The 235,602-nt window shown below is 37.0% G+C and overlaps 8 protein-coding genes and 1 non-coding gene across 9 annotated transcripts in view; 6 read left to right on the top strand and 3 right to left on the bottom strand.

The window, feature by feature from the left end:
* Window positions 1-13,544: 13,544 nt before the first annotated feature.
* LOC134653722 (organic solute transporter alpha-like protein 2) lies at window positions 13,545-43,660 on the top strand. Its single transcript, XM_063509117.1, has 8 exons — window positions 13,545-13,957; window positions 23,526-23,674; window positions 38,789-38,937; window positions 39,639-39,725; window positions 40,992-41,088; window positions 42,175-42,336; window positions 42,699-42,783; window positions 43,542-43,660. The coding sequence occupies exons 1-8, from the start codon at window positions 13,801-13,803 to the stop codon at window positions 43,658-43,660; spliced, it is 1,005 nt and encodes a 334-aa protein (XP_063365187.1). The 5' UTR covers window positions 13,545-13,800.
* A 2,403-nt stretch (window positions 43,661-46,063) lies between these two features.
* On the bottom strand, window positions 46,064-52,490 carry LOC134653514 (putative leucine-rich repeat-containing protein DDB_G0290503). Its single transcript, XM_063508884.1, has 6 exons — window positions 51,637-52,490; window positions 49,507-49,724; window positions 48,925-49,069; window positions 48,583-48,841; window positions 48,194-48,396; window positions 46,064-47,926 (listed from the first exon to the last, which is right to left on the bottom strand). The coding sequence occupies exons 1-6, from the start codon at window positions 52,246-52,248 to the stop codon at window positions 46,100-46,102; spliced, it is 3,264 nt and encodes a 1,087-aa protein (XP_063364954.1). The 5' UTR covers window positions 52,249-52,490; the 3' UTR covers window positions 46,064-46,099.
* Window positions 52,491-55,587: 3,097 nt separating this feature from the next.
* On the top strand, window positions 55,588-62,396 carry LOC134653513 (uncharacterized protein MAL13P1.304). The gene is made up of 5 exons (XM_063508883.1): window positions 55,588-55,968; window positions 56,421-56,593; window positions 56,897-57,071; window positions 59,227-59,310; window positions 59,406-62,396. The coding sequence occupies exons 1-5, from the start codon at window positions 55,936-55,938 to the stop codon at window positions 61,737-61,739; spliced, it is 2,799 nt and encodes a 932-aa protein (XP_063364953.1). The 5' UTR covers window positions 55,588-55,935; the 3' UTR covers window positions 61,740-62,396.
* A 19,285-nt stretch (window positions 62,397-81,681) lies between these two features.
* LOC134653590 (uncharacterized) lies at window positions 81,682-92,251 on the top strand. Its single transcript, XM_063508987.1, has 5 exons — window positions 81,682-81,760; window positions 82,365-82,517; window positions 84,415-84,564; window positions 91,383-91,534; window positions 92,113-92,251. The coding sequence occupies exons 1-5, from the start codon at window positions 81,725-81,727 to the stop codon at window positions 92,213-92,215; spliced, it is 594 nt and encodes a 197-aa protein (XP_063365057.1). The 5' UTR covers window positions 81,682-81,724; the 3' UTR covers window positions 92,216-92,251.
* Window positions 92,252-93,060: 809 nt separating this feature from the next.
* Window positions 93,061-136,938, top strand: LOC134653607 (uncharacterized). The gene is made up of 13 exons (XM_063509006.1): window positions 93,061-93,434; window positions 113,121-113,157; window positions 113,638-113,784; window positions 113,957-114,004; window positions 122,343-122,484; window positions 124,747-124,830; window positions 130,530-130,663; window positions 131,919-132,055; window positions 132,585-132,739; window positions 134,217-134,295; window positions 134,776-134,938; window positions 135,869-136,022; window positions 136,736-136,938. Exons 1-13 carry the CDS (start codon window positions 93,418-93,420, stop codon window positions 136,912-136,914), a joined length of 1,476 nt encoding a protein of 491 aa, XP_063365076.1. The 5' UTR covers window positions 93,061-93,417; the 3' UTR covers window positions 136,915-136,938.
* Window positions 127,648-127,720, bottom strand: Trnai-aau (transfer RNA isoleucine (anticodon AAU)). Its single transcript has one exon. It is a non-coding gene; the product is annotated as a tRNA-Ile (tRNA).
* A 5,008-nt stretch (window positions 136,939-141,946) lies between the features above and the next one.
* On the bottom strand, window positions 141,947-195,182 carry LOC134653563 (actin-histidine N-methyltransferase). Its single transcript, XM_063508946.1, has 10 exons — window positions 194,781-195,182; window positions 193,555-193,776; window positions 192,577-192,665; window positions 191,744-191,883; window positions 148,568-148,676; window positions 147,498-147,625; window positions 143,489-143,688; window positions 142,805-142,982; window positions 142,212-142,391; window positions 141,947-141,977 (listed from the first exon to the last, which is right to left on the bottom strand). Exons 1-9 carry the CDS (start codon window positions 195,085-195,087, stop codon window positions 142,292-142,294), a joined length of 1,473 nt encoding a protein of 490 aa, XP_063365016.1. The 5' UTR covers window positions 195,088-195,182; the 3' UTR covers window positions 141,947-141,977; window positions 142,212-142,291.
* LOC134653547 (putative leucine-rich repeat-containing protein DDB_G0290503) lies at window positions 183,964-190,833 on the top strand. The gene is made up of 4 exons (XM_063508927.1): window positions 183,964-184,059; window positions 187,262-188,507; window positions 188,924-189,496; window positions 190,095-190,833. Exons 1-4 carry the CDS (start codon window positions 183,970-183,972, stop codon window positions 190,589-190,591), a joined length of 2,406 nt encoding a protein of 801 aa, XP_063364997.1. The 5' UTR covers window positions 183,964-183,969; the 3' UTR covers window positions 190,592-190,833.
* A 23,772-nt stretch (window positions 195,183-218,954) lies between the features above and the next one.
* Window positions 218,955-235,602, top strand: part of LOC134653512 (activating transcription factor 3) — a 90,472-nt gene continuing 73,824 nt past the window's right edge. Inside the window, exon 1 of the mRNA XM_063508882.1 lies at window positions 218,955-219,435. The gene's annotated coding sequence lies outside the window, so the exon portion shown is untranslated. The remainder of the gene's footprint in view (window positions 219,436-235,602) is intronic.

Here is a 235,602-nt window from a genome sequence, read left to right as displayed (position 1 = left end):
AGTTTCTACTTCATGTACTTCCTAATTTGAAGAACATTATCTAATATTTCCTACAAATTGCATAGGTAACGAGAGGTAGGTACATTTTTAAGATGACGGATTTCATTTAAAAATATACCTACAATAATACTAAAAATAAAAAAAGACAAAAATAGGAGTGCGGAGATTATTGATGTGTTGCATTTGCACTTTTTGAAAGCTGATGCAATATCTGCAAGTAAACACGTTGTTTTCAACATAAACATGCTTATTATTGAATTTCCTAGGTACATCTGACATTAGATATTTATACTAATTATTAAAATGGTAGGTAACAAGAGAAATTATTACATCGATATCGAATGGAATAAGTGCTAGTTATATAAACTGCCAATGAAATAGCCATTGGCAGTATCCACGTAGCTATATTGTTACATAAAGATTTAAAGCTGTTCACTGAATATGTACTATTAAGAATAATAGTGAAATAGATTTATATATTTTTTTTATAATGGAAATGCCTCAGTGCTAATAACATTAATAAAATTAACAGTCCTTTACTCAACTAAACTATAAGTAATAGGTAATTTGGAATGAGTAACAAAAAGTAACGTTTGTTACGTCATTTAGTACTTTGATCAGTTAAGGTCACTATAAAACGAAGAATAAATATTATGATTGTAGAGTCTGGGCCGCCATTTTGGATCGTTCTCGTGACTCGTGCGTGACACGTCATAGCTGGCCGTCCCGCTCTCGCACGCCCTCCGCATATAGCACCATTGTAACCCGACACGTTTCTTACACACAAGCGATTTCACAACACGTTCCACACTTTCACAGATTAATGTTTTGTTTTTATTTAAATTACGAATCAACGGATATTTCGTGACACGATTGTTTCTTTTCTTGTAGTCTCCGAACGGCTTCAGCTACAAGAGCGCGCTGCTCCAGAAGTCTCTCGACGAGGTTTACAGGTTCTTGCTTTCTAATATAGTAAGGTGCTGCTCTAGCCCGAGCTTGCAGGTGGAGCTTTTGTTTCAGGCCAAGAGTGAGTTCCTCGATCGCCGGTAATCTGCTCGAGGCCAGAGGAAGCGCCTCTTCTTCCGTTGTCTGACGAGTATACCTTGAAGGTTCTTTCAGCATAGTGAATGACAACACAGGCCGAGCTAGCGTACAAGCTGATAATGGCGGAGCGCAGAGACCTTACCGGCGCGCAACAACGTTTGCGAATGAATGAGCGAGAGCGAGTGAGCTGCCTCCAGTGCCCGCGGGGGCGGCGCGGCAGGAGGGGAGTGACGTAGACAGTTATGCGCAGTCGTGCCGGGATGTATACAAACAATACGATGGACGTAAATAAACACAAGACCGCCTCGACGCGCCTGTACGTGAACGATATCTATGTGTTAGTGTGTCTGGTCGACTGGCCTGGCTGGTGGCCTAGCCAAGGTTACAATCGCTATCGCTTCGACAACGAAACGCTTTGTGTGTCTCTATCACTCTTCCATATTAGTGCGACAGGGACAGTTGCGTTTCGATCGCTACGGAGCGTTAGCGATTGGTACTTTGGCTACGCGGCCTGGCTGGTAGCTTCCTAAAATCTTTACCGCAGCGTCTAGATTTACACAGGCGACAGGTGATCTACTTTCTGAGCAGGCGTTTCAGCTTGAGTTATGCCCTAAATTCGAGACCAGTTTAATACAGTCCACAAGTATGACCATATTTCATTTCATGGTCAGTTGAATCATCTTATTCATGATGATTAAAATGAATCTGGTTAGAGGCACATTATACAAGCATAGATTTCACAGAAATGTTTGCATTCGCATGTACATGCATGTATTGTCTGTTATCTACGAGGTAAAGATACACATTGGAATGGTTTGTAATTCCGCATTCGTCATTTGTTTTGTTTATGATGATTAATATTGAGATAGCAAAATTATCAGAAACACATAAACAAAACAAGAGAATAATTAGGAAAACCTATTAAATCACCTATACTAAGTACCTGTAGGTAATGACCTACAAGTATTAAAGTGTAAGTAGTAGGTACGTTGAGTTTAAAACTCCACTACCTGTTTTAAATGAGTCGATGTGTAGGTGATATTCGCGTGTAGTGGTTGAATTCTGCCTGTTCCGTTGAACTAAAAACGGACGTTGCCCTCGGCTACAAGTTTTTTTGGACAATGATCACACCCAGCTTTTATGGAGCGACTGACGTGTCAATTTGATGGCACAATATTATTTATTGTTTTTGTAAAATCAGCTTTTCTGTATGTTTGTTTACAACTTCAAAGTAACTAAAGATGCATAAGTAGGCTATATTATTATTGTAAGCACACATAGACATATTTTATTTACCTAAAATATACACCTACCTAGTTATAAATATTACTTTTTAGTGTTCCGTACAAAATTTTATTCACAGAACACTTAGGTCTTGCAAATCGGTTAATTTTTAAGGCTTCGTCACACAGGCGCATTTTCCGGACACGGCGTGAGCGGAGCGTGAGCATTTTATATGTAAAAAGCGGCGCACCCCGCCGCGCCCGGAAAACGCGCCTGTGTGACGAAGTCTTTTTACTTAACATTATCTTACCTTCAAAATGTTATCTCCGAACGACTGCGTAAGTTCGTAATTAGATAAGTTCGTTTAAATATCATGACTACCTATCTATACCTATTTAATTAACACGTCCCAAATACATAACACCAGATCTGCAAGTTCTGCAACATTGTCATCACGGATTGTAGGTATTGCATCATCCTACATTTTAGAGAAAGTGTAGGTACATTTTATGCTTGGCTAGAATGAAATATTAAGCAGTGAACAGGCATTGTCTAATAGGATTACAATTTGGAGTGTTTATCCTCATTCACATTCAATAGATTGACCAACTTTACTGATAAACCACTCAGTTGTTATCCGTCTAATATACTTACATAAACATAATGGATATTATTCGTTAGGTAATAAAATGTTATAGTTAAAACGTCAGACTTGGTAAACTCAATATAAATCTGAACTGTGGAACTTAATACATAGGTACCTACTTAATAACTACATCAAATACATTAATCTAACCTAATGGTTTAATATATAGCAAACAATTACAGTTAAGCCCTTGCTACACGGTCGCCGACAAGCCCCTCAGACCGCGTGGCCTTGGTCTGGACGGACCGTGTAGACAGTTGTTTCCAACAAAATTTGACCAAAACTGACCAAGGTCAGACCAAGGTCAGACGGTTAGAAGGCTTGTCGGCGACCGTGTAGCAAGGGCCTTAAGTAAAATGATTGTACCATTTGTACCTACATACTCTACATAGGTATAAGCAATTCCACTTCAGTTAAGCCCGTAATTTGGCGAAAACAAAAAGAATAGTGACAACAAAAGAAACCTTAAAAAACAAGCCCTTTTTATGGCGTGGTGCTTTTTAGTGTTCCGTACAAAACTTTGTTCACGGAATGCTTATTTATTTTAATGTTAAAAGTACAGACACCTGTCAATCTCTAGAGCTTAAAGAGTTACCCTACCATAATGACAATGGGTTAGCCATGCTCGAATTGAGCTCACAGACAAAACAACACGGTGAATAAGGTAAGTAGTTAAGCTAATTTGCAAAACGTTATTTCCCAATACCTATGCCTATTTAATATCGATTTCTGGCTATTTTAAAGCTTTTTTATAAACCAGATAAAAGTAGGTAGGTAGCTTGTAAGACGTCAGTCGGTGAAGTCATCGACTTCTAAATAGTGCGACCGTTGCTAGTACGTTTTCATCACTTTTTTGTCTCTAAATCAACTGTACAATGTAACGTAGGTAGGTACATCTTGTTTCTTTTCTGGTGAATAAAAACCCACGTTCTAACTATGCAGTGATTATTTGTTTTCACGTGTTCCACGTTCCACGTCATTCGACTGGTTAAACACGCGCGTGGTCAATATCTAGTCAAACTGTCTTTTGTTTTATCTAAACGCTTATAAACACGTTCATTTGTCTCAAACGAATAAATACTTAAAGTGATATTGTTTACGATCTGTGTTACCTACTACAGCAGCTTGTTTGTTTTGAATTTTGAAAGAATAATAATTGATTACCTATAATAAGTTTTCCTTCTTCGTAAGTACTTACTGTAATACTGTAAACAACCTGTTGTTTAAGGATAGGCACTTCTGTATTGTAATTAAATCAAGGGCAGCCATTTGTTTGTGTAAGTAAGTTTTGTAACCATTTAAAGTAAGGTACTTAAATAAAAACTAGGGTTTATCCTAGCACAATAATATACTTAATACGAGATCTCTATCGGTATATCGTGCATTCATATTGACAGTCACTGTGACAAGATACAAAATGGAATGATAGGTAGGTACCTACCTACATACAATTCTTTGATGTATAATTATATTTATCTACTTACATACTTACAAAATAAGAACAATCCAAGCAGGAAATAAAAATAAATATTAGATTTTTTTTGTATGCTTCATTAAAATGATGTGTAAATAATATTCACATAATCTATAAAATGTACGTTATAGGTACGTAACACGTGTTAATTTTGCGGCGTGGCGTGTAATCGGGTTTTTTCCGGATTTACCCCGCCACAGTCACCTATCTGCTGGTACTGGTGTTGACATTTTAATGAACCATTGACCCTGGATTGTTACCGACATGTGTTTTTGTATATTCAAATTAAACACACATAATACGCATTGTTTCAAAACCACGTTGTTTGCAACTAATCCTAAGTCAATATGAGTAGGTGTTATTCTTGCAAAAATAAGAACCACACCAAACCAATTTTATCATTATCAGGTGTGTCTGTGTCTCACTCCGCGATTTCGTCGCTTTGCTACAGGTACTTAGCTAAAAGTACATCTGTTCCGGCCCCAATTTTGGGGAAAGCCATGGCGCTGTCGCCACCTAGCGGCCATATCTTATCTGTGCTGATCGTAACAGACGCGTTTTGCTAGAGAGTGTAGAGAGTGAGTCTTCTGTACTTAGTACTACATATTATTTATTCTGTGTCATTATTCGGAAATGCGTATGATATCTTGATAAGCTTTGTGAAAAGATTGGTTATCATAATATAAATAAATATTGAATATTGTTGTATATCTTACCCGGACATCTATGTTTTAATTTTTCGCCCGCGTAAGGGCCCGGCCACATGTCAGCGGTGCGGCGCCGCCGCCGCCGCGCGGCGCGGCACCGCAGAAATCTGCGGCACCGCAAACCGCTCTGCGGCGACGCCCGCCGCAACGCAAAATTTTGCGGTGCCGCAAAGCGGTGCGCGGCGCCGCGCGCGGTGCCACAAAGCGGTGAGTTTCGCCGCACGCGGTGCCGCCGAGCGGCGTGCGGCGCCGCAGATTTCTGCGGTGCCGCGCCGGTATTTTCTTTTGAAATGATTTGCATCTTCATTCATAATACGAAGATATGGGTTCACCCAAAATTTTCTTTTCAATTATTTTTTTATTTCTGCGCCTTCTTAATAGCGCGGCAGTACACCGAGAAATTCAGTAAAATGCTGCAAATGATGTTAAAGGTAGTGTTGAGTCGCTCACTCGTGAGGCACCTCATTTGTACCACTCATTTTGTTAATTTGTCGCAGTACTTCGTACCGCAAAAATGTCTTACTTCACTCCTCTATTCATTTTACTTGATTCTAAAATTATCTTTCTCCTAAAAGTTCTATTCTTAACCTCCAGAATTGCACTCCAATTAAATGTTACTATTTATTTATTTATAAAGGAAGTGATGAATACATAAATATGTATATACATTAAATATTTTTGTCGCCGTTGGAATTAATGGAATAGTCGACGCTGAAAATATGCTAGTACCTCACCTCATTTGAAGTAAGACATTGTAACACCTCATTTTAGAAAATGAGGTACTCATACAAACTCATTTTAAATTGATGTCCTACCCATCACTAGTTAAAGGTATGAAAATCGGTACGATTGATCTTTAGGATATTTGAAACAATTTGACCCAAAGCACCATTAAATAAAAAAAGCGAGATGAGTTATCTTTTTTTGTATGGAATTTGAAAAAACTGTTTTGAAACCTATCATGTGTGGTATTAAACGAAATATTTTTTTGTAAAATATACCTCAAATTATACCTAATATCCTCATATCTGACCCTAAGAAAGCAATTTTGAAAATAATTACATGAAATATGTTTTTTTTTAATTTTCAATTTTACAAAGTGTGATCTATGAATCTCTTAATTAAATATTTAAATAGAAAGCATAAAATTAATATAAGTATAACGGTTTTTCCAGAAAGTCGCTTATATCTCGGAATCTATAAGTCGTAGTAAAAATTATCTATGTAAGAATTGACTGAAAAAACTCACCTTTTACTAAGTGCATTGGTGCCAATTTTGTAAATTGGCAGCAATGCACTTAGTACTCATCTGTCAGAGATGACAATTAAAATTAGGTTGGCAACAATGTATTTCATACAATATTTTTTAAGTGGTGATTACACGAAGTATCGTAAAAGTACCAAAAAGATACTGCGTGTATGCACAAATACTTTTTTGGGGAATAGACTAAAGACTTGTCTTGACAACTATAACATAGGGGTTTAAAGGTGTGTTTAAACCTTTTAAATGACAAATAAAGGTACGGGAGTAGAAAAAATTAAAACAAATATACTAAATGTAAATATTTTCAAAATTGCTTTATTAGAATTAGATATGAGGATATTAGGTATAATTTGAGGTATATTTAACAAAAATAGTAGTTTATGTGACTGCTACATAATGAGAGGCATCAAAATACGAGTGTGGGTTTAAGAGACGAACGTTAGTGAGTTTCTTAATAGGATCACACGAGTTTTAATGCCTAATTATGTACAGTTACATACACTACTTTATCTAAACACATACTTAAAACTAATTAAAAGATAAACTGTACGCCAAATGACGGTGAATGAAAACTTTTTTCACGCATGTCACGCATCCATAGTTTTTTTTTAATTCCTAGACAAAAGAATAAAGTTCCTATTCTCATGTCACTCGAGATCAAATATCGTGCGGTTAATATTAAAAAACATACTAAACTGACGTTTCATATCGATAACTGTTTTAATATCTATGGATACTAGAATAGAGACCCACTTGAGTTTTGACTGCTGTTCCAAATTTAAAATCATAACGATACTAAAAATTTGTAACGTTATAACTACTTATAACATTACAGTACAAATTTTCCTACTACCACAGATAAGAAAGTTCTCATAGTAAAATTGGTAGTAATAAAGCTGGTCATTTCCTACGGTTTCTGAACGCATTATAGAGCACTAATGACATGTGTGTAGATAAAAATTTTAACGGTATTGTATCTGGAGAAACCCAAACTTGGTATGTTTTGAAAAATATTTTTATTATAATTTTAATAAAATGACTCAAATGTAATGATGTGATATTTTTGGAATCGGCTCAGAAAGCCCTTTCGTTTAATACTACACACGATAGGTTTCTAAACATTTTTTTTTAAATTTCATACAAAAAAAAAGATGACGTCATAACTAGGGCTTCCAAATACCGGACTTCTCACAATACCGGTATTAATACCGAAACTGTCTTCATCAATACCGGGATCCCGGGATCCCGGTATTGGATATGAATCGCTTAAAAATATATAGTTTTATTAAAAAGGGGAATAAAAAAGGCTCACCGGAATACCAGATATGTCCTAAAAGCTATTACAACAATAAACAATCAATGCCGCCATGTACAATAATTTTATTTCACACTCCAGGTTGGCAATAATTTTATCCAATTTGTTGACTTCACCTCACCAGTCACATTTGTAGTCCAACTTAACCAACCAGACAACATTTTTTCAAATTTCCGTCATAATTGGTTTGCCATTATTACAGTTATCCTTGCTCTTTCGTTTTATTTTTTGATAAAATTATAAGAACTAATTATGTTAATGTCACTATCATCATATTCATCACTCACATACGAGGGGCGTTCAAAATATTCTCGGTATTGATATCTTACGACCTCTTCTAAAATTTCTTTCGTTACTGGCCGCTAAGGTTTATTCATTGACATTAAAAAAAAGTATAATTCGAACCGAGATAGTCTTTTGTTTTTCTGCAATTGCTGAACAAACATGAACATCCTGTGCGAATTGACAATGTTAACTAAATTAGAACATCGATGCGTGATAAAATTCTTGACAAAACAGGGTAAAAATCAAAAAACCATAAAAGAGGAAATGGATTGTGTTTACCGTGAGTCTGCTCCTTCTTTATCTACCATTCAAAAGTGGTCAAGCGAGTTTAAACGCGGAAGGGAGAGTATTGAAGATGACCCTAGACCTGGCCGGCCTGTAGTAGCTACTTCACAAGAAAATATTGATAAAGTGGAAAAACTTATATTGGAAGATGGTCGAGTGAAGGTAAAATCTATAGCACAAGTAACCAATCTCTCTATTGGTACCGTACATGATATTATACATGACCATCTTAATATGTCAAAAGTAAGTGCAAGATGGGTTCCGCGAATGCTGACTCGGCTTCAAAAAGACATGCGTGTAGCTTGTTGTTCCGATTTTATTGACCTGTGCGGTGAAAATCCTGATGAGGTGCTGCAAAGAATAGTTACTGGAGATGAAACCTGGGTTCATCATTATGACCCAGAGAGTAAACAAGAGTCCATGCAGTGGCACATTAAGGGTTCAGCTCATCCCAAGAAGTTGAAGGTCATCCCTTCAGCTGGCAAGGTCATGGCCACGATATTTTGGGATTGTGAAGGAGTATTACTAATCGATTATAAAGAAAAAGGTGTAAATATCACAGGACAGTACTACGCTAACATTCTACGTCAATTAAAGGATGTAATTAAAGAAAAGAGGCGAGGAAAGTTAACCAAAGGTATTCTGCTTCTGCATGACAACGCCCCCGTCTATACTGCTCATATTGCCAAGGCAGCTATTGTTGAACGTGGGTTTAAAACTGTTACTCACCCACCGTATAGTCCGGACTTAGCCCCCAGCGACTTCTTTTTGCTCCCCAATCTTAAAAAGGATCTGCGTGGAAATAAATTTTCTGACGATGAAACATTGAAGGCGGCAGTGCAGTGGAGGAGCATTTTTACACGAAAGATAAAAAATATTTTTACGAGGGATTAAAAAAAATAATTGATCGATCTTTTAAGTGTATGAACATAGGGGGGGAGTATATTGAAAAATAAAAATATCAAACTTTTCGTACTTGTTTGTTTTCATTCTCATACCGAGAATATTTTGAATACCCCTCGTAACTTCAGGATTCATCCACCACCAACCACCAAATATTTATCTGACGCATTAGGCAACGATCTTGTTTCAATAAGAAATGCGGGCTAGAGACCAGTTAGAGTTAGACCAAGTAAAGTCTGCAACGATTTTGATAGCATACGCAGTACGCAGTGCAAGTGTTATTTGTACGTCATAATTTCATAGAAGTTTGACGTTTAATATAAAACTTGCACTGCGCGTGCTATCAAAATCGTTGCAGACTTTTCTTGGTCTAACTCTAGATGCATCTGACGTTTAGTAAGCTTTTTGATACAGCCGAATATAATGGATTTAAAGGGTTTATACTGCGCATTTCCCTCATTTTTTAAAATACCGGGATCCCGGTATTGCCTTTAAAATACCGGTATTGAAAAATGTGTTTAAAAAGACGGGATCCCGGGATCCCGAAATACCGGGATCCCGGTATTGGAAGCCCTAGTCATAACTCCTCTCGTTTTTTTTTGTTAGTGCTTCTGGTCAAATTGTTTCAAATGTCCTAAAGATCAATCGTACCGATTTTCATACCTTTAACACCATTTGCAGCGTTTTTTGGCGAACCACTATCGCTATAACAACAGCAAGAGCAGAACACGTGTGAAGGGATTAGATATGAGCGCCGCGCCGGCGCGCCGCCGCCGCCGACAAAATTTTCGCGCCGCCGCCGCCGACGCTGCGCTATCGGCGTGGCATCGGCGTGACCTTGGTAGTTACTACTACTTTCGGAATCAGTTAATATATTTTTAATCGAGTTTAGATCATTAACGGCGCCACTTCAAACAGTTTATAGGCATTCACAAGGTATTTTAGGCCCATATAATTCAAAAATATCGAAGGCAAATGCAAACTTATCTGTCTAGTAACCGCGCTACTAGTCTTGGGGAAACGAAATGATTTAATATCAATTTTAACATCAATATGCTTGTAATAAACATACTGATTTCCTTCCATTTTATTGTGGAACGTTCCACATTACAATTTATAGATTGTATATAATATACCCTACACATATGTCAATCACAATTAAAAAATTAACTGTGATCAACTCTGGCTAACGTGAGACTCGAACCCACATCTTTGGATTACCGATTAACCGATCCAATGCTTAACTAATTTTGCCAGCTAACCATCCGTCATTTACCGCGAATTTAACCATTGCAAGCATGGTTAAAAGTCTTTAAAAGGCATAAAAGGGGGTTAATTTTGAGATATTAAGCGTTTCCACGTCCAAATGTCCGGCCGTTGGCTTCGCACGGAAGGGCGTCGGAATCCGGTCTCAATTAAACTTGGCCACTGTTTAAATTTCAAGCTTTGCTCTCTCGCAGCTCAATCTTTGGCCTTGCATCGCTCGCATGGAATTAAGCCGCTATCTGAACCTGCAAGTTTTTGGCCCTGTTTGGAGCTCAACTTTCGGCCTGTTTTAAAACGCTTGAGCATTGGTCCTTATCCGATCTTAGCTCCATTGCAGCTCGGCCTTTGGCGTCGCACGAATGCGCCCGCAGGAAAGCTCCAGATCTTTAACACTATGGCTTCAGTCTTTATCGGCCTGTGCCCTCGCTCTGCTCTCTTGCAGCTCGGCCTTGCACAGAAGCGCGCCGCAATCGGCGCTCCAGGCGTTCGGCCGTCAGCCAAGCTTACACTTGGCGTTCGATTCTTAGCTGTATGCTTACCTGCAGCTCATCCTCTGGCCTCGCATTGGGAGGCGTCGAAATCAAGTCTTCGGTGTTACATGGAGCTCGGCGTTGGGCCTCACTTTTTGACATAAATCGGTTTTGTTGAATCGATATTGGTTAATGACGGAGCTCGATTTTCTTTGGACTGTCGACAAGACGTTTCCCTGATACAGTCATTTCACAATTTTTAACTTAGCTCAAAAGATAAGGGCCTCGCTAAGATCTTACGGCCAGAGCCTCACCAAGATTAAGACCGCCTCTGATGCCGCGCGATACCGCTTATCCACAGTTTATACGATATCATTTTTTTTCGTACCATTATTCAATAAATTATCATTGAAAATGAAAAATGCATTTATTTCATAACTTTCCTACAGCAAAAACAGGTTTTTTCGGTAAAATTTTGGTTTGAATTCTTTTTTCATTCATCGAAGGTGTTTCAAGGCCACGCCGCCGATTCGCCGCCGCCGCCGACCAATTTTGACCGGCGCGCCGCCGCCGGCTAACTGCCTATCGGCGCTCATATCTAGAAGGGATCCATGTCTGATTAAACAACTGGTAGTCGAATTTTATTCTTTACTATGCAGCGTGGCATCGCACGCGGCGCCGCACGCCGCTTGGCGGCACCGCGCGCGGCGAAACTCACCGCTTTGCGGCACCGCGCGCGGCGAAACGCACCGCTTTGCGGCACCGCGCGGCGGCGGCGGCGCCGCACCGCTGACATGTGGCCGGGCCCTTATAGGCCACACACTGTATAACAAAATGCCAAGTATAAATAATAATAATTATGCTTGGAGGATATAATCAAACGGAGACGCCATGTCTGTAATTTTCTGTACAAAACAGTCTGCCGATTTTTGCGGGGGAGGGGAACGTCAAATGTATGCGTAACGTAAAAATAGCCATGTCAGATAAACGTCAGTCCATACATTGTGTATGACCGTTGGCCGCCTATTTTCGACAGAGGGGAAAGCCTGTTAATGGCTACTCCGTTTAGTTGTATCCTCCAAGTAATTATGTATACTTAGAGAAATCAGTTATATTACTGTTATAAGGCAAATCTATCGCCATCTAGTGTCGAATAGACTAAGCGGTTTTTTAAATGCTTAGTATTGTTGGTAGAGCCATCTATGGTCCAGTAGCGAGCGACTTTTGTGAATTTACATAATCGTTACTAGATGGCACCGTTTTGCAAATGCAATTATTAAAAATCCATAGGTCACTGGTTCAAAACCGGTTCAAAGGACCAAAAATGAAGTGAATTATGAATATGTAGGTATATTTATTTAAACACATATTTCTCGTTGTTTCTTTATTATTTATATAAAACACGTGCTTTTAGTACAAATCTAAATCAAAATGTCACATTCTTTTTATTTACCTATGTCATTGTTTAAATCTAGAAAATCAATAAACTAAATCGCAGAAGGTTTTAATACCGAACAGAGAATTTTAGCCAAATTACACCTTATGAGGTAAACGTCCCAATGTTCGACATGCTAATGCTAGTAGGCTAAAGTGTCATTCAATAGAACTTGCTATTATGTACCTAAATGTAAACAAAAGTTACTATTAAATTGACATTCAGTGTCAATCTTAGTATGGCGGTTTGTTTACATAGCAAGTTTTATTGAATGACAGTTTAGTTGACACCATGCTGTCACTTTTATTGCTAATGAAATGAAATGACGAAGACTGGGAACCATAGACTAGGAATTCTCTAGACTGAGCATAGTAACGCTACCCCCTCTGCCACACATACGGTAGTTTTACTCCATCTTCGAATCAATCCCGTGCCGTGATTGGTCCGTGTCTTTGAACGGACCAATCACGGCACGAGATTCGCTCACCTCGTCCCCCCGCACCCCCGTATTTTTGGCAGCATCGGTTTCATGAAATAATTGCTCTAAACTCAGTCTAGAGGATTCCTAGTCTATGCTGGGAACAGTGAGAACCATTTAACTGGATATGTGGGCAGCGCCCACTATAAGACTCGTATAAGCTTTTGTTCTCAAACGATAAAACAGTACATGGGTAAATAAAAAAAACATCACATATTAACGTCAGAACTCGAAAGTGCTTAGGACTTTATTGTTAATCTTAATCAAATTGAAATAAACGATCGCATATTCGCTAGGAGGTGCTGCCATGCCACTACACTTCTTTTGTGGGTTTTCTACGTCAAATCGTATGGAGTAAAACTAGTTCAAACGGCTGCCGCAAGCATTAATTTGCGACATTCCGTATATAAGATTACATGTGTTTGTGTCGTTTGTGAGTTCCGCCGCTTCGCCCTCCACGAACTTCGCATTACCAACACCACCAACACCAAAGACATTCTCTTTGCGAATACCTACCACAGGAATCATAGGTATAGAAACAATAAAATGTCAATTGAATTTATTATAAACTGATATAATGCTTGTGAAGGCCCCAACCAGGGCGACCGGGTTAACTGGTTTACTTAGTCAATGGATATAGGGTTATTAACTTCTTCTAAATTTAGGTGAATAGAATCGCTCTTTTTCCTTATTTATTGACAAATCTTCCCGGGAAATATTCCTACTTATAATAAAAAAATTGGGGCGTTTAAGCACATTGAGCTACATAGCTTGACCGTAACGTCTCTACGTAAACTGGTGTTGCGCAAACCAACCAAAATGACGAAAGAAAGTGAACGCAAACAGCGTCAGTACGCCCGGCATGGCAGTGTAGTCGGACGCCATCGTCCCGACACTCGTTCCATGACAGCCGAAAACGCGCGACTTTTAAAATTCGAACGCCGAATTTGAAAAAGTGTTTCGTTTTTTAAGTGACACAGACTAAAAATAAACAGATTGTAGATATGGATTTACAAAGTGAGGCGAGTCAGGAGACGAGAATTTTAATTCCTAGACATGTGAGTGCTGAGAAAGCACTTGCAGCATCGAACAGTGCAGTGAATACGACGTTCATGTGCCATAGCTACAGTCTTCAACCTGATTTCAGAACGTATGTGGAAGGTAATGCAATGAAGGAAGCGACTATCGATGCTTTATTTCGACAACTCCTCTGCCTTCGTCGGTTGATTCCGGGATGAGTTCAAGGGCGGTCGTAGACTTGCCTAATTAGGGTTGTTTCAGAGTGACTTTCCCAACACCATAGGTACTTGTATCGTGGTGAATGGCGTGTTCCTTGAATACTTATTAAATGTTGGCAATCGCATACATAATTATATAATATGTAGGTACCTTATTAGGATAATAATAGTAAAGATTGCGTTATATTATATTGCAATAAAAATATAATTATCCTACTTACACTGAAAGTCTTATTACTGCGGAAGTTTTTGTATACCTAGTTACTTACGATTTATTCAGGGTCTAACTTATTCTAGAAGACAACAATTAAAACTAGTGCCTACGCAAATTCTGAGTGCGAGGTACGATAATAGGCTAAGCGAACCAAAGGCTCCTCTAGGATGCAACCAGGATAAGCGGTAAGATTAAGATGGCGACAAAGAGGTACCTAAATAAAATAAAATAAGTGATCGTACAAAAAAATAAAGCTGAACCTAAATTGCAAAATAAGTTTTATTAACAATAACAATATAAGGTAAACGTACTAGTGCTCGACTTGCTAATGTCCAATATATGTCATCACCATCAGGGTGTCCCCTGCTGTCACCTCTTGGGACCGCGTCGAGCACCAGTACGTTTACCTTACCAAACCTAATAATGTTGTCCGGGGCATTGTCCTGTTCTTCCCCAGGACGCTTGCTGGATTGCCAGTCTTAGGGCCACTTGCACCATCCCCCTAACCCGAGGTTAAGCAGTTAAACCGTTAACCCAGTGTCAAATTGTACTGGTAGCCATGGTAACTCCAGGGTTTAACCGGTTAAACCCGGGTTAGGAAATGGTGCAAGTGGCACTTAGCCACTGAGCGAAATATTCACCTGCTCGAAGGTCGCCAGACACCCAGAGTAGTTTATGAGACTTTTAAAACCTAAATTATGTTGATCTAAATCTAAATCCTAATATTAATCAATTTGTTTACAAACAAACAACATAGCGGCATTGACACGATATTTTAATAGAAAGTCTGTAGTTTGTAGGTCAAATGTTGTTTGTTATTACCATCTTTATTTTGTTTGTTTCTTATGTAGGTATTAAGAGGAAAGGGGACGACCGCTTCTCCATACAAACGTAGTCCCCATTTTCCTCTCCGAAGGGCCGTTTGACTTTTTTCGATTTATTTGATTACTTATTGTAAAAATGAGCGAAAAACTAATTCCATACACATTTTTAAATGAGACAAAAACTGTAATTGCGACAAAAAAGCCAATAATATGTATAACTAGGTACCTACCTACTACCTACTGTACCTATGTTATTTTTCTCAATAATGTTCAGTCGGGCGAGCCAAAAAGCCTAATCTGTTAAGTAGATACGTTATTGGACTTATTGGTATTGGACTTTTTATTGTTTTAAAAAGCGGCCAAGTGCGAGTCGGACTCGCCCATGAAGGGTTCCGTATTTAGGCGATTTATGACGTATAAAAAAAAACTACTTACTAGATGTCGTTCAAACCAATTTTCGGTGGAAGTTTACATGGTAATGTACATCATATATTTTTTTTAGTTTTATCATTCTCTTATTTTAGAAGTTACAGGGGGGGGGGACACACATTTTACCACTTTGGAAGTGTCTCTCGCGCAAACTATTCAGTTTAGAAAAAAATGATATTAGAAACCTCAATATCATTTTTGAAGACCTATCCATAGATACCCCACACGTATGGGTTTGATGAAAAAAAATTTTTTGAGTTTCAGTTCGAAGTATGGGGAACCCCAAAAATTTATTGTTTTTTTCTATTTTTGTGTGAAAATCTTAATGCGGTTCACAGAATACATCTACTTACCAAGTTTCAACAGTATAGTTCTTATAGTTTCGGAGAAAAGTGGCTGTGACATACGGACGGACAGACAGACGGACAGACAGACAGACATGACGAATCTATAAGGGTTCCGTTTTTTGCCATTTGGCTACGGAACCCTAAAAAAAGGTAGTACATAATAGGTAATTTATTTAATTATTTTCTGTTCATTATGGTACAATATAGCTTTTGGCGGCTAGACCCAAATTTCTCATGATCTATACTATCATAGTACATGAACAGTAAATTTTATCATAATCTAGTATTATGTGACGTACTGGTACGTGGTACGTGTATAGGTACTTTCATTCCTCATAGGTATAGGTACCATTTTGGCACCGGACATATTGGCAATGATATAATCACATCTTAAAATAATGCTTCCGTTGTTACATGAACGCACTTGTTCTATGTCACAGAACATATTAAAGAGGTTAGAATGGCTATCGCGCGCAGTTAGTACCGGAACCGGTGTCGCCGCTCGTTCCTCTCCACATTTACTAACACTCGCGCAACGGTAGTAATAAAAATTAGCTAGCGCCTTTGTGCATGGTGAATGGATACGCCTCCTTTAGACAGATTTGACGTCTGGCTTCTTAACCTGAAGGTTATTATTTTTGGCGCAAAAGGCATGTCTACTTCGTTTTTCGGTCAGCGCGGGCGAGTAGCATGCGAGCGTTTGCTTAAAACCGGCGGCGACACGTACCCTGCTCGCATCGCCATTCTAAGTTGTTCTGTGTTCTATGTATTTTAAGCAGATGCATTCGGTACCATCGTCCACATTGCTAATTGTCAGTAAACCTTATTGCGAAGACCATTAGAGCGTTTTCACATTGTCCGATCGGATATTGGATAAAACTAAAATGTATACATAACATTATGTTTTTTTTGGGGGCCGATTATTAGACTTGAAATGCCTTGTAGTGGAGATATATTGAAGGGAGCCACACGAAATCGAGTGCTCGACATTCAAAAATTCCCTGTATTTGTTGGGCAAAAAAACCTTACGAGTAATTTCTCTGAAAATCCGGTCGCGGGTGTTTCTCCCCCTATTCCAAAACCTAGCCAGTGGGGGCTAGCTGGTGGGCAACAAATAACCCGACCAATCATGTTGTCGCAATGCGTATGTTCTGTGTCTCACGGACGCACGCGTATAACTCATCTATAGGATCTTACCACCTATGTAATAAAGTCACGTAACTTTATTAGTACCTAAGTATAGCACGTTTTCTGTGAGCACAGAATATCATGTCACTGGGTCACAAGGTTACGTTCAAAAATGTGGATATATCTTGAAATCGAAAGTCAACAAAACGAGTTTTTTAAAGCAGTTTTGAACAGTAAATTTTATCATAATTATATTGCTTCTGGGTTTTTGGACTTCATACTTTTGATTCCGAATTTTTATCTATACATATGTAAGTAGGTAGTATATTTACCTACTTATTTTGATATTGTTTGTTAGTGCGACTCCACAGTCAAACAAATGTAGTTTTGTGGAGCTTTGTCCTTAACAAAAAAGTTGTAACTTTTGTGTAATAAATAACTAAAAAAAAAAAAACTATCCCAATACCTATTTAAACTTAAGTCATTATAATAAAGGTGCCATCAGGGTGTCGTCTATTGGGCATTAGCATGTCAAGTACTAGGACGTTTACCTTATGGGCTCTAATTTTTAATTAACAAGGTACCGCAAAGGTCAACCACCTTTTAATATTTTAGAGGCTCTCTGGACCAGTTTTAAATTAACATTGGAATAATTATCGCGTTACATTGACGGTCGAATACGCAATTTAAAAACGTCATCGTCATTAAGTGGTTGAAACTCGGATTATTGTTGTTGACAATATTATAAATAATTATAAATGGGCTTACTCACGGCCACAGACCAGCCGAGGCAAAGCCGTGGCCTAGGATGGAGCGAGCTCTCCCAGAAGGTGCCTGGGAAGAATGAAGCTAATGGGGTTGTATGAAGCACTTTACACCAGTCTTTACACACGTTACCTTAATTCAGTAGGTGCCTAACTGACGACAGGGACGCCGATATACGTTGACTTTTCTACGTATTGCTCCGTCTCTGTCGTCGGTTTATTATATTACCTAGAGACAAAAGTGCATACTCGTTGCACCGCACTAAACGGGGTTTGGGTATAAAGTTAATAACCTCATATAGGTACCTAGACCTTATATGTACTTCAAAACGTGAAGGCTCTCTTTCGACTCTGTTTGGTACTCGTAGGTTGGTAGAGCCCGTCTAAGCTAACTCTGCACTGACTGACAGAACAACGATCGCAATCTCTCTCTATCGCACCAGTGCGAGCGAGATGAACTGCGATCGGGTATACTCATACGCACTCGCTAACGTAAACGTCAGGTGTCAACTCGTGGTACGGCTACTAAAGCCAGAGAACGGCGAGAGTGGCATCCAAGGGGTTAAAATGGCGATGCACTTACCGATAAGAAGTACATTTATCACTACACAGTATAAAACAAAGTCGCTTCCCCCTGTCTATCTGTCTGTCTGTATGTATGCTTAGGTCTTTAAAACTACGCAACGGATTTTGTGCGGTTTTTTTAAATAGATAGAGTGATTCAAGAGGAAGGTTATGTATAATTTGTTAACCCGTGCGAAGCCGGGGCGTGTCGCTAGTAATGTATATGTCGCTTAGTTTTGTAAAGTCGGTTTTTTCTTTGGTAGGTATTTGGCTACTTTCTGCACCATTTAAACTAGTTCTTAGGTTTCATGCTGCCGTGCCCTTCTGGTGCGCAATATTGGCGTGTTGATAATTGTTTGCCGTAATAGCAGTGAATGATAATAGACATTAGAAAACTACTTCATAACAGTTTAAAAAGCTATTAAATTCATTTGACATAAATTACCTAAGCCCTAATACTCCTAATCCTAATGGTTCACACTGCCCATTGCTCCAATTAAGTAGAGATAACATCTATATAAAAAGTTGTAATTCAAACGAATTAGGCTGTCATACTCTTGGACGTTTCAATTATGACTATAGGGCACGGCAATTGCATTAATTGCAAATTAAATTAAGTTTTTGGCAAAAATTTTATTTTTGGTACAAGCTTTTATCGCTGACTGTAGTTTTCTTACGACAGACAACTAATACTCATCGAGACAATTCTAAAAACCCCTAACACAATTAGATTGCGTTGTTTCATCACAGAGTTCCTATGGCCACCTCCTGTCTCCATCATCAGATCAGTTCGACAGTACCATATTATTGTATTGTCAGAACTACATACAGTACAATTTTACAATTTTCATGACGCTACGATCTTTGGAAGATGGTTAAATTAGTTACCTTAGATTCCATTACATAGTTACATACAGGTCGACCTAATAAAAGCTTGTTAAAAATAGTATGGGTAGCGCATCGTAACTGGTGAATTTCCAATATGACTTGGAACTCCGGTAGCCGTTCAAGAAGTGTAACGCTCTTACGGTAGATGTCGATCGGGTCCCCTTGACCCATATGGTGAAAATATTTGCTGGCTATGGTTGAGGTCTTGGTGGCTCAGATGGCAGAGCGCTGGAGTATCGATCCAGAGGCCGTGAGTTCAAGTCGCACCCAAGACAGTAATTTTTCCACTTTTAAATTTATTCTAAGCTTACTTAATTGCATTAAGCTTATCTATTTGAACGCCCTGGCTATTTTATTTAGGTACCTATACTTACCTATAATATAACTCCATCATAGTAAACTTTTTTCGAATGTATGAAGTTTTTTTTAACGGTATCCGCGCGCCTTTGTGGACATCTTTGGCGGTCAAAGGGTTAAAAACAGGTAGGATATGTCGTTACGCTCTTTTTCCAATTTTAGATTTATTAATATTTGCACGAGGGGTTAAACAACAACATAACAACCCTTTGTAAGGGCGATTCTCAGAGATGACGTTCGGTGCCTGACTTCGGTGCCGAATTTTATTTTCTACTTATTTGATACACGACTTCATTTCCTAAAATCTAGCCTTAATATAAAAAATATTGGTAGTGGAGGCCTCCATTAGAACCTTATAGTTTTTTTGATATTTGAGATTTAAAAAACACCGAAATCATGTGCCAAATCAATTAGCCTCACCGAATTCAAAAATGCTTACACAGAAATCACACTTTAATTTTATATCTAAATTATATTATAATCTATTCATATTTTTCATTATTATTTGATGATAAGTGATGTAGCGAGGCTAATGATATCGCATAGCTTACATAAATTTAATAGATAGTACCTTTGTTTACTCCAGATTTTAAAATAACCAAGTTGCGGCTTATGAAACAACATCTCTAGAAGATATCCCACACTAATTGACTATCCTCATACAATAGGGCGAAGTAAGTATGGTCCCGAAACGAGTTCCAGACATATCGACCACAAATTCGCACATACTTAAGTGCCATGAAGAAGAAAATGTTTGTTTCACACAATCCAACGGCACACTCATCAAAAAGAAACTTATGTTACCTACACCCGATAAACAAGATACTTTTGAGTGGTGTTCAATGCTCAAAAATATTTAATGCACTTATAAAACAATGTAAACAATACGGAAAACAAGTATTATTCTAGACCTTAAAATATGTAGTATTTTTGAATGACAGAGTTTTAAAGCGTGTATTCCCTCAATTTAAAACTATCTGAAGTTGTTGACTAATGCTTAAAGATCTAAAATCACCTATTCATTATGATCTCCTGCACCCTCAAACACTTGAGCTAAATTGTAACTCCGATATTTAGACATAAATACATCAGACATTGAGGATTGTTAAAACATTGGCTATGTTGAATTTCTGTTCATGGCTATGCTATGGCTATATTTATCAGTAGGTACGTTCAGTGCCTTTGAAGCGATCTCGACATTAGAAGGTCACTTTACTTTTAATCCCTTGTTTTGTGGGTGCACCTTGCATAGTATGTAAATACACAAGTTATTTTAAACGAAGTGGGATCTAATTAACTACATTTATTTAAATTTGCTCAAGTTCAAGGTATCGTGGTGTAGGAGGGCCTCAAGTGATACAGAGGACAAGTTCACATAATATACTCCATTGGTTTGAAGAGAAATCAAGACAAAAGCGGATAGAGAGAAAGAGATATTGGGTCTACGATTTTCAACATACGTCTTGTGAAAAAAAAAACTACTCATTGTAAACTAGTGATTTTGTTTACCTATACTATGACTTAATTTACGTACAAGCATAGTTTTACGTTTATCAAACGTATCTTGTACTTTTTAGGTGTGATAAGTTGGAAAATAAAGTACAACAAACTAGTTTACAAAGCAGAATTTGAATTCGGTGATCACTTTCTTGATGTCGGTGGTCAAAAAATCCACTGAAACCAAGGAAATCAATACCAGTGATGTCAAAATTAATCGCTTTTTAGCAATTACAGAAATAGTATGAATGATACAGAGGAGATGTAATAATGATGGGTTTAAGTACTTTTGAGGCTTTCTTAATCACTTGCATAACGATAAGGACACTAAAACTGTGGGAGAAAATTGCACCACCGATCTCAAAAAAACATAGAACCAAACCCACCGAATGACAGAGAAACATTTAAAAAACTACCTTAGTATACTGTGACTGCACCTCTACTTTATTCAACGGTTAAGGCACAACTAAAGCATACTTTGTTTGAGCCACTGAGTTCCTGGTCTACAACTTTGTAAGAGTACCGACATGGTTTGTAAATTACACCGAAATCAGTCAGTAGCCCGGGACACATCGTAAATTTGGTTTTATTCAATGTGTTGAGCTAACACATTATTTTGATATAAAGAATATGATCAGTTAACTAATACCTTATGCGTGAATACCGATAATAACTCCGATATAATGCCCCATCTTGAGTAATAATTTTTTGTTTCAAAAAATCTGGGCGCGGGACACGCCCACCGAACATCATTTTTCGCATTTAGATATTTTTTTCATGTATTATATAAATAATAAATAATTAGTTTGATAGTGTCCCAGACAGAATATATGCTGAAGATCATGCCTGAATTAATTCAGATTTATTGAACAGTAAATTCAATAACTTTTTGCCCCGGACACGTAAAAATGGCCCTTCTGAGAAATGCCCTCAATAAAGCGATAATTAACTATGGATTAGATACAATATTATATTATAATATGTATGTACAAAACTTAAGAAACTAAAACCCGTTCTGAAACATGCCGGGTCCAAAGGTCCCCATCACACTTGCAGCGTTACCCCGCTGTATGGTGATGGAGACCTGTTGTTGGACAAGCCATGACTCAGAACGGGGGTCATTCCCCTTCTCCCTGAGGCCCTTGCTACTCTCGGAAGAGCTCGCGTGCCTCCCGACCCCAGGGCCCGGCTGTCTCGACGGCTATTAACTATTAAAATCGGTTCACAAGTTGTTGAAGTTCGGAGGCAACAAACAGACTTTCAAATCTAATTGAAAACCTTTTAAATTTAGAAGTCGATTAAAATGCTCAGTAGAAACCCTATCAAGATTAACCTTAAAACCTGCGTCGCTTGCGCAATAAGCTAGAGCCAGTTACATTAAAAACTGTGACTGGCGTGCTTAGAACATCGCAGTGTCAAGTTCAAATAATTTAAGAGAAACTAGGATGGAAATTAAGTAATGCTTTTATACTTATGGGCTGGCGGAAAGTTATTAATATTCCGAAAATTTCCACAGGGATTAAAGTTTTCCATATCCAGACCTATCGCTGATATAGAAAAGCTTCGTAGGTACTCATTTATAAAGTATCTTCGCTGCCATATCTCTAAAACGCTACAACAAATTCATACAAGTGATTAAAGAAGTTAACCCTAATGCATAGTGTTGCCAAATGTTTACAAAGCATTAGACAGCTCACAGATTAATGGTTAAACAAATTCTATTTGTTCCTGTATATTATTTCAATAGTAAAACTAATAAACTTTCCGAATTATTACATAAATTTACGCATTATTTTAATTTATAAAAATTACATTTGTTTATAGACGAAATGTCGGAAAACTTGGAAAAACCTGGAAGTTGATGATTTTTAGTATGTGATTTTGGGCAGATTTTTCGGGGTTTATAATTATTTTATATTTACAAACTTTATCATAGGTATATCACAAATAGTGTACCTTTCTAATGGTAGTAAAAAAATTCATATATCTATTACTGAAAATTACTTATTTACATAAATATGATTTAGCCAATTCAACTTCTAACACTGGTTTCGCAGTGAAAATCGAAGTTATATTTTTTTTGACTATTTTTCCTACAATCGGCAAACAATTATGTGATACATATATTAATTTCGGGCAAAAAGAAAAAGTCATGCATTTAAGGGTTAACGCTAGACCGGGCCGTGCCCGGGCCGAGGCGTCCGACATGTCATTTTCTATGACGGCTGATCGGTGATCACGTGGTGCTTTCCATAGAAAACGAAGCGCAGGAATCTCCGGCCCGGCCTGGCCCGGTCTAGCGTGAGTCATTCTTAACCCGTGGAGCGCCCAGAACCAAGAATAGTATGGAATTACAATCACACGTGTCTTGGTAGGGCGCTCCACGAGTTAAAGCTTCAAGAAACGAACTGCAATTTATTTATTAAGCCCCACGCGTCCCAATTTGTAATGAAATCTAAACTGTACATTTTCTTTCCAGCACTGCAAGTATACGGCTGGATGCTATGGTCGGCAGCTCTGCTATGTGTGTGCTGCGTGTGCGCACTGTACGCGTTCAACCTGCGCTCCGCGCTTCGACATTGGCGAAGCGCGTTCTGCCATGCCGCCGTGGTGCTAGCCGTGTATCCTGTAAGTTTGCTCAAAATATATAAATATAATTTAATATAATGTCATGTCATCTAAATTCATTGTTCACTTTTTGTTTCACTTGCTTCATAGACAGGCACGTAATTGCACCTGAGTAAGGTTTTCTCCAGCCTCTCTCTCTTCTCTTTTATAAGCACGGCGCGTTGTCACGCTGTGCTGAGTCGTACTACAGAATAAATAATAGTACAGAAGATTCACTCTCTAACAAAACGCGTCTATTACGACAGATATGACAAGCGCGAGGGCGTCCCCGTTTTGTAGCGGTGCGCGGCAACTACTATGGCTAACCACCAAAATTGGTGTGCGACGAAATCGCGGAGTGAGCCACGCCTGGTCGTACTATACTTACTTTAATCTTTGGTCGTACCATACAGATGATTTTCTCTCCTTGGCCTGCAGTTCCCATAGGAACAATTTGCAATTCATTTGTTTTGACACATACAAAATAGGTATCTGACTTCCAAATCACATCACACATCGCGGCCAGCCCAGCAAGACAGTGTTGCGTTGCGTTAGGTACGTACCTATATTAATGTATTCAATTGTGCGACCTCTAGGTTGTATTGCTAAAGTTTACAGAGTTAGAATAATTCAGGATGTCAAATACACGTATGACTAAAATGTCATTCAATAGAACTTGCTAACTATGTAAACAAACCGCCATACTAAAATTGACACTAAATGTCAATTTACTAGTAACTTTTGTTTACATAGTTAGCAAGTTCTATTGAATGACACTTTACATTTTTGGACCTTACTCCTTTGAGTCCTTTGGTCGGTCAACAAATACACATAGGAAACAAACAATTTTCCTTATAAATAAGCCTATCAAAGACGGTCCTACTACCTAATTATTACCTAACCATGTTAGACAGACACACATAAAACCGGTCAGTTAATAGCAAGCACTTTTGCAATGAATCGGAGAGACTGGAGAGAGTTTCGCATATGTCCTATTAACATATCCTGTTTATATTTTACGTAATCCCGGGTATATTGGGTCTGAAGGGGCCCACAGATTACCAGTTCGCTGGACGATATCAGCCTGTCAGTTAAACGCAAAAGGTGACAGTTCCGAACAACTGACAGGCTGATATCGTCCAGCGAACTGGTAATCTGTGGGCCCCTTTAGACATCAAAGACGACTTGTGCTGTTCCCATTGCCATGGTTACGCCGAAATATTTTCAACTGATTATTATTAGTAATTACAATTACCCTTAGTGGAACCTAGTGCTACCTTACCCTACATTGTAGTGCAAGAGTGCTACGCCCATAACCTGTATTTGGGCGTAAAAGGAAACTATGACGTCTATGACTGATGAGTTATGAAGATAATATCTGTCGAAAAATCTATTACTGATAACAATTTAGGCCGTTCACTTTATATGTGTCAGCATCATGCACGGAAATAAAAGCTGTTCATAATATTCAAACATTTAAACTTGTTCCACGCGTGTTTTGCACATTTTGTTTATTAAAGACAGTACATTTCTAAAACTATTAAATTGTACAACGGGACTTAATCGCGTATGTAAGTTTTATGATTTACCTCCGACGTTTCGAGGACGGCGTTGTCCCCGTGGTCTCGGAGAAGACTGGCTCAAGTTGACATCAGCATTCAGCATCTTCTAACCGCGCGAGTTTTTCGAACTACCCGCACTTGGTCTTGTTTATCAACTTGAACGTTCTGCGCACTAGGGACTAGGGTCGGGACGAGGGTTTCAAGATCTCATCCACATGGAATCTAGTCATTAGTAAATGTAAACGTAAACGAATATCGACAGTCGATAAATCGAATATCGTTAGTGTTGTGTGTCGACAGAGTGACATCCCTAGTGCGCAAAACGTTCAAGTTGATAAACAAGACCAAGTGCGGGTAGTTCGAAAAACTCGCGCGGTTAGAAGATGCTGATGTCAACTTGAGCCAGTCTTCTCCGAGACCACGGGGACAACGCCGTCCTCGAAACGTCGGAGGTAAATCTTAAAACTTACATACGCGATTAAGTCCCGTTGTACAATTTATAATGTGTAAAAATCGTGAAAGTTTAAATCAGTGTTATTTCTAACACTATTGAGGTTACATCCAATTCCTTCGATCGATTAAATACCGCAATGTAATGGAACTCGTATGCGAATTCGCACCGTCTAAGCACGTCTAAGTGAGCCCTAAGGAGCTTACAGTCTTACATACACATTGATGCGTATAATATTACCAATATTACCATTACCACAGACATGATGTACGCACATATATTCTCAAACGATTTCCTGTATGGCGTGCCTAGGGGTTAACCTTTAAATGCCAGGAACGTTTATAAGTTTTATGACGTATAAGTACGTTAAGTCAGTAGGAAATTAGCTAGTGTGTACCAATGATGTTGGCGTGTGTGTGATGTGTTTAGATATTATTAATTCTTAAAGTAGGTACCATCCATAGGCGGTATTTGATCCGCCTAAGTAGACGATTCACAAGTAACTACCTACTTAGTTTATTAATTTCAATTTCAACATATTTATTTTAATTATCTTATTTTTTCACAAGACAAGAAGAGGTATAATATTTTTTGAAACTATGAACAGTCAAGTGTAAAAATATGAATGCACTCATCTTCCTCAAAAATATGACCCATATAGCTCTTAGGCATGTCGGCGAACTATAGGACATATTTACGAGTAAGTTGTTGCATCCGTATTTTTACACTTGACTGAACATTACAATCTTTTAAAATCTTAGGTCTTTTAGTAGGTGTTGCCAATTGAGTTGATGCCAGGTAATGAACCTAGTTTGCCAAAAAATCTGCTAAGCGTCGGTGAATCACAACCTTTCCTAACATTACGCAAAACCTTGCTGTTTTAACCAAATCTAATAAACGGTTATCAACGGTTTGTTAGACCTGATATAAGTTTATGAATAATGCCATTACACTTTACCTCTCTTTACAATCAAAGTTGCACCTTTATGGCCTTTGCAGTAAGGTTTACGATCAGTTAACAGTGTGAATAGTTCATTTACCGTATCCTATATGGGTTTGTGTTAGTGAAAGAAGTTGACTCCGACATCATTTGGGCTAGGATTGCTAAAAGTACTTGCCGCAATAAGTACGTTGCGAAGTTAATCAGCTTTAAAGCCAAGATTCTAGGAAAATCTTAGGTAATCTTTGTTTGCGGTTGGAAATTGCTTCGTAATATCAGAGACCGGTGAATAAAGACTGTCAAATTACATAGATGAGAAATTACTTTGTTATATCAGAATAGAATAATATTTATTCAGGCAACACATCATTATTACATTACAAAAATCCATTAAGTAACAACAACAAGACAAAAAAAAGTGGAGGTGAAGAATACAAAACAAACAGATAAGGATGTAAGGCTGAAATGGTCTTCACTCAGCAATGCAGTTGTAGGTAGTCTGTGCGAAAAGAGAAGAGTCGTGGAATGTATGGGGCCCAATACATTCCACGACTTTTCTCTTTCCGCACAGACTATATCAGACATGTGGTCGTCGACGCAGTTGAGTTTATACGTCATTTATAAAATTAGGCACGTATTCTAAATCGCTATACTTGTACAAAGTTCCTTATGAATATGATTTATAGAGGTCTCAGTCCCATATACCGACTTTGACCTCTCTGCTTGGCAGAGTGGCTATGATGTCTAGAATATCAGCAGTTTATTATGGCTATACCTCTATTTTGACGTATACGATCAATCCACTAGGAAACTTTAAAAACGGAATACTTGATATTAAACTTTCGTGAAACATATTTTCAAACTGTTTATACCTACTCGTGCGTTGCAGTCGCCGCGAGCACTCGAGTCTGAGGAAGGACCCCCGAAGGACCCGAAACATGTCGCCAATAGCGACTAAAAATTCAAGTGAGTGAAACCGTTGTCGTATAAACAGTTTGAACGGAATACTTGCACCAAATTTCCGAATTCTACTAAAATTCTCTCAGTAGAGTAGTACGGTCTGTTCTATGCAACTATATAATGACTGTATCATAGTTCTCCGTATAATATTGCACCATAATATGGAATAGTTATCATAGGTCAATGACTGCAATGTTTTAGAAGGCTATATTGTCAAATCCTGGTCAAATCACCTACAAACATCGCCACTATTAACTGACTATTACTGAACCTTACTACGACGGAATTAGGTCTATGGTTAGTTTAGAGTACAAAGGGTACAAATGAGTTTTAGATCGATAAGTACATTATCTATACTCTACTCTTAAAATTAAAACCAAAGGGACAAAGCCGATTGAAGGCTGTATATTTACATTAATATAAGACTATTTTACGGGTGAGTTCTTTTTTTTTAGCATTAGAAATAAGGTAAACAATCTTGATGTGTCATTTAATTAAAAAACACATTCTAAAAATAAGTTACGGCAAATATGTATGTAACAATTATGAATCTAATACGATCATTTATATTCTTCTGCTTCCATAAGTAATAGCTACTGATTTTTAAAAAGCGTTTTTCAATTAAAAGACATGTCAGGATCGCTTACCTTCTTTCAAGTTCTTTCTAATGCTAAAAAAACGAAGTATAGGGCTGGCTCATTCATAGGCCAAAGAATAGGCATAGCTATTCAGCGTGGGAATGTAGCCAGCCTTATTGGGCACCCTTCCGCAGGGGACAGATCTGGGGGACCTAAGATAGGTCGGCATCAAGTTTTATTTATTTATTTTATTAGTTTTTATTTATTTAGTTTATACTTAATTTTAATCTATATATATAAATGCAAGTGTCCTGACTGACTGACTGACTGACTGACTGACTGACTGATTCATCAACGCAGAGCCGAAACTACAAAAGCTAGAAAGTTGAAATTTGCACACTAGGTTGCATTTATAAAGTGTACAAGAGATAAGAAGCGATTTTGAAAAATTCAACCCCTAAGGGGGTTAAAAAGGGGATGAAAGGTTGTATGGGGTACATGTTTTATTTTAAGCTAGGAATTTAAAACTTTGTTAAAATGTATTATATTAAAAAACAAGAAAACTTATTTCAGCGTTTTCGAAAATTCATCCCCCAAGGTGGTGAAAAAGGGGTTGAAAGTTTGTATGGAGATCAAATATTTTTGTGAGTGTGTGACTTTAAACTTTGTATATGGGTATATTATTATAAGACAGGAAAAGTAATTTCAGCGTTTTTGAAAATTCATCCCCTAACGGGGTTAAAAAGGGGTTGAAAGTTTGAATCTATTACAAATGCTTTGAAACTTCTTAGAAAGGCATAATAGCCGATTACAAAAAAAAGTAATTGCGAAGTTTTAGAAAATTCAACCCCTAAGGGGGTAAAAAAGGGGATGAAACTTTGTTTTGGGGTGCAAATTTTATTTTAAGCTAGGACCTTGAAACTTTGCAAAAAGGTATTAAATTAAAAAACAAGAAAACTAATTTCAGCGTTTTTAAAAATTCATCCCCCGAGGTGGTGAAAAAGGGGTTGAAAGTTTGTACGGAGATCAAATATTATTGAGAGTGCGGGACTTGAGTCTTTGTATAAAGCCATATTATTAAAACTCAAGAAAAGTAATTTCAGCGTTTTTAAAATTTCACCCCTTAAAAGGGTTAAAAAGGGGATGAAAGGTTGTATGGGGTTCAAGATTTAGTTTAAGCTAGGAATTTGAAACGTTGTAAAAATGTATTGTATTAAAAAATAAGAAAACTAATTTCAGCGTTTTCGAAAATTCATCCCCCAAGGTGGTGAAAAAGGGGTTGAAAGTTTGTATGGAGTTCAAATATTTTTGTGAGTGTGTGACTTTTAACTTTGTATATGGGTATATTATTATAAGACAGGAAAAGTAATTTCAGCGTTTTTGAATATTCATCCCCTAACAGGGCTAAAAAGGGGTTGAAAGTTTGAATCCATTACAAATGCTTTGAAACTTCTTAGAAAGGCATAATAGCCGATTACAAAAAAAAGTAATTGCGACGTTTTAGAAAATTCAACCCTTTGGGGTTAAAAAGGGTATGAAACTTTGTCTTGGGGTGCAAATTTTATTTTAAGCTAGGACCTTTAAACTTTGCAAAAAGGTATTAAATTAAAAAAAAAAAGAAAACTAATTTCAGCGTTTTTAAAAATTCATCCCCCGAGGTGGGGAAAAAGGGGTTGAAAGTTTGTACGGAGATCAAATATTATTGAGAGTGCGGGACTTGAGTCTTTGTATAAAGCCATATTTATTAAAACTTAAGAAAAGTAATTTCAGCGTTTTTAAAAATTTATCCCTTAAAAGGATTAAAAAGGGGATGAAAAGTTGTATGGGGTTCAAGATTTATTTTAAGCTAAGAATTTGAAACTCTGTAAAAATGTATTATATTAAAAAATAAGAAAACAAATTTCAGCGTTTTCGAAAATTCATCCCCCAAGGTGGTGAAAAAGGGGTTGAAAGTTTGTATGGAGATCAAATATTTTTGTGAGTGTGTGACTCTAAACTTTGTATATGGGTATATTATAATAAGACAGGAAAAGTAATTTCAGCGTTTTTGAAAATTCATCCCCTAACAGGGTTAAAAAGGGGTTGAAAGTTTGAATCCATTACAAATGCTTTGAAATTTCTTAGAAAGGCATAATAGCCGATTACAAAAAAAAGTAATTGCGAAGTTTTAGGAAATTCAACCCCTAAGGGGGTAAAAAAGGGGATGAAACTTTGTCTTGGGATGCAAATTTTATTTTAAGCTAAGACCTTGAAACTTCGCAAAAAGGTATTAAATTAAAAAACAACAAAACAAATTTCAGTGTTTTTAAAAATTCATCCCCCGAGTTGGTGAAAAAGGGGTTGAAAGTTTGTACGGAGATCAAATATTTTTTAGATTGCGGGACTTGAATCTTCGTATAAAGCCATATTATTAATTCTCAAGAAAAGTAATTTCAGCGTTTTCAATAATTCATCCCTTAAAAGGGTTAAAAAGGGGTTGAAAGATTGTATAGGGTTTACATTTTATTTTAACCTACGAATTTGTAACTTCGTAAAAAGTTATTTCATTAAAAGAGAAGAAAACTATTGTTAGCGTTTTTCAAAATTCAACATTTAAGGTGGTGAAAAATGGGTTGAAAATTTGTATGGAGGTCAATATTTTTTGTAAGTACGGGACTTGAATCTTTGTATAATGACATATTATTAGAATCCGAGATAAGTAAATTCAGCGTTTTTAAAAATTCATACCCTATAAGGGTCCAAAAGGGGTTGAAAATTTGTCTTGGGGTGCAAATTTTATTTTAAGCTAAGACCTTGAAACTTCGCAAAAAGGTATTTTATTAAAAAACAAAAAAACTTATTCAGCGTTTTTAAAAATTCATCCCCCGAGGAGGTGAAAAAGGGGTTGAAAGTTTGTATGGAGATCAAATATTTTTGAGAGTGCGAGACTTAAATCTTTGTATAAAGCCATAGTATTAGAACACAAGAAAACTTATTTCAGCGTTTTTAATCATTCATCCCATAACAGGGTTAAAAAGGGGTTGAAAGATTGTATATGTTATAATTTTATTTAAAGCTAGGAACTTGAAGCTTCGTAAAAAGGTATTTTATTAAGAGAAAAGAAAACTAATTTCAGAGTTTTTGATAATTCATCCCCAAAGGTGGTGAAGGGGGTCGAAAATTTGTATGGAACCCAAATATTTATCGGAGTGCGGGACTTGAATCGTTGTATAAAGGCATATTATTACAATACAAGAAAAGTTATTTCAGCATTTTAAAAAATTCATCCCCTAAAAGTTTTAACAGGGGTTGAGAGTTGGTAGAGGGTTCAAATTTTATTTAAAGCTAGGAACTTCAAACTTCGTAAATAGGTAGTTAGGTAGTAGGTTTTATTAAATAGTGGACTTGAAAATCTTCTGGGGGTTGAGAGAGATTATATCGAGATTATCAAGAACAATTTTATTCAGTTAGGGGCTTGAAACTTCGTAGCCAGATTGTGAAAGACAAATCTCATACGTTGTATAATAATTAACAAATGATTAACCGTCCCTACTGCTATCTTTTACTGCATAATGTTCTAAGCTAATGTAGAATTTATAACCACCAATATACAAATCCACGCGTACGAAGTCGCGGGCAACAGCTAGTAATCTATATATATAAATGCAAGTGTCCTGACTGACTGACTGACTGACTGATTCATCAACGCAGAGCCGAAACTACAAAAGCTAGAAAGTTGAAATTTGCACACTAGGTTGCATTTGTAAAGTGTACAAGAGATAAGAAGCGATTTTGAAAAATTCAACCCCTAAGGGGGTTAAAAAGGGGATGAAAGGTTGTATGTGGTTCAAGATTTATTTTAAGCTATGAATTTGAAACTTTGTAAAAATATATTATATTAAAAAATAAGAAAACTAATTTCAGCGTTTTCGAAAATTCATCCCCCAAGGTGGTGAAAAAGGGGTTGAAAGTTTGTATGGAGATCAAATATTTTTGTGAGTGTGTGACTTTAAACTTTGTATATGGGTATATTATTACAAGACAGGAAAAGTAATTTCAGCGTTTTTGAAAATTCATCCCCTAACAGGGTTAAAAAGGGGTTGAAAGTTTGAATCCATTACAAATGCTTTGAAACTTCTTAGAAAGGCATAATAGCCGATTACAAAAAAAGTAATTGCGACGTTTTAGGAAATTCAACCCCTAAGGGGGTGAAAAAGGGGATGAAACTTTGTCTTGGGGTGCAAATTTTATTTTAAGCTAGGACCTTGAAACTTTGCAAAAAGGTATTAAATTAAAAAACAAGAAAACTAATTTCAGCGTTTTTAAAAATTTATCCCCCGACGTGGTGAAAAAGGGGTTGAAAGTTTGTACGGAGATCAAATATTATTGAGAGTGCGGGACTTGAGTCTTTGTATAAAGCCATAATATTAAAACTCAAGAAAAGTAATTTCAGCGTTTTTAAAAATTCATCCCTTAAAAGGGTTAAAAAGGGGATGAAAGGTTGTATGGGGTTCAAGATTTATTTTAAGCTAGGAATTTGAAACTCTATTAAAATGTATTATATTGAAAAATAAGAAAACTAATTTCAGCGTTTTCGAAAATTCATCCCCCAAGGTGGTGAAAAAGGGGTTGAAAGTTTCTATGGAGATCAAATATTTTTGTGAGTGTGTGACTTTAAACTTTGTATATGGGTATATTATTATAAGACAGGAAAAGTAATTTCAGCGTTTTTAAAAATTCATCCCCTAACAGGGTTAAAAAGGGGTTGAAAGTTTGAATCCATTACAAATGCTTTGAAACTTTTTAGAAAGGCATAATAGCCGATTGCAAAAAAAAAGGAATTGCGACGTTTTAGGAAATGCAACTCCTAAGGGGGTAAAAAAGGGGATGAAACTTTGTCTTGGGGTGCAAATTTTATTGTAAGCTAAGACCTTGAAACTTCGCAAAAAGGTATTAAATTAAAAAACAACAAAACAAATTTCAGTGTTTTTAAAAATTTATCCCCCGAGTTGGTGAAAAAGGGGTTGAAAGTTTGTACGGAGATCAAATATTTTTTAGATTGCGGGACTTGAATCTTTGTATAAAGCCATATTATTAATTCTAAAGAAAAGTAATTTCAGCGTTTTTAAAAGTTCATCCCTTAAAAGGGTTAAAAAGGGGTTGAAAGATTGTATAGGGTTTATATTTTATTTTAACCTACGAATTTGTAACTTCGTAAAAAGTTATTTCATTAAAAGAGAAGAAAACTATTGTTAGCGTTTTTCAAAATTCAACATTTAAGGTGGTGAAAAAGGGGTTGAAAATTTGTATGGAGGTCAATATTTTTTGTAAGTACGGGACTTGAATCTTTGTATAATGACATATTATTAGAATACGAGAAAAGTAATTTCAGCGTTTTTAAAAATTAATACCCTATAAGGGTCCAAAAGGGGTTGAAAGTTTGTATAGGGTTCAAATTTTATTTAAAGCTAGGAACTTCGTAAAAAGGTATTTTATTAAAAAACAAAAAAACCTATTCAGCGTTTTTAAAAATTCATCCCCCGAGGAGGTGAAAAAGGGGTTGAAAGTTTGTATGGAGATCAAATATTTTTGAGAGTGCGAGACTTAAATCTTTGTATAAAGCCATAGTATTAGAACACAAGAAAACTTATTTCAGCGTTTTTAAAAATTCATCCCATAACAGGGTTAAAAAGGGGTTGAAAGATTGTATAGGTTATAATTTTATTTAAAGCTAGGAACTTGAAGCTTCGTAAAAAGGTATTTTATTAAGAGAAAAGAAAACTAATTTCAGAGTTTTTGATAATTCATCCCCCAAGGTGGTGAAGGGGGTCGAAAATTTGTATGGAACCCAAATATTTATCGGAGTGCGGGACTTGAATCGTTGTATAAAGGCATATTATTACAAATAATACAAGAAAAGTAATTTCAGCGTTTTTAAAAATTCATCCCCTAAAAGTTTAAACAGGGGTTGAGAGTTGGTAGAGGGTTCAAATTTTATTTAAAGCTAGGAACTTCAAACTTCGTAAATAGGTAGTTAGGTAGTAGGTTTTATTAAATAGTGGACTTGAAAATCTTCTGGGGGTTGAGAGAGATTATATCGAGATTATCGAGAACAATTTTATTCAGTTAGGGGCTTGAAACTTCGTAGCCAGGTTGTGAAAGACAAATCTAATAAGCTAATGTAGAATTTATAACCACCAATATACAAATCCACGCGTACGAAGTCGCGGGCAACAGCTAGTAGTTTATAAGTTTTCTTAATAAAGAAGTATATTACATCAAGTAAGTAGTCAACCTTGACTCGAATGCGCTTGACCAAAACCTCCGTGGGATTTGCCACATTCACTATTGTTTGGACACGGACGCCAATAATTATTACTCATGTAGGTATTATTACTGCTTTTTTAATTAGGATTATTAGGTAATTAGGATTTTATATTGTGGTTATAAGACTTATAAGTAATTACCTACATACATTTATAAAATATATGATACCTAATCTATACATATAATAAAGCTGAAGAGGGTCGAAAGTCTGTACATGGAAGATATTCGAAAAAAAGTTGGTTGGGGATACTTAGAATCGATAACAGAACACGTTCCAACAGTTTTTAGAATTTTTGTCTGTTTGTCTGTTTATCTGTTTATCTGTTTGTCTGTTTATCTGTTTATTTGACCGCGCATCACGTGAAAACGGCTGAACGGATTTTGATGCAAACTTTACTAATCTGTCAAGAAAATCCCTGGCCCTATTTTAGGCTAGAAAAATTCAACCCCTAAAAGGGGGGGGTGGCCACTACACTCAATTAAGTTATGTTTGCACCTGAATCTTATGGCGCTAACTTAAGAAAGTGGTGCAAACTTTTTTTTTGTGTATGTACTTTGTAAAAAAAACAAAAATTTTCTTAGTTAATGTCAAACGTCTTTTCAAATACATATTAAATCACATTTATAGACGGGTCTATCGCAGGTCCATTGACAATAATTAACATTATGTGAAGTGGGTGGTTTGAAAATATGATGTCTACCCCAAACTTTTTCATACACTTTTCGTCGGGTAGTTGCACAAATCTCTGTTTTGACATTTTGTTGGGACATCAGTTAGCCGCGACCACGACCAGTGAAACCTGTGTCGAAACGTCGGTAAATAACGGTAATAAAATACATTTCGAGATAGGCCCGTCTATATATAAATGTGAGTTAATATGTGTTCAAAACGCGAAAGTTTTTAAATTTTAAATAGGTATTATGTCTTTGTAAGTGTCAAACAATTTGGGACTTGCATTTTAAACGCGTCACCATACCTTTCCGAAAAAAAACAATTTTCTCGCGAAATTCTCGCAACGTATTGAGGTTACAAGGTAGCACGGTCTCAGGAATCTGAGGAAGAATCGGAGACGTTCACGCAGTGCGAAGAACGGTTGACCGCTCAGCGGATTCGCACGACAGACGTGCTCGACGGTAAGTACTGTGGTGTATCAGCGGGTACTGGAGAGAGTCGTACGTCTATACTTACCTACACATGCGCGGATATTGGCAGAAATCAAAAGTGAACAGGCAGTATATACCTAAATCCATTAACACTGTCTTGGATGAAGGCAACGCCACAACAGACCCTCTGGAGTTCCTAAACTCATTGAGTGCTTCAGGACTCCCAGCACACACATTAACCTACATTAATACTATTGTTCTGTGTTTAAGCACTGACAACCTGGACGCTTCGGGCCTTCCGCCCTACGCGGAGCTCGGCCTTCGGCCTTCGCACTTAGACACTTATACTATTGTTCTGTAATTAAGCACTGACATCCAGGACGCTTCGGGCCTTCGGCCCTACGCGGAGCTCGGCCTTCGGCTTTCGCATTAGATATCCACACCAAAATTCAACCATTGCGGCTGTGTCCCTGACATAATAGCCTCTCTCAATTTTTTCTATCAAAAAAATTCGCGCTCGCTACGCTCGCGTTTTTAACTTTTAAGGTTAAGCCTACTTTGATAAAGGTGGCATTCTGGGCACCCTACTGAGTGACTACTACTACGACTTAAGCATTGACATTCTGGACGCTTCGGGCCTTCGACTCTACATGAAGCTCGGCCTTCGGCCTTCGAATTTAGACACTTATACTATTGTTCTGTGTTTAAGCACTGACATCCTGGACGCTTCGGGCCTACGGCTTTCGCATTTAGACACTGATGCCATTGTTCTGTGATTAAGCACTGACATCCTGGACGCTTCGGGCCTTCGGCCCTACATGGAACTCGGCCTTCCAGATATCCACACCAAAATTTCACGTAAACCACTGCGGCTATATCCCTGACATAGCCTCTCTTCTTTCAAATCCTATTCTATCAAAAAAAAATTCGCGCTCGCTTCGCTCGCGTTTTTAATACGATTTTAAAGGTTAAGCCTCATTTGATAAAGGTGGCATTCTGATGGGCACCCTACTGAGCGACTACTACTACGACTTAAGCATTGACATCCTGGACGCTTCGAGCCTTCGGCCCTACGCGGAGCTCGGCCTTCGGCCTTCGCATTTAGACACTGATACCATTGTTCTGTGATTAAGCACTGACATCCTGGACGCTTCGGGCCTTCGACCCTACACGAAGCTCGGCCTTCGGCCTTCGTATTTAGACACTTATACTATTGTTCTGTGCTTAAGCACTGACAGCCTGGACGCTTCGGGCCTTCGGCCCTACATGGAGCTCGGCCTTCGGCTTTTGCATTATTTAGATATCCACACCAACGTTTCACGTAAACCATTGCGGCTGTGTCCCTGACATAGCATCTCTCAATTTTTTTTCTATCAAAAAAATTTCGCGCTCGCTACGCTCGCGTTTTTAATACGATTTTAAGGGTTACGCCGTACTTTAATAAAGATGGCATTCTGGGCACCCTACCAAGCGACTACGACTTAGGCCAATTTTTTTTAATTTAAGTGTTATTTAATAAATAACACTTAAATTAAAAAGTTATAATTCAACATTTTTTTACACTGTTAAAAGTAATCCCCGGTACATTCATATATGTAGATATTTGATATCTATAATATTCTCCTTTCCTCTAATCTTACTTCTAACTAATATAATATTAGACCTAAATTCGAAAGTTTGTTAGGAAGTATGGATTTCTATGTGTATAATTCTTAATTTATCATGCTCAGAATGATTTGACTGGAGGGCAGAATTGGATGATATTTGCCATGGACATGATTTGGATAGGTACAGTCAAGGACGTAAAAATACAAAAGTAGTACTGTATTGTCCGTTATACACCTACTACTCTGTGTCATTTAAATCACGTCTAATATTGGAATAAGGGCGAAAAAAACTATTGGTTTTGGAGTGTAGTTTTGTTTAGTGGTACCTACCTAATTGTAAAATATTTTATCTGGACTTCAGTCCGCTAATCGTATCCATCTGTCAACTTTACTTCAAGTTCCGCCTCCAGGGGAGAGAAAGAGAAATTAGAGATCAATTAGCTTACTGACACAGACCGAATTCCACGCGGGCGGAGCCGCGGGCACAGCTAGTAGGTAAATATAGGTCAATATCAAACTTTTGAACTGGATTTGACACGACCTTGACGACCATCTTGTGGTGATTGGCGTGTATTAGATGCACGACTTTCACTTCATTTCGCATCATGCACTAGTCAGAGTGAACTATCTCCAAGGTCGTATCAAAACCCGTAACAAGTTGTTACATCTGAATCGGGCTCCTGCTGTGCTTCCTTGCATAAATTTAATTCTGGCTTAGCATAGCTTTTTAAAGCTGAAAATACACGGAGATATTGGTAAGATCATTGACGTATATAGGTATATCTCGGGACTGGCCTTACGGGCAATATGGGGCCAGTACAGCGGTGTGTGTGTTATACTTATGGGGCCAGTACAGCGGTGTGACAACACTACAACGCGATTGGTTGATGAGTTCGCATCACGCGCGCGATTGGTCGCATCTAGTTGCGTTAGATGGCGTTAGACTGCACGATTGACTCGAATTCGTGAGTGACACCGCTGAACAAGTACCATTTTAAGTGCCCGTAAGGCTGAGATATATACGTCAATGGATAAGATAAGCAGGAAGGAACAGTAACTAAGTTTTTGGCAAAAATTTAATTTTTGGTACACGCTTTTATCGCTGACTGTACTTTTCTTACGACAGACAACTAATACTCATCGAGACAATTCTAAAAACCCCTAACACAAATAGGTTGCGTTGTTTCATCACAGAGTTCCTATGGCCACCTCCTGTCTCCATCATCAGATCAGCTCGATAGTACCATAATATTGCATTGTCACCCGACTTACATGTGCATGCAAAATTTCAGCTCAATCGGAAACCGGGAAGTGGATCAAATGTAACTTGCAAGATTCCATTACAATTTAGTTACATACAGGTCGAGTTCCTATGGCCACCTCCTGTCTCCATCATCAGATCAGCTCGATGGTACCATAATATTGCATTGTCACCCGACTTACATGTGTATGCAAAATTTCAGCTCAATCGGAAACCGGGAAGTGGATCAAATTTAACTTGCAAGATTCCATTACATGTTAGTTACATACAGGTCGACCTAATAAAAGCATGTTAAAAACAGGAATTCACGATCCTGTAAAAACAGCAATGCAACGTCGCAACTGCTAACATGTTAACCTCTTACAGGTGGTATCGCTGTCAGCATTCTTCGCGCTAGTGGTACCACGGGCGCAGCTACTGTCAGAGGCGCTGTCACAAGAGGCTGTGATGCTGGGGCTGTACCAATTCTACTGCCTCGTGGTCGCCGAATGCGGCGGTCCTGAGCTGATAGTCAGGTAACTTTTTAAATATGGCCTCTGTTTTTCAATTAAGGCGGCAATGTGGAGCTCAGATGATCACCAATTAAAGATAATTTAAAGGTGGTATCCGTGGTATCGCTGTGGCATTTTTTGCGCTATGGTACCACGCGCGCAGCTACTGTGATGATGAGAGATAGAAACAATGTCACAGAAGGCTGTCATGCGGTAGCCCGGAGCTGATAGTCAGGTAACCTATTAAATAAGGTCTCTGAGTTTTATTTGCAGACGTGGTAATGCGTCACTGTCTATTCGTGTGTTAGGTATTGTCCGCATTAAAGTATTATGGAGGTAATATTTATATTTACATTGGATGTATGTATTTAACGGATGCCAACAGTCGGATTTTCATTACGGTTACCATTCGGACATAAAGTTATGATGTTCCAATTACTTATGAGGTAAGTCTAGTTATCAATTAGTTAGTTAGAATCAGTCGATTCCAATCCTAGATACTTACTCGTCTGTGACTTATGTTTCATCACCTATTAACCCTATTAACGACTTACTTAACAAGGTGCATAATTGCCAATCATCACTTGCGCTCAATTGATGCTACCTAATCATTATCAAGATGAGGTTTGTAAGTTAAAAAGGTCCTAGTATTTGATAATTAGAAAGTACTTGGTAAATCTACTAGAATAAATAATGGTGTAACTTGTGTTGTCATTTGTCGGCAGACGATCTGAAGGCGCACAGCTCGAGACGCGAGTGCTGCCATGCTGCTTTTGGCCTTGTTGCGTCATCCCTCGGCCAAAACTGCAACCGTAAGTGCTATTTTACTGTTTATATGATAAACACACACATTAGAACAGCTTTCTCTTCTGATGTTGAAGGTTAAGGATAATGGAGCCTTAATTATTTCGGGTTGTATCTTATTAAAACGGTTTCTCCGTAGGCCGTAGCCTGGCCGTAGTAGTTTGGATAACCACATTAATGCACGAACGAAAACATTCACCAGGCTTGGTACCGACTTGAAAACGTAGTTGTCAGTATATATGTAGTCATTGGGTACTTATCGAATGTAATAATAAGCTTTTATTTTAACCGAAGACCGTTTTGTCAAAAGTACTTATTCTTGACACATAAAAGGAGCGAACTACCTACACAAGCGCCCGCTCCAACCCATAATACTTAAACAAAAGTTTGTTTAAAGTTTAAATCATTCATTTATTGCACAAAAGAAAACCTTACAGTACAAAAGGCGGTCTTAGTGCTATAAGGCATTCTCTACCAGTCAACCTAAAGCAAAGCAGAGAGATTGTGGATAATATCCTTTGACAGCTTTCCTCTTGATTGTCTTGAACCTTAGAGTCAGACCTTGGGCCGTTGGGCCGTAACTTTATATAATAATTTTCTCACATGCTACCGCGAAATGTGGACACAGCTACTTACTAGTAATCTTGACACGTGTACACACTGTGCCGTGCCTTTATCATCAATCTACTAACTTCTAATAACTTCATTACGGACTTGCTTGCTATCCCCTGAGCAATCACTTTTACAAGCCAAGTGCCTTGGAGACAAATTGGCACTCAAACTAATTGTCACTTTTATCGTAGGAACTTACATTGTGTACTTAATGATGATAATGGTTTTCGACACAAAAATACCATCATGCTTAATTTATAACATGGTGATATAAGTCATATAAGTAAACAAATAATGCTTGTGGCTGATGGTTTACGTTAACTGATGATTCCAGGAAGTATGTAAATGGATAGCTCTTTACTTTCGTAGTCAATTATAACAAGCCTTCAGTCAGGGTCAAAGATAATTATGGGTGCGGTTCGTCCTTTACCTTAACATTGTAATTGGTGTACACTGGGGAAAATCACAACATTGCCGTCATAATGTCATTAACTTTGTCGGTTAAAGGGCTCTATAGACCTTGCAACAAATTGTCTTTAAAAAAGATTCCGAAATGATACTTGAACGAAGATGGGAGCTTTTGGACTAATAGTTGAGTGGTGTTAAGATAACCTTGTTAGGTAATCATAAAATATTCTAAAATAGTAATATTTACGTTTCAGGAAGCATTTCAGATGGCTACAGTACCTGCTGCTGCAAGTACCGATCATACAGGGCCTGATCTACATAACCATACTGATATTCCGCTCTGAGGACCTCGTAAGCATCTTTATACTTTACGTAATTTAGGAAAAAGGATCCAACGCACAAAAATATGTCAATGATAAACTTTGAAGTTAGCGACAAAAAGACCCGTAGGTATAATGGAGTCAAAGTAAGTATCCACAACTGTGTTGCAAATTGCCGTCATAAAATATTACAAAATTGTGTGTGCCTCATTTGTGCACCGATTAACCGTACCTACTTAATAATATGCTGAATTTACGGTTAGCCTTAATCCTGACAACATAGTAGTAACCCAATATGAAGGCCACATTATACGCATTACTAGTGTTGGTTACGGCAATGCGCGAGTTTTCCACTCGAGCGAACCACACGGTTTTGTAATGTTGTGATTGCGAATTCTGCGATGCGGTCGCTCACGTAATGTTTTCCTGATTTGTTTCGAACAATTAATGGAAAGTGGAAATGTATTAAAAAACGTTATTAGCGTAATATAGCGCAAATTATGTAGGTAGTTGATCATAACTCAACATTTTAGTAGGTACTTTAATTGTTTCCCAATTCCCGTTTAGTTTGTCAAAATCAGAGTTCTAAGGTTGGACCATCTTAAGCAGAAACAAATTCGCAGAGCTGCTGGACCATCCCAGGAGTCAAGACACATCTTTGATCGATGCGGCAAGAAATGCCGATCGGCCATTGGTCTATAATTCAGCGGTCGGCAACCTTTTAGTATCCAAGGGCCACTTAGTAGTTAACGAAGTTGATGCGGGCCGCACATTGTTAATATTTATGACTTTATCAGACATTGTTCGTTTGTCAATATTACATACAAAATAGCCAGGGAGGCTCGCGGGCCGCAATTTAAGTGACAGGTTCACGGGCCGCATGCGGCCCGCGGGCCGCAGGTTGCCGACCGCTGGTCTATATAGTCATCGCAGTCGATGTAGGCCGTAGGCTCTAGACTAGCTCCTCAAAATAACTCTTTAGTCAACTATCATCTGCAAAGATGCTTTGGCCAATGATGATGACCTCTAACAATATGTATTGTTGTTGTTGTTGGAGGTGTTGTTGTTGTGGTATATTACCGCAGTTTTATTTCAAAGGTAATTGTTTGCATTTCAGAGCATCTACCTGAAGAACTACATGTACTTCCAACCGCTGGTAGCAGCCTCCATCCTCACCGGTATTTGGGGCATCATGATGTGCCTGCGGGCTGCTGAAGCTACTGGCGGTAGACCGAGGCCCCGCTTCTTGGCTCTACAGTTCGTGCTCATCATTGTGAAGGTATTATCTTACTCTGTATATATCTTAGTCTAAACCATTAATAAACCTTATTGCTACGACATAAGGTCTGAGGTTGAGAGCGTTTTTACCGAGCCGATACTTCACTGTATCGACTTTTAGGCTCGTATCTTCAGAAGCCCTTACGGCCTAGCCACGATATTGCGCGACCGGCGTTGGCAACCATAGATGGGAACGAAAGGTCCGATCGCTGTGTCTCGCTCCAACATTTGATTGCCGCCGCCGCTAGTCGCGCAATGTCGTGGCCGAGCCGTTACAGAGGCGATAACTGACTAATGATATATCTGGAGAAGCAAAAACCATAGTGTTCATTGTTAATTACCTAATTATATTTATTTATTTAGGTTCAGTGCGGACTCGCGAAGATCATCCCCACGACAGCACACCTCCCTTGCCTACTGGCGTTGAACCCAGTTGTGGTTTCTGATCGTAAGTTTAATTATGTGAAATTATGTGTATAGGTATAGTTACTCGTCCTCTCTTGTGACAACTACATTAGGATGGTGAGGTGACCATAAACAATTGCTTTCCATGCGCTTCAGTTTTTTTAGAACAAAGTGCTTAAAACTACATTTAGGCTCTCTTGTCTGTGTCGCTCCAGACGGGTTTAATACTGTTTATAGCACATGATTGGCGCGACAGTATCTCGCGGCGAGATAGACTACCCGTCCCTTTTTCATTAACATAGTTAGAAAAATACGGGTAGTCTATCTCCCCGCGAGATACTGTCGCGCCAATCATGTGCTTGGGGTGCAGTGCCCATTGCCCATTGCTACGATTGCCTATTAAAGATCCTAGAATTGATTGTCCAGACAATGCCTTGTGAATATGATTTGTCCAGAGATACAAAGAGGCTTGACATATAGGTACCTACCTGATGCATATAGAAAAATAGAGTATTTAGACATTTGAAAATTTTGAAATCACTACTATACAGGGTTCCGAAATCACAAAAATTTTTTGGCCGTTTCACACATTTTGGTCGAGTGGATGATGTCGACGTTTTCTATGGGAAGGCCGAAGGCCAAATTTTGGGATTTCAGGGTTGGTCCCATAGAAAAAGTTGTTCAGTATGACCTACCTAATCACCTCGCACAATATGGCTAACGGTCCAAATATAACCCTGTATAGACTTGATACTCAGACCGATACGTGCATTAATTTCTCTAAATTATTTTTTATTTCAGTAATCCACAACACAATCACGATATTGGAAATGCTGCTACTCTCTATCTGGGCGTGGAGACTGTATAAGGTGCCGCCAGGCAAGATCTTAGAGAAGGAGAATATTATTACCACCGAATAATTCCACTCCTAATGTTAAAACTTTTCCAGTTAGTTACATTATAAGAAGAGGTCTACTTGACCGCTTAATCCTAAGAAGTAAGCTTTTGTTTGTGAAATGGCAAAAAAAATGGCGTCTAGCATTCCAACTCTGGGGCCTTACCATGATGTCCTTATTGCGATTCTGTTTAGGACCTAAACTGAATCGCTAAAGGACGGAGCCGGAGCTATATAAGTAGCATAGCTCCGTCCTTTAGCGATTCAGTTTAGGTCCTAAACAGAATCACAATAAGGACATCATGGTAAGTCTGAACCAAAGGTTTCGTGATAAATCTCCAACTAACTGTCCAAAGTCGGCTGTCTTCAATTTCAGCATTGAACGAATTTTAGGCCTTCGGGTTAGAGAAAACTAGGCATTCTTGAGGATTAGACTTCAAGAGAGCGAGCGACTTAACTGAAAGTTCAAAAGTCTCACGAAGACCTCTAACTCTGATGAAGGATAAGTCACCTTACGCAATAATTTGCGCGACTAAAACTACCGAAGTGTATCTACAGGCGCCAGTAGGCTACGGTAATAGTTTACCTTCAGACGGGAAATCATATGCTTATTCGCAAAAACGAAAATCGATATTAAATTTCTTTATCTGCCTCTCTATCGCTCTTGCATAAATTGTAGAAATCTGGACATTGGCTGGTATAAATAATACAAAATTTTGTTGAATAATTTATAGCCTAACAATTTATTGAGTAATGTGAGCCATCCTTCAATTAGTATTTCCATAAGAACACTAGTGTTAAGTTAATTCGGAAACTAGATCTGAGTTAGTTAAGTTTCTAGGTCAGTTCTAATGGCCATACAAATTCGAAAAGGTAGTGGTTAATACATAGTTTTTATTTATCGTAGACGTAGAACGACTGAACAATTTTATGACTCTGATAATGTACCTATATTTGTAGCATTTTTATTACATTTGTAGGTGTTTAAATGGCAAAAATTTAAGAGTTTACTTCGTATCCGTGTGTTTATCTCAAATCTATAAATCGGTGTATTTTACTATTTTGTAAATAAAGTAGGTATTCAATTGCTGTTGGTGACAAAGATACTCAAGTACTTAATAGTGTTAATTAAAGTAACATACCTATACTATATAATGTACAGTTTTTGGTGCTAGGGCGTTATACTGCCTGTTGGTTTCGTTAAAATCATCAAATCTTTTTTCCGCTCTTTTACGCTGATCAAGTGATCAGCTCATCGGTAGATCAAATATATTAGAAGGTACTGGGTTGTGTTGGTGGTCACAATTCAGCTTAAATTCTATGTTAAAAAAGCACGAAAAAATATTTTATACCTATCTTACCTTATTGGTGGAGTTGCTTTTCTCAGTTCGTTTCGCAAGATATAAAATTGCAGTTCTAAAATGTTTTTATGCACATTAATCATTAGCGTATTTCGTAAAAAAAACTTCGTCTGTGAGTTCATTTTGTGTTCTATGTACCTGATTACGATTAGAATGTGTACGGATTTAAAGTACAGTCACCAGTAAATTTTCCGCTTCGACGTGCAAGATGTTATTTGCAGTGACTGTTAATAAGGAATTTTGCGATAAATAAACACTTTACTTCACAACAATCGTTTTTATTTCTACCCATAAATTACATTATAATTTTGTACACGTGGATTTATAGCTAGCTAAGCGGCTGTAACTTTTGCAATAGAATCAATCATGTATAAATTACAGAAGTCTAAATTTTTTTAAATATAATTTTAGCTAATCTGATAATCTCTGGTCCCTTCAGTCATATCTAGACATTGACAGTGTATACATATTTGATTCCTCTATACCGTAAAACGGGGTGAGTAGGTTTCGCGGGGAGAGGTGGGTTATGAATGGGAAGAGAAGGTTTGAGAGGGGGGTGAGAAGGGATTTTAAGGCTACTGCTACAAAAATAATGTATTCTAATTTAAAATGGAGCTATAGTAATACTCATAATAAAAAAAAATCGATCCAACGATCTTCCAAAATCACCTTTGTATGAAAACCCCTCTCACCCCAAATACGAGGCACTACGGGGTGAGGTGGGTTTTCCTCTTTATCGTCAAAGTTATGAAATGGAACTACCCAAAATAAAATAAAAACTAAAATACAAACGTCCGGAACACTTATTATATACACCATTCAGTTTTCTTAGGTAAAAATAAAATGTTATCGAGGTTTGAATTTCAGTTTTGACCCTACTCACCCCATTTTACGGTAGCTATTATTTTTGATTAATTACCTATATTTCATTATATTTTTTGCGATAAATCTAATTCTGATTTTAATGTTGTGAAAAGCATAAATGACTGTACGATTGTGATGAACTGTGGCACATTTGTCCACCGTTTATCAAGAATTACATATTATATGTTCAATTTAGTTATTTCTACAGTTTCAAAACCAAAACAATACGGATAAGTCTTTTATTGTTCTGCGTCTTCTTCATTATTCGTTGGTGTATCCTCAGTATCGTCAGATGGTGTTCCCGCTCTTGAACCTTCAGATCCATATATATTATGCAACTCTTCCAACTTGTAATGTATCTTGACGCCTTTAGTAGTAGTTTTATTTACCTTATTCACGAGCGACTTCGTTTGTTCTTCAAGTCTTTTGAGTCGAAGATCGCGTGCAGCAAATCTGGCTTCATGATCTATTTCTGCTGACGTGGATGGTTCAGGAACACTTTTATCCTCGGATGTTCCTGCTTCCTCGTCTGTTTTCTTTTGATGCATGTCGTGAAGTTTATCTAATTTCGTGCTTATGTCTTCACCGGTTTTAACGGTGTTAGATATGTTATTAACCACTTCTGAACAGCCTTCCTCTAGTTTCTGAAGTCTTTCATCTCTTCTTGCTAGTCTTTCGTCTTGTTGACGTATACTTTCGAGTATACTGGCAGCGTTAATCTCTGGTATATTAGTATTGGTATTAGAGGAAGTTCCTTCAACCACATTCATGTTGGTATTACTCTGACATGAGTCGACAATATTTTCATATAATATGTTTTCTGAATTATTTGTGATTAATTGAGGCGTCATTTCAATATTTTCACTTTTTGTAGGTTCACTAATTACATGTGATTGTTGACTGTTATCAATTTTATTGTCGTCGTTATTTTGTGTTTGCTCTACAATTTCGAATTCTGTACTTATAGGCATCTCCTCTTTTATGATGTCTAATTCCTTAGATTCAATGTTTTCGCTGGTTGAAGGACGATTTAAGAGATGGTCTAATGTACTGTCTATTTGTTTAGACAACTTATCAGTTGCCTGCGTTTTCTTTAATAATGACAAACTATTTTTTTCTAAATTATTTAATCTTTCGTCTTTCTTAGCCAGTCTTTCTGTTTGTTCTTTAATACTTTTAAGAATAGCAGCGGGGTCAATTAAAGGTATATTTGTAGTTGATGTCGGATTAACATCCGGTTTTAAGAGTTTAGTTTGTTTATTGTTGCTAGGTGCATCTTGTTCGGTACTTGTACCTACACAACAATAATCACTGTTACAATAATGTTCAATTCCCGAAGAATCGTCGGTGCATGAGTCGTTTGTTATCTCTCCAACTTCGTCTTCAGTTTCGTCAGCGGCTTTATTATTTGACCGATTTTCACTATTATTAGAGACTGATATAGATGCGTCTAGACCAGAAGTATCATCCTGCGTATCTAATGGCAATTCAGCAACATCTAGCATGTCACTAGCTGGATCCTCTCTTTCTGCCACTAAATTAAAGTCAGCACTAGAATCTAAGATGGCTTCAGCTGACTTCTTATTCTTCTTCTTACACCTCACCAATGGTTCCGTTACATATTCGCTTTCGTCGTTTGATTCTGAAGAATCATCGGATGGTCTTTCATCACTATAACCACTTTCACCTGAATTATTGAATGACGGTGAGTTGGATTTGGTTTTCCTGCTAGTGAATTCAGCTCTAAGTTTTCTCCAGTCACGTTCCGTCTGCGTGTTCTTTTCGCGCGCCTGTTCCCATTTTTCTCTACAATATTCTAACTCATCTTTAAGTTCATTGAGTAGTTTCCTTTTCTGTTGCAATTCATATTTGAGTATTTTTTCATGTGTATGTAGTTGATGGTGATGTCTACGTAGTTTTCCAACAACGTGCCAGGTTTTGCTTAGTTCGGTTGTAACGAGTGACAATCTACGCTCTTGTTCTTCTAAACGAGTCTCCAAATGTACATTTAGTTGTTTCATGCGGTTTACTTCTTTGATGAGTGCCAACTTTTCGACGATTAAATCCTGTAAAAACGGATATTACTTATAGCAATTTGTTATTATAAATAAAAACTTCTTTGGTGATTACTTTTTAATGTGCAGTAAAACATTGACTTGGCTTGATATCAAAACAATTGTATATAGATGTGTTTTATGTGCAGTGGAAAAATTGGGTATTTTTGTTTTAAAGTTCAGTAATCGGGGATTTTATTCTTGGCTTGTGACAGGCAATGACTCATGCTTCTGGGAATTTAGTGTTCAAAATGTACTAATGATCTAATTACTGCTTACCTTTAATCGGATGTACGTCTGACTAACACTTGGCACCAACACTGAGCCAGCTTTAGTTTCAACTGTTTTATAACACGTCTCAACTTTCTCCGAAGTCCCAGATTCGGCTTCACTTTGATGACTTAGAAGCTCCATAAGAACTCTCCAAACTTTGGGCAGATTCTGAACAATTTCTTCAGCTGATGTATTAGGATTTTGAGATTCTGAAATATTCAATATATGATATTAATAGTCAAGCTGTTAAGTCGCAAGACTCGTAATTGGTTTGTATCAGCTATTTTGGATTTCTACATAAAACTTAAATGAATGCGATATCGCCATATAGCCTTAATGACACTTCTACTATATTTGACATATATTTATATGATTATTATGGATGTGACAGGTACCTGACTCTTCACTCTTGACGACTTCCTTTGACTCTTCGTCTGGGACACTTATAGTACCCTCTTCAAATTTATGCATTGCCTCTCCTTCATCCACTTGACTTACAATTTCCAATAACAGTTTGGGCAGAGCCGAAGACGCCTCTGACCCATTATCTCTTTCAGCCATATGCGTCAGAAGACCGTGGTTTTCTTCCAGACGAACGACTAATTTGTCTAAATCTTGTTTAGTTTTATAACCAAGAAGGACTTGGGAGAAAAGCTGGAAAGATGAAATTAGTTACAACATTGATATTTACAAATATTTTTTGCTAAATTCAAATTCAAAAAATAAAAGAGGTGTACCTTGTTAACAGCAGACATTTCCTCTTGCAATCGGCGAGTCTCATCTTGATATGAAGATATTTGTTCTATTTTATTTTCAACCGTCTCTTCTAGATTCGTGACTGTTGTTTCGAGTTCGGTTACTTTAGTTGTAAGTTCTGCGTTTCTGCAAAAAAAAATATTGTGTTTTAATTGTTCTAAAAAAGTTACTTTTTTATTTATTACGATATTATACAGTAAGTTTGTTAATAGGTAGGTAATTAAGTTTCTTATTGTAAACATGTGTTATATCACTCCTGATAGAGTAAATAAATACGACAAAAAAAAGAAGAGAATGGAAGAAGACAGGATGTACCCGATTTACCAACTCCGCATTGCCAAATGCTAATAGGCTATATAGACCTAAAGACTTCAACATACACCATACACTCATTATTGAGATCGTTGAGGCGAAATATGTAGCTCTGGTTTATTTATTTACCTAATAGTTAACGCAGGTGTTTGCAGACAATCCCCCCAAAACATATTACCTAAATAATATGATGCCGCAATAGTCTATATGTATAATATTATCTAACTGTAAGTTTGTTTAGGTCTACTTACTTGTTAGTCTCAGCTTGTTTGAGTTGCTTTTGTTCCTCAAGCTCACGCGCCAGACCTTGTCTAGTGACTTCAGCCAATCGAGCCCGTTCTTCATACAATCCACGAAGCGTCCTAATATTTTGCAACTGTCTCTCATACTCCTGTCTAAGATCCGCAGACAACATATTTGCTTCTCTGTCTGCCAGACTCTGTTCTATTTCACGTAGTTTATCTTTCAACTGAAATTTAAAAAACAACTATTAACCTGTCGTTAGTTTGCAATAAATGCTTTTGACTTTTGTGTTAATTTTAGTCTACTTTCATTTGTTTGTGCTTCATTTGCGTCAACTCTCTTAATTAACTCGATTATGTCGTCTAGATACTATTTTAATGTTCTAACAAGTGTGCATTAGAGAATCAAACTGTATTTATTGCCCGTAAGCTAAGTTGGCGGCTTGACAAGATCCTGTGCCAGCGAACTGCGTCGACGTTGATGCGACGCCGGTCCGTGACTGCCTCGGGTCGTTGTCTCCTTCGAGCCCTATATAGCTGATTAATATCTTTCGTGTTTTGTTTAATTCCATATTGGGCATTCTAAAGATGTTTTAAACAACAGCAAATCTCTACAGTAAGCCTCCTCTCATTTATACAAGAGATGGACCTATAGAGTGTAGATCCGCACTACTTAACTTAGGGTTTTCACACACATCATTTTTCGCAGATATAGGTATGATGGTTTCCTCATTTTGTTTTCCTTACTTATCTAATGGCATTACAGTCACTGGTTACCTATAACTAGACTGGTTATAATTACAAAAAGTTAAACTAATCAATATAATTGTTTTCCTTGCAAATAATAGTTATTTGTACAACAAGAGATCAAAATTTGATATTTCTTCGAGTGCTTATTTTGAGTCCCGTGCAAGCGAAAGATTCTATAATTCTCGCTACGCTCGTGAATCTAATTTAGAATCTTGAGCGTAGTAAGGGACTCAAAAGCGCACGAGATGTAAATAACTTTGATCTCGTGTAGTTCACAAAACTTTTCACCTCAGCAGTGAGAACATATTGGAGAACCCGAAAAATGTATTCCTTCTTCATCACTTACCTCTATTCACTCATGTTTTCTTAAGATATGCCAATAATTACATTTTCACCTCAGCATCTCGAACAAGGGTACTTTGCTACTTAAAAACAGTGAGCAAACTCGAATTTTGCTCACTGAGTGAGCAAAATCGCATTTTGCTCATTTTGTCTCACTCGGTGAGCAAAATGCGATTTTGCTCACTGTTTTTAAGTAGCAAAGTACCCTTGTTCGAGCTGCTGAGGTGAAAAATAAATAGATTTCACAAGGTCTAGAAAACTTGTTGGTAGGAGCCGGTGTTCGAACCCACGATCAACGCATGCATTTCCGGGCAACTACTTTGATTGCGCAATGCCAGATAAAACAAAATGGTCGTCTCAATACCAGTATTATCTGTCAGTAAACTAAGCAGACCAAAATAATTGCTGAAGTGGGAATGGGCCGGCCATATCTGTCGAAGGGATGACGACCAATGGGGCCAGCGAGTACCAATCTGGAGATCTCGAATGGGAAGCCGAAGAGACGGAAAACCACGAGCCAGATGGTAGCAGCACAGAGAGTCAGTGGAAATAATTTCTAAACATAAACATTGCAGTCGACATAGTCGCCAAACTTGCTTCCTGACATTCAATCTACAATGTGATTTATTATACCTACATCGTACTTTACTATCGTTTGATCTCGCCAAATATAAGGTTCAGGTCTTCCTAATGTTCTGTCTACTGTGACATTGATATGATATATTAGACAGTAGACAATACCTTGTAATCATTTTAATTACGTGTAGCATTTGAAGTACGAACATCATATGAAGAACGCATGTTATGCAGCTCGATGACGCTCGATGTAGTTATTGCCTAACACAAGGCCAGGCTGGGTTCCGTAACATTACGACTTACGAGTACTAAATGGAACCTGGTGAAAGAACTTTGTCGAAGCATAGACAAAAAATACTTATTCTTTTTGGTCAAATTGAGGTTATCGAATAGTAAGGAATCTCTCACTAATTGTTAGTTTGACAAGGTTCCATCACCGTTCGACTGTTCTAATTTGCAGAGGGTACTTACCTCATTCAGCTGTTGTTCTCGGAGATTGATCATAGTTTTGCTGACTGTAATCACTTCTTTCAGTGCGTTTATATGCTTGATAGAATCCGTGTTCTGAGCGTTTAAATCAGCTATTTCTGAATAAGCATGCTGCAGAGAAACATTTGTATCAGCAAGATCTCGTCTCAGCTTGTTATTGCTAGACTTGAGTGCTTCAAATTCTTCTGCCATACTTGCTATAGCTCCACTGAGCTCTGATAATTCATCAGAAGCCTTATACTTTTCTGGGATTTCTATATTATTCGCAGTCAACAAATCCCTTAGCATTCTGTTGTTTTCTTGTAAGGCTAATTTAGCCTTATTGGCATCCTCTAAAGATTTTTCTAGCTGCTCCTTTTCTGCTCTATGCCGGGCCAGGATTAACTTTCTTTGTTCCCGTTTTAAGCTCAGTTGTTTTCTAAACTCGTCCATTTCTTCTTCTTTGGCCTTGACACGCGCTTCGTCATCATCAACGGTGTCATGGAACTCATGGGCGTCTTCAAACGGGGTATTACTGTCGCTCATTGTTTCACTTTCACTAATGACGTCTGTGGCTCCTTCCCTTGCCGAGTAAGTACTGAACGCGTTTCCCATTTTGGGACACTTTTATAAACAAGTCGCGTGCTAATCAAGGATGCATGACTGTAATATAGGATACTTATAGGTAACGTGCGATGTGTTTTTCACGAGACAAAGAAGTGTCGACTATTGAATCAAAACGAGTGTACGGTGTGGCAGTGGCTGCCCGAAATAGATCGCCCGTCAGCTCTGGTAGTGTATTCTTGTTCGCTGCGCGTGAGCTACTCTAGTTTTTCGAATAACCAGTCTAACACTACCTCGAGATTTGTATCAAACATGCGTAGACGAGGAGCTCTCATAGTGGGTCTCCTGAGCAGCGTCCGGTAGGAAATTGGAATAACTCCTTAGTCTGCTATTTTCAAATCGCGCAGTTACATCGCCACGAGCGAACCCAGCGCAAATCCGGCATCTGGCTTCGTAAAGTTGACAGAGATCCAGAGGTTAGATTATAATAGATAGGTAATCAGAAAGGAGCAAATGTTAGGAAAATATGCAGCTTGAACAGCTATATATGCAGCGTCCGATTCACTTCGACGAATTTCTGTCGATATTTTATTTTTAATCGTGATATTTTTAAGATGACTGTGGGTTCGATTTAGAGCGTACAAAACGCGTGTGATACAAGAAATACAGTCATAGTAAAAGGTCGTTTATTATACCGTTAGATAATACTTTCACATTTTTTGTACTTACCTACACAAAATAGTTTATTTAATCTTTAACCATATTGAAAACTACGTTGAATGAAAATAAAAGACTATATATATAGAGAATCAAAAGTATTCGATTTTTCTTTCATCTAAGCTGTATAGGTACATACACTTTTGAACATTTAACGTGCTGTAGTATACCTAATATTGTTGATTGTATTTCCACACACTCTTAAAGCTCTACAAAACAAGATGTTTCTAGAAATGATCGTACCTATCTACCTATTTAGGTACAGGACCATAAATTTAGACTAAAGGCACCAGTATAACACTTTTTACCGAGAAATTAAGAAAAAATCTAAGGTTTAAATTAAAGGTTTCATCCGATTAGAAAAATTGTACCTAAAAAAAGAATGGCGATAGGGAAGCGGATTAGATTTCGGACTTTATATTTAATTTAAATAAGTTATTAAAACAAATAACAACTAAAATATATTTTACAGTACATATGGGGCTACTTTTCCGCACTAGTGCGTAAAACGTACTAGAGACAAACCAAAGAAAGTCTGCAGCGCAATAATTTGACATCGAATTAAAAAACTACATATGGCAATGTTTTTTAAGCAGTCAGTAAACGTCATGCACTATGGTATGTGTTTGTCAAAATCGTTTAAATATTCATTGTGTTTTGTGATGAACGGAATAAACATGGTGAAACCTTACAAAACCGGCGTGCGGGAGTTACTTTTCCGCATGACGAATAATTTTACACTTGTAAAAAGTCAGCACGAGGCGATTCAAGCTGAAAAACGACAATGTTTACAAAATTTGGAGTTGATGACGGGTAAGTGGAATGAAACATCTTAATACTTCACCATATGTACCTACTTAGATAATATAATATTGGTTTAGACTAAGGTTTCACAGCAAATTAAACACACCTAATAGGTATAGGCATACTTATGAACTTCCTCTAACATTTCGAGAAACTCATTGGTACTAGCCGGGTTTTGAGCTCGAACCCACAACCTCCATGCTTATGCTCACGGCATGGGTACCTACTAGTTAAAGCTAAAATTAATTTTTAATATATGTTTATTGTTTTAATGGTTTATTTCGTTTTTCCGAAAACTTTAGTTCGCAAATTGCGGGCAATTTCTCTGTCAATCTAATTACGCCTTAATGGGAGTAAAAGAGAAAGATGCTCGCATATTGAGAACTTCGGTGTTCGCGGTAGGCCCTCTGTACCTATTTCCCGCTGTCGCGGATATTACAAAAGCTTATTAATTTTGATGAAGCCAAATGTCACATTCTCCCAATATTATTTATCAATATTAGTATACATATGTCTACATATTAATAGTGACATCTATTGTTGGAATGAAATTTATTTTACCATAAAAATTAAGCTGTGCATACAGCTTAATTTTTTCATAGACGGTAAATATGGTAGAAATTTCACAAGTATCAAGACTATTTCATCCATTTTCTGTGGTGTTGTCGCATACTGATTTTTAAAAACTACTTTTAATCTAGCGCTGCAGACTTTCTTTGGTTTGTCTCTAACTGTAAAACGTTGTTCGATACACGTGCGAATAGGTAATTCGCAACTCGTGTCGATTTAAAACACTCCCTTCGGTCGTGTTTTAATTTATCGCCACTCGTTTCGAATTTTCTCTTTTTCGCACTTGTATCGAAAATAACTATTTTCTTCCCTGCTAGGAGGGATCAAGTGTTCTAGCACACTATTATTACATTTTTTTGCACATTATTTTTTTATAGCTGGTCAACCAAATCTTGTCAGTAAAAAAAGGCGCGAAATTCAAATTTTCTATGGGACGATATCCCTTCGCGCCTACATTTTTCAAATTTGCCGCCTTTTTCTACTGACAAGATCTGCTTGACCAGGGATCGGAACCGGTTTTTTGCAAAAACATCGAAATAACCATATGTTTCGAATTATTTTATACTCGAAATGTAGGACTCAGTTATGTGTTTAGGTAACGACTTCGTATTATTAGATTGCCCAATTAGAAATGAAGTAATTAGCAAAGAACGAAAAAATACCGTTTCCGTTCCCATACAAAAAATACCGGTATCCGATCCCTGTGCTTGACCATCTATAGCTTAAATAATCTGTTTAAGCATCAGATTGTGTCGTCAACACTAAGATTTTTTTATTTTCCTCATAGTTGATGTGGAAAGCAGTGTGTCACACGGTATCAAAATTATTTCGTCTCGGGCGTTAACACTTGAATCCCTCATTCAGGATTCAATGTTTGATTCAATGTACCTACACCTACGCCCTTGACGGAAATATATTATCATTTTGATTCCTTGTAACACAAACTACTAAAATAACTTGCTTGGTATAAACAATGGTATAAAATAAAAAATCGGGCTTTTCGAAATTTGTTTTCCCGCCATGGCTTGTCAGTTGGGCTGGGTTACCAGTTTTTTCAGTCCAAAACAGCCGAGTAGAGTGTCGATGTCGTCTAAATAAACGAAACTTTTTTGCTCACATTACAGTATCATGTTTTTTTTATATAAATACTATTTGGCTTATTGGCTTATTTAATACTATTTAAATTAAATTTAACACGAAATTAAAATTAACCAAAATACAAAAACAGCGATTTAAACTGAAGCCTAAATAGTTTTGTATCTGCCGTGGCCGGGTTCGTTCGGAACTTGCGTCAAGTCAACCGCGTCATGTCGGGCTACGTCAATTTTACGCAGAAGCAGAAGTGTTTATTGGGAAAACTAAAAAATCTTTTCCCAAATAATACCTATAATTAAAGTTAAAACCCTAATTCTGCGAGATAGTTGGTTTCTAGTCATAGTTATTGTAATCACTTATCGGCAGTTTGCGCTAACTAGTAAATATTTCACGTTATATGTCAAGCAAGATCGATTGATTTTTATTTTATTTTGTTTTATAAAAGTGGCTTATTGATAAAATAGCTAATGAAATCACTTAAAGTGTGACGTCGCTCGGTTCCTCAACGATTTGGACATGCGATAATGAGAAGTAGAATTCGCTAGATGAGTGATGGATGAGTGCATTAAGGGCTCCCCTTGTAAGGTAAAATCCTGCCGTCTCTGCTGCCTTCCTCTTCGGCTGTACCGTAGCAGACCTCTCTTTATAGATTGCCAGAATTTTATCAATATCTTTGCATTATTCGCCTTATATCATAGAAAAAATCGATGTTTCTAGTGCTATGGTATATGGATTTCTTTACCAATTAAATTGCCTTTATGATTTATTACTCTATCCTGATTTATTCTTCAAATTTTAACTTATTATTATGTTCAAGGGGAGGTATTTAAAATTAATTAACTGATATAAATCTTGACTAATATGTAGAAACTAGTTGTCAAAATTCAGTTTTAAGTATAATTAGTACTAACTAAATGCACTGCTTTTCTTTTTAATTTGCGTTTAATTTATTTTTTAATGTTCCAAAATTCTTCTACATTCTGTATGTAGATGTTTGTTTGTGTTTTATTATTTTGATGTATCCCAACGGTCCGTAGGAGTGTGATGATGTGGACGATGGGCAGCTTGGGGCGGAAGTGGAGCACCTGCGGCAGCATTTAGCTGAGCGGGACTCTCATATCGTTGCCTTGGAGGCTGAGTTTGTCAAGTCTACCAGCCGAGTTAAAGATCTTGATGAGCAACTGCATACTTGGAGAGAGAAATATGAAAGGTTAGTAAAATAACAGTTGAATTAACTTTAATATTCATTTTGTAAAAACCGAACTCATAAACTAAACCATAAAGTGATGAAGCCCTCCAGTGGTAAACGCCGGATTTGAACAGCATCTTTAGCTAACCAGGTACAGTCGCTGTCAGATATATCAGAGCGGCCAAGGTGCTCACAAATATCTGAACACGCCTCTATTGTCAAGGCGTTAGAGTGCGTGTTCAGATATTTTGAGCACCTCGGGCGCTCTGATAAGTATATCTGATGGCGACTGTACCCAGTTAATTTCTTTACTGCATATTTCAGATTGAATGATTCCCACAAAAGGGTGCAGAAACTAAATCAGGTTTTGGAAGACAAATTGCTGCAAATGGTTGACAAAATGAAGGGTGAGAAGAGCCAGCTGACCAAAGACATAGCCACTTTGTCAGTAAGGCTTGCTGAATCCAAGCACAACTTCAGCATGCTGCAGAAGGAAAATGTGAGTTAAAAGGTGTACACTAATGTTATGAATAATATGCATGAATATGTTCAGAAGGGATTCAACCCTAATACAAATATCTATCTATCTGTAAGTCCTTTTATCTTGAGTAAGAGACTAGAGACACTTACGGCGTTAATCATAAACGTCTGCTAAGTTAATCAGCTGACAATCGTCATTTGTCCCTCTATGGCATAACGACAGATAAGGACAAACGGACGGATGATCATCAACTGATTAAGTTAGCAGCCGTTTATGAATAACGCCATTAGTGTATAATCTATGTAGAGAGATCTAGAGTATATTCATAAGTGCTTGTTGCTAGGCCTACATGGATAAAGTATATTTTGACTTTGACTATGCAGTGTGCTGCTGAGCATAGGCCTCGTCTACAAAATTACAAATATGGTTAATTTTTAAGTTAAACCACAACAAAGGCATAGTTCCCACAGTATTCCACACACTTTCTGGACAACAAAGTAGTGAGGGCTTGGAACAAACTCCCTGATGATGCTTCGGCATAAAATGTGAACCAATTTAAAATAAAAAAATACCTATAAATAAAAATAAAAATATATATACAATCTACTTGTCAATGATTAGTACGATTACTGGATACAGGTAATATGAGTTTTCGTAACTGCCTGCCTGCTTATTACATAATAAATTAATAATAAAGGTGGTGCATAGTCGGAGCCTGGTTCCATTTTGACTTTGCTGTTTGCTAACCTGCAAGAGGCACTCTGAAGTTATGAGTGTGAAATATAATTAATTGTTGAAATGTCACCTGTGCAAATAAAAGTACAGTTGCCATTTAAAACTCGTTAGCCTTGCAATAACAATAAGTTATAAACATATACATATGTAATAGAAAACGTAATAAATTTATGTGATAAAAGTATCACTGATACCACCCTCGTAGTCGCAAGATGATATACAAGAAAAATGTTTTTAAAATGTGCATCGTTATATATAACAATCTCCCGGAGGAACTAAAGCTGCTAGAGGGAAACACTTTTAAACGCAGTTTGACTAACAGGCTCTCAGAACGTTGTTTTTACAGCGTAAAGTCGTATCTCGAATACCAGCAATATTCAAATTAGTGATATTTAGTTATTAATTGTATTGTGATATGCCTATTATGTAATATTTTTTTTCAATTATTTCAATTTGACATTTTATATTTATTTAAACTTATGATTATAATGATGAATTTGCACGCTTGCATGCAAGCTAGGTACATGATATGTAACACTATATATTGTAACATCCCCATACTGTATCAATGTAAATAAATAATTTCTGATTCTGATAATGATAATGGACTCATTCACAAAATCAATTATGTATTTGGTAACAAAGCAGCCCAAATTATCAGTACATCTAATAATAGTTGTCGAGCCAATAAGTCATGTTAGAGATCATGACAAAGTACAGATCAGGGATGTTGCGGATGCAGATTTTTTGACATCCGCGGATGCGGATGCAGATGCGGATATTTAAAGGCTCACATCCGCGGATGCGGATGCGGATGCGGATCTCAAAATTAGTTACTTAGAAAACGTCAAATATTTCATTTTTAGTATTTTTTTATTTAAAAAAAAAAACGAAAAGTTTAGTATTTGAGCAAGAATATAGATGCGTTATATTTAATAAACAGTAACTTGGCCGATTTTTCTGGATCTAGACGATTTCGTTATAGGTAATGACGAAATTACCTAGCACTTACGCCGCAGCTAAGACGTTCCTGTACCGTCTTCTTTGACATCCGCATCCGCATAAGCCCGCATCGATTTTATGCGGATGCGGATGCAGATGCGGATGTTGAAAATAATGCGGAAGTTCCGCGGTTGCGGATGCGGATGCGGATGTTCGCAACATCCCTGGTACAGATGTGCAAGTTGCGGAAAGTTTCCATAAAATTATAAATTCTCGGAAATTTCATGAAACTTTCACTAGGAGTTATGGGAAATTTAAATTTAAAATTGGAAAGTTTCAATTCTCATACAAAAATGTAAGAAATTTTCCGAATTTTTCCTACGTTAAATTTCCGAAACATTTCGCAATTTTGGAAGGTTTCCTTAGGCGCATCAGTATGACAAAGTAATGACACATCTAAATTAAAGGTCTGATTATTTGATTTTTATAATTTCAGGAAAGATACAAAAACGATATGAATCTAGCAATCCAACTACTACAGTGCAAGCCTGACAACTTTGTATCCCAAAAACTGGACAATGTAAGTAAAACATGTTGACTCTACATCGAATGTTGAAAAATACACATTGTATTTCTTATCAGCCATGGCTCTTGATCATTTTGTTTTGTTTTCAGCTCCCTGTAGATACACAAACCCGGGTGTCACAATATGTCATGTCGAAAACATCCAAGCCATCCAGCTCGACCCAGTCAAGAAACGGTAACGAACTAGACACTTTTGATGCAAGTGAGTACGAATTTAATATTTCCGCATCGCTGATGTCTAAAATTCTTGAGGATAGTATTCAGGATACCGTATCGAAACACTGTGATACATGTATATGCATGAAATCACAGAGCAAACCCTTCTGCTACAACGAGAGCTACTATTCTGTCGCCACGCAAACATTTCTGAGCGGAGATATGAAGAATTCCCTATGCTTGAATTGCAATTCGGAAATTAAATCTGTTCATTCCAATTTAAGCTTCCGAAGTGCTTCACCACACGCTATTAAACTGGTAAATGAAAAATTAGTAGGTCAAGGCGCGCCAGGGCCTTATATTGTACCTCAACCTATCGCGGAACAGCTGAAAGTCGTCCCTGTTATCAATGAGGCGTCTAACATAAGCTATATTATTAACGAAACACCTAAAGCAGATGATAAAGTCCAACTCTTGCCAAATGATGAGAAAAATATCCCACCTATTGATACTAGTGATCTAAAGCAGTTGAGAAAGAATACCATGAACATGGAACCGGCGGTTCATCATAAGCTCTGTGATCGCACGAGAACTTCCATTTCTAGCAAGAAAAGTAGTGTTCACAGTATTGGCAATGAGGAAATTATGAAGGAATTATCAAACTCTAAAGACATTACTAAAGATATCAAACCAATTAATGAGAATCGGTCGCTCGAGAACTATAATGTGAGAAAAAACTCCTTGGGTTCAATGGGGGCTGTTAGTAGAACTTCTTCTGTAGCTAAATCTACAGTCAGCACTCATAAGTATAACACTCAAGTGGGTCCCGGCCCTCGGTTTTGCCATTTGCGAATGCAAGCCGGCTCCAAAAATATTCTCTTAGATAATGCGCAGCCTGACGTGCCCCCCGTCTTATACCGAAGGCAAAGTAAATGCAATGAAAACTCTATCTTTAAAGATCTGAATGATGGTATGGAGAATTTTATGGATATAGATAGAACCCCAGATGAAAAAGAGGATGCTAAAAATGATAATGTAGTAGTAGAAAGCACGCTCATAGACGTTCACGTCGATAACAATGCCAAAGAATGCAATACGAGTGTGAAGAGTCCTATTATAAATCCTGTGCTATTGAATGTTTCTTCATCGCCTCTACAACCATTAAAGACGCATACTTTCTCCAACAGTTCCGAAAACAATAACAATAAATCTCAAAGTGTTGATAGTCAGCAAAATGTTTCAGAAACAGATAATATTCTAAATGAGTTTAATGCAGATATGAAAAATATGCAAAACAATAACATTGACGCTATAAACACAAATGATAATGGTAATAAACTAGACGTCCTATCGCCAGCAGAGAGTCAGGACGTCAAAATATTTAACTTCGATCGTTACGAGCAGAATAAACTCTCCAATTTACATACCAGGTCTTTGAGAAAGATCGATTTGTCGCAACTTCATTCCATTGAAAGCACAAGAATATCTAAAGACTTCCGGCCGTTGGATAATCATCAACATCAAGTCCCAAAGCACGAGAAAAAAACAGAACACATTCCACCCAAGTCAGTACTGCCCGCTGTAGTTAACGTGTATCCAAACTTAACCCAGACTCATTTGAAAGTGAATGAAATTACGAAAGTGTTCACGAACGAACAAAGCACAAGCTCGCTTTCTAGCGACGATAGTGCTGCTTTATTGCAAAAGCAGCAGTTGCTTAGAGTAGCAGAATGGGTTGAAAAGAATTTAGAGCAGCAAAATAATCTAAACGATCCTTTGGAAGATGATGTCGCGTATAATAATAGCGTGATGAGAAGGGATAGTAAGCTGAGCAGACTTTCGGAGACGCTAAATGAATTGGCACTCAATATGCCACACCCAGTGAGCAAATATTCCAAGTCATTCACTAGAGATGGTCTCAACAACTGGGTTCGCAACTCAGTAGCTCATAATGATAATGCTGAAAAAAGGCACGCGCCTAATCCAAAGGCAAATATCGGCAAGGAAACAAGTTTCCCAGTTGAGAGTGGTGACGCTACAGTTACAGAAGTCAATGATAATTCTAAAGTCAGACGTAACGCTAGCGATTTCGACGTCGGTAAAGAGTTGCGAAATGCCTTAAAGTCTAAGGACAGAGAGATAACGGCTGAAGAATTAGCGCGAATGGAATATAATGTCAAGAAGTTTTTACTGAGCGGCCCGCACTGGACGAATGAGGCTACAGGCCGTAGCCGACGCACCAGCAGCAAAACCGAGACTGATGTATAATTCCGATGTAGATAGTTTGATACATTCCATGTTCAACTTTCTTGTGTGTTGGATGGACATTCCATATTTTGTCATACCATCCGGAAATCTGTTAAATGTTTGTGAAAGGAAACTATACTAAGTCTATTTCATTTTAGAGACTGGAAATGGATAAGATGATTTGAGATCTTAAAATGAAATAATACTTATTGTATTTCTCTGTCAGTGGCATACTTTGCCGTTTATTTAGGCTATTGATGCGTAGATCTGAGGATCACCTCTGCACATAGTAATATGACGTAGTTCGTTTTAGTAGCTCGGTCTTTGTCATGCTTGTTAATCATTTGCCTGTTCTAAATACATTTGTTACGGCACTTCTTTGTGCAAATATATGACGAATTGAAATGCAGCATTAGACGATAAAATTGCAGAACTAAGTAACAACATTTCTCTATTATAAATAATCTAAATAGTTTCTGATTTTCATTGTAAAAGTCGAGGATATTTTCGTAATAAGTTTGATTTTATAGTGTGGATAGAGAAATGGTTTCGTATCTATCCGATCAGATTGATATCAAATGGCAGTTATTCGACTAAGAATGTACTTTTAGGTACCTTTACACGATTTTATGGCCTAGAGGCATTTTTCATAAGCACAAACTCGGTGTGGTTACGCATTTTTTTTGTAAAGTCTCTATGACTAACCGACAAGAATGAGATTAGTTCCATATTATTTGCAAATGAGCAAATGTCATCAAAATTACTAAATTAACACAAAGTACCTAATACCAAATTTGAGCTCATTTGGAAGCATTACTATTCGGTAATTCGGCCTAGGATATAATGCCATACCATAGAATCAGTCCGTATAGTTTGTGTCAATTGTGTTTACGATAAATACGTAACCTATACGCTAAGTTTTCATGCCAAAGTGCGACGCAAAGTATGGCGCTCCTATATGACATGTAAGCATTGTCACTGCCAAGTCAGGGAAAACTTTACTTATGCTGGTTGCACACGGGGCAGTAGAGTGTACAGCAGTGCCGGCCCGAGCCCTTGATCAGGGTAGAGCGAAATCGGGTTTTGGCGCCCTTCGTTGAAGTTTTCTAGCGTATTTTGGGCCCCCGCCACACTCGCGTCTTTTAAAACTTTTTTTTACACGACTGCCCATCCGGCGCCTAGAGCGGCCGCTCCACTCGCTCTACCCTAGATCCGGCCCTGGTGTACAGAACTATATTAAAACAATTTGAACGCGCTGACCGAGGCAGAGCATGAGAGCAGTTAATAGCCAGCAAGTTGGGACTGTTGCCCCTCCCCACCACTGCCCTGCGGCTGGTCTCGTGTATCGTAGTGTAGTTCTAAAGCATGACCAGGAATATATATTTTTTTTTTTTTTTTTTTTTTTTTTATTTAACAAAATACAAAGTACAGTGTACTTATAACTAAAGTTTCGCCAAACTGTAAAACAGTTTGTTGGCGATGCGCTCAAATAAACTTAAACTAAAATAACTACAGTACTTAGGTAGGTAGTTACCATACATCAACAACACAGCTGCCTGTAATAAACCCTGTTTCGACGCAAACATATATACCTACTGTCGTTCGGCAAGTACCTGCTGTGCCCCGCACGGCTCGCGCTAGTTGTATTGATATCATTTGTTACGATTACTATCTATTTTAGGTCAAACCAGGGTTTACTATTGGATGCAGTTACCTGCTTGTGTAGTCTTTATTTACATATAACTAATTGATATGCTATTTAATATGTAGTATTAAATATATTCATTTCTTTTAGGACTAAGTTTTATGTATGTGAGATCTTGTACTTATCTAGTAACAGTTTTCTGAGTTGTAATTTCAGACTGCCTATTCTCAACTTATTTTCGTCAAGCAATAGTGGGTACTCATTATAAATCTTTGGAATCATATATTCTCTTGTTCTTTTTCCGTAATAATTTTTAACTGAGGGTTGCAATAATTTAATTGTTTTAGTTGATCTGGTAGTACGTTTACTTATTTTTCTTACTTTAAATTGTTCACTATAATAACTACACAAAACATTCAAATACACGACCTTACATTGTACGGGAAGACACGATATGATCACGCGCCATGTTGCGGAATTTCACTGGAACTATTTTTTTCATAGTATACTGAACTGTCACCCTATACATGAAAATAACAGCGCCCTCTTGACAATGATCATATACTACTGCAGGCTTTAGATTGGTTTTATGTTGGCGTGAGATTATACGTAACTACGTAGTTAGTGTGCAAAGAAAATTATTTTGAATAGGTATTCAGATTCACTAATGATAAATTTAGATATTTAACTAGCTATCGTCGTCTGCATCGGCGCTGTCCGTTTGTACTAGTTGCCTGACCTAAGTTAGAACGTTCTCTGTCTTCCTAAATGCTCTGCTCTACTATTCTGCCTCACTGTTCTGCCCCTGTGTGAAACCGGCATTGGCGTAGTCAGAGTCAGAGTAGTACCTTAAAGTACAGACTACAGTCATGCTGCTGGTTATCGTAAACTAAGACAGGTGGGTATTAGTCATGCAATATCAATATTTTATAATAAATCAAGGCTGCCGTTGACTAAATTTAGCTTAGGATAGACACAGATTTATATTATTATGCTTGAATTATGTAATATATATGCAACAAAATTTTGACGTAAAACTTTTATGGCGTACAAATCTAGACACAAAATTATCTGTAATCTTGTATCGATGTATTTGTTTTTCGGCAGAGACAAGTGATTAAATATAGACTGTCAAAGTCGCGTGGCCAACATGATGATGCGTTTTTAATCCTAACCTGTAAGTGGCGCCATCTACAACAAATATAAAGTAGCACACGAATTTGTATGGACTTGGATTACATATTTATTTACTTGTCTCAGCTTTAACAGTAAATTAGTCTTCGTTTATTGGAACAAATATAAGATTAACTATCTTAGTTGCTGTAGGCGTAAACTTTGTGCACATTTATTAATAATAGTAATATATAGGGCACCGCATTATTTCTTCCAAAGAGACAGTAGTTTGTGAACGTCGTATAGAGTTCCTATTGTTAATTCGATATTTGTTCCAGTATTTAGTCTTTCAGGGATATCTATATCAACAGTCCAAACCAATGCCGTCGATCGATAATAAAAAAAAGTATATAAAAAATGTAGCTTTCCACTTACACAGTGTATCATGCCTCTGCCTACACATGTACAAGTATTGTAATGAAATTGTATGTTAAAATATAAAATGGGTATCTTTTGTGCATATTTTCCTAATTGTATTGTTGGAAATATATTTTTGAAAACTTAGTTACGGCTGTATAATGTAGCTAGAATATGATGAATTATTAGTAGAAGCAAATCGCCAACTGTGTGTTGTCTTATAAAATATTGAGCACAACTTAGGGTCCTTTGATATTAGATGAGGTCAGAAAATAATAAGCACTGTCAATCTTCACACACCCATAAATTGTGATGATGTTACTTGTTAAGGCCTGACTTCTATAAATATTGTATGGCGCTTTGACCTAAACTTACATTAACACTATTCTAGCGTGTTTAGCGGGGGCTATATAAAATACATTAGTCATAGATCTCGCAAAGCTATGTGCAGTGGCGCCATCTGGTAACAATGGGTAAAAATACTATGGAGATTGACAGTCTTTATTTTACGTGTCTCTGATATTAGGTAGAAATGCCAATCTAAGTGTTTAGGTATTCATTTCGTACAATACCATTCCCAAAGCATTTGTATAAGTAAGTACTTTTAACAGTTAATTATACTACTTTATTTTACTTCAGGGAGCCGAGAAGATTCGCCCAGAGTCAGTTTTTTTTTGTAAAATGTGTGCTTTATTTTTTTCACACTTGGTCATATAGGGTGGTATTTGACACAGGTTTAGCGGGAGTTATAGCAAAAAACTGCCGTGGGGAGCACTGAATGGATTGTTTTAAAATATAGAGGCACATTCATGAAATTCTATTTTTACATGTTCGCGGTAGGCCCTCAAAACCGAGACAAGTGGCTTATCTTCTGGTTGATCATATTGTTGTCATTGACATCTGACCCTGGGCAATTATCTCGGACTCCACTTAGGACCACCCCACATCTAGCGTCTTTCGAGCGTCGGCGTCTGGTCAGCGCTATGGAAAATGACGTTGCGTCGACGTTGCGTCAACGTTCGGCCATAGAGTTGTAGACGCCGACGCTCGAAAGACGCTAGATGTGGGGTGGCCCTTATTTGTGTTTAGTAATGACATTGAGTGATCTTTTTTTAATTGTATATTTTTGACTATTTTGTGTAAATATTCATTTGGTCTCATTTGGATGATTAATATGTTTATATTTGTCGTTTTTGTTTATTTTGTTATAAACACATTTATTGTTCTATACCTACTTTATTTCTTATCACAAAATTGGTTCTGTATTGAAAGTTTGTCGAAATGTAGTAAATATTGATGAATTTCAAGCAATTCGAGCAATATTTGATTAACTTTGTGTCTTATTTACAGTATAATTTAGATTATGGGGCCTTATTATAGAGACTTTGGAGTAAAATTGTTTCTTCCAATAAATAATATCTAAACCGATTTTTTGAAGTAAAATAAATTGCAATTTTTACACTGATTTTGTTATTAAGAACTCAATGAATTCTTAGTATCTTATATTGTTAACTGTATTTTACTATTTAGACTATTTACAGGCTGTCTTAAAAATATCCATTGTCATAAATAATTAGAGATGCCCCGAATATTCGGCGACCGAATATTCGGCATGAGATGCGACCATTGTGAGTCACAATTATTATGAAAACTGTTCGCCAACAAAGTACCTACAACATTTGCTAAGATATATTTTTTGTAAAACAAAACTAATGAATGTAGTTAGAGTCAATCAAATCAGACCCATGATAAAAATAAAAAAAATCATAATCGACAAATGATTAAAAAAGGGTCTTCCTATTTAACAACTTTCCAATAATACTTTTTAAATATTAAATATACCTAATTTTTTTTTTTTTTTTTTTGTGTAATTTTTCTTTTTAGTTAGGGGCAACAGATATTCGGTATTCGGCCGAATAGTAGGCAACATTCGGCCGAATACCGAATATTCGGCAAAGTGGCCGAATGGGCCGAATACCGAATAGTTGCCGAATATTCGTGGCATCTCTATAAATAATATGCAATTTTTAAGCATGTTTCTAGTTTTATATTTAATTTATTTAGAACGTGTTTTTTATAAAATGTTTTTATTTATCCACCTAAGGCTCACGGTCGTTAAGTTATAGTACTTATTTAGTTCGATGAAATTTAAATCATATTTAATTGAACAGTGTTGCCGTTTTCTTGTTTCGTTCAATTTACAAACAAAACAAAATCAACTCAATTTCTTACACTACCTATAGGTTCAACTTCAAATTTCCAGTAGCAAATTTTGGATTTTTCATTTATATGGCCTGGGCCTTAGGAGGCTTAGATGACCGACTAGCGACGTTACTTTTTAAACCAAATAAATTGTAACATCAGTAGGCTTAGCACGAGTGCGCCGCGACAGCCTCTCGCGCGCGATATAGCCAAGGTACGGTGCTTTTAATTTGTCCATCATTTAAAAATATGATTATACTATACGGGATGTTTCCTGTAACAGGAGCAATAAATTAAACTGTAGGCTATACTCCTCATTTGACCAAAATTTGTTCAGCAACTTTTAAAAATATGTTTTGATTTTTATAACACTTTAAAGTTTATTCTAAGACGCAATGTATTGCATATTTTGTTATGTTTAAAGCGTGACAGGCAACGTCAAACACACTGATGTCAGCGTACATTGAAGGCAATATTTATTTTGTATGAAAAAGAGGAAGTCTAAAGGATTCGTAATTTTTAAAAGTTGTTTAACAAAAGTTTTATAGTTTGAGGAGTATAATATGTTTTAATTATTTGCTCGTGTTACAGACAACATCCTGTATATTTATTTATATAAGTTAACGTCCACAAAAATAATATGTGTCTTTGTTAACAATAAGGCCCCTCCAAGTATTTGCGAAAAGCCAAAGCTCGACTAGGCGGTAGCTTGTGCAGCGTAAATTGTACCTAATAAGTAAGTGTGTTTATTTATTATTAAATACAATTACAGAAAACATTTTGTTTTATTTATACTTTTGTAAATATTACTTATGGATCACATATATTGTACATACCTGATGTACCTCCCGTAGGTATCTTAGATTTGTCATAGTCAAGTAAAATAATTTAGTGTTCAGCATCGGCTTCTAATTTACATAGAATACATTATTTACAGTCGACGTCAAAAATATGTTTACACTTTTACACCTTATTCCTTTGTAACAAGGCGAAAAATGTAAACATATCTTTGACGTCGACTGTACCTAATCGAAGTGTTTTAACCTAACGCCTAAAGTGGCCTAAGATAATTTCTAATGCTCTTTAATTTTTTTTTGAGAGTTGTTTTGAATGAGTTCAAACCTTCAAAAAAAGTGCGTAGGTACATCTCAGAGGCCGGTAACGCACTTTTGCAACCTCTCTGGTGTTGCAGGTGTCCATGGGCTACGGTAATTGCTTACCATCAGGCGATTCGTCTACTCGTTTGCCTCGTATAATCATAAACATTACAGTTAACATATTATTGATGTCCTTGTCTTTTCTACCAAATATCGTATTTCACAAAGGCAGGCGCGTGGCTCACTCCGCGATTTCGTCGCTTTGCTACAGGTAGCTAAAAGTACATCCGTTCCACGCCAATTTTGGTGGCTAGCCATAAGCCGCGCGTGGCGCTGTCGCCGCCTAGCGGCCATATCTGTGCTGATCGTAACAGACGCGTTTTGTTAGAGAGTGAGTCTTCTGTACCTAGTACTATTATTTATTCTGTGACAAAGGGCCAAAAAATTAGGGATGTTGCAAACCCAACCACGCATGTAAATGCATATCTAACAAGAAGCTTATCGCTTTATCTACCCATTTTCACAAAACTTGACTGTGACCTGTAACCCATTATAACTTGAACCTTACAATTAAGCGTTAGAAGATTGCGCCGATTCGTTTGATTTCATTAAAATTTGGTGGATAGATAGAATTCCCTATTCGGTACAATTGCACATAATACCCGTAAACGCAGTTTCACCATATTATTAGACAAAAGTGTACCATTTGCATTTTTTTCGTAAAACTATCCATTTTTGGGTTTGGTACAAAAAAAAACAATCGACAACTTAATAAAAATCGGTCCACTTATACTGGTTCTTTGGCGCTTCGCTCGGAATGTAGAGGGCTGTATGACCTTTGCATTTCCAAAACGACCAATCCATTGTTATGTGAGACCTTGACGCCGCCTATTGTTAAAGTTTTCAATTTTCTTGTTAGTACAAATTTTACCTTGATGATATACAATAAAATTAGCAGTCGTAATTTTTTGGCACGCTTATGTAACCGGCTTAGTTTTGCTCTAAATGATATTAAACGCACTAGTTATTTTTATCATCGGCGTATGTGATGCGCAGTATGGTGATTTGATTGCATCGTAATACCTACTCGTAATTCCGTGGAAAGAATGAAGCAAAGTTTAGTTCAGGCGCTACCCTTTTTGTCTTCCGATATGAGTCCTAATAGTATGTATAATTCATTCTTTCACACTTTTATGGAACATTATAATGCGATATTCACCTCAAAATCGGTCGTAGTTAATGGTGCATCAGTTTTTAGTGAGTGGGCTACTGCGGACTTACATCAACGAAGACGTGAACTGTATGCCTTGTATGAGGAACGGCGGTTTAATCAGAGTGATGAATTTAAAGAACATGTCAAGGAATATTCGAAGAAGTTTAAAGTAGATTGTCATATAGCTAAGCGAAATTATCTAAGTCAGAAAATAAAAAGTAGTTCCGACATTATTAAAGCAACCTGGAAAGTAATAAATGTGGAGACTGGTCGCTCGAAACACACAATTAAAGAACTTAAACTAAATATTGATAACAAAATTATAGATTCCAATTTAGAAGTAGCTACAGAATTTGAAAAATTTTTCACCGAGGTACCAGTATCCACAACTAAGGATTTAAATTCATCACCCTCATCTGCTGTTACATTATTAAAACATAACGCTCCAGAATGTTGTGGAGACCTTCATTTTGAACATGTTTCTACCTCAGATGTAATAAAGGCGTTTAAATCAATTAATGTCAAAAAAACTAATGACCTCTGTCCATGCTGTCAAATCCTTAGTAGAAATTGTAGCGCCTGACTTGGTAGTTATATTTAACAACAGTGTTGATTGCGGCGAGTTTCCTGATCTAATGAAACATAGTAAAGTAACTCCTTTATTTAAGTCTGGTAGCAGCTCTGACCCCACTAACTTTAGACCGATATCTGTGCTACCAACATTTAGCAAGATTTTTGAAAAATTAGTTCTTTCTCAATTAGTACGACATTTTAACGTTAATAATTTAATGCATAATAAGCAGTTTGGTTTTACACGGGGTCGCTCAACAACCGATGCTGGTGTTGAGCTAATTAAGCATATTTTCGATGCCTGGGAGGAGTCACGAGATGCTTTAGGTATCTTCTGTGATTTGTCTAAGGCCTTCGACTGCGTTTGTCATGAAACATTAATCAGGAAACTTCATTATTATGGAGTTAGAGGATCGGCACTGAATTTACTTAAGTCCTACTTAAATGGTAGAATACAAAGGGTCGATGTGAGTGGACAGCGATCACCGGGGTCATTGGTCTCTATGGGTGTACCGCAGGGGTCAATATTGGGGCCTTTCCTGTTCCTTATCTACATAAATGACTTGCCATTCCTTGTAAAGACCCACCATGATATAGTATTGTTTGCAGACGACACCTCACTTATTTTCAAAGTCAAACGACAGCAACAAGCTTACAGTGATGTAAACGATGCTATTTCAAAAGTAGTAAATTGGTTCAATGTTAATAATTTATTGTTAAATGAGAAAAAGACTAAATGTATTAAGTTTGTCACTAGTAGTAACGTTAGGCATGTGCAAACAAGTGTCATTGTGAAGGATGAGGAATTGGAATTAGTTGATAGTACAGTTTTTCTTGGTATAACTTTAGATTCTAAACTCCAGTGGGGTCCCCATATTGATACTCTTTCGAATAGACTGAGTTCTGCAGCTTTTGCAGTGAGCAAAATCCGTCAGTTAACTGATGTGAAAACAGCTCGATTAGTATATTTTAGTTACTTCCATAGCATTATGGCATATGGTATTTTACTGTGGGGTGGTGCTTCAGAGATAAATACCATTTTTGTTCTGCAGAAGAGGGCTATTCGAGCAATATACAAAATGAACCATAGAGATTCACTTAGAGATAAATTTAAGGAAATTGACATAATGACAGTGCACTGTCAATACATTTATGAGAATATTCTGTATGTACATAAAAACATTGTAAATTTTAGAAAAAATTGTGAAATTCATAATATTAATACTAGAAATAAACATAAGCTCGCAGTGCCCTTCACTCGGCTCCATAAAATTAAAAAATCATTCATGGGTAATTGTGTGAGATTTTATAACAAACTTCCAAACCATATTACTGAATTATCTATTAATAAATTTAAGAATTATGCAAAGCGTAAACTTATTTCTAAAGCGTATTATACCACACAAGACTACATGAATGATTTAACAACGTGGGATTAATTGTTATTCGAAATGATTATTTTTTTAGGTATGATTGATTAATGATGAGGAAATTGATATTCCGATGGACATACTTCTTTTGTGTTTTTTATTTATTTATTTGACATTTAGATTTTATTCTAGAAACATTCTAGACTAGTGTTTTTTATACAGTTTTTTTTCATGTTTGACGATCCTTTTGTGAAATTCTTAATTTAATTTGTGTTTAATTTGATTTGTATAATAATCCAATATTCTTATGGAATAATAACATCAATAAATTGCTCTGATAATTAGCTTAAGATAATTTATAAGTATGTTACGATTCATAAGTGCTTGTTGCTAGGCCTACATGAATAAAGTATATTTTGACTATTGACTATTGACTATTGTACTAGTGTTTTTATTATATAACTATTTATGGAAGCCGAAACGGATGAAATGTATAACATAAGTAAGTTTGTATTTCATTACTTAACTTATTGACGCAATTGGACTTGGAGGATATAATCAAACGGAGACGCCATGTCTGTAATTTTCTGTACAAAACAGTCTGCCGATTTTTGCGGGGGAGGGGAACGTCAAATGTATGCGTAACGTAAAAATAGCCATGTCAAATAAACGTCAGTCCATACATTGTGTATGACCGTTGGCCGCCTATTTTCGACAGAGGGGAAAGCCTGTTAATGGCTACTCCGTTTAGTTGTATCCTCCAAGCAATTGGACTCTTATTGTGGGTAGAAGTGTCAAGGATTTATTAATTGACAGCCTGTACGTAGGTATGTCTGTGGCCAGTCTAAACTAGCAGCACAGAATAAGTAATCTAGCAGGCCTCAGGTCCTTGACCTGATTAACCATTCCCGCATGTCCAATGTCAGAGTGGCTATGCGCATCTTTTACTCTGAGCTGCAAAATGGGAAGCGGAAACAGGGCGGCCAACTTTTGCGCTACAAAGATGTGCTGAAGCGCTACATGCATGCGGAGATGTGACATTGAGCCATCGCACTGGGAGACTTCTGCACAAGATCGGCCGAAGTGGAGGCATACAGTGAGGACAAAAGTGCAAGCCTTCGAAGAATAGAGGCGAGAGGAACTCGACGTGGAACGGGACGAGTTAAAGACCCGACCGCCTGCGGTCACCAATTACAATTTTGTTGGAGGGGTGCTGACTTGCAGTGAATGTGGCCGTACATTTGCTGCTAAAATCGGTTATGTCTGCCACATGAGAACTCACGAACGTCGCTCTCATTAATCAATACAAGAGGCGCCGTGGTCGAAAGCGGCCAGGGCAGTATGATAAATTGATTACTATTCCGTGAATTAAAAGCCCGATAAAGTCCTTTTTCCTGATAAATCCGTATTCGTTCATGAAGGTTCGTTCCGCTCAAGCGATCGCGCTTTACTGGGGGTGTGAACGACCGTGCGATTCGTGCCACGACAGGTGGCCTGTGTAGACAAAGCATTCCATTCTACCACATTAGTGGGATTACAACTTCCTTTCAAACTATTTTGTAGTTAGGTACCTGCAAATAGTTTTGATTGGATTAATATTAAACTAGCCGTCTGTTCAAGTGCGAATTTTAAACTGATGGGTCATGTCCCACTAGCTTCTGCCTGCGACTTCGATGATGTCGATTGATAAAAACTATAGGTACTATGTCCTTCCTCGGCCCTCAAACTATATCTCCATACTAAATTCCGTCTAAATCGGTCATGCGGTTTAGATAAGTGTGAACAGGTGACCAGACAGAGTCAGGTACTATATATATAAAAATTATTTAATCATTTAACTACCTCTCGGAACAAATCATTCCATGGCCGCACGGTGGGCTGAAAATCGGCCTCCATAGAAATAGAAACCGAAGTCTTAAATTTGAACTTTTTTTTATTGGAATAGCTTTTGTTAGGTTTTATTATGTCCCAAAATTAATCTTAGCTAATTTGGTTGGAAAAATAATTAATTATAATTTTTTTTCAAAGTCTTTGTATGGCGCGTATCAGAAAAAACGAGTTTTCTCCGAAAATAAAAAGTTAACCGTAATATCCTGACAGATGATTTTAAAACCAATTATTCTTGATTTTTCCACATAATTAGAATTTTCCTACGGGGTGCACTTTTTTTTTTTAAAATCGATATATTTTTTTATTTTTATTATCTTATTTTTTTATTTTAATACGGTTATACTCGTTATTTTGACTACAAAAAATGAATTTGAGTTTGATCGAACCAATAACTTACGCGTAGTGAATTTTATTTTATTATACGCAACAAAGACTTCAGAATGTTCAGAGAGCATCACTCACAAAAAAAACGAGACAAGATTCGAACAGGGATGTTTTTAATATGTTACTTTTGTCTTCCGATCCTGTCCTTTCTTCAATGAGGCCAACAATAAGTGGAAAAAAGAAACAGGCTTTCTTCCCTGAAACTTTAGAATTATTCATTTGTCTGGAACCTCAAGAAGCAGAAGTGACAGATACCTCAAATGTGTACCCTGATTCTGAAATGGACACGGATTCGGATGTAAGCGACCAGGAAAACTAAACTTTCAGGATTCCAATATTAGCATTAGAATACTTTTCATTAGGCTAGCATTACATATACTTATTTCTGTTTTTATGTAAACCAATTATTGATAATGTTACTGATATTTATTTAATTAAGTAAATTCGTAGTATCTACTAATGATTGTAACCGGACCTTATTAACGATCATTAATTTTAGACTCATCAGTTGTCAATATGTCAAATTTGTTAAATATTGTTTCATTAAGTACAAAGATAATGTAATAAAGAGGATACAAAGGTAATAATGTAAAGGATGTAATGGTTTTATTTTCAATTTTCTACTTGTAACTCTTGTATGTTTATTATTTATTTGATTAAAACAATGAGAAAAAGTTATTTCAGCATGAAAAAATAAGTTTTTTATTTTTTGTTAAATAAGTGCATACGGTAGAAAAGTTCGCGTTATGTCAAAATATCATTAATAATTGGTACTTAAATCATCTGCAAGGATATTACGGTATACCTTTAATTTTTGAAAAAAAATCCGTTTTACTCGTACGCTCCATACATTTGCTTAGAACAAAAATTCACTACGCGTAAGTTATTGGTTCGATCAAACTCAAATTCATTTTTTGTAGTCAAAATAACGAGTATAACCGTATAAAAATAAAAAAATAAAATAATAAAAATAAAAAATATATATCGATTTAAAAAAAAAAAAGTGCACCCCGTAGGAAAATTCTAATTATGTGGAAAAATCAAGAATAATTGGTTTTAAAATCATCTGTCAGGATATTACGGTTAACTTTTTATTTTCGGAGAAAACTCGTTTATTCTGATACGCGCCATACAAAGATTTTGAAAAAAAAATATAATTAATTATTTTTCCAACCAAATTAGCTAAGATTAATTTTGGGACATAATAAAACCTAACAAAAGCTATTCCAATAAAAAAAAGTTCAAATTTAAGACTTCGGTTTCTATTTCTATGGAGGCCGATTTTCAGCCCACCGTGTGGCGTTAGATTGGTTTCCATTGTTCCTGACTATATGAGGATGCATTCCCATTGCACACTTGCAAGCGAGCGCTGGTGAACCAGCTTAAGGGGCCCAATGACTACCAGTCCGCCGGACGGGATCGGCCTGTCAGTTAGAACAAAAAGTTGACAGTTCCGAACAACTGACAGGCCGATACCGTCTGGCGGACTGTTAATCAGTGGGCCCCTTTAGGTGTTTCTTTGAGGTCCCTAACGGCTGTGGGTAGTCAGAGATGCTTAACTGGTAGTACCGAGGCTAGGCAAGCGATGTAAATAAATCCAGGTGGGTTGTGCAACGTAATTCAACAGGAATTTCACGGAAACTCAATAAAATTCATTCGCGTCTCAGCTAGCTACTTACTGCTTGTAATTTTATTGCAGTGCCCTTACAGGGTTGTGTTGTAACATAATATAATATTCATAAGACCTTTTTGTACACACAAAGCAATGATTAAATGAATACTGAATACTGAATGCTCACTGCTCGGCATTGCCAGTAAATTATAATCACAAAGAGAGTAGAGTCCGCCTAAGCTTACTTTACACCAATTTGGCAGTGACGAAGTGTGATAGCGCCACCAGAATCGTCTTACTTTTATAGGATTTCAACAAACTTAGCAATACGTACGCAATACGTAGTAGGTATATGTATGTACGTGACGCTTATTGCTAAGTTTGTTGTACATAAATGAGCAATACTTGGTTGGAGATAGTTTTAGGCCTGGGGATGGATATATACTCGGACGTAGCCGGGGTATATATATATCCGTCCGTAAAATAGGTACAGTCAGCAACAAAAAGCCTGAAAGTTTTTTTATTTACAAAACTTTTTTTTTGTACCTAATCATAATAGGTAGGTACCTACTTATAGGTAGGGCAGCATTAGTTGCTGGGCTTTTTTTTTGTTGTCCCCTACACTTTTTTTTCAAATTTGGGATTTTTTATGTTATTTCTACTCAGAATCACGAGCTCTTTCTATCCTAATAGGAGAAAAAAAGTGTCCTAAGGTTTTTATTTCCATTACGTCACCATTTTTCATAGACTTTGTATGGCGGTCGCGGAATGGAAAGATCGAAAAATGTATGGAAATTTTGAGACACTTCTTTCTCCTTAATAGGAGAAAATAAAAATCAAAATTCTCAAAATTTCCTAATGGATAGAAAGAGCTCGTGATTCTGAGTAGAAATAACATAAATAATCCCAAATTTGAAAAAAAAACGTGTAGGGACTACAAAAAAAAACACCCTGCTATGTTATACTAGTAGCTATAGGTAGCTGTTCGTCTAAAACGACAAATGCACTACGGTACCTATTACAACTGTAAAACGTTCTAGACATTAAGAAACGTTATGCTGGTATTTTTCGCATACGGAAACTTTAAATTCTATTCAATTTGTTTTATTTCTGAAGCAGCAAGCAACTTGTTGACTTCTGATTCGTTTAGGTTACTTTTTGTACTAAGTTATGGATATTGACAATTGAGATTGGGGCCTCCGATTTACTTCGCTCTAATATCACGTACTACTTAGTAATATTATACAAAAACTATCGAGAGAATGTTAGGTTAGTTATGTTAGGTACAGTCAAAGAATTAATTTCCCATACATTTTGTACTTAGTCACACTGAGGTCTCTAGCGACTTTCATATTGATTGTCACTGTGACAAGGTACGAAATGAGTGAGGAATGAGGAAATTAAATTCTTTGACTCTACGTTAGTGTTAACAATTAATTAGAATTCAGTACTTACTGCGCGGATCAACATTTATTTATTTAAACTTTATTGCACAAAATACAAATAAAATGTACAAATGGCGGACTTAATGCCTAAAGGCATTTTCTACCACATTCCGGCATACGAGAGGCATTCTCCTAAAGGCAGTGTCAAATTGGCATATTCGATAATTTACTCTCTATACATCTCGCTATGGGTTAGCCATCAGACATCGGTTATTGCGTCTATTCGTTATTTCTCGAATATGATTGGTCGAAACGCCCTCTAGGTATGTTACGTTTTAGTAATAAACGATTTATGATTAGTCTCAAAGTAGCTCGGCTTTTATCACTAGATGACGGGAGCTCTTTAATGGAATTATTTAAAAAAAATACTCAAATAGACAGAATGCATAATCCCATAGTTGCATTTGCCGCTGACCTGACCTTACTTAAATCGGTGGTCGATTAAAGACCTAACCGTACAAGTACGATGACTCACTTTGGAGATGGCGGTCTACGAGGGGCGGCTGAAATATTCGCGGCCTAAGCTAGAAAAAAAAGAAAAATTAAAAAAAAAACTATGCTACTTTTTCCCCCGCCTCTTTGGCACTTTAAATATTGCCGCCATTTAAAAAAAAATGTTCGTTTTTCTTTCTGTGCGCGGATATACTTAACAATGTCTGTCGAATGCGGAAATTTTGACAAATATGAACACCGCGCGGTTATTAAGTATCTTGTAAAAAAAGGAAAATCGCCTAAAGAGATTTTTGATGATATGACGGATACTCTCCATCATTTAAGCCCTTCGTACACTATGATAAAAAAATGGGCTCGTTTATTTAAACAAGGACGAGAGAGCTGTGAAGATGACCCCCGCCGTGGGCGGCCTGTCACGGTGGTCACTGACGAAAATGTTGAAAAAGTGGAAAAATGTGTTCTGGCTGACAGAAGAATTAAAATCTGGCAGATAGCGGAGGAACTACAAATTAGTAAAGAAAGGGTAGGACACATTTTACATGAACGTTTACACATGAAAAAAATTACTGCGCGCTGGGTACCAAAAATGCTGACACCGCTTGACAAAGAACGGCGACGTAAAAGTTGCAAAGAATTTTTGGATCTAGCTGAAGGGAATCTGGACGAAATTTGCAACCGAATCGTAACCGTAGATGAAACGTGGGTTCGCCAATACGATCCAGAATCAAAACAAGAGTCTATGCAATGGTTAAAAAAGGGCGAGAGGGCACCAAAGAAATTTAAAGTGGAAAAGTCAGCTTCGAAGCTTATGGCGACCGTGTTTTGGGACAGTGAAGGAGTTATATTAGTTGATTATTTGCCAAAAGGGCCCACAATGAACGGTCATTATTATGCAAATTTATTGATTCAAGCACGTGACGCAGTCGTCCAGAAGCGACGTGGGAAACTTAGCCATAGAGTGTTGTTTTTACAGGACAACGCACCAGTTCACACTTCCCGTGTTGCCAGGCAGGCACTAAAAGACACTGGTTTTGGAGAAATCAATCATCCACCCTACAGTCCAGACCTGGCTCCGAGCAGTCGCTTTCCTTTTTTCAAATTTGAAAAAACACTTACGTAGTCGCCGGTTTGCCGATGACAATCAGATCAAGGCTGCGGTAGAGAGCCATTTTTCAGCGAAGAAAAAAGATTATTTTTTCGGCGGTATTAAAGCATTGTTTGCTCGAAGCGAAAAGTGCTTATCACTCCATGGGGACTATATTGAAAAATAAAAACATTTACTTTAATACTCTCTTTCATTTTTTTTTCTAAGGCCGCGAACTTTTCAGCCGCCCCTCGTAACATCAGTTGCGAGTCCAAACCATACCTACTTGAAGTCGCGCTAGATGTATGGAGTCGTGCGCGAGAACGCAACTCATGCTAGCCTAGCAGGTAGTTCCCAGGCAGATAAAGCATTTCTGCACAAATTTCAGAGAAACAAAACATTAGACGGAACTTAAAATGCACATGCACAGTATTCCCACACCCCATACCAAACAACACCGTTACAGGCCGATTCGAGTTTTAGTTATTCGATCTGTTTCCTATTATGATACCGATGTGTCAGTGTCAAAAGTGACGTTTTTGATTGAAGTAATGTCATTTTTGACACTGACTGATTAGTATCATATCGGAACCAGATCGAATAACTAAATCTCGAATTGGCCTGTTTTCCGAAAAAAAAAAAACTTAAAGCAATACTTAGCATTTTCAAACTATTTTTGCTAAAAATAACAATATCAAAATATTTTTAGACCATTTTAATGTGAATCGCGTTTAAATATAACATCAACATTTCATATGTTAGAACCCCGTTAGCGATTTCCACTTAAAATACTATTAAAGAGCTTAACAAAGACTTTTATTTGCACAAAGCATCGCGATCGGTGTGCCTGCCTCACAGACAATCCAACCTCTAGACATAGCATAGTCGCGCTACCCCCTCTGCCACACATACGGTAGCGTTACTCCATCTTCGAGTCAATCCCGTGCCGTGATTGGTCCGTGTCTTTGAACGGACCAATCACGGCACGGGATTCGCTCGCCTCGTCCCCCCGCACCCCCGTATTTTTGGCAGCGTCGGTTTCATGAAAGAATTGGCCTAAGCTCAGTCTAGAGGTTGGATTGTCAGTGGCCTGCCTACTTAGCACGTCATTATGTTTCATTCAACTACTTAGATTTGACTTATATTCAGTCTCATAATGTACCGTACTTACTTTAATAGAGTCAAATAGAGTGTTTTTGGCACAGAAGCAGCAGGGAATGCTGGTGCGTTTGTGAACCCAATTGAAATCCGGGATTCTATAATATAGTTTGTCAAAGGACTGTCTTATTTCAAACATAGACAGAAATAATCACACTATCTTTGTCTTACACTAGTACTAGCACCCAAAAGAAAAGGATAAGTATAGTTTTTTTGGTTCTTATTTACTGACAAATTGGTTTGACCAACTATAGCATGAGGAATTTCTCACAATGTATATGTAGTATAGGATCAATGGGGTTGCCCGGTCAAAATATTTTTCTCAAAAATGGACGGCAAAGTCGACGTTGCCGGTTAAAAAATAGGTCGCGGATTGCGTAGTTTATGGTCATTCAAAAAATTAAAAAGTTAAAAACATTGCAGTCTCGATTTCGGGACTGCAATGTCGCATACAAATTCCATTATTTAACGAGTTCCAAACTTTTTAAAACTTCAAATGGCCATATCAAATGAAGGCATAGGTCCCTTAAACAGCCAAACAGATGATCAGTACTTATTATTATAAAGCCTATAACAGACTATCGCACCGCACCGCGACCTTGGAGCGTCGCACCCATAAGTGAGAGCGAGAAAGAGATATCTGTTTCTGTTACAGGCTTAATGTTGGTACCGCGACTATTTAGGTGTCTCAAATAGTTTGGCGTATTTTCAGCAGAAAAATACACTTCTTTTTTTTTTAAAGGCGGCAAGTAAATTTTTTTAATGGTTGTACTTTTTTCTGTGAAAATTAATGGAAAATTAGAACGTTGCTTCTGTAAGTTCTGTAAAATATTTCTATTTCTTGCACCATTTTTGAGAAAAGCACTATATATGACTCGGCTGGAAGGCTACTTGCTGGCTTCGGATTCAATTAAACGGACTCCCAAGGTCGTCCGTTTAAAACGAATCCTCAGCCTGCAAGTAGCTACTTCCGAACCTCGACAATAATGTACTATTACAGGTGTGCCTGCATAGGTTTTACCTGTCGATCCTGTGAATGGTGTCGAATTATTCTTTTTTATGTCGTGGGTCCCTCTGAGTCAAATCCTATAGAACAAAATTATAGACAGGTAAAACCTATGCGGGCGCCATCTATAAAAACTTTTGGCAGTTGCCAACCCCATTGCTCCATCTGAACCTTATCTGAACTAGACTGTCAAGGCATTGGCGGCATTGGACTGACTTAGGAGACCTATCTAGCTACATGCTACATCCATACTTCACTACATAGTATAAAACAAAGTCGCTTCCCGCTGTCTGTCTGTCCCTATGTATGCTTAGATCTTTAAAACTACGCAACGGATTTTGTTGCGTTTTTTAAAATAGATAGAGTGATTTATGTATAATTTGTTAACCCGTGCGAAGCCGGGGCGGATCGCTAGTATCATATATTGTACAGTTTGTGCTCCACAATTATATAGGGAGACATAGGCACATAAGTATTTTGAATCTAAAACCTCCATGTCAAATTCGCATGCCCCAGTTTAGACTAATAACTTTCTTAGAGTGCCAAACAGCTACGTAAGGAATCAGGGCATTTTAGCGTGAAATATGGCAAGGTTGTTTTCACACGGACTACGTGCTGGTCACTGTCGGTCACCGGGCCAACAACAACGCAATTTCAACCATAACGGTTACCGCTGTGACGGTAATGTCGATGCAAGTATTGTCATTTGGTGTAAGCTTAATAGCTGCTGTCTTAACGTTTGTTATGTGTTTCATTTATGTCAAGTTGGTGAGGTCATAAGGCGGCGAACGCTACAACGCGCAAGGAGTGCGTGTGAATTCCGCACAGGCTCTAAATAATTTATTAATAGTACCTAAGGCCCAAGATACACTTGTAAGTTTTACTTACGTATTCTAAGTAGGGACACAGCTGTACTACAGAATGGGAGATGAATATCGTTATCTCATTCTAACAAATAGCCTTGTCCGTGCTTACGTAAGCAAAACCTACAAGTGTATATCAGGCCTAAAAGACTGGCGGATTAATTAATAGTCGATATTAAAAAATACACATTATCATGACAATATTGGCATGTTACAAAAATGACAATAGATCTCGAATGACCTCGATTGTCAGACGTCATTTTTTGTTGTGAATGTTTATTTTTATTTTATATTTTTCAAAATTGTTTGTGTAATATGATCAACTACATATAGTTTAAGAGTAATTTATGTTCGTTATTCATAACATTTTTCTTAATTTTCCTGTTTTGTTATAATAGATGTTCAATTTCCGACATTTAAAAAAAAAATCAAGTATTAAAATTTAATAATATTGTATAAATATAGGTAGCTTTTTAAATTTACTATGCCAGGACTGGGAATATTTAAGGACCTATTTCATGTAAGTAAATGCTTGAAAATGGATTCACGAAAGCTGATGCAGATTTTTGAAATCTGACAGTTCAGGTTGAGTACAAGCCGTTATAAATCAATATGTAGGGGCGTTCTTTCATAAGAGGTCAGAACAGGACCTACCGGCTCCTTTTGGCAGCCAGGTCACGAATTAAAACCTCGAAATTAAAAATAAAGACACATTTAGAGGTTTATACCATAGGAGTCAGCAAGTTTAAAATTGATCCCCATCAGCTTTCCAATGACAACGATAATTTTGAAGCCCGCCGCGGTATCTTAATATTATGACATAGATATTAACTGACAAAACCGACCATACCTACACTCACCCTACACTATATTATTGTGGTTCTTTCTAACCATAAAATTTCGGAAAGTTTCTTTTAGTTATGAATTTTGAAACTTACCGTATCCAAAACAGAAATTTTCATGACAATTTTTAGAAATACAGTACAATTCGACACTGGGTTAACGGTTTAACCGGTTAACCTTGGGTTAGTGGGATGGTGCATGTGGCGCTTAGCTGTTTAAATTGAACCTGATCCTGATATTACTTAAGACAATTTAACTGGCATAACATATATTATCATCAGATGGACCATGAAAACCACTTACCAGTCCAAGTGAAGGCCAAACCCAGGAGCCAACACGACTGCCTTCGCACCAGCGCGAAGATCCGCTTGATCCTCGCCAAGTTTCCTCCCGCGAAACCGATACACGACCTGCCCTGTCTTGGATACTCATGCGTAACTACAAATCACCATACAGTCAGCAGCAGAAGTTGCTAAGCGGGCGAGGTGTTCAAAATTACCTCGAGACGCTCTTATTCTCTCACAGACTAATATTGGCCATTTTGTTCCCGACGCAAATCACCAAACTGTGAGTTGCGGGAGGGGTGCTCACGGCGTTGCGATTGGTCGTTGCAAACTGGCGCGCTAACACGTGTACGCGTAGGGATGGGACATGTTCATTACAGGTAGTGGGTACTGCTACCAGTGATACCGAAATTTATTGTGGTAAAATTGTTACCAATTTAATGCCAATTTAGTATACTTAGGGTAAACTTACTTAATAATTATATTGATTAATTTAATATTTCATTAAGTAATTTAACAATGTACCTGAAATTTTTACTTAACATATTAGGGCATTTCTGATTAAAGTACTCAGAACTTGAATTTTAAAGTTTAGAATTTTTATATTATTTCCACTCAGAATCGCAATCTCTTTCGATACGAGAAAAAAGTGTCGCCAAAATCTCATAGGTACAATTATTTTCTTTTGTCTGTTTTATTAAGGTCATAGAAGGTTGTATTGAAAACATATTCAAATGGACCAATAACATATGCCTATTACAAATCAACTCTGAGTTCTCTCGCACTTCTTTGAAGTTCATCATCAGGTCCATCTCGTGACATGAGACCTAACTGCTCACCTAGAGCGTTCTAAAAAACCCATACAACATATGTCTATCACAAACCAACACCGAGTCCCTCGCACTTCTTGAAGTTCATCATCAGGTCCGTCTCGTGACATGAGACCCTAACTGCTCACCTAGAGGATTCTAAAAAACTCATACAACATATGTCTATCACAAACCAACACCGAGTTCCCTCGCGCTTCTTTGAAGTTCATCATCAGGTCCATCTCGTGACATGGGACCTAACTGCTCACCTAGAGGATTCTAAAAAACCCATACAACATATGTCTATCACAAACCAACACCGCGTTTCCTCGCACTTCTTTGAAGTTCATCATCAGGTCCATCTCGTGACATGCGGCCTAACTGTTCCGCTGGCCTAGAGGATTCTAAAAAAACTTACACAACATATTACCTATATATTATGTCTAAAATGGTACAATACGGTATGACGAAGCACGAAGTTTCCGCAACTGACGAAACCATCGTTGTCACATCACTAGTCGAAAGGGAAAGGGATAGCGCATTGCATTTTCAAGTTGAAGAAAAGGGACAGACATACTTCGCCTCTGCTTACTGACCAGTATAAAATGAACCCCGCGGACAAGAAACATTATTCAATGAAATAATGAATTTGACTTTCCTGTGGGATTTTATTCCATCTGTTTCGTAAGTAGAAGTTTTAGATGACTTGCCACACCATTTTACGCTGCAATATCCCATGATTTCCCAATGAATTCAATAGTTTACGATTTATTTTCTTAGACTCGTGCAGGCTGCTAACAGGTCGTAACCTTGGGCGCAACTGATCGGAGCGGTGCGCGAACAATCTTATATTTGACCTATACACCATACGGGCGGTGACCGCGAGTCGTCCTATAAGGTCGGTCTATAGGGGTTGGTCTGTGTATTCTCTTAACAATAAAGTCGATAATTTTGAACACCTAGCCCGCTTAGAAACTTCTGCAGCTGCTGACTGAAAGTAATTTTATATAAAAAATGTCTCTTTCCTGGTGCCCTGTGTTTGTCCGTAAGGAGCTTTTGGACCTGAATAGAAACAGGATATTTATGTAAAAGTGGATTTTGGAGAAAAACTACTGCTCTAACTAGCTCATTTAAAAATCCACCCTATAGGTAAATTAAACCAAAAAATATCGTTCACTATCCCAATTATCAGCCTGAACTATTCTTCAAAAACGAAAACAATATTTTAACGTCTCCAGGACTACGCCTGTGGAAAATGTACAGCCACGATTTCCAAAACGAATTCCCACCCGATACCACCATTTCCCGACAATAACCTGGACACAGAAACGAATAATGGCCGGCCAGGAAATGATCCGGCCAGGACACAGTTCGAAAATAGCAAGCAGGTATGTGGCCATATTAAAATAATGAGGAATTTTCTCTCTCTCTATCTTAGTGTTTATCCCCATTTGTGTTCAAGCTGCTGTTTTTTTAAAGGAATGCCAGGGAGCAATCCTACGCTACAAGGCCACAAGGTGCCGAACTATTATTACATTATTATAGCACACATAGCACACGTAGGCGTACATGTGTATACTGATCTACCGTCGGTAGCTTTCCAAAATTGCGATATATCCACATGATAAAATTTCAGAAATTTGGGAATTCACATTTATGTGTGAGGATCGACATTTTCCATTTCCATTATGAAAGTGTCCTTTGTTTCCTGAGAAAGATTCCTGAAATTTCTGAGAACTTAATAAAAAAATCGCCCTTATTAGTGCATAAAGGAATAGAAGTTGCTACTGTATGTACTAATGTAGTAGGTACAGTCTAAGCGCATTGTTCGTAAAATGTCAAATGCTTTAAACAAATGAGTGCAAAATGACCGATTGCCTAATTGGCGGAATGATACGATCACCGAGCTATGGTCGTGCCTCGGGGTCGTGCCTGTCTATCGTCCATCGGCCTGACGCCTCTTCAGATGTATACAGTCAGCAATACAGCCAAGTCTAAAGCGGAGTTCATCTTTCAGTTCATTAGATATTCGTTACCAGATTATTGTTAAAGGAAAACAGGAACATGAATGTCTACGGAGAAATTTGCCGTAGCGTGTGCGCTAAATATTACAGCATTATACAAGATATAAGGAGGGTTGGCGACTTTTTGCAATTGTTGCGATGCACTCGCTGGTCATTTACCTTCGAACACCTAAACTCGATTCTGCATTGCTATTACTATCGTGATAGAGCATTGATCAACGCACCTATCTATACTCCCAAGCAAGTTTTCTCATTCAACGTCCCACATGACATGGCGATCCTGCCGGGGTCCAGGCGTAACATACGCACTACAGTAGAATTCATTCAGCCGTGAATCGCAATGTTTTACGCAAGATGTAACCAAAGCCCAAAGCTGAAGACTCAAGATGGACATAAAATTTTACCAATTAAAAAATAAATGAAATTAAATGAGCTGACTGTGACACCGGTGTGGACGTAGCTTTTCATGTCCCTAGTATCTCACACAAAACAATACGGTCGTGTTGACAAGAGTTACGTGCAGATTTTCCTGGTCTGTACTTGTTGGAATGTCTTGCTTGTTACTAGGGAATGCTCCTGGTACTGAATTTGTATGGCGAGAACCGGGAATTCCCGGTTCCGGTACTGTATTTGAATAGAAAACCAGTACCGGAAGCACTCCCTACTTGTTACCGATGGAATTCGGTGCATGCTTAATTAAGGTGTAGGTTACTTTACTATGATAGATGGGTCGTCGGGTTGGTTTACTTTCTCAGGAATTGAAGTGAAGGAATTAAAAAAAATACTGTGACATACGGACAGATAGACGGACGGCCAGACGGACATGACGAAACTATAAGGGTTCCTTTTTTATCATTTCGGCTATAGAATCCTAGAAAGATTATTGGCCAGCATTTCACTAAGTAAATTTAAGTAGTTCTTACGACAGCTCATGACTTGACTGTGTCGAGGACAATATGGGCCCATACGAGGTCATGCATCGGTGACCTGTCCAATTGAGTTCAATTCCATTCAAAATGCATTAAGTCCTAGAAAGTTCAAAGTGGAAATGTGAAAAGTACCGTCACATGGTGCATGCAGTAGACGATTGTCCAAGTTAAAGTTGTAATGGTTCAAATCGTTAATAAATAAAGTAAAGTTGACCCCCGACATCGATTAAATCAAATCTAAATCATTGCACAACCCCACTGTAATCTGATGGTAACTAACACTTCGTAACAATGCCGCCGCTCTTTGAAAAATGTGTAAATATTGGTTCGTATTATAGTTTATTTGATATTTTTGGAGTTTTTGTTAGGAATAGTCGTGGGCGATAGCATCGGGGCTGTAAATCTAAATTGCAGACGCATGGGCGCAGAGCGTCCAATATAAATGTAAGCTTTAGGTCCGTACTAAGTATGAGTAGTCATCGATCTAGTCTATATTGGTTTTCTGTTGTATGACGCCGGGAACAATAGATGAACAGAGTCAGAGCGTTTTCACATTGTCCGATCCGATAACGGATATCGAATGGAAGTAAAATGTATAACGTATGTGTTTTTCTGTAAATACGTACCAAAAAAGCAACTTAGCGATGTAATTGCCAAGAAAAGGCGGACTTCATACCGCACAGCACTCTCTAATAGTTGTCTTTCTCATCAGGAGTCATTCGACATCCGATACCGGATTGGTATTCCGATCATTTCAGACAGGTCATGTCGGAGCCAGCGTTGCCAGATGGTCACAAAAGTCACATTTTTCGTGACTTTTCACCTGCTCGTGTGACATGCGCGTGACTTTTGGTTTTGAGGCAATTTTTGTGACTTTTTAAGATAGTCGATTTTTGGACAAGTTTATTTTTGCAATTCGTATTATTTAGGAACTCTCCCAAGTTTACTAAGCTCTTTAAATTTGACACTTGCACTGACCGTTGACGTTACATCAACAATCATGTTTATTATCATAGTCATGGCAAAATGAGACTTGTTACCTTGACGTGACGGTGTTATATAGTTTGATAGTAGTAGTTTTTTTTTAGTGTAATGATTCATTTCTTTTAGTCTGTATCTATACTACTCATTGTACTGCATAGTAATTTTGAGATTTTTGAGCGCTCTAAAACCATTAATTTTATCCGGGGGTAAATTATTTACGCATATACTTTTTTATTTTCTTTTGATTAAAGATTCGCAAACAGGGAAATCGACTCCACACTCGCGTTCGCGCTTCCACACCGCGACAGTGTAAACTTTTAAAACTTTTTTCGCACTGACTGACTGTGACTCGTATCATCGTAGTAGTTTGTGGACTGATGTGACTGGGTTAAGGTTGGTAGATTAAGGCGTGCCCAGACGAAGACAATCCCCCCCCCCACTCTCCAAACTATCCGATCAAACGGACGCGTGGACGCAAACACCAATTTGGCCAGTTTCATGTATTTTAATTTTAAGGTGATATTTTCTTGACTGCACATTTCTTATAGGTTTTTCTGTCATCTATAGGTAAATAACTATTAGTCCCAATAGTTTCGGAGATAAGGGGGGCGGGGAATGGTAATTTTTTGCCTATTTTCTTGAATAACTGCTAAACTATTTATCCTAAAATTATATAAAATAAATATTTGAGATTCTTACAATGAGCTCTTTCATTTGATATGTAACACGATATAGTTTGAAAAACTTTATTTTTTAATTTTCTCATTTACCCCAAAAGTGGTCTCCATATTTATTTACGTTACACGTCCATTTTTGGGTCACAAATTTACATGTGTGCCAAATTTCAACTTAATTGGTCCAGTAGTTTCGGAGAAAATAGGCTATGACAGACGGACGGACAGACAGACAGACGCACGAGTGATCGTATTAGGGTTCCGTGTTTTCCTTTTGAGGTACGGAACCCTAAAAATGCCCCTAACCGCGAAAACTAGCGTCACAAATTGGTATTCTTGCGTCCGCACCAGGGATGTTGCGAACATCCGCATCCGCATCCGCAACCGCGGAACTTCCGCATTATTTTCAACATCCGCATCCGCATCCGCATCCGCATAAAATCGATGCGGATTTAATGCGGATGCGGATGTGGAACAGTTCGGTACAGGAACGTCTTAGCATCGGCGTAAGTGCTAGACTGCTAGGTAATTTAGTCATTAGCCAAAAAAACCTATTAGAAATTAGCAGTCAAGCGTGAGTGGGATTTAATGTAGGGAACCCTTGGAACGCGAGTCCGACTCGCACTTGGCCGGTTTTTTGAAATAAAAATGACTAAAATGTAATATTTGACGTTTTTTATGTACCTATCTTGACATCCGCATCCGCATCCGCATCCGCGGATGTGAGCCGTTAAAAATCCGCATCCGCATCCGCATCCGCGGATGTCAAAAAATCGGCATCCGCAACATCCCTGGTCCGCACCCCATTGTATCGGTAGTATCGGTCATAATCGGCGAGCCAAATTGGCGTTTGCGTCCGCACGTCCCGACCCAATCGGACAATTCAATTAGACCGGCGAAAAATTGTCCTCGTCTGGACAGGCCTATACTATAGTCTGTCAAGCCATTTCATTAGGAAGTAGAAAAAAGCGTCAAATTTAAAAAATGTAGGCGCGACGGGTCTATATCTTCCCATAGAAAATTTTAATTTCGCGCCCTCTTCTACTGACAAAGTTATTTGACTGACTTTATAATAACTTATTATCGTAATTTTTTTTTTCGTTTTCAACAAGAAAAAATTCAAGAAAAAAAAGGAACTTACAATTCATGAAATCGATCACAAATAGCATTAAATATAAAGAAAAATCATATAAGGTTAGAAAATTTTTGTGAAAAATATTATTTTTTGATTTTTTTCTAACTAAATCGATTTACCAAATCATACTATAAAAATGTGACTTAAGCAGCAAAAACGTGACTTTTAGGGAAACGAAACGTAACTTATGACTCCAGAGCCCTGGCAACACTGGTCGGAGCCCCCGTCAGCTGCTCTGCAGCTGTCGGACCAATAAGTAACTTTTGTTTGTGTGCATTCATACATGTGTAGATTGTTTCTATGTTTCCCGTTGAAGCAGGGATGGCGCGCCCCAGTACAGTACCTACCTGCGCCCGTCGGTCCGACATTATGGATGTAGGATCCTACATCCGGCGGTATCGGATAGGACGATGTGAAAACCCTCTCAGGGGTCGTGACGACGTTCGTTCCCGCGGCAGTTCCCAGCGGCAGAAACCGAGATTTATTCGTGCTTACGTAATATCGGATTTTCCACAGAATGCAGGAGTTATTGCAATGTTTAGGATTTATGTACTTTCGTTTTAGAGATATTACCTTATGACGATAAGTTGTGACTGTGAATGTTAATAATTGTATTGAAAATTCAGCTACTTAGCCAAAAGTGACATTGGCACCTGATGTTTGTGATTTTAGTATCGGGCTAAATATATTTTTACAGCGTGTAGCATTTTTCTCATACGGTTAGGAATAAGCTTAAAAGCTTTTTGAGTTACATACGGATAATGTTTTTTTAGCAAAACGATTAAACTAGATGTAGGTAATATGTATGTACAGCTAGCTACAAAATTGGAGACTATGAATGAATTTCTTTCATACTCGTAAAGTCACATTAACATGATCATCAACAATTAGGTAGAAACACTTTATTAGATACAAAATCTCAAACAAAGATCTCAAAATAGAACTATGCTATATATGCAATAATACAGTCCGATGAGCTCACGGAATCTTTATTCTTTGCTAAATCTATGTAAGTACATTTGAAATAACATATTTAAACCTTTTGTTTGTTATAACAATACTTTATATCGTTTTGATAAGCATTTTGCTTGGCGGATGGACGGCGGAAGGCACGAAGGCTTCTGGACTTTTATTGCAATTGCTCGTAAATACCAAGCACTTGGCTTTATACGAACCAGTATGAGTGGTCTCCGATCACTTATCATAATTATTATGATTAAAAAAAATTACGACACTTTTTGTACATTCGACTTTAAAGATATGTTTAAATTTTTCGCCTTATTACAAAGGCGAAACTGTCACATATGTTCCATTAGTTAAACATAATTTTTGCCTAGTCCCACTTGCAAAACGTCTCGTTCGCAAAATGCCCAAACATCCGCTTAAGCTTCTTCATGTTATAAAAAAAGGTTTTTTCTGGGTTTTACAATAAAACTTGTATAAGGAATGCTTTGTGAAAGAGAGTTATTGTAACCGCCGGTACTGGTTTTCTATATAAATACAGTACCGGAACCGGGAGTTCCCGGTTCTAAACTCAGTAGAGTGTGTGCGGAAAGAGAGCATATTTACACTGGTTTACGAGGCGATAAGTACGATAAATAACAGAACAGCAGCCCTGCCATTTGATATCACTTACGCGATAAAAGTTAAAGTAATTGTTTACTTATTTCAAGTTAATGTAAACCTTGTTTGTTTAATGAGGTTATACTACTCGTTAAGCGTAGGTTTAATTAAAGCGTATTAAACGCGTGATAGTGATCTCTCTAGGTTAAGTGTACAGTTTGTTTTGAACATGCGATATGGATTTGGGTTAGGTATCGGAGCGATCTAGCTTTGCCGAAAATTTATCGCGTATTTAGATATACAAACATACGCCGAGTACGACCGAAACTCAATCGTATCTTAATACACATAGGTTTGAAAGTAACATTTACGTAATGCATTTTCAAATGAAATCTCGTAAAATCAAATAGAAATACATAGAGTACCTACATGCATTACTATGTCTTTTGTTTTCAATTCTAGGTTATCTTGCCTTGGTTCTCGTCCGATTTGTAATCTCCCCTGCGACCCGAGCCGCAGGATTTTAGAGTATCTAGGTAGTCATAACTGACCGAAGTATAGCACACTGCGTTCATCTGTGAGGCCCATATAAATAGGCTAGTGAGGATACGATAGTATATGGATGCCTACAAGAATTTCGACCATATTTTATTTTAGCTCAACATTTTCATGTCATGACTTGTGGGCTAAAACAAAAAAATAGAACCCTCCGTCGTGGAAAATCTCGATGGTGTTGACGATAGGTATGACCTTAACGCCTTTGATAGGAACTGGCGGGAGACGGGTCAAGACCGGGACACGTGGAAAGGGAGAAGGAAAACTTTGCCCAGCATTTGGACATTGTAAGCTCATAATATAAATAATTTTTATGTGCTGTAAACTACTTTTGTTGCACAGAGCCAAGGATGGAATGCAGTTACCGAAGTAGTTCAGCTGGTGCAGCTAGTGGTGACAGCCACGGCATTCGCACTATACTACGTCATCTACGGCTGGATGCAGCTGGTCTACCACGGGCTGCGGGTCGCTATGTTCTTCAGAGATTCTGACGGGTACGTACCTAGACATCTCTTACGTGGTATCTCACTGATGCGGATATAGTGCCATGCACGTATATATTGCTAGTGTAGTGTAGTTGTATAGTGTTTCTTTAGCTTATAAGATTTTTATTATTTTATGTACCTATGTTAGTTTGTAAGGCATGTATCTATGGGCCTTAGTTGCCTGACAATAAATGATATTTGATTTTTTTTGATTGCACGTCGAACCTATCTCTACAGGAAAATGTACCCTATATAGAAGGGTGCAGCCTTGTAACTATCAGGTTATCCATTTTAAATATATGTATTTAAGTAAAAGAGTACCTAGGTTTAGTTTTTGCTTTATTGCCCTAGTTTCCGTCCATGCTCTAGTTTTCGTCCACTTGACGGATTAGCAAATAATTTATTTCATTCTTGAATTGCTATTTGCGAAATATAATTTTGATATACGAGTAGATAGATATATTGTTTAGACATTAAGAATTGCAATAGTCCAAATTTGTGCAGCAATGTAGGTTTATATTAAAATTTAGTCAAGTGGACGAAAACTAGCGCATTGACCCTATATAACGTAGGTATTTGTTTTTCAGGCCGACGAAAATGATGCTTGGGGTGGTTGGTGTTACGTCGATCATCGTGGGGTGCAACATGCTCCTCCGCATCCGTAAGATCTACTCTGACATACTGCGATAAATCCGGATTTTTTGACACAGTACATTTTGTGTGAGAACCTGTACTTTAGCTAATTATCATACGATAGCTGGTGGGTTCACAATGCTAAATTACATTTTTTGTAAAATAAAATATTATTATGTTCCCAATGGTCCATATAGTCAGTTATTTTCTCAAAAAATGGAGTAGCTATGCAGGTTTGTCATTATGCAAATAGTATGTACCTACCTAATTAAATTGACAAGTATTTTGGTGCCGTAAAATTTTGTAACAAGAGTCCTGAAAAAACAATAATGAACCTTATTTAATTTTCCAAGGTTTTATTTACTTTTATCTTACTTAAAAAATATATAGCCACACCTAAACTGCAATAATTCCACTACAGTCGGGAGGAAGGGAAAGCGGACAATAAAGCATTTGAACCTATGTTGGGACCTTCGAGCTCCGTAATATTATACATTAGGGCCATTTTTTACATGGTGTCGTTTTTCATTTTTCTCAGATTTTGATAAAATTTGGTGGATAGATAGAGTTCCCTTTCTCTACAACATAAGCGCTATTTCACTGTATGTCCTACAAAAACTTTCACTGTGTTAGGTACGGAAAAAGTATGGATTTTTTCGTAACTCAGTGGGAATTTTCATATCTTTTTTTTGTCTCCAATTTGGATTTCGTGATTATTCCGACCAGAATAAGGAGCTTTTCAAAACTACCAATTTTAATCAAAATCTGAAAAACGACAATAAAATAAAAAAAATGGCCCATTAGGTAACATACCCGCCCCGCCCTAAAACACATACTCATATAAAATAAAATTTTGTAGCACAGGGCATAACTTCACTAACGGTAACAGGGTATTAATTAAGTATTTCTCTAATTGTTTCCCAACTGCCATTAGCGGTCTCAATGAGCGGATTAACCGTAACGTCTCAAAACGCAGGGGTTTCGCTTTAGGAAGTGATTAAGGCATTCGTTTTTGGCCGAAGAGCATATCGCAGTGAGGCTGCAAGCTGCAGTCTTACATTCGACAACAGAGAGCCGAGTCGAGCGTACACCGCCCGCTCTGCCGCGTCAGACATTTCCCGCGCGCGGTTGAAAATTTTCCGAACGCGTTCTTTATTAAATTTAAAAAGTTAGTTTTGTTTTTAATTTACTTTTTTAATTGTGTCAGTGGCGATAGATTACAGTTTTATGAAAAGTGAGAAACGCTAAGTGTGTGCAAAATGGTGTTAAGTGTGAGGTAAGTGGAGTATGAAATTTTACTAACAATACTAACATACATGCATTTGATGTTGTTTTTTAAATGTAAATTATAAGATTTATAAGGGCTAGAATAGTAGATACTTAATTATGAACTACTATTTATAACATATGAACATTTAAATAACTAACAAACATTTTCATATTTCTGGAGTTAGAATAATGTACCTAATTCATTATTAAAGTTCTCTAAAGATATTTTAACGGACTAATAAACAATGTGATAAAACCTGGCAATATACAGGGTGTCCCAAGAAGTAGTGATATACTGAAGCTGGGAGGTAGAGGACCTAGAGGGCTATCTGAATCACCCCCATGTATGTTCCGCGATTTTTCGTATTTTCGGAGTTATGATTTTTTTTAATTTTTCACCTATCGCCGAGTACGATGAGATTTTTATTTATGGTGACGTGAATTATTGCGGTAGATGCTTGATTTTTTTTGTGTGCTAAGCTGATAGATAGGCCAATTCAGTATGGTAACATATTTACTATCGTTAGATCTCTGAATGGACTTAAAAAAAATTTAATGCCAAGAAAGATAAAATTACCCAGTATGTTTTATTTTTCTAAGCGTCCTTGAAGTTGTGAACATACTGGGTAATTTTATCTTTCATCATGAATTACCTACCTACATTTAATATAGTATGGCAGACACTTTGTAGTTCCGTTGCTCCGGTTACGCCCGGAATGTAATGGATCAAGTGAGCAAGTGACATATTTTAACTGACTTCCAACAAGAAGAAAGACTAAAATCTTTTACTCTGATCAAGTAACAGATTTTCGTCTATATGATACAAACCTACGAAACAAATGATACGAAATCTATAGGATACGAACACGCAAACTGTTAGATGCGTTCAAGCCTCACCTGGTTTCGAATAAAATGCAAAAAGGGCAATCCGGTATTTTGTCAGATTAAAGGTTAAGAGCATTTTCTGTAGGTCGTACGTAATTCCTTGTCGAAGTTTCTTGAAACTTCTAAATAAAATTACTTGACTTCTGAAAAAAAAAACTGCATCCGCACACCTGAAAATAAATTCAAAGGTGTACATATTTATGCACATGACTGTATTAGCTGTCATTGGAACAATTACCTTATATCTATCCTTTCACTCATGAAACTAGCCAGCAGTTGATGATGAAGATGTAGGTACCTATGTGATCTAGATATACTTATAGTTTGTCAAAGGACTGTCGCATTTCAAACATATAGAGAGAGAATCATACTATCTTTGTCTTACACTAGAACTAGCATCCAAAAGGAAAGGATGAGTATAGTTTTTTGTTCTTATTTACTGACAAATTGGTATGACCATCTATAATATTGAGACGTCGCTTAAGAAACTTCCTGCCTTGCACAACTAACTGTTGAATGAACGGTCGCTCACGGTATTTCCGGACCGATAGAAACTTCAAACCTTCAAGAAACGAGCGTACCTTATAGGCCGACAACGCACTTGCAACCCTTCTGCTGGTGCATGTGTCCATGGGCGCCGGTAATTGCGTTCCATCAAGTGATTCGTCTGCTCGTTTGCCTCCTACGTTATAAAAAAGTGATAGCTCCTTAAAACATAAAAACGAACACTGTGATAAGATGGTGATCGTACTGATGACATGCTGAAACTTTTTCATTAAAGATCTACGAAACTAGGAAAAGTGTTTATCGAAAGTAATTATCTGTTCCAACCGAATCGAAAATCTTAAAAAGAAAGGCCAGGTCAAGAATAAATACATTAGATACGTACCCTAAATTAAGCTATACAAACAAAAATTGGAAATCACTGATAGATATTCAAATACAATGGAAAGTGTTACATTTCTAGCTCTAAACATTTCTTTGAAACCATTCTGATTAACTGTTATTATTCTGTCTACAAAACCAAATATCTTACCACAAACAATCAATGAATGATTCACCACACGAAAAAGAATTCAAAAACTAGTTTCGCGGCCCCGCCACGGTTGATTGCCGTAAAAAGCATTTACCCTCACTTCCGATCCTCTGAGATTACGCCGAATTTGCGTGGCGACTGGCGACCTCAGAGATTTATAAACTCATTTATTGTGTATAGAGTTGGACGGATTGACTATGCTTGTCAAATAGTAATTCATATTGAAAAGGGAATATAGGTTAATGAAAGTGTTGCGATGACAGCTAACCAAAGCTAAAAGCCCGACCAGGAATTTCATACTGTACTGTCACTAATTTCAGTAATTGTCACTAATTGTTTCACTAATTGTCAGGACTAATTTTTTCATACTATACTGTACTGTCACCCTATACTGTGAGAATAACAGCGCCCTCTTGACAATGATCATATATTACTTACTGGTCACGCTTTAACTGATATGATTCCAACATAGATGGTTATTTATTTATTTAATCGTATGGCATATTTTTAGTCGTCTATAGGCTTATGGTTAAACCCTGCATCCATTGGATAACGTCGCCGTCAAGGGTGAACAAGTCTGCTGGATCTCCGTCGTATTTACGTAGCGCGCAGTCTCGAATGATATGCGCGACATCCTGCTCCGCAGCACCGCACCCAGCCGCATTTGTGCAGGAACATAGATGGTAGGATCCTAATAGATGTGGTATACGCGTGCATCCGTGAGGGACAAAACATACGCAATGCGACACTATGATTGGTCGAATTTATTTGTTGCCCACCATAATTATGGGATCATGATTAATGATTTGGCTACGGTCCCAAAGTCTGCAAGTTGCTTGCTTTACGCCGACGACCTGAAAGTTTTCCATGGTGTGCACTTGTAGTTCCGCAGTGACTTGGCGTATACTGTTATGCTGTGTAATTTATTTGAATAATAAAATAAAAAAATAATCCATACTAATTTACGGTGGGAAATAAAAATAAGTTTTTGGCCAAAATTTAATTTTTGGTACAAGCTTTTATCGCTGACTGTACTTTTCTTACGACAGACAACTAATACTCATCGACACAATTCTAAAAACCCCTAACACAATTAGGTTGCGTTGTTTCATCACAGAGTTCCTATGGCCACCTCCTGTCTCCATCATCAGATCAGTTCGACAGTACCATATTATTGTATTGTCATCAGAACTACATACAGCTGCCAATTTTCATGACGCTACGATCCTTGGAAGATGGTTAAATTAGTTACCTTAGATTCCATTACATAGTTACATACAGGTCGACCTAATAAAAGCTTGTTAAAAAAAAAGTGAGACTGCGACAAGCAATAACAATAATAGCGCTTTCGCTGCAACTTCTTCTGAAATATAGGTACATAAGACAATTTCCCCCCACCGTTTTGTCATTTTCCCCCACCCTTCATGCCTGATCCAGTTAAAATACTAGATTCATGGATTCCAATTATCATTCTAATATCGGTTAGATGTAAGTGTCAGTGCAAGTTCGAATTGGCCTGAGAATTGCCCGCTCTTGTCAAAGCGTGCTACTGTTACAGTATAATAGAGATGAGGTGCGAATGCGAAGAGCCCGCGATGTCACCCGACGCGTGGTGTAACGGCGCGCACGCACCGGTGCGCACACGCACCGGATTAGCGAATGCCAAATATATGGGTGAATGTGTAAGGACATATGAATGACAAGGAAATGGACAAGCAAATGCGTACAAATAATTGTCAGATTTAGTTATAATTATAACATAATTTTAGCATTAATTTGGACTAAAATAACCAAATCCACAAGCTGCTTTTTAGGGTTCCGTACCCAAAGGGTAAAAAACGGGACCCTATTACTAAGACTTCGCTGTCCGTCCGTCCGTCCGTCCGTCTGTCACCAGGCTGTGTCTCTGTTGCCGCTATAACAACAAATACTAAAAATAAAATAAAATAAATATTTGAGGGGGGCTCCCATACAACAAACACGATTTTTTTGCTCTATTTTTTGTTGATGGTGCGGATCCCTCCGTGCGCGAGTCCGACTCGCACTTGGCCGGTTTTTAAAGTACCTCAAACTGTCTCTTGGGAAATCATCAACAGGGCCAAAGGAAAACACGTCACAACTCATAAATTGATTTCTGTATCATACATGTGACAAGGTACGAAATGATACAGAAATGATTCCTATTTGTGCCTGTAAATTCCTTGACTGTGCCCACAACTCAGTTCGCCATTGAATCTCGCCGCCCATAACAACTGTGTCGGAACCGAACGTTTATGCGTAAGTAAATCATGTAATCGTACTGCGCGCGAGGCGCAGACATCAACGCGTGCGCAGCTTTAGTGTACCGTTATAGTTTTTGAGAATGACGTCTTGTAGGGAAAGTACTGATGGATGAAAAAAAGGGAAACATGTATTTTAACGGCATACGTAAGTAGGTACTTTGAATTTTGTTATCCATATATTATTACTCGTGGACGCGAAAACAACTCTGTCTGTCTGTTACCTTTTAAACGCTAATATCCCTGAACTATTTCAGGTTGATAGATTTTTCCCTTTAACCTAAAAAGCTAAAAATGTCATTTGTTTTTATTACTCGAATCAAGAGTGATAGTAATTCTGAGTTTCTGAGTACGAAAATCCCAAAAAAACTTCGAGGACTTACCTACCGCAAACATAGGTAATCGAAATGTCGGTATTTGTGTCTCTTTTGCTCTTGCATGATTACAGCGGGAGAGACCGATATTTTGATGATGATGGCAAAAAAAAAACAATAAATAAGCTTGTTGCAAAAGCCCGCGTGTCACTGGATGGACGGGTAACGGCTCCAACTCCGCCGATCACGATACCGAGCGATTATAACTGAGCTAACGATTCGGAATCGGGCACAATCGGTTACAATCGGTTACAATCGGTTACGTTCGGTTACGACTAATTGTGACCGCGGTCACGCCCGGTCAGAGTTCAGATATGGCCGATATTTGGAGCATTGCAATTTTAGGTAGGCCTGCCCTGCGATAGGTTGTTGATAGTTCTAAAGTCAGTCAACATGTGCACGACTTTAAATAAATACGTCATTCGTGGATTTAACGGACCGTAAACTTTTGACCGGTTATTTTGATAAAAATAAGTTTTGTGTCAATTTTACAAAATAGTTAATTTGAAATATTGGTTTATAAATATTATTACGTATACCACCGTGTGTGGTAAATATATTATATATTTTATTGATAATCTAAAGGATGGTTTGGAAAATTACAATAAAATTTGACGCTGCGTTTTTGTCATACATTATTCTTCGTGATTTAAGCACCATGTATAATTTTATACCGGTATAATATTCTTATCAGCGATGTGTTAAAGTAAAAATAAAACATTTATACATAAAAAATACTCCAAGAATGCTTGACGTTAGTTTATTCAGGTAAATATTTAACACCAACAGAAGATCTCCAATCTCCTTCGACGCACTTAATAATATCTCATGGACATCTCTCGGTTTGATGCCTGAAAAAGCGTTAATTTATGCATCAGTAATAGGCACGGCTATGACGCCTTTATGACACCTCCATTCATCTATGATTAACGGCTACTAAGCTAACAACTGTTTTGTGTCGGCCAGTCATTAATGCAACACTTTCCGGCGTACGGCCTGTTCTAAACTTCTATTGTTACTAGGTCTTAGTGCAAAGGTAGGTTAGGTTAGGTGCCGTTTGATAATAACTTTACTATTAGCTTATTGAATGTTTAAAAGTCCGTCTTCATGATATTGTAATGCCCGTTAAATGTACATTAGTGGACTAAATTGGAGGCGTAAAACGTGCAGACATAGAAAAGGGCTCTTAGCCTTGGCTTAACATGTGGTTGACATATTTCACTTTACTGTTTAACTTTTGCATTAAACAATTAATAAACAAATCACCTAAGCGCAAGTATTGTTTGAGAAAAAAAAAGATGTAGGTATACCTGTTGATCGTTTCTCCCGTGGATATCGTCATACTTAAGACTTATAATTATTTTATTCGGCAAATATCATTGAGAATCAAAGTTCGGCTAACTTAAAAGTTGAGCATTCCCTGGCCCGTGAGGCAGGTGGAGCATTGGTATCTAAGTTCGGTATACTGTAGTGATGTACCGACTATTGATTTGGCCGACTAGTCGCGGCCGACTAGTCGGCTAGTCGGCCAGATCATTAGTTTCGTCTAAGTTCGGTTCAGATGCACTTAAAAAACAATAGTTTTACCCCTTTCGTCGCGCCATTCATCATATTATAGTAACGCTAAAAATAAAAAATAAATCCTAAGGCTATATTTCATGCGGCAACTAGACAATCTGGCATAAGAAAGCGACCACAAGGTCAGTAATTCAAACAAATGGAATTTGGGTAAAATATGTGAAAAGCTTATGGTAAATACGTGCTGTTTATTTCTTTTTGCCCTGTTTTCTGTCTCTTATAAAGTGCCGACTAATCGGCCATTTTTGCCGACTAGTCGCCGACTAATCGCCGACTACAAATGAGGCCGGATAGTCCGATTAGTCGGTACATCCCTAGTGAACTGCCAACTGATGTAAATGTAATTGAGACAAACCACTGTCTACGCAGACCAATGATTCGCTGTTGCGCCTCCAATAATCAATTTCTCGAATAAAGGATACTCGGGTACGCTCCGGCGGCCAAAGGTTGCCGACCCCAGGGATTAAAGTTAAATTTAAAATTTTAATTATTCTAGATAATGTAAATAACTGTTGGTGTTTTCTGCAATTATTTTTTTACTGAATACCTATACGCTGAGCGGCTCGGGATTGAACTGTTTGTGAATTCCATTGTTTTAAAAGTAACCTTTGGATAGTGTGGTGGTCATTTGCATAATTGAAAGATGACTAGAGACTTTAAAAAGTGATCTTACTAAATTATAGTCATAACAACGTAATTTACTATGTCTATAATCTTCAGAGATGGGACAGATTGGCATCATTGCTCGCAATAATGTGGACATGACTCCAAATTTGATTAAATAATTAATTTTTTACCTGAGATTTAATTTTGTTTTCTATTCAATAGCACTTAAATATATTTTTGATATAAAAATGAGTACCTACACAAAATCTGGAAAACATACTGATTATTTATTTAATAAATTTACATTATAAGAAATATTTGTGTTATTTATTGATTAGGAATCAAAATTAAACCTCAGGTAAGAAATTAATTAAATGATTAATTATTTAATAAATTTTGGAGTCATGTCCACATTATCGCGAGCAATGACGCAAATTTGTCCGATCTCTGGTAAGGACGACGCTTCGCCAAACTGACCAACGTAAATATAAACATTACTGGTTCTAAATGTTGGTGGGAACCATGGTTTTAGGCACGAGTGCCATAATGAGCTTGTCATCGTTGTTCAAATGGTTGTTCATGGTTTGATTCGGATCACCGGAGGCCCGTCGGTGGGAAATTGAATACTAAGGGCTACTTGCGCCACCCGGGGTTAACCAGTTAAACCTGGAGTTACCATGGTTACCAGTACAATTTGACACTTGGTTAACGGTTTAACCGGTTCACCCCGGGTTAGTGGTGCAAGTGGCACTTAGAAGCAATTAAAGATCCAAAATTTATACTAAATGACATGCTAAGGTGTGAGGTGCCTTGTTGTCATAGACAATTTTGGATACTTTACATTACATATAAGCTAAAACAATGTCAATTTTGATTACCTACAATACCTACATACAGACTCATATCGGATCCAGTTAGAAATACTTTAATAAGTGCACTTTTATCGAGTCAAATTCAACACTATTAGGTTAGGTTAAGGGGCCCACAGATTACCAGTTCGCCGGACGATATCAACCTGTCAGATATTCGGAGCTGTCACCTTTTGCGTTTAACTGCCAGGCGAACTGGTAATCTGTGGGCCCCTTTAGGTTAGGTGAGGTTAACTGGTAGTTAAGTATCTTTAAGGATCGGTTGCGCCAAACCGTCTATCACCGCTAAATCGTTCGCAAAATTATTATTGTATGGGAAGTTTCATAGTTCACTGCTGATTGTCATCGACCAGTCCGTCAAATGGGCTTGTTGCAACTGGCCCTAAACGGTTAACTATAATTATTTCTTATGTCAACACAATGAGACATCGATCGTACGAGTTAAACAAAACATACCAACAGTTGGCAAATTTTGTGATCTTGTAACAAAAACTTGCGATATCACGAGCTGCCACAAAACAATGTGGAATGGCGCTCGAGTAGGCAAGTAATTAATAAACGCGGAAACGGATGGTTCACCATTACAACCGTTAATCGGCATGACGAAGGGTCCATTCTTCACACCAGCATCTAACGGCGTCCGCTGCGGGCGGAAAAATTCAATCTGTTTTACAATTAACACGTCTCGGCCTTGACCATATAGTCTTTTTATATAGCCTCTCTGTCGCACTTATAAATTCGTACGTAAGTGTGACAGAAAGGCAGCACGTCGAACGTGGTTTGCGGTAGGCCCTCAGATGTTAAGATATTGATGATGTGCCTTTGCCGGTAATAAAATTTGAGGAAAATGCTTTCTGAAAGTTCTGAAACTTGAAATATTCCTGGATAATTTGGGGGAATTGAACTTGTTGCTAATGACACACGCGTCTATTGACTCCAGTATACCACACAAGAATTTAATGTGAACATCTCGCCACAAAGCACAAACAAACAAAGCGCAACATAATGATAAGTTAGATTTGTATTCTGCTCAGTTAGAAAATAGTCAATTACAATATGAAACCGACACACAGACTTTAAAATTAAAAATTCAGAGTTTGGAGGATTCAATACAATCCCTAGAAACAATAAATGACAGTTCTAAAAAGGTGATTAATGAATATTCTTTGGCCATGGATGACTTAATATCCCAGATTAAGCTTAATTCAGAGCGGTTTGAGTCACTGACCAATGCCCAGTCATGTGTTTGTAAGCAAGTGACTGAACATTTGTCGACCAGTGTACTCGACCCAAGCCTGTGTGACGGTTTACCACACGAGCAAATAAATGATAATAGCTCCTTCCACACTACACAACAAAGCACACCTAAACCTAATGTTATTATGTATTGTGATGAAATTGGAAGCAATATGGGCTCATTTTTAAACTTTTACCCAGGGACCGGAACCGGTTACCTTAACCGGGGTTTTTCATAGGGTTATTTTAGAAGTGGTTATAAAAACCCCTACCATAACGGTAACCGTCTGATAAGGTAACACTTTGATTCGGTAACCGTATCAGATCGAGTTAACCCCTGTTACCGGTAACCGAAATAAAAACCCCGTCTATGCTGTTACCTCATAATAAGGTTTTGAACCAGTTCAAACGATTGTAAACTTTACGCAGACTTAAATTCAACTTATTATTGAATAACCGTGGTTGGCATGGGCGGTCTATGAAGCCTCCAGCACAAACAAGTTTTTTTGCCGGTAACTTCGCTTATTGTCAATTCAAACAATATTGCACTTTGAGTCCTTAAGCTAAAATTGAAAACAAGTGAACGATTACAGTATTATTTTTAGAGCGACAGCCGCGGCGCAGCGCGGCCATTTCTTTGTTTATCTTTATACCTGTGTGTTCCTATTGTTTTTGTCAATTCTAGTTTAGAAATTTTTAGAAAAGGGGTTGCAAGTAAACAACATCCTATCCTAGTAATATCTGCTATTATTTAGACATATTTTATGCTACTTAGATTATTATTTTTATTTTCGGGTTCACACTTGATATGTACCTACAGATTAAAGACTGATTTAAAGAAAAATTTTCACCTAACTAGTAATTTTACTGGTACCTAGTTAGGTATAATTTATCTTAAGTGATTTAAAAAAAACACTTTGTGATAAAGATACATGCGCTAGCGGATTGTGGTAGATATTTTACCATTGTTAACAAATGACATATGTACTAGTTATTATGAGCTTATTTTATAATAAGCAATTAAAGTCTATTTTTTTATTCGGTAGACTAAAATGACATTTCATAGTATGAAATGAAATGACACATGATGTTCATACTACGAAATGTCATTTTAGTCTACCGAATAAAAAATAGACTTTAGTTTAAAATGTTTTCAGATGCGGTGAGTTGTATGAGCTAAGTCGTAATTTACCTTGTACCGCTTAATGCAGCGATCAGAAAATATATATCTATAGCAGTTATAAACTTATTTTAATACTACAAATCTTTCATTAATACCAGGGGGCTCAGCACGGTTCCATTTTTATCGACTATCACTATGCCCGTCACTTTCGCACTTACATACTTGTTAGAACGTGACAGGCATGGTGATAAACGATAAAAATGCGACCGTGCTACTAGGGCAGAATTCATTATACATATTCATTGGGTATCTATAACATTGGTAGGTGAAATAGTTTTGATTAAATTAAATAGATACATAATCATGATTTTATATTCTAAATAATATTCCTGGATTAAACATGTAGTATGGGTGCCGTATAGGCGTTACGTATAGATAGAAGTAAATTAGACAAGAAACTATTATGTTTCTTGACTAATTTATACCTGATTTTATGCAATAAAATCTTACAAATTTAATTTACTGCCGCATAGTCTTGGTATTGGACGATACCCGTATTTATTTTAATGTGATAACTAAATCATCAGGTACAATTCAGCTGCTCTGAACGGATGGTGGATAGCGAAACTCTTCAATGGCTGTGCCTAAATTAATGTAAAAAATAAAAAACCGGCCAAGTGCGAGTCTGACTCGCGCAGGAAGGGTTCCGCACCATTATGCAAAAACCAGCAAATAAATCACGTTTGTTGTATGGGAGCCCCACTTAGATATTTATTATATGCTGTTTTTAGTATTTGTTGTAATAGCAGCAACAGAAATTAATTATTTGTGAAGATTTCAACTGCCTAGCTATCACGGTTCATGAGATACAGCCTGGTGACAGACAGACGGATAGAGGAGTCTTAGTAATAGGGTCCCGTTTATACCCTTTGGGTACGGAACCCTGAAAAAGATGTTTTTAAAGGTAGGATAAGGAATGGCTTGATATGGTGTATTCCTATTTCTCCCCGCCGGGCACAGATGGGAATAGGCGCTTCATTTAAATCATTCCCATATGTCCCCGCCTCATGTATCGCGGCGATCACGTTGGGCAGGAACAAATGGGGAAAATACTCATGATTTTTTTCTGTTTTCGAATTATGTTTATAATTCGTTTTTTTTAGCATTAGAAAGAACTTGAAAGAAGGTAAGCGATTTTGACATGTCTTTTAATTGAAAAACACTTTTTAAAAACCATAACTATTACTTATGAAAGCAGAAGACTATAAAAGATCGTATTAGATTCATAATTGTTACATATTTACCGTAACTTATTTTTAAAATGTGCTTTTCAATTAAAAGAGACATCAAGATTGTTTACCTTATTTCTAATGCTAAAAAAAAACGAACTATAGTATGTGGTTTCAGTATCCGAGTTACTACCAAGACTTATGGTGTTTTTAAAAGCTCTTCTGATATTTAAAATTTGCATTTATTATTTAGACGGAAATTAACAGGTATATCGTTTGACACAACGCTTGCCGCACGTGTTTAGCAAATGCTGACAAAGAATTCACCACGCCACGACTTAATCCTATTGTTATTGCCAATGAGCAATAAATGACGGTCTCAAGTGCAAACACGCCTGCAACCTTCTGCAAATCTATTTAATTATAGTGATAAGCGTAGGACTCTTTTCTTACCTGCAGTAATTTACTATCTCATTCACTTTCCGTAGGTGTGAAAGAGATAGCATACGTAAGACCTCAAGGCTGGTAGGAATAATAAACAAAATACATACTTAATACGCAAAGAAATATACATTGAACCATCATAATTATAATTTCGCAGTTTACTTTCTATGTAGCTTCATTATAAAATTATCATCACCGTTTCGAAAGCTTCAAAAAATTCAAATCAATCCAACCATTGAAAAGAGGGGTGAAATTCATTTTACTATCTATATACATTGTACTACATATAATATGACGTATAATATGACCAAATAAATGCCATTTAACCTTGTTACCACTAACTCATGTATCTACAATTACATCAATTAGTCATGACACGGCAGAGTACTGATAACAATACTGTAGTGTAGTACAATAATAAGGCTTTATTGTTGTCACTATGACTCTCACCGCATTCTGCTTAATCCTAAATATCCTAATACAATAGAAAATACCACGACCTTTAAACATTCGGTGCACTTGCGTTGTATGTAGCGCGTGCCAGCGGAGCGCAGCGTTTCGATTTAAATACGCATGTTGCTTCGCCTGTGTAGGTATATTTATTATCTTCATGTTATTAGGTACTAGGAAGTGCAAATAATTGACTTCATACATGAAAGATATTTTGCAGATTTTGTTCAATAGTCACCTTCAACAACACGAGAGTAATCTAGAGCAGAGTTGGGCAAAAAATAACTTGAATAAGAATAAGAATAAAAACAGAAATTTCATTCTTATTCCAATCGATTTGAATAAGAATAATTCTTGCACTCGTTATTTTAGAATAAATAAAAAGTGAATAAATCATGACACTTTTATTTTAAATGAAAAAGACAAAACGGAATATTTATTCCAGATGTAGGATTATACTAAATAACGTTTTATTCAATTAGAATGTTATTCTGAATTAATTTACCTTTTGTAGTTACATACTCCTACTTTTAATTTTGTAAGTTTCTAAAATAAATAAAATAGATAAAACAAATAAAATAAATAAAAAAAAAACAAATAAATTATATTATTTACATCTATTTTATTAGTATTGCATTTTAGTTTTTATATAATATTATAAGTATTAGTTTAATTTTTAAGTAGGTTTATTTTAATTTTAGTTTAGGTTTTAAATTTTTAATTCATAATTTCATAGTTAGTTGTAATGTTTTTTTATTTTTACCTTTTAAGTTAAATAAATGAACTTTATCCTAATAAAATAAATAAGATAAATAAAATAAACAAAATAAATAAAATAAATAAAATAAATAAAATAAATAAAATAAATAAAATAAATAAAATAAATAAAATAAATAAAATAAATAAAATAAATAAAATAAATAAAATAAATAAAATAAATAAAATAAATAAAATAAATAAAATAAATAAAATAAATAAAATAAATAAAATAAATAAAATAAATAAAATAAATAAAATAAATAAAATAAATAAAATAAATAAAATAAATAAAATAAATAAAATAAATAAAATAAATAAAATAAATAAAATAAATAAAATAAATAAAATAAATAAAATAAATAAAATAAATAAAATAAATAAAATAAATAAAATAAATAAAATAAATAAAATAAATAAAATAAATAAAATAAATAAAATAAATAAAATAAATAAAATAAATAAAATAAATAAAATAAATAAAATAAATAAAATAAATAAAATAAATAAAATAAATAAAATAAATAAAATAAATAAAATAAATAAAATAAATAAAATAAATAAAATAAATAAAATAAATAAAATAAATAAAATAAATAAAATAAATAAAATAAATAAAATAAATAAAATAAATAAAATAAATAAAATAAATAAAATAAATAAAATAAATAAAATAAATAAAATAAATAAAATAAATAAAATAAATAAAATAAATAAAATAAATAAAATAAATAAAATAAATAAAATAAATAAAATAAATAGATAAAATAGATAAAATAGATAAAATATATAAAGTAAATAAAGTAAATAAAGTAAATAAAGTAAATAAAGTAAATAAAGTAAATAAAGTAAATAAAGTAAATAAAGTAAATAAAGTAAATAAAGTAAATAAAGTAAATAAAGTAAATAAAGTAAATAAAGTAAATAAAGTAAATAAAGTAAATAAAGTAAATAAAGTAAATAAAGTAAATAAAGTAAATAAAGTAAATAAAGTAAATAAAGTAAATAAAGTAAATCAAATACATAAAATAAAAAATAAAAAAAAATAAACAAAATAAATAAAATAATCAAAATAAATTATATAAATAAAATTAACAAAATTAATGACAAATAAAATAAGTAAAATAAACAAAATAAAAAAATAGACAAAGTAAGTAAAATAAACAAAAACATTAAAATAAACAAAAACATTAAAATAAGCAAAATTAAAAAAAAAAGTACAAAAATAACAAAATAAACTATTAGTTCTATTAATAAATTAACTTTTTCTTTTAGTAGGTATTTGACTGACGGCACATCACTAAATACGAATGTAGCAAACCAATAAGCAACCGATAATAAAGGTTACCATAACTGAATAAAAACCGGTTAAAAACCCCTAACAAAAACCCTAACGCGATGGGGTTTTGAGATTAACTCGGTTAAAGGTTAAGGTTACCGTTTCAATAAGCTTACCGTTACAATCAGGTAACAGTATGATAGGGTTACCGAATGATACGGTAACCGAATTGATTGGGTTACCGAATGGATAGGATTAAGCGTAAAGAGGGGTTTTCCGGTCCTTGCTTTTACCTAAAGGGACTTAGTACAATCAGCAATTGTCTGCCTCATAGTAGTTTTGAAAATATCTTAAGACAAATTTTAAATGACAGTAATATTAATTCTAAGACAACACTGCTTATTCTTATGGGGAATAGGGGTAATGTGAACAAAAGTAATTTAATTAAATACTTTGAACAGTTAAACTCACTGGCAGTACATGAAATTATTTTTTTCACATTCCCCTATTGTGAGCAAATGTCAGAGGCAGAAAATACCACTAGACATAAGTTAAATATATCTCTATATAATCTTTGTACATATAGTAGTAAGTTTAGGATAATTGACACTAACAATTTTGTTAGTAAATACCATATGCCTATGATGTTTTTGACTAAAGGCAAGTATTGCCTTTCAAATTATTACAAAAGACAAATAGCTTTATCGCTATCCTATTTACTTGACATTTCTGCCAAGAATTTGGCAGTCAATTCTGCTCCTATTGAGCAGCCCAGTATGAACATGGAATTGGTTCCAGTCATAACCAATGATTTAAACTAGCTGTTAAGACAAAAGATTCTGTCTCTGGCAATTTAGTTTTAAATAAATATAATGAAAAATACTGCAAACATGGAAAGTATATCCACCTGGTGCATCAAAATATTCAATGTATTAGAGGTAAAGATTTACAGATTGAACTTTTTTTGAATGATTTTAATATTGATATTTTATGTATTACTGAACATTGGTTAAATAATAATGAATTAATGCCTCAATTTAATAATCACCAGGCGGGAAGTTCGTTCACCAGACTTAGTTCCATACATGGTGGGTCATTAATTATATTAAATAGTCAGTTAAAATTTAAGGAACGTAAGGACATTGTATCCATGTCTGTTGAACGGACTATAGAACTAAGTGCAGTAGAATTGGAGCAATTTATTGTTGTCTGTGTGTATAGGCCGCCATTAAGTAATTTTGAACTATTTGAAAGCATAATGGAATCTGCCCTACTTAAAATATCATCTTCTAGTAAGAAATTGCTTATATGCGGCGACTTTAATGTAAATATTTTGGAAAATTCAACAATGTCTTGTAGATTATTGAATCTTTTCAAATCTTGTAATCTCAACCACATGTTTATGGAGCCCACTAGAGTGACTGCTACTAGTGCAACCTGTATTGATAATATTTTCACTGATATTTTTCCTATTACTAAAAAAGTTATCAGCAATTTAGAATCAGACCACTTAGGTCAATTAATGGTATTTGAGGCATTAAGGAAAAATACTATGAGAAAACAAATAACTTTTGTACCAGTAACCTCGGACCGCGTGGAAAGAATGAAGCAAAGTTTAGTTCAGGCGCTACCCTTTTTGTCTTCCGATATGAGTCCTAATAGTATGTATAATTCATTCTTTCACACTTTTATGGAACATTATAATGCGATATTCACCTCAAAATCGGTCGTAGTTAATGGTGCATCAGTTTTTAGTGAGTGGGCTACTGCGGACTTACATCAACGAAGACGTGAACTGTATGCCTTGTATGAGGAACGGCGGTTTAATCAGAGTGATGAATTTAAAGAACATGTCAAGGAATATTCGAAGAAGTTTAAAGTAGATTGTCATATAGCTAAGCGAAATTATCTAAGTCAGAAAATAAAAAGTAGTTCCGACATTATTAAAGCAACCTGGAAAGTAATAAATGTGGAGACTGGTCGCTCGAAACACACAATTAAAGAACTTAAACTAAATATTGATAACAAAATTATAGATTCCAATTTAGAAGTAGCTACAGAATTTGAAAAATTTTTCACCGAGGTACCAGTATCCACAACTAAGGATTTAAATTCATCACCCTCATCTGCTGTTACATTATTAAAACATAACGCTCCAGAATGTTGTGGAGACCTTCATTTTGAACATGTTTCTACCTCAGATGTAATAAAGGCGTTTAAATCAATTAATGTCAAAAAAACTAATGACCTCTGGGGAGTCTCTGTCCATGCTGTCAAATCCTTAGTAGAAATTGTAGCGCCTGACTTGGTAGTTATATTTAACAACAGTGTTGATTGCGGCGAGTTTCCTGATCTAATGAAACATAGTAAAGTAACTCCTTTATTTAAGTCTGGTAGCAGCTCTGACCCCACTAACTTTAGACCGATATCTGTGCTACCAACATTTAGCAAGATTTTTGAAAAATTAGTTCTTTCTCAATTAGTACGACATTTTAACGTTAATAATTTAATGCATAATAAGCAGTTTGGTTTTACACGGGGTCGCTCAACAACCGATGCTGGTGTTGAGCTAATTAAGCATATTTTCGATGCCTGGGAGGAGTCACGAGATGCTTTAGGTATCTTCTGTGATTTGTCTAAGGCCTTCGACTGCGTTTGTCATGAAACATTAATCAGGAAACTTCATTATTATGGAGTTAGAGGATCGGCACTGAATTTACTTAAGTCCTACTTAAATGGTAGAATACAAAGGGTCGATGTGAGTGGACAGCGATCACCGGGGTCATTGGTCTCTATGGGTGTACCGCAGGGGTCAATATTGGGGCCTTTCCTGTTCCTTATCTACATAAATGACTTGCCATTCCTTGTAAAGACCCACCATGATATAGTATTGTTTGCAGACGACACCTCACTTATTTTCAAAGTCAAACGACAGCAACAAGCTTACAGTGATGTAAACGATGCTATTTCAAAAGTAGTAAATTGGTTCAATGTTAATAATTTATTGTTAAATGAGAAAAAGACTAAATGTATTAAGTTTGTCACTAGTAGTAACGTTAGGCATGTGCAAACAAGTGTCATTGTGAAGGATGAGGAATTGGAATTAGTTGATAGTACAGTTTTTCTTGGTATAACTTTAGATTCTAAACTCCAGTGGGGTCCCCATATTGATACTCTTTCGAATAGACTGAGTTCTGCAGCTTTTGCAGTGAGCAAAATCCGTCAGTTAACTGATGTGAAAACAGCTCGATTAGTATATTTTAGTTACTTCCATAGCATTATGGCATATGGTATTTTACTGTGGGGTGGTGCTTCAGAGATAAATACCATTTTTGTTCTGCAGAAGAGGGCTATTCGAGCAATATACAAAATGAACCATAGAGATTCACTTAGAGATAAATTTAAGGAAATTGACATAATGACAGTGCACTGTCAATACATTTATGAGAATATTCTGTATGTACATAAAAACATTGTAAATTTTAGAAAAAATTGTGAAATTCATAATATTAATACTAGAAATAAACATAAGCTCGCAGTGCCCTTCACTCGGCTCCATAAAATTAAAAAATCATTCATGGGTAATTGTGTGAGATTTTATAACAAACTTCCAAACCATATTACTGAATTATCTATTAATAAATTTAAGAATTATGCAAAGCGTAAACTTATTTCTAAAGCGTATTATACCACACAAGACTACATGAATGATTTAACAACGTGGGATTAATTGTTATTCGAAATGATTATTTTTTTAGGTATGATTGATTAATGATGAGGAAATTGATATTCCGATGGACATACTTCTTTTGTGTTTTTTATTTATTTATTTGACATTTAGATTTTATTCTAGAAACATTCTAGACTAGTGTTTTTTATACAGTTTTTTTTCATGTTTGACGATCCTTTTGTGAAATTCTTAATTTAATTTGTGTTTAATTTGATTTGTATAATAATCCAATATTCTTATGGAATAATAACATCAATAAATTGCTCTGATAATTAGCTTAAGATAATTTATAAGTATGTTACGATTCATAAGTGCTTGTTGCTAGGCCTACATGAATAAAGTATATTTTGACTATTGACATACATTCAGCAGCAGAAGTTGCTAAGCGGGCGAGGTGTTCAAAATTACCTTGACGCGCTCTTATTCTCTTAACAATAAAGTCGCGTCAAGATCATTTTGAACACCTCGCCCGCTTAGTAACTATGTATTGCTGCTGACTGTACAACTTTAACCTCAAATACCACGACGGCACGTGGTTGAACAATGACGGCAATCGTAGTACACATTGATTCCATTCCGCGCCCTGTCATTATCCCTTGGTTTTTTGACCTCCGTGTATTCCCGAAGCAAAGCAGTCGAACGTTTAGGCAACCATGCGTAACGCCCTAACGTCTCGGTCTCCGATAATTTGCTTACGATTTGGACTTGTAAATTCTCCAATAACTAACTTATCATCTTGTAAAAACAGATCACATTATGATGGTCAGACAATAGAGACCCCCTATTGTTTCCCAAATAGTTTGAAGTCATAAATGTCATAATGTATTGTTTGTCCGAATTTTCGTTAGTCATAATTGCTCTGGTTCAGAAACGCGTCACTTTTCAGGATTGCTATAAAACAAACCTAACCTAACCTAACCCATCTATAGTATAACCTGACGAAAATCCTGAAAAATTAACGGTTTCAGTTTTATGACTAATGATAAAATGACAAACAATACATTATGACTTACTTTATGGGAAACAACGGGACCCATGGTCAGTGATGTCGCAACATTGCATATCGTCAGGTGACAACCAAAACTCACTTTTAACTATTACAAGTTAAGAGCCACAGTGGACGGTTCGCTAGTACCAGGTTAATTTTTGTTTAATTACTTGTAAATAGTGAGTTTTGATAGTCACCATTCCATTGTCACCAGAGCGACATGTTTATTTATATTATTACTCATAGTTTATTTATATTTATGTCAGTTGCAATGGTGTGCCGCAAAATAAATCTTAAAATCTCGTCTATACATCTCGATCATATTTCGACACATTGATTTCAAAAATAGTTTGACATATCTAGAGTTTGGCTCTTTTTTGGAGGCTCTAAGAATAATCAGCATGCGAACTTATACTGGTTTAAACTGAACGCGTAGTTCGCCTGCGGTTGGAACTATCTTGCAATTATACCCAGAAGCTCCGATATTGAACCTGACCGAATAATTCCATTCCTGGCGATTTCTTTGGATACAATATAAAAGGAATCTTGATCCTTGTACCCTAAAGTCCATTTCTGAAACAACATTACGTAAACGTACAATATCAAACAGAGCTTACTAGAGTACGAAACCTAGATGAAACCCTACATAAACGCTCTTATAAATTTAGGAATAAGGTAGATTTTTGGCAAACCGATAATAATTTCATCCCAACTAATAAAATGATAACACTGACACGATTGCAGGGTGAGTACGTTAACTTATAAATGAGTGTACGTACCTAATGTCGGTATTTTGCTGAACTGTATTTGAATCAATATTTGTTGTTCCAGGTGGCTCGTGATTTGCAGTGTTCTTCTAGTCATGAGAGTGAGTATCTTAATGTTTACTCACGTACCACGTACCTGATGTATTAAATCAATTGAATAAAACATTTGTCCCAAAGTTTCAACCTATTTAGAAAGTAAAAGTTGATAATTCTGGACATTTAATCTTACATTATGATATTTAATTGGCCCTATTTTTGGGTGGAGAACGGACACCGGCACCCCAGATCAGGAAGCTTTTTACGATGCAGACCAGCTATCATGGTCGCATTTTTATCACCTGTCATGCTATGCGTCACTTTCGCACTTATATATTTGTTAGAACGTGACAGGGTGACAAATGACAAAGAGCCGGCCATCTTAACTCCGGTGTAACCAAGGTGTAAATTCTAAAAGAGTGAAATTCCAAGGAAAAGTCGTCTTTTGGTGTGTTGAAAAGTTTTCCTCTGCTGGACGTCGCTCCCCATTGCAATGTAGCAGCCCCTGAAAATTTGTATTACTTAACACGTCTTTGTACCTACAGCAAGCTGACTGCGCGGTGCCTCACGAAGACTCTTCAGAGGCCTCGACGGAGGTCTCCGTGGTGTCTGTCAGCTCATCCAGCTCCACCGAAGTACACGAAGGGTCCGGGGATGACCCTCTAGAGCTCTCAGTTACGTCTGTTGCAAAGGTACGTGAATTGAAGGATGATGAACTCTTTAAGTACTAATTCTAATTTCTCATTCAGTTAATGATGATGATGTATTCCTGTTATCCCTTATTAGAATATCTAATATCTAAACTAAAGGATAATATAATTCTCAATAAAACAGATGTTACAATTATCTGTTTTTCTTTTCCAGAATGAGACGAGAGAAGCCCTCAAGACGGATGGTAGCGAACAAGATCCTGTAAGTTCATATTTACCTGTCATATATTTTCGGATATTTAATCTACACAGATCGACCTAGTTCCAAACTAAGTAAAGCTTGTTCTATGAGTACTTACTAGGCGACGATATAAAAAACAAAGGTACTTAAATAGATAAAATATATTCGAGTATACCTACTCAGCATATATTACGTCATGTTTAATGTTTACAATTTGCTTATGTGCAATGCGAAATTAATTTGGTTTCTAGATGTATCCTTCATTTGTTTTCATTAATCCAAAAAGCAGTTTACAATTATACATAATGACTACTGTATATTTGTACTTTTATTTGTTACAACTGTTACAAGTTACTGTACATGTAACATGCTTAGATAGTGTCTGTCGCATATAAATCGCGATAATATTCTTCCCGTACCAGCCCACAAGTAACGAATACTAAACAATGAGTGCCGTACTATGCACTCTTTCATAGTGTTTAATGGTCCCACAAAACTCTATTGTTATGTAGCTCAATGTCAAACTTGTATTACGAAAGTTATCTGTACCATGACCGTCCTATTGAGCAGCGGCCAAGTTAATTAGTGCAATGTTGGTGCTTCTTCAACTGTCGTTTAAGAAAGGTTTCATACCTGCTTTATTACACTTCTGTGTTGAAATTAAATAAAGCAATAAGTATTTGTACGTAGGTATCTTACAAAGTAATGGCTCAAATCAGGTTGGTGAGAGATCGATCTAGTTGTTTTATTTTTGGAAAAGAGCGTTTTCCCACGTTTCCTTGCAGAATAGTGTTGGGTTTTTTGCGTACAATATGGTTTAAGAAGGCATGAAACTTGTGACAACTTTGCATCGATTGAGCTAAACTCTGTGCCTACACATTTTATTTGAAAATAGTGTAACATAGGTAGATAACGGTAGGTATAACGCTAGGTAGAAGAAGAAGAAGTGGAACATAGGTAGATAGACACATACGAAGGTCATGCCAAAAAGATTAGATACTCTATGCTCATTTGTTTGATACTGGCATGCTATAACCATCGGAAAGGCCGGTTCTATTAAATAGCAGTAAAATTCGAAGCAGCACTCAACATCTTTAGGAATTCCAGCTGATGCATATAAACAAAATGGGTTAAAAGAACGAAAACCGTAAAAATCCCCATGACCTTACTCTCACTTAATCACAAAAAAAGTTTAGACTAAACCGATTGGAGAGCGCCAGAAGTGTCGATCAAAATACGCTTTGTCATCGGTACCTAAGTGTCTATTCAGGGAAATAGGTGAAAGGCGTTTCATTAACGCCAATTGGTTCCCATTTGTGCAACGTCCACAGAATAATTGACAGGCAATTTGGCAATTTGTGACGACCAGTTTACATCAAAGATTAAACTAGATATAATACTACCTTTGAATACTTGTTTTTTTCGTACTTCGTTTACAAGATGCTTTTTTGTTTTTTTTTATTAGAAAGTGAGTCTGTAAAGCGATGATCTAGCTCCATTGTTAAGTGATGCGTAGGTTGTAATCTAGTGATAAATTCCCGGGCTGTGGAAACAGTGTCAGCTTATTAATTGATTTAATAAGCCAAAGAACTCTTGTAAGAAAGCTCGGATAATAAAACGCCCACGATTATCCTATCTACCCCCTAATAAAAGACTCTGTTCCCACATTACATTCTAACTAATCAGATTTGCAAGTAAACAAAAAGTATGATCAATTGTTAACTTAAAGTTGTCTATACACAATGATCACCATTTTAATCTTTATCTATTTGGTTGCCATAATTATTAGCTACTTATCCTAATTCCCAGTTATCAGTACGTTATTCCGCAACCGTTAAATTGTCTCATCAAGATCCAACTTAGTTAATACTTTGTTATGGTACCTATCAATGAAAAAGAAAGAGAAGCAGCACCCGGAAATAGAACTGGCATGGAAATGACGGAAATACAGATCTATGTCCAAAAAAAGGACTTTGGAAAGCAGTGTAAGCATATAGTGCTCCTGGCAGCCTTAGCAAACCGACGATAAGAAGAAGAAGATCTTAACAATTAAAAATTGCAAATTCCTCACAGTAGCGATACCCCAATGAGATAAGCGCTGGCGATATTGTACCCACACGGGCCTTGCACAAGTGCCCAGTAGGCCTGGATTAAGCAACGCGCCCTGACCAACTCACGCATGAAACTTTTGTGAGGATCCAGTGAGTTTACGAGATTTGGAAACGTAATTATAGGTAACACAGGTTCTCAATTTGATTGGTAATGGTTCTTTCATCATCTTATTATAAGATCATGCATCTTTACAGAGTTCGATTACACCTTAAATACTCTCGAAAACACTAAACAACTACTGCCCGTCTTTGTCAGGTAAAAGGGCTAAAATTCTTTATCTCAGAACATCTCAACACATTACTGATGAAATATGATACAGGTGTAAGATATTTCGAATACCGTACGCTGACACCATCGAGATAATGCAAATATAGTGCATGTAAATGAATAATCTAGATGCCACACATTTCCCATACAATTAGCAATCTAGATGGACACACAGACAATACAAGATCGAATAACATACTGTGAATCGTGGTTCATTGTCAATGTGTATTTAGACTACTAATAAGTCAAAGACCCCTAAGGCGTTAATGCGTTAAAAAGGAAACTTGAATATCTGGGCCACACAATAAGAAGTCAAAAGTACCCACGAATTAATTCAAGGTAAATCAAAGTATAAGTAAGAAATACAGAAAACTGCGCCAATGATTACAAAAAAAGCTTATGACAATTTTTAGCCTTTTTTGTTTGGAACTTTTTTCAGAGCTGCTGTGTCAAAGGTTGAAATTGCTATAACTATAGCCAAACTGAAGAAGAAGAAAGCGATTACAAAAAGCGTGAGGTGAACTTTTACTTGAAAAATGCTAAGCCACGAGTAATACTTTGTGGTATCTTACAGCATTTCTTACTATATAGTTTTTAGGTTTGTCCCTAGACCTGAATTTGCGCAGTTATTTTTAACTTACATGTAGTAAATCCCTCACATTAACTTATGTCAGTTATGTTCTATATTGTATCTTTACTCGTCACGGAACAATAAGCCGAAGGCAACACGTAGAGTTGATTTTGAAGTCTTAGAAGTTAATTAAATGTAGGGGGTAAGCGGATGCTGACCTTCTCGTGTCATAGGACGCGCGCAGAGGAACTGCTGCCGTACGGAATACCTACACTAATCAATGTCTAAACAGGCCGCGTAGCCAAGATGCCAATCGCTTACGCTTCGTAGCGATCGAAACGCAACTGTCACTGTCGCACTAATATGGAAGAGTGATAGAGAGACACAAAGAGATTCGCAGTCGAAGCGATAGCGATTGTAACCTTGGCTAGGCCGGCAGGCCCCGTAGACAACATGCCGATCGCTAACGCTACGTAGTGAACGAAACGCAACTGTCACACACACTAAATATGGAAGAGTGATAGAGAGAAACGAAGCGATTCGATGGCGAAGTGCAAGCGATTATCACCTTGGCTAGGCCGTGTAGGTAATCGCGAGTTGTGAATGCTCCATCTAGTCGTGTGATCTGCGGTGTAGTACGTGGGAGATAGCCATCTCGCGTTGCGGGTGTTATGTGACTTACATCGTCATCGTGAACCGTATGACCCACATGCGATAACGAGGGTTGGCTTTTGAATTATTTTTAAAAACGAAAATAAACAAGCTTATTTTTATTTTCTTTAGGGGTAAAATATTTTAACCCTCGGCGTAAGTTTGTCTATGGCATCGTACTTAAGTCTCATACGAATTATAATAAGTAAAGATATTTCATTACGTGTGTCAACTATACAAACATCAGCACCCCTAGCACATGATTGGCGCGACAGTATCTCGCGGCGAGATAGACTACCCCGCGAGATACTGTCGCGCCAATCATGTGCTAGCCCGGCTGGAGCCTAGCCATGATGTCCTTATTGCGATTCTGTTTAGGACTGTTTAGTTTAGGTACTTTAGGTCTTAAACAGAATCGCAATAAGGACATCATGGTAAGGCCCCAGGAGTCAATCATCGAAGTGACATAAGAGAGAGAGAAAACCAAAATAAACCAAGGAATAACACAGGGGTGTCGACTATCACCGGTAATATTTAACATTTGCATACAACATGCCATTCAAGAAATAGTAGTCAGATTTAGGGGAGTTACATTTAATGGGGAGAAAATTCAATTTATCAGATTTGCTGACGATATTGCTTTTTTGCCGAAACGAGCTCCAAACTATAGAGCTACTAGTTTCAAAAATGGATGATGTTTTCACAAAATTTGGGTTCAAAATAAACTGAAAGAATAACTAATATTCTGACCATCTCTAAACGTTAACACCGATCTTTACACAATCCAATAACACTACAGAACACAGCAATATCCATAATTCCATAATTTATAATGTGCTTACTTACTAACAGGGCAAGTTAAATAAAAGCTTGTAATGTGGTGCCAAAAATTATTTCGTTTGCCATGTTAGGTTGTGTAGGTACAATAAACATCTATCGTTATTAAGCATTGAACATCTATTTTTTTAAGCAAATACTTATTGGGCAAATTATTATTTTATACACCAAAATAGCCATACTTATATGGAAGATATCATCGTTGCTATACCGTTGAAATTATATTGTCACTATTTACTTTGAGAAGGTTAAATGCTGCTTTAGTTATTTAAATGTCCTGACTCATACCTTATAAAGCATTTGTTTTCTCCACAATAACTTTATTTTCCATTGCATTAAGTAATTGAGAGCTTACGGAAGTGTGTTAGCAGCTCGATAGTCATTATCTTCTTTCCATTTGCACCGAACGTTGAACGGTAGTATGCAGCGGAGCGTTCCGTTGCCACCTTTTTGGGACCAATTTTGTGGAGTGGAGTGACAATGCTTCTGTGATAGTTTGTATAGTGCATAAAATACAGCTTTTCCGTTACGTCTTTGACGTTATATTTTTATTTAAGTAGGTACATTGTGTAAGAAATGTGCGGTACCTATTACAAATTAACTGAAGTACATCTTTATTCTATCACAGTCTCGCGGTTCGTTATTGAGTTTTGAGTACTAAAACAATGTAGCCTATGAAAGTAAGGTAGATACTTAAACTAAGTTAATTGCGATAAACCCTTAAAACTTAAAAATATGATTTAGTATTGAAACACTTACTAGCAACAAATAATTACTAGCATTTTATTGTTAGTCTCGTTTAAAAATATTACGGTCGGCAAACTATTTTATTGGATTCAGACTTTTTAACTTTGAGTTTCTACATACTTACCGTCTTTTTAATCAATTACTTTGATCAAAGTCTACATATTGCATTAGCAATGGTCATGCATAAAAAATAAAATAGACATAGTCAAGCAATAAAAAAACGCATTTCATCGTAATACTACCTCTACCCGAATAAGCAAAAAACCAAAAGCTCAACCATCATAATGTCCACAGTCAGCGAAACCACTGGCATCAATGGTACAGTGCCAGTGCCCTAGTTGCCATAATGCGTGCGCGCCGGCGCCGCTGTGCGAACTGGCATACTTACTGTCTTTTAGGACTTTTTGTTCTAAGGGATCGTGACGGCTATGGTAATGCAGCTCTATAGACAAATAGATAACCGTTTTAGAGTTAAAATCAAAATTGCAAACGATTTGATCATCGAGCGATTCGACCGATCGTTCATGTTTTATTTTTAAATACGAAGAAGAAGTGGGTTAAAGTTGGTAATTGGAGATTTAACATCACGACAATGGACAGATTGTTATTTATTTATTTATTTATTTATTTATTATTTCAAATAACAAATGCTCGTGTTTTGCAGATTTTAAAAACGTAATGGCTATCTATTATGATGAATGCTGGTGATGATACTCCATACCTATTAACGAGTAATGTTACCCACGTTTTACAAAAGTTCATTATGACTTAAGTACCTAACTAGTTACCAATCCGAGTGCGATGTCGATATATGTTACCTATTTTGTAGTTTTAGTTTTTCACTTACTTATTTATATAGTTATTAGTCCACTTTTAATTGTGCCGCTATCAAGGTCGCGAAGTACGTTCAACCTGCCAGTTATTTTTGGAGCGGCATCCAAACGAGATGCACTGCAATGCAAGTGACTTTGAATCAGTATCAAATTGAGATAAAATTTTAAACTTTGCATGCCACTAAATTATTTTTGTATGCTGATGGGCGCATTTGTGAGTATTAAAGCATCCAAAACTTGACCGACATTTTAATATTATACGCGTAACTATTATAAAAAGCGCTGGTGGCCTAGCGGTAAGAGCGTGCGACTTGCAATCCGGAGGTCGCGGGTTCAAACCCCGGCTCGTACCAATGAGTTTTTCGGAACTTATGTACGAAATATCATTTGATATTTACCAGTCGCTTTTCGGTGAAGGAAAACATCGTGAGGAAACCGGACTAATCCCAATAAGGCCTAGTTTACCCTCTGGGTTGGAAGGTCAGATGGCAGTCGCTTTCGTAAAAACTAGTGCCTACGCCAATTCCTGGGATTAGTTGCCAAGCGGACCCCAGGCTCCAATGAGTCGTGGCCAAAATGCCGGGACAACGCGAGGAAGAAGAAGAAGACGCGTAACTATTATAATGAAACCGGTGGTGGTTTCATTCTTATGTAAATGTATCAACTTTAGGTACCTACCTACGGGTGTTCATTTAAATCGGGTTGACTCTACCACCAAAATCTATTCGTACCTAGGTACCTAATTTGCTTCTCGAGTGTTTACCAGATTTTGCCCTAGCCAAGGTGACGATCGCTATCGCTTCGCCATCGAATCGCTTTGTGACTCTCTATCACTCTTCTATATTTAGTGTGACAGTGACAGTTGCGTTTCGTTAGCTACGGAGCGTTAGCGATTGGCATGTTGGCTACGGGACCTGAATCATCGGTTCTAAACTGTAGATATGTTCACTTTTTTTCAATCGTTCTTAACCTACACTAAGTTTAAGCCAGGCGAAGGTTCACCAAAAGTCGTCCGCGGAAGGAGGTGGTTACGCGCGTCATATCTCATGGCTATCTGATGTTTCGCAAGGCTCGCATCCGCACCGGCATTTTGTTGGCCTGATCTTGATAACATGTCATAATTAGTGTTAGTTACGGAGGGCCGGAAGGTTAGAAGGTGTTTGAAGAGTTCGAAAAGTAGGCAATAGGGAGTTTTACTGCAATGTTTTGCCGCCAGAGTGCAGCACTTAGGCACTTAAGTATAGAGTAACTTATACAGTGAAACCTGGATAATTGCAATCTCAAGGGACCGGCAATTTTTTGTCAATTAACTAGGTTTTTCAATTAAGCAGGTCGAGCCAATTAACGAGGTTCAAAAAATCGTTGTGTCAATTATAGAGGTTCTTACTAGAGGTTACGTTCTGATAAATTGCTTTTATGGAGGTGCAAATAACCATTGAAAGAAGATTTACAAGCTTACATTCTGGGTTTCTGGTCTATATATTATGTAACTTGCACTTTTACACTACATACATACTGTACCTTAAACAAATATTACATTGATACATCAAGGCGGTTTGTTTACAAAGGGCCTATCGCGGGAAACGCGAAACAGAAACTCAGCTATCTGCTTCTTTATCACAAGGGTGATAGAGAGGTGAGATAACAAAATGTCGACTCTCTCGTTTGCGTTAGACCCCTAGATTGTGACTTATTAGGAGTGGCGCCTCCTACGCAGACTTTCGCGTAATATTCCCTATTGTCGCTAATACTATTTCTTATGTATTTATTTGTTTGCCTCTAAACGCTTCGCGCTACAGCGTTCTTCGTTCGTCCTACGAATAAAATGTGTAGAGCTCCCTCTATTATCCAACAAAATGTTTCTATAGGTAACCCGAAATGCTTTTAAAAGCACGTGGCTTTATTATTTTATGTAGGGCAATTTTTATTAAACGAAATTACAGGAAGCGTTTAGGTGTCTAACACACATTAGCACATTACACTAATTTGCGAGATCATATATCTTATCTTATCTTATTATTTTCGGGGGCCCTTACGGATACACTTCGACCCATGCATAGGGATCTTTTGTGCAATTACCCCCTGGAGAAGATCCGTCAGCTACTCAAGAGCTTTTCCCACCATATCCATGTGTCGGATGATGGAGCTCATGGGTAGCGTTTTAAAGTCCTTTGGTTCCATATATCCTGCTCCAAAGTCCTTCATTCTTTGTCTGGCTAGGGCGTGACATTCACACATTAAGTGTTTCACTGTCTCTTCCTCTTCGCCACACATACGACAATCGGTGTTGTCAGAGTGTGTGCGAGATCATATAAATAAAATCAGCTTGTTTTTCAACCAGGTGGTGTTCCTGTCAGAGAAGAACAGCTACATACCCGTAAGCATCAAGCCTCGGTCTCCCCCCGCGGATACTCCATGGCGGGAGCCTCCAGCGTGGGAGCGCGAGTACCGCCGACACAGGACCAACGGCAGTAGAGTACAATGTAAGTTTTGCAAGCATGTCTATCTACTTGAGATTTAAAAAAAACGGGTTGCCCTCAGGGAGTGCCGGAAGAAGTGAAAACTCAATGACTAGTCCAAAATGCACTATTGAGGTTAACGCCATCTAGCGTTAACGTTAATTACTTGAAACCCCTAAGCACATCACTGTTAGTACTCTAGTTATATTAATACCAGTTAGAGCGAAACTCACTTTCTTTTTTTTTAATTTATTGAGAAACAAACAGTCATTCATTAACATTAAAACATTAATAGATGGCATTTAAATCAGTAAAGAAAAACTCAATGACATTACATGTAACAGTTTTTCGATCAGGTCACATTACCGTCTTACGTCTTACGGTCACGTGACACCTGTTACGAGTTTAAAATTTTTTCTCCATCACAAAAAGTGCACAGCGCCGCTAAAGAAGTATTCACTCCAAAAAAACTTAGCAAGTTCGTTTGAATTGTAGCTTTGGCTATTTTAATGTATTCGTAAAGCGGGATACATTGTCCCGGCATTTTGCCACGGCTCATGGGAGCCTGGGGTCCGTTTGGCAATTAATCCCAAGAATTGGCGTGGCCACTAGTTTTTACGAAAGCGACTGCTATCTGACCTTCCAACCCAGAGGGGAAACTAGGCCTTATTGGGATTAGTCCGGTTTCCTCACGATGTTTTCCTTCACCGAAAAGCAACTGGTGAATATCAAATGATATTTCGTACATAAGTTACGAAAAACTCATTGGTACGAACCGGGGTTTGAACCCGCTGGAGACAATTGTCTGAATATATAATATATTATCTCCAGAAAGCGATTTTATAACACAATAAAATGGCCTGTCTTAAATAAATTAGCTACTAAATACCGTCTGCTTTTCTAGGCTTATAATTCTTACAAATAAAAAGTATGTACCTGACCTTAGATCCCAATATCATTTACTTCACACCTCGACCTTGCCTAACAATATTACCTCTATTATGCTAAATTCAGTCATTCTAGAGATTACCTTTGATAGTTACTGGACACGGTATGAATGTTCATTCAAACTTCTTGTGAAACAGTTTTACCAAATTAATTATGAGGCATACATTACGATTTCAATCTTCATGTCTGAGAGGTAAGGACTTGAATCAGCGCATTAAGAAACTGGTAGTCTAACAAATTTAATAAACGTATGAATCAAGCAGTTATAAACTTTCTGTCATTGTGATACCAACTACTAGGTATGTCTAAAGTAAATTGGTGGTGTGTGGAGATAGTATCGATGTTCGCGCGTGCCGCGACTCGCGAGCGCTTGAGCAAGTCTTTGTTTGTTTTTGTACCGCTTTATTGAGCCATTCATTCAGGGATAGGACTTTTACATATTGAATGTATGTAAGTAATTAGCGGAAGCTAGTGTGAAGAAATACTCGATGCTTTTTAGACCGTACAAGTTTAATGTCAAGGAATCCTGATTTAACTGAGTAGGTAACTCATAGACTAGGAATCCTCTAGGCGGAGTTTAGAGCAATTATTTCATGAAACCAATGCTGGTAAAAATACTGGGGTACGGGGGACGAGGTGAGCGAGTCCCGTGCCGTGATTGGTCCGTTCAAAGACACAGACGTCACACAAAGACACTTTGACTCGAAAATGGAGTAAAACTACCGTATATTTGTGGCAGAGGGGGTAGCGCTACTATGCTCAGTCTGGAGGATGTCTTGTCTGTGAGGTAACTATATGCACTGATAAATTCATAAAATAAAGAATAGATAGACTAAGACCGGTCGTTGTGGAGATCCTTGAGGGATGCCCATACGGCCGAAAGGGTGGTGACTGGTGACTGGGCCTGGTGCCTTTGGAACACTTATTGGTTTATTTGGTTTGGTATTAAAAGTTGAACCCAGAAAAGTTGACACTTAGGTATGTCACAGCAGCATGAGCTGGAGATGGGATTGATTTCAGCTAAGTTTCCCCACCAAACTCTTGGCACATGATCTTTACTTATATTCTCGTATTCAGTTGTAGTAAGAAATAAGATTAATTTTAATAAAATAATTTGAAGGGACGATATGATTCATTAAAATTGGTACCTTCTAATCGCAATACCAATCAAAATTCCTTCTTTGCCGAAGTTGTACATAAATAAGTACTTACTTGTGCCGAGTACCTAGATGCGATTATCGTGACCAATTTCATATTCAAACGATTCAACGATTGACACGATTACTTTCTCAACAGTTCCACTTAATATTGCAAACTGACTCTTGTTTTATTTCACAGATATCGAGGCAGAGTGCCAAGACGACTTCATGAAGATTAGAGTGGGCTTCAACGGGTCTTTTGCTGGCCTGGTTTATTCAGCAGGTAAACTAAACAAATCTACTCATAAAACAAACATACATTCACATACATACATACATATATTTTATTTTCAACAAATGACCAGCTTTTAGCGAGCTAAAATACGGCTCTTCTATGACATTTTCAAGGTAAAAGCATCACAAAACATGTTTATTTTTAGTTAGAGTCCATCTAAGCTGACTTTGCACGAATTTGAATAGAACAAAGTGAGGGAGTGTCATTCTAAATATCGTATTTTCATAGAAATTTGACATTAATGATACTTTGACACCTTCGATCAACACGGAAGGGATGCGGCATTCGCACTATTTCCCCTCTGCCTAGGTACAAGATCAACTGATCTAGCGCGGGTAATAAAACTAGTTGCGCTCGGATTTTTAACTAGACCGAGTCCAGACGCGCGAGTGAACACATCAGCAGAAAAAATGCCTAATTGCTCGGTTTTTTGTTGTAAAAAGAGGTCGGGGACATCAAATTTACAAAAAGAAGGTGTTACATTTCACACGTAATATTTTTTTTACATGTCATACGTTTAATTATATTTAAACACAATTATTATATTTTAGTCTCATGTAATTGCTGGATTTATCGATTTTTCTCGCCCAGTACAAATTGCGGATCGGTCGAGCAACAAATCCGACTTCTCATCTCTTGACGAAAATGTGTTAGTGTGCGTGTTGTGACACTTGTGACTCGTCCGTACACAAAAACAGATCGAGGTGTGCAAGATTTGTCTTTTTTTGTCATTTTCTATGTATTTGTGTCGTCATTACAGATTGGATTTTGTATGCAAGTGTGTGAGAAGTGCGACTGTGTGCACGTTCCCCCCCGCGAAAAATGGCAGAATGATTTGAATGTCAAGATATCGCTTGGGCCTATCCCTTCCGACCTGTCGGAAGCCCGTGTTGATCGATGTTTGACACACTTTATTGTAAATGTCATGCAGAGTTAACCTGGTCCGGCTCTAGCCCTTATAAAGCAATTTAGCAAGTTAATAAAACCTTAACTCTTACAGCCACTTGTTTAGATTAAGATATAGGTCACCAGAAAATAATGAACATTCTGACAAGCCCGTGTTCCTCATTAAACCGCATATCCAGTTACTGTCCTACTTGATATGACGTACTAACTAGTGTCTGTACATTGTCTGCTGTAGTTATTCCAAGCACTTACCAAGCAAAAGGCTTTCAAAAACCCGGGCTACCCAGTTTGAGTAAAACCAGCGCTATAAGCGCTGTAAAAGAGAGCACGTATACTGGACTCCCTAAGTGTTTGTATTGCCAGCGCTCGGTAAGCATAATAGTGTATGGTCAGATCAGATTGTGGTCGTCTGGTGTTCTGAGCTGATTGTAGATAGCTACATGCTCGTGTTGAGCTTAAGGGGTTAAAAGTTAAGGGTAAGGTAGTAAATGCAACTAATTATGACGGCGTAATGACGTTAGTGTTATCTTGGTGATAGTGTAGGTTAGTTAGTTAATATTACTAAGCATTTTCCGCAAATCGACAACCATTGTGCCTATTTTGTGTGAATACGAGGTATTGCTACTCTAACCACTCCAGCTTCTTCACGAAACCTATCAAGGTTTGCAGGTTGTATATAATGCAGGTTGTAAATCAAGTTTTATATTCATTTCTCCTTTTGGCAGAAACCTAGGTATCTAAATGATCAGAATAGTGCGGGTAAAATGTTTGTACTGGCTAGTCCTAGAACTCCACTTTCTTCCAAGATTTATCTACACGTCAAAAACAGTTTTAAAAACCAGCGGTACCTATAACAGCCCTGGGTTCCGTAGGACTAGTCATACCGATTTTGAGATAAACCACATTGTCTAGGAGTCGTGAGACGCGTGAGTGTTTTTTCTCACAACCGTTACCGCAGAGCCTGTATAAAGGCTGTATAAAGCGATTACGCAGCAATTAAACAATTTGCGGTCGCGCGATGAGCGGGAAGGTCAACTTGGGGCTGAATACTGTCGTCTAGGAACAATGCCAAGTGTTGCGTATCCATGAAAAAAAAAAATGGTTGTCTGTAAAGTCGATTTACGGACGATAATTTTGCGTTATAACGTCATAAGAAAACATTGATGAAAAATTGCATACTTTTATACGTTACCATGGAGATCTGTCCACAACGCTATCATGGAGATCTGAGCGCCTACCGCGAACCACGTTCGACGTGTTGCCTCTCTGTCGCACTTGTAAATTCGTACGTAAGTGTGACAGGGAGAGAACACGTCGAACGCGGTAGACCCTCTGTCCACAACGTGACACTTTTTCGTGCATGCTACCGGTGTTCATCGATTTATAAGACGTTATCACGTCAAAAAGTCTCAAATTTCTTAGTTTATATTTAATAGAGAAATAACGTATCATGATAGTTGCCATAAATAAAATAACAATAGTAGAAATTGGCTCTACATTCAGGCTTAGAAGAATAGGTATTTTTAGGTACCGTATCGTTATTGCCTTAAATCTTTACCTTATCATTCCAAGTCAGGTACGTTATGAATGAACATAAAGTGATACCTAATTTACTTGAGATAGTTTGGTTCGGTTTTAGTTGATTTATCTGGTCAACCTTAGATAAAGTTAAATCTCTTTCCAGACTAACAAACGTTCCAAGCATTTTCATCGAAGTGTCGCTGAACTACCTAACGTTGTTTTTTTTTAATATTTAAGAAAGTTGAAAGAAGATTATTTAATACCTATATCTACAGGTCTGAAAATCAACTTCCAAGTTAAATTAATTTTGTATTAAGCAGAAATGTCTGCGAACGATGCTATTAAGCTTCGAAATAAATTAAAAGTGGAAAAATTCACCGTCTTGGGTGGGACTTGAACCCACTACCACTGGATCATTAGTACAGTGCTCTTCCATCTGAGCTACCAAGACCGTACCCAATTCAGTGAACTATATACTATATGATTTGGAACTCTGGTAGCCGTTTAAGAAGTGTAGTACTCTTACGGTAGATGTCGCTATGAGCCTCCTTAGGGCTCATATATGGTGGAAATATTCACTGGGTACGGTCTTGGTAGCTCAGATGGAAGAGCACTGTACTAGTGATCCAGTGGTCGTGGGTTCAAGTCCCACCCAAGACGGTGAATTTTTCCACTTTTAATTTAACTTCCAAGTTTTACAGTATGAGTGTTTTAAAGAAAAAGCGTTAGGTAAGCGAGACTAGAGTAGCATTATGACAGGTTGTCTGGTATATTGTAGAAAGATAAAGTTAATGAAGGTTCAGAATAGATCCACTGATAAAATGATACCTACACATCTAGGCGATGCAAACGTAGTGGTTATATGGGGCATTATCTATGAAAAGGGACCTTATTGTCGATGGCGTTTACGCCGCACAGCGTCGCGCGGCATTGTATTTATATCGGAGCATCGTTAATGATGGCGTAACCGCCATCGACAATCAGGTCCCTTTTCATAGATAACGTCACATATTCTCTTTGGATGCAGCTGCAGCTTGCAGTTGCATCTCTAATTCGCGATCCATTTTAAATAGACCGCGGCATAAGGCGTTCAAAGCAACATTGTAGCCGGGAATTCGCCTGCGGTTTCGTTTACTTTCGCTGTCAGAAATATGTTGCAGTTTACAATTTAATACAGGGATTGCTTCTCACGGCTCTTCTCACATTTTTATAATTTCTATTTTTGATTTTTAGGAAGATGCAGTACAATAATAAAACGTATTTAGACTGCGACCGCAATTACATTTATTTAATACATATTAATAAGTATAGGTACATATTAAATCATATTTATAACCGGGCACAGACTTACTCATTCGAGAATATACCCGCTCGTGAATCTGTTAATAAAAATGGCTAAGTAACTAAATAAAACAAATATCTAAACGGTAAAAAAGTGAATAACCAGCATGGTTAAAAAAACTAGCCTAAATAGCTAGAATATTTAGGATCTATTGAACCTTTTAAAACACTTTTTAAGCGCTCGACCAAAACGACCTAGAGTAAAACTTAGGTCTAACCGCAACTTAATGGGACTTAATTTTAAAATTGCTCGTCGGTTTATCGAAATTGTTGGCCTATTTGCCTACATAAAGCTATCTACTCCGGCAGTTACCGATTTGAAGTCGGTTTAAAATAACACAGTGACCACAGACCATGGCAATTACGCATTGTGTTTTTTGGTGGAGTGACTGTGTTGTAGGTAACGTGCGAGTAGGATATATGGATCAAGTGTAAATAAAGCCTGACCATCAGTAATATACGATCATTGTAAAGAGGGCGCTATTATTCTCATGGTATAGGGTGACAGTTCAGTATAGTATGAAAAAATTAGTTTCAGTGAAATTCCGCAACATGGCACGTTATCATGTATTATTCCTGGTCAGGCTTTAGATCAAATAGATTTAGTTCAGCTTAAATCCACGACGTGCTTGAATATATAGGTAGATCTTTAAAATTACTAGCTCGATTAGTGTAATAAGTTTGTAGGTAAGTAGGTAGGTATCTGTTTTCTAAGAAAATATTAAAATTACATGTCCAACTGTCCCTGTGCTGATATTAAATGCTTTAAGGGATGGGTTTAAATTTAATACATCTAAATTCTAAATATAAGTTGTTGAAACATACCTATGTCGATTAAAGAATTCCTTGTAATATGAGTGTACCGCATGCGTATGGTTTGTCTAGGCTATCAAAAGTGGTTTGGTTTAATTGGTAGCTAATAGAATTCAACTGTCAACGTAGTATTATTTTGTTATATGGAATTCGGCGCCTATGGAGCCCATATATAATAGGGATGTTGACATGAATCGCGAATATATAACATGTTATGTTTTTACCATAGCAGGGAATATTAGAACGCGGAAAATCATATTTTGCAAGTGTAAATATGCGTAATAAATTAATTAAAAATAATCAAAAGTATTTAAAATAATGCCCAGTATCACGTGACTGCAAACGCCAATCGGAGCGCGTGACGTAATCACAGTGGAATCACCAAAGACAAGTTATAAAACCTGCCTAAGTGTCTACAGATTATCGTACCGAAACGCGATCTTGGTGCGGTGCGGCGCACGAATCGATAGTGTGTAAGGTGGTGCGTTAAGGACGCAGCTATAAGTTAGAGCGAGAAAGAAGGTCGCTGTCCGATGCGGTAGTGTGTTAAGGCTTTAAATAAAATTTGTCAGACTGTCATGTTTGTTTACGGAGAGGAATTAAAAAAAATCGCTTGGAATTCGCTAACTCTTGTTGTGGCACTGACAGCAGTTTGTTTAAAACGCCGTTACGTCATCAAGGTCACGTGACAGTTTGGAGCGTTTAGGTGCGAAATTTAAACACGAAACTTATTATACATGTTTTTTTATTCAAAAGTAATGAATATATTTTTTTAATATTTTTTTCTGTAATTATTACGTGTCTATCTACAAAATGAAACCAGTTCCAAAAAATTGTCAACATCCATATTTAATATATCGTTATAGTTAATAGATTTCCCATGCCTACTGACTCTTAACGCTTCAGTGCCGGCGGTAACCCTAACGATCCCGACTATCGGGTCATTCGGGTCGTCCGGCCTGGGAACGAAATCATAAAATACCCGATAGTCGGGATCGTTATACTAAAGCTGTATCTATATGACAAGATTTTTGTGCCTGATGTCTTGTTTGGCTGGGTGGCAATGAATGAGTTAAATATAAATTCCTCATCCGGTTGTGTTTCAGGATACTCGTACGATCCAGACTGCATGTACATCAACGGGTCTGGGCGCGACTACTACGAGTTCTACATCCAGCTGAACCGCTGCGGCACTTTGGGACGGAACAGCCAGCATGACGACTCGAGGAAACATCCCACTGTAAGTGACATCGGGGTTCTATTACATAAACCTTTTATATGTCTAAAGTCGTGAGTTCACAGCTTGGTGAGGCCATGTATACATATACAGTAGAAAATAACTTTTTTTTTAAAGAATAGAAAAATTCAGGCTTAAACTAAAATCTGCTACATTCGTGGACGGAAAGTGAGAATGACCAACGAGTAGGCGTAGCAGAAAATGACAGCAGGGTCAGAATCCTGTTTAAAACAAAGTGTTAGTATAGTACTTAGTGAATTAACTGTCTATATTTTTTTTAAAGTCGTGTTCTTGATCGTATCAAGATGATTGCGTTAGCTGAAGTATTAAGGATGCATTGTTTTAAAATAACACATGTCCATGGAAGTACTAGAATATACTTGTAGTGTTGTATATTAAATCAGATTGTACGAACCGTTTTCTGGGTAGTTAGGTACTTACTTAGAATTACTTAGGCAATTTTCCGCTACTTAATCTATGTTATTAAAGCCGGACATGTCGAAAATTGCTGTAAATTAAGTAGATAATATGTATGGTAAATGTTACAATTTTTAATTATATATAATCCGGTAACACTAATTAGATTAACACGCTCTTGTCTCATGGCGACAGGTATTTGGACTAGTGTTACCAGTTAGGCATGTAAAATGGGTCTATATTGGGTCGCATAATAATTAATTGTCATAATGTAATGTTACGCATAAAACTCATTTCGCATAATTGTTATTGTGCTGGAACTATTAACATTTCTGAAAAATTATAAAAGAAACTTAACCTAACCTACTCTGTTCTACACAACCTATGCAAAATATTTTCGAAAATACTTTCTGTTTCAGCTGGAGAAAAATTATGCGAAAAGAGTTTTATGCGTAACATTACATTATGACAATCAATTATTATGCGACGAGATATGACCCCCTGCACGCCGACGTTGTAGTTGATGTGCTGTCGGCGTGCAGTTCCCATATAAATTGCAGTCCGTCTGTATCGGCCTTTATATGGCGTTTTTATAGGTAAACGCGCTACAAGCCTCAACCTAGCTATTCTAAGGAGGATAGAGTCTAGGTATAAGTATCTAGAAGTTAACCGTTTCGATGCGGATGGCACGACAGGCGTGTCATCAATGTTTTTAACGTGTGGCGTATGACACGATAGGCGTGCCATCCGCAACGCATATTGGAATCGCGGCCACAGCCAAAAGTTTTCGAAAATGGAACACACATCGAATCCTTAACACGCGTATGTTTAACTCTTGCAGAAGAACCTGATGTGGAACACGATCACGGTGCAGTACAACTCGCTGATCGAGGAGGAGCTGGATGAGCACTTCAAGGTCACCTGCGAGTACGGATACGACTTCTGGAAGACCGTCACCTTCCCATTCTTAGACGTTGAGTAAGTTTTAATTGGTACCTACAGATAAGCATGTTTTATACGTCTACTATGTGACGTACAGCCCGCCTGATGGGAAGGCCCACTAGTAACTCCTGGGAAATAGTTTCTTGAGAAAATCTTGATAAGGATTCTTTCGGCTGAGGATTAATTTCTATGTTTAGATGTAAATTGTCTTTTTAAACACGTTCAATTTGAATTGTTAACCTTACGGCTTTGTAATAGACTTGCCGTGACCCATATACGGGGCACGCAGTGAACGTTGTCAGTATATAGTGAGAATCTCATCAGTTGCATTCCGAATGGGACATCAAATTCGTCACCTTTCAAATACTTCCCAACCCGAAAATGAGAATAGCGTTTGCGATCTGGATGCTGCTTTGGAATTATTTCGATCTGACAGAAATTATTCAGATGATTTCATACAATTTATATCCGCACCGCAAACCCTAATGATGAGAGCTCAACCCCCAAGAAAATTTAATAGTAGTCACGAGTAAGGATACTTCATGGATTTTTTCAATGATTGCAGAGTGGCGACAGGCAACCCGGTGGTGTTTACCTTACAACCGCCGGAGTGTTACATGGAGATCCGGGCTGGCTATGGGGCGAGCGGCGCCCGCGTGTCTGGTCCCGTGCGGGTTGGAGACCCGCTGACGTTGCTTATCTATATGAGGAGCTCTTACGGTCAGTTCGTAGTGTAGACATGTAGAAACTTAGTTCTTCTGGCCAACGCATTAGGGGTCTTGTAAAGTAGGCAATAACAGATGCAACGACCGGAGTGCTACATGGTGGTCCGTGCTGGCTATGGGGCGAGCGGCGCCCGCGTGTCTGGTCCCGTGCGGGTTGGAGACCCGCTGACGTTGCTTATCTACATGAGGAGCTCTTACGGTCAGTTCGTAGTGTAGACATGTAGAAACTTAGTTCTTCTGGCCAACGCATTAGGGGTCTTGTAAAGTAGGCAATAACAGATGCAACGACCGGAGTGCTACATGGTGGTCCGTGCTGGCTACGGGGCGAGCGGCGTCCGCGTGTCTGGTCCCGTGCGGGTTGGAGACCCGCTGACGTTGCTTATCTACATGAGGAGCTCTTACGGTCAGTTCGTAGTGTAGACATGTAGAAACTTAGTTCTTCTGGCCAACGCATTAGGGGTCTTGTAAAGTAGGCAATAACAGATGCAACGACCGGAGTGCTACATGGTGGTCCGTGCTGGCTACGGGGCGAGCGGCGTCCGCGTGTCTGGTCCCGCACGGGTTGGAGACCCGCTGACGGTCAGTTCATATTGTAGACAAGTAGGTAGAGTTATTAGTAGACTTAGTTCTTCTGGGCAACGCATTAGAAGTCTTGTAACGTAGGCAATATCAGATTCACCGACCGGAGTGGTACATGGAGATCCGTGCAGACTACGAGGCGAGTGTAGCCGTGGGTCTGGTCCCGTACGGGTTGGAGTTAGTAGTCTATGGCATAAAAACAGTATGAGAAAACATAGAAGCTAGCATAGGTAAATAAATAAAATAAAATACGTTCATTAATAATACCTTGTTCTGGAACTATGTACTTAATAATTTAGCAATTTGCTGGAAGCGGTACGATGAGAAAGCTCTTTGTTTCGAACATTATTGTATTATACAGGTGTAACGCTAAATTAATAGCGTGACATTTTACAGTAGGTTAGTGATAGATTTAAGCATGCACCGCTAAGGGCACTGGATTTAACGGCATCATCACATCGCGTGCCAAACGTGCGTGCAATCGAAAGAATCCTGAGACGATCAGGTTCATTGCCTCGAACAATATCAATGCCGTTACCATTTAATTGTCCATAAAGCATCAAAATAACTTTGGAACGAGTATCGTGTTGTATTTTGTCTATTGACAAGTTTGTATTCGGTGTTCATCATCATCGACCAATGTCCATAGTTTCGGGGTCTGCCACCAGCAAAGAACAATCAATAATCGTTATCTGCCTCTCTATTTTCGAGCGACAGAGGCAGATAACTATTTCCATATGTCGATGTTGGCTGTTGGCTATACCTTTGTCGACAGAGCACTTTTAACTTTAACTTGAATTTCACGATGTCAAAAGAACATTTATTTTATATCATAACACACACGAAGTGTTATTTCATGATTAAACTAACTTTTTTACGTAATTGTATTGCAGATGGGTTCGACATCGTCGTGAACGATTGCTTCGCACATAACGGGGCCACGAAACGCATCCAACTTATTGACGAGCATGGGTAAGTTATTCAATTCAAATACTCTAAATAACTAAGTTTGGAGGAGCTTTTAATATTTTGTCTTAAAAAAAATGGCAGCGGAATTAGCTTAAGCTTAGCAATGTTAAGCGGTGTTGCTTAAGCGGTGGTGGCCGAGTGGATATGACGTCCGACTTTCAATCCGGAGGTCGCGGGTTCAAATCCTGGCTCGTACCAATGAGTTTTTCGGAACTTATGTACGAAATATCATTTGATATTTACCACTAGCTTTTCGGTGAAGGAAAACATCGTGAGGAAACCTGCATACATCTGCGAAGAAATTCAAAGGTGTATGTGAAGTCCCCAATCCGCATTGGGCTAGCGTGGGGACTATAGCCCAAGCCCTCTCGCGCATGAGAGGAGGCCTGTGCCCAGCAGTGGGACGTATATAGGCTCACATTATTTATTATTAGCAATGTTACCCCCGGTGGGAATTATACTTAATCTGATCGTTGATTTCAGGTGCCCAGTGGACGACAAACTCATCTCCCGCTTCCGCGGTTCCTGGTCCGAGGCGGGCGTGTTCGAAACTCAAGTGTTCGCGTACATGAAGACGTTCAGGTTCACAGGCTCCCCTGCCTTGTACATCGAGTGCGACGTGCGGATGTGCCACGGAAGATGTCCGGTGAGAAAAGAGACTGTTCTCTCTCTCTCTTTCGTGTCCTCGGCGTTTGGTCTGAGACGGGCGTACTCGAGACACAAGTGTTCGCGTAGTACACTACGCGAACACTTGTGTCTCGAGTACGCCCGTACACATGAAGACGTTCGGGTGCGTTCGGGTTTACCTGCTCGCCGGCCCGGCCCTGTACATCGAGTGCGACGTGCGGATGTGCCACGGAAGATGTCCGGTGAGAAAAGAGACTATTCTCTCTCTTTCTTTTTCGTGTCCTCGGCGTTTGGTCCGAGACGGGCGTGTTCGAAACGCAAGTGTTCGCGTACATGAAGACATTTAGGTTCACAGGATCCCCTGCCTTGTACATCGAGTGCGACGTGCGGATGTGCCACGGAAGATGTCCGGTGAGAAAAGGGACTGTTCTCTCTCTCTCTTTCGTGTCCTCGGCCTTTGGTCCGAGACGGGCGTATTCAAAACTCAAGTATTCGCGTACATGTAAACGTTCAGTGCCTTGTACATCGAGTGCGACGTGCGGATGTGCCACGGAAGGTGCCCGGTAAGAACAGAATATATATACTACGTGGGGAACAAGCTGTCTGAGTAAGGAGAGAAGTGAAGTGGGGAATAGACTGGTCTCCCGCTTCTGCGGATCCTGGTCCGAGTTGGGCATATTCGAGACGCAAGTGTGCGGATGTGCCACGGGAGGTGTCCGGTAAGAAAGATGCTAGATGCTAGATTTTTTTTTAATATTTGGAAAGCATTGCCTAGAAGTCCTACTCAAATCACCACTAAATCGAGTTAAGTAGTTGTTTCGACACGACGATGAGACAAACATAATTTGCTACACATAGGTACTGCAAGTCTAATCCCTTCCGTGCTTAGGTGGATAAAATATGCAGTAGCTTTTTGTCTAACAAATTTTTCTGTATTGTCATGTTTCAGTCTCAACCATGTCACTGGCGCAACATGAAATCGGTGCGTCGGCGCTCAGTAGAACCGCCCGCACCGCCGCAGTTATCTGAGAACATCTCGCTGTTCCAGTCACTCCGCGTACTGCAGGAGGGAGAGGAGGATAGCGAACTCGCCACCCGCAGTGGTTAGTACAGTGGTTCCCAAAGATGACTGGGCTCCTAACAAAAACTAACAAATTCGGGACCCACCGGCCGTCTTAAAAAGGGGGCATAATAGTTATTTTCGATACAAGTGCGAAAAAGAGGAAATTCGAAACGAGTGGCGATAAATTAAAACACGACCGAAGGGATTGTTATAAATCGACACGAGTTGCGAATTATCTATTCGCACGTGTATCGAACAACGTTTTACAGTACATATGGTACTTTAAAGTTTCGACATCGCACGAAAAGTGCTATTTTACGCACTAGTGCGGAAAAGTAGCCCCATATGTACTGTAAAATATTTTTTGTACCTAACTCAGATGCCCTAGTAGTCTCAGGGCCTACTAAATATTCGCTCGCGACCCACCAATAGGTCGCGACCCATAGTTTGGGAAATGCTGGGTTAGTGGATCAGTACATATATTATACATATCTATGTCGTGGTAAATAGCAATTTCAAAAATATGCTTTCGCAAATGCGATTGCGATTTCTTTGACTTTGGTGTCTTCTAAGAGGACACCAAAATCAAAGAAATCGACCCCATCTGATAAGATAACCCTGGCGAGAGACGTCCCACAGCTAGGGTTTGCACGACGGATCCGGATCCAGATCCGGATAATTTCATACATTCCGGATCCGAATTGCAAACCCTACCCACAGCAACACAACTGCAATAAATCCTTTCCTCTTCAGGTTCAGTCGAAGGTCAGACGTGTCTAAAAACCTCCGCATTGTCGGCCATGCTGGTGTCATGCGGCGTGCTTATTGCAGCCCTAGTGGGGGCTCTCCTAGTGGCCGCTCGAGGTTGGAGAAGACGAGAGGCGCGTACGCCGCACCACGCTTACGTACCGCATAAGGGGCGGATAAAGTAAATCTTTATGCTAGATTAGGTTAGGTAATTATGATCAAATTAGGCTACAGGCAAGTAAATTATCTAAGACATGGCCTTCAGGGTCACAATGTCAGGTGTTCTGTCACTTATTCACCTTAAGAGCCAACAGGAGTGGTCATTTCTCCATACAAACGTACTCGACTGTTTCCTCCGTGGGTTTTGAAGCTAGAGCAATGATTTTTTCAACACAGATCAATATTGTCAATATCTGTGTCGGACCGTTTTGCTTTTTTTGATAATTTTGTTTTTTAAGGCGCTGGAGCCCTTCAAAAATGGCCAAAATGGCGTAATTGACTATGCCGCAATGAGAGGCGTGCTATTCAAAACTGACATCAATTAGTCAAAAAAGCAAAACGGTCCGACACAGATAATATCATAATCATTTAGATTTCCAAATTTGGTTACGATTGGTTAAGTTTTGGAGGAGGAAACAGTCGAGTACGAAACCTCGATTTTTGATATTTTTACGCAGGATTTTTCGCCTTGTCCTTATCGCACTAGTTTTAGGAGCCGCTTCCGGTAGCGAGACGGGTATATTTACCTAAAATATTTAAATCTTAGCTCCTGTTGGCTCTTAAAGTAGTCAGGTCTTAGGACTTGGCCCCTAATGCTGCATACAGTGTCACTTTCTATAGTTCGTCTCATTCACGATGACGCGCAGATTTGCCAAATCTAACCTTTAACAGATGTGGCTCACTCCGCGATTTCGTCGCGTCGCTAGAAGTACATGCGGCCCACACCAATTTTGGTGTCTAGCCGTAGTAGTTGCCGCGCACCGCTACGGAACGGACGCCTGCTCGCGCTTGCGCCACCTAGCGGTCATATCTGTCTTAATAGACGCATTTTGTCAGAGAGTGAACGTTCTGTACCTAGTACTATTATTTATTCTGTGCAACATGACGATACGAGTTAAGGCACGCGTTTTCGTGAATTACACGATCTATATAAAACTTTTGCTGTCTTCCGTACCAATTTTTTCATAAGATTTGCAATTGTCAGCCATGGTGTTATGCTCGCTAAGGCGGAGAGGCCTGCCGGCCTAGCCAAGGTTACAATCGCTATCGCTTCGACAACGAAAAGCTTCATGTCTCTCTATCACTCTTCCATATTAGTGCGACAGTGACAGTTGCGTTTCGATCGCTACGGAGCGTAAGCGATTGGCATCTTGGCTACGCGGCCTGTTCCACTATTCCCCGCATCACGCTATGTATCGCATAAGGGACAGATAAAGTACCTAAATGTTTTTAGTATGCCAGATTAAGTTTTGATGTTCAAAATATGCCACTAGAGTTATCTTTATGTCCAGGAGGCCTACATAAGTTGTCAAGTCAATGTCCAAATAAGAAAAGATAACCATCAAGAAAACAATGTTTGTAATAGTTATGTCACATCCTTAAATAATGTCTGAATTCTAGCGAGCTAAGATATTTGCTCTATATGATAGTATTTCTAATTTCTACGCAAGTAGGTATAAGTAGTAGCTATGTATAAGGTCTCAAACATAAAATTATTGGCTGTTTTAAGCCCTAAGCCTATTCCATATAAAATGGATCTAATAGCCAATACTCAGAGAATGAAGAAAACTTACTGTAGCCTCCTAAGGATCAAGGTCCTACCTATAGTACCTATTCAGTTCGATGCAATTTAAACCATGTTCAATTAGAACAGTCGCTTTTGCTTTGTTTCGTTCAAGTTTCAAACAACGCAAAATCAACTCTTTTTCCTACAATTTAGGTTCAAATTTCAGTGGCAAATTTTTGGATGGTATCACAATATAGGGCATTTGAAACTTGTAGATACGAATAAGTAGGTGTAAAACGTAAATACAGATCGACAAATAGACCCAATTGGTATCGATCGAAAGTGCATTCAATAGTTAATCCTTATTATGCCCAGTGGGTTGTTTTGGATCTTCTGAAATATTATCTCATACTCATCAACATTTCGTTTGCCACTATCTAAATGTGCTATTGAATCGGTGACCCAGAAATTTTTAATTTGAAGTCCAATTTGTTGCTACGATTCGAGTTATTTGTAAAAGTTGAGATGAGTAGGAGAGTATACTTAACCTTAATTATTAAGAGGTCCGGAACGTTGTTTAAGACAGGTAGTTCTTGGCATATATTGTTATGTATCTGTCGAAAAATTTTAAGATATTTTTTTACATTAAAGTTTAGATAAGGTAAATTTACTCAATTTTTTTACTTAAGTTTAATGTAAAATATTGACAAATTGAGAGGATTTATATTTTTAAATTAAAATATACCTCCTTCTGTTTGTCTGTCTATTGTTAAGTTTGAACCAGAATTCTCTCAGTAAAGTTGTGATAAAATGATACAAACCTATTCGAATAAGTGTAATACATTTATATTTTTTAGAATAATAAATTATAGAACTCTAGATGTTATTTATTAGTATAATTTATTGTAACGTAGATTTGTAGGTACAGTCAGCATAACTATTAGCTACAAATGTGTAGGTTGCAGGGGTACCAAGTTTTGCTGACCGTACATACAACATATTTGTAAATATTACTTTAGGTTATATTTTTAGACTATATTTATAAATTTTGTACTTCTGAAACTGCCTTTTGTGAAATAGAAATAAAAAATAAAAACCTAAATGCAAATTAAAATTATTTTACCTAACCTTGAGAGTTGTAGTTTTAAAAGTAAAATAAAACAACGTTTCAACAACACAAAGTATAATAAATACGTTTGTAAGTATACATGTCATGATTTATAACATAACAAAAACAACATTAAAAATGCACACAAAAGAGAAATCACAATTAAATTCCTTACACGGCAGCAGCAGAAGTTGCTAAGCGGGCGAGGTGTTCAAAATCATCTTGACGCGACTTTATTGTTAAGAGAATAAGATCGTGTCAAGGTAATTTTAAACACCTCGCCCGTTTAGCAACTTCTGCTGCGGACTACGAGCAACATAATAAATCACAATTCTTAATGTAAAATCAAGATTTTTATTGAATATATAAATACAGGATTAAACGAATTTACCTGAAGTGTAGTTCTATCCTGGGATATAACCGCGAAAATCGAAGTTAGCAAATTGCGGGCATCTTTCTCTGTCACTCCAATTACGCCTTCATTGGAGTAAAAGAGAAAGATCGCCGCAATTTTCTAATTTCGGTTTTCGCGGTAGGCCCTCTGATAGTTTTTTCTTTTGTTATATTATACGTACCCACCGTGTAAGAGTTTGTTCGTTGTACAAAACAATGTCCTTAAAAATACATTTAAAGTGTTAAAATACTGTCATCATTTGTTCAAAATTGATTTTTCATTCTACGTCATATTTTATGCCTATAATATAAGAATATCTGGGAGACCGAGCTTTGCTTAGAAAACATATAAAAACTCAAAAATGCGCGTTTTGCCAGAGATAAGACCTAGCTAGATCGATATATCGCCCCCGAAAACCCCCATATAGCAAATTTCAACGAAATCGTTAGAGCCGTTTCCGAGATCCCCGAAATATATATATATGTATAAATAAACATACATATAAATAAATAAATAAACAAGAATTGCTCGTTTAAAGGTATTAGATAGATAGATGTTACCATAATCTAGAAATAAGCCATATGAACATTTAATCAAATTGTATTACTCTCTTAGTAATACAATTTGACTTGATCGGGAGTATATTCGTATACATAAAAAAAAAGTTACTTTTACTTTACAATAAAACAAGATTTTGCCCGCGACTTCGTCGGCGTGGAATTAATAATTTGGGGTTTTTATCCAATCTGCTTGTTATTGATTTCCCATACAAACTTTAACGTTTATAACGCCTAGTTAAAGTGTAATAGCAATCATTCAATAGGGAATATTACGCGAAACTCTGCGTAGGGGGCGCCACTCCCACAATAAGTCACAATCTAAGGGACTACCGCAAACGAAAGAGTCGAAATTTTGTTATCTAACCTCTCTATCACTCTTGAATATTCGAGCGATAAAGAGGCAGATAGCCGAGTTTTGATTTCTCGTTTCCCGGTAGGCCCTTTGTAAACAAACCGCATGGTGTATCAATGTTATATTTGATTGTCTGTGCAAACTTGTCAAAAAACAGTTTAAGGTACAGTATGTATAAGTTACTCTATGGTTTACTAAAGGCGCTAGTGCTGCACTCTGGCGGCAAAACATTGCAGTAATACTCCCTATTTAAGCATAGGTATGCTTACATCAATTATCAGACGATACATCAAATTATCTCACTTCCATCCCGCTTTTCATCCTCTTAATGGATGGTTTCGGGATAATTTTTATCCTATCTATCCTATACTTTTCCCGGGACTCAAAACTATTCAATTATAACAAATTTCAACTAGACAATATTAGATTTGGTTCTAACTAAAAATTGGTTCAGCGGTTTACGCGTAAAGAGGTAACAGACAAGACAGACACACTTTCGCATTTATAATATTACATAGTATGGATGGAAGCTACTTATATTAAAGCGAATGACATACAGCATAAAATGGCCTTCCTTATACGATGGGACTGCTCGACTATTTTATAAACTAGATCATGAGACAAATGCACCCACTGATTGTAGCGATGATGATTCATACTTATCATTATCATAAATTTGTGTAAAGGATCATGTAGGTTCCATCGTTGTATTTTACTATTTATAATATTTATATCAGCAATGTTTTTAAAATACCCTTTATCGTAATTTTTGTGCAGAAAAAGAGAGACATATAAATAATACAGACGATTATCTCTTTCCCCATAGAGTCGTGTTCGTCATCACTGTTGTAGATAGCGTGGCGTCTTGATTTTTGTAGCTCTAGCTAGGTAACTACTATCAGTCATTCTTATGACATGGGCAATATGGTTCATTAGAAAACATCGAACTATTTTTCTGGTGCTTTATTTTGTGCATGGTGTGAAATAATTTATGTCTAATACAGGCAGCATCAGCATCTAATCAGCATGACGTAGATGGTCATTATTAAGACCAAAAGTCGCTCACTGATCAAACGTCGTTGTACCGATTAACAGTCTGTACCGTTTACTTGTCTCATTAGGGTCTCTATTGTTTCCCAAATAGTTTTAAGTCATAATATATTGTTTGCCCGCATTTTCGTAAGTCATAATTTATTTGGTTCAGAAACGCGTCACTTTTCAGGATTGTCATAAAACAAACCAAACCTAACCTAATCCATCTATAGGGTAACCAGTTTTAAGACTAATGATAATATGAAAAACAATACATTATGACTTAAAACTTTATGGGAAACAAAGGGACCCCGTCTCATTATAAATAAACATTCAAAAATAGGGATTGCACGTGAGGTACCTTAAAAACATCGTCGATATGTACCTGTCTCAGTTGTTGGCGGGTAGCTTCTGTAGTTCGGTTTCCAAGAATTTTATGGCACCGTCCAGGATTTGTACTTCACATTGTTTCAGCAGTTTGATGTTTTTGCTGCAAAAAAAGACATCGCATTTAGGATTTCAGTACCTACATCTTTGACTTATTACATGGACAGTTATCCTTTCTAAATATACCCCACCCGCAAATTTTAATAATATGCTTTTTCGCGGTGAAAAAAAAAAGTTGTAACACAATATTACTCAAGAATTTAATTAGTTCAAATAATCCGCTCTATTTTATATGCGTATTTACCCAATAAAAAAACATTTATCACACAAATTAGCATCTTGAACATATATGCTATACAGTAGAAACAACATTAGACTTGCTTAGCGTCTAAGGGTACCCTAATTATCATCATAATTATTACGTGATCTTGTGGCAGGGGCCAAAATTTCTGTAAACTGTCGCCAGGTAAACTACGACCATCTTGTCAGTACTGACATTTCTAACAAAATACATACGTGTGCGTATTATCGGCGGTATCTTTAGTCTTGTACATGGCTTTGATCAGTCCGCAGCGGGTGAGGAGGTACGTGTAGGCGCGCCGGTCGAGCTCCGCGCCCACCGCCTCTGCGCTGGTCGCTTCCGTCGATACTAGGTCGCCGGGTAGGCCGTGGTTCGACCATTTTGTCAGTTCGTCTGAAATTAAAACAGTTTTGTAGGTTATCAAGTACCCTAATTCAGAAAAGCCAATAGGTAGGTACTGTAGAGGTTTGCAACCTTTACAGCTTTTTGGTCAGTGGCTGGCAGCTAACCCACTTTTAGATTTAGAATTTGATCTCGCTGTCAGATGGAACGGGTGTGCTGATGGGCATTCCTAAAGAGACAGCAAGCCAGCCTAGTCGAATATTATTGATGTAAATTAGCTTAAACTTATTAAAATAATATAAAGAAGAGCATCAAAGTGTATTTAATCCTCTACCACATTCTCCCCGACAGATCGTCCCTCTTTACAGTACCTAACTAGTTGGTGACATCAGCTAGACTCAATTTACTGATTAGGACCACTCTTGAGGTTGATACTTTACCTCGATTCATTGAAGATCCTATGGGGGTTGTCTCCTCGTCATAAGCAGCTATAGTGGCTGACATCAAACCTCAATATGCTCAGTAGGACCACTCTAGTGGATTGCTACTTAACAAACCTTGATTCATATTGAATATCCTAATGAAAGCCAGTAGCTCGGCGCTGATAGGGCTGTCTCCTCGGTACAAGCTATAGTGGGTGACACCAGCAAGCCCCAATCTGCTCAGTAGGGCTACTCTTGTGTCACGGTGAGGGTCGCTTGAGCTAACACCGAGGGCGAGGGAGAGGCTGTCGTGCTGGTTGTCTGGGTACACGAAACTGAAAAAAAAAATAGTATTCGAGTCAGGATAAATGTAAAACTCAAACAGTAAACTTGTACAAAACAGTCTAAATACTTAAAATAAAAAAATCTGTTACGTACGACATTTCTAATTGTAATCATACCAGGAGGCCTAGCCAAGATGGCAAACGTTGATAGAAAACGGCAATAGAAACTTAAATTATATATGGAAATAGTCACGTGACTTTTCGTATCATATTCTGTCATCCCAATGCATTTCTCTTTTCATTTGGCGTTTGTCGATGTAGGTAACACTGTCATCTTGGCTAGGCCCCCAATACGGTATAAAAATATAAGTAACCATTTTGTAAATAATGTTAATATGACTGACACTTTCTATTGCATTTTGCACTTTTGCACTTTCTATGGCATTGTAACTATTAGCTTTATAAAATCGAACTCAGGTGTATCACTATTCTATGAATGTTTACAAAATTGTGTGGTTTTGCCAAAATCTCTACAATATAGCTTTCAAATGTTACGTAACGATTTGAAAGCTATCTGTAGAGATTTTGGAAAAACCACACGTACAATGGAGGGCGAAAAAGTAACGGCAACATTGACCACATTTACCACATTTATAACCTTAAAGCGGTTATGTCGAATAGAACGCAAAAACTTAACTACACTTATTTTTGAAAACAGTGATAATGTCGAATACAGGAAGGCCCTAAATACTTTGTCAAAAAATAAGAATATTTTTCTTAAGTACGTAAGTACAAATTATTATTAAAATTAATACTACAAACATTTAACTGAATTTTATGGGCCAGTTATATATTTGCATAAATAAGTTGGCTTGCCTAACTTGAGCGTTAGAAATTTCTCTCAGTCATATTTAGCGAAACTAACAAAAAGAGAACTGGTACAATAAAGTGCGTATGTAATCGATCGACAGTGTGACGCAGGCGCAAGTATTACGTCGGTGTTGTTTCTGGTACCTACGCTTCAATAGAACAATGTGGCTTACTTATCGGATACTGGCGACAATGATACATAAACAAAACAACGATAACGATTAGAGAATTGAGTTTTCTGTACAGAAAAAAAAGGTGAATTGTCAATTGAGGTTTTCGTGTCTGTTTTCAGTGTGTTGTGTGAGTTTTGTGTCCTTAGCGAACTCGGCGCCGTCGACTGTACAGAAACGGTTTTGGACAGAGTACAATGGCGGTCTTTGGTGTCGGAGGCCAAGATATCTACTAGATATCTACTAGACATCACCAAGATATTATGTCAGTATCAAACGAGTGTCAAAAGTGACGTGTTTGAAGACATGTCAATTGACACTTGTTTGACACTGACATATCCCATCCATATCGTTTCAATATCTAGTATTTGACGTATCTTAAAGTTCGAATATGGCTTTACGTAAGTACAGACAACATTAGGGCTTAAGAGTTACACGAACCCGCCACCATAAGTCCCTCCCATAAAGGTAGGCTCTCATTTTAAAACGACATGACTTAAATTACATGAAACAAGTAATAGTAGTTTATGCAACAGTGATATAATAAGGGTTCTTAAAATTCAAGGGTCGAAGTTACAAAACGAGACGTAGTCGAGTTTTGTACAAAAAGACCCTTGAATTTTAAGAACCAATTATGAGCTGTTGCATACATTACTTTTTCTATGACAGCTGCAGCAAAAAAAAAAAAAAAAAAAAAAAAAAAAAAAAAAAAAAAAAAAAAGTTATTATTAAAAAAAAAAGAGTTATTATTAAAAAAATTGAGTTATTATTTAAAAAAAAAAGAGTTATTATTGTAAATGAAAACATACCTCTTTCAATCAAGATGATCGGAACTTGTATCTTTAAAAAAAATAAAGCAGTTGTATTATACTTATATTATAGTTGTATTATGAGCCTATAGACAAAGCATTCAAATGACATTGCTTTAGATATCACTGTCAGTCATTTAATTGACACATTTAAGTGCTGGAGTAGAAAAAGTTACGTAACTTAATATATCTACGTCTGATACAAGTTTTTGTAGCTAGAAATTGTTTGACGTACAAAATTTCTACTTGTCTATTTTGTTTGTATAACAATTTTTAGCGACGAAAACTAGTACGAGACAGATGTATGTTAACAGTTTTGAAAGCGTCGAAATATCGGGACCTCAAAAACAATACAAAAGGTAATCACGGTTCATATCCCGGTCGATATAAGTCTATAGATGTATGTTACTTTTGAATGTATATGTCAAATTTCATATTTGTTATTTCAGAATGTCGTTTTAAAATGAGAAGTGTAGGTACCTAATTTAGATTTTATGATTGCGGCTAGGACAAACATACATACCGGAATTTTATGACCAAAAACAACGCGTAACAAAAGAATTAAGAAAAAAGTATCAAGTAAACATGTTAATAACTTCGTGTTAATTCATTAACGTTGTGACATCCGTATGAAATAATAAGTACGATCACTATAATCGTATTTTTACTGCCTTATAAAAACAGAATCCATGTTAAGCGTATTGCAATTTTTACGATACTTTTTAGGGTTCCGTACCCAAAGGGTAAAAACGGGACCCTATTACTAAGACTCCGCCGTCCGTCCGTCCGTCTGTCACCAGGCTGTAGCCTGTATCTCACGAACCGTGATAGCTAGACAGTTGAAATTTTCAGAGATGGTGTATTTCTGTTGCCGCTATAAAATACTAAAAACAGAATAAAATAAAGATTTAAGTGGGGCTCCCATACAACAAACGTGATTTTTGACCGAAGTTAAGCAACGTCGGGCGGGGTCAGTACTTGGATGGGTGACTGTTTTTTAGCCTGGTTTTTTTTTTGCTTGTTTTGCTCTATTTTTTGTTGATGGTGCGGAACCCTCCGTGCGCGAGTCCGACTCGCACTTGGCCGGTTTTATGAGAAAGTGCAATAAAGAAGCAAAAATAAAACCTCATCGTGAGTATAACATGTCTCGATATAAATAAAAAAAACAAAAACAATAAACAAAGCCATCGTCCTTGTTAAAATAAATTGGAGAGAAAAAAGTTACCTTTAAAACTAAAGACTTTCTATACATAATTGGCAACAATTGTGGTATTATGGCTACAAATTATAAGTTTTATGACTTCCACTATATCAGTACGTCACGTAGGTGCAATAAGCGTACCTAGTAAATTGCTAGTTCTGAGTTTTTTGTTATATTAACGTTTTAGAGCTCTAGGTATAGCGTAACAAAGGTTCAATCTCGCCAAATTTACCATTAAATGGACGTTGTAACAACTTTTAATAAACTATAGCAGCGTCCGTTCAGTTACAATTAAGAACCATATCTAACCATCGATATTAAACTTTCGTGAGACATATTTTAAACTGCACGAGTTGCAGTCGCCGCGAGCACTCGAGCCTGAGGATGGACCCCCGAAGGGCCCGAAACATGTCGCCAATAGCGACTAAAAATTCAAGTGAGTGAAACCGTTGTCGTATGAACAGTTTAACCATATCTAATGTCTATCCAAAAACCATCCTTTAAAAAAACAGCGATTTATTTGGTTAAGCATTTTTAGAACTCTGTACGAAATTTGGTTAAATGCTTTTTTCTCAGATACCGTTTGACATGGCTGAAATATGTTTTTTTTTCTACAAAATGTCGGAAAATGTCAACATAGCCCAAGACGAAAGTCTGACAATAAAATATTTTGTGCGTATAGTTGCATACCGTTATGAACCTACAAAGAAATCGGCGAAAGCCCTAGCACTAGGCTATAGGATTGAAGTTCCGCTACGGGAATTGAATCTAACGTACACATATATGTACATATATAATAGGTATCCGTACCCGTTATGTAGAAATAGGTCAGCGTTAGGCCTCGCCCCGTAGAAGATGAAGATTTGTTCCCCCGGCTTGAAGTCCCGCAACGCGTAGCATTCGCCTCGGTTCAGCTCCTTGTTGAAATCTGTTGTTATCTGGAAACAATAATTTGGACGTACCTATATAATCATGTTAATGTTTGACTTCAACTCTGGAGAAATAAACTTCAAGCACAAAAACATCACTAATTAAAAATACATTCATTTTTTTTTTCGCTTTCGACCACGGCGACTGTTTCAACTCCGCTGCTGAATACGTTCATGTGCCAGCGTATGGCTCGCGTAGCCGATCTTATTAGCAAAGACCCACTAAAAACTAAACTAAAGACTAACTTTAATTTAGGATACAAAATTATCATAGATACAATAACTGCCGTAACAGGCGAGTCACAGCTTAATTTACTGTCAAAGTTCAATGCCCTTCAGTTTCCTATAACAGAGGAAGACCATAAACTGCTGCATTGTTCATGCGCCTACTAGAAAGCTAGACACATGTCCGTATTACTAACAACAACTCAGTTAACTCACCAGTAGACGTTAAGTATCATGTTGCAAAGTTTAATATGATAAGTTGGTAGTCAGTCACACAGGCGGGAAATTTGTACCGGTCCAGGTCGTGACGAGTCATCACCATGGCCCATTTCTCAATAATGTTTAGTACCTTTACGTGCTCGTGGTTACACATTTTCCAGAGCGAAATGAAGGCAGTCGCATCCGTCCTCAACTGCCCCAGGTCATCACCGTGGCTCATCTTACTCATCTATCAACAAATGAACTTACCTTACCATGCTCAAGGCACATATCCCAGAGCGGTACGAAGCCTGTCGTGTCAGTCCTCAACTGCTCCAGGTTGTGAAGTGAAGTCATTACCGTGACCCATCGGTCAACAGATATTAGGTACACGTACCTTGCCATGCTCGTGGTTGCACATATCCCAGAGCGGTATGAAGGCGGTCGTATCCGTGCCCCAAGATGTGACAAGTCATCACCGTGGCCAATCTGTCAAGAAGATACAAGAAGAATACAATATGTACCTACCTTGCCGTGCTCGTGGTTGCACATGTCCCAGAGTGGTATGAAGGCGGTTGTGTCCGTGCTTGACTGCTCCAAGTTGTTCTGACGAGTCATTACCGTGGATACCGCCCATCTGTCAACAATTAGAGAAAATCTATGAATATACATTATGTGAAGAAGAAAATTACCTATTCCTATCCCTCAATTCTAAAAGTGGTTAAATGAAAATCTCCTAATCATGACGGTTTTGGATACTTCAATCAGAACGTGGATGAGTTGGGAATGGAGTATTACTTTGGCTCAGCCTGTAAGCAAAGGAACCAAGTCATGTTAAATCGACACGGTATTTTTTTTACATTTTATATAATCACTATATAATCACACCCATACACACACAAATCATCATCCCATCATTTATACTGGCTACTCACCTTATAACACACACACACACACACACACACACACACACACACACACACACACACACACACGCACACACGTCAGTCGTTTTTGTTTTTGTTTAGAACATATATATCATCTAGACTCTTTACATTTCCCTTTTCTATCTTAGTAGTATTTATTTTTATTTTTACTTCTTATGTTCCTTTAGTACTTAAGTTTATAAAATAACTTGTACCACTTTCCTCGGAGGAATCGCTGAATCCTGAGTCACAGGCTTTGTCCTAGTTCAGGAAACAGAGGCTCAATCCAAAATGAAACTGATACAAACCTAATACTTATAAGTTTTTTTTTTGTTTCCTTTTTTGTAATTGTATAAGGCTGTAATACTTACTGTATTAGGTTTCAAGTAAATAAAGATAAAGATAAAGATAAGATGACTGCTAGCAGTCATCTTATGAGTATAATACAAAAAATATTTTAATACAATGTTTTAATATAAAAAAAAAAAACTTTTTTCCTAATTCAAATTTACTTAATCGACGCATTCTTGAGAATGATAATTTACCCAACATAGGTATGTGATTAACCTAGCTTTTATTCAGAGGTAAGGTCTGTATAACGAGTATGCCGACCCAGATTTTTTGTAACACATCCATTTACAATGTAACTTGGGCAGTCAAGAAACATTTCATAGCCGATTAGCAACGGTTTTTAGTGAGAACAGATAAATGTTGCCATATATAGGAAGCGATTGATCTAGAATAGGATCGGTTCACGCAACACCGCACATTTGAGCCGTGGCCATTCATCAATAGATACCTACCTACATTCTGACTACGTAAAGTGCACTGCCGTTGCAAAGCCCATAAGCCTCCTAAGGCCCAGCCAAACAAATTAAACATAAAATTTGCCACTGAAATTTGAACCTAAACTGTAGGAAATAGTTGATTTTGCGTTGTTTGAAAATTGTACAAACGCGACTCTGTTCCAATTGAACGTGGTTTAAATGACATCGAACTGAAGAAGTACTATAGGTAGGACCTTGGGCCTTAGGAGGATAGGCTGAATATGTATCTAATGTACATTGTACAATCAGCATCAAAAGTAGTGGATCAAACTTCGCGTCAAAAGTATCTACCATTCTCTAAACAGCTTAACAAAATTAGATAATAGATATGTATCTAAGAACAATTAGACTGTAACATATACTTTGAATAGCGAACTGTAGAGATTTCTCTATTTGGAAAAGTATTCCTAAATAGCAGATATCATACTTTGGCGCATTGTTTTATACGCTACTATTGATTCTGACTGTACGTGTTGTAAGTACGTATGCAAACAATAAATTAAAGTGATTACTAGCGACATCTCTGTTTTTAATAAATTACTTAAGAATTTATTTGCTTTCATAAAAAACCGAATAGCGTTTCTCTATTATTTGATGTTTACTGATCACTGAATACCAATTTATAACAATGCGTTTTTATATCAATCTATTTCGTAGTAATCCGATAAAAACAACACGCACCTTCTATTGAATGACTACAACTAGTTTTGTAGCAAATAAAATAGAATCCGCTTAATACGATCACTTTTAATTTAATACAATTTCCTGCATCAATAATCCTAGAAACTACATAGTCATTATACCTACTTTATATGACGCGTTTTTGGCGTGATCCCTTCAAAGGTTCCCTTCATAATCATAATCGTTTATTGCACCATGGTATTAAAACAGTTGTTACAAAATAATGGTATGTCATGGATGGAATAGGGTATGGCAAACATATCCTTAAATTACTTACAATAAAAAGAATTAAAAAAAAACTAACTAAGTACCTTTATAATTTTAGAAGATCAAAACTTTTTTAACAAAACTTATTTCACAAAACTATCAAAATGCGGTTACTGAATTATTATGAATCGGTTAACTATTCTAACGCGAAAATCGAAATCTTGTTATCTAGCTCGCTGTCATCGCTGCATATTCGATAGATAGAGAGTCAGATAACGAATTTTGATTTTCGTGTTAGATTAGACCGTCAGATTCTTCTTAAGCTAGTTTTAATATATTGCCTTCGAACGATAAAAGTAAACATTATTATAATACATACATACATTATCTACTTGAGATTATATTTGCATACAAAGTGCCTATGAATATGCAATGAGTTAAAAAGCTATGCGGGGCAGCAGCAACGGCCTTCTGACGGCATTGGCAGAGCGCCTCGACTCTCCCCTCACTCGTTACTGGGTTGAAGTGGCGATTGGCAGGGCCAAGTAGGGCAGATGGTCTGCCAGACTGCCTTACTTGCTCCTGGCAGTGGCAAACCTATATAGCGTGTAGGTACCTAATTTATTTAGTTTTTTATTTAATTTATTTTATACTTATTAGTCTATTTTTTTTTGTCTTTGTATTGTGCCACTAACATAGTTATTAAGATACCTCTGTAACTAACATATTATGGATCGAACTTGGTCTGAAATAAATGTTTTTTTTTTTTTATAAAGTTCTATAGGTATTTAACCAGCTAAAGGAACTATTTAGGTAGGTACTTAATGTAGGTGTTTTATTTGCCGTAAAATATATATTAGATATTTGAAGTTGTTGTCAAGATTTCTGTAAAGCGAAAGTAAGAGGGAAGCTGCGGTAACTAAGAGATGGGCTTGCATACCGAAAGTCGGGTGTTAGAATCCCAGTTCTTATCAATAAATATTCATCGTCTTTAAGAAAAGTAGGTACCTGCTTGAAGACTAGCGTCTTAATAACGGATATCATTGTGAGGGATTTGAACAAATATAAGTCTAGAATAGGCTTATCTTTTATCTTATGCATCTTGTTCAAGTGTATGTTATTGTGAGTTACCCGTGAACAAGATACATGTATATGCGTCGAAATATCGGGTGCTCGAAAACAATACAAAAGGTAATTACGGTTCATATCCCGGTCGATATAACTCTATAGTGAAACTAACCGTGAATCATTCAAAACTGTTATTAAACTTATAGTCCGCCCTATGAACATGACGATTTTCGCCAAGATTGCACCTAAGCCATAGCTTGAGTATTGAAAGTCAAATGGAACCCGGAATCCTTAAAAAAGATAACCGGAAAAGCACAGATATTTTAGGAGTAAAGTAAAACAATAACCAACGCAGCTATCATAACGAGGTATTACTTTTCTTGCTTTATTATTTCCATGCTTCATTAAGAAGGGGAAAGCTGTTTACGAGTCATCTTTCTCATCTTAGCAAAGCTGCGTTCCTCTATAACAATAGGCATTATAGGCAAGCTTTTACTTTTCGTCTAATTACGTAAATATTCACTTGTTTTGACAACCGACTGCATATCACTTTACCGCCTAGATGGAGCGTAGACTGATGTACAAGTTGCGGAACGTTTCAAAAAAGTTGTGGGAAATTTCAGGAAAATTTCATAGGAAATTAAGGAAACTACCATTTTGGAAACGGAAAGTTTGATCCCCGTACAAGTTATTGTCTGGGGGTAGATATCTCTTTCTGATAAAATTAATTAAGAAAAGAGATTTCCGCTAGTATAGTTCTTAGCCAAGCAATTTCGTAAAACAGGCCTCCGTGCGCTAAAATGAGTTCTGGAGTCATGTTATGTGGTGTAGAATGCAAAATAATGGTGCGGCTCATAGTGTAATATTTTGTTTGGAAAAAGACCGTGAGTCTTCTGAAATTCTTTTTACTGAGGAGTCTGTGAGAGGTCGTCTGTTCACCCGTCTATTGTTTTATTATTCTCCCGTGAGATTGTCATATTTTTGCACATTTAATATTAAATGTGATATTTATCTAAATTAATAGATAAAAGCTCATTACATTATAACGAACTCCAACAATACGTAACATGATGTAACGGTAGACATATGTAAATGATAGGTATACCTATATAACTAGTATTGATGTCACTTTACGCACGTGTATGTCATAACAGCGGATATGTACGAATATTTCGCTTCAAGTCGGTAAAAATTACGAAATACTTAGATGTAATGAATGAGAGTTTACGCAGTAATCGGTAATACATCGAAGAAAAGTGGACTTCGTAAAAACGCTGTATTAAAGCATTAAAGGATGCATTCACCCGGCTCAGTAAGGCTACGTTTACAGTCGACGTCAAACATTTATGTGTACATTTATCACCGCATACTAGGAAGTAAGGTGCAAACGTGTAAACATATCTTTGACGTCGACTGTACAGTCAAAGAATTTAATTTCCGACCCATTTCGTACCTTGTTACTGTGACCTTCAATATGAAAGTCGCTAGAGACCTCATACTTTTGTCACTGTGACAAACTACAAAATGGATTGGAAATTAAATTCTTTGACTGTGCAAGCTAAACTACTTTCGTGGTGATTGATAAGCGACTAAAATCGTGCCTTAAAAGCATCACTACGAACTTTTGTTTACTTAAGTGTCTATCTAAAACTCAATAAATGGAACCCGTTTCTCGTTATTACATTGAGGTAAAATTTTGCAGAAAGTATTGTATGTGCGAGTAAGTTCAAGAATGTCATTAAGAGTACCTACCTATCTTGCCTGCTCATCTGATCTTAACTTTATATCAAAACAACGCAAAACTGCTCTGTTTTCAGTTAGGTAAAACTCGATGGATGTATAAAAGTTTGGAAAACACAGTAGGTCTACAAATTTAATTATTATTAGCTACATAGCTACTATAGCGCCCGAGGTCCTTATATACGATACCTTATAATAAACTCGACACCTCGTAACCGCGCATAATTCTGAAGATTACCGGCAAAATATTCTGTGGTTTAGCCAGACACAAGACCTAAGAAATATGAAAGTAAATTGCAGGAATACTGATAGACTTAGTTGCATAAGTATTTCTTGCATAAATCTAGTGACAATATACTTAAACGGAAAATGATAGACGGAATGTTTGCTAGCTTCTTCCTGTGTTTATGTTGCGAATGACAATAGGAATATGAAAACGCTTTCGTTTTCATAGTATGATAATTGCAATCATACGCACTTTTTACCTTAGTATGATTGCAATTATCATACTTATTTAAATATGGAGTAGAAATATAAAAACGTGGATGAATTTGTAATTGTAATATTGTCGCCTCTATACTAAGCTATACTAATGAAAATGTCTACTATAACTATATTTTATTTTTATAGTTTTGAAGAGGTAAAGAATTTACTTGATAATTGCAGAGCTCCTACTCAGAATAAAAAAAATACCCAGACGAGAAATATTCCTTGTGGGCGGTTTCATAAGCACAACATTTTTTTTAAATTAAAATCAGTTAAAAAACTCATTCAGCGACATTTACTTTTATTGAAAGGAACACATATATATTTTTTATCGGTCGAATTAACAGGTTTTCTCCCGAGCAATATAATTTATACAAAACAAATAATTAATACCAACCACAATACACGGCACTGATTTTACGTAAATTTTTATTAGCATACAGCATTACCAAAATACATGCATACAATTTTTCCTCGCTCACGATGATCCAGCATTAACACAGATTGTATAAGCATTACTTGCAGATGCGCCACATTGCACGTAACGAGCTTTTTGCATCTCACGCAGATCTCTCAATAAACGATACGAACTGAAAGTAAGAGCTAGGGTACGCGTGTGAACGCGCCTACAATGACCTGAGCACAGACATATATATGAGGAGATCACCTAACCTACCGTGTGCCAACGATCTAAAGATCAAAGAACAAATAATACCTAAGGTAAATGTGGCTAATTCCGTCATAGGGGCGATTCCATCTACTAGCGTATATTTATTTTATTTTTAACCTTCGGAAAAAAAATGCATTTGATTTCTGAAACTAAAAGCAATCGCTGCTTTGTCGATGAAATTATCAATTTTGTTCGTTGTTCGAGAAAAACGCTAATAGACGGCATAATCCCTCAGACAGAATTAGCCACATTGCCCTTAAACGAATTTAAATTTGTCTAGGTGTTTTAATTTAAAAATTCTAAAAATTGATTTTCCAAGAAAAAATATGTTCGTAGCATTTCACTAAAAGTGATAAATCAGGGTATGTGCGGCGTCTATTTACGACGTGCGTCTGTGGGCTCACCTCATTAGTTTGTTTGCTATCTAACATCTGTATTATGTAAATTGTAATGAGTTCATTACAATTTCAAAATTGCGACGTGAGAAAAGGTCTGAGGACATGTTACAGATAGATTGCACGGGGAAATGATAACAGGCTACGTGTTTTCAATGCTAATTTTACTCTCTCCGAACCAACTGGAATTATGCATTTACAATATTTTTCGAGACTTGTAAAGTTAAGAAACAGGAATAAACTCTATTTGACTGCTTAATGCTTGCACTTTGCACCACATTATTATTATATAAACTACAAATACATACAAGATATGTATATCATCATATCGGATATCGTTAGGACTGTTGAAAAAGCAAATGCAAATATGATTAAGCATTGATGCAATGATCGTTTAATGATAATGATGAATGATGTCAATGGTGAATTCACGCTACTCCTCGCACAATACAATAAAATTCTTTAGCGATGCTGATAGTTATAAGTTGATATCCTCATTAACCTACATGTCAAAAATATTGTTAACAGTTTTAAGTAAGTTTAAAGTATTCGTATTAGTAGTAGTAGTAGTAGTAGTTTTAAGTATTTCATTACGAACTTCGAAGCAAAAAAAAAATGATACGTCTCAATTGCCTCGACTACATTTTTACTCATACATTTGTATTGACAACTCTATAATTCCATTTAAATTGCCATTTGACGGTATCAATTATCCAATAAGAGTAGCTTAGTCCATTTGGAATGATTACGTAAGCTATAATTTAGCGGTATATTGCTAGAAAACAGTTTAAGAGAAATGGCGGCGCGCAGGTAGGCGTGAAAATTGAAATTGCTGAGGTCGCGAATAGGAAGTTTGGTTAAATTCATAAGTTCCGTTCTATTATGGTTAAAATATATTGTCAAGACACAATTTTCTTAATTAATAATTTAATAAATATTATTAAAAATTTATTAAGCGGCTAGGTATGAGGAAAGAAAATATCACAAAAATTGGTTGTAAAAACAACAGAATTAATCGACAATATTTAGTGGTGTTAGCCGTACTTGTTCGTGTATTTTTCTGCCGTATGATACCTATTACCTACGCTCATAAATAAAAGTAGAGTAGAAAACAGGCTTATGATATTCACATGTGTTTTTAACTCAATTGTAAAGAAGCTGAGAAGGAATGGGTTATTCCAACTAGTTACCACCAAGTTGTTACCAGTGGTAACTACTGGGATTTTTTTCCCACCTTTTACCACTGGTAACTACTGGGAAAAATAATTCCCAGTAGTTACCACCAAAATTTTGTTTGAGTTAAATTCTAATAAAAACAGTATAAATAGTATATAGTATAAATATAGGGTGATGTTAAATTACCTAATAAAATCACTTGAAAAATAATCTAAATGGATTTTTACATTTATCCTTACATATATTCAAGTTTTTGTACTAGTACCGGTTAAACTGTTTCAATATTTTTGGTCACTTTTAAGGCAGTTTACTAAAACGCTAATCGACTTATAATCATTTATTAAATGACTCTATATTTATACTATACTATTTATACCCTTTTTTCATTAGTATTTAACTCTAACAAAATTTTGGTGGTAACTACTGGGAATAAAAATTTCCAGTAGTTACCACTAAACTGAGTTAGTGGTAACTACTGGGAATATTTTTTCCCAATAGTTACCAGTGGTAAAAGGTGGGAAAAAAATTCCCAGTAGTTACCACTGATAACAACTTGGTGGTAACTAGTGGGAATAACCCGAAGGAATCTGATCTTTGCTTATTTTCTATCACTATGATTAAGACAAATAAGCGTGTGATGTCATATGGTCGGTTTAAGCGAATAGAGGCTTACACCAGTTACACCCTAGAATGTCCGTATCACATGAGCGTTATTTCTTTGGTACACCAGATTGAACGTATGATAAAAAGCGTAAACTACTCGGGCCACTTTTCTTTAATAAATGCGGGTGTAATCCGGGTGGTCTAGTGGTTGTGGCGTCTGCCCGCGAATGCAAGGGACCTGGGATCAATCTCAACCCTGGGCACTGGAAGCCTTAGTAACTTTTTCTTTCGTATACTTTTATTTATGATATATATTTCAGTTTATAATTTAAATAGTGACTGAAATAGAACTATTTCAAAAACACGAATCAAAAATTTGGTAAGCTGGTGGGAATAGAGTTCTGTGGACGTCAGTGACGTCACGTCACCGCTACCTAGGTAAATCTAAGATTCATCTAGTGAATCAAAGTACCTGGCGTGTCGATGATTTAATTATAGTAGACAATAACAATGATTTGCCGATGCGCAACATTCCGCGCGGCAGGCGGCGCGTGCGCGCATTCCGTTTCACCGAGGCTGAACTCGGTGTGATACGGCGAAATGTAAATGTGGACTGAAGAAGGTGATAGATGGGTTTGGATAAGATTTTTTAAGACTGTACAATGTAGTTACTTTCTCATTGAAAACACTATTCAAAGTGTAGAAAATCCAGATTATTACAGAGGCTTCATTTAAGGACCTGCATGTAACTACACTATGGAGGTTTTTCTGTATAATTAAACTTTATTGTGACATAAAAATACAAACTAAACTAAGTACATGCATTATAAAACTAAAAATAATCTTAGAAAGAAACTTATAAATAAACGTATAAATAAATAAAAGCGGCCAAGTGCGAGTCGGACTCGCCCATGAAGGGTTCCGTATTTAGGCGATTTATGACGTATAAAGACCTACTTACTAGATCTCGTTCAAACCAATTTTCGGTGGAAGTTTACATGGTAATATATTTTTTTTTAGTTTTATCATTCTCTTATTTTAGAAGTTACAGGGGGGGGGGGGCACACATTTTACCACTTTGGAAGTGTCTCTCGCGCAAACTATTCAGTTTAGAAAAAAATTATATTAGAAACCTCAATATCATTTTTGAAGACCTATCCATAGATACCCCACACGTATGGGTTTGATGAAAAAACAATTTTTGAGTTTCAGTTCGAAGTATGGGGAACCCCAAAAATTTATCGTTTTTTTTCTATTTTTGTGTGAAAATCTTAATGCGGTTCACAGAATACATCTACTTACCAAGTTTCAACAGTATAGTTCTTATAGTTTCGGAGAAAAGTGGCTGTGACATACGGACGGACAGACAGATGGACAGACAGACAGACATGACGAATCTATAAGGGTTCCGTTTTTTGCCATTTGGCTACGGAACCCTAAAAATGCTCCCTAGCTCGCTGTCCTGAGTTATGGTGCCTATGAGCTATGGAGGTTTGAGGTTCTTCAAAAAAAAGTGTACAGGTTAACCCTGTAAGGAGTGTGAGGGTTTAACCGCTTACCACCAGGCGGGCTGTATGCTTGTCTGCCACTGGCTTGGTATAAAAAATGCTTGATAAAGTACTGGTAGTCCAAGTAGTTAGTAGGTAGGCCTTTTCTCCTTGCAGCCAATTCAGCTTGGGCATTTCTCAGACACATTTTAGTTTTTTTCGCAAATGTACGTAGTTAGATTTCTCTACAATGTTTTCCTTTACCGTAGAGTTGAAACGAACGATATTTCATACGCGGTCGATGCCCCAACTAGTTGCCATACTAATTGTATAGAAAAGTGGATACTTAATTTAGGGAACCGACTGATAATATAGGTATAAGATATTTATCCCATGAACTGACAAAATGTTATACAAGCGAACACCGAATTTGAACGATCTCCGTTGCCGTTGAGAGGCGGTACCTACAGCTGGCTCTAAATGAAAACACTAAGTCAAATCCTGTCAACTTAACTATCGTAAGTACATATCGTAAGTGCAAATATTGTAAAATCACTAGGTACATCAATTTTCACGTAACTTATGCACAATACTTGTACAGGCCTAAAAAATGTAAGCGCGCAACTATCCCAAAATAACGAATATATTTAATTGAACACTTTAATTGTCACCGTTACATAAATAGAAAGATGCAATAGTAAATGTAATCTTAGACGCAACACAATAGGTGATGTAACTAACGCGCCAACAGTCGACAAATAGGGACATAATACAAAAACAATTGACAATCAACGACAAATGTGTTTACCTTTCGTTTGATGTCATAACTGAAATCATAGAAAAAAATGCTTGTCCACGGAACTGTCTTGACAAACATATTATGAATACTTAGGTCAGTGGCGGATTTCCCATAAGGCACAGTAGGCTCGAGCCTAGGGCGGCGAGATATTAGGGGCGGCAAATTGTGACAAAAAATTCGCTGATTATAACAAGAAATAATTCAAAATTAGGCAACGAATTCTCAAAAAAGGTACCCATAGAGGGAAATGCTTGGAAGTCTTGGAACACAATTTTGGACTTCGTAACTTTGTTTGAACTAGTTAGGAGGTGAACATATCAAAAGTCCCCGGCCGTAGCCCTTGCTGAGCCGGGGAAAGAGGGGGGTTTGAAGGTCCCATTTTTCGGTTTTTCGCTTATATCTCGGAAACTATGCGTTCTAACGACAAACATGATCATTATACAAAATGAAACCTGATTTTGGCTAAAAGTTTTACTCAGTCAAGCTTTTCGATATCTTGAGGGCCCTCTACACTTGTACGCGAATCGCGGCGCGAAGCCCCGAACGCGACTGTGGCGTCGATTTCGCAGTGGCTCTTGAAATATTGCATTAAATTTTCTTCAATAATATTGACGAGGAAAGGAACCCGAAAAATTTTAACAGTTTATTACTGATCATATTAAATGACTAAAATGTCCTTTCAACTTCTCTGGAATTCGCTGGAGGCCAAAATAAGGAAAAAAAATGTTATGTATATGAGCGTTTATAGGTGAATTTTGGCAAAAAAAAAGATTTTCTTATGGTTCTATTTAGATTTTTTGAATGTTTTTGTACATAAAAAATAAGTGTTATTGGTAAAACTGTCACTTAAAATGAATAAGTATTTGCTTTTTTTCGTAAAACCTATTTTTTTTTGCAAAGCGTTACTACTTTCTGACATTTATCAATAAGGATAATATGTAAACTACGTCGCATAGTGGCAACATCGCCACCGTAAATGCATTTTAGATGTTTTGTTTTTAATTGGTAATAATTCTGAAACTAGGCGAGTTCCAGAAAAGTTTATATGACATTTTAGTCTTTAAATTAAATATGATCAGCGGCGATATCATGGTCGCATTTTTATCACTTGTCATGTTATGCGTCACTTTCGCACTTACATACTTGTTAGAACGTGACAGGCATGATATCATAAAAAACCGACCATCTTAGCCCTACAGGAATACACTGTTAAAATCTTATAGGTTGTTGTACCGTAAATATTTACATATTATGTATTGAAGGAAATTTAATGCAAAATTACAGAGAGCGGATTTCTCAAAAACTAAACAAAATACCTATCGAAAAACTCGATTGACTCGACTGTATAAAACTTGTAGCAAATTTAATTAGCTTTGATTTTGTATAATGAATTTGTCACAAGGACGCATAGTTACTGAGATATAATAAGCAAAAACCCGAAAAATGGGACCTTCAACCAAACCCTCCTACCTACCCCCGCTCAAGGGGACTTTTGATATGTTCACCTCCTAACGAGTCCAAATAGAGTTACTAAGTTAAAAATGTGTCCCAAGCATTTCCCTCTACACCTTTTCGTCGCCTGACCTAAATGTAGTCAATATGATGGGTGCTGATGCTGAGAAAGGGGCGGCTACAAGGCCTGGAGCCTAGGGCGGCAAAGACTGCAAATCCGCCACTGACTTAGGTATACAATGCATAGGTGGGTCATTCTCTCATTTCGTGCAAATCGGTGAGATTCTCTCGATTTGTAATTTTTCTTTTAAATGGTAAACTTTTGAGTTTCGTCAATTTGTGGATTCATTTATTAACATTTTTCTGCTAAAGGCACCTTTGTAACGTTATTACTTTTCATTTAATAAGGCTACTGGTAATGAACTACGCGCTGGTAATGAATTCGGCCGAGATGGTAATTTTATCAGTGGACGGTAATGAAACAAACTTATGAAATCGAACATAAAAAAACTGTATTTCAAGAAAATTAACACCAATTAAAATCAACAATATTAAAAACATGTGTCTTAAGCACTGCGGAGATGATCAAACCGACTTGACATACACTTGGAGTTGACAATCTCAACTTATAATGTTCAAGCTAGATGGTACATTTACCATTTACTTATCATCATTATAAGTCGAGATTGTTAACCCCAAGTGTTTGTTAAGTCGGTTTGATCATCTGCGCACCATATCACATAAAACATAGTTTTCAAATTTTCAAAAATTAGCATAGACAAAATATATTTAAATCATTCGCGTTTTGTACCTATGTAATTTTTTTTAATCGTTTTAACCCTATAGTGTGGGGTGTCGTTGGATAGGTCTTTAAAAATAAATAGGAGTTTGCAAACAACATTTTTTGATAAAGTGAATCATTTCGGAAATAATAATTTAGAAAGAATAAAAAACGGTTATTCCTTCTAACTTTTGAAAACTCGATCCAAAAAATATGAAAAAAATCATAAAAATAGTGTCTAATAAACTCATTCAAACAAAATTAAAGCAAACTTGATAAGTTAAGCCGTTTATGAGTTATCGCTAAAAGTCTTCCCTTCTTATTTTATTTAAAAGCCTGGCAACCTTTATTTGTGACCGGATTTTCGCAAGCAACCCTATAACCACATAATAGTGACCGGAAAAAGATAGACAACCTAGTTGATTTATATTGTACAAGTTGTATACTTTCCATTGGAACTTATTTCGTTTGTCAGACAGATCGGTGAAATTTGAAGAAAAAAATTTTTTTTTCAAAAAATAATTAAAAATAGTCTTTACCATATTTCTTTAAGCAACCCTAATTATTTATGTTCAGGAACATATTTTCTTTCATAATATGTAAGTTTCATCCGTCAGACATATTGGTGAAGGTCGACCATCTTAGACTACAAAGGCTCCCCGGTTGGGCTCCCCTATTATCATATACAGTTTTAAATGTTTATAACAACGTAATATTTATAATAACTAAGCCTCTTTCCATTAAATGCACTGCCTCGAATATATTATCATTACCTTCTTAAGTCATTCATTACCTTCCCCAGTAAAATTGGAAGGAAAAGAAGTGAATGAAACCGATATGAATGAAGTTTTGGAAGTTTTTGTCGCCTGCATCAGTTGGCATCAGACCTTAATTTTGCAGAATAAACCATCTGAAAGGCGACACTAAAACACTTCATTACGTATAATTATAATAATGTACACTTGCTACGTACTGTATAAATCATGCGATGGCGATGAAGACTAACGAGAACCACACTCCTTCCCGACCCGAGAGATCGTATATATTTTCGCTAACAGCGGCACACGGGCGTCCGCTACGAGATCACGCGGCCAACTGACTGACGAACAATGTGTTGCATCGGCGGTAGGCGCTATATACCTCGTAATATAGCAAAATATAGCTAATCTATTTCTCGCGTCGGTAATGAAGAAATTACTTGAACCATACACTTATAAGGCTGTATAGTTTTTATTATTTATTTCTAGCTTCTAATATTATACGATTTAAAACATAACTAAATAAGTCATTTATTGAACAAACAACGAATTTTCTATTTGTAGTATCTTAAGGTTAAAATGTAGGTGAAAGTTACATCTTCACGCGTTACATGTAGAGATGAATGAAAAAATTGGGTGTTAATTGTACATATAAAGAAAATACATACCTTTTTAGAATTGTTCATTGGAGAGACATATACTTTAGGCCCTATGTTACAACCTTGCATTAACAGATATTTGAAAACGCCACCACATTTTTGGTAAATTTCCGAAAACACCGATTTGCACGAAATGCGAGAACGACCCAGGTTTCGTATTTCTGAAAACGATATTATCAAATAGTCGTCTAATATTACATTTTTTTTTAAACTTTCGAATATTCAATTTGAAAACAATATTTTAGTTTACTATTAAATAATTAAGAGGGCTGAGCCCCTTCTCAGATTTTAGAGTTTTATGCCTGCCTTTCTTTGCGGCCTAGTTAATTAGGCCGTATTTGCTATTTTTGAAGTGCTCTTAATAGCACTTAAAAAAAAAACAAAAATATATAAAAAAAGCATAACCGACACAGATATTGATAATGTTAATCCGTGTCAAAAACCACAGAAAAAACAATCGTGTACGTTTGTATGATGAAAGTAAAGATGTCTAACTTTATCAGTGTGATGTTTACGTAATAAAATAATTAATTAAACACATATTAACGAACTAGTATTTTAAATTTACTTAGCTCTACGTGAGTGAGATGAGACTAATGGAAATCAATCTTATGCAATATGCATATACTTCATAGCATCTTTGTTCTGCTGCACTGACCATTGCTCCAGTTGCGCATACGCACACCTTTTCTATTTTCATAAAAATACATTATTAATAATCACAGTCCATGATGTAAACAAATGAGGGTTTTATTGATTGTATCCTCGACAAATTAGTCGCGAGCGATTATTGAAAGATGAATAGGCTCGTTATCGATAAGATTATTGTTCTTGATTATAAATAAACGCCAAACAAAAGTAAAAATCGCGCAGCCGAGCGCGCACGCGCAGCGGCGCAGGCTCACTCCACGCAGTCCTACCGGCGCGGCATAACGTGTGCTGAGTTACTTTCACGTTCGCATACAAAAAACCGCAAACCTCGAGAAATCTTGCATTTTTCAACGCAGACGCGATAACGATAGTTTATAAACAGTTATGATGTGTTCGAAAAACGGTTAAGAAAATTTGGAACTTGGAACGTTTGGAAAAATTACGAGTGCGCGTGAGTTTTTCTCGGGCGTCTCGCTTCCCGCTACCCTTCTTTCCTCTTCTGACTTAACTTTTGAGTTCCTTTAGCTTTTGCTGAACCCAACGTTTACAATATTTGCATCAGTGCAGTGAAAACCAGTGTCAATAACCGAGTGGATATTAAAGCGGTTGTATAGAGGAGTGTCGCTGGTATACTATGGGTATAATCTGGAGGTTCACAATGCCATTGTTGAGCACGCTGGCCGCCTTGGTGATCATCGTGCACTCCGCGGAGGAGGAGATGAACCGAGGGTACAGGAGGGACCTGCGCCCTAGGGCCGTGGACACGGCCAGTTATGATCAGGTAATTTCTATTACACACTTAATTTGATTTAGCTTTCAAGCATTCAAGTATTTTTATTGCACTCATGTTGTTATACAGATAATGTTTACAATAGGAGCTTCAAATATGAACCCTGTAAGAGCATCGCAGGAACTCTTATTTGCTAAAATTAAAAATTAAAACTAAAGCCAATTAAAATTAATACCAAAATAATTTAAATTAATAATTAATTAATTAATTAAAATTAATACCAAGCTTTACTGTTACTGGACAGGTACTTAGTCCAGCCATAAGATAAGAATCTTATGACTTGACTCCAGCCATAAGTACATTTTATTACAAAGTTGATTACCTCTAGAAACTATGATTTTAAAGTTATTTAAAAAGTTTTATATAAGCACTGTACTGAATAAAGGGACTAATAACAAATAACAAATAATAACATTATTCCAATTTATCAGCCCTCTACCTTAATACATGCTTTTTAAGGTAAGTACTTACACGCGAAAAGGGCATAATGTACGCACCATTTTTGTAGAAATATAACATACTTATTCTGATTTTTTTTTATTGAGGTAACCAAAATTTTATTTATTTATTTATTTAAACTTTATTGCACAAAAGAAAAACTTATCGTACAAAAGGCGGACTTAATGCCAAAAGCATTCTCTACCAGTCAACCTTAAGGCAAAATTTTTACGATTTCCAATGCATTCCTTGTCTTAAGGAAGCAGCTTATGTAATTAACACAGTGCTGCAAGACTGTTATTCTGTGTATTTTATGGTTTTGTGACTACTCACAAAACCATAAATAACTCACTCAAATTGGGCTCAGTGAATCTTTTGTCTGGGTCTACACCCAGACAGTGGCGTAGCTAGAGGATATGGCGCCCGGGGCAGGCACCAAATTTGCGCCCCCCCCGAAATGAAATGAACTAACGAAAGGGTTACTTTTTACTTATTAAAGTTTAATTTTGATTTAGACAAATAAGTGTTTTTTTAGTCCATCGGTGGCTAACAAGCTTACGCTTACGACTCACCTGATGGTAAGCAGTCACCGGATCCTATAGACGTCTACACTCCAAGGGCGTTACATGCGCGTTGCCGACCATTTTAAAACTTATACACTTCTTTTTTGGAGATCTCCTTAGACTTGAAGATTCAATATCGCTTGTATGTTTGGGATCATAGACTATTCATAGCGCGCCTTTGGACTGATTTGAAGGGACCAAGGTGGCATCTAGGTGCTCCTGCCCAAAGGTGACAGCAGTACTCATTATATGGGATCTGTCCATGGTCGTACGCAGCATTTTTTAAGGGGTGGGGCAGAAGTAGGGGAGGCTGGGGACGTTGTAACAGGGTACGGTTGAAACAGAGATTCTTAGCTTATGGTCAGAGACCAGGATAGGACAACTGCCCCACCTTGCCCCACCGTGGGTACGCCTATGGATCTGTCTGCCCCAGAGTAAAGTATCGCCTCCATTTATTGAGCACACCGAGTTTTTTGGATACGAGCGCAGCCTACCCAGCAAGGTGGCTACGAAATTATTGGACGTCACTGATGGAGATGTCAACACCGAGGCTTCCAATACTCCCTGACATGGGAAGGGTTGTGCCTTGAAAAATGAGGTTTTCTTAGCGGTAAACGCGCAAAATTGAGCCTTGGTGGGATTGGACTAAATTCTCCCGATCCCACACCGAAACTCTGGATAGAATGCTCTCAATACCTGACACAGGTTTTTCACGGCATTCTAGTATCACAGAACGAGCGATGTTGGCACGGCATGTGTTATACAGGTTGGTCCAAACCTTGCCGTCCAAAAATTTTTTTTAGATTCATCACGCTGTGGGCTATCAGAATATGTATGTTAGCCGACTTTTCGTAGTTTACGAATTATGATTTTTATTTTTATTACTTTTAACTTTTGTTGAGAAATTCCGGGGTGAAGCAATTATTTATTAAGAAAAACTATTGAACTTTTTTGAATATTTCTTTTTGTAACATAATCCTTCACAAACGGCGCAGTTGCTAAAAAAAATCAGCATCCTCACTTGGCTGAGTTGGGAAAGAAAGACAAACTTTTACGTTCAAGCATGTCAAGCTTAGATGTTGCCCTTGCCTAAATAAATAAAAAATACAAGCGATTTCAAGGACTTTTGGTTATTTTAGAAACTGCTAGACCCTACGTTTTTTTAAAAGGTAAAAAAAGTGATACTTAGTCATAATTTGTCAGAGTCGCCGGTCAAAGGAACTGAGGTGGAAAGCTTCCAAATTAGTAATTCATTACAAAAATCCTCTTTTGTCATTTCTACTATTATTTTATGGGGTCACTTCCCCATCGCTATTTCATGTTATCAGTGCAAATACCACGAACAATGATTAGAAGGCATAAAAGTAACGCAAAGCTTCACCCCGGAATTTCTTAACAAAAGTTAAAAGTTAAACTGGAAAACTACGAAAAATCGGCTAACATACATGGGGTATATTCTGATAACCAACGACGAGGATTCTAAAAAATTTTTTGGACGTCAAAGTTTGGACCACCGTGTATTATATACAGGGTGGCTAAAAAATAACTGCATTTCCATTGCCAGGGAGGTTTTGCGATTATACTGAGCAATTTTTACTATGAGACCAACCCCTAAGTCGCGAAAAAAAAATTTGACTGTTTCCTACATTTTGGCTGGTCCATTTTCTATGGGAAGTCTTTTGCCCATTTTGGCGCCCCCCCTTGGACGGCGCCCGGGGCACGTACCCCCCCCCAGCCCCCCCCTAGTTACGCCACTGCACCCAGACAAAAGATTCCCTGAGCCCAATTTTTGCGAAAAAGTGATCCATTTCACTATGACGACGTATTGTACTAAGTAAGTACTTTTTTGTAAACATAGATGTGGTTTGTTAGGTTCATCTGCGTTTCAAAATGCCCAAATGTCTGTAACTACAATTTAGAGACATTTGGATAGTTACAAACACAATTTGGTACGCTCAGCGCAGGCTCCGCGTGTATCCTCCTAAGGCCCAGCCATATAAGAAAAAATGAAATTTTTATTGTAGGAAATAATGGGTTGCTTCATTTGAAAATTTAAGCAACAATTCAAAAGAAATTTGAATAATTTTCGAACAGAATATAATTATTCAGATTAAAAATGATTTAAATTTCATCGTACCTACTTAAAAAGTATCGTGTACCTTTAAACGACAAATTCTTGTATATATGTATGTACATAATATTTCAAATATCTCGGAAACGGCTTTAAGGATTTCCATAAAATTTGCTATAAGTATCTTAGGGGTTCTAAAAACTCGATCTAGCTAGGTCTATCTCTGGGAAAACGCGCATTTTTGAGTTTTTATATGTTTTCCGAGCAAAGCTCGGTCTCTCAGATTTTACAAGGTACTTTTAGGGTAGAAGTGAGCCTTACGAAGCTAAAGACGGAAAGACTAATTAAGCACACCTATTTACTAAACCAGTGGTTCCTAACCTTTTCAGTCCGATCACCCCTATGACTAACTAGGGAACCTGATTTTACCCCTCCTCCCAATGGTAATAAAAAAATAAAACGTTTACGATTGTTGTATTAGGTTAGCTTATTACCTCCGTAAAATACCAGGTTTACCCCCACGGGGAATTAGGTTAGGAACCACTGTACTAAACACTCTAATTTTACACGACCTCTTTCCAATTTCAGTTAAATAGTTCCGTATTTTAGTTCCTCACACTTAACATGTTTAATGATTTAGTATTAACTGTTTTCGTGCTAAATCATAATTTTAGCGGGTCTATCGCGAATTTATTTTGTTTACATACTTCCGTCGTTTCTTTTTAATTAATTAATAAAGCATTATTTTGCGGATATCCATATTAATTAAATAAATAATATGGCTTTGCTAATCACCAATATATAAACGCGACGTGTTTCGGGGGTTAGTGGCGATATTTTTTTTTACTTGTTCAACGGCTCGTTTCCGGCTATATGTCACATGTTATTAGTAGGTAATTAATATATTGGTAATGAATATATGTACTAGTATTAGTATTGCATGTAAAGACTGCATTGTTTTCTACAAATTTATAATATCTAGGAAGTAGGTACTTGAAATGAAATCTATTATTGACCGAGCGGAGTAAATGTCTCCGTTTCAGCTTAACGGCTGTTGGTTCCTAATTGTACTATGTTAACAAATTTGTACACAGTTATACAATACATTATATCTTATCTTATATTAAACAAAAATGCTATTGTACCTATGTATTTTTTTAGGAACAATATTAAACAGATCGACCTAACAACAAACATAAGCAAAGCTTGTACTATAGGCAACGATATACATGGGCGCTTAGACAAATACATACTTAAGATACATAGATAACTATCATCCGTAAATATTCATGATAAACACACAAGCTAAATAAAATGCCCTTACCATGATTCGAACCTGGAACCTCCTGCTTGGTAGGCACTAGGCAGGGTCCCTACCAATCAGGCTAAGAGGTCCTTTTAATCCAAATCTCAAAAACTATTATTATTATCACAAAATTACAACTGTTGATAAATAGTTGAAATCAAGATTGTTACGTTATTGCTCAAAATTACTTAATAAACGTCAAGTTTAATATTTATTCATTAACACTAACTTTCTTTTAGCACCAATACCAGTTTTTGATGCGACATTAAATTATGTAAAATACACGTGACTAATCTTAAATTTAATGTAGGCTATAGTAGGCTCGTGATAGTGGACTACCTAACTTTTTTTGCAATGTAAATAATACAGTAGTAATCACAACATGAAAATAGGGACCACGTTTTATGATGACATGGCTGTTCATGTATTTATGATATGTTAATTTCCACCCAAAGTTGTCACTCCTGTAGATAGGTTGATATGGGTACTAACAAATCTTCAAGTGGAGTATCTTCAAGAGTGCAACTTTTGTTTAGTAAACTTTTCATTATTTTCATGTAAATCTTATACTGAAACAAGCATTCATAATGCACCTATTCATGCCAAAATCAATTGTTTGGGTAACGATGTGTGCATTATTGGTGTGTAGCTATTGGGCAAGCTAGGTAACAATGAAAGTTTACTTTTCGTCTACATCGTTCATTTGTACACAAGTCAAGCACTCTTAATAACAACACGCGTTCGATTGGATAACCACGAAATCGAGTATTCCTTGGAATGTCTTATTTTTTTTATTATGTCCCTTCGACCAAGAGACAAGGTATTTTTTAAGAAGTGTAACACGTTCTACTTCATGCAAAGTAGAAAATAAAGTACAAGGGACTGAAGGGATGTCCCTTATGACATGCTTCTGTCGCTTTGACATGTGTCAAAGCGTGACGTGAACCGATATAGCGTTAAAAAATTACGATACGGCAATTAAAAATATCTCTTGTATGAGACGTACCTACCTACTCTTCAAGCCATTTAACTAGTAATTAATTACTCAATTAACTTTCTCTTATCCATAATATTTTTTTAAATATTTGCAAAGTGAGAACAAAAATAAACTAGCTTTTCAACATTTCTTTAAAATAAATGTTTGAAAAACAATTTCTCTTCGAGGTGAAGGTTAGAATCGCAAGTATCGCAATCAATTACTGCCTTTAATGTCATTATCATTATCACAACACCTGTTTCGAAGTTATCAAACCTCGTTATGGTTATATAACCATAATAGAGTTCAGTGTTACGTAAAATTTTGTAGCAAATTGATGAGAGCGTTGAGTTCCGGACCACGGTTTTGGGGCCTCAGCTAACTTGGCATAACTTGCATTTGAAATTAAAGATTAAATGGTATTCGCATGGTAAATTACACATTACTATATTCTTGATTGCACTCCTCAATAATATAATAGAACAGTACATATCACAAACTACTAAGACTATTAGGTATTTGTAATTTACTAAAATTATGTTTTACTTTTTATTAGGATTAAGTAAGTTTACCGTTAGCTAACTTGAGCCATTAGGGATCATCTATTAATTACGTCACACGAATTTCTAGGTATTTTACCCCTCCCCCCTCCTTGTCACACTTGGTCACATTTTGCAAACCCCTCCCCCCCTGGTGTGACGTCACATTTTAGGCAATTTTGTTTTCAACGAAATCGACAATATTAACTCGGCATTATTTTTTTAATAAAAAAATATTTTTGATATATAAATGTTAGTAATTTTATAACACAACGAAAGTTACATCCACAATCTCATTATTTAACTGTACAGCGAATAAAAAAATATAAATTAATTTTCGGTTACTGATGAAGTTAAAGTGACATCACAACGTTTGTGACTCCCCCCTCCCCCATGTCACTACATGTCACATTTTCTTGACCCCCTCCCTCCCCCTAAACGTGTGATGTAATTAATGGATGACCCCTTAGTAGAGATTAGGTAATCTCTCGGTAGAGCAAAACATGTAAACTCTCTACTTTAAATTCTACTGTTCTACTGTTCTGTGTGTTTTCAAGTTAGTAGTAGGTAGTGATAAAACACTTATCGCACAAAACATGTACATATTTAGCACAGAGAAGAATACAGAGGATCTCTTCTAGCTTATAACCTGCAATTGAGAGAGATAAATATGAAATGGTATTCAAACTAAGATAATTATTTACATGACGGCAAGACTTAAAAGAAGTATAGCCCTACAAACAACTAAATACGACACAGGTGCAAGTAAATTTTTGTAGCTACAATTGAAATTAGTTCACAGATGAACTAATAATGGAAATTCCCCTTTTGAGTTTTGGCTTTCTCTTTAATTTGAGTCGTATTTTAAAAAACTTAAGGTCCAAATTGGAATGCACTAACATAACAAGTAAGTCCTGTGTACGCATCACGCGTTAAGAACCGGATAGAAAGATGAAAAGCAAGGAAGCGGTCAGACTGTCGTGTAAACTGGTTTGCCTAGAAATCATGGGAGGAGCCGGTAAGTGGAGCGTACGAACATCTATCTTACAATTAGTGCACCGTGCTATTACATAGTGCATTGACGCCGATTATACACGGATTTTACTTCATGAACTGTCATCAAACTAGAGTCGGACCACGCTAAGTCTGCAGGGCATTTGAGTAGCTTTACTTCAAACTCGGGCAAATCCATCTGTCAGATTATGCCATTTGGGTATTAAGAAAAGGTAATAGGGTAGATATTTGCTGAGAGGGTCAAATGGATTTACTCGAGTTTGAACTGTTTGAAGTTAAGCGACACATTTGAAATAAAAAACCGGCCAAGTGCGAGTCGGACTCGCGCACGGAGGGTTCCGCACCATCAACAAAAAATAGAGCAAAAAAGTCGTGTTTGTTGTATGGGAGCCCCCTTAAATATTTATTTTATTTTATTTTTAGTATTTGTTGTTATAGCGGCAACAGAGATACCTCATTTGTGAAAATTTCAACTGTTTAGCTATCGCGGTTCATGAGATACAGCCTGGTGACAGACGGACGGACGGACAGCGAAGTCTTAGTAATAGGATCCCGTTTTTAACCCTTTGGGTACGAAACCCTAAAAAGACAATGTCATAATGTCAAATTTCTATGAAAATATGACGTTTATAAATGACACACCCTCGGTTTAGTCTGTTCAGCCCTATAGTAGCACGGTTGCATTTTTATCGTTTATCACCATGCCATGTCAGGTAAAGTGACGGGCATAATGATAGTCGATAAAAATGGAACCGTGCTGAGCCCCCTGGTCTGTGCAAAGTTAGCTTAGCTGGAGCGGACTATAAAGGGGCCCACTGATTATCAGTCCGCCGGGCGATATCATCCTGTCAGTTAGAACAAAAAGTTGACAGTTCCGAACAACTGACAGGCTGATATCGTCCGGCGGACTGATAATCAGTACCCTTAATTAGGTATTAAGGTACCTACTTACACATTTTCGTGTCATGTAAACTGTTACATGAAACCAAGATGTAAACAAGTACCTACCTGTAGGTATAGGGGGGGGGGGGCGTAAACGACCGACGGATTTAAATAATTTAATCCGGGCGATATTACGATAGGTTCAATTTTGGCATTATTAAACATGATTATTTTGGAAGGAAGTAACTAAATTACGTTCACCCAATTTTGTTCGCGTTACAGTACTTACAGTAATAATTAAGAGGGGGCGTAAAGCATAATTTGTCCATCATCCCAAACTCGATTTGGTAATAACATTCAAATTTCGAACATCTCTAAAAAAAAAAGCAATTTGACCCCTATTCTAATATCAGTCGAGATGACGTTTTATTCGAAATGAAATGTCAAGTGCATACAATTTTGACAAATTATTCTATTATGAAACTCACTTCGTTCGATTCATAAACCCACACTCGAGTTTTAATGCCATTCATTATGTGGCAGTCACATAAACTACTATTTTGTAATTGCACGAACTTTATTAGGAAATAAAGGATATCTCCTATAAAAAAACCACTGATCAATATTGCCTTGACTTCAAGTTAATTGTGCTAATAATTTACTAAAACACGTCAAATCAACTAACCCAATGTGTGTGGAGCGTGCAATCTGAACATTCATCTTACAACTAGTGCACAATTACACAGTGCATTAACGCCAATTATATCGATTTTATTTTAGTAACGACTAGAATTAGCACCCGTGAAAATATGATACATTGGACGGTTGGATTGGGAAGTGCGTGCCGGGGGTACTAAAATCGGCAGCGCACATCGCAATATAAATTGTCAACATTAGCGCTCCTCTTTCAGTTTTTTTTACCTATAAAAAAATCGAAACCAGTTCGCACGTCTATGTAAATGATAAATTAAACACGAAAAATCTGGTAACATTAAATATGCTGATGTTTTCTATATAATCCATTAATAATTTTTTGGCAATAATTTCATTTGTGTTGCAAGCTTTTATCGCTGACTGTACTTTTCTTACCACAGGCAACTAATAAGTACTCATCGAGACAATTCTAAAAACCCCAAACACTATTAGGTTGCATTGTTTCATCACAGAGTTCCTATTTCCACCTCCTGTTTCCATCATCAGATCAACTCGATGGTACCATAATATTGCATTGTCACCCGACTTATAGGGATCGGAACCGGTTTTGTGCAAAAACTTAGAAATAACCATATTTTTCGAATTATTTTATACTCGAAATGTAGGACTCAGTTGTGTTTTTAGGTTACGACTTCGTATTATTAGATTGCTCAATTAGAAATGAAGTAATTAGCAAAGAACGAAAAAATACCGTTTCCGTTCCCATACAAAAAATACCGGTATCCGATCCCTGCGTAGGTATGCAAATTTTAGCTCAATCGGAAATCGGGAAGTGGGTCAAATTTAGCCTTAAAAATTTGACCCACACTAACAAACCATCCAACATACGTAGGTATAGGTACTAACATGACAAGTAAATAATATAAACCGGGTAACACGATTCACCATTCGACATACAGGTATCTTTAATCACCTTGTACCTTGAATTAAAATTGCAGCAATAATTAGCAATCTAGAGCGCAAAACAAAGACAAGCACAATGAACTCAACTCGTCGTATCAATTGACAAAAAAATGTTGTGCTCGACTATGTCCATCTAGTGTAATATGACCCCTAATTAGTACAGTCGCCATCAGATATATATCGGAGCGGCCAAGGTGTTCACAATATCTGAACAAGCACTGCCGCCGTGATTGTAACGCCTTGACAATAGAGGCGTGCTCAGATATTTTTGAGCATTTACAATTATACTGGTTTTTCAGCAAAATGGTTGGTAGAATTTGTGAAACACTTTTTATTGCTATTGAGGTCTACTGAATTCGGCGCGCGCGCCGCGAAATATAAAAACAATAAATAAATAAAAATAAAATATCTTTATTTCAGAATATTAAAAATTCCATACAATATTGTTAGTACTATAATACATTACAGCTACATGTTAGTAAGTACAATAAAATTAATCATTAACATAACACAACACACACATACATATATTATGCATAATTAAGATATCCGTACGTTAAACAAAAGCGGTTTTTAGCAAGTTTGAACTTTATTCATATATAAATAAGGACATGCTTAAAATATCGCTGTGCTAATTCTAAACCTTTTTTAAAGTAATAAAATGGTGCTGAATTAAGCTGTATCTCATTATAAGAGCAATTACTGAGGTTACGGCTAAATTTACGATCGCCTTTTTTGTATTATAACATACATTTTGTTGGGAAGTAGGCAGAAGGGGTAACTTGGGGACGGAAGGACTAACATTAGACAAAGGAAATATTCCCTAATTATATGAACGTGGCTGACATTTGTGTAGTGTACTTTTTACAATCTAATTTACCAGCTTTAGGGTAAATTTTACAATTAGTTACCCCATCCGTCCTCTGTTACCCCACTTGAAGGTAATTTATATTATAACACTCCTAGCACATGATTGGCGCGAGAGTATCTCGCGGCGAGATAGACTAGCCCTCTTTTCCTAACTATGTTAATAAAAGAGGGACGGGTAGTCTATCTCGCCGCGAGATACTGTCGCGCCAATCATGACTGTGCTAGCCCGGCTGGAAGAAACATATATTATCAAAATTAATAGTGCGAGTTTTCCCAGAGGTAACACCTAGCTAGATCGATTTTTCGCCCCCTAAAACCCCCATCGCAAATATCATCGAAATCTTTAGAGCCATTTCTGCGATCCCCTAAATATATAAATATAACATCCATACTAATATTATAAATGCGAAAGTGTGTCTGTCTGTCTGTCTGTTACCTCTTTACGCTTAAACCGCTGAACCGATTTAGTTGAAATTTGATATGAAGATAGTTTGAGTCCCGGGGAAGGACATAGGATACTTTTTATCTCAGAACTCACCCCTTAAGGGGGTGAAAAGGGGGGCGGAAATTTGTATGGGCAATCAATAACCGCTGAACCGATTTAGTTGAAATTTGGTATGGAGATAGTTTGAGTCCCGGGGAAGGACATAGGGTAGATTTTATCCCAAAAATCTCCCTTTAAGGGGGTGAAAAGGGGGGTGGAAGTTTGTATGGGGAATCATTAAAAAGCAGATTGGGTAAAAATAAGCTACCCAAATTACTAACTTCACGCAGACGAAGTCGCGGTCAAAAGCTAGTATATATATATATATATACAACAATTGCTTGTTTAAATGTATAAGATAAGATAAGACCTGCAAATGACGTCCCAAACCGCTTTATTGAATATATGAATACCACATCGCACGAGATGACCCTTCCTGCATAAGTCATAGCGGTCATAGATCCACCGGTCAGACCGGTCGGCTTTCGACTTTCCTCCGCGTTATGCCATGTTTTGTAACAGCTTTCTTGGCGATGAGATAACTGAATTATGTCTGACATGCGTGGAGTAATCGCCAGTTAATTGTCGCTTATTTGTAGTTGGACACTTTCGGGCGGAGTTATGTTTGGCGCGAAATTACAGTTGACAAGTTGGTGTGATTGGCAGTGCTCGGAATAGGTAGTGCCTATTTACCTAAACTTCAGATGAGGACCTAACTAAGAGTGGTTACAACCACCAAAAAATATTATTTATTAATATTGTTCGCGGGATTTCCCGGGATTCATAAGAGTACCTAATCGACATATAATCAGACTCGGCGTCAAATTATTAGTAAAATTCAATAGTTTAATTCAGAAAAATGCGTGTCGTGACATATAACGTACTGTGTAGAAAATTGATCAAAAATGTAATGTGTATGTGTGTAACGAGGTAATTGAAATAAAAACTGGTTATCATATGTTTCAAACATTTAATGTACAAATTTGTATTAAATAAACAAATCAACGTAACCATTCAAACTATCGGCATTAAACAATTGCATTTAGTTAATAATTTGACCCCGAGTCTGAGTATATGTCGATTAGGTACTCTTATGAATCCCGGGAAATCCCGCGAACAATAATAATAAATAATATTTTTTGGTGGTTGTAACCACTCTTAGTTAGGTCCTCCTCTGAAGTTTAGGTAAATAGGCACTACCTATTCCGAGCACTGGTGATTGGACTAAATACACAAATAATTTTTAAGAAAAAAAAACCGACTTCTATGCGGCCCGGTGAAAGATTATTGTAGATGGTGCGCTATGTAGAAAAGGAAGCATTTCGTTTCTGTAAGGCTCGCAGTTCTAACCTAACCTAACCCACTTTTGTTCGGTTCTGTGAGGATAGCAGTTCAAACCTAACCTAACCCACTTAACGGCGCATGCGGTGCGGTGTACGGGGGTTTGAGCGGGAGGGGTTTGGCCTCATCATACTTTATACCTACATTTTATGTTAGGTAATCATAGTGGTTTATTTAGTTTAGGTATCATAGTGGTTTTCCGGGTCAAGGTCCGGGTCTGTGTCCGAGTCCGGATCCGAGTCCGGGTCTAGTCCAGGTCTGAGTCCGAATCCGAGTCCTTGTCCGAACCGGATCCGGGTACGAGTCCGGATCTGGATCCGAGTCCGGGTCCCAGTCCAAGTCAAAGTCGAAATTCGAAATCACCAAACATGTACTATGCGTCGTTGAAGAGTTCTGTTCTGATCATCATCAGCAGTTCCGCTTCATCAAATGCCACAGTTTGTAATGTAAATGCTTGATTTTCTGATGAAAATATATAAAATTATATACGTATGCCTTTAAGATTTGAGGAGTTCCCTCAATTCCTCATGGATCCCATGTTCAGGACTTGAGATTGACATAAATGTGCCTAAAAACCTAACTTGCTTAACAAACATAACGAAAAGGACAAATCGCCAAATGCGAGCTATGCGTCGTTGAAGAGTTCCGTTATGATCATCATCAGCAGTTCCACTGCATCAAATGCGACAGTTTTTAATGAAAATGCTTAATTTTTTGATGAAAATCGAAAATCTCTATATGCATGCCTTTAAGATTTGAGGAGTTCCCTCGATTCCTCATGGATCCCATCATCAGAACTCGAGCTTGACAAAAATGTGGCTTAAAAACTTAACTTGCTTAACAAACATAACGAAGAGGACAAATCGTCAAACGTGTACTATGCGTCGTTGAAGAGTTCCGTTCTGATCATCATCAGCAGTTCCACTTCATCAAATGTCACTTTTTTAAATGTATATGCTTGATTTGTTGATAAAAACACAAAAATCACTATATGTATGCCTTTAAGATTTGAGGAGTTCCCTCGATTCCTCATGGATGGGTTTTGACAAAAACGGGACTAATCTGTATGCATATACATACAATAAAAAAAATTTTTTCAAAATCGGTCCAGTAATGACGGAGATATGGAGTAACAAACATAAAAAAAAATAAAAAAAATAAAAAACATACAACCGAATTGATAACCTCCTCCTTTTAGATTTGGAAGTCGGTTAAAAAACACAACCGAATTGATAACCTCCTTCTTTGAGATTTGGAAGTCGATTAAAAAAACAAATACAAATTTATATGTGAATATGTAGACGTCCTACTAATATGCTTAGGAAAATTATGTCGTGGGTGAAAGCTTTGTAAGAAGTACGTGGATATCTTTAGATATTAAATGCCAGATGGTTGTACATAGATACTAATGTGCCGTCGGAAAGATTCAAAAATTGCGAAAATTTCACCTTTAAAATTTCGGAAACCTCTCATGTTTTTGTATGGTGATAGACATTTTCCATTTCCAAAATAGTTTTCTTAAATACCTATGAAATTTCCGAGCTTTTTCCAACTTTTTTAAACTTTCCGCAACTAGCACATTTATAGCTGTAGTTGTTTGTAGTTAGGGCTTCCAAATACCGGACTTCTCACAATACCGGTATTAATACCGAAACTGTCTTCGTCAATACCGGGATCCCAGGATCCCGGTATTGGATATGAATCGCTTAAAAATATATAGTTTTATTAAAAAGGGGAATTAAAAAGGCTCACTGGAATACCAGATATGTCCTAAAAGCTATTACAACAATAAACAATCAATGCTGCCATCTGCAATAATTTTATTTCACACTCCAGGTTGGCAATAATTTTATCCAATTTGTTGACTTCACCTCACCAGTCACATTTGTAGTCCAACTTAACCAACCAGACAACATTTTTTCAAATTTCCATCAACATTGGTTTGCCATTATTACAGTTATCCTTGCTCTTTCGTTTTATTTTTTGATAAAATTATAAGAACTAATTATGTTAAATTTAATGTCACTATCATCATATTCATCACTCACATAACTTCAGGATTCATCCACCACCAACCACCAAATATTTATCTGACGCCTTAGCCAACGATCTTCTTTCAATAATAAAATGCGGGCTAGAGACCAGTTAGAGTTAGACCAAGTAAAGTCTGCAACGATTTTGATAGCATATGCAGTACGCAGTGCAAGTGTTATTTGTACGTCATAATTTCATAGAAGTTTAATATAATACTTGCACTGCGCGTGCTATCAAAATCGTTGCAGACTTTTCTTGGTCTAACTCTAGATGCGTCTGACATTTAGTAAGCTTTTTGATACAACCGAATATAATGGATTTAAAGGGTTTATACTGCGCATTTCCCTCATTTTTAAAAATACCGGGATCCCGGTATTGCCTTTAAAAATACCGGTATTGAAAAATGCGTTTAAAAGGACGGGATCCCGGGATCCCGAAATACCGGGATCCCGGTATTGGAAGCCCTATTTGTAGTACATACCTGTTGTTGTTGTAGGTATATATTGTTGAGTTAGGTACTTTTTTTCATTCTTATCTCTTTAATTATAGTATTGATACTATTGCCTTCACCTGCGACTTTTGCTTAGCCATCAAACTTTATACTTCCATGCATCTTTAATCCCCAATTTCTCCATAGAGATTTAAGGATAATTTTAAAGTAAAACATGGATGGCATTTTTATAGGTAAAAGTCTACAAAGCAGTGTTGTGAATAACGCCTATTTTTAGGCTTAAAGACTCGAGTCCTAAAGACTCGACTATATTTGAGAATTGTATTTATTTATTTTACGTGTATGGATGGCCTTTGAGGCGTTAAGCCTCGATAGTCTTAAGGGTTCGAGTCTTTAAGCCTCGAAATGAGCGTTATTCACAACACTCTACAAAGGCATCTCTCTTGTCTCGTAAATCTTTCGTTAATGTGTATAGAAACTGAATAAGCAACGCAGAGCAAAGTAGGTACACAGAGCAAGTATTTGTATTGTCTTCTTTTATTGAGCTGTGCAATAAAGAGTATTTGTATTGTATTGTATTGCACACATCATTTAGATACTTTAGATTATCATTAGTCGATAACTCATCGATTACAATGAGATCGTTGATGAACGGCCGACTGAGTAGAGGAGCATTATCTATGGTACATTACCTGCGATATATCGTAGCCAAGAACATTACGCTTAATGCTCCAGAGGTTTTATAGCCGAGACGGCACCGGAATTAGAATTCGTTAAACTGCATGTTGTAGAACGTTTGAGATATTCAAAAATTTGGGAATTTAAACAAGTTAATGCATAAGTTTACATCGTGGGCTGGTAAAACCCGACATATTTTACGATGTATTCTTGACTAAAGACTAGAATGTCATACAAATTATTCTGAAATCAGTCTTGTTTAAGAGATAACTAGCGACCCTTCCCAGCTTTGAACGGGTTACACAAATTATAAACCCTTAACCTTCCTCAAGTCAAGAATCATTATATCGATAGTTGAAAACCGCATGAAAATCCGTTCAAGAGTTTTTGAGTTTATCGCGAACATACAAACACACAAACAGAAAGACGCATCGCGGTGGGGGACTTTGTTTTATAAGGTGTAGTGATGAAAATTCTTGTGAAAATTTGTTTCTGTAATAACTTAGTTAAAATACTGGGGTAAATAAGTGCAGAAGTGATTGGAGAAGTACCTATGCACTTTTTTCTCAGGCGATGCCGTTTGGCACGATTGTTCCTTAGGTCAAAAAAGCTGATTTGGCCCGAATATTTATAATATAACCCACTAACTTCTACCCGCGACTTCGTCTGCGTGCAATGATGATGATGATGGCCTAAAACTATTTTCATAATAAATCTCATCTAAATCGGTTCAGCGGTTTAAGCGTGAGACAAACAGACGGTTACTTTCGCATTTATAACACTAGTAGGGATGGGATAAATCCACAACACATTTGTAGAAAGCGCAACATGTGGTCAGTCAGCCAATAATGGACCGTTGTTAAGCTAACCATAAATAACTTACAAGAATCGAAATTGCCTAGTCAGCTCACTGGTTACTTTCTCATTTCTCAAACATAAACCAGCATTAAATTGAGTAAATTTTCTGTATTTCCTAATATTCATTTATTTTTTACGATCCTATCATGGTGTCCCACTGCTGGGCAAAAGGACTCTCCCCTTGTCTTCCGCGACTCCCGACATAGTGCCTCCGGTCCTTTTTTTCCATATATTTTATTATTATAAGAGTTAGGAGCGAAAAAAGAATTCCAAAAAAATTTGGAAGCGCTTAACTCTTAGTAATAGGTTATTAAAAAGTCCGGGGCAGAGGAAAATGGAGACTTTTGTATAGAGAAGCGATCGTCCACTTTCCTCTTAAGTTGTTCAGTCTAGTATAATGTAAAATATAACATGCATTGCGACTTTTCTATTTTTTTTTTCATTGTTATCATGCAAAGGCCACTGTTATATTAAGTATTAATAATTTTTTAATTAGGTTATATTTATATATGTACTAATGCATTCTTTTACTGTTAAATTTCTATTTATTCAATTCAATTCATTCAATTATTCATTTATTTACTCACAGACTATAATGGTCCACACATAATATTACACAACACAATACAAATTATATTATATAATTTGTATATTATAATATTATTTGTATATTTGTTTATGTTTATTATTTGTATTTGTAATTTGTTTGTGTGTATATTATATACATTACAATAAAAATTAAATTAAAATTAATTATAAATTACATTAAATGAATCCGCTAGTCACTTACCTACTGGCACGGCACGGCCCCCGTACGTGCACACTTATACAGTGATTCATGTAGGGGCAGTCCAGCCGGTCCGCGATCATGGCTAGGACGCTGTTGCGGCTGGCGCGCACTCTGCTGAGCATCGCCGCGCACCGCTTGCGCAGAGTGGCGTAAAAGCAATCGGCGCCCGCTTCTGCGAACATGCTCGATGCACTACAGTGGCGCGGCAGCCGCAACATCACCCTGAACGCGTTATTATATTGGACGCGTAGGGAGTTAAACGACTTTTGAGTGAAATGAGCCCACAGATTGCTAGTGTAGAAAGAAGTACAGTACGCCTTAAAAAGAGTTATTTTCACTAAAGATGAACAACGTGCAAATCTGTGGGCGATCATGTTCGCTCGTGCCGCCAACTACCTACGCTCCCGCTCCATATCCGCGTTATCTTTTAGGTCCTCGGTTAACACATGGCCGAGGTACTTAAACTGTTGAACCCTGCTAAGAGGTACTCCATTAAGAACAAGAGAGGGAACGTATTGTGGGCCCCTGGGCCCCCCTTGAACACCATGATTTCACTCTTAGCAGAGTTATAAATTAGGCCATGTTCGGATACATATTTTTCACATGTCTGCAGCAGTGTCCTATGGCCACAAACCGAAGCGCTCAACAACACCACCAAAACCCTTTTATGTTTACTTGTAGCAATGTGTGTTCAAAACTTGCATTTGCATTTCATTAATAGTGATTGTAGGTACTTTTGTTTTTGTTTGTCATTCATCGTTACTTCTGTTCTACTCATTTCCTCTAAGGTTAACTGGAAGAGATCCCATACAGGAATAAGATCACCTTTGTTGTATTTAATTTACTCTGTAACTGTGTTTCTCGTGTTTTTATTTCTATGTAAAATAAAGTATATACATACATACATAGGTACAAATTATTAATCAAACGTTATTTGCTTGCAACTAAAACCACACTCACTACCAATGAGCATGCTAACTCTATTTAATTACGCCATAATCAGTGCTTTTTTGCCGACTATTCTGCACCATTGTCGTACATTCACACGACTCGCACTTTTTCGACCATCAACATACAATGAGGTATATGGAGCATGCATCTAAACGCTTTACGTAACACGTTTTCACTTACGAAATAGTATGAGAAAAACCAATGGTACACTAATATGACGTATGGTGTAATTAAAAACAATCTTAACATTAGCAACATATAGTTCACATTCTAACTAACCATCTACCTATGTATACCTACATGAGATGTGAGATTACGAAATCGACTTTTGGTGCGAAAATTTGAGGTGTCATGTGAAATTGTTGACATAATGTTACGTGTTTGCAGTTTTTGCTAATGAAATGAAAACCGAGATTTTAAAGGTGGTAGCCGAAATATTAAAACTAGCAACATTTTTAACTCATACGAATTCGCCGCCATAAAGCCACTCTCATACAATCTAAGTCATGCTTAAATTTAAAGAGCGAGTACAAGTTTTGTATGTACAACTTCTACCACGAGCTTGACACTGACATATTCGCTAGCGTGTGCGTAACTTACTTTATATGCATCTCGCTTGTACTGGCATAATAGTGCGAGCGATATGTATAGAAAGTAAGTTACGCAGACGTTAGCAAATATGTCAGTGTGAAACTCGTAGTAGCCTTACTAAACAACTTACTATGAACTAGTCAGTTAATGACACACTAGGTTTAGTTAGGCGTAGTCTAAACCAACAAAGCAATCCTGTTAAGCTGAGGTTCGTTAATGCCTGATTTTGATACTGGTTGGTTTCTCTAGGGTTGATTTTTATGTAAGATAGTATGTAATATATAGTACGTAAGCTCAAAGTACCTTCCCAACCGGAAGAAAGCATGACACTTGGCATTTATGTAGCTTAAGATCTAGGTAAAAAAGTGGAAAAAATTGTTTACTGGTTTCAACTTTACCTCAATTTCCCATTGTACAGTTATTCAATGCTAGAAAAACGATTGGGTAGATGCATCCACCTGACAAGTTGCTTCCTTTTCTATTTTCTTTCTTACCTATCTATATTTATAATACACGTGCCAAATTTCATGCTTTCTTTTAATATATAGGACTATACTTTTAAAATTTGTTGGGGGAATGAGCGGGATTAATACAGATAAGGCAAATAAATTAACAAAACCATATTTTTAATTTCAGCCTTGGAAGGCGATAGACCACCCGCCACCCCAACCACCGGAACCAGTGCACCAGCCAACCCGCGCTGGAGCCTGGATAGAGTCTCTCGAGTTCCTAAGGTCGGTAGAAGAGGTGCCGCCACGGCGAAGACCTGTTCGGAAACGGAAACGCCGGCCGCTGCCTTATCCAGACACGGAACCGCTCGAAAGACACCAAGAAAGCATACAAGCCGCCCATACAGAGTTCCACGACCACACAATTGATGCCCCGAAGAGAAGACGCAAAAGACCAGATCACGTCAACTACCAACTGACAGAACAACCAGCACTAGTCGACGATAGACCGCTACGAAGACAGGGCTTAAGAAATAAACGACCTGATTACGATGGACAGTTTGATGAACCAAGCCAAGCTGATTTTGAGCAATTAGAATCCAAACTCGAACATCCTCAACCATTTCCTAAATATAAGCATTTCGATTACGACTATTTAGACACAGAACATAATACGGAGGGCCCACAAGGAAACATAAGATTAGAAACGGATGTGACTGATGGCCCTTACAATGTAAGAAATGAATATGACCATAAATATGAAACATCTTATAATAGACCAAACGGTTTTGAAGGAAAAAACAAACATATTATTGGAGCATCACAATCTGAATCCATATCATCAGACGAAGATAATTTTGAAGAAGCTACAATGGAAGAACCAAAAGCACAGAGTACAGATAATGTTACATCCAATCCAGAAAATAATCCAAACATTATGGTTGCGATTAACAGACCAAAGGTAAGATGAATTTATTTTATGATAATTATGATGTATTATCAATCCCAAGAAAAACATAAATGTGAAATGGGAGCCAAGTTCAATATTAAGAATATGTGTCGTTGTTGACTCGCCGACAAAAGAATTGAGATATTTGAGATCTATATGGGTGCCAATTTCTGTGCTGTGTAGAAAATCCTGAAATTATAAAGGATTTGTCTTGGCCAGTTTTTACGTATCGGCATATAGGTAACATATATTTATCTATGTTACTTTTTCAAAAATTTGGTTTGTTTTTAAAAACTAGCCAAGACAAAGCCTTTATAATTTCAGGATTTTAAACGTTAATTTATCAATAACTGTTTGAGCTGTTTATGAAATTTTGAATTTTGTACAAGCTAAGGGACTTGAATACATGTGCCAAATTTCATGTGTGTAGGTTAAGTAGGTTTCAAGTTGTGAAGGGGTCAAAAGTAGCTCGAAATGGTTCGTGTAATATTACACACGGTTGCTGCGTCGCCAGTTCCTTTTTCTTTGAACTTGGCTGGACACCGGGCTACCGCGTGTCTAGATTATGATGCATGTTTATGTCAAATGCGACACGTCAAACAAATACATGAGCAAGCTTAAAGTTTCTTACTTAGTCTAGTCATTTTAGGTAACAAAAACAAAATAAGTCATGCAGTCTTAAAATAGGTAGTCTAGTCTGCCTATCACTATGGGAAAATAGGAGTTGGAAAGGTTTCATGCAGTCGGCCACCGGACTATTAGCTATAACCCGAAGTTAACGGAGTTTAGAAAATAAATACCGTGTAGACTAATTCGCTTAAAATACTCATAAAAAGTTGTTCCTGCCGGAACAATCTATCCCGAGAACGTCCGGTCCCGGGTCCCGGTTTCCCCTACTGCCAGATATTCAGATTTACAAAATATTAACAGTTTTAATCATGTATTGTGCAAAATACGTACCTATCTATATATTATTTTCTTTTTAGGTTCAAAAATTGAATTTAGGTATTATAATTAATGGCACAGAACACAGTTATCTTCCTTTGTTAATACCGTTAGAGGAAATGTATAGTCACGTAGAGGATTTAATTGTTACACAAACAATTAACGGTAATACAAGTATAACAAATAGTGTATTCAATACAGACCCCACAAGAAAACAAACTACCAATATGAGTTTACCAACACAGTCTCCTAAAATTTCTGTGTCTAACGCTATTTGGGACGAAAATACAGAGCCAGTGGAAAATTCTACCTATGGTGGCAAATCATCACAGAACGTTATAGCAAAAGACAGTGTTTTGAAAAATACCACAGATAATACAAGTAATATAACAAATGATATAAGCTTATGCAATACAGATAAAGAAATAAACAATATGAGTTCGGTAAAACCGCAGCAAAAACATTTTAATTCACACGATATTTTGGAAAATGATAAAGATGAAGAATTAAGTTACGGAGACAAATTGGCACATGACGTTATTGCAGGAGGCGGTCTTTTGAATTCACAATATTGGTCCGGAAAACCCAATATTGGCCATCGCCCTAAAGACCCAAAAATCTTTAATATGCCAATGCCGATAGTAAAAGCTTTTCTTCCTTACAATGTTCGGAACCAGAATACACACTCCACAGAAAAAAATAATTATTCAACGAAAAAAGTTATAACAAGTAAAGGCTCCTCGTATAGCAACACAGAAAAAATCATTACTCTAGTAAATTATCTAGACTTGAACAGCAAAAAGACAAATAACATACATTTATCAATACCGGCAATCAAAAAAAATCTTGTTGCTTACGGTGTTTCTAATAACGATACTGAAAGGGTAAAAGATTTCGCCCACGTCGAAAACCTAACACAAAAGGGTATTCCTGCTTATTACTTCTCGGAAACTAACGGAGGAAAATCTTATAGTTCAATTTATTTAGACCATGATGATAATAAATTTCACTACATTATTTTTCCAATATCACCAACAAAGTTTATAGCGATTCATTATCGTTTGAAAGACAATGAGAATATATCCAACAAGGACAAGGCAAAAGAAATAAACACCCATTCTGCTATAATGGAAGATATTACATATATACCGAAGGAAAAATTCGTTGCTGCCTACGGTAAAGAAACTATATTACTTGATACACCAAACAGTACAAATCAGTTCCGCGATGAAACTGGTGTCATCAAATATAGCAGAAAACGTTTAAATAACGGATACTTTTCAAAGAAATGGATTAATACAAATAAATTTATGGGTAAAGTAAATGTTCTCCTGGGGGTTCTACCGCTAGAAAAAACTTTTGAATTAGAACTGGTACCAGAAGAATTGGAGGTTGTAATAATATATCATATCAAAATGTCCATACTTACACAACTAATATTAACGTGAAACGATAATATTTAATTAACATTAATTCCATTTGTAAACATTTGTCTAACCCAATTTCCGTGTAACTTGATTTGTGCTTATTTTTAGGGTTCCGTACCTCAAACTCGGAACTCTTATAGGACACAAAATAGTTCTTTACCTATAAATGACAGGAAAACCTATTAGAAATGTGCAGTCAAGCGTGAGTCGGACTTAATGTACAGAACCCTCGGAACGCGAGTCCGACTTTTTTTTTTAATATCGGTAGCTATGGACTAATTTTTTCGTTCATTTCAAAGGAGCTTATTCACGACAATAAGAATACCTAACCTAACATCCATCTCTGAGAAGCGTATAATAATGTCTTGAAACGTAATGTAAAAAAAAAGGTCGTGAAGGCTATGACTTGCCAAAACATATTACAAAACATATAGGTAGTGCTCTAGGGGTAGCAAGTGCGTTGCCGGCCTTTAATATGTATTTTCTTGAAGATTAAAGGAAGGAATAAATTATATTAATTTTTTATTTAAACTAGAGGGACCTGGCCTTATCGTCGCTTACTATCAGATGAAGTAAACTCTAAAGAAATGTCTTCTCTCTCTTCAATCACTGCACTGATAAAGTTCCTATGTGTAGGATTATTCAAACTAATGCCCTTGAATATTAAAATTTAGTTCACATACTGATACGAGTAACCTATGTAACTGTGGTCTAATTCGTTATAATTTATTTATTATCTAAATAACCTGTTTGTTTTCATAACCGGATAGTCCTTCTTATCAATGTCATATTTGATTGTATTTGTGTTCTATTCTATTATTGTTGACATATTCTTTTTTCAGGAAAGTGGAATTATTGACCCGATTATGCTAAAACAGCTTTTGAAGAGATCAAATGGATCTAGTTTGAGTGAAATGTTGCAACGACACAATTTGTCATTGACAGATTTGTTGCAAGGCAGAAATGAAGCTATTTCTGCATTAAATTCTGGCGCTACGAACGAGCCTCAACAGTCAGATATTTCATTGGAAAGTAACTCCAAACTCAATGAAGAAGAAACCAAATATTCTACAAGACAAACATTGTCAAAAGAAAAAATTGCACCGACGGAATCAAGTTCAGATGAAGATACAAAGGGACATAAAAATAATGGAAATACTGAAAATGATGAACAAGTTGCTAATAAGGACGCAAATGAAACAGAAAACAAAAAATCAAAGCCAAGAATGAGCACCAGACGACGTTTTCCTACCGGTATTCGCAGAAAGCTAAGGATGAGGCCAACGTTAAATAGTACTCTTAAAGCTCAGTTAAGCAGAGATTTAATAGCCTTAAGTGCAAGAAAGTATTCTAATAATAACAAGAATGTTACAAAATCTAGAGAATGGAAAGATATAGTTCCCATGATGCCTGACCGGAGTAAAACTGACAATAATGAAAATAGTAAAGACGAAGTTATGGAAACCGCACCAACAACTACAGATGGTCCTGTTGAGACAACGACATCTAGTTTGAAGATTTCTAGTTCATCGTACTCACTTTCGGGCGGAAAAAACGTTAGCAACGCGAAGGATAACGAAGTTGAAAACGTCGCAGCAACTACCACAGAAGCAACGGCAACAATTACCATAGAAGTTATGCCTGACGAAATAATGAGCGAAATCGAAAAACCAAAGATTGCACCAATCGTGAGGCCTACTGCCAACAACTTTACACTCAGACGCCAAGCGTTCAACAACAAATTAAAACGAAAACGTCTCAAACAAAAAAGTTCTACAACAGAAAATCCGTCGGACGATTTGATGAGGAATTTCCTTGGAATGGCAAATTTGGTATCAGCTTCACAATTTATAGAAAGGACTCAGAAACCACATACGACTCTCAAAATGGATAATACGGAGTTTACGACGGAATTAGAAGATTTTCTGACAACAGAGACGCCGCCGGAAACTGTTGATGGCGGAGTAAAATCTACTTCGAGATTTACGACTTCAACCACGCCGAGAATTCACGCACAGACGAGTAGTACGAGCACTACGGAACAAACAGCGAAATTTGAAATTCAGGAAATATTAAATGATAAAATGAGTAAGTTACACTTGCATCTTAAACTTTCTTTACTTATTTAAGCCAGGCGTATTGTACCCAACACTTTTAGAGGCATATCTTCCCAAGAATCAGAAAGTCACGTTTCACAAACGGTGAAAAAGTGCCAACAAGTCAAAATGTATTATTGTCCTAATGCTAAAAAGTCTAGGTGTTAGAATGTATTTTAGTCAAACTATGCCTATTGCCAGAATGGCCCGGTCATATTTTTAAGCGTTTTTGGCGGTAAATATTTCTTAAAGATAATTAAAATCAAACTTTATTCATTTTATTCTACCATTATTTTTACGAGTAAATGCAGAAATTATGTATTGAATTTTAATAACGTTTCTAATGCACCTAAAACCGAACGAAACAAGTAATTATCAATAATTTAGTTTTCATTTTTGTCTTTTCAGCCAAAGAAAGACTAGCAAAAATACTACGAGAGCGAAACATGACTCTGAACGAGTTAGTGAATCACAGAGAGCGGGGCTCAAGCCACGTTCACCTAGCCGACATATTCCACAACGCCTCCAAAGAACCCAACCCTCCTGAACCATTCCTAACAAAATCTTCTATTGAACCTATATCGAAGGAAACGTATCCACTGCGCGCCATCTTAGAAGCCAACACTTACGAAACAACAACTAGATCGGTATCGTCGCAGGCAGATCAAAAGAATATGCTAATTCCGGTGGTTATGAACTTTGGGAATAATGTCAATGAAAATGGAGAAAGCATGGGTATCATATCGTTATTTAACAAAATAGCTGAAAATGAAGTAACGATAGATAAAACTGATTTAAAAAAGGATTCAAATGGGACGCCGTATGTAAGCTCGATTATAAGTGTGAATGCCACGAACGCTAACGATACAAATAGGGAAAGCAGAGCGATGGAAGAGAGTGAAGATTGGAACGAACTACTGACGTTTATGAAGGCGCACAACATTAGTACATTTGAGGACGACTTACAGGTCCTGGACAAAGGTAAATAAATATAATAGTCATATATAATAATTAGTAAACCTTGAGACAATCTTGTCTTTTTCTTTCCCTCTTTTACTTTTCACCATTTCCTCAATTTTACACTTAATTTAACCGCCGGTTTCTTGATGCACGTTTTTCTACACAAATACACAGCAGAAAAATGGCTTAGCATAATATGCTCATTGCGCAAGCGTCTTTTAATGTATCAAAAATGTTAAAAAGTAGGTAATTTCTTTAACCAAAAACGTCACTTTTGACACTGACGGATCAGTATCATACCGGAAATAGATGGAATAACGAAAACTCGAATTGGCCTGTAAGCCTAGGGTGTTCATTCCATACCTAGATAAAAGCTCATTATAATAAGTTTTAAGCTATTAGTTTTGCGAAAACATCATTGTAATAAGATTTATTAAATAGATATTTAGTTTTAAGCGAGTTTAAAACTTATTAATAATACGATTTACTATCTCCCAACTTATTATTTATTAAGTAAGGAAACTGATGTATGGAGTAAGCACTCTTATGATTAAGCTTACTTATTTCTCTATGCTTAAAATATACTTGCTAAACTTATATGTTTTAAATATTATTTCAGGAAACACGGAAAAGGAATCTCTAGAAAACTTGGAGAAAGACGGTTTGATGATCTTAGAAGACCTTCAGAACCTCGAAAACTTCCAAAGTGGCATCGCATCCGGGTCGGGAGACAATGTAGAAACAAGCATACAGGAGAATAAAGAGAATCTATCAGAAAATCCAGGTATTCTTAATAAGTTACACAACAATACAAAGTCAGTGGCTATCGCTACAGCTAGCATACTGGGTCTAGCTGCAATACTCTTCTTACTAACTTATATAGCCTTTAAATGGAAACAGCAAAGAAATAAGTTGAGAAAGAAGGAAAGCTTCTGCGATGGACCGATTCCTTCGCCAGTTTTCGAGAACAGAAAAGGTAACAAAACGAATTGCAGTAGCCGAAGTATTAGTCCAATGATTTCAAATACTAATATTTATATGAGTACTTTAGAGACAAATAGCGGGAAGGAATCACCTGACTATATGTGGAACTCTCTGAGAAAACCATTCCAGTAACGTTTTCTAATAAGCATAGACTGAAATTGTAAGTTATGTTTTATAATTAACCATAATTTTACAGCCGATGTTTTAAATAGTTTTAAATTAAATAGTGAGTGACCTGATATTATTAGTAAGGGCTATTGTATATTTCTTCAAATTAATTAAGATTGATTTTTAGGTTAGATTTGCACGTGCATTTTTAATTTTTAAGAATTTAGAATGTACATGTCATGCACAAATTAGGCAATTGTTTTGGTATCATAAATTATCTTACTAAAATGCTAGAACTATTTCAGACTGAGAACGGCTACATATATTCGAATTTCTATCAAAAATTCCACATCTACCGAAAATTAGGGGAGAATGGACAAGAACCAATAACCAACAATAAGGGTAGGAATCAGGGATGTTGCGAACATCCGCATCCGCATCCGCAACCGCGGAATTTCCGCATTATTTTCAACATCAGCATCTGCATCCGCATCCGCATAAAATCGATGCGGAGCTTATGCGGATGCGCATGTCGAACAAGTCGGTACAGGAACGTCTTAGCGGCGGCGTAAGTGCTTGGTAATTTCGTCATTACCTATAACGAAATCGTCTAGATCCAGAAAAGTCGGCTAAGTTACTGTTTATTAAATATAACGAACCTATATTCTTGCTCAAATACTAAACGTTTCGTTTTTTTTTTAATAAAAAATACTAAAAATGTAATATTTGACGTTTTCTAAGTACCTAATCTTGACATCCGCATCCGCATCCGCCGATGTCTAAAAATCTGCATCCGCAACATCCCTGGTAGGAATAGGAAACCGATTTCTTAATATTACAACACTGTGCCGTAGCCAGTGTTACCATATTAAGAAACTTTTTATCCACCAATTAAGGTTGAAACATGAGAATTTTATTGTGAATTTTGAGTGAATGTGGCTGTCCTAAAGTAGTAGGAATAATAATTTATTGGCTGTTCATGAAAATAAAATTGTTTATGTCTGTAAAAAGTTAACAGAAATGTTTTATCGTTTATTTATTATTTATTACTTTCAGTATTATGTGGCATGGTGCAATGTGGCATAAGTTGTTTTTTGTTTTCTATTTTTGTATCTAAAATAAAACTTTAATAAAAAGTAAAAACTATAAAAATGTTTGAATGGAAAATACACATACCTGTAGTTCTCATACGTAAATATTTCTTGCAGGCTTTTTAAGACTGGCAAGTCTAATGTATGGATCTTGTTGTAGAAGTAGGCATACTGTCTGGCGATGCTCCTGTATAATTTCAGTGAAGACTCGAAGACTGGAGATGGCTGTAAATTAGAAAAAAATACGAATTGGTTTTGTTTATATTTTCTTGAATATTTGGAGCATTCCGCGTAGTTGTAGTAGTAGTAGTAAACACTTAATTGCATAAAACAAGTACATAACACAGAGAGAATACAGTAAATGTGTATAATGGCGAACTTATCCCCTTAAGGGAGGTCTACCGTTGTTCCGTACAACTACGAATATTCTGAAGATTTGCAGTAATAAGAGTTGTTATTCTGTCACAATGGGTGTTAAAAAAGTCCTCAGTAAAATAATCACTGACTTGCAAGTTATGAAACTTGCTACTTAAAAAAAAAGTAGGGGACCACTCATGGAATGCCACATTTATAATAGGTAATGGAAGTTTGATTCTCTAAGGTTCTTGATCAGTAGCTGCTGCATCCCTGACATATGATTGTTAAATGCCATTTTAAATTACTTTACCCTAGTCTAGTAGACTGTATAACAACAACAACAACAACTGTCTAAATAGCTAATGTACTTCAAAGTTTTATATTTCAATATTACCAAAAGGGAATGTGAGGTAGGTTCTTTTATTAATTAGGTAAAATTCATTCATTACAATGTAAATTTTTTGAGGGTGCCTTTTCCCTAAGCACGTCCATTAGGTATCTAAAGGGTATTAACAGAATTGACTTTTATACCTAAACTAAACTTTTATTAACTAAACTGACCTTCAATTCCAGTAGTTCTTCAGGGCTGAAATATAGAACTGTAGAATACTTCTCAGGCAACACATCAATGTAAGGTTTCCAGAATGATTCTGAAATAGATAGACACACTGTGAAGCAGGTAGGTATCATAATATTCCTTTTAACCGTTATCAACAGGTACAATCAGCAAGACTATTTGTTTAACACCCCTGCATATAAAAATGTATGCAGGAGTTATAAGCTAAAAGTTTTGCTGACGGTACAGATAGGCATATATATAGGTATTTACTGAACACACACTCTAACGCCCTGACAATAGAGGCGTGTTCAGATATTTGCGAGCGCCTTAGCTACTCCGATATATCTGATGGCGACTGTACGATAAAAACATAAAAAAATATTCTGTGTAACATATGTACAATAAAAAAAAATTCAGCAAAACTATTTGTTTAGCAGCACTGCATATAGACATTTTTTTTTTTCAAAGTTTGCATATACATATGTGAAAGGGATTAAGATGAAAGTACTTTCAACAAAGACAGAAAATTTGTAAAAGGATTGTTTTTAGGGTTCCGTACCCAAAGGGTAAAAACGGGACCCTATTACTAAGACTCCGCTGTCCGTCCGTCCGTCTGTCCGTCCGTCCGTCCGTCCGTCCGTCCGTCCGTCCGTCCGTCCGTCCGTCCGTCCGTCCGTCCGTCCATCCGTCTGTCACCAGGCTGTATCTCACGAACCGTGATAGCTAGACAGTTGAAATTTTCACAGATGATGTATTTCTGTTGCCGCTATAACAACAAATACTAAAAACAGAATAAAATAAAGATATAAGTGGGGCTCCCATACAACAAACGTCATTTTTGACCGAAGTTAAGCAACGTCGGGCGGGGTCAGTACTTGGATGGGTGACCGCTTTTTTGCTTGTTTTGCTCTATTTTTTGTTGATGGTGCGGAACCCTCCGTGCGCGAGTCCGACTCGCACTTGGCCGGTTTTTTTATTACCTGGATTATTTTTCTCAAGTAACAAGAACAATGCCAGTGTTATATTTGGCATGTTCTGAAGCAGCGGGTCTACGGCTATGAACTCAGACAGGACGGAGTCCCGGGCGTTCTGTTCGGTCATCATCAGCTTCCGAGGCACCGTCAGCACCAGCGAGCCTTCTTTGAACTCCTTCTTCGCTACCAGGCCAAGATCATAGCCTTCAAACTCTTGGATGTCGATGCCTGTAAATATTAGAAGGAAAGCTGTTTATGTTTCATATTACAGCCATATTTACATAGAGATACCTATATTTTTTCTTGTTGAGCATAATAAGACCTAGAATCTGGGCCGAGTTTCTGTATACACTATAGTACTTAAACCAAAAACAAATCTGGTTGGATATAATCATCTACTAGAGAGACAAAATTGCAACATGAAAAATGGAAGTCATGGAATTAGATTTTTATTCTCATGTCGCAGTTTCTTTTAATGAAATAGAAATAGGTTAGGGTCATAGCAAATGCATCTAGATTACAAATACAGTAGGTATACAGTAAAGGAAATATATTATGACTTAACTCTGCTATTGGAAGATTTTCTTAAATTGTTCTTCTTATTTCTTCTTAAAAACCTGGAGAAAGTGTGCCATGAGTGTGTCTATACTGCTGATAAAAGTTAAATATCTGGGTGACCGAGCTTCGCTCGGAAAACATATAAAAACTCGAAAATGCGCATTTTCCCAGAGATAAGACCTAGCGAGATCGATTTTTCGCCCCCGAAAACCCCCATATAGCAAATTTCATCGAAATCGTTAGAGCCGTTTCCGAGATCCCCGAAATATATATATATATATATAAATAAACAAGAATTGCTTGTTTAAAGGTATAAGATAAGCCTTAGTGTAAGGCCTGAGTGGACGCTCGATGCGGAGCGTTCGGCGGGGCGTGCAGCATAGCGTTGGGATCAGGAGTAATTTGAGCAGCGTGCACTAAGGCCGCTCCTATACGCTTGCATTTGTTGCTGCCGCTGCACGACCAACTCGAGCATCCACTCAGGCCTTACACTTATATATAGGTATTGCGAATAACCAACAGCTTAGATGCAATTTGTATAGGTTGATAATTAAAATTAAAAGTACAATGTAAAAGATTTGGTAAGGAAGTCCACATAATTCATTCAATTTTCATAGACTTGTATTATTTTACAAAGAAACAAAGTGTTTAAAGGTTTTAAAGGTTAAATTTACCTTCAAATGCCGCCCCATTTTCACTCAGCCAGCTAAAGAAGTTGTCTTTGCGTGACTGCCGTGACTTCGATATTTTGTGGCTGTTAATTGGATATTCAATATTCCTAATTTCCCCCAGAATCGCCTCAATGTCATTGTGATGCTCCCAACTCTTCGTTAAATTAACCGTAGTTTGGAACACGCTAGTTAATTTCAGCAACTTATCCACGTACACCGCAAGCTCTTTACGAATATTCTGACTTAATTTATTATTTTCTTTCCCAGAGCTTTTCTTAGCAGATTGCTTTGAATGTGATTTTCTTCCCATTGTGACGAATATTAAAATAAAGGGATATGAAATGAAATATAATAAACTCTCTTAACTAAAAATAGGTTTCTAAAATACTAATTTCGTGTGGATTTGTTTTCCTGAAAGACGACACTTGACACTTGACTTATGACACGAATTGGGCCCGTTATATAAATCTGTAAACGTGATCTTTGGTAATATAAAAACGACCTTAAGTTTTACGTTATAAGGTAGTTTTTGTAGTACTATATTTTAGATCACACGCTGGAACAACGACAATTTAGCGGCTATGGGAATGGACTTGACGTATGACAGTTGTGACAGCGTTGTAGTTTACGAAGTTTGCTATTTGACTATTCTATGACTTGCATAGGATACGCCGTGTGAAAGAGAATTTAAAATATTAGAAGATTAGAAATAAGTACGTTAATGTCACTGTGATGTCACTTTGGATGCATTTCATGCATTGTCAAACTCACGTTCAAATTAAATTAAAATCGTTAGGTTGCTAATGGAAAATTGCTTACCTTTATCTATTAATTACATCCATCATTCATGGAAGAAACGCCCACGAATGAACAAAATTATTCTCAAGGATCTCTGCAGGCTGCAATGACCACCCAAGTATTTGATACCTATTAGGTTTTTAACTTTTTGAACCTATCTTGCTTGGGCGCGCAGCTTGCGCGCAGTCATCTTGTTCCTTACTGTAAATGTGTGTGCGCATTGTAGATTTGTAGGTCCATGGTGCGCGAACTGTGTCTTCCGGTAAGTGCTATTCGAGAACAATTCTAATCTAGCGACATTTGATTTTTCAGTAAGGATGTAGTAGAGTCTGTGCGGAAAGAGAAGAGTCGTGGAATGTATGGGGCCCCATACATTCCAAGACTCTTCTCTTTCCACACAGACTCTATAAGCTTGATTTATATTATTTGTAGGTGCTTATGTACGGAGTTGTATGTAGGTAGGCAACTACCTCCGACTCTGAAACCTACAGCTCACAATCAGACCCTAACATAGAAGTTTCATGTGGTAACGATGTGATTGCGCACAGAAGAAGTGGGGCCTACAACGAGCGGATGTAGGTAAGTAAATACCTAAGGTAAGTAGGTAATAAAAAGTATATTTTAACCCTTTCACATATCTTATAAGCTACGACTACGACTCAAGTAAATTATAGTGTATGTACAGGTACAGTCACCATCACTACCATATAGAGATAGTTATATCATACTTATTATTATTCTTTGTAAAGAAATTAGAGATTGCTTTTGACGCGTGATCTTATTCAATACCTACTATTGTTGCTGACTGTACTGTAGACTGTAGATAGCTAAGTTCTTGGTACTACGCTAGACACAACGTGAGATGGAATCTGCTGTAAAAACGCAGATCCGTAATATTATATATAGCTGGTCAACCAAATCTTGTCAGTAAAAAAGGCGCGAAATTCAAATTTCTATGGGACGATATCCCTTCGCGCCTACATTTTTCAAATTTGCCGCCTTTTTCTACTGTCAAGATCTGGTTGACCAAGTATAGGTACTGGGTCAACTTTGACGAGTTCGGAACTCAGCTAATGCGTTCAGAAAACAAGAATTATTGCGATCTCATTTCACAGCATGGCTGTGTATTCTGAACTCGCAAAGTAAAGGCTGGCCTAGTGCCCAGGCCTGGTGTAAGTGGGTCGGGCTTAAGAATCGCCCAGATATTTAAAAAAAAATACCTACGCCAAATTAAGTGCAATTCAATTTCACAAAATAGGTCATGATATATTTATCAATCTATAGCCGGTCAAACAAATTTATCAGTAGCAAGAAACGCGATATTCAAATTTTCTATGGAACGACTACCCTTCGCGCCTAAATTTTTGAAATTTTCCGCCTTTTTCTACTGACTGAAATGGCTTGACAGACTATTAGTTGCATGTCTTTTGGCGTTTGGCGTTTAGCGTTCAAAAGGTTAAGAATGCGATGCAATGTCAGCGTATCGATAACCAAAGCTTGGCAATGGCAATGGTGCATCGGGCACTTGGCATCAGCGGCGGCGCTTCCCAGAAATGTTATTTGAATTTGCCCCACTTTCGGCCGAAGAATGCTCAGCGTTCGTGGTGGCGTGCTAGACAAACGTCTGAGTCTGAGGGCCTACAGCGAAAATCAAAATGTTCTCTTGTATATACTCGAGCAATAGAGAGGCTGATGCCGAAAATGTCGAGTAGGTATTGATTTTCGAGGTAGGTCCTCTGTTAGTTTTCGCATTTATCAAACAACGGAATGTCGTTATATATCTGCCTCTATCGTTAAGAGAGATAGAGAGGTAGGTATATAACGAAATTTTAATTCAGATTTTCCCGACAGACCCACAGCATTCATAGTAGTGTACAATCGGTGTTCTAAAATAAATATCCACTTTTCTAAAGGTACAGCTAATATGGCGATATGAGTACAAGTTGGGGTACTTACTGTACTAGGCATTGTACTAGACAAAACGTCTGAAGAAGGGCTTACTGCAAAAATCCAAATGTTCTCTTGCATATTCGAGTTATTATAGAGAGCTGGTGATGATGAAAATGTCGAGTATAAACGGCACCAGTCATGGGACATTTAAGAGGAAATTTGGAGTATTTGCGATATTTCCCTGATACATGTAAAAGTTCTACCGCTTAGCTTGTTAAAAGATTAATATCCTATCCTTCTTTCATGTTTCAGGCGTGTTGTATCAAAGATACTGCAATTAGTTTCCACATAATTAACAAATTAAAACTATGTTTTTTTTCTCCAGTCATGGATATCAAAGCTCCAGTAATGGAACCCCGGTAATGGACGTGGATCCAGTAATGGGCCCCCTATAATGGACATACCATATAAGATATTGGAATAGGGAATAAGTTTTTGGCAAAAAACTAGTTATTACTCATTTTTGGTATAAGCTTTTATGTAAGAATGTATTTTTCTTTCCACAGCCAACTAATACTCATAGAGACAATTCTAACAAACCCAAACACAATTAGTTTGCGTTTATCACAGATTTCCCATGGCCACCTCCTGTCTCCATCATGAGATCAGGTCCATGTTACCATAATATTGCGTTGTCATCCGATTTGCATACGTATCCAAAATTCCAACTCAATCGGAAATTCGAAACTGGCACAAATTCAACTTCCAAGATTTGAACCACACTAACTAACATACAAATTATAACATGGCAAGTCAAATAAAATTTTGTAAAAACGATATTAATTTATCCCAAGTCCGAGGAGACCTCCTGAAATAGTTCGTAACTACATTATACTTCTGACATGAAATTTGGCCATGGCAAGCATCATTATGTAAATTGTCCCATCATAGGAGGTATGCAGTTTTACAGCTCCTATAATGGGATTGGGCAAAATACCACTATTTTTTATACATCTCTAGAGTCACAACATAGTGTGTTGTGTACTTTATCTACTGGTAAATGCAATTAACAAAAGACATTCTAGTTTACACCAAGTAATTATTAATTACAATTTAATATATAAAGTCAACTCTCTTAGCGATGTTGTTAAGAATTCTTACTGGTTATTTTTTCCAGTGACACGACAATCTTTGGGTTGGCGCCAATTTCTTAAAAAGTAACCGAAATTAATAAAAAGTCAAACTTAAACAGCTCTATAACCCTTATTTATGGTAAAATATAGCCAGTGTTTATAAACTACTTTTACATACTTATTTTATGTCCCATTACTGGTTCCACGTCCATTATAGGGGTTGATTGTTGCAGTAAGTCCTCTGTTAGTTTTCGCATCTATCCTAACAATACAATGGTACAAAACATAACAAGCTAATCGAACTAACCAAAACAAACAACCAGTCTTTGTAAAAAATTATCATTTTTATTAGAATCAAATCTAATGGATCAAATTTTAAAGGGTAGTATTCTGCTGTATTTTGATGACAATCGAACCAATAAGTAAATGGATTTCTTTACGAAATAATTTTGTAAAAACTTCGCTACTAGTCTAAACTCTAATATGCACACTGAAAGAAGCTTGAAATGGAAATATTTACCAACAGCTAATTTCGTGATTTATCACGGACACTGCCTTTGTTACGACACAAACTAGGAACCTAGGTACTTACGTCAAATAAAGTTCGATAACGCTCCTTGACTAGGGTGACCTAAGCTAGCTGACAAATGGAAATGACTTACTCTCAAAATGGCAAGACTAAAGGACATGGTAATAATGCAAATTAGCTTACATCCAATGTCGACAATAAACATTACAATGCGTCGTGACCCTTCTAGCTGAGCTACGCCTATTCTGTGTCGGTCAAATTCCTAGACCATAGACCAGGGATGTTGCGGATGCCGATTTTTTGACATCCGCGAATGCCGATGCGGATGCGGATTTTTAAAGGCTCACATCCGCGGATGCGGATGTCAAGATAGATACATTAAAAAACTTCAAATATTACATTTTAGTCTGAAACCGGTCTGGGACTCGAACGTGCTCACGCGGAGGATCAAGATTTCCCTCTTCGATTCCATAGTGAAGTCTGTTTTGCTCTTCGGCTGCGAGACTTGGAAGGGCACAAAGGGTCTGATGGGCAAGCTGCAAGTGTTTGTTAACAAATGCCTAAGATCCATTCTGCGCGTATTCTGGCCGAACACTATCAGCAACAAGGATCTATGGAATCGATGCCACCAAGTCCCGGTCAAGCAGGAGATCGCTCAACGAAAGTGGAAGTGGGTTGGGCACACCCTTCGAAGACCGGAGGACAACACGGCTAGGGTCGCGTTCACGTGGAAGCCGCACGGGAGCAGGCGGAGGGGCCGGCCGGCGCACACGTGGCAACGTACTGTCGACGCCGAGCTGCGGGCAGCTGGACTGAGTTGGAGGGACGCGGAGCGCGAGGCACAGGACAGGAGTGGATGGCGACGTCTCACGAAGGCCCTTTGTACCAATGGGGTACAATAGGACGACAACATTACATTTTAGTAATTTTTATTACAAAAAACCGGCCAAGTGCGAGTCGGACTCACGTTCCAAAGGGTTCCGTACATTAAGTCCCACTCACGCTTGACTGCTCATTTCTAATAGGTTTTTTTGGCTAATTACTAAATTACCTAGCAGTCTAGCACTTATGCCGATGCTAAAACGTCCCTGTATCGACCTGTTCCACATCCGCATCCGCATTAAACTTCGCTACGATTTTATGAGGATTCGGATGCAGATGCGGATGTTGAAAATAATGCGGAAGTCCCGCGGTTGCGGATATTCGCAACATCCCTGCCATGGACATAGAGCGAATAAACTGTGTTAAGTGCTTTAACCACCGAAATTTGAACCATAAGGTCGAACTCTAAATGAAATTCTTAAAATGTCGCGGTTCGTTCAGAAATCTAATCTTAAGGTTTAGTTTTGACGACGATCTCGTCAAAATCGTAGGAAACCGTTAGGTGAGTTTTTCTTTGTTCTGCAGTGGACGTGTTTTGGCTGATATGGTAATGATAAGATGATATATTTCAAAGAAGTTACCCAAAGGTATTTGTTCCGGTTCTACATAATTATTTTTTGACATGCTCATAAATTGAACTTTGCTTTTATCGCAGTGCATCTTGTGCGCTAATTATTTTCCTTCGCCAAATATGGAAAATATTAGCACACGGGGATTTGCCAAATGATACCCTGCAAAAATCTGTTTGAAAGCCAGACGCTATACTGCGCCTCAGATTTTCTGTTTCAAAATTAAACTTGTTGAACATTTACGGCGTTATTCATAAACGTCTGATAAGTTAATCAGCTGATGATCATCGTTTGTCCCTCTCTATGGCATAACGAAAGATAGGGACAAACGACGTTCATCAACTGATTATTAAGTTAGCAGCTGTTTATGAATAACGGCATTACTGTTGATAACCATTGCGTTGCAGCATCTATTCCATTTTGAATCTATGTCTCGGACACACCTTTCATTATGAAGTCAGAGCTAGGTTCGGCATCGGTTTCCCCTTGCGTCCAATAGCTATAATGTAGTTGAACTATCTGAATTGATTAAGAATTCTATAAGAGGCTATGAGCTCAGAGAACGTGGTATGCATTAGCGTCGCGTGAACTTTATGCTAAGTAAGCTTACGCACTTTAACTTAATTGGTTCTGTCTTTACGGCAAATTACATTCACTAGCATAAATATTCTTATTGGAAAGGAAAAGAGCCTAAAATCCTTTGAAACTTTGATTATCAATTCTTGATTTTATACTTTGTGTAATTTAAAACGTGTTATTACTTTAAGAAATGGGAGTGACAAAGGCGGATACGTGAACTTTGAGAAATATCACAGCTGTATAGATTGTAAAATCGACTGTTAAACGATCCTTAATTTTTTTTATATACTCTGCATGATAAAGATGTCGTTCATACTGAACAAATTTTCCAACGGGACCAACCCCGACCCCCGATATCTCGATAAAGAAATTGGCTGCCCTTAGAAAACATCAACATCTAATCACCCGAAATGTATGAATAGATAGGATCTATATCTAAATCCCTAAAGTTTTTTCTCCTATCTATGCATTCCCTAATATTGTTTGTCATAATGATCAGTTGTCCTAACACTAAAAACCCTAATTTTGGTTATCCTAATACTGATTACTTATCCTAATGTTATTATGCATATTTTATTTTTTGCGAGGGTCGCAGTTGAACCCTAACCTAACCCACTTTATTGTGGCAGGCTCAGCAAGTTCTAAAACCTAACCATTTTTCAGAACCTTACATTATGGAAAATAATCGTTATGACAATTGATCGTTATGGCATGTGCCCATTAGGACAAACCAGTTAGGGCAAGTGACTTTAGGACAAACGTTGTTAGGGATTCAGAATGACACCCGAATAGGATATGGGTAATAGCACTAATAGCATAACCAGAGCCATCGCCAAAGCGACGTACCAGTTGGTATAAGTAGTTACTTATTCTCTTTTCAACAATACACAAGTCAAATACACATTCTTAATTAATTTTGTCTTTTTACTTTTATTTTGGATTTTATGGCCTGGGTAGTCTTTTTACTTATTTACAGCTTAAGTGTTGCCATTCCTTAAGAACTGACCATTTTTAAATTCAATTAGTCATGTGTCATGCTAATCTGGATCAACTACAAGTATCCATTAATCGGCTGAGTAAAACCGCCCACCACTTTTGCAGTCATCAGGTCATTAGGTATTGTATGTAAACAACTCCATATATGCCCCAATAATGAGAATGACCCCAACCGTTGGCACACCGCAATAACCACAACAACGCCTAACACTTTCGTTGTCATTCAATTTTCTTAAAACGCCATGGCGTCATAGTTCTGACTGAGGTCTGATGACGGCATAAATATTACGAACAGCTACTATTCTAATAGCTATATAAACTATGCTTCATACAAGCCAATACAAATGTGAGCTCATGATACATATAAACTATGCGTAACTGGAGATCTTACTTATATTGGTATCCCTGAGTGACGCTCGGCAAGAGATGGTCCAACAGTCAAGTAGTGACGTATAACTGAGGTACGGAAAAACACGGATACATCAGTCACGATAAAATTCTTGACTTTTATGACCTCATGACTGATTTACCTACCTATTCGTATTTATGATACTATTTATAATATAATTTTCATACACAGCATGCAGGAGTCATTGACAAACTACTCGTATTTTTATCGGCACATTGTATACGGTGATTGTCAGTGATTGATGCAGTCTTCTCATAGGTAAATCTAGACATAATCCCTCTCCCTTGCTGGGGCTGATGACTTCTACTGTAAGTACCTACGTGGTTTCTGTTCTTAAAAGCTGGTCGACTTCTGTAGGTACTAGACAATTGATTATAACTACCTACATTAACCTTTTCGCCACCACGTCAATTAAGTAATAAAGTGTCATCAACGCCATGTTAAAAATTGCACGTAGACAACCCGTATAGCATATCAAGTCCTAGCGTGTGGGGCATGAAATGTACTGACTTTATATCAAGTCAATGGCGGCTAAAATGTTAATAAGTCGTCTGTCAGGGCCACTTTAGACATTATTACTCGCCGAAATCCTGACAAGCTGTACAGGCTAGATTAAAGTGGAAGGAAAAAATAGGGTCTACCTGTTTCAAACACCCTGAAAGAAGTAGAGATCCAAGTGAAACGGAAAACCTTATGCACAGACCTTCTGCAAAAGATATTCATTGCAGCCAAAAACAAAAAGCCAAGACCTATTAAGCAATGCACACTAGAAGTGATATTTAAAGTTCCGTCACACAGGCGCGTTTTCCGGGTGGGCCGTGACCAGGGCGCGCCGCTTTTAACATATAAAACGCTCACGCCCCGCCCGGAAAACGCGCCTGTGTGACGGAACCTTTATTCATTCTTACTAAGTACAATTAGATCTCTTCCTGCCTCACACAGCTAAATTTCTAACCTTCAAGAAAAGAGCGTAATTGCCGGCAACACACTTGCTACAAACTTGGGCGCCGGTCATTGCTTACCATCACGTCATACGTCTGCTCGTTTGCCTGCTATATCATAAAAATAAAACCTCTTCATACCAAATTCAATTGAAAAAATCCCTACATCTCTTGTGTGTAAAAACATACGGCCTTCCTTCGATCAAGATGATTCAAACCTTCGTGTAATTTTTATTATACTTAATGCTCACGATCGTACATCTTACTTGGATGAAGTCATTATCAAGTTATCAGGGATAAGTCGTGTAACCTTCAAATTAAGTTGATGATAGATTGACATATTGTTCGGTTTGTTTTGGTAATTTATTCTTCATTTGAAGTTTTTATGAAAATTTATAGTGAGGCGCAACGTTATTGTTTCCACTAGTTATCACCAAGTTGATACCTTGAGGATGATAATTTTTTTGCCACCTGTTCCCTGTGTTTACCACCAAGGGCACCAAGTCACTTTCGTGGTAAATATGTGGCAATCGTGGCAGGAATAACCCGTTGAAGCGAGGTATCACAGATGGTAGCACTTACTCTATATCGAAGATAGAAAAGTTTTTTGGTAACGTGGTATTGGAGTCCAGAGTCTTCTAAAAAATGATATTTATAAAGTATTTCAGCGCTTCAATGACTGAACAAATTTATTTTGGCGTACCCATGAGAGTTGTATAGAAGGGAAGAATGATATTCTCTTGTACGATGCCAAGATTATATTTTTAAGTCGAGCCGGTTGAAAATTAAATGTTCCGTATCCGCAATCCGCAAATATTATACCAAAGGGCATTACACAAAAGTGTCGGGTACGTGACGCTATTTTTTTTAAACATTTCTGATAGAGCTAGAAGCCGATATTTTTTGCCAAGATAACGTTTGATAACTTAGGTTTCAATTGAATGGTATATAATAATAAAATAAATAAATAAAATCATTTTATTTCGGACATAAATCCATAGTTGTTAGTTACATTTAAAATTAACTTATAAAATAGTGTTAGTAGAATAATTACAATGTAATCTTAACCTAAGTACTTAACTACTTATTTACTACAGTGTGGAGTTTTGTCCACTGCTGCAGCAGAGGGGAGTCCCACCTATCCAACAACGCTATCATGATACTGTTAGCGCTGCCCCGCCAGCGGCTAAGTAAAGAGGCGCACCGCTTCCGCATGATAGCCGCAAAGCCGTCGACTTGCGCCTCCGCAAACATCCCGGAGGCGCTACAGTGACGAGGCAGTCCCATCAGCATCCTGAAAGCGTTGTTGTATTGCACTCGTAGGTCGCTGTACGCCCGCCGCGTATAGCTACCCCACAGGCTGCAACTGTAAAAAGACTGGCAGTAGGCTTTGAAAAGCGTCACTTTAACTGCATGTGTGCAACGTGTAAACCTGCGGGTAAGCATATTGCACCGCACGGCCAGCGACCTACGTTCCCTCTCTATATCACAGTTATCGCTAAGATCTTCGGTAACCCAATGACCTAAGTACTTAAACTTACTTACTCTAAGCAGAGGTGTGCCATACAGAGATACATCCGGCAAACTGGTGTAGGTTTTAGATCTGGGCTTGAAAACCATTAGCTCACTTTTTTTACATTGTACTTTAGGCCATGCGTTTCCGCATAACCTTGACACATTGAAATTAGCCTTTGCAGCGCCCTGATTGAAGGGCTTAGCAGAACCATATCGTCAGCGTAGCTTAGATTATTTATACACACTCCTCCTACATGACAACCGACACCGGTGCTACTAAGCTCTTCAATCAGCTGGTTCATATAAAGGTTGAAAAGCCTGGGAGAGGTCAGACCTCCCTGCCTCACCCCACACCCCAACCTATACTCCCCAGAGACCACGCTTCCCCACTTGACTTGGTTTTTTTGGTGGTTATACCAGTACTGTAATAACAATATGCATTCTGGAGCCAGGGTTGTTTCCTTCCTTAACTTATCCCATAACAAATCGTACGATACCAGATCAAATGCTTTAGAGAGGTCTAAAAAAGCCGCAAATACAGGGGTTTTTCTGGTCGTATAATACTGCACAGTCTGTTTAAGGCAAAGGATAGCACTCTCCGTAGACAAACCAGATCGGAACCCAAATTGCGCATCGTTAAGTGACAAGTGCTTCTCCATTTGCCGATCAATCAGGCCGTCCAGTACTTTAGCGATGATAGAGGCTAGCGATATTGGTCTGTAATTAGATAAGCTAGAGGAATCACCCGTTCTGTCTTTAATTATTGGCACTACAATCGTACGCATCAGATTTTCCGGCAGGTACGAGTGGCGCAGACATAACGAGTAAAACATTGCCAGAGACCTAGGCAGATGGATGCCTGCATGTCGTAAGTGTTCGACGCTAAGATCGTCATGCCCTGGGGATTTTCCTCCATCTAAACTTTTAATAACACTCCACACATCACTATCTGTAAAGCTGATACTACACTTCAGGTGTACATCCGAACTAGTCCCGGACACCGACGACGCAGGGCCCAATGGCGACTCCAATATGAATACATATTCATGCAATATGAATACATATTCACTCAATGCAATATGAATACATATTCATGCAGGTTATTAAGGTAGCGTAGCTGCCATACGCGTCACGTCTCCGACAAAGTAGTCCGCGAAAATCGAAGTCCGCAAATTGCGGACATTTTTCTATGTCACTCTAATTATGCCTTCAACGGAGTAAAAGAGAAAGATCCCCGCAATATGCGAATTTCGGTTTTTGCGGTAGCCCCTTTGGAGTGCCATGCCATCGAATTTAGCCTAGACTGTATTGATAACGTTTCCCAACACTATTCCAATCGTAATAAACGAATCATCGAATCAATTACATAGTGATTGCATCATCGAAGGATTGAGTCACAGCCACGACGTCCTGCTGTAGGAGGATCCTAATCCTTGCCAAAGGAAAAACGAACTAAGCGTGTACGAAGTACATTAGTTAATAGTTCATCTTCCATTAAAACAGCATCCTTTTAGTCATCACACGGTGGTGTGGACTCACTGTAATCAGTGAACTTTAACATCCAGCTAAACTAATATGACTCTTAGCGTATTGGCTTTAAAGTTCTCGTGAATCATCGTTGACCGTGAATCTGATAGGTATACCAATCTATTTATTACTTAAACTATTTATAGGATACGACATTGTTCGCAAAGAATTGCATAAGTTACATCTATCTGAGCTCAGAGATATAACAAGCGCAACTGCGAAACAAAGTCTAGATTTTCAGGAACGAGGAATTCAGGGTGTTCAGCATAGAAAACCAAATATATACCTCTATCTGAACCCCCTTTGCCCCGAAAGTTTAATTTCGCGAACCTTATCGAAAATTTACAATTCTAAAGGTGCCCACTGATGGTCAGTTCGCCGGACGATATCTGCCTGTCAGTTGTTCGGAGCTGTCACCTTTTGCGTATACTGACAGGTCGATATCGTCCGGCTGACTCATCATCAGTGGGCCCCCTTAAGTCGTTGGACAGTCAAATCATCTGAAAACGGCTTTTAAGGAATTATTTAGTTTTAGCTGTCACAGATTAACACAACGTTGATACTTCGTGCCTACTTATGAATTTAATAGGTAATTACGAAACACAAACACAGTATGCTAATAATATAATATAATAGAGGTACTTGGGTAAAATCAATCAGACTGACAATGAACCTTGACTAAACACATGACAAATTAACACATCTAAAATGACGAAGGTTCGATTCGATGCAAACAAACTATTCTTGGAGGAACACGTTATGAAATTGATACGCAAATACGTCCTCGTATTTAATTAATTACTTCATTAATCATTTTGTCACAATTTATTTTAAAACATGTTTATACAAATGCCGGAATTGCATTAATAAAATAAATATACTATATATTCATAGATTTATAACTGCGGCGATAAAAAAAAACACTTGTTTTGATAGGTAAGTACTGATGTTTCGCCAACAATTTAAAAAATGGTTTCCTTTCAGAACTTTACCAGAAATCATATTTTTGGTAAAATTTTGGGTTACTAACACGTCGAAAAGAGTAATTTTCAAAAAACGGATGCTTTCTCTAATACAGCCAATCTAAGTGATTCTGATATCTACATATGTACCTACACCTACAGGAAAAATAATTCTTCGAATTTAGACCCAACGCTGTTCTCAGACTCGGCATGAATGAATGCTTTTTTACATCATTACAAAAAGTCATTAGTATCTTTCACTGTCCTCCTTTGTCACAGTCATTAATAATTTGAACTTTGAACACTTTAGATGTATTCCCATTAACACGCACGTGGCGCCATAACTAGGAGGAACTCCCATAAAACGTAACTTAAACGTACTTACCTAACTATTGGTTTATATTATTTTTACACGCTTTTATGGCTCGTCTACACGATGGGCCATCATACTAGTCCACTAAGATGGGCCAGTGTGTAGAGAGGGTAGTGGTGTCGGATGGCTTATGGCGCGACGGGATGGCGATGCGATGGCCGCGGTTTCGGTTTTTAGCCGCACATCAAAGGTAGTGGGGCCAGCAATGGTGCGTACGCATCTACATGCGGCCCATTCCATAGTGCGTGCTCTCAACCATCGCATGGCCATCTCACTGGTCCAGCGCTGGTCCATCGAGTAGAGGAGCCATAACCATCGCATGGTCATCTCGCTGGTCCAGTGCTGGGCTATCGTGTAGAGGAGCCATTACGCTAGTAGCCTAACATCGTGAGTAGGGTTTGCACGACGGATCCGAAATGTATGGGAAGATCCGCGGATCCGGATCCAGATCCGGATAATTTCATACATTTCGGATCCGGATTGCAAACCCTAATCGTGAGGAAACCGGACTAATCCCAATAAGGTCTAGTTTCCCCTCTGGGTTGGAAAGTCGCTTTCAGATACTACAAAGGCAACACTACGCCCAATGAGGTGGAAAAACAGTCTAGGTACTCATAATTTTTGCTCTCAGGCCACCAAATAATATTAAATATCAAACATCGTTTCTTTGTTACACAATGCAAGTTAACAATTTTAATATTTTCTAATTAACAGCCCATATGGTGTTGTCATCCTTCAGAGATTCCCCCGATTATTAACGGAGACGCCAAACACCCCTGACTGCTAGATTTACTACTGCGCACAGAACATCAATTCTCGAAGTGACATGTGAACTATGGGACGGGTGTGTGGTGTTACTTTGTTGTGCGGTTAGAAAATAAAAGGAATATACCTTGACATAGCAATTTTTACTAGTAATTTGCGACAATGATAATGATTCAATTACGGGGTTTTCGGGTATTAGTAGTCTAATCCATTGTTGAAAATGATGTAGACACCTACGTACCTACTGTACAATTGCATAACTTTGTTATAGGGTGCATTGGGGTAAATGCGAAGGCGGGATAATTTCGAAACTTGCAAATATCTACTAAACTAGAAACACTTCTACTGTAGCATGGTATAATAATATACTCCGCCTGGTACTCTCTTCCGAGATTCGCGAATGACCTAACTGGCACTTGCCTACGTCATCATGCTGTTTACAGGTTCTCAAACTTTAAAATGTGGGAGAATTTTAACCAACAGTGAAAATTATTTTAACGGCATTAATTTTAAGTTATTCATGTAGAAACATAGTAAAATAAAACAAATCTATACTGCACTTTTCACTCCTACTCTTACAGTTCCGAATAGAGCAGCCAACCATTTTCGTAACAAAACATTAATTACGAAGCTTACGACGTGAAAAGTTTGGAAAACACTGCGACTGCTGACACTGAGCGAGAAGGAAATAACAATTAACACGCGTTCGACAAGGACGGTCGGTCAGGGACAAAATGGCGGATTGTCAAATGTGACAGCGCTATCCTGTGTTGCCAGTAGTGTAAACAGAATTACCCGAACGTCTGAAATTTCTTTCGTGAATCGGAAGATATTGCTAACGAATAATTAAAAATGACGTGTTATTGTAAAATTTAAGATAAAATACATATAAATGAAAATTATTAAATTATAAAGAAATAAATTAACTTATTAACCATAGATATAATGTACCCATGTAACATGTTATGTTGAAATAAAGTGGCAATGTTATTGTGACGTAGGCAAGTGACACTCTGGGAAGAGAAGACCATGTTTTATTAGACCATGTACTGTAGCAACAGTACGGAAGATGCCATGTAAGCGTTGCAGCGGCGTAAGTGTTGCTAAAGTATGAAGTGTTTCTAGTTTAGTAGATATTTGCCAGTTTCGAAATTACCCCGCCTTCGCATTTATCCCAATGCACCCTACATAACAAATAATATGAATATGAATTATCAATGCTTAATAGCATAAATAATAAAATTCATTCTTACTAATGCTTACAAGCATTATTTGTGGATTTTAACGTTCATGAACCAGACATGCACCGAAAACAATAAGGTTACAGACGTTTCAGTAAACAAATTGCTCGAGCAATGGAGCAGAAGTTAGGTATAGGTATTAATTACCTATGGAAAGTTACAAAAGTATCCCGGGAAAACTTTTTATCCGGTGCTTAGTAGTGGTAAATATTACTACAGTATAATTTCAAGTAGCAATTTGCCTGAAGTTGTACATATATACTTAAATATATTTATTTTCCGTAAAGTTTAAACTTTAAACAATCTGAATCGAGTTAACTTAACATGGAAGCCAGAATGTAGTGTTAATAGCATCCGTCCGTCTAGTCTTGACTAAGCGTCGACCGCTCTTCGGAAAGTGCTAATGTATGTATCATTATACTACACAGGAAATAAGAAATCCACGTGAATTACTTTACAAATAAAGGAAACAATGTGACCTTGTAATTAGCAAAACAGATGGTATGTGTGTCTAAAGTAAAACCGCAAGGCAGCAAAATCGATTGAGCTTCATACAGACTTACGACATTTTCGATTGGATTGGTTCTATTTTATATGACTAAATAATAACAATTTCCTGGGATTGTTGGGAGGAAATCAAGTGCATAAGCTTAATCATGGGGAGCTATCGTTTACCTAAATAGCTAATAAGTGAGTGTTAGGGAAGAATTAACCGCATTTTTTTCCAAAAGCCCTACTTTGTCAGGGACGGGACGATGACGCTACTTGTAGCTACTTTAATAACCTGCAGAAACCTGTATCTAAAGCTACCTTGTAGTTTTAAGTACCTTGAATTTAAAGTTAAATTATCAAATGTTATCATGCCAAATATCAGCTGCTATTATACATATGGCTTTATAAAAATGTGTGTCAGTTGGTTCTATAACAGAAAGGATGCTTTAGCCCAACTTAGATACTAACCCGCATGAGCACAAAGAAGTAGGTAAGAGATGATTGCATTAAGGTTAAGATCAAAGTGTACCGGTAAGTAATTATGACATCATTCTAGAAAGAAGTCCAGCAGTAGAATGTTTTAGGAAAAATGTATCAAAAGGTTTGCTCACCCTTAATTACCTACGTCAGAGTCAAATAAAAAACCGGCCAAGTGCGAGTCGGACTCGCGCACGGAGCGTTCCGCACCATCAACAAAAAATAGAGCAAAACAAGCAAAAAAACGGTCACCCATCCAAGTACTGACCCCGCCCGACGTTGCTTAACTTCGGTCAAAAATCAAGTTTGTTGTATGGGAGCCCCACTTAAATCTTTATTTTATTCAGTTTTTAGTATTTGTTGTTATAGCGGCAACAGAAATACATCATCTGTGAAAATTTCAACTGTCTAGCTATCACGGTTCGTGAGATACAGCCTGGTGACAGACGGACGGACGGACGGACGGACGGACGGACGGACGAACGAATGGACGAACGGACGGACAGCGGAGTCTTAGTAATAGGGTCCCGTTTTTACCCTTTGGGTACGGAACCCTAAAAACCACAGAATTTTCATGAGAAAATAAAGGCTCGCTTTAGCATGAACAAATTATTAACCCCCTTTTTTCAGCTGTTTGTTTTTGTTTTCGTTTTTCCTAACCTCGCGACACCTAGCTAATACCCGCTATACCTAAACTCTTCGCGATTCGTAATCTAAAACGGAAGGGATAATCTTTTATCTGGTCTGCGAGCGACTATCCAAAGTATAATAGACGCCATCTTAGATAAATAGACCAGGTACAAGTATGTTCACCCAGCTGCAAAAGTGCATACCCACTATTTATACACTTGTGGATATACACTGTTGCGGCTCGCTATGTACAATAGGTCCATTTTAATATTGAGTATACCTATACTCAATATTAAAATGGAGTGATTTTAGACCAAGGACTCTTTTTGCAGAGTGCACCTAAACTGTAAACAGATAAAAACAACTCACGACGCGAATTTGTTTTTCTACGCAGAGCAAAATAAACCTATAATGACATCAAACTTAAATATAGACCTTAACATGTAAGCATGTTGATTACACTTATCGAATGTAAAAGTTTATAGGGGCTGATATAATATTTAGTTTGATAACAATAATGTCTCCAATTTGATTGGTGCGTTTCTTGGGCGTTTAACGCATTCGTTTGTGTATGGGCGTCTTTTATGTTTTTTTTTCATTATGATAACGAAATTAATGAAATAACATGCATCCGCTGCACGTCGTTTCCCAACCCGCCTGTCTGTCTTGATGACAGGCTGTATCTTACCGTTTAGAGATAAGTAAAGCATAACTGATTCTGTAATTTTACGATGGGTACCATAAAAAAAAATTATTTTATTGGTTTAGGTCATTGTTTAGGTTGCGGTTAAATACATAAAACTCAAGTATATACTACATATAGTGTGATGTGTGATTGAAAAGAAAAATATACCCCGCATGACATTAATACTGTGTGGTCTCCATTTTGAGAAAAATAATGTCTCACCATACAGAACACACAGAGGGTAAGTCCGACTCGCACTTGACCGGTTATTCTAATGATTTTTTTGACAAAAGATTAAAGGGTTGCGATTTAGAATATATCGTCATTATCGTCTTATCTTCCACATTCTAACACTGTAACCATACGTCTCGGTAGATAAATCTCCTACGAATAGTTTCTTTGTCCCGTCAATATGTCAAGCGCGTATACGCGGGTGTCGACATAATGTCAAATTTATCCTCAACCCTAAATTCTACTTTGACAGTAAATTATTGTCTAGTGTCAGAAACGAATGGTTAACGGGGAACAAAGAAGAATTGAGTGGGGAGATTAGGGAACAAAAAGAACAAAGGGCGAGACTTTGATTGAAGTTTGTTTTGTAACACTATGGGTATGGCTATTGTTCGTAATAATTAACTTCTCAAATTAAGTTTGAAGCGGCGATGTTAATAAAACGGACAGCTAATATACTTATATTAATAATATTATCTACCTATTGACGTAGGTACGATTACAAAATATAGAAAACATACTGATACGAGTATAAAATGAGAATTATACTTATACCTACCTATTTTGTATATCTTCTTCTTCCTCGCGTTATCCCGGCATTTTGCCACGGCTCATGGGAGCCTGGAGTCCGCTTGACAACTAATCCCATAATTTGACGTAGGCAATCGTTTTTACGAAACCGACTGCCATCTGACCTTCCAACTCAGAGGGGAAACTAGGCCTTTGTGGGATTAGTCCGGTTTCCTCACGATGTTTTCCTTCACCGAAAAGCAATATATATCAAATATTTCGTACATAAGTTCCGAAAAACTCATTGGTACGAGCCAGGGTTTGAACCCGCGACCTCCGGATTGAAAGTCGCACGCTCTTACCGCTAGGCCACCAGCGCTTCCTATTTTGTACTTATTATGTATTTTGAATCTCTATTATCACTACTATCAGATTGGACTAGATTAGAGAATGAGTCTGTTTCATCATGTTGGATGTAATAAAGCATGAAAAACTCTAAGAACTATTTAGAATAAAGGTTCTTAACAAATATAATTTAACTTAAACCTACGACTTAAGTCTACCAAAAAAAATTGCAATGCATTTTAATGATGAGCATAAAAATATTTAAAGTAATGCGAATAGTTTTTTTTATAATACTTATATTTTTAATAAAAGCTGTCATATGTGACGATGGAGTTTTTCATATCTGAAATGTGTGTACTTTTAATGAATTGGCTTAAAAAAGCTACAAAAATGGAAACGAAATCGTGTTGGTTGTTTGAAAATTGGTACCTGTCGAATTTTATTCTTTACTATGCAGCGCGGCATCGCACGCGGCGCCGCACGCCGCTTGGCGGCATCGCAAAATTTTGCGTTGCGGCGGGCGACGCCGCAGAGCGGTTTGCGGCGCCGCAGATTTCTGCGGTGCCGCGTCGCGCGGCGGCGGCGGCGGCGGCGTCGCACCGCTGACATGTGGCCGGGCCCTATCTTATTTAATTTTCTCACTACGCTCCTATTAGAAACATAATTAGCACATGAAATACCTGCAGCTCCTCTTACGATTTAATTACTTACCTCAATCAGCTTAGAATAAATTTTAAAAGTGGGAAAATTACTGTCTTGGGTGAGACTTGAACTCACGGCCTCTGGATCTGGAGTTCAAGTCTCACCCTAGACAGTCATTTTTCCACTTTAAACATTTATTCTAAGCTTAATAGCATCGTTTGCAGACGTTTCTGCTTGTTAAAAATAAAAATTACCTCAATCAGGTTAATTTCATAAACGTCTAGTAGGTAAATCCTAACTGACTGGCAGCCTACGAGTTAATTACGGCGATAGCACTTAAGTCCGCGATAAGAACCTGACATTTCCGACAACTGCGATCAACATACTTAGCTACTCCAACCACACTTGGCGTTTCCTTTCAAAGGTAGCAAAATTGAGTACGCACTTACCTAAAAATAAAAAAAACCTTTAAGGTTCCGTCACACAGGTGCGTTTTCCGGGCGGGGCGTGAGCGTTATATGTATATGTAAAAGCGGTGCGCCCTGCTCGCGCCCCGCCCGGTAAACGCGCCAGGGCCAGGGTGACGGAACCTTTAGATACGCCGTTTTCTCAAGGCTTTATTTAATACATATTTATTGGTTTAAAGTACCTACCTATAAAAATGTATATTTTAACGTCTAGTTGATGCGCCCTCTTGGAAACCGAGATCCTTTATGAGATACCTTGACATTAAGCAGAGTGGAGATCTTATAGTGACAATTCATGATAAGTGAGACATACAGAATGTCTCATGTTTTACTTAAGTTTAGTTAAAGTGATTTTTGAATAAAGTTCGTCTACCAAATGTCATATCAAAAGAGAAAAAATCGACGAAAAAAAAATACAATTTTCACCAAAAAAATGTAAAGCTGGCTTGCCGCAGTTAAGTAAACTTTAAAGTAGACTTTAACTACTTACGATAATATTAAAACGGTTTTATTATATCCTTGTAAAAATGTCCAGAAATGGTCGACTGTCGTATGATGACCATAATAAACAATTATACTAAAATGTACAGTCACCTGCAATAATATGTTACACAACGAAGGTCGCAAAATATCTGACACGATCTTATTAGTAGAGCCATAAGAGCGTGTCACATACTTTTGCGGCCTTCGAAGAGTAACATATTATTGCAGGTGACTGTACTACGATGAATTGACTCATTGTGCACAAAAACATTATTATTTACCTTGTGTACTTGACTGATGTGTATTAGGTAAAGTAAACAACGTATGTAGGTAGTCGTTATTAAGGGCCTACTACGCGGGTTTCATCGATTTTTGACAAGTTTTGGATAGTATCTCCTACATTTGCAGTACATCTATCTAATACCTTTAAACGAGCAATTCTTGTTTATTTATATATATACCTATATATTATATTTCGGGGATCTCGGAAACGGCTCTAACGATTTCGATGAAATTTGCTATATGGGGGTTTTCGGGGGCGAAAAATCGATCTAGCTAGGTCTTATCTCTGGGAAAACGCGCATTTTCGAGTTTTTATATGTTTTCCGAGCGAAGCTCGGTCACCCAGATATATAAGACAAACGACAAACGGCTATGGGTTCTTCAATCTTTTATCTCCATTTTTGCCTAGAAAGGGTAGCCTCTGACTGTAGAGACACGAGGTAAAATCAAATTGGGTACTTTCCTCTACTTAAAATAAATTATTTCACACCGTGCACGAAATAAAGTGCCAGATAATTATTAGAAAAACATAGATAGCAGTTATTTTTATACACAATTTCTATTTAATAAATCGGATGGAAATATAAAGAGTAGGTGAGTTGACACACGTTTTCATGTAAATTCCATATTAGCAAATCGTTTTGACAGTTTTAAAAAAGAAGCTGATGACTAGTAGGAAAGTGGCCAATTCTCACTTCGCGTTTATTTATCAACACAAGTTAAATAGGGACACGAAAAACCCGAAATAAAAAAAAACGATATTTTACTTTTAATGTTCTGGAATAAAATAATTTAATTTCGTTTATTAGTTTGTTTTTAGTGTAATTTATCGCGGGCTATAATTTGGACTCTTTAGAGTTATTCGAATAAACCTTGTATTTTTTTTGCATTACCTAAGTACATGTATATTATATTACAGTTCCGAATAAATGTCAGATTTGGATTTAAAAAAAATATACCTATAGGTACCTGTACCACTACGTCGGTGGCAAATATATTGGCTCCTCTACACGATGGGCCAGCGCCGGCCACTCCAATGGACGCAGCCATACGGCAGAATGAGATAGCAATATCACTCGCTCCCTCTAACGCATATGCGTCCCTTGAAGTGGCCGGCGCTGGCCCATCGTGTAGGTAGAGGAGCCATATTATGGGCCCGCCGTCCACCGCAACGGGCGCTTGAAATTCTAGTGGAATTCCACGCGCATTGCCGACGACACTACAGCTGCAAGGATTTCTCTTTGGAAGCACAATAACATAAAGTTCGCTGTATTAAAAATGGTATACAAATTTGATTAATAATATACGCTTGATTCCATTTCACCTAATGCTTGTTTTGTGTTTAAAATGTCTATCAAACAAGATAAGTAGAGCTATGTTTTTTTACAAACCACGATGTCCATAGTTAGCTTTTTATCGTATAGGCTTTAGTTTTCCCGAAATATAAGTTTTTGGCAAAAATTTAATTTTTGGTACAAGCTTTTATCGCTGACTGTACTTTTCTTACGACAGACAACTAATACTCATCGAGACAATTCTAAAAACCCCTAACACAATTAGGTTGCGTTGTTTCATCACAGAGTTCCTATGGCCACCTCCTGTCTCCATCATCAGATCAGTTCGACAGTACCATATTATTGTATTGTCATCAAAACTACATATAGCTGCCAATTTTCATGATGCTACGATCCTTGGAAGATGGTTAAATTAGTTACCATAGATTCCATTACATAGTTACATACAGGTCGACCTAATAAAAGCTTGTTAAAAACATCAAAAGCGGCCGAGTGCGAGTCGGACTCGCCCATGAAGGGTTCCGTATTTAGGGGATTTATGACGTATTAAAAAAAACTACGTACTAGATCTCGTTCAAACCAATTTTCGGTGAAAGTTTGTATGGTAATGTAAATGTACATCATATATTTTTTTAGTTTTATCATTCTCTTATTTTAGAAGTTACAGGGGGGAGGACACACATTTTACCAATTTGGAAGTGTCTCTCGCGCAAACTATTCAGTTTAGAAAAAAATGATATTAGAAACCTCAATATCATTTTTGAAGACCTATCCATAGATACCCCTCACGTATGGGTTTGATGAAAAAAATTTTTTTGAGTTTTAGTTCTAAGTATGAGGAACCCCCAAAATTTATTGTTTTTTTTTTCTATTTTTGTGTGAAAATCTTAATGCGGTTCACAGAATACATCTACTTACCAAGTTTCAACAGTATAGTTCTTATAGTTTCGGAAAAAAGTGGCTGTGACATACTCGGACACACGGACGGATAGACAGACAGACATGACGAATCCATAAGGGTTCCGTTTTTTGCCATTTGGCTACGGAACCCTAAAAAGCCATATGGCAAAAAGAAATATTTTTACAATATATTTACTCATTGGATTACAATTTAAAAATAAAATTAAAATACAAAATACAAAATACAAATATCTTTATTCAATAATAAAGGACACATAGTTGCTTACATTTATGTTCAGAACTATAATTATAGTTTGGATTAGTAACCTTAGTCACTAAGTACAAGAAATAATCTCATAGTTACCATGTAGGCACGGCACAGTTAAGCGACCAATCCCAAAATTATTTTGTTACTGTATAAAAGTGCCTATTTCCTCCTAGGTTATCTTGGCTTCCGACCGATATTTCGGTTTAAGCATAAAATCATGTTTTGGTCGAAGACTCGGTTTCTGCTGAAACTAGAGCAAAACCGAACCTTCGGTTTCTGCAAAAAAAACGCCCGGATTCGGCCGGAAAGGTACCTACTAATTTCTACTTAGTAAGGTATTCGGTTTGGTTATAAGCAATAAGTAGGTAGTTGGTTAACTTTTTTAACTTTATAAATATTTATTTGTCCGTAGTAAAAAGAGCCCGGATCCAATAAAATCTACACATAGAGTCGCGACAATAGTAATAACTAAGCGCACGAGTGGACAAAGTTATTAGCCACACTTACACATTCATAAACAAGTCACGATATAAATTCAACCAAATACACAAGCAAATATAGTGTATTTTACCTTGTCAATAGAAGATGGCATTTCATTAATCGTATGAACGACCCCTGATTTCAATGTTCAAGCAAAGAATCAACTTCAAAGCATTGCTTTAAAACTCTACCATCCTTGCCTAAATAAGTTTTTAATCTCTACATTTCCTGATTATAAATTAAACTCATTCATCACATTAACACTACAAAACAATTAATTATGTAGCGTCAATAAAATTTGATTACAAATTAGATACGTGATCAAGAAATGTTTATTTGAGTGGGCGATCTGTATAATTACAATTCAATAACTGTTTTTCAGAATTTACACGTGTTGCGCACTAATATGAACTATAATATTTTAGACGAAAAACAAGTTTCCCAAAATAAAAAGTCGGTTAAAAAATTAACGAATACTCGAGCCGACCGGATCTGGCCGCCTGCGCCACGATCATTTTGATTCGAATTCGCGCCGTTTTTTTCTCGCCTGTTTCAGAACGTACGACACTTTCAGACGCTCCTCCTTTCATTCATCAGCTTTACAATCAATGAATGTGTTACTTAATTAGTTAAAACGAATGTCTATATCGTTCCGTCTCTATTGATATCAGTTTTATCAAAAACTTTGCGGTTAATCGCAAATTGGACCTGTATTGTGGTAGGTAATCCAAAACGGCGCCTCCGCCAATCGCGGGCTGCTATGTCGTGATATTCGCCCGCTCCGATTGGTTGAAAATGACGTGATAGCTATTTTGGTGCTTGGCGAGTACGCGCGCGCGGATCGCGCATGTGTGAGTTGGAAGCTTGTACGCGGAGTGTGGGTGTGTGCGTGTGTTGTCGAGGCGCGCGTTGGTCTGTTTACCGAACGAGAGAGCAGCCGGCGCGCGCACTGGGCACGGACTCACGTGCGAAACAAGAGTTTCCAGCGCTGCTGAATTGTAATAGCTTTCCATGGTGTTTTCCTTTCAGTTTATCGGTGCTAATTCGTTCCGGGCGTAAACTAAACATTGTGTGTGCCGTTCGGAAACTCCGGGTTTGATTTTCGTGCGGCTAATAAAAATTATAAGTGTTTTCGGGCGGATGCGATGAATAAATTTTGCAAATCGAGTCTGTGTGTCGAAAAGTTTCGTGAGAGCTATGCTTTGATCGGTCGACGAGTGGTAGTGGATGTTGTCGGAGTTCTTTTGGTGATATCAGTGAGTTTGAGGCTGTGCAGGCTGTTGCTGTGGCCTCTGGGACTCGGAGACATCAGTGTTGGGATCATCACACACTTGTTACTCCGCGATACTACCGGCGTCTGAGGTAAATAAATACAAAACCTTTCGCTAAGTGCTGTGTTTTGCTTAACTTACCGCTTTTGGTATTTTCTTTCTGCAATCGCTAATCATTCTTATCTTTATTACTTATCCTTAACAATCCGCTTCATTTCGTTTTTGGTAAAACAACATTTATCTATGTGTCGGCGGCCGATCGTAAGATCAGGCATATCGTGAAATTCCTAGGCATATCGTGAAACGTGAAAATCTTTGACCCGTTCCCTAAGTCGACGGAGCCCCGCGGGCTCCTATTTCTGGGCAGTTTGCCCTTCGGGCATCTAAAGCAACCTAACGGACCTATATATTGGTTTAATGTCACTATCGTCAAAACATTACACAGGAACATTACGATCTGCCTGATCTTACGATCGGCCGCCGACATATGTACCTGCCTAGGCTTTGCATGTTTGTATTATTCATAGCAGTCATTTTATGAGAAAGCTTCAGTAAACATCATGGCACTACAATTGACAAACTAACAAAAATTTCATGGTCACTCACTAAGTCACTACATATGCATGCACATATAATTAAAATTTCAATTGTTTCCGCTCTGTTTTGTTGCCAATCGCTGAAAAAACATTAGCCGTCTTCAGTAGATAGTTAGATTTTATCCAAACAGTTATTCAGAAATATTTGAAATATTTCAGATTTCTTCATGAAGTTCAGGATTATTTGGATAAATAAATCATCTCTTAATAATAACTTTCTTTTGTATTGCTTTAATTTTGCTTGCAGGTCTTGTTTTTACGACTAAACACAAATTAACTACATGTTTCACATACTAGGCATATCTATTGGTTCTTGTGAAACAGGTGTAATAGTGTATATATATCTTCAGGTGACAACCAAAACTTACTAATTGCAAAACAATAATTTAATTCAAAACAATATTATTTCGGTACTAGTACATACTATTCACTAGGGCTCTGAACTTGTGGTGTCTTTAGTGTTTTGGTTATCACATGACGAGATAGAGTCCGTCTAAGCTAACTTAGAACCGTCATATTTTCATTATAAACGATATATTTTCATAAAAAATTTCATTACATTACATTTCCACAGAGTCATTGCAAATGCCATGTAGGTTTTGACTCTACATAGGTATCTACGATAGGTAGTTGCCTGCAGATATTAAGTCAAATTTACGACCTATCATTCCAATAAAAGATGTACCAAAATCAATGTTTTTTCACACACAATGCATTAAAGTGAACCTTTTAACCGCCGTAGACTGATATTGATATATATATAAGTGATATAAGACATAGAAAATCGGGCTCATTTCGCCGCGGTCTAATAAATAAGACAAAACTTCATGTAACTTCGCACGCTCGATGAAAAATTATATGGCGGTTAAAAGGTTAAGGGTCTCAAAATAGACTTCTACGCGAACAGCAATCAGTGAACGTTTCACCAACATTTCTTTTATTTTAACCAATATTAATATAATGCGGTTGCTTCAACGAATTGTCCCGTTACATGTACGAGTATAATACCAAGGTAAAGAACAAATCTATAACTATAAATAAGCCGAGTAAACTTGAACTGTTAAACCATTAATCAAATACAAAATAAGTATATTCTATTGTCCAGACGTCAATGAAGAGACCATACATACGTGACACGAATGTTTTAACGCCAATATTATTACCACGCGGCTGTAATAACCAAGTATGAATAAATTATTTGCAAGGCTTTATGCATAATTTATGTCATAACCGAAAGCTTCATTTAAAGTTTTGCCTTTTCTAGAAATTAACTTCGACGAAGTTGAATCCTTTTCGTGAAATCATTATAAAAATATTGGTTCTCGATTTTTAAATACTCTTGCTAAAGTGCATCCACAAGTAAGACCTAACACATGCTTATATTAAAACCGGCCAAGTGCGAGTCGGACTCGCGCACGGAGGGTTCCGCACCATCAACAAAAAATAGAGCAAAACAAGCAAAAAAACGGTCACCCATCCAAGTACTGTCCCCGCCCGACGTTGCTTAACTTCATTTAAAAATCACGTTTGTTGTATGGGAGCCCCACTTAAATCTTCATTTTATTCTGTTTCTAGTATTTGTTGTTATAGCGGCAACAGAAATACATCATCTGTGAAAATTTCAACTGTCTAGCTATCACGGTTCGTGAGATACTGCTTGGTGACAGACGGACGGACGGACGGACGGACAGCGGAGTCTTAGTAATAGGGTCCCGTTTTTACCCTTTGGGTACGGAACCCTAATTATGAGGGAACAGATGAATATACTAATACATATGTCGCAGGGAAATGATCAAAACAGAGATTTGAACAAATCTCTAAGGGATATGATCAAATCACGCAGGATGTTAAAATGGCGAATCCATATCATCATTTCCCTAGAAAAATTCAGTAATTTGACGAAATCACTGACTCTGTTTAGTGAAAAGACAAAATCGGCCAATAAACGCGAAACGCTTTTTCATTTCACTAGATTTGTTTAGGAATTTGACAAAATCCCTAACCACGACAGTAAGTTGACGAAACGAACTTCAAAAGTCAACTAGTTTTATCATTTCGCTAAACAGGTTTAGTGAAATGATAAAGTCTCAACTGGAAGATGGTATATGGTGATTTGATTAAATCTCTGAACGGTTTAGTGAAATGACGAAAGCAAGTACAGAATACAACAGTTTACAGTTAAGCGATTTGATCAAATCTCTGACTAGATTAAGTGAAAATTTTTGAAATTATGATGCCGACTGATGTACCGATTTGGTACAGATAATTTTTAATACATATTTAAAACAATCCCCGGTACATTACTTCCATCTAATGGACCTCTGTCTACCTTAGGGACCGTCCACCAACACGCTTGATTTGATTAGCAACTCTTTAAATTTGTGCAGAGAAGTCTCTTTCATTTTTTCAGCCGATATTTTCAAAAAAATTCAATTAATCTAGTCAGAGATTTGATCAAATCGCTTAACTGTAGAGTAAACTATTGTATTCTGTACTTGCTTTCGTCATTTCACTAAACCGTTCAGAGATTTAATCAAATCACCATATACCATCTTCCAGTTGAGACTTTATCATTTAACTAAACCTGTTTAGCGAAATGATAAAACTAGTTGACTTTTGAAGTTCGTTTCGTCAACTTACTGTCGTGGTTAGGGATTTTGTCAAATTCCTAAACAAATCTAGTGAAATGAAAAAGCGTTTCGCGTTTATTGGCCGATTTTGTCTTTTCACTGAACAGAGTCAGTGATTTGGTCAAATTACTGAATTTTTCTAGGGAAATGATGATATGGATTCGCCATTTTAACATCCTGCGTGATTTGATCATATCCCTTAGAGATTTGTTCAAATCTCTGTTTTGATCATTTCCCTGCGACACATACATACTTATTGGTCAAAATCCCCTCCTTTTGTTTCGCCATAGTCGGATAAAAATCACTTTTATAACTACGATAAGCTTCTGTAGACCTTCATTATAATTTCAAAGGTAACAATCCGATGTCCATTTGTCATACAAAAATCAGTACTGTAATTGTAGTTATGCGTTCAATAAATCGTTAAATGCGTGAAAAGGCACAATTCTTTGTTTTAAATATAAAATGAAACAAACGACAAGCAACTGGAAACCGTATAGTCGACAGTCGACACGCACGCCGTGCCGAAGGAACAATGACCAATAGTAAATAAATAATATTTTATGACTAGAAAAACCAAGGGAATTATTGTTTGTGGTCGAAGCGAGATTACTGTTTGAGTAGGTAATACTAGACACGAATCATTCTTAGAATAATTTAAGAATCGGCCAGGATAAGGGGTGAAATAGAAAACGGTAATCGAACCTTAATAATGTATGGAAATAGTCAGGTGACTTTTTAGCAACCATCATCTCGATACATTGATTCTTTTCGTTCAGCGTTTGTCGATGTATGGTTTTCATCTTGGCCAATTTAACATACCTACCTACTGATTTAAAACCAATTACTGCTATAAATAATAACTACTCTATATCTATATTCCATTCATACTAATGATAAAACCTCGAAGTACAGTGCAGTAGACAAAACAATAAGTAAGATTCATAAGGGCTTAAGAATGCCAACTTTTTTCTCCGACCAATAATTTGCGAACCATTGATATAAACGGCTCATTTAATTTTGTAAGCGAGATCTCAGTTTCAACACATTGCGGCATTTTGATATATCGACGAAAATGTCTGTACCAAAGTAGTCGGCAATGTAGCAAACGAATTCTGACATTTTGTCTAAACCTTTTACTCGTAACCCCCAAAGTCCTTGGTCCATTCGGACGTTACTAGGAACGAAGAGGGAAAAACGAAGTTCGATCATTAGTCTTTGAAGCCAAATGAAGAAATTAAGGATCTTAAGCGTTAACGGTTAACCCACTGACTGTGGCCTCATTTAATTAAACGTTTCTGACAATAGAAGTAATGTCGCGGAATAATTAAAAGACCTAAAAATAAAGTGGCAAGTGTCTAGGGTCAAGCTATATTTGGCCAATGGCCTCGTGTTCATTTTAAATTTGTACGTGTTTTTAGTCTACCTACCACCATCACCACTACCGCTACCACCACCACTTGCCACTACCACTTGTTTGGGAAAATTAAAAAGGTAGAACTCGTAATCTAGACTATTGCAAAAAAATCTGTACTTAACACAATCTTCGATAACTAAAATGAAAACAGTAATTCCAGACCAGACCAAATGCCTGTTCCAAATAAAATTTGCTAGGTAAGGTTATACAGTTATACAGCAAATAGCGGTAATAAATATTGTAAATTCAAATTTTATGCCCCCTTTTGCAGCAGCCGTTATCCAAAATGACGTACATCTTCATGTGATATAGGAACATGTAGTTATGTCCAAATTTTGCCCCTTCGTCCTGCGGTATGTTCAGTTATCCTGACCGTATTGCGTGTTTTCATCTGATTTTAATGTTTAGCGGTTTTCTTTTGCGAATTTGTCCTATTAACTGAAGCAAAGTGTTTACAAATTGTAATGAGATTATCAAAAGCTATTGACGAATGTGATAAGTTGATAACTCACACTGATTTAAACTTTCACGTTTTTTACACATTATTAAATTGTACAACGGGACTTAATCGCGTATCTAAGTTTTTAAGATTTACCTCCGACGTTTCGAGGACGGCGTTGTCCCCGTGGTCTCGGAGAAGACCACGCTAAATCTTAAAAACTTAGATACGCGATTAAGTCCCGTTGTACAATTTAATAATTGATAACTCACATTAATGAATAATCGAAGTTGCCATAAAATTTACGTGAAGCAAGCTAAGCTAAGCTAAGCTAAGTTCAAATCCGCTAAAATATATATATACTCGTGTGTGACGTATATTTTGGAAATACAGATATGTGGGAGCTTATTAATACTTGCTTGTTTTTACTGTTCCTTATCTGAGTTTAGGACTTGAAACATTAAATGCACTGATTTGGCACAAGCCAAATAAAGTTAAGTAGGTACCTGCATATATCACGATGGATAAGATTGTTGTATGAGGTGTTTATCACTTATTATTACTATGTCTCTGATTCTCCTTTTCACTTTTGCACTTTGCATCTTGCATTAAATAATTACTAATTTGCAGAGTTTTTTGTCATGTTTCCATTATTCGGTTTGCACTGTTTCCAGTTAAACAAAATTATTTTCTTTGACCAGACCCGACTGACATATAGGAAGACAAATTACATAATAATCGGCATGTTTACCGACTTTCATTTTATAAATGTACCAATGTCCATTAACATAAACAATATCACAATAAAAAAATCCATTCAACAGAAGAAATTCGTAATTTACGTCGAGAACGTGACATATGCAACCGTTTCGTGAAGTTGGAGACTTCATGAATGGTCCTGCGCCCACGCGGCTGTTTTTATAGCCCGCGGCTCGAAAATAATTGTTTTAACAGTACTGTCCTCGGTCCCAATACAGGTCGAGCGTGCATAGTGCACGAAGACAGGATAAAATATAAAGAATTATCTGAATTTTATATTTTTTATCTCGATGGTCTCTGATGTGCCTATGGTCGCGTTGATCAAATGATAGAGACAAGACAAATCGCCTGTTGGTAAAAAAATGTGAAGGTCGGATACTTCATTCTTTCTTCTTCTCAGTTGAACACTATAGAGTCGTTGTCGTTTTTATATAGACAGACCTCTTGATAACCTTCGATTTTTAGTACTGTTGGTGGCGTTTCGGAAAGTTCTGTTATAATTATTGCTGAACACTGCCAGAATGTTTCATTATTTAAAACAATAATAATGTAAGTTGTATTTGTGACACGCCCTTTGATTGGTTTACTCGATAAAATGTCTCTACTGCTTTCGTCGAATTAATTTTCTTGATGCTGATAAGACACACTACTCAAGGTCGAAAACTTGGCATTGTTTTTTAATCAGCTGGTTATTTTCTTAAGTAAATTATTAAAATATGTGCATCCTTTCACGCCAAGCAAATTACAATTGAATGTATGCGTAACATTGTAATTGTAATGCAAATTTGGTCCATTTCTACAGTTGCATATGTTTTATAGGTAAGTGCACGTTGATAAGCGCTCACCGACAAGGCCTCGGCGAGAATGAATGGATGATAATTAGACATGTTTGTTTTTAACTTAACACACTCATACGTACACACACATGGAGCTGCGGACACGGAACTCACATGTATGAGTATATATATGGGAGTTTTGGTACAAATCAAAACTTATGACAATGATTATGTATATTCAAATTTGGATTTTCACATAAGTCTTCTTGCTTACATTCATAGAAAAATAGGCGTTAAACATACACTAATAAGGCCAGTATTACCTTCACACATACTTTTCGGCTAGGCAATGCAATCGTGAGAATCATTCGTTCAAAGTTTTGTTATTTTTTATCAAAACCAACACTTAATCACTTCCTACAGTTCAAAGGGCGGAAGTGAGGCGTATACAGAAATAATAAATTAACGCATTTGGGTGTTTCAATTTGAAGCCTCTCGTGCCCTTGACGGAAGGTCAATTCGGCTACGTTTGGATACACGGTTACAACACACGTTATTAAATGCTATGAGCGTTTGTTTACGTCCTAGTTGTTGTGTATTCGTTAATTCTCAAGTAGCTGTCGGACACTTCACATGTGCCGAAGGACGTTTAGCACCTACGCAGAAACTGTCACCTATCTTATCATTATCCAATAGTTCATAGGTACATTGTCAGTTTATTAGCACCTATTGCTGTGAATTATTAATGACATTAAGTACACTGTGGTCAATTATAATTAATGGTTCAGTTGCTTCAGGAAAGATAATATTATATTCGCGACATGATTCATTTTCGTCTTTAAGCAATTCCGAGAAACAGTTCTATTTATTTAACACCGTGAAACATGTTTTATAATATGCACTAATGTACCTACACCATACAGTTTCAGTATACAATAACCACATCAAATTAGACATCTGTCTATGCAACAAAACTTCTCGCATAGTATGACTGACACCCGTGGTGAGACATGTAAAAGGGGCGGTGCATTCTATCGTAGTCAATTGAAAATCATTCTTCAACTATTTTATCGATTTTATCTTGCTATTCGTTGCGATATCCTGCTGAGCCTTCTTTGACACTAATTATAGGATTTTACTAAACCATCATAATCTGCTTTGCAATATTTTTGCTGATGCAGAAAATAATAATAAGAAATATTTCTTTGAATCTTAATTTAAATTTACGACTCGACTGCATTTACTAATGTATTTAATAGTCCATCGCATTACCATAGCCTTTAACGCTATCTTAACATTTTCAGTCAAGTTTATGGGACGTTTTATCTCGGAAAATTTGCACTTGCAAATGGCCGTCCGTTGAGCTGACCTGAGGTATTATTGCCATCGTTTATCTATCTCAGACGACTTGAGCGCTCAACATAACCAGTGTAGACTTCCCTGATTGTAAATATTTTCTAAAGCTTTGGAGATAACAGTTACACTGGTCGAGTTGAAAACTCGACTGGCCAGAGCTTGGTAAGCGAAGTAAACGCACGACCTGCTTGCGAGATCTCAAATATTGGCTCTCCGAGCAAACAGCCTTATCCGTCCGTTTACTTCGTTTATATGGTCAGATACAGCTGTGTATAGTGCTTTATAGCTGTGCGGAATTAACGCACGTGATTTTTGGCGAAGTAAAGTGATAGGTCTATAAAAAAATACCTAGCCAGTTATTAACTTTAATTTCTCTCTCTCTACAAATCGGCATAATTATGTATGCAATCTGCGCATTATCCAGTTTTTGATTTGCTGCGATCGCACTATTTTTACGCTTCATTAAATGTTTTAAAAAATCTTGGTTTCTAGACCTCTTTTCCTATAATTCAAACCTTAATCGACACACTTATTTTCAAAATGATTAGCACGTCTGCAACCAACACCTACCGTAAATGCATGATACTGCTTGACCCTGCCCCGATAGTTGCAACCTTCAAATTCAATTCTTAGAGGCAGAGGCGAAAAGTAGGATGCCAACTACATGTTATAATTAGGCTAAATATGACATCTTATATTTTTCTTCTTGTTTTGATCTATAAATATTTTCGAACAAAAAAAATGTTGAACTTGAAATTGCTACAAATGAACGTCTCCTTACAGTCTCAAGGCCTCAATTTCTGACTGCGGCGGAAGCATACGCCAGCTGTAGCCCAAATCGCTTAAATAATACGAAGAGTCTCTTCAGAACACAAATGTTTAATTTTCAACCGTACCACTTTATGCTCAAAGTTCAATTTTTAATGAAAAATTTCTAGTAACTAATTTGTGTCTTTATATTTTACTAGCTGTTGCCCGCGACTTCGTACGCGTGGATTTGTATATTGGTGGTTATATATTCTACATTAGCTTAGAACATTATGCAGAAAATATTGCAGGAGGGCGGTTAATCATTTGTTAATTATTAATATTATACAACGCATGAGACTTGTCTTTCACAACATACGAAGTTTCTAGCCCCTAACTAAATAAAATTGTTGTCGACATAATCCCTCTTAAACCCCTTAGAAGATTTTCATGTCCTCTATTTACCTAACTACCTATTTACGAAGTTTGAAGTAAATAAAATTTGAACCCTATATAAACTTTCAACCCCTTTTAAACCATTTTAGGGGATGAATATAAAAAAACGCTGAAATTACTTTTCTTGTATTCTAATAATATGCCTCTGTACAAAGATTCAAGCCCGTTCTCACAAAAATGTTTGAACTCCATACAAACTTTCAACCCCTTTTTCACCACCTTGAGATATAAATTTTCAAAAACGCTGAAATAATTTTTTTTTCGTTTTAAAATAATACCTTTTTATGAAGTTTCAAGTTCCTAGCTTAAAATAAAATTTGTACCCTGTACAAACTTTCAACCCCTTAGTAAACCTGTTAGGGGATGAATTTTACAAAACGCTGAAATGACTTGTATTGTCTTCTAATAATATCCCCAAATACAAAGATTCAAGTCCCGCGCTCAAAAAAATTTTTGATATCCATACAAACTTTCAACCCCTTTCTCGTCACCTTAGGGGATGAATTTTCAAAAACGCTGAAATTAGTTTTCTTGTATTTAAATTTAATATCTATTTGCAAAGTTTCAAGTTCCTAGCTTAAAATAAAATTTGAACCACATACAAACTTTCAACCTCTTTTTAACCCTGTTAGGGGATGAATTTTACAAAAGGCTGAAATTACTTTTCTTGTCTTTTAATAATATCTCCAAATACAAAGATTCAAGTCCCGCGCTCGAAAAAATGTTTGATATCCATACAAACTTTCAACCCTTTTTTCACCACCTTAGGGGATGAATTTTCAAAAACGCTGAAATTAGTTTTCTTGTATTTAAATTTAATATCTATTTGCAAAGTTTCAAGTTCCTAGCTTAAAATGAAATTTGCACCCCAAGACGAACTTTCATCCCCTTTTTAACCCCCTTAGGGGTTGAATTTCCAAAAACGTCGCAATTACTTTATTTTGTAATCGGCTATTATGCCTTTCTAAGAAGTTTCAAAGCATTTGTAATGGATTCAATCTTTCAACCCCTTTTTAACCCTGTTAGGGGATGAATTTTCAAAAACGCTGAAATTACTTTTCTTGTCTTATAATAATATCCCCATATACAAAGTTTCAAGTCCCACACTCACAAAAATATTTGATCTCCATACAAACTTTCAACCCTTTTTTCACCACCTTAGAGGATGAATTTTCAAAAACGCTGAAATTAGTTTTCTTGTATTTAAATTTAATATCTATTTGCAAAGTTTCAAGTTCCTAGCTTATAATAAAATTTGAACCACATACAAACTTTCAACCTCTTTTTAACCCTGTTAGGGGATGAATTTTACAAAAGGCTGAAATTACTTTTCTTGTCTTTTAATAATATCTCCAAATACAAAGATTCAAGTCCCGCGCTCGAAAAAATGTTTGATATCCATACAAACTTTCAACCCTTTTTTCACCACCTTAGGGGATGAATTTTCAAAAACGCTGAAATTAGTTTTCTTGTATTTAAATTTAATATCTATTTGCAAAGTTTCAAGTTCCTAGCTTAAAATGAAATTTGCACCCCAAGACGAACTTTCATCCCCTTTTTAACCCCCTTAGGGGTTGAATTTCCAAAAACGTCGCAATTACTTTATTTTGTAATCGGCTATTATGCCTTTCTAAGAAGTTTCAAAGCATTTGTAATGGATTCAATATTTCAACCCCTTTTTAACCCTGTTAGGGGATGAATTTTCAAAAACGCTGAAATTACTTTTCTTCCCTTATAATAATATCCCCATATACAAAGTTTCAAGTCCCACACTCACAAAAATATTTGATCTCCATACAAACTTTCAACCCCTTTTTCACCACCTTGGGGGATGAATTTTCAAAAACGCTGAAATTAGTTTTCTTGTTTTTTAATATAATACATTTTTACAAAGTTTTAAATTCCTAGCTTAAAATAAAACTTGTACCCCATACAAACTTTCATCCCCTTTTTAACCCCCTTAGGGGTTGAATTTTTCAAAATCGCTTCTTATCTCTTGTACACTTTATAAATGCAACCTAGTGTGCAAATTTCAACTTTCTAGCTTTTGTAGTTTCGGCTCTGCGTTGATGAATCAGTCAGTCAGTCAGTCAGTCAGTCAGTCAGTCAGGACACTTGCATTTATATATATAGATTAAATGTGAAAAAGGCTTATGTCAGGGCAACATTCTTCACAGTTATGTCTTTATTAAGGTGTGCTGCACAAACAATCGTTTTTTAATTCATTGTCTTGCCTAATCATGCTAATTCTTTTTTATCATTATCTGTGGACGTTTTTTGCCCTACCCTAGTGATATTAGCTGTTTATGGTATTGTTTGTGTGATTTGTGTCTTATGTTCCACCGTAGCGTCAAAATTTTGGTGAATGAAGTGTCGAGTTAATCAATTAGTTTTTTTTTGAAGCGGGTGCTGTAGTTTAAACAAAAAAAAGTTTAGCCTGTTTTTTTATTTAAACCCATTTGATGTTTTAAATTACGTGATTCTTACGAGCTTTTATTTTACTTGCCCTGTTTGGCATTGTGGATTGTTGGTTAGTGTGGGTCAACTCTTGAAAGCCACTTTCCAAAGCCACTTCAAAGCAACTTTGACCCACTTCCCGATTTCCGATTAAGCTGAAAATTTGATACATGTATAAACATGATGGCTAATAAGCTAGATTGTCCTCTGTTGTGGGCAATGGGTTAGCGGACAAAGTCACTTTTTGTTATAAATTATTAAATATTTTATTAGGTTACCCATTGTTACTAACATACTTAAATCATAAGCTATAACTAACAAATGTATGGACCATTGTTGTCTTAAATAAAGAAATTTTAATTTTTAATAAGTCGGGTGACAGTGCAATATTAAAAATAATAATAATAAAAAATATTTTTATTGCCACAAATCAAGTACCACAAAAAAATACACGAGAGATATTATGTTACCATCGAGTTGATATGTTGATGGAGACAGGAAGTCTGTGATGAAACAACGCAACTAATTGTGTTTGGAGTTTTTAGAATTCTCTCTATGAGTAAGTATTAGTTGCCTGTGGTAAGAAAAGTACAGTCAGCATTATCGCTTGTACCAAAAATGAAATCTTTGCCAAAAACAATAAAAGCATATTAGTGTTTCATTTGAAAAAACTATGTGGCTAGCAACAAAACTAGACAATGATGTCTCAAAATTTTGCCCAACATTGTATCGTACCTACAGGTATCGTAATAACACCGGGTACGAAAGTCATTAATTTTCTGCCTTTTCATTAGACAGTGTACCGCGTAATTTCGTTTATTTTCGCACAACCCACTTTTAGGACATTTATCAGATCGTGCCAGGACTTGACGTATTATATGGCCGTTATTTAAGACCCTGTCCCTTTTAGCTTTACGTTTCAAGATCCGAGATCCAATATAAACATCATCGTGACATTGTATGTACTTATGTATTACTTTATCGCGGTGATGTAAAATGAGGGTCTTTTTTATTTTATTTATTGGCGTCTAGTAACTACTGGCATACTTAGTTAAACAAGTTATTAATTTGTAATACAAATGCATTAAAATCATAGCTAGTTAAAATGGACATAAGTAAAATGTGCAAGTTGCAAAAAGTTTCCAAGATGTTGGAAAATTGCTCGTAAAATTTCAGAAATATTTCACAGGAAACAAAGGAAACTTTCATTTTAAAAATGAAAAATTTTGATTCCCATACAAAAATATGAGAAGCTTCCGAAATTTTTCCATGGATGTGGAAATTATCCGTGGGACTCGGAATGCAGCTTTATATTGCCGCCTCTATATAGTCTGTCGAAGTCATCTCTTTAGTTTATGTGTAGTAATAGTCTGCCGTAGAATGGCTATATGTATTGCTTGTACGTAAATGAGAAAAATGTAGACATGTCTGTGTAGGATTGAATCGCTACGCCGCCACTGACCTGGAGTCCTAATCAGGCCACGGGTCGGGCTCGGAATGCGACTTCTTATTGGCGCTTCTAATGTACAGTCAGCTTTAAGATACAAATAGATATCATAATAATTTGTTATAATATAATAAACAAAAAAAATCCTGATCAGCTTATCTATAAACCCACGAAAAACACTAGACATTAAACAATTACCTAATAAAGTTCTAATTAGCAGATTTTTAAGGTCAGCAATACGAAAGTTCCACCCCTCGAATTGCTCATATCTATATCACGTTACATCCACTATCAGTCGTACGTCGTACGTACCTATGCTATGCTATGCTATATATATGCTGTCGAAAGGTTCCCAAAATTGCGAAATTTCTACATGGAATAACTTCAAAAACTTCTTATATATTTGTATGGAAATCGAATCTTTCTTCCATAATAAAATTTTCCCTCGTTTCCTGTGACATTTTCCTGACATTTTCGAGACCTTTTTTATTTTTTTAAGATGGGAAATGCTTTACGCATACCACCCGGTGCGGGGACGGGCCGGGATGGTAATGTGGGACTCCCTGTTGTGGGCTAATGAGACCCCAGGTTCACCCACTAAAACCCCTCTGTTGCCGCCTCGCTACTATACGGCGAGGTCCCAGGAACGCCGAAGTACTCTTCCGCAACCTCGCCAGTCATTTTCTAGACCTATTCCAACTTTTTGGCAACATCCAGCAACTTGCCGCGCCGCCCATCTGTAGCCTTACCGTACCCGCAATCGAGACGTATCGTAAAAAATCATTATAATGCTCTTGACATATTCGAATGAATGAATAGCTTACCGACTGTACCGCAGCCTTGCAAGCCATTTAGCCGTTTTATTTGGGATTGTAAAACGTTTGCTCTCGTTAAATGGTTATTAGCTCGAATTACCCGCGGCCGTGATTCGATACGTGATATTAATTGCATATGTTGATCAACGCGTTACTTACCCTGTGGGAGTAAGGTGACATTGACATGTCTAGAACAAAATGTAAGTCAACAAAATATTATGCGAGGATGTCCTACAAATATATTTAATACTTTTTTTTTCATAAATGCTACGACTCACAATTTATTGTAAAATTAGAAGTTCATATCGGTTTTAAAAGGAATTAAAAGGTCCTTGAATGATGAACATTAAATTGTCACTTGATGATGCAGATAGATATACGTGCACTGTGAATCTCTCTGTATCTGACCTACAAGGTCAAGGTCAGATAATGATAATCAACAATCAATGAGAGGACCATTCAATTTGTCAACTTGATAGACTGTAGAGCGTTTTCGCACTACGTCCGATCCGAATCCGATCCAAACCCGTGAAAATATGGGTCTAGAAAACTCGGACCGAATTTGGATATTCGCTTACGCACTATTCCTATCCGAACCCGTGAAAATATGTCTAACTCAGACCGAATTCGTATATTGGCTTACGCACTAGTCTTATCCGAATGCCCCGCCCGCCCCGCTGCCTCTCTGCTCGTACGCAGCTCGGCTTTAACTCGGACACAGTGCGCGAGCGTTCATACAAATAATACTAAGGCTACTTCGGTTCGTCAAACATCTTCTCCGGAATGGAGATTCTAGATTAACGGAAAGAAATCGGACGACGGAGATCGGATGTAGTGCGTAACTTACCATAGAAATAGTTCTACGGCTACAACGGACCATATTTTCACGGCTTCGGATCTGATTCGGGTCGGACGTAGTGCGAAACCGCCCTAAAGGAAAGTAGCTGCTGGTTGTTCAAGCAGTTAAATATTGTTTCGACTCGTGCTAGTACATAAGCCTGACACTTGTGAATCGGCAAAGACTGAACAGCCCAAGTGGGTCGATAGCACTCTTAATTGCGATAAAAACTACGCATTCGATCATAAATTGTGTAATTATCTTGGTTCAAACGCGCCGGCGTCGCGACGGTAAATATGTCTTGTCAACTAGAATAGGTTAAGTGCGACAATTGATGAGCAAAACTAGAGTCTAATTAAGTACTTTTATAGTCCATTATTGCTTAAATGTGAACTTTGTAGTGGTTTGGTTAAAGCTCGGGAATTCGTAAAGTCAATCGACAGTGTCGGTAATGAGGCGAGCGGTTTCAGGGAGATTAATGATTTAATGGTTTGAACAGATCCTGGTTGTGACCTTGTTTATGTAACGCTGTGAAGTTTGTTGTTGCTACAGTTGTTACTAGTTAAGTAAGATTCTATTAATTATTAGCTGTTAGGTTATACATATAACAAGTAACCTATTTAAAGTTAAAGTAGGAAGCTATCTAAAGTCTGTCTGAAAGGGATCTTGGAGACAGATTAATCGATAAGATCGCTTGTTGTTTACCTACCTCTTTTAACTTGTGTTCCTTTATTTCTGTAGTATTTTCTACAATTGATATATGAATTAGTACCTATTTGTAAAATTAACAGTTATAATTATAATTCATCTAAATAAATGTTTAAATTTGTCAATGTACTTTAGCTTAAAATGTCTAAGAGTACTGAAATATCGGAGAGAGTACTTAACAATGAAAAATACAATTTGATTCGGCACATAAGTTCTTGGAAACTTGTTAAAAAATAAACAAAACGCCAATAACAATCTAGATTGGTTGATTTTCAATGAAAATATAGAACTAAGAATGATCAAATATTTTAAACAGCAAATGAGATGACAAGTGCGGCTTTAATATAATTTATAAACACCAAATCCAAAATTAGGTTTACCTAAACTAAAGCCCAGACTGTCAAGGTCGTTGCAATGTGTTAGAGGTCGTTGCTAACCCATTGTGTTAGATTCAATTACATCTGTTATTCATGCCACGAACTAAACGTATATTATCTGAGTTAGTAAAATGTATATTGTCTATCTATTACAATCAAATATGTTTTGAGAAACCAACTGTGTCTATGGAGAGACTTGGTATAGTTTACATACTGCTACAATTTAGATTTCAAGTTTCACAAAACAATATTGTTATGACTATACAGTCTATTCAATTAATCTAATAAGTGAATCACAGCAACTATTTAAAATAGGTGGGCGTTTTCTTTTGTTTTCCCAAACACTTTTTTTTTCAAATTTGGGATTTTTAATGTTATTTTTACTCAGAATCACGAGCTCTTTCTATCCTAATAGGAGAAAAAAAGTGTCCCAAAATTTC

This window comes from Cydia amplana, chromosome 13, assembly GCF_948474715.1.
Source record: "Cydia amplana chromosome 13, ilCydAmpl1.1, whole genome shotgun sequence".
NCBI classification, from domain to species: domain Eukaryota; kingdom Metazoa; phylum Arthropoda; class Insecta; order Lepidoptera; family Tortricidae; genus Cydia; species Cydia amplana.
This window is presented reverse-complemented; position numbering and strand designations above follow the sequence as displayed.

Bases quoted from the DNA above. Each gene is read 5' to 3' on its own strand.
- LOC134653722 (XM_063509117.1), top strand. From the start codon at position 13,801: ATGGATTTACAAAGTGAGGCGAGTCAGGAGACGAGAATTTTAATTCCT. The intron at 13,958-23,525 runs GTAATGCAATGA...TTTTCTTTCCAG, and splicing joins TTTCAGAACGTATGTGGAAG to CACTGCAAGTATACGGCTGG. The intron at 23,675-38,788 runs GTAAGTTTGCTC...AACCTCTTACAG, and splicing joins TGGTGCTAGCCGTGTATCCT to GTGGTATCGCTGTCAGCATT.
- LOC134653514 (XM_063508884.1), bottom strand. From the start codon at position 52,248: ATGGGAAACGCGTTCAGTACTTACTCGGCAAGGGAAGGAGCCACAGAC. The intron at 49,725-51,636 runs GTAAGTACCCTC...TTTAAATTTCAG, and splicing joins GAGAACAACAGCTGAATGAG to TTGAAAGATAAACTACGTGA. The intron at 47,927-48,193 runs GTAAGCAGTAAT...CCGTTTTTACAG, and splicing joins AGACGTACATCCGATTAAAG to GATTTAATCGTCGAAAAGTT.
- LOC134653513 (XM_063508883.1), top strand. From the start codon at position 55,936: ATGGATGAGTGCATTAAGGGCTCCCCTTGTAAG. The intron at 57,072-59,226 runs GTGAGTTAAAAG...TTATAATTTCAG, and splicing joins GCATGCTGCAGAAGGAAAAT to GAAAGATACAAAAACGATAT. The intron at 59,311-59,405 runs GTAAGTAAAACA...TTTTGTTTTCAG, and splicing joins TATCCCAAAAACTGGACAAT to CTCCCTGTAGATACACAAAC.
- LOC134653590 (XM_063508987.1), top strand. From the start codon at position 81,725: ATGCCAGGACTGGGAATATTTAAGGACCTATTTCAT. The intron at 81,761-82,364 runs GTAAGTAAATGC...TATTATCATCAG, and splicing joins TATTTAAGGACCTATTTCAT to ATGGACCATGAAAACCACTT. The intron at 91,535-92,112 runs GTACGTACCTAG...TTTGTTTTTCAG, and splicing joins TTCTTCAGAGATTCTGACGG to GCCGACGAAAATGATGCTTG.
- LOC134653607 (XM_063509006.1), top strand. The intron at 132,740-134,216 runs GTCAGTTCGTAG...ATTGTATTGCAG, and splicing joins CTATATGAGGAGCTCTTACG to ATGGGTTCGACATCGTCGTG. The intron at 134,296-134,775 runs GTAAGTTATTCA...CGTTGATTTCAG, and splicing joins CAACTTATTGACGAGCATGG to GTGCCCAGTGGACGACAAAC.
- LOC134653547 (XM_063508927.1), top strand. From the start codon at position 183,970: ATGGAAGAACCAAAAGCACAGAGTACAGATAATGTTACATCCAATCCA. The intron at 184,060-187,261 runs GTAAGATGAATT...TTCTTTTTTCAG, and splicing joins TTGCGATTAACAGACCAAAG to GAAAGTGGAATTATTGACCC. The intron at 189,497-190,094 runs GTAAATAAATAT...ATATTATTTCAG, and splicing joins CTTACAGGTCCTGGACAAAG to GAAACACGGAAAAGGAATCT.
- LOC134653563 (XM_063508946.1), bottom strand. From the start codon at position 195,087: ATGGGAAGAAAATCACATTCAAAGCAATCTGCTAAGAAAAGCTCTGGG. The intron at 192,666-193,554 runs GTAATAAAAAAA...TATCTATTTCAG, and splicing joins ACTTGAGAAAAATAATCCAG to AATCATTCTGGAAACCTTAC. The intron at 143,689-147,497 runs GTACGGATACCT...TTTTTTTTTCAG, and splicing joins GACCTATTTCTACATAACGG to TTTCGTGTACCCAGACAACC.